Source organism: Nomascus leucogenys, chromosome 20 (genome assembly GCF_006542625.1).
Source record: "Nomascus leucogenys isolate Asia chromosome 20, Asia_NLE_v1, whole genome shotgun sequence".
Classification (NCBI taxonomy): Eukaryota; Metazoa; Chordata; class Mammalia; order Primates; family Hylobatidae; genus Nomascus; species Nomascus leucogenys.
In genome coordinates this window covers 19703507-19991864 of record NC_044400.1, presented here as the reverse complement: position 1 = coordinate 19991864, position 288358 = coordinate 19703507, and the positions used below count along the sequence as shown (strand labels likewise).

Sequence of the window (288358 nt, the reverse complement as noted above, 5' to 3'; positions counted from 1 at the left end):
GAGTTTTGCTCTTTTCTCCTAGGCTGGAGTGCAATGGTGCCATCTCAGCTCACTACAACCCCACAACCTCCGCCTCCTGGGTTCAAGCAATTCTCCTACCTCAGCCTCTCAAGTAGCTGGGATTAGAGGTGCCCACCACCACACCTGGCTAATTTTTATTTTTATTTTTATTTTTTGTATATTTAGTAGAGGTGGGGTTTCGCCATGTTGACCAGGGTCATCTCAAACTCCTGACCTCAGGTGATCCACCCACCTCAGCCTCCCAAAGTCCTGGGATTACAGGCATAAGCCACCACCCCTGGCCTATCATACTTTCAAATGTGTGTGTGTCTGTGTGTGTGTGTGTGCGTGTATGTGTATAAATGACTATCAGATTGAGACAAAAGAAACAAAAATTATTTCAGTGGTTTTCAAACTATGCCACAGGCAGCATTTAGAGCATTTAGGTCCTTGGATCCCGCTGTTCCCCACTGCAACATCCGTACTCAATGTCTTTTGAGGGGTTGTTGGAAAAGCACAGGGTTCTTCCAAAGTTGTCTCTATTTTTGTTTTTAATTACGGATGTGTAGCTAGAATTGGACCAGTTAGAAAATCTTAAGACACCTTAATATTTGAAAGATTTTGATAAAGTTCATAGAAAAAGTCATGCTAGCAATAACATGATTAGCAGTGGAGAGAGACATGCTGAATCACCTTGCAATCAGAATCAGGGGTGACCAGCAGGAAGGCTGTTTTCCAAGCATTTGGAATTGATTTTTTTTCTCTTTTTCAAGTCTTATTTTTTATTTATTTATAAAACGTAGAGACGAGATCCCACTGTGTTGCCCAGGCTGGTCTTTGAACTCCTGGCATCAAATGATTCTCCCACTTTGGCCTCCCATAGTGCTGGGATTATAGGCATTGTCAGAGGCATTTGAACCAGAGTGACTCTACCATAGGGGTGGGGTGAAATGAGGCTGAGACCTGCTGGGCTGCATTCCCAAGAGGTCAGGCATTCTTAATTGCAGGATGAGATAGGAGATTGCAGGACTGTTATCATAAGATACAGTTCAGAAAGACCCTGCTGATAAAACAGGATATGGTAAAGAATCCAGCCAAAACCCACCAAATCCAAGATAGTGATGAAAGCAACATGGTCATCCTCATTGCTCATTATATGCTAATTATAATGCATTCGCATGCTAAAAAGACACTCCCACCAGTGCTATGACAGTTTACGAATGCCATGGCAATGTCCAAAAGTTACCCTATATGGTCTAAAAGGAAGAGGAACCTTCAGTTCCAGGAAACCCCAGAAAACTCATGAACAATCCAGCCCATATATAGCGTGTAATCAAGAAACAACCATAAAAATAGCCAACCACCAGCCCTCAGTGCTGCTCTGTTTATGGAGTGGCCAATCTTTTGTTTCTTTACTTCTCTAGTAAACTTTCTTTAACTTTACTCTGTAGAGTCATCCCAAATTCTTGCTCACAGGAGATCCAAGAACCCTCCCTCAGGGTCCTGATGGGGACCCCTTTTCAGTAGCAGAGTGAGCCACTGTGCCTGGCCAAACTGTATTTTTTCCCCCTGGAAAGAATGACTTGGGTATGGAGCAGAATAGTTTGGGTCATCTAAGGAGAAAGCAGCAGGAAGGAATGTGGATGAAAGGAGGGGAAGTTAGAAGGGGAAAACAATCAGGGCCAAGTTGAAAGGAATCTTGAAATTGTTTAACCAAAGCTGCTGATTATTTCTCCCTGTGTGTATCAAATGCAAAAATAAAAGAAAACAGACAATATCAACAAAAAGGATGCCACAGCCCACCATCAAATGCCTCAGCTCATCCCAACACTGCAGGCTGGCGTCTCCCTGTCCCCATACAACATTAAGTTTGGTAAAACAACAAGAAAGCAAAGAACTAATTATAGAATGATTTGTCTTGACTAAGAAAAAATATACGGGGGGGTGGAGCCAAGATGGCCAAATAGAAACAGCTCCTGTCTACAACTCCCAGCCTGAGCGACACAGAAGACGGGTGATTTCTGCATTTCTGTTTGAGGTACCGGTTTCATCTCACTAGGGAGTGCCGAACAGTGGGTGCAGGACAGTCGGTGAAGCGCACTGTGCCCAAGATGAAGCAGGGCGAAGCATTGCCTCACTCGGGAAGCGCAAGGGGTCAGGGAGTTCCCTTTCCTAGTCAAAGAAAGGGGTAACAGACGGCACCTGGAAAATCGGGTCAGTCCCATCCTAATACTGCGCTTTTCCAACGGGCCTGGAAAACGGCACACTAGGAGATTGTGTCCCGCACCTGGCTCGGAGGGTCCTATGCCCACGGAGTCTCACTGATTGCTAGCACAGCAGTCTGAGATCAAACTGCAAGGCGGCAGCGAGGCTGGGGGAGGGGCGCCCGCCATTGCCCAGGCTTGCTTAGGTAAACAAAGCAGCCAGGAAGCTCGAACTGGGTGGAGCCCACCACAGCTCAAGGAGGCCTGCCTGCCTCTGTAGGCTCCACCTCTGGGGGCAGGGCACAGAAAAACAAAAACTCAGCAGGAACCTCTGCAGACTTAAATGTCCCTGTCTGACTGACAGCTTTGAAGAGAGTAGTGGTTCTCCCAGCAAGCAGCTGAAGATCTGAGAAAGGACAGACTGCCTCCTAAAGTGGGTCCCTCACCTCCAAACAGCCTAACTGGGAGGCACTCCCCAGTAGGGACAGACTGACACCTCACTCGGCCGGGTACTCCTCTGAGACAAAACTTCCAGAGGAACTATCAGACAGCTGAATTAGTGGTCTCACGAAAATCCGCTATTCCGCAGCCACCGCTGCTGACACCCAGCCAAAGAGGGTCTGGAGTGGACCTCTAGTAAACTCCAACAGACCTGCAGCTGAGGGTCCTGTCTGGTAGAAGGAAAACTAACAAACAGAAAGGACATCCACACCAAAAACCCATCTGTACATCACCATCATCAAAGACCAAAAGTAGATAAAACCACAAAGATGGGGAAAAAAAAGAGCAGTAAAGCTGGAAACTCTAAAAAGCAGAGCACCTCTCCTCCTCCAAAGGAACGCAGTTCCTCACCAGCAATGGAACAAAGCTGGATGGAGGATGACTTTGACGAGTTGAGAGAAGAAGGCTTCAGATGATCAAACAACTCCGAGCTACGGGAGGAAATTCAAAACAATAGCAAAGAAGTTAAAAACTTTGAAAAAAAATTAGATGAATGGATAACTAGAACAACCAATGGAGAAGGGCTTAAAGGAGCTGATGGAGCTGAAAGCCAAGTACAGAGAACTATGCGAAGATTGCAGAAGCCTTGGTAGCAGATGTGATCAACTGGAAGAAAGGGTATCGCTGATGGAAGATGAAATGAATGAAATGAAGCGAGAAGGGAAGTTTAGAGAAAAAAGAATAAAAAGAAATGAACAAAGCCTCCAAGAAATTTGGGACTATGTGAAAAGACCAAACCTACGTCTGATTGGTGTACCTGAAAGTGACGGGGAGAATGGAACCAAGTTGGAAAACACTCTGCAAGACATTACCCAGGAGAACTTCCCCAATCTAGCAAGGCAGGCCAACATTCAGATTCAGGAAATACAGAGAACGCCACAAAATACTCCTCGAGAAGAGCAACTCCAAGACACATAATTGTCAGATTCACTAAAGTTGAAATGAAGGAAAAAATGTTAAGAGCAGCCAGAGAGAAAGGTCAGGTTACCCACAAAGGGAAGCCCATCAGACTAACAGCTGATCTCTTGGCAGAAACTCTACAAGCCAGAAGAGAGTGGGGACCGATATTCAACATTCTTAAAGAAAAGAATTTTCAACCCAGAATTTCATATCCAGCCAAACTAAGCTTCATAAGTGAAGGAGAAATAAAATACTTTACAGACAAGCAAACGCTGAGTGATTTTGTCACCACCAGGCCTGCCCTAAAAGAGCTCCTGAAGGAGGCACTAAACATGGAAAGGAACAACCGGTACCAGCCACTGCAAAAACATGCCAAATTGTAAAGACCATCGAGGCTAGGAAGAAACTGCATTAACTAACGAGCAAAATAACCAACTAACATCATAATGACAGGATCAGGTTCACACATAACAATATTAACTTTAAATGTAAATGGGCTAAATGCTCCAATTAAAAGACACACACTGGCAAACTGGATAAGGAGTCAGGACCCATCAGTGTGCTGTATTCAGGAAACCCATCTCATGTGCAGAGACACACATAGACTCAAAATAAAGGGACGGAGGAAGATCTATCAAGCAAATGGAAAACAAAAAAAGGCAGGGGTTGCAATTCTAGTCTCTGACAAAATAGACTTTAAACCAACACAGATCAAAAGAGACAAAGAAGGCCATTACATAATGGTAAAGGGATCAATTCAACAAGAAGAGCTAACTCTCCTAAATATATATGCACCCAACACAGGAGCACCCAGATTCATAAAGCAAGTCCTGAGTGACCTACAAAGGGACTTAAACTCCCACACAATAATAATGGGAGATGTTAACACCCCACTGTCAACATTAGACAGATCAACGAGACAGAAAGTTAACAAGGATATCCAGGAATTGAACTCAGCTCTGCACCAAGTGGACCTAATAGACATCTACAGAACTCTCCACCCCAAATCAACAGAATATACATTTTTTTCAGCACCACACCACACCTATTCCAAAATTGACCACATAGTTGGAAGTAAAGCTCTCCTCAGCAAATGTAAAAGAACACAAATTATAACAAACTGTCTCTCAGACCACAGTGCAATCAAACTAGAACTCAGGATTAAGAAACTCATTCAAAACCGCTCAACTACATGGAAACTGAACAACCTGCTCCTGAATGACTATTGGGTACATAATGAAATGAAGGCAAAAATAAAGATGTTCTTTGAAACCAACGAGAACAAAGACACAACATACCAGAATCTCTGGGACACGTTCAAAGCAGTGTGTAGAGGGAGATTTATAGCACTAAATGCCCACAAGAGAAAGCAGGAAAGATCCAAAATTGACACCCTAACATCACAATTAAAAGAACTAGAAAAGCAAGAACAAACACATTCAAAAGCTAGCAGAAGGCTAGAAATAACTAAAATCAGAGGAGAACTGAAGGAAATAGAGACACAAAAAACCCTTCAAAAAATTAATGAATCCAGGACCTGGTTTTTTGAAAAGATCAACAAAATTGATAGATTGCTAGCAAGACTAATAAAGAAGAAAAGAGAGAAGAATCAAATAGACACAATAAAAAATGAAAAAGGGGATATCACCACCGATCCCACAGAAATACAGTCTACCATCAGAGAATACTACAAACACCTCTATGCAAATAAACTAGAAAATCTAGAAGAAATGGATAAATTCCTCGACAAATACACCCTCCCAAGACTAAACCACGAAGAAGTTGAATCTCTGAATAGACCAATAACAGGTTCTGAAATTGTGGCAATAATCAATAGCTTACCAACCAAAAAGAGTCCAGGACCTGATGGATTCACAGCTGAATTCTACCAGAAGTACAAGGAGGAACTGGTACCATTCCTTCTGAAACTATTCCAATCCATAGAAAAGGAGGGAATCCTCCCTAACACATTTTATGAAGCCAGCATCGTCCTGATACCAAAGCCTGGCAGAGACATAACCAAAAAAGAGAATTTCAGACCAATATCCTTGATGAACATTGATGCAAAAATCCTCAATAAAATACTGGCAAACCGAATCCAGCAGCACATCAAAAAGCTTACCCACCATGATCAAGTGGGCTTCATCCCTGGGATGCAAGGCTGGTTCAACATACGCAAATCAATAAATGTAATCCAGCATATAAACAGAACCAAAGACAAAAACCACATGATTATCTCAATAGATGCAGAAAAGGCCTTTGACAAAATTCAACAACGCTTCCTGCTAAAAACTCTCAATAAATTAGGTATTGATGGGACATATAGCAAAATAATAAGAGCTATCTATGACAAACCCAAAGCCAATATCATACTGAATGGGCAAAAACTGGAAGCATTCCCTTTGAAAACTGGCACAAGACAGGGATGCCCTCTCTCACCACTCCTGTTCAACATAGTGCTGGAAGTTCTGGCCAGAGCAATCAGGCAGGAGAAGGAAATAAAGGGTATTCAATTAGGAAAAGAGGAAGTCAAATTGTCCCTGTTTGCAGATGACATGATTGTATATCTAGAAAACCCCATCGTCTCAGCCCAAAATCCCCTTAAGCTGATTAGCAACTTCAGCAAAGTTTCAGGATACAAAATCAATGTACAAAAATCACAAGCATTCTTGTACACCAATCACAGACAAACAGAGAGCCAAATCATGAGTGAACTCCCATTCACAATTGCTTCAAAGAGAATAAAATACCTAGCAATCCAACTTACAAGGGATGTGAAGGACCTCTTCAAGGAGAACTACAAACCACTGCTCAATGAAATAAAAGAGGATACAAACAAATGGAAGAACATTCCATGCTCATGGGTTAGAAGAATCAATATCGTGAAAATGGCCATACTGCCCAAGGTAATTTATAGATTCAATGCCATCCCCATCAAGCTACCAATGACTTTCTTCACAGAATTGGAAAAAACTACTTTAAAGTTCATATGGAACCAAAAAAGAGCCCGCATCACCAAGTCAATCCTAAGCCAAAAGAACAAAGCTGGAGGCATCATGCTACCTGACTTCAAACTATACTACAAGGCTACAGTAACCAAAACAGCATGGTACTGGTACCACAACAGAGACATACTTCAGTGGAACAGAACAGAGTCCTCAGAAATGATGCCGCATATCTACAACTATCTGATCTTTGACAAACCTGACAAAAACAAGCAATGGGGAAAGCATTCCCTATTTAATAAATGGTGCTGGGAAAACTGGCTAGCCATATGTAGAAAGCTGAAACTGGATCCCTTCCTTACACCTTATACAAAAATTAATTCAAGATGGATTAAAGACTTACATGTTAGACCTAAAACCATTAAAATCCTACAAGAAAACCTAGGCAATACCATTCAGGACATAGGCATGGGCAAGGACTTCATGTCTAAAACACCAAAAGCAATGGCAACAAAAGCCAAAATTGACAAATGGGATCTAATTAAAGAGCTTCTGCACAGCAAAAGAAACTACCATCAGAGTGAACAGGCAACCTACAGAATGGGAGAAAATTTTTGCAACCTACTCATCTGACAAAGGGCTAATATCCAGAATCTACAATGAACTCAAACAAATTTACAAGAAAAAAACAAACAACCCCATCAAAAAATGGGCAAAGGACATGAACAGACACTTCCCAAAAGAAGACATTTATGCAGCCAAAAAACACATGAAAAAATGCACATCATCACTGGCCATCAGAGAAATGCTAATCAAAACCACAGTGAGATACCATCTCACACCAGTTAGAATGGCCATCCTTAAAAAGTCAGGAAACAACAGGTGCTGGAGAGGATGTGGAGAAATAGGGACACTTTTACACTGTTGGTGGGACTGTAAACTAATTCAACCATTGTGGAAGTCAGTGTGGTGATTCCTCAGGGATCTAGAACTAGAAATACCATTTGACCCAGCCATCCCATTACTGGGTATATACCCAAAGGACTATAAATCATGCTGCTATAAAGACACATGCACACATATGTTTATTGCGGCACTATTCACAATAGCAAAGAGTTGGAACCAACCCAAATGTCCAACAACGATAGACTGGATTAAGAAAATGTGGCACATATACACCATGGAATACTATGCAGCCATAAAAAATGATGAGCTCATGTCCTTTGTAGGGACATGGATGAAACTGGAAAACATCACTCTCAGTAAACTATCACAAGGACAAAAAACCAAACACCGCATGTTCTCACTCATAGGTGGGAATTGAACAATGAGAACTCATGGACACAGGAAGGGGAACATCACACTCCGGGGACTGTTGTGGGGTGGGGGGAGGGGGGAGGGACAGCATTAGGAGATATACCTAATGCTAAATGACGAGTTAATGGGTGCAGCACACCAACATGGCACATGGATACATATGTAACAAACCTGCACATTGTGCACATGTACCCTAAAACCTAAAGTATAATAATAAAAAAAGAAAAAGAAAAAAAAATTTAAAAAAAGAAAAAATATAAATTAAAATTTTAGATACATTTCTCTTTCTTTCCAACATCAACAAAAAACATCCAAGAGGCCCACATAGTGCTTCCCGGGTTATTTACCAAGAAAATTGCAAAATTTGCTTTAGTTAATAAAGGAGGATTATTTTTAATCAACACATCAAAGTGGAGATACAAGTTAAGTGTTTCTAGAACATTTACTTTTCTTAACAGTTTAAACATTAATCTCTTTATAATGTCTAATTCTACATTTTTTATCTTAGACACTTGTTACTTTTAGGGAGAGAATATAAGCATCTCAAAATATCATCAATTCTAAATTTCAGGAGGTCCAAATTCATGAAACCAATACCAGAAACACCTTTTACTAAATGTAGTAGCATGTGACAAGCCCTTCTTGAGGCCTACATTCTACCTGGAGAAACAGAAAATAACAAGTCGGAGATTAAATATACAGTACATCAAATGGCAATAAATTCTAAGGAAAAAGTAAAGAAGGAAAGGGGTATTAGGAATATGAGTGTTAGGGGACAGTCTTCATTTTTAATAGGATGGTTGGGGGAGGGAGGTTTTATTCAAAAACTGCATTTAAGCAGAGGCCTGAGGAGATGAAGGAGCAAGACATATGGAAAGTACCCAGTGGAAGCACATTTCAGCAAGTGCAAAGGCCCTGGGGCAGAGTGGCCTGGATTTGCTTGAGGAACCCAACCACATAGTGGACATGGCCATGCACTGCCCAGGGTGGTTAGCAATAGTATCTACTGGTCTGGTCCTTCAAGGGGTGCCTCAGCTGCAGAGAGCTGCCTTGTGCCACATCACACTCTTCTCTCAGGACATCACTCATCCCATGGCTGATGAGAGGGTGAAAAGGTGTAACTTTGGGCCTGATGGGCAACAACCTTGAGAGGCCATATATGCACCCACACCCCTTGCAGAGCTGCCTGCAGATTTATTGGACTGACTTCAAAGTTCAGGTCTCCTCTTCCCCATCCTGCCTTACCCCACTTCTACAAACAGGTGTTGATCTTTAATAAATATCCAGCACAACAAACTCCCTCTCAGTGTCGGCTTCTGGAAAACCCAACCTGCCACACAATGAGCAAATGAGGAAGCAGTTGGAGATGAGTTCAGAAAGGTACATACACCCTTGACTTTGGCTTTTTTTTTTTTTTTTTTTTTTTTTTTTAGAGTCTCGCTCTGTGGATCAGGCTGGAGTGCAGTGGTGCGATCTCGGCTCACTGCAACCTCCACCTCCCAGGTTCAAGCGATTCTCCTGGGATTATAGGCACCCACCACTAGGCCCGGCTGGGATTATAGGCACCCACCACCACACCCGGCTAATTTTTGTATTTTTAGTAGAGACAGGGTTTTACCATGTTGGCCAGGCTGGTCTCAAACTCCTGACCTCAGGTCATCCACCTGCCTCAGTCTCCCAAAGTGCTGGGACTACAGGCGTGAGCCACCGCACCCAAACTTGACTTTGGCTTTGACTCTGACAGAGGGCTGTAGATGGTTAGGAGCAGAGAGCTGGCTTGATCTGATTTATATTTAAAAGGATCCTCCAGCTGCTCTGTTGGGAATAGAAGGGATGAGGACAAAGGTGAAAGCAGGCAGGGGACAGCACTAATCCAGGTAAGAGGATGGATCGGACCAAGCAGTGGTGATGGGGGAGGGGGGTGACAAGAATTAGGGGGACTCAGGATATTTTGAAGGAATATATCAGCACTTGCTGATGAATTGAATGTAGAGTAAGAAGGAAGAGACATGTCAAGGATGACTTCTTGGTTTTAGACTGTGTGACAAGAGGAGCAGGGTTGCCCTTTACTGAGGTAGAGAAGATGTGGAGGAAGTGAGTTTGCTGGAGAAGATTAAGAGTTTGATTTCTGACTTGTGACAATTGAGATGCCTTTTGGACAGTCAAGTAGAGATGTCAGGACAGTGGAATATGTGAGTCTAGACTCCTGCAAGAGGTCTGAGATTGAGACATAAATTTAAAGTCATCAGCATATGAATGAATAGTATATAAAGCCATGAGTTGAAGGGAAGAGTGAGTGTAAAAAGGGGAGAAAAGATGTCCAAGGACCAAACCTTGGGGCATTCATGGCAACAATGCACTGTCCCCTTGTGGTCATAGTACCACTCTCTTAATGATGACAACCATACTCAGTGATAAGTAGGGGTGTTATCAGAAGAGACAGGTGGGTTAGACGATCAGTGGGGACTTCACCTCAATTTGAGATGCTTGCTCTCAAAAGTCTCATATTATCTTTCTCTTGGACTGTCAGCATGAAAAGTAAATTATTTCTACTTGGAACCAGCCTTTACTAGACACCCTGGTCCTTCTGATGTCCAGGATTGACAGATCAACCCAATGCCCAAAACATGTTAAAAACGTGTTAGCTGGGGAAGGTAAAGAAGAAATATACCAAGACAGAAGGGACTGAGATCAGCGTCCTGTTTACTAAACAAGGCGATTCAGGTTTACAGAGCACTTTAGGCTGCAACACAACCTCATGCTGGGAAACAAAGAACAGCAATATTAATCAACCAAGATTTGACTCTGGGCCCAAGGTACTCTTCCTTAAAAATTCATGCCCAGAATAGATCCCCTGATCTTCACTGAAACAACCTTTGCCAATCAAGTCACAGTTTAATTTTCGTTATCACTAAAAAGAAACTTAAGTTGTAGATCACCTGAAAATGACCTGGCTTCTACTTTCAATGAACAAACAATTAACATTAAGAAAAGTGTCCGTAGAGCTCTGCGAATCCATTCCAGTTAAAATACAATGGCAGGAATCACACATGTACATACAAGTTCTTAATAGAAATCTTTATCTTTCTTTGTATGCCTGCATTAGAAAGGAAAAAGCCTGACTTTTTAAGGGCTCTAGAACTAGAAATACCATTTGACCCTGCCATCCCATTACTGGGTATATACCCAAAGGACTATAAATCATGCTGCTATAAAGACACATGCACACGTATGTTTGTGCGGCACTATTCACAATAGCAAAGACTTGGAACCAACCCAAATGTCCAACAGCGATAGACTAGATTAAGAAAATGTGGCACATACACACCATGGAATACTATGCAGCCATAAAAAAATGATGAGTTCATGTCCTTTGTAGGGACATGGATGAAACTGGAAAACATCATTCTCAGTAAACTGTCACAAGGACAAAAAACCAAACACCGCATGTTCTCACTCACAGGTGGGAATTGAACAATGAGAACTCATGGACACAGGAAGGAACATCACACTCCGGGGACTGTTGTGGGGTGGGGGGAGGGGGGAGGGACAGCATTAGGAGATATACCTAATGCTAAATGACGAGTTAATGGGTGCAGCAAACCAACATGGCACATGGATACATATGTAACAAACCTGCACATTGTGCACATGTACCCTAAAACCTAAAGTATAATAATAAAAAATAAATAAATAAATAAAAAGAAAGGAAAAAGCCAGATGCAAAGGCATGTGCAAAAATAGGAAAAGAGTTTCTTTAACTCAATGTTCCTCAAACTTAAGGTGCAGATGAATTTTGTGAAATCTTGTTAAATGCAGATTATGATTCAATAAGATCTGGAGTAGGATCTGGATTTCTGAATTTTTATCAAGCTTCCAAGTGCGCTAATGTTGCTGGCTCACAACCTCCGGTAACAACGCTTTAGTTAACATTATCTCATAAGACAGTAAATTGACCATGTGACAGAAAAAAGTCCTGCAGACACTTAAGCTCACTGGAAGATCTTGAACATATGTGCGCATTTACAGAGAAGGAAGATGTTTGACTATAAGCAGAAAGATTCTAAGTGTATAATACCTGTTCAAAACTGAGGAAATCGGGGTGAAAAATCACAAAATTTTAGAGAAGAAAAGGTCAAACAATAATTGAAAAACATAGACCATTCCATTAAATTGGCACTTAATTACACAAAGGCCTTTCTGTTTCTTTGAATTTTACAATCTAACCTAATTTATACATCCTATTTAAAGGTAATGTGTATGCTGGTTTTTAATAGCTCACTTCAATGCTTTGGGGGATTTTTAAAAAGATTAATTCTGTGGGGATGGTTTTTATATTTTCTTTGATTTCGTTGTCTAAATGGTTCACAATCCTGGCTGCACATTATAACCTGGAGAGTTTTAAAAGTACAGATTCCTAGTCCCACCCCTAGAGAATATGATTTTATTACTCTAATGATGCGTTCTGAACCGCTGTAAATTTTAAGCCTCCCCAGGTGATTCTAATATGCAGCCCAGGGTGAGAACCGATGAATTTAACCAAACCGAAGAGATCTTCTGGGCTCCGTGAACCTATAACCCAGGAAACGTCATCCACGTAGTGGTAGGGTAGCAGCAGGAAATGACTTGTGGAGACTAATCTTGCAACCCCAAACTTATAAAGTTATAGCAAACATCATAAAGGATTAACCAAATCCTTTGATCTCAAAAACTTCTAAAAACCTAGTCATTTCTCTAACCCCTTTCCACTTTTCCAAATCAAAGGCTTCAGACAGATTATCTGTAAGCAGGTTTCAAAAGACTCCCACTGAAATTGAAATGTTGGTCCCAGCAGATATCAGAATGAAACTGATATGAAGAACTATTCTTGAAGTGTCAGAATTACCTATTGATCCTATGGTGCTTTAAAATATACAGGAAGGAAGGAAGGAAAGAAGGAAGGGAAGAAGGAAGTAAGAAGAAAGAAGGAAGAAAGGAAGAAAGAAGGAAGGAAGGAAGGAAGGAAGGAAGGAAGGAAGGAAGGAAGGAGGAAGGAAGGAGCAGGAAGGAAAGAAGGGAGGAAGGGAGGAAGGGAAGACGGAAGGGAAGGAAGGAAAGAAGGAAGGAAGGAAGAAGGAAGAAAGAAGGGAAGGAAGGAAGGAATGGGAAGGAGGGAGGGAGGGAAGGAAAGAGGGAGGGAGGACAGTAAGCTCCCTTGAAGTAATACTGTACTTTTTTTTCTGTGAGCTGATTTTGAACAGAAATAGTCCAAAAGAGTAGTTTTTATAGCACCAATGTCTAAATCTGAGTCTAAAGGTGAAAGGAAAAATTAAAACATGAATTTTTTATGAGTAGTTTTTATGAGCACCAATGTCTAAAGCTGAGTCTAAAGGTGAAAGGACAAATTAAAACATGAATTTTTTTTTCCTTCAGATTTCACAGTCCACACGGAACAGGCACTATACTATAAGGATAGGACACTGGGAGAAAGCCTTGTGGGTTAGCTTAACTTACTGAAAGCTAACCACAATAAGATAAAGGTGACTAAGATCTCCATGTAACTCAGCTCATTTCCATCTATTCTCCAGTCATAGACAGCACTCCTGAATCCAACCAGCCATTTAAGAAAATGTGCTCATCTGAACAATAGGGAAATTTAGCAAGAATCAGTAAATGGCTCAGGGCAGATCTATCCCGCTAACTGGAAAAATAAATCACCTTTATATATGAGGAATGGCACAGTTCCATAGCATTATCTTTGGTTCTTCCATCTGTTAGTGAGAAAACCAAGAATTTGCCTTTCTACAATGGAAAGTCCAATGAGAATCTAAGATGCAACCTACTTCTTCTTTCTCTTTGACTTCGTTTGGGTTTTCAGACAAGGATTGTCTGAAAACGATTCTTGGAGTTCACATGGGGTTTCCCAGACAAGGGGCCAGTATACACTGAGGGCTCCTCCCTTCTCACAGTGGGGGACCTGCACCACATTCAGCTTCCCACAACAATAGTGCCCCTGGCAGAAGGGGCAGCAAGCTCCCATGGGCCTGAGGTCACCAGGTGCTTAGCAGCCAACTTTCCAGAAGAGTTCCTAAAAGAAAATCTGGCACCTATTTCTGGACTAGCTAGCGTCCAAGTAGACTATTTTTCCCTTCCCTGACAAAGTGACTATCCCAGTTACTTATAAAAAGAGGACACAACGGGGGGGCAATGTCCCTTTCCTGTAACACAAACATGTGCCCAGCAAGCCTCTCTATGAAATGAAAGAAGTATCCAGGGATCTCTGTCTTCTCACTGACGCCAGTTCATCTCAGCTAGGCTTCCTCAGATGCCTAAGGACAGCTTGCAGCTGGGTGGGCTAGCATGGCTCACCATGAGTCTGGCAGTTGGCTGGCTTTTCTCTAGGGTGCCTCAGTTCTCTTCCACTGACATCTCATCCTCCACTAAACTGGTGCCTAGGCCTGCTACGGCTGTCACAAAAAAGTATCAGGCACTGAGTGGCTTAAACAATAGAAATTTCTTTCCTTGCAGTTCTGAAAACTAGAAGTCCAAGATCCAGGTGTCATAAAGATTGTTTCCTCTGAGGGCCTCTCTCCTTCACTTGCAGGTACCATCTTCTCCCCGTGTCCTCAGATGATCTTTCTTCAGTGTATGTTTGTGTCCCAATCTACTCTTCTTATAAAGACATCACTCATATTGGATTAGGACCCATCTTCGTGACTTCACTTAACATTAATTACCTCTTTAAAGACCCTATCTCCAAAAGCAGTCACATTCTAACATACTGGAGGTTAAGATTTAAATGTATGAATGTATAGAGGACATGATTCATCCCATAGCAGTTTGCCATGGGCTCATTTACCTGTGTTCCAGGCACATCAAGAGAAAAAGTTCCAATACACAAGTGTTTTTTGAACTTCTACTTGTATTTCATTTGCTTAATTTCCATTGGCCAAAGCTAGTCTCAAGGCCAGATTCAGTGTGGGGTAACACTACCAAGGGATGTAGATGGAGGGACGGGGATAATTTGCAGCCATTTTTGTAGCCTATTACATGTTGTGATAGAAATAGGTAAGAATTTGCCTGTTCTAGCTGTTGAAGAATTTCTTCTGAGTAGAGGTTAAGTTCAGATACCTCTTGCCAGAAACAGAACTTCCCAGTATAATGTAATTCATATTAATGGACTATGGCTTGTTACGATCTCAATATGAACAAGTCATACAATCTTCTTATGAAAAAAGAAAAGTAATCCTCATCCTTCGTTTTCTCACACAGACCTTATGAGATCAGATGTGAAAATTCTTTGGAAGAAATACAATCTCAGTCTTTCAGTGGCATATGTATTAAACTGGCCAAATTTGAGTTACCTGAGCTCAAATAACGTGAATATTTTGAATCAATGCCAAGTCATTTAACAGAGATATGCTGCCTTGGGTGTCGGCCTCTCACTGAAGTTTCCCCATACATTGCCTTTTAACAAGACATTTCAAGATGAAACCTAAGCCTTTCAAGTGACATTCCTGACTCACTGCTAAGCCTCTGTCAAGCTTAGCTCCTGTCCAGTGGTCAGTAAATAGCATAAGATTTGCACAGTCCATTTGCTCCATCTCAATTTGACTGGTGTCAGAATCTTCAGAGCTTCCAAGAACCAATGAGCACAGAAAATGAATTTTTATCATAAATACCTCATAGGAAAGAACAAGGTCAGACATCTATCTGCATCCAACCCAGGCTTTTAAAACACAGCTCAAGACCTTCCTATTCCATGGTACTTTCTCTGATTATCCTCACCCACAGTGATTCCCTCTTCCTTTTGAACTTCAATAATGTTTTATTGACTAAACCAGACTTAATCAGGAACAAGCAAAAACTAGTTTTATTTTTCATCACTTTCCCCCATAAGTTTGATCAACACAGTTATCCTTTACCACCTCTTTGATGAAATTTTGCTGCATATTCCCATTGCTTTGGTCACTTTCAGATATAAAAATGTCCAATGAAGGGTAATAGGAGCAGAACATGAGCCAGGTCTAATCGTATAATCACATAAATTCCATATAGGGCCATACAATGTGGAAACTCCTATTTAACGAAGCCCTTTCCTCTCCCCTCATCTGGCACCTTCCTCAGGCTTGGAAGCCTGCCATGGATAAGAGGCAGTGGTTAACTCTACCTTTCTTCTCTTCTCTGCTCCACCTCCTATTCTACTCACCAGCTGCTGGCACAGTTGAGATCTGGAGATAGTGCCCTTTGGCCACTGCGGGTGTCTGAGGTGGACTCTTCCTCTCCTGATGTGCTTCGTTGTTTTCCAGAGATTTTCTTCCTTTGACTCCAGTTTTGTTGCCTCATGCAATGTTTTTTCTGCTTTGAACTTCCACTTCTGCTTCCAGGGACTCATCTCTCATTTAGGGTCGTATCAACCTTCCAGGTGACCTTCCTAGGTGACCAAAAGGATTCATCTAAGCCATCTCCCCACTAAGACTTACCTTCCCAGATGATGTATTACTTTATCCCACCATTGGCAGAATTTCAGCTCACTCTCACTTCAGCTATCTCTTTCTAGATTTTTGCTGAATCTGGACTGCTGACTGGACACAGCCCCAGCCACCTGCCTGTATTCATTTTGGGCGAAAATAAGATGTCAATCTCTAAGAATCCCAAATTAGAAGGAATGTGGATGGCCTTTCTGCGTAATTTCCTTGAATCCCTTCTTCATTAGCTTAAAATCAGTGAAAAGTATTGAGGGTGGAAGAAATGCACAGAACCCTCAGGTCTCTCTGAAGAAATCCTCTTTCCACTCTTCTTCTGTCTCTCCCTCCTACAATTGCTGGAAGTGGGTGGTAGGCCAGTGAGCACAGAAGCAACTTCACAGCCTCCTTGCACATTCTGTTCAGGTGGTCTCGTCTAGCACACTGTCTTATGAGTGTGGATACTTGGCAGTAGATGGTTTGTTCTCAGTCTTTGGAATCTTCACTGAAAATCTGAGATGAGGGTAAGAATAACATTTAACAACTTGTTACTCTTCTACATGTATCATCCTTAACAAAATTGCCTTATTTTGCGGAGTGCCACTATATGACCAGCCATATTTAGACCTTGGGAAGATGAGAGTTTGGAGACAATTAAACAAATGAGAAAGAGAATATAGTTTGTATTCTTGAGGTTAAGAAAACCTAGTGGAGACTGTAGCAGAAACTTGTTTAAATTATTGATCTGCCCTAATTGTTTGATGCCCCATCTCTTCAGAAACTCACCCCCAACTTTTCAGATGGTCCTCAACAGCTACATTTGCACGATAATGCCACTCACTAGCCACAGCCCACTGGACCTATGCCTGATGTATTCCTCAAGATAGGCCAGTTATATTACTCTCCTGAGAATCAAGGATTGGACTGAAAATCCTATCAAATGCTATAGCTGGAAAGGTTGGCATGTTGAATAGAGAAGCAGAGAAAATCATTCTGCAGAGAAAGAGAGAGAATGGGGTAAATACAAACACATGGACAGAGAGGGATTCTGTAAACGTTCTGCTTCCTGATTATCTTCCACTTGACTAACTGCATCCCTGCCCTTAGGGCTTATGACACTCTCTATATCTGTACACAAATTATCTTTTTCCTTAGATTAACTAAAGTTAGTTTCTGTTTCTGCAATCCAAAATATCCTAAACAATACAGAAACAATACATAAAAGGGAGTTGAGAACACAGCAACACCCAGTGGGCAAATATAGTTGATTACCGAAGGCATCTCAGGGACTCATCATCTGGTGTAAGCCTCAGAAGATGAGTAGAATTGTTATGAGATGAAATTGAAAATATTCCAGTTAGAGAAAATAGTATAAGCAATAGCAAGGGGGTAGAGAACATTCAACATTTAGCTGAGAGGCCTAATGTGTCAAGAGAAGTCACCGGAAAGAAAATTAGATAAATAGACAAAGGAAAGGTTTTAGAGAATCATTAAAACCATTCAAAAGAGGTAAAGAAATTCTTAAATTTCAGCTGAGGGTAACAGGATAGAATCTGTGCTATAGATGCTAATTATTAAATGAGTACTTAGGACAAAAATCAAAGAGTAAGGGGACTGGAGACAGGGACAGCAGATAGAAAGCAACTGCAATAACCTGAGAAAGGAGTAATGAGGGATCCATCTAGGACAGTGGTAATTGGAATAGGAGGGGAAAAGGCCAGTTTGACGTTTTGGTGCTGAAATCTGAGTAGGGAATGAGTGATAGTGCCAGGGCAGAAATAATCCCAGATCTAAATGGTGCTAAACGTGGCCATGTCTGAGACAATTTAATGAGCTGCTTTCTTGGTATGCTAAGCTACTGGGCAAGTTGGATGCATGCTGTAGCAGACAGGTGCTGTTGCCCAACTAGCAGCATCTTTCCACTTCTTTGGGTAGCATCACTGCAGTTTATTTTGAGGAATTGGATAAGGAATCTCTCCTAAACTTACAAGCTCCATCTCACCTCAGAACTTTAGACGTGACACAAATATCAGTATCTCTGTAATGTCTCTGTCATGAAAAGAGACAAGTGAAGCAGTATCAGACTCTGTAGCTCTCAACCCTAGAAGTAGAGAGTCAAGTTTATAAAAACCCCACCCTGAACTCACCTGTTGTGTGATTCCCACCCCAAGTCAGACATCGTTGGTGAGGAAGGTGTTCTGTGGGCATCAAACAACTGTCATACAATTAATCTTCCAAAGCCCCCCTTGCTATACTTTGCACCATAGAGTCTATAATGTTAGATTACCCGGGATTGAATTTTGACTCTCCCATTTACCAACTGTGCAACCTTGGCCAAGATAATTAACTTCGTTTTGACTCATCATCTTCATCCGTAAAATGGGAATGACAGTAACACCTACTAGATAGGGATTATGAAGATTAACCTAAGACTCAAAAGGTGTCTAGGACACTGTCTGGTGCATGTAGAAAGCTCAAATAATGTCACTAATAGTATCAGAAGTACTCAAACATTTTGGCTGGTTATTGTCCAAAAAAGCAGCTCAGCTTCTCATTACACAAGGGCTCAGATAGTTGCATGTGGCATATTATATCCAACTTCTCATAAACAAGCCTGCCCATAAAGTAATTTCATGGTCTACTTAAGAGTGCACTTCATGGAAGACTCATCCTAGTGGGCCTATTCCAATGATGCAGCTAAATTTGAAGTCAGAAGTTTCATGGAGATTATTCTAAAATCCTTCTTTGGTGAGTGAAGTGTTTGGCTGATAATGTGTGCCCTCAATTTTTTCATAATAAACAATACAGACTTTTGAGTCTAAACCATATACATTTGCCAATGATTTTTACATCTGTAGTATTTTTTCTTTTAACAGAAATGTTTCTGTCTCTGGTTTGACTAATACACGGCCCACGTGCCAGCACTGCTTTTCCCCAACCATCAAACACCAACCATCTCTGCCAAGTTCACGTGCAACCTCAGACCTATCTCAGCCCAGAGGAAGACAGCCTCCCTGGGCCTTTTTAAAACTAGTGGATGTAAGACCCATTTGCCATGTAGGACAACTTTTGTCAGAGTGAGGACCTAAAACTTGCTACTTTTTCAACAGAATGGTGAGCTTGTCTCCCCAATCATTTTTTAAATTTTTAAAATTATTTTATTTTATTCTTTGAGACAGAGTCTTGCTCTGTTACCCAGCTTGAAGAGCAGTGGTGCAATCATAGCTCATCACAGCTTCGAACTCCTGGGCTCAACGTATTCTCCTGCCTCAGCCTCCCAAGTAGCTGGGACTATAGGACTGTGTCACCAGGACTGGCTTTTTTTTGGTAGAGACAAGGTCTCACTATGTTGCCACGGCTGGTCTTTGAACTTCTGGCCCCAAGTGCTCCTCCCAACCCTGGCCTCCCAAAGTACTGAGATTACAGGTGTGAGCCACCACACCTGGCCTTCCTAATCACTTTAATCAACAATGAAGAATTTTCATAATACTAAGGATCAGTGCTGTAGACATTTGCTAGATAAATTGATTGTCAATAGACTGAATATTGAGAGAGCCACTGCAATAGACAACCAACCACATGATTTCCTAGGATCTTTAGGCTGTCTTCTTATTAGGTCATCAGAAAGCCAAGGATTTGGACCTTATGTAGATAGTGCAAGGGGTTCAGATTAGAAGCCCTGGCTCCAAGTCCCAGACCTACCACTTATTTGCCATGAAACACAAAGACATTAATACCTGTGCTGCTGACCTCCAAAGAGTTCTTATGATGAGTCAGGGTGATCACGTGTGTGTGCACATGCTAACACCCTCGCACGCTTGCTCTCCAGCTTGCTACCATAACATACACCTCCAAATACCTGCGGAAATATCTTTGGCAAGGTATGCCTCAGGGATAGGCCTGATGCAACGTGCTGTCATTCATATTTAAAGACATTGCTCACTAATGACTAAATGCTCCTTTTAAAGCAACTTGTGGGTAAATTCCACCTTGAGTTTAGTCCCAAGGAACATTTATTATTTATCAAAATTTTTTAAGGATTTCTTTTATCTGACAAGGAAAATTATGTAATTTTAGCTCACTTTTTGGTTTTGATGTAGAAAGCTTGAAGCCAAGATCAATGAAAAACTGTTAAATTAGCACATCCTAGGTGCCTGGGAACATCTATTCCTGTTGTTCCTTTTAAAGCGTGAGTTCTACTGCTATTTTTAACCCAACTCTTCTACATTATATTGAATTTTATATGAAAGCTCACATTCTTTCACAAGGAGGAGTCCAAATTAAGGCAAAATCAGAGATGAGTGACTGAGGAAAACTGCACCATCATTCACCCTGAAGATCTTCCAGAAGGAAGCAGACACCTGCCCAGCAGGCCAGTCATCTACCCAGAAGTACCTTCCAGGGGCCTCTTTCAACTTGGAGATTCTCTCACTCCATCTGTACCCATGGCATTGTGGCAACAGTACGATTATTTAGGACAGAGATAATCAACCCAAGAAGCCCACCTTGATCCCAGCCCACCAAGAACCCCTCTCCAGGTCTCAGCAAGTTCCCCACTGGAACCTAGTGAGAAAGGCTCAAGCTGGCTCCTCTCCCAGACCCTTGGGCTGAGGACAACAGAGGCAGAAAATCCCAGGGCATACAAAAGCATGCTCTTTTTCACTTGGTGTATTTCCAGAGAATTACTCTAACGTTACTTTGTGATAAAGTTAGCAAACACGTGTGTTTTACCCACTATGTGCCAGCAACACATCACAGAGAATAATATAAGATGCAATTCCTAATCCCAGGAAGACCATAGCATTGTGGTGGAAAAGAGGCCATGATGATACAACCACAATAAAGGAGAGAGTGGGGTAACTGCTACACGAAAAACATAAATCAGTTCTGAGAGAGTGTGACAAGAGACAGAGGGGTGGAGTGGTCAACAGCCTGGACCCCAAAGCCAGACACTGCCTTGGCTCAAGTTCCTTCACTGCTGCTCACAAAATTTGTGGCCATGAGCAAGTCATTTAATCTCTTTGTGCCTCAGTTTCCTCTAGGGTCAGGATAATGAGAGTGTCTACATCTTGGGTTGTTATGATGGCTAAATGAGTTGATCTATGGAACCCACTCAAAACAGTAATAGACATATAATACATAATGTGTTGCGGGGAAGGAGTGACCCAAGGGAGGATCAAAGAGACATAAAAGAAGGTGGTGACCAGTCCAATCTCCTTGTTAAACAGACCCCATGGTCAATAGTCTATGATCCTTGCCAAAAGGGAGACCCCTAGAGCCAGGTTGCTCTTGCCTCCTGACAAACTGGCTCCTTTGATCATATTGTCTAAGAAACTACTACATGGTCACTGGGGCAACAACTCTGCATTAAATACTGAGTGTCAACAACACTTTTTATGTGCCATTAAAATAAATCTAAATAATTTTAAAGCATTAAATTAAATCATTGAGTGTCCCTTTCATTGATTTTGTTCAATAATAGTAAGTTTCTCTCCATTTACTTTTGGGATTCAGCTATCATTTAAAACTTTTCACATTCTAGTGATTAGTCTCACTTAGTAACCTTAATTTTGTCTCAAATATAAGAAATAAAGGGCATCCTAGTGTCCCCAAATAGCACTTGGGGAACAGAAGAGTTGGAAACAGAGAGCAAATGCAACAAATGTTGCTCCTTCAAACTGTGCCCATAACCAGACCCTTCCCTACGTGCAGAGAGGAGGGGTCAGATTCCACAGGCGTAATGTAGAGCGTATGTTAGGAGTACTCTGCCCTCACCTTAAAAGAGACCTCAAGCTCATAAATGTCTGAGCATAGCCAGCTAGTTATCATAAATAATAAACTGGGATGAAGGTTGGATAGATGGATGGATGCACGGATGGATGGATGGATGAATGGATGGACAGATATGTGTCTTTTTAAATATCAAGAAAGCTTTTATGTTCTCTAATATTCTCCCCAACCTAAGATTTACTGTGCCTGAAATTCCACTGTTAACTTGTTTTCAGTTAAGCCCTGCCCTTTGCCGACATTATTTAATACCTTTGAATAGTTTTGAAATGGGTAGCTCACTGTGTCTCTGATACCTTGGCATGAACAGTCATCAGATTGCCCTCCGGCTAACTGGAAGAACAAGGATGGTGGGAGATGAAACCTGCAGAGAGTTCTTGAAAGGCCAGCAGCAGAGCAAAAAGGTAGCCAGTGCCCAAGACAAACTTTCTGCCCTCACTGTTTTGCTGAGAGCTAGTCTTAGATCCCTGCCTTGTCCAATATCATTATCTAACTTAATAAAAAGGTCAGAAAAAGATTTGTCCTTCAGTCTTTGCTGTTGCCTTGCAACTGTAGCTTCAGAAAAGTGATGGTTGGACATGCTTCAGTTGGTATGTCAGTCGTGGCTTGGTTAGCACAGTTTTTAATTGCCAGATAAAATAAATAGTTGAATTATAATCAGTGATGACACTGCTCTGAACTCCTTGGGTTGCAAGAAGAGAAATAAGTGGGAGTGAACATGCTGAAAGAACAGCATCATCACGGGTATTTCAAACCCAATCCAGTCAGCCAAATCAATCAGGGTAAAAAACTGGCTAAAGGCCACCCTCTAGTCAATCCAGGAAGAGAAAGCTGTAGCAACATATGTTCCCTTAAAAATGGAAAATTGCAATTCATTTCCAACGTAATCATTTCTAATGCCTGCCCCAACTTTTTATGCCTCTCTGCAGAGCCCAGAAACTTTCTTCCTGTGTATGTGCTCATGCTGTGTTTTATTTGCATTGCAGAATATCACTGTAGCCCTCCCAGCCCTTATAAATGAAGTTTATTTTGAGATGAGAGGAATGGAACAGAAGTAGTCCCTGCTGTGACTTAACGTTGTAAGAGTTTATTTCTTTGTTTTTCTTGGGAAACTATATTGATGGGACAGGCGGGGAGAAAAAGATAAAATCCCCCTCCTTCTACTCCATGTCTGTTTTCACTCTCATTTTTAAAAAGCAAATGTATTCAAATAATCTCTTTCCAGATGTACTCAGATCAAATGGGGACACTGAATAATTGAGAAACAAGATTTCCATCTGCTCTATCCATTGAAAAGCAAAAAGTGGGAAGACCAAAAAAAATTGAATCAATTCATTCTTGCCCATGAGCACTATGAATTGGTGGGTGATCCAAATACTCCCAGGGCTGAGCCTTGCTGAGATCCTTGAGTGACTGACAACTGCAGCTTCAGCTCAAACATGCTGAGTGCCTGTGTTCTCCAAGGCTTTGGCTCAGAGGCCGGCAATGCCCCCCGTGTCCCATCCCATTGGTTGACATGTGTCCTGTTCCTCACCCCCATTGGCTACTACAGTTTCTTGCCCCATCCCCATTGGCTATCATGCATGCATTTATTCACCTATTGAACCAGTATTTTGGAGGCCCTTAACACCTCACTTTTACTCATGAATTTAGGATTTCACCATGGCCCTACGAAATGCAGATGGACACCCACTTTGTTTTCCTAAAGTATTATTAACTCCCACACTGTATTAATCTTTTCAGATATCTATATTTTGTTTTTCAAGCTATATTGGAAGCTTTCCAATAGCAAGAAGCTTGCTTTTCACACTTCACATTCTCCATATTTCCTTCTAGCAAAAAGTGTTGCAGATAACAATCAGAAGTACAATAAATCCAAATAAAAAAAAAGTTGATTTTATTTCATCTTGAAAAAGGAAATGGTAACTATGTGAGATGATGTACATGTTAACTAACTTGGTTGTGGTAATCATTTAACAATGTGTACGTATATCAAAACACCAAGGCCAGGCATGGTGGCTCATGCCTGTAATCTAAGCACTTTGGGAGACTGAGGCAGGAGGATTGCTTGAGGCCAGGAAGTCGAGGTCACAGTGAGGAGCTATGATCATTACACTGCATTCAGCTAGGTGATAGGAAGACCCTGTCTCAAAAAATTAGGTTTTACACCTTATATATATATATACAATTTATATTTGTCAATAATAGCTGGAGAAAAAATAGCCTCAATAAAACTAGAGAATAAAATAGACGGGGCACGGTGGCTCACATCTGTAATCCCAGCACTTTGGAAGGCCAAGGCAGGCAGATCACCTGAGGTCAAGAGTTTGAGACCAGCCTGGCCAACATGGTAAAACCCATCTCTACTAAAAATACAAAAATTAGCCAGGCATGTGATGGTCACCTGTAATCCCAGCTACTCGGGAGGCTGAAAAGAAAAAGAAAAAAAGAACTATAATGGCATGCCCAGCAAAGCAGAACTTCATCACATACGAATTTATGCTTTTAATTAGTAGTAAGGAAACTGACTTTCTCGAGTCTCAGCCCTTCCATTATTTAATACATCTCAGCAGCAAAAAACCCATTTTGGAGCAGATCATTGTTTTTTGAAGAAGCATTTCAGTGCCCTCTCTAAATTATTTAGGTTAAGGCAAGGGCCCATTCATTCTGGAAGAAGAGTATAACTGGATGTTTTTGTCTTAGCAAGGAGCAGAACTTTGCTATGAGAGGTAGAAGTCTGTCTGTGTCCTTTCCTGGTGTTTACATTTGGACCTACTAATTTAACCCAGGGCCCGGAAGTCTTCTGGTAGACAGGAGAGTTTGGCCCAGGCCCCTGCCTGTTGCATTTAAAGTTATTGAACATGTCCATGGACTAGGGTAGCAGCTGTTGAGAAAGAACAATGGTAGCAGCTGTCGAGGCTCCCTAGAAGAAATGTGCCATCACTGGGGAGCATTAATCAGCTTAGGAGCTTAGGTCCTGTCCCTCATTGAGGAGGGCTGGGGCTGGCACTGGTTGATTCCCTCCAGATCTGCCTCCATCACTGAGAAAGACACTTGCGGAAAATGGCTGCATGCATGCTGTCATGGACTGAATTATGCCCTCCCAAAGCTTTTATGTTGAAGCCTTAACTCCACAATGTGACTATATTAGGAGACAGGGGCATTAAAAAGGTAACAAAGATTAAATGACATCACAGGGTGTGGCCCTAACCTGATATGAGAGTGCTTTCCTTCTCTCTCTACCATGTAAGGACACAGAAAGAAGGTGGTCATCTGCTAACCGGGAAGAGACCATACCAGAACGTGACCCTGCTGGACCATGATCTGAGACTTCTGGCCTCCAGAACTGTGGGAAAATATATTTCTGTTGTTTAAGCCTCTCAATCTATGGTATTTTATTATGGAAATATGAATTGCCTAATACCACTATTATCATTCTTATTTGGTGAGTGAAAAAACTGGACTCAGGAAGATTAAGCAACTTGCTCAAGATCATATAGCCAGTATGTGGTAGAGCTCCTCTTTTCATTTTGTCAAGCTTGGAATTCTCATGGAAAGCCACATTCATGTTGATTGACACTGTTACATAAAAGGAGGTAGGCTGTTCATCACATAATAATGAGAAATGTATAAGCCATTGTAATAGCTTTAGATGGCCTGAAATAATAGAAAAGAGCAAGGTCTACCAAAATCCCTTGTTGAGTAAATGAATGGATGGGTAAATGAAGTCTTCCAGGCTGGAGCTAGCAAGGCTTACAGAAGAGGTGACAATTAAGAAGCTGGCATTCTTTCTTCAACACCTTGGACCTTCCCTTAGTGAACATATTACTCACTCTCACATTCTCTGAACGTTGATCTGTCCCTAGTCACACACCACTGAGAGACCTGGGCTTTGCAGACCTAATTTCTCCTGCTTGTCCCTACAGCATCTTGCATGGAAATGACAATTAGCAAATACATGCTGGTTGATTGCTGGCACCCTCTTCTGCTCTAAATTTTCTGTGTTTGTACTTTTCCTGCCATACAGGTACAGGCTTCATATCTTGATATGAATTTTGTGGTTTTGTCCCTTTATCTGTGCATGTGTCTTTTCCCCTGGCCTCCACTTTGCCTGAGATATAGGGTTGTTATATAGAGAAAATGAATGTCTATAAATTTTACTGCTAAAACAGCAGACTATCCGAGATAAGAAGGTCTGAGATAAGTATATTGTGGTATTATGTGCCACCATAGAATTGGACTGAGAATAGAGAGAAAAGAAGACCACCTTATTTCCAACTCATTCTATCCTCAGGGAGACAAGAAGAGGGTCACCAAGAGGGAGGGCCATGAGATGTGAATGCAAAGGTTCTTTGCCACTTGCATGAGTCTGGAAAGAAACACCAGTATTTTTACTGTCATGTTGTTATTTTGTATTGCTGGTTTTTTTTTTCAAATATTTTTGATCCATGCTTGGTTGAATCCATGGATACGGAATACCATGAATGTGAAGAGCCATTTTTACTCCTATATCATCTCCAGTGTGCCGATGAGGAAACCATGGCACAAAGAGGTTAAATAACCTGTAAATAAATAAAGAATCTGAGCTGAGCTGCAAACTCAGGCAGTCTGGCTTCAGGTCCCTGGTTTCCACCACTGTACAACACTGCCTCTCATTACCCAGGATGCACCTAAGACTCCCAGAAATGGGGGCTGGGGGACAAAAGCAGCAGTAGTGGGAAGTGGAAGGAGCAAGCCAGCAGGATACTTCAGTGGCACTAGACAGTGGAGATGCCACCCCCATTATACATGGGTCCACTCTCTACTTTGCACTGGACTCTCTCTCTTATCGTGGGCTTAAACTCTTCCAGGGCCAGAGCTCTGCCTTAATTATCTTGATACATCCATAACCCAAGGATGATGTCTTGTGCATACAAAGAGCTGAGTGAACGCTAGATACATTTAATTGCTAGAAATTATTAATAAAAGCTTTATGGTTGAGCATGTTTTTGTCTTGGAGCACTCTGAAGGGTGCATTTCTCAAAGAGGCATGTAATGACACCAGGAATGAAACTGTTTGGGTCACAGCGCTCTTCCGCTGGCAACAATACCAGTTTCTTGTTCTCTCGACAGCCTACAGGGAAATAATAACTTGTTTTTAATAGTGCTTTGCACTTTTCACAATGTTTTTGAAAATACATCACCTAAGTTAATTTTCAAAAACCCCAAATGAAAGGTAGTTAAAGATGATATTACAACTATTACACCTACTGCACGGGTTCATAAACTGAGGCGTTAGAGAGGCAGAATGATGGATCCAAGATTATGTAGCTAGTCAGTAGCAAAGCGAGGACAACACAGTACCTGCTCCCCAGTGTCTGCCTTGGCATTCTTTACGCATAGATGCAGCCCTCAGACAGTGAGTATATTTCTTACCTTCAGATTCCATGGGCTTTATTCCACAGGTACCTTTTCACTGGGCTACAGACCTGTTGGGGAAGGTTTTATGTAAGGCAATTGGCATAGAGCCTTGCTAGTTAAACTACCCATTGATCCTGCCATAGACAAGCAGCACAGCATCACCTGGGAGCTTGCTAGAAATGCAAAATCTTGGACCCATCTGGGACACATTGAATCGAATCCTCATTTTAACAAGATCCCAGGTGATTTGTGTGCACATAGAGGTTCACAAACCACCCTTCCGGAAGATGTGCCCATAAGGACCACCATCAACAAATATAAAAAAGTCGAATGCTCTCAGGTGTGTTCCGTGAAAGTTAAATGGGTATTTATATATTTGACTATGTTCAGATATTGACTTGGTAAGCATCACCTGGGACTCACACATGACAAGAATGAAAAAGATATCAGCCCGGGCCTTGGACAGGGACCAGGGAGAAACTTCAGGCAGCAGATGCTAGGGAAAGCACAGATAAGTCTGTGTGCCTGGCAGTCTCTCCCACGTGGGAAACCTGGGGGAGGGAACACCCGGCCTAAAGAGATCTATGTGTGGCTTTTCTGCTCATAAATAGAGTATTGGCAGGCACCATTGTCTTACTACATGCTTTCAGATGCCGCCCTGGGGCACCGTGGGGATCAGTGTTCTGAACACAAAGGCCCAGCTCTGTTTAGCATAAGCCAAAAAGGTGACTCCTTCCATTACAGAAGCTACTGTAGCCTGAACTGATTGCATGGAGGTCTGTCACCTTGTCAGTAGACAGGTGGTGGGCTGAATTGGAAGCCTCCTCTGCCCACCCCACCTCTCCTTGCCAGCTCTCATGCGAGACAAAGTCTGAATCAAACACTGTTTTTGATTTTTTGTAAATTATCTCTACAGAATGGTGTTCAGGCTATCACAGGCAAAAGTGTTTTAAAGAACCAGCTTTTAAAGTGTGTCTAAAAAATGTAAACATCTCAGTAGGTTTTTCTTAACAGGAGAAGCAATTGCTAAATCAATATGAATTTGTTGATTAACCCTAATAGTGCTATAGGGGGTTGAATAATGTCCCCTGAAATTCATGTCCATTCAGAACCTCAGAATATGACCTACTCAGAAATAGGGTCTTTATAGATATAATTAGTTAAGATGGACAAGGGATAGGCCCTCAGGCTAATAGCTGGGGTCCTTACAAGGGCAGGGAGGTGACGGAACTAGGCAGATAAACACAGGTGAGAAAGCCACATGAAGACAGAGGTAAAAGTTGGAGGGATGCAGCTACCAGCCAAGGAATGCCAAGGATTGCCAGCCACCAGCAGAGCTAGGAAGAGTCAGAAAGGATTGCTTCCCTAGAGCTTTCAGAGGGAGCGTTTCCCCACCAACACCTTGATGTTGACCTTCTGGCCTCCAGAACTATGAGAAAATAAATCTCTATTATTTTAAGCCTTCCAACTTGTAGTACACTTTTATGCAGCCCTAAGAAACTAAAACGGTATCTAATAACTAATGTCACTACCATTATTTTGAGGACTTGCAATGTGGAAGGCTCTGCTCTGAGCACTTCACATGTATTTACTAAAAACAACTTTTGCAAGAGGTACTGTTATTCTCATCTTACATGAGGAAATTAGCATAAAAAACAATACTGAGTCACTTGCCCACGTGTTATCCACTAGACAGGTGGCAGAGCAGGCTCTACTCCAGCTGTAGAGGCCCCACGCAGACTCTCCAACCTCGAGCTCTGAAAGTTGGGAGATGAACATATGGGAAAGAGATGGTGTGAACACACAGCATACCCCATCGCTGTGCCCCCTCCATCCCACTGATGGAGCAGAAACGAGTCCTGGGGACAGGCCCCACAGGAATCGGTAGGAAAATCAGGAAGCTTGGCCACCCAGCAGTAGGAATTAATGCCATTTGATTTCTAGGAAATGGAGTCATTAGCTAGTGCTTTCAAAAAAGAAAGAAAGAAAAACCCTCTAGTGTAATAAGCTGAGCTAAAGAGAACTTAGGGCTCTGTAACCAACATGCCTGGGACTATCAGCAGGACTGAAGCTTCAAAGAATACTGAGAGTTCAAGGAAGACTCATTTTCACTCCTAGACTCTACGGTCAGTGCACTTACGGCAGCAGTTGGGAGGGTGATTACTAAATAAAGAGCAATATTGCTGAGTTCAGATGTTAAATTCTTTGAATAAATTTTCTTCAAGTCTGTTATGGCGTGTATTGAAAAGTATTTCTAAAATTACTGTACTAATGTGCAGATCGAGTTGGCTGAAAAGGTGGACTGGTAGCTAGAATCTTTCAAATACCCACTTTCAAAAAAGGCCCCGTGGATGGACCACAGACTAGAAAGAGCTAGATGCCATGTGGTGGCAGACAGTTCTCACTGTAAACACAATGCCTGAAGCCTTAAAAAGATGTGTGGAACAAGTGTATCCAACAAAGTCCAGAACAGGGTTTCTCAGCTTTGTCACTTGATATGCTAAGCTGGATGGTTCTCTGTCTGGGGGCTATCCCCTGCATGATAGGGTGTTCAGAAGCATTCTTGGCCTCTACCCACTACATGCCAATAGCACCACTGTCCAAACTGTGAAAACCAAAAATGTATCATCCAGGGGGACAAAATCACACCTTCCCCCAATTGAGAACCACTAGTCTATACAGAGAAACAGAAATATGACACCATCAACTTGGGAAAACTTTGTGTTTACAGGCTAATTAAATGGTATAAGGTAGGGATAGGACAGCACTCCCTGTATGTCAGCTCTGTTCACACACTCTTAGCCCAGAATTGGCCACAACCCCAAAAGTCTTATTTGCCGTATTTTTGTTTTCCTTCCTTTGCTTCTCTAGCATCTCTCTCTCCTTTATTTCATTTCTGGCCCTTTCCATTCTCCTTTCTGGCTCTTTTTCCTTTACTTGCTCCTAACTTTGGTGTTCTACCAAGCTTTACCCTTAACCCTCCATTCTGCCTTCCTAAGTTTAAATTTCACTTATCAGGCTGGGCATAGTGGCTCATGCCTGTAATCCCAGCACTTTGGGAAACCAAGGTGGGAGGATCACTTGAGGCCAGTAATTCAAGACTAGCCTGGACAACATAGTGAGACCCCATCTCTACAAAAAAAAATAAAAATAAAATAATTTGCTGGACATGGTGGCATGCACCTGTAGTCCCAGCTACTCAAGAAGCTAAGGCAGAATTACTTGAGCCCAGGAGTTGGAGGTTACAGTGAGCTATGATTGCACCACTGCACTCCAGCCTGGGCAATGGAGCAAGATGCTGCCTCAAAAAAAGTTGTACTTATCCTGTGACCTCATTTCTCACCTACATGTCGATGACTGATTTCTAAATCCATATCTTTAGCCCTGACCCCTGCGCTAAGCTTTAATTAAAACTTATAATTAAGTACTAAAAAAACTACTTAAGTATAAAAAAGTACTAAACTAGTATTCTATTATTCTCAACTAGATATCTGTATATATTTCACAGATATCTTAAAATCAAATTATCTAAAACTATGAAAGTTTTGTTATAAAAATTTTAGGCAGCTTAGTCTCCTATCACCAACCATCTGTTCAAAATCTTGTCAAAATTATGAGAGACATCTCTCCTGTAAGGCCCCTCAGTCAACAGGTCACCAGGCCCTGTCGCAGACTCACAGGTCTGGGCTCTCCTCTCCATTTCTGCTGCTGCCACCAAGGCCCAAACACTCTTTGGGACTGCAAAGCTGGCCTCCACATCTCCAGGCTTTCCCCCACTGCTGCCTGAGGCTCCTTCCAAAACACAGTTAGCATCCAATCCACCTCTTCCTCTTGTGCTTTTACCACAGTGACAGACTCGGTGATCCAGCCAGCTACCCAAACCAGAAACCTGAACCCCGCTATTGACTCCCGCACGAGGCAGTACAATCAGGATCTTTCCACCCACAATCCATTCACTCCTCTCTTTCTACCTTTCCTACCTTAGCTTAAGAAGCTATTATTTCCTTTCTATTCAACATAGTACTGGAAGTTCTAGGCAGAGCAATCAGACAAGAGAAATAAAGGGCATCCAAATTCGTAAAGAGAAAGTAAAACTGTCTCTGTTTGATGATGACAAGATCGGATACCTAGAAAATCCTAAAGAGTCACTCAAAAAGCTCCTGGAACAGATAAATGAGTTCAGTAAAGTGTCAGGATACTAAATCAATGTACACAAATCAGTAGCACTGCTATACACCAACAGCAACCAAGCTGAGAATCAAATCAAGAACTTAACCCCTTTTACAATAGCTGCAAAAAAATAAAATACTTAGGAATATATTTAACAAAGGACATGAAAGCTTTTACCAGGAAAACTACAAAAACATTGCTGAAAGATATCATAGATGACACAAACAAATGGAAACACATCCCATGCTCATGGATGGGTAGAATCAATATTATGAAAATGATCATACCATTAAAAGCAATCTAGAAATTCAATGCAATTTCCATCAAAACACCACCATCATTCTTCACAGAACTAGAAAAAAATCCTAAAATTCATATGGAACCAAGAAAAGAGCCTACATAGCCAAAGCAAGACTAAGCAAAAAGAACAAATCTGGAGGCATTACATTATCCAACTTCAAACTATACTATAAGGCCGTAGTCGGCAAAACAGCATGGTACTGGTATAAAAACAGGCATATAGACCAATGGAACAGAATAGAGAAGCCAGAAATAAAACCAATTACTTACAGTCAACTGATCTCCAACAAAGCAAACAAAAACATAAAGTAGAAAAAGGAGACCCTATTCAACAAATGGTGCTGGGATAATTGGCAAGCTACATGTAGAAGAATGAAACTGGATCCTCATCTCTCACCATATACAAAAATCAACTCAAGATGGATCAAAGATTTAAACCTAAGACCTGAAAACATAAAAATTCTAGAAGATTATATTGGAAAAACCCTTCTAGACACTGGCTTAGGCAAAGACTTTATGACCAAGAACCCAAAAGCAAATACAACAAAACAAAACAAACAAACAAAAAAAGATAAGTAGATGGACTTAAACTGAAAAGCTTCTGCACAACGAAATAAATAATCAGCAGAGTAAACAGACAACCCTTTGTTTACTCAGAGTGGGAGAAAATCTTCTCAATCTATACATCCAACAAAGGACTAATATCCAAGATCTATAAGGAACAGAGACAAACAATCCCATCAAAAAGTGGGCTAAGGACACCAATAAACAGTTCTCAAGATACACAAATGGCCAACAAACATGAAAAAATGCTCAACATCACTAATGATCAGGGAAATGCAAATTAAAACCACAATGTGATACCACCTTACTCCTGCAAGAATGGCCATAATCAAAAAAACTTACAAAAAAATAGACGTTGGTGTAGTTTACATTCCCATTGTTGGTGGGAATGTAAACTAATACAACCCCTATGGAAAATACTGTGGAGATTCCTTAAAGAACTAAAAGTAGCCCAGGTGTGGTGGCTCATGCCTGTAATCCCAGCACTTTGGGGGGGCCAAGGTGGGCAAATCACTTGAGGTCAGGAGTTCAACACCAGCCTAGCCAACATGGTAAAACCCTATCTCTACTAAAAATACAAAAATTAGCCAGGCGTGGTGGCCCACGCCTGTAGTCCCAGCTACTAGGAAGGCTGAGGCAGGAGAATCACTTGAACCTGGGAAGCAGAGGTGACAGTGAGCTGAGACTGCACTGCTGCACTCCAGCCTGGGCAACAACAATAAAAAGAACTAAAAATAGATCTACCATTTGATCCAGCAATCCCACTCCTGGGTATCTATCCAGGGGAAAAGAAGTCATTACACAAAAAAGATACTTGCACATGCATGTTTATAGCAGAACAATTCACAGTTGTGAAAATATGAAACCAGCCCAAATGCCCATCAATCAAAGACTGGATAAAGAAAATGTGGTATATATATATATATATATCCCATGGACTACTATTCAACCATAAAAAAGAACAAAATAATGGCATTTGCAGCAACCTGGATGGAATTGGAGACCATTATTCTAGGTGAAGCAACTCAGGAACGGAAAACCAAACATCATATGTTCTCACTCATAAGTGGGAGCTAAGCTATGAGGATGCAAAGGCATAAGAATGATACAATGGACTTTGGGGACTCAGGAGAAAGGGTGGGAGAGGGGTGAGGGATAAAAGACTATACACTGGGTATAGTGTACACTGTTCGGGTGATGGGTGCACCAAAATCTCAGAAATCACCACCAAAGAACTTATTCATGTAACCAAACCCCATCTGTTCCCCAAAAACCTAGTGAAGTAAAAAAATAAAAAATAAAAACAATAAAAAAGAAGCTGTTATTTTTTGCCTGAACTCTTCAATCAAGTCTCCCTATCTCCAACGTTTGCCCCATCCCATTTATTTTATACCCAGTCACTAGAATGATCTTTAAAATGAAAATCTGCCCTATGATCTGGCAATCCTACTTCTGGGTATTTATCCAAAAGAATTGGAAGCAGGGTCTGAAAGAGATATTTGCACACCCACATTCACTGCAGCATTATTCACAAAAGCCAAGAGGTGGAAGCAACTCAAGTGTCCATTTATGGATGAATAAAGGAAATTTAGTGTACACATACAAAGGAACGTTATTCAGCCTTAAAAAGAAAGAAAATGCTGTCACGTTACAAGTTGGACATTATGTTAAGTGAAATAAGCCAGTTGCAAAAAGACAACTGTGTGATTCCACTTATATGAGGTAACTAGAGAAGTAAAACCCATAAACACTGAAAGCAGAATAGTGTTCCCAGGGGCTGGAGGGTTGAGCAAAGGAGAATTTGTTTTTCAATGAATACAGAGTTTCAGTTTTGCTAGATGAAAAGGTTCTAAAGATCTGCTATAACAACAGCCCGAATATACTTAACACTACTGAACTGTGCACTTAAAATGGTAAAGATGGTAAATTTGATGTTATATAATGTTTACCACAATTTTTAAAAATTTAGTTAAAATCTGTACATATAATTGCCTTGTGTAAACCCTTCCCCTTCCCTTTCTCTCTTGCCTTTGCACAATCCGTCAGCTCTGCGTGGAACCAGCTTCAAAATACTTCCCTTCCCACGTATGCTGCTCCAGGCAAATGCCTCCGGGTTCTAGGGGATGACTCCTCTGTCAATGCCTCCTGGAAGAAATGCTCACATAGCCCCTAAATGTACCCCATGGGGCACTCACACTAAGGAAGTGAAGCCCATTCTCCAAGTATGCTTACCCTAAAAACCATGACATCCTAACATAGCCACTTTAGCATTGTTTACCTGTGTCCCTGTGCTCCCGGACCAAACTGAGGGTCAGGCTGCTATTTCTTGCAGCCCAATAACAAGATGTAGATGAACTAGGGAGGAAGAGAGCTTTTTTATTTCTGGTACCAGTTAAAGGGAGAAGGCCCGGAAATTATCGCCAGACCAACTCAAAATTACCAAGTTTTCCAGAGCTTATATACCTTCTAAGCTACATGTCTACATGTAAGCGTGCATTCATCTAAAGACATAAGTGATAACTTCTTTTAATCTACAGTAACTAAGGTCTGAGTCTTGAAGACCTTCCCCTGGAGCCTCAGTAAGTTTACTTAATCTAAATGGGTCCAGGTGCTAGGGTGATCACCCTTAACCTGGAGGTTTAAGGAGTTCCTTCAGACCCTCAACAAACTTGTTTGTGGAGGCCTGGGGAGTTTCTTCAGACCCTCAAATAAAACTTGTTTAATCCTAAATAGTCCCGTTAAGAATTCCTTCATTATCTTTTCATGGTTTAAGGCCCAGGAAAGGTCTGGGCAAAACTCTTGGCGAGCTTTTGTTATATTCCAGCCTTCGTATAAGGGCACTAGCTCTTTTAGCTTTTAATATTTCACTTAACTGCTCAGTGAGTACTAAAACAGTTGTTATGGAGGCCTGCATTAGTGAGACCTGGCCTGCCACACTTGGGAACGAACCCATGGCCCAGCTCATTTGGCAAGGCATTCATCAGAACCCCGTGCTCTGCCTAAAAGGAATCTGCTGAGTCATATTTGCTGCACCTCATTCCACCTGCAACAAGTGCTTCTCTTTTTTCCCCCAATCTGCCTCTTTCTGTGTAGTCTCTTCCCGCTGAATTTCCCATAGTGCCTGGTCTGCCTTATCTAACATCAGCCTTTTGGATTTTATTTCCCTTATGCTTCTCTCCTGGAGCAGCTGGATTCCAAAGCTTTTCATCAATGTATGTTTCTCCTCAGACAGTAGGCAGGGTGACCCACTGAGCCATAAAAGTCTCATTTTAACTGAGACCAAATATGACACAGCAGTGGCAAGCTGGGATTATTTATATGCAGTTTAAGGGATAATCCTTCAATCCAATACTGTGAGCCATTGGAGAGCAGATTGGTGAAATCTTTTTCCACCTCTCTGATTTGAAACAACGGCTTTATTATTATTCCATTCTAGTGAGGCAAACAGATTAGGAGATGATTGTAATGGAAAAGATAGCTTATTACTCACAGTTCCTAAGAGAAGGGGCATGCCACACCACGGGGGTTGGGGGCAACAGGGGATGCCCCAGGTCAGTCCGGAGGCTGGCGGGGACAGGCAGAAAGTATGGGTGAGAGACTTAGGTTTTTGAGGGAGGGAATGGGCAAGGCAGGGTATCCAGGTTCTGCAGGTTTAGGACTGGCTAGTTTGCATCATTTCAGTGGGCTCTGGGGCCTAGGGGCTGATTGAGTTGTCTGAGTTGTACCTGGCCCTGGGCTGATTAGGTCAGAGGGAAAGTTGCCTCATAAAGTAGGTGTTTGGGGAATATGGGCTTTGGATTCATTGGTTTGCATATGGAAGTTGTGCTCACAGCGGAGTCATTTGCTATCTCTAGGAATTAGCTTGCCCCAGGAGGGCAGTCTCTCCCCAGTCAGCAAAGCCCCAAGATATCAAAGCATCATAAAATACATGGAATTAAAAACATGATTAATGCACTCTCCAACACCAGAATCAGAACATGGGGTATTCAGTATGGCTGCAGAGTGGACAAAGGGGGAAAAAATAAGGATAATTCCGCTGATAATATTGTGGGTACCCAGGCTACAGAGATCTTGACTCTTATTAAGTTTATAAGAAAAATTCTCCCAGCTATGGATTAAAAATATCCATCCAATTTCTGAGAAGTCAGCTACTAAAACATTTGCTTTAGATTTCTTTTTATATGAAGTGATAAATATACATTTTCCCCCATGGAGAATATTTATGAAAACTTTTCTGGGAAACGTCTTTTTGCTAAATATAGGGTCTCAAGAGACAGCTCGGGAAAGCAGCCTCCTGAATGTGCTGTCAGTTGTGACCTGCCAGTCTGAATTACCATATTTTTATATTGTAACTCACTTCCTTTAATGATATATATATTCTACTAATGGTGTGAAAGGGATGGAAACTGGCAGTTTTAATAGTGTGTGATGTATGTGCTCCCTCAGCGTTAAATGGGAGGTTTTGCCTGAAACAAGAATCGGCTTCGGCTGGCCTTCACTGGAGCATGGACTTCAGCGTGACACTCAGCAGAGGTGACTTTGGTGGTGACATGGAGTGTGAATCCCATTTCCTCAGTGCACAGTAACGATGATGGCCGATTTGGCAACTTCTGAGCCTTTATGCTCCCCTTTCTTCCTCCCTCCCACTTTGGTCCTTTTTCCTGGCTCTCTCTTTCTCTCTCTCTCTCTCTCTCTCTTTTCCTGGATAAGGCTTCTAGCCCTCTCAGTGCTTACTGGAACTGATTGTCAATTCAAATGGTTCCACCATGGGGTCATCCTGCTGGAGGAGAGGTGTGACCGTTATGCGTCTGCCTTTCAGAGATCGGGACATTTAAAATGAACACAGGCTTATGCAGCAGGACCATCAGCCATTGCATGCCTTCATTACTGCCCACACATCTTTCCAGATGCCCCAGTTCCACAAACCCAGCCAGTGAGGGCAAATGTGTATCTGGAGAGCTGGATGTATGTCCTCCCCGTGTTTCGCTCTGTTCCCCTTTGCCTGTCATCATAACCCTGACTTACCCAATCCCTCCTCACACTCTGAAAGCCCACCTGCTTGCAGAGATAGAAGAGGATGTGCTATTCACTGTTTACGCTTCAATCTAAGGGTCCTCTCTCCCAGACATGTTACCCCTCATTTCTGACTGTGGAGTAAAATATTTAGGTTCTTCTCAAAAAAAAATTCAGATGTGATCCAGCAGGGAGAAGAGGAATAATTTGACAGGCTAGGAAGTGGCCCCTTCCTGGAGCCCTGACATCCCATGATGTGCGCAGCCTACAGGACCCTCTGCCCAATAGAAGGCATCAATGCCTTCTCACTGTTAGGATGGCAGCAGGAAAGGGCCCAGGCTTCCAAGCTTGTCAAGAATTTCCAGATGGGGCATGTCTGTTGCAGTTGTTTTCTATAACATACTGTGTTGGCCCCAAGAGAGACATGGATTGCACATGGGTCTTGAACCCCATGAGTATAATCTCAGACAACTGTTGCATTTTGGCTTCTCCCAGCTCTGCTCCCTCCCTTCCTTTTTCTTTTGTTTATTTGTTTGCTTGTTTGTTTGTTGTTTAAGACAGGATCTCACTCTGTCACCCAGGGTGAGTGCAGTGGCACAATCACGGCTCACGGCAGCTTCAATCTCCCGGGCTCGAGCAATCCTCCCATCTCAGCCTCCTGAGTAGCTGGGACTACAGGCATGCACCACCATGCCCAGCTAATTTTTTTATTTTTATTTTTATTTTTCTGTAGAGATAGGGGTCTCGCTTTGTTGCCCAGGGTGTTCTTGAACTCCTGGATGCAAGCAATCCTCCCATTTTGGCCTCCCAAAGTGCTGGGATTACAGGTGTAAGCCACCGCTCCTGGCCTCCTCTTCTTTCTTGAGAATGAAATCTGCAAACCCTCCTTCCCCAGCCCCATCAACTCTAACTGTTGTTTTGCTTCTGAACACCAGGTGTATCAAAAAAAATTTTTAAACAAAAATTATACAGGTGTTTTGAATAAAATGCAAAACAAAAAGAAAGGAAGGAAGGAAGTAATAAAGAAAGAACTGAAAGGATTACTCAAGAGAAACCTGACTGCATGAACATCAATCAAAAGACTATCATGCATAAGCACGGTCCAGTATCTGTCTGTTACAGGTAGCCCTTAAGAAGTGAAGAAACCTTGGTTTTCAAATCAAGCATGTAGACACAGGTAGAGAGTACTATAAATTAAAGCATTCTTTACAAGCTTAACTAATTGAGGAGATACACAATGCGTTTGTATTTGCAAACTAAATCTCCCAAAGTCCTCCCAAGATGAATTTCAAGCTTTAAGGCAATATCAATCATATTCTCAAATTTTTTCTTCAAACTTAGTACATATTAATTCTAAAGTTCACCTAAGAGAAAAAAAAAACAGGTAAGCAAGGTAAAAAAAAAAAAAAAAAAACTTAAAGACTAATTTATATAGAATATGCAGTCCAGAATTGGATTATATTAGAAAATAAGAATTTAACATATTACATATAAAAAGATATAAATCAACAAACATAAAGGTAGAAATACACAATAATATTGGTTTTGCTGATTAGCAATAGGGAAAGAATGACTTTAGACACAATTAATATAATAAATAAATTTTACATGAATTAAGAAGTTCAATGTAAAGCTCCAATCATGAAAATACAAATATAGACACTCATATAATTGACAGTTTAGTACATCTGGAAAGTTTGGAGGATAAAAAACTTTCTAAGTACTATATATGTGATAAAATAAATTAGAAAGAACAATGAACAGATTGGATAGAAAAATTAAAATACCTACACTACAAGGAAAATTATTAACAAAAGAAAAAATAGACTGGACAAATACAGTATAGAAGTGATTGATATTTTTGAGGCATAAAAGTTAATGCTTTGTCTTCAGAATTCTTGGTGAAAAAAAAGTTAATGCAACTTGCAATGAATGCTAAGACCTGAATAAATAAAGCAGAAGACAATAAGATAATAAATTTATAAACACATGAGAAAACATTGTCAATTATAAAAATAATGCAAATTAAACAAACACTAAGGTACATGTTGTACATATTAAATTAACAAAATAAAAGTCTATTGGTAATTTATATTGCCAGTCATTGTGTATCAAAAATATTGTCATCTACGTTGCATATAGCATTATAAATTGACATAATCCTTTTGGAAAATTATGTAGCAATATATTTCAGGAACCATATGAAAGATTATATCATTTGATTTAATAATTCTACTTTCATACAAAATATGGGAAAAGCTATATACATGAAGGTGTTTATCACATTATTTTTAATAGCAGAAAGCAAACAAATGCCCAATGAAAAGGGAACACCTAAACTAGTTATAGAACTGTGGCAATTAAAATATCTGCAAACTCTTCCTTCCTTCTACCACTGAGACATATCTCCCGCCTTTGTCAAGGCTGACCTTGATTAGTAGTTAGCCAGTAGGGTACAGCCAAAGTGGTGCTATGTGAAGGTCACAGAAGACAATGCACCATCTGCCTGGCTTGCTAGAATATTTGTGCTGAAGCCCTGAGCCACCACATAAGATGTCCCAGCATCCTGAGGCTGCCATGTTGTGAGGAAGCCCAAACTGGCCCATGGGGAAGTCCACACTGAGATGCTCTCAGACCACATAAAAAGACAGGAGGCCACCCAGCCCCCAGCTGCCCAGGTCCAGCCACTCTATGACAGCAACTCTGTGAGCTCAAACCACCCAGCCAAGTTCTTCCTAACTCCCTGACACACACAAACCAGGAGAGATAATACAATGACTGTTGTGGCTTTAAATTGCTAAGTTCTGCATGGCTTGTTGTATGGCAATAGATGCCCAGAACACAGAGCTCTACCGGATAGAACGAGGTACAGCCATTCAAACACTCAAAAGACTATGTAAAAACATAGATTCTTTTTCATAATATTTAGTTTAAAAATACATAAAATGTTGTGTATATTATGATTGTAGCCATTAAAAATCAATATTTAAAAGGACTGGAGTAATCACAGTGGTTCTTACATGACCTAACGGTGACGTTAGTAACATTGATGTTACTAACAATGATGTTAGGTCATGTAAGAACCAATGTGATGGTATTATTTTTGGTTATTATTGGTCGTATTATCAATAATGCCATATTGATGGTACTATTTTTCTAATGTCTAAACTTACTAAAATATACTTCTAGTGATTGTGTAATTAATTAATGAGAATTACCTGCCCCTCAAAGGAGAAAAAGAGTAAAAATATTTTATCTTAAAATATTGCATGAGAAAAATGAAAAAAATCTAAAACTTTAGAAGCACAAAACAGTGTGACCAAATTCACCCCTTTCCCAAGAGTGATTACAGATTGAGATGGAGCCCCTGAGGTTTGCGTGTTAAAATGTAAAAGTTGTATCCTCTGTGTTTCTAGAGTTTGAAGGGAGCCCGTGAACATTGCCCATGGCCCAATATGCACTCCAAGGGGTCAGTTAATCTTATTGCTTTTATTTTGTTAAGACAAATTATACAGGTGTTGTTGATACAATGCACACAACATGGAAATGTTTGAAATGTCTGAAGAAACTCTGGATTTAGTGTCTTCTCCCCCAGGACTGGCTTACAGCATCCACTCACAGCATGTCTCCTCGTGTCCAGGATCTCTGGGAGATACTCAGTCCCTTCCATCAGGAACACATGTGGCTGCCCGTACCTCAGTGGCCTATCAACTAAAGGACACACACACATACGCTCAATGTGTAATGATGGAATAAAACTCAATAATAGCAAATAAGACGACTGTCAGTAACAGAGAGGCTCAGGAAGCACATGGCAGTCACTGGCCATTGCAGTTTCTCAAATCCCACAGGGCAAGGATTGAGAAGGCCCCTCCTAGGCTGTGGAGTAAGTTGCTTGGTGGCCCATTTGGCACCGTGTGTGTCACGCTGGAAGAGTGGGGAAGGCCTTGGAGAGTGTGCTGTCCTTGGAGGCTGCCAGCTTGCATAGCCTACTTTCTGCTGATGCAGGCTGGGGATCAGGGGCATTGCTGGAAGGATGGAGCAATTACAGGCTTTTGCAGGGAAGATAGTGGTTGCCTACAGCAATAAAATTCCCTCAAACATTTGCTAAACTTCTTACCTATGTATTTGCCTGCAGTCAGTCACTCTGTGTGCAAGATCCTATCTAGACCTAATATTTACGCCTAAGACCGTAGTCTGGAGGTTGGCAAATGCTTCCTGTAAAGGGCCAAATAGTAAATAGTTTAGGCTTTCTGGGCCAAAAGGCAAAATCAAGGATATTATGTAGGTACTTACGTAATAAGAGAGAAAACAAATGTCCACAGATTTTTTTTCATCATTTTTTAACTCAGGGCCACACAAAAACAAGTGGCAAGCTAGATTTGCTCAGTAGGTTCACCCGGGTTGCCAACCCCACTCTGGTCTGTTACTCACCAGCCCCTGCATGCCATACCCTTCTCTTTCATCTTCATACTGGCCACCATGAGGCCATCTGAACTGTAGGCTGTAGAGGGAAGACAGCACCCAATCTCATCTGTGCTGCCTTTTGTTTCTTTTTTTTTTTTTTTTTTTTTTTTTTGAGACGGAGTCTCGCTCTGTCACCCAGGCTGGAGTGCAGTGGCCTGATCTCTGCTCACGGCAACTTCCACCTCCCAGGTTCAAGCGATTCTTCTGCCTCAGCCTCCCAAGTAGCTGGGAATACAGGCTCCTGCCACCACACCAGGCTAATTTTTTGTATTTTTAGTAGACACAGGGTTTTGCTGTGTTAGCCAGGATGGTCTCGATTTCCTGACCTCGTGACCCACCTGCCTCAGCCTCCCAAAGTCCTGGGATTACAGGTGTGAGCCACCGCGCCCAGCTGTCTTTTGCCTTTTTACTTTGCCGATGGTGGTGTTTGCCAGTCAACTCTCAATAGAAGATGCTTGAGAAAAGCCTGCAGCCATAAACTTATCTCCTGGTCAAGATGCCCCCTCAGTTGTGAGCCACTGCTTCAGTTTGCAGTACAAACGGAATGGGTGCTTTCCACTCTGCCAGGTCCCCAGTTATTGGACTCTCAGTTGACTTAGATTGTCAGACGCCACAAACTCTGGCCAGAGTTCATCTCTGTTACGTCAAGTGTCAAGAACCAGCCAACGAGCACTGCATGCCAAAATTTTCCCACCAGTTTCCTAATTCTGTAGACCCAATCTGTCCTGGTCTGCTCCCCACACACTCAAGGAACAGTTTTTACCAAAAGTTTTGCCACCACCTAGCAAGGTTCACCAGCTGGCCAGCCTGCAATATCTGTGTTTTTTTTTTTTAACTTTTATTTTAAGTTCAGAGGTACATGTGCAGGTTTGTTCCATAGGTAAATGTGTGTCATAGGAGTTTGTTGCACAGATTATTTTATTGGCAAGGTATTAAGTCTAGTACCCATTAGTTATTGCTCCTAATCCTCTCTCTCCTCCCACCCTCTATCCCCTGATAGGCCTCAGTTCGTGTTGTTCCTTTTTATGTGTCCGTGCATTCTCATCATTTATTTAGGTTGGTACAAAAGTAATTGAGGTTTTTTGCCATTACTTTTAATAGCAAAAACCACAATTGCTTTTGCACCAACCTATAGCTCCCACTTACACATGAGAACATGCAGTAATTGGTTTTCTATTCCTGTGTTAGTTTACTAAAGATAATGGCTCCAGCTCCATCTGTGTCCCTGCAAAGGACATAATCTGGTTCCTTTTTGTTAACCTGCAGTATCTGTATCTTCACACCTACCGCCTGGCCACTTCAACTAATCCTATGTCACAAGCTAAGGTTCTGTGACTTATAGCCTCCACTTCAGGGATCAGATTATATTTCATAGCTATTGTATTCTTGACCTTGATTTCATGATCTGAGATTAGAGTATCAGCTTCCACAGAGGATAGAGGAAGAGACAAAGTCAAAAAGAAAAAAAGGGCAAGTTCAAGATGCCTTTTAAAGAAGGATCTTATGAGCTGCTAAATGATGCTTTTGCTCACAGATCATCGGCCAGAAGGTATTGGCATGGCCCCATACCTAACTAAAAGAGGGGCTAAGAGATGCGGTCTCCATCCTGGACAGCCATATGCCTAGTCAAAAAATGGGGTTCTATCAACTTTGTAAGTGCGAGCAGTAAGTAGGGCTGACCGGCAGTCTCTGCCATAGAAAGGTACCAGTGTAATTCCCATTTTGAAGATGACAACACTGAGACTTAAAGAGGCTAAGTCCTGCTTGAGAGTATGTGATAAAGCTGATTTCAGCCCGTGCCACCTAAGAAGTCTCCTGTTCTTAACAAAGGGTCAACTGGCTTGTATGTATTCTTCACACAAACAGCTTGGGGGTGCTCTTCCAACCTACGAATAAGGCAGATTCTGGTAATGGAAACAGCTGTGGGTTTCGTGTCTGATGGCTTTTGAAAGGTTGACGTTTCTTAGCAGAATTCTCAGACTAAGCTTGAGAAAATACGGGTGTGGGGAAGAAAGCTATGGTCCATCAATGGAAAAACAAAATATGCTATATCCATAAAATAGAGTATTATTTGGCCTTAAGCGGGAATGAAATATTGATGAGTATTACAACATGGATGAATATTAATAACATGCTAAGTGAAAGAAGCCAGTGACAAAGAAACACATATGGTAAGATTTCATTTCTATGAAAGGTCCAGTGTAGGCAAATCCAGACATGGAAGGTAGATCAGTGCTTGCTTGGGGTTGGGAAATGAGGAAAGGAGAGTGACTACTAAGGGGCATAGAGGTTTTTTGGGGGAGATGAAAATATTCTAGAATTGATTGTGGTGATAGTTAAAAGCTCTGGGAATATACCAACAGCCATTGTATTATATCCTTCAAATGGGTGAATTGTGAGACATGTTAATTTTATCTCAACACAACTGTCACCAAAATAAAAAGTCCATAGAGACACTGAAACAGAAAAGTTACCTCAAGGTAGAAGCTTAATGTACACGTGAATATTTCATGTCATTATGGAACTATTTCGTAATAGTTCATGAAAAGTTATGCAGTGTGGGAACATGTTACAGTAAAGTCAGCCCATGTTAGGAATCACAAGTTGTAGCTGCCATGGAAAAGATTAAACAAAAGAAGAAGAAAAGAAAGAAGGAAGAAAAGGAAGCTATGACAATCAAGAAGTGCGGGATGAATTAAATTTCCCTTAAAACTGCTAAAATGTTTTTATCCTTGTTATAGACTGATAAACCACCGTTGACATGTTTCATGACTCAATATAAGACCAAACATTCTGCATTTGCACTAAAATATCATGTTAGAAAAAGGAACTTTCTTTAGCAGTGTTGACTTGTTCAGGCAACGCAGATGGTGCCAAGCACTCTCCTCCACCTAAGGCCTGGAAAGAATTATTCAAAATTTCACCTATTACCAAAGCCAGACACCTCAGAGATCACCTTCTCAGTAATTAGCCTCAGAAATTAATCCCTGCTTATTTTACAGGTTAAGCAACTAAATAATCTTTGTGTTCAGTGATTTTTCCAAGGTGACGAATCCAGTAGAAGCAGATCTTCTGATCCCCCAACCCCTGGTGAGTATATAATACTTTAATCCACACCAAGCTCAATCCCAAAATAGCACTGAAGAAACTCAGTGAAAAGCTTCAAAGTTAAGAAACTTTTGTTTAGTGTAAGCATTCTCATTAACTGTAGTCCATAGGAATGAAAATATTATTATAAAACAAGAACAATGAAGAATGATGTGTAACTATTCACTGTGGCCTCTAAGAAGGAAGAATTCCTTCAAGCCAGGTCAGCTTCAGGTCTGCAAGTGTAGAGATTCTGAATGGGACAAAAGGGAGGAAAGAGAGAAAAAATACATTTTCAAGCTTCAGGTGATAGTTTTTAGGGATACGGAAGTGAGAGTAGAAGACAAAGGCTTTCAAGACATCTGCTACCCTAGAAAAGGACATTACAAAGAGGAATGATGGGGAAAGTATGTTCAAGATGGTGACTGTGTAATAAGAAGGAACTAGCCTCACATATACACTATGTGAGGAATACTATGCAGTCATAAAAAAGAGTAAGTTCGTGTCCTTTGCAGGGACATGAATGAAGCTGGAAACCATCATCCTTAGCAAACTAACACAGGAACAGAAAACCAAACACTGCATGTTCTCACTTATAAGTGGGAGTTGAACAGTGAGAACACATGGACACAGAGAAGGAAACATCACACACTGGGGCCTGTCAGAGGGTGGGGAAAAGGGGAGGAAAAGCATTAGGACAAATACCTAATGCATACGGGGCTTAAAACCTAGATGATGGGTTGATAGGTGCAGCAAACCACCATGACACACGTATACCTATGTAAAAAACCTGCAAGTTCAGCACATGTATCCCAGAACTTAAAATAAAATAAAGAACTAGCTTCTTTTCCATTTCAATAAGAAATCAAGTAAAAAAGTGAAATATTTATCATCACCTCTTGGCCACTTTATTAGACATGCCTAACATTCTGTAATGGAATTACCACTGTGAATATCTGTCTTGAGTTTTAATAATATTGCAAGGCAGGGCAGCGGAAAGAGCTTTGGTTTTAGAGGCTGGACTCCTAGGAGGATGTGAATCCTCTCAGCCTCTGCTTGCTCATCTGTTGGGTGGAGGTCATCATTCCTGCCTGTATTAGTCCGGGCTCTCCAGAGAAACTGAGCCAATGGGATATATACAGGGAGAACTATTTATGTTAAGGAATTGGCTCAAGGGGTTGTGGCTGCTGGCAAGCCTGAAATTTGTAGGGCAGCAGCAGGCTAGAAATTCAAGTCAGAATTGATGTCTTGAGTACGAATTCTGCAGGGAAGCAGGCTGGAAGCTCAAGCAGGGTTACTATACTACAGTGGTAAGGAAAATTCCTTGTTATTCTTCGGGAAACCTCAGTCTTTGTTTGGGCCTTCAACTGACTGGATGAGGCCCAATCTCATGATGGTGGGTAATCTGCTTTACTAAAGTCAGCTGATTGCGAATGTTAATCACTTCCTTAAAAATATCTTTATACAACATCTAGACTAGTGTTTGACTAAATAATTGGTCATCATAGTCCGACCAAGTTGACACATAAAGTTAATCATCACACTGCCCTCCTGCCTTATGAGTCATTAGTAATTCATCATTCTTACACATTTTGTTTATTGCTTTATCTCAAGCACCTGTTTAGTACCTGGCACACAATAGTGACAGAATAAATACTTAGTGGATGTATGGTATGATAATACTTGGAAATTATGAACAAATATATATGCTAGGCTTGACCAGTGTGGTTTGGGAAAATATGTATATTTTTGAGCATACACACTGAAGTCTCACCCATTCATGCCTTAAATTCACCATTAAACTAATACACCAGCCCAGCTATTCTACTTTCAGAAATTATTTCTACAGATACACTCACACAAATGCAAACTGGCTTAGAAACAAGATTATTTATTGCAACATGGTTTGTAAAACAAAAGTTCAAAACAACCTAAATGTCCATCAATATGAAATTTGGCGAAATGAACTCAACAGAATTTGAAGGGCTGAAGAAGCTCTTTACATACTGCTGTGGAAAGATCTACAAGATAGATATACTGTTAAGCAAAAACAAAAGAAGCAATAACAACAAGGATAGAATGATACTAGTTGTATAAAAGAGAGAAAAGAAGGGCTATATAAAAGATATAAATGTATCCTTTATGCATAATATATATTCCTAAAGGTACATAATAAATTAATCATATTGGAGAGAGGCACTGGGTATCTGGGAGAAGGAGGTGGGACTGAAACATTTTACTAAAAGTCCACTTACATCTTCGTAATTTTGAACCACATGAGTATACTGCTGATAAAAAATTAAATTTAAAGAAGGACAGAAAATGAGTTTGGTTAGTACTTGATTTAAAAATAAACAAGCAAATAAATTGGTTATTTTTTTCTAAGCTTCCTTATACCTACTTTCGAACTTTATGTTATCTCTTCAGTGGTCTGAGAATGACCATCTCATGGGATGGGAGGTATTGAGAAAACTAACGTAGGCTCAGTTTCAGTAGGGGGAAGACTTAAATTTTAAATTTGGGGATTGATGTTTGACTTGTAACAGATCCTCCTATTGAAGAAGGAAAGAAAGAGAGAGAACAAAGAGTTAGCTCAGAGGAATATTCCAGGAAATCGATCTGAGTCAGAAGCAGCAGGAAAAACTTTTTAAGAAAGCAGGTGAAACACGTTGGCCCAAACATAGCAACAGTGTAAAAAGAAATCCTAAATTATTTAGTTTAAAGACAGGACTCCAATGTCTTTACTGCAGGCAGCCCATCAGAACTAAAACAAGCAAATCAGGAGAAGACTTTAGAAGATACTGTAAAAGGTGTATCCTTAGAAAATCAAGCTTGCAAACTTGGCAACTCTCAGTTGGCCAGAGGTTGGCAATTCAATCTGTGAATCCAAACTGATTTTCCATCTCTTTCAGATCCCTGCTCTTTGCTTTCTAACATTTCAGCAACTCTCTCAAGCCTGGGAGGGAGCAGAAAAAGAAAATCTGAATAGTTTGTCCAGGAATTTGGATTATCAGAGTTTTTTTTTAATTCCTCTTCCAAAAACTGATATTTCTCTAGATCACAATCTCTGCTATTTGTCAACTGTGTGGTCTGTTTCTTGCTGTATCAGTCAGGATATGCTGGGTTATGCTGCAGTAACAAACATCCCCCAAGTCTTAGAAGCTTTAAAAAAACAATGGTTTATATCTCAGTCGTGCAAAGTATAACCTAAGTTCTTGCACCTTCCAGACACCACCTACTTGCATGGTCACTGCAGGAGGGAAGAGAACCACACACCAGGACCAGCTCTCAAATACTTCCAACCAGAAGTGACCTGCCCCTCCTCCACTCACATTCCACTGACCAGAAAAATCACATAGAATGTCCACCTTCAGAGGGGAGAAGTACAATCTTACTGTGTCTAAAGGAGGACAGGAGGAAATACTGTCTTTCTCACTCTCTGCTCCTAAATATAAGAAGCCTTGCTATTATTGGGGTTTTTTTTTTTGTTTTTTTGTTTGTTTGTTTGTTTGTTTGTTGTTTGTTTTTGAGATGCAGTCTCACTCTATCACCCAGGCTGGAGTGCAGTGGCACGATCTTGGCTCTCTACAACCTCCACCTCCCAGGTTCAAGGGATTCTCCTGCCTCAGCCTCCCAAGAAGCTGGGATTACAGGCGTGCACCACCACACCCAGCTAATTTTTGTATTTTAGTAAAGACGGGGTTTCACCATGTTGGCCAGGCTGCTCTCGAACTCCTGACCTCAAGTGATCCACCTCCCTCAGCCTCCCAAAGTGCTAGGATTACCAGCATGAGCCACCGCACCTGGCCGTGGGTTTTCTTTTAATTTTTCAAACTTGTGTGTTACAGAGTTTTTTCCTGACGCTTGAGGATAAGAGTGTCTGAATGAATTAACTTGTGAGACACAAGTTTGGCCACTCCTGGCCTGCTTCTTCTCTGACATAAACTACCATTTGAAAGTTCTTTTCATACACCAAGAAAACCCTAAGGGCTCTATTAGTAGTAGCTATTCCGTAGTTTTCCATTTTCATGAGCCATTCTCATTCCTTTTGTCACTCTTCCTTGTCATTAATGACAAAAATTTGTAAAATTAGAGAATTCTGTTTTCTCGGAACCAAGTTTCAGAATATCTAAACTGACAAGGCCCTTAGCAAATGCTTCCAACTCAACAATTTCCCACTTCACATTACAGAGGGGAAATCTGAAGGCCAGAAATGGAAATGCCTTGCCCACAATTACAAAGCAAATAACATGGGCATTGTTTTATTTTATTTTATTTTATTCTATTTTATTTATTTGAGACAGAGTCTCGCTCTGTCACCCAGGCTGGAGTGCAATGGCATGATCTCGGCTCACTGCAAGCTCCACCTCCCAGGTTCACGCCATTCTCCTGCCTCAGCCTCCCTAGTAGCTGGGACTACAGGCACCCACTACCATGCCCCGCTAATTTTTTTGTATTCTTCTTAGTAGAGATGGGGTTTCAATGTGTTAGCCAGGATGGTCTCGATCTCCTGACCTCATGATCTGCCCCCTCGGCCTCCCAAAGTACTGGGATTACAGGCATGAGCCACCACGCCCAGCCGTGGGCATTGTTTTAAACCACTAAATATGTAGTAATTTGTTACAAAGCAATAGAAAACTAATGCAAAGTTGTGATCTTTCAAGAGTACTTATATTTTAACTAGGCCCATATTAAGACCTAAAGCACCAATAGACACTAAAAGCTATAAAAAGATCTTGGCATTCCACAGTTGCTTCTGTGTGTTACTCAAAATATAACGTTATTTTTTGAAATTACACATAGCTTACATGTATGGTGTATGAGTTCCTTATAGCCTTTCTGATTACAAAAGGCTGAATCTTCTCATTAAAATAAAACTTTTCTCCTTTCTTTCATTTTATTGGCTAATCCACCATTGATTTTTAAGATAAGGAGCCTTAAATGAAAATGTCTAATTATAACATTTCAAAAATCAGGATAGGAATGGGGCACATGGATGGTAGGGAAAGAGACCCTCCTGGGGTCCAGAAGTCACATTAATCTCAGTTATCCTCCCAGTCAACAGCCCGACTACCCTGGGAGACCAGATTTTGTGGCAGCAGGGCATTAGCAAATGGTCCCTTGTACTCCCGACTGGGTTCTCTCGCTTCTGACTTGCTTCTGACAGATGCTTCTACTGCCATCCCCTCCAGCCATGCCAGTGAACTCAACAATCCACAATGAAAGTACCAGATGTTATTCAAGCCACAGGTGAAGCTACTTTCAGTTTGCCACTGAGGGGAGAAAAATCAGTGAGGCTGATGGACTGTCCCAGGGTCCAGGGCTGCCAAGGTCAGCTGTGCAGCCTGCCAGTGCTCCACTACAAGCGCAGGAGTCCCCCCTCATCTGCGGTTTCAGTTACCCACGGTCAAGCAAAAACATTAAGTGAAAAATCCCAGAAGTAAGCAATTCATAGGTTTTAAATTGCATGCCCTTCCGAGTAGCATGACGAAATCTCAGGCTGTCTTCCTCCATCCTGCCAGGGATGGGAATCCTTTTTTTGCCCAGCATTTCCACACTGTCTGTGCCACCCGCCCCTTAGTCATTTAATAGCTGTCTCAATTATCAAACTGACTGTCCGAGTATCGCAGTGGTTGTGTTCAAGTGATCCTTATTTTACTTAATAATGGCTTTAAGCACAAGACTATTGATGCTGGCTTATTGTTATAATTGTTCTATTTTGTTATTATTGTTGTTAATCTCTTATTGCACCTAATTTATAAATTAATCTTTATCATAGATACGTACGTATAGGAAAAAAGAGGGTATATACAGGGTTCGGTGCTATCTGCAATTTCAGGCATCCACTGACAGTCTTGGGAAAGATCCCCTGTGAATAAAAGAGAACTACTGTAAGCCGAAAGTTCCCAAAGCAACTTCCCCTTTCAGGGTAGCCATTGCTATTCCTTATATTGGATTATAAAGGGGCGATTGAGGAAGAGGCAGCGAGAGAGAATTTGAGAAGGTGCTCACACCTGAGTAAAAGAGCAGATTTCAGGTCACTAAGAAATAGAAACTGAATTCTACACACCTTGAGCATCTACAGAAGCCATCCTGGCAGCCCTTAAAGCAGTCCTGTATAGGCTGAGTGATGGCTTTGACTGCCTGCCTCCAAATCTTTCCACCCCCTTGCTACCTGGGACCCAGGGCAGGGCACTTGCCTTCTCTAAGCTTTCTTTTCCTCACCTGTAAAATGGGGCTAATAAGAGCAGTTTCCTCATGACATTGCTTTGTTGAGTGAATGAATTAAAATATATAAAGTCTTTGGGCTCTGTGTCTGGCAGATAGAAAGTGCTCACAACTCAGCCAGGTGTGGTGGCTCACGCCTGTAATCCCAGCACTTTGGGAGGCCGAGGTCGGTGGATCACAAGGTCAGGAGTTTGAGACCAGCCTAGCCAACATAGCGAAACCCTGTATCTGCTAAAAAATACAAAAAAAATAAGCCAGGCGTGGTGGCGGGCACCTGTAATCCCAGCTACTAGGGAGGCTGAGGCAGGAGAATTGCCTGAACCCGGGAGGCAGAGGTTGCAGTGAGCCAAGATCGTGCCATCGCGCTCCAGCCCAGGCAATAGTGTGAGACTGTTTAAAAAAAAGAAAGTGCTCACAACTCTACTACCAAGGCACTCCGTTTCTGTTTTTTGTTTGTTTGTTTGTTTGTTTTTAGAGACAGATTCTCGCTCTGTCACCCAGGCTGGAGTGCAGTGGCATAATCATAGCTCACTGCAGCTTAGATCTCCTGGATTCAAGCAATCCTTCCAGCTCCGCCTCCTGAGTAGCTGGAACTACAAGTGCATAGCACCACGCCCAGCTAATTTTGAGGGGTGCTTTTTTTTTTGAGACAGGATGTCACCCTGTTGCCTTGGCTGGAGTGCGGTGGCATCATCTCAGCTCACCAGACTCTCAACCTCCCCAGGCTCAGGTGACCGTCCCACCTCAGCCTCCCGAGTAGCTGAGATTACAGGCACATGGCACGCCACAACAGCCAGCTAATTTTTGTATTTTTAGTAGAGACAGGGTTTCGCCATGTTGCCTAGGCTGGTCTCAAACTCCTGACCTCAAGTGATCTGCCCACCTCAGCTTCCCAAAGTGCTGGGGTTACATGCGTGAGCTACCACGCCTGGCCTAATCTTTTTATTTTTAGTAGAGATGAGATCTCACTATGTCGCCCAGGCTGGTCTCAAACTTCTGGCCTCAAGCAATCATCTCATGTCAGCCTTCTCTTTCTAATCTTTAGTAGGCTTGCTCTCACCATGGAAGAAAAAAGACAACCATTCTCCACCTTCCTTCCCACACCCAGCAACAGCCTTGGTCTTGTTTAAGAGATCCACTTCCCTTGCTTACAAGATAAACGCTGGTAGCACAGCTGTAGTTTTGTCTGTGTTTGGAGGAAGCGGCCCTACTTCAACTACTAGTTATCACCTCACCCCCACTGAACTGCCTGCCTTCCATGCAGCAGGCCATTCATGTGGGCAAGTGATTTTTTTTTTCTTAATTTGGGGCTAGAAGCAACTAGCTTTCTTTAAGCAATGGAATCATGGCTCTGCTATTTCCCAGTTGAGAGGAGGTCTGGACTTAGCGTGAGGAGAAGCTATGTCTCTTGCCCATTCCAAGTTTCCCAGAGAATGAACCACCTCTGCTTGAAGGTAAATATGGATGGCCAGCCCAGTCCAGCACAAATGTGCAGCCTCTGCATGCTGGTGCCCATCTGGAGAGGGGAAACCACAGATCATGCCTTGCGCAAGGCATTTAGCAAAATGCAGGCCAGCTCTCAGAGCAACGATAAAAACCAATGAGAATAAACAGAAGCAAAACAGATTATGGCTTTAAGCTATGGGGTCTTTATTTGAAGAGGAGTCAAGGAAGCAGCTTTGAACTCAATATGAAGAGGCCAGTGTAGGAGGCTGATGGAGCCGCAAACCCAACCAACTTTTGAAGCCAACTCGCAAAGTTGCATCACATTGGAAATAAATTACCCAGAAGGCCTTTAAACTCACAGTTCAAAAATTACATTCCTTTGGTCAAATTTCCAGTTTAGCCTTTGGAGGGCCTTTCTCCTCTGAGCCCTGTTGCTCAGGATAAGATGAAAACACAAACAAGAGATTCCAATGAACTCTTTGGTCCCCACAGGGCCAGTCTACTTGGCCCACATGAGCTCTAACATCTCTGAGCAAAGTTGTCCGTCACTCAAATTCACAGGTGGAAAACTCAGATTCCAAAAGTCCCACTGATGAGACACAACAGCAGATATACTATCGGAGCAGCATGAAGTGAAGAGATGTTTTCCTATTTTCAGTGTAGAATCATTATCTCATGGTCTAAACCTCCTGGTTAAAACATGGGGAGTCGTTTATTCCGAAATGTGCCTGTTTCATTTGTCCACGAAGTAGATTATAATGGGCTCTTTCCCAAAGGGAGCAACAGCAAGAACGGAAATGTAATTTATTTTTTATTGCTGAGTTGGGCCTTTTCAAATGATTTTTGCAGACATATCTTTAATAGATTTTCAGACATACTTTAGTTGTTGAAAAATTTCCATGCCCTTGCATAATTTCAATTATTCAATGGAAACCACAGTTTGGGGAATTGTTCCAGCCGTTTATTCAGCCCTTGGAATAAGCCATATTTATTACTTAAATTGGTTACTTTGTCCATTTGGAGATTAGCTCAGATGAATGGGGATTAAGAGAGAATGTGTTTGAGATCCCTTCGCCCTGCAGTCACACAGGGGCCTTTTGCTTTTTGGAGTAGCTCATGGGCAGCTTCGAATCTGGCCTTTCTTGTTGGTGTGGTCTTGGTGAAGGGGTTCAGGAGGGCGGGGAGTCTTTGAGGTCATGGTTTCACTGAAGACGATGCATTCAGCTACAAGCCACAGAAAGCCTGACTGCAGAGCATTCCCAGGCAGGAGTTTGTTCATTCACAAAACAACAACTTTGCAGCTAGGCAGTCATTGCCCTTTGTTCAGAGGTTCAGTGATACCTGGATGACATGGTTCAACAATACCTGGATGATGTCTCTACATGTGTTTTAGCCAAAAATGGCTGCTGCAAGTCAGAGCGTCATGGCCATGAAGAAGAGGAAAGGCGGAAGGGCCACTTCAGCACGGTCTGTCTCTTTTTCTTAGGAAATCAAAAACTTCTCGAGAAGCCTCCTGCTGATGTCTGCTTACCTCCACTACCACCCTTGGTCCGAGGTGCCATCAAATGAGCCAGTGCCTAGGATGGCTCCCACCTTCTTCCCTTCCCCCATTCTGTCTGTTCTCAATACAGCAACCACAGTGAGCACATTGAAGGAAAAGTGGGACCGTGCCAGTCCTCTGCTCCAAACCCTCCAACAGCTTCCCACCATACTCAAGAGTAAAGTCCAGGCTCCTCGGAGGGGCTTAGGAGGACTGCGTGATCTGGCCGCCCCATCTTGCGCTGACTTCACCCCTACTTCATATTCCTGTCTCCTCCTACTGCACATTCCAGCCCGGGCTCCCACTGCTTTATCACAGGCCAGGCACGCTCCCTGTCAGATCTTTTGGAAACTAATAAAGCAAGAACTCACTCATTAGCATGAGAAGGGCACAGAGCCATGCATGAGGGATCTGCCCCCATGACCCAAACATCTCCTGCCAGGCCCCACCTCCAACAGTGGGGGTCACATTTCAGCATGAGATTTGGAGGGGATAAATATCTTCTATCACTTAGCATTTTTAAAAAAGCAAAATATCTCACGAATACCTTTTTAGATTGATTACAAATTGAAAGGATAAGGCAGGGCACGGTGGCTCACGCCTGTAATCCAGCACTTTGGGAGGCCGAGGTGGGTGGATCATGAGGTCACCAGTTCAAGACCAGCCTGACCAGCATGGCGAAACCCCGTCTTTACCAAAAATCCAAAAAAAATCCTAGCTGGGTGTGGTGGCAGGCACCCGTAATCCCAGCTACTTGGGAGGCTGACGCAGGAGAATCGCTTGAAACTGGAAGGCGGAGGTTGTAGTGAGCTGAGATTGTGCCACTGCACTTTAGCCTGGGCAATAAAAGCAAAACTTCGTCTCAAAAAAAAAAAAAATTGAAAGGATAATTTTGACTACAGTGGATTAAAATAAAATATACTGTTACAATTAATTTCACATGGGGTTTGTTGTTGTTTTACCTTTTTAAACATGGCAACTAGAAAATTCTAAATTACACTGGCAACTAAAATCTATGGCTCGCATAATGCTGCTGTTCAATGCTGGTGTGAACTATTACAACACTGTTATACGATTATTATTTGTTTTATCTCTGCCTCACTCACTAGACAGGGAACTTAAGGAGAATAGGAAGAGTACTTTCCACTGCTACGAGAGATACTAATACATTACAAATATTCCATAAATACTTGTTGAGGGAATAAAGCTATGACCAAAAAAAAAGCTAAAAATATTCAATGATTCTGAAATATGTAAAAAATCACTCAAAATCATGTGCTATATTGACTTGCCCACAACACTGGTCTCTTTGGTGTAAAGGTAACATTCAATTCATGTGCTTGATATATGCTAGAGTTTGGTTTGTTTGACCCCTCCAAATCTCACTTTAAAATGTGATTCCCAGTGTTGGAGGTGGGACCTGGTGGGAGATGTTTGGGTTATGAGAGAAGATCCCTCATGAATGGCCTGGTGCCATCCTCAAAGTAATGAGTGAGTTCTTACCCTATTCTTCCTGAAAAAAAGAGCCTGGCACCTCCTTCCCCACCTCTCTCTCTCAAACACACAAACACAAACACACACACACACACACGCAAACACACACCCACACACACCATGTGATCTCTGCACACTGACTCCCTTTGCCTTCCACCATGAGTGGAAGCAGCCTGAGGCCTCACCAGATGTAGGTACTGGTGCCATGTTTCTTGTATAATCTACAGATCTGTGAGCCAAATAAAAGTCTTTTCTTTATTAAACTACCCAGACTCAAGTATTTCTTCATAGCAACACAGACAAAGACAGTATGCATGCTCATATATTTCCACGGGTGTAAAATAAATGAATCTTCCAACACTACACTGGACCTCATGCACATAAACTCGAGTGTGACTGTTGCCCTGGCTCAGAATTTGGCTGACAGTTGGCTGCCCCATTTACTTCCTTGTTGGCCCCATGGGCAGTCCTCGAACCAGTAGCATGAGCATCACCTGGGAGCTTGTTAGAAATGCAGAGCTTCCAACTACACTCCAGACCTATTGAATCAGATCAGAAGCTTCTCTGTAACCAGATCTCTGGTTAATTTTAGGTTAATTGTAAGCCCTTAACATTTGAGAAGCCTGAACTATGTGTTTTTGTTTCTCAGCTCTAAGGAAGAGAGTCACCTGGAAAACTGGCTATTATTCCTTTTTATTCTCCACAAATTTTTTGCTAAAAAACATGGTGAGCATTCCCTTTGCATAAGGTGCTATGAACCAGACACATGGCTCTTGGTTGTGTGACTTGTGTCACCCATTACTGATGAGCTGTCACTGTTTGCGGAGGCAGCTGGACACCCTGGATGCTGGATGCCAGAGAGCACTTCAGGAGGGCTCTGAAGAGGCCAGAAATGGTACAAAATGGCCCCATGTCTGCAGAGAATCTATACACAGCACTTTTATGAGTCTCGCATATTCAGGGGGTCCAGAGGAAAGAAAGCAGCCAACACTGCCTTTCTCCCAAGAAGGAAATTTTGCCAGAATCTGTTCATCTCCATGGAGACCCAAGAATCTGCAAAGCCTCCATCAGCGTCCTGGTCCCCAGGCTCAAGTTCAAGCAAGTTGAATTCCTCTTTGTCTGGGTCTCTGGAGTAGCATGAATTTTGTTACTTTAGGGGAATGCAGATTTTTTTAGTCACATCTGTGTGTTCCTGGAGAGTAAAAGCAGCTCAAAGTGGATCTGCAGCCGTCTTCAGACACTCTGTGGCTGGGGAATTGCAGTGAAGCTTCAAGGAACTCTCACCAGAAAAATCAGAAGATGCAGTGACCAGAATTATTTCCTTCCATGTCTATAGTTACAACTGCATTCACTCGGTCAGTTAAATGTATTGAACATCTGTTGTGTTTACCATAAAGCATACAGAGATCATCCTGTCCAAGCAAGAAAAACTGACGTGTCAATAAGTAACAGCTTAAAATGCTGGCACAGCCAGGCGCGGTGGCTCACCTTGTAATCCCAGCACTTTGGGAGGCCGAGCCAAGCAGATCACTTGGGCTCAGGAGTTTAAGACCAGCCTGGGCAACGTGGCGAAACCCCATCTCTACCAAAAAATACAAAAATGAGCAGGGCACTGTGGTGCATGCCTGTAATCCCAGTAACTCAGGAGGCTGAGATGGGAGATTCACTTGAGCCTGGGAGGTCAAGGCTACAGTGAACCAAGATGGCATCACTGCAACCCAGCCCAGTGATGGTGCAAGACCCTGTCTCACCGAACACAAACAAAAGAAAACACAAGAAAGGAAACAACACTGGCACAGCTCTCATTGCTTCACACTTGGTAAATAATCCAACAAACTCTCAACCCACTAGGCTCTGGGTTCTGGACAGGCCCTGGTCCATCTCATCACCTCCCTGCTCTCTGCACTCCAGCGCTACTGGCTGCTTCCTCCCTAACAGCCTTTATCTGGGCACCTCCTTTCCCCCTCTTCTTGCGTAGTTCAGCCTTTATCTCTCAGCTCTGGGATTGCTTCCTCGGGGAACCTTCCAGATGTCCAACGGCCTGTGAGCGAGGCCCCTGGCCTGTGCTCCTGGAACCCCCGCCTTTCTCCTTCCTCATGTTCTCTTCAGTCATTTCTGCAGGGATCCTGACTGACAGCCTTTATTCCATAGGCTATGGAATCTGAAAATGTTTGAGCAAGGGAGAGATAAGATTAAAGTTTGGGGAAGATGAGTTTGGCAGCTGTGAGGAGCGTATGTTAAACAGAAGAAGAGACTGCAGGCTCAGAAAGGAAACTGGAATGATTATCTTTTAAATGCCAGGCCTTGGGCTGTTTTTTAAAATATTATCTTATTTGTTTTTCAAGATATATCTGCGAGTAAGGCATTGCTGTCCCCATTTTTTAGATGAAGAAATTGAGACTGAGAGGGGTTTAGTGACTTGCTCAAGGCCACACAGCTGGAATGTCCGGGCCTGCCTGGTTTCCTAACTCTGCCTCCCAGAGAAGCTGTTGGAAAAAGTATTTATGGGAAATAATAGAAAGGAGAGGACTGACCTGGTAGATGTCATAGGGGAGAATCAACAGAATGCATGGAAGACAGGATGTGGGGCTGGAGCATGGGAAGACAAACTCATCCAACATGACTGAAGGTCTCACCTGGCCACTTCCTTCCAGAAACTTCCCCAACACCTCTCCCACATGTTTCCTCGGCACTCTGTGCTTCCCCCATCAGAGCGCTTTTCGAGGTGTTTTGTAATTCCTGGTCTGTTTGGCTGTCTTCCCCACCAGCGCCTGTCTGTGGTGTTTACTGCTGTAGCCCCACAGGGAAGCAGCGAGCCTCTAAGTGCTCAGTGAAGTCTTGCTAAATGAATATGAGGCAATGACGGAACAAAGGACTGGGTGACGGAGAGTGAGAACACCTGTGGTGGATTTATAGCGAGAAGTGCTTGGAGCCAAACACAGCATCAGCCAGCCAGAGCTAGTGGGGCAGCTCTCTGGGGTGCACCTGGAGCGTTCACCTCTGAGGATGTCTGTGACTTATTCCTTCCAAAGAACAAGATTCTTCCAGGTGAGAGTGAGGTGCCTGGACAGGGCAGAGTTGCAGCACGCTGCCTCAGAGGAGACCTGGCTCAGTGCATCCAAGACTAGGTACAAAATCAATAATTCCACAATTGCAAATCTCAGAGACTCCTCTCAGTGATTTATTCGTCACTACATTTGGCACTTGAAGAACAATTTATGCCATAACTTGTAAAACTTTAACAACATGAAGCACTGGTTTCCCTCGAGAGTTTGCAAGGATGTTTTGCAGAGAGGGAGAATCCATGTCTTGGCTCTTAAAATGGCATCTACTTCAAACTTTCTCTGTTCCACATCTGGGGAAGGCTCAAAGAGCCCTGCAGACCTGTGATCACCACTTTTTCCTCTCTGGAAGCTGTAAAAAGTCCTCCTCACAGTCTAGGGGTGTCTTAATATCTGCCCCACATCTCTCTGCCAGCGCTAATCAATGTGTCATCACCTCCTGAACAAACTGTGCACTCACCTCCTTCTAGTCAGCTTCCAATATTTCTTCCATCCTCACTCCTGCCTCCATATTATTAGTAGATTAGTTTTTCTAAAAACTGGTCAGAACTAAGAGTAAAAAGCACAATTCCTGAAGCTGGGATGCATCACCCTCCATCCTCCAGGCTGTGCTGTCACTCCCTCTCTGGACTGATCTTCCACTGTGCTTCTGCACATTTACCAGCCACAGCCAAGCTAACTCCTAACACCTCCTATTGCTCGTCCTCTGCCTTCAAGCCGTCTTGGCACCCCCAGACTAGGATGTCTTCTCTCCAAGGTCTCCTGTCTAAATCCCTACTGGCCTTCTGGAATTTGTTCAAATGCTGTCTCCTCTCTAAAGCTGATCCCAATTCCCTCAGTGAAAATTAACTTCTCTCTTTATATGTTCCCACAGTGCCTTCTTTTTATCTGTCATAGAATTTTCCAGTAGATTGTCTGGTATTGGAGTTAACCCCATGAAAGTTTGCAAAGGCAGCCCCACTGCATGACAGTCTCATTTTGTATGACATGGGTAAGTTCTGTTGATAAATAGCAACCCACCCATAATCAATACATCAGTGGGTTATTCCTATGTTCTTTGCAACCCAAGGGTTTCTGTATTTAATGACTCTAATTAAAACTCTTAGCATATCAAAGGAATTTTTTAGAAAAACCGCAATAATTAGCTTTGGAAATTTCCTCAATTTGTTACTTTGTCAAGCTCAGTAAGCACTGGTTTTGTTGGTGGTGGTTTTTCTTTTTTTTTTCTGCTTCCAAATGTTCCAAGGAAAGCTTTGAAATCCTGAACCTTAAAGTCTAGTGAGAAGAAATAGCAAGGGTGATCATTTTGAAACCCTTGTTTCTTTATTTCCCTCTCCTCTCTCAAGTGAAAAAGACACTCTATATACTTTTTAGGGAGAACCAACTCGAAGACTTACTAGTTGTTTCCTGTCTTCTGGATAATTCTTATCAGCTTTCAAAAATATGCCAGAATCTCCATATTTAGAAACCTTTTCTTAACCTAGTTTCTCACTCCAGTAATGGCACCAGCAAAACTTCTTAGAAGGGATTGTCTATACTCCCTACCCTTACTTCCTCACTGCTTGTTCTCTGTTTATTAATTTATTTATATTTACATCGTATTAGAAATATAGATCCATTGTGCAAAATTAGAAAATACAAATAAGCTAAGAGAAAACTTAAAGTACCCATGTGGCAAAACTGTTAAACCCATGGCAAATGACACTCCCCAACTTCCCTTACCATTGGGGTGAACACTTGCATTCCATTGGTGAGTGAGTCACATTATTTCTACCCACTCATAACATACAAGTGATAGTGATGTGTCCTACTTTCTGGCATGGTCAATAAAATCCCCCATGGACACTCCTCTATACTCTTTCTTCTTCCTGCAAAATTGAATAGCAAAGACTACAGCAACCTTGGAAACCATGTTTTTAAAACGGCATAGTCAATATTAGTCTTGATCTATAAATGACCTCTGGAAATGGACTTCAGTTTACCCTAAGCCAATGAAGAAACATCTACTCAAGAAAATATATAAAAATTCAGTACAAAATGTGAAGGTCTGTGGTATTTGAATGAAGACTCCTTTTATCTCCCTCCCCACCTGTTCCGTGATGTGGAAACTGCACTCCAGACAACTACAGCCAAGAACACAGGGCAAGACTGTAACATTTCTTATTCTGCCCTTAGCACCTTGTTGCCAAGGCCAAGCCTTGGGTGACTGCAGCCAAGATGCAGGGTGTTCCCTTCTTCCTCCCAATTCCCAGCCATGAAATGAAGGCTTTATTTTAGATGTGGCACACTGAGAATACTGGGGCCCTGATAGCCCTTGCCTTCATTCATGAGGCAGTGGCTCCACATCAGGACTGGCAAGCTGAGAGAACCCTAGGCTGCAGCCCATCCCCTAAGCTTCTAGAGTACGGGTGTCACTCAAGAAGAGGCTTGACACTGTCCCTATCCCCAGCTCCAGAGTCCTGACTCAGAGATTTTTGCCTAGAAGGGAAAAGTGGCCATAAAACAAATAGCTTCTAAACTCTTCCCAAAGGAACTGACTTTATTTGCAACAGAGCTAGAGATGTTCAAGCCTAAGGGCACTCTCAAGAACAATGGAGATTGTAGTGGGAAGAGATTCATGGATCTAATGAAGATACAGCCTAGACTGTAGGCTGGCTAGTTTATAGGAGAGAAGTGGGGAATAAGACAACTCGGGGGAGCCCTGATGTTAGAACAAATATTAAACACTGACCTCAGAAACTATTTCTACAGAGAGTGACATCAGCAAGGTGGGACTAGGAAGTCCCAACCCACATCCCACCACAAATGCAATGAATGATTTAACAACTACCACAAACACAAAAAATTCAGGAAATCTCTAAAGTACAGTGAAGAAGCTGCAGCAACCCAGTAGAGAAGAAAAACTGAGAGTGATCACGTAGAAAAACATAGGAAGCATTTTACCTGCATCACCCCATCATGCAACCTGGCACAGATCTGCAGTGCCACCATGGACACCCACAATTTTTATCACCAGGGATCCCCACAGTCTTTGTCAAAGCTGCACTAGTGACAGAGCTGCCCAGAGTCCACACTGCTCCCCCTCCCTTGAGCAAAACTGCTACTGCACCCTCCCTAGGGCCAGAGTTGCCACATCCCACATCCCAGCTCTGACACCACCTCACACACACCTACACCCTGAAACCCCAATGCTACCATCACATGCTACACTCTCACCCCCAAATCCTACTGCCAAGGAGGATCCCTTGAGACATCACTTCCCTTTGCAGGGGAAAAGGAGAACAAGAATTCACTTCACAGCCAAAGAAGTGTGACAATGGTTTCATGCTCATGAAATTCACTGGTCTTACCGTGTTTCTCATCATTTTGAAGCAGCTGGCTTGCTAAAATTGTGGAATGTCATTTTGAAGTCACAGATGCAACGCAGCTAGGTGACAATATTTTGTAGGGCTGGAACAAATTTCTCCAGACGGCTAAATATGCTCTGAATCAGAATCCAATATACGGTACTATTTCTCTCATCTCAGCATTCATGGGTCCAGGAATCAAGGAAGGGAAATAGAAAGGCCACCACTCACCATTATCCCCAGTGACCCACTAGCAAACTTTTTGCTTCCTATTCCCACAGCTTTATGCTCTGCCAGCCTAGAAGTTAGCTCCAGGAGGAAGAATGCTTCCATCAGGCGACACAACAATGACTCCATTCAACTGAAGGTTAAGATGCCACCCAGCCACATTGGGATTTTCATGTCTCTGAGTCAACAGGCTAAGAATGGAATTACAGTGTTGGCTGGCATGATTGATCCAGACTACCACTGGGAAATTGGACTACTATTCCACAGTGGAGGAAGGAAGAATATGTCTGGAATAGCGGAGATCCCTTAGGGTATCTCTTTGTATAACTGCACCTTGTGATTAAAGTCAGTGGGAAAATGTAACAACCTAACCCATGAAGGACTACAAATGGAATGAAGGTTTGGGTCACTCCACCAGGTGAGAAAACCATCACCAGCTAAGGTGCTTGTTGAAGACAATGGGAATAAAGAATGGACAGTACAAAAAGGTAATTATCATTACCAGCTATGACCATGTGACCAGTTATAGAAATAAAGACTGTAACTGTCATGAGTATTTTTCCCTATTTTGTTAAAAAATGTGTTCGTGTGAACTAGCACAAGGACAGAAAACCAAACACCACACATTCTCACTCATAGGTGGGAGTTGAACAATGAGAACATTTGGACACAGGATGGGATACATCACACACTGGGGCCTGTCACGGAGTTGGGAGAGGGGGAGGGATAGCATTAGGAGATACACCTAATGTAAATGACAAGTTAATGGGTGCAGCACACCAACACAGCACATGTATACATACGTAACAAACCTGCACATTGTGCACATGTACCCTAGAACTTAAAGTATAAAAAAAAAGTTTGTGTGTATATATACATATATTAAGCAAATATCTTTGTTTTATTTCCTCTCCTATTCCTTTATCATGTATCATAAGATGTATTAACTTTATATCAGTATTTAAGTATTGCTAATTTTATGTCATAGTATTTAAATTATGGACATCAGAAGAAGAGTAAATGTCACTCAAGGACCTTACCTCCTCTTCTCAGGAAGGGTTCGGTGCATTTTCAGGCGTATCATGTTAGGTTGAACTATGACCTTGTTATTGTCTTTATTTGAAGATTAAGTATGGCTTCAGGAGATGCATGTGGATGCCAAGTTGACAGAGAGTGAACCTGTAATGGTTAATGTTAGGTGTTAACTTGACTGGGTTAAGGGATATCTATTTCTGAGTCTATCTGTGAGGTTGTTTCCAGAATAGGTTGGTATTTGAACTAGTGGACTCAATAAGGAAGATCTGCCCTCACCCACATATGAGCAGGCACCATCCAATCAGCTGAGGGCCCTAACAGAACAAAAAGGCAAAGGAAAAAATTTGCTCACACACTCTCTCTCTCTCTTCTAGAGCTGGGACACCCATCTTCTCCTGCCTTTGTATATAAAAACTCCAGGCTTTCTGGCCTTCAGACTCTGTGACTTTCATCAGTGCCCCCCAGCCCAGTTCCTCAGGCCTTCTGCTTTGGACTAAGAGTTACACCATCAGCTCCCCTGGTTCTCAGGTCTTCAAAGCTGGATGGAGTCATGCTACTGACTTTCCTGTTCTCCAGTTTGCATATAACACATCGTAGGACTTCTTACCCTCCATAATCACATGAGTCAGCTCTTCTGACAAATTGCCTTTCATATGTCTACATCACATAGATGATAGATAGATAGATAGATAGATAGATAGATAGATAGATAGATGATAGATATGCATACATACATATTTATTCTATTGGTTCTGTTTCTCTGGAGAACCCTAATACTGATTACAAATGGTTAAAATTAAAAAGTCATGTAACAAGTGTTGATGAGGATGTGAAAAAATCAGAATCCTCATGTGCAGTGCAAATTTTAAATAATACAGCCACTTTGGAAAACAATCTGGCAATTCCTCACACAATTAAATATAGGGTTACAATATGACCCTCCTAAGTACATATATTTTACTCTTAGGTATATGCCCAAGATAAATGAAAACATGTGTCTACACAAAATCCTGCACATACGTCTTCATAGCAGCATTGTAATAGCCAATAGGTGGGGAAAAAAACAATGTCCAACAACTGATGAATGGATAAACAAAATATGGTGTATTCATACAATGGAATATTACTCTGTCATAAAAAGTAATGAAGTGCTGATACATGCTGCAAAATGAATGAAATTGAAAATATTATGCTGAGTGAAAGAAGTCAGTCACAAAAGACCACTGCTATGGTTTTAATATCCCCTCTGAAACTCATGTTGAAACTTGATTCCCAGTGTGGCAGTGTTGAGAGGTGGGGACTTTAAGAGGTGATTGGATGATGATTGACATTCGTGGATTGACAGATTATATGAGTTATCACGGTTGGCTTCTTAAAAGAAGAAAGAAATATGTGAGCTAGCACATGAGAGCACCTTAGCACACTCAGGACCATGGCATGCCAGAGTCCCCACCAGCAAGAAAGCTCTCACCAGATGTGGCCGCTTGAACTTGGACTTCTCAGCCTCCGTATTTACAAGAAATAAATGACTTTTCTTCACAAATTACCCACTTTCAGGTATTCTGATAGGCAACAGAAATTGAACTGAGATAACCAGATATTATATGATTTCATATATGTAAAATATCCAGAATAGGGAAATCTACAGAGACAGAAGTAGGTCCAGCGGGTGCTTAGGGTTGGGAGGGTGGCAACGCAGGGGTTAGAGGAATGATAACTAAAGGGTACAGGATTTGTTTTTGAGGTGGTCAAAATGTTCCAAAATTGACTATGGAGATGATTGTACATTTCTGTTAATTTACTGGAAAACACTGAATTGTACACTTTAAGTAGGGTAATTGTATGGTGTATGAATTATACCTCAGTAGAGTTGTTGGAAAACAGTTTGAGCCCATTAAATATTGGGGTCTATTTGTTATAAGAGTTCAGCCTACCATAAATAATATAACCAATAGTATCACAATCCAATGATAAGCTTATTTTGATGTACATATTCTATGGTTTGTTTTGCATGAATATAACTTTTTAAATTTAACAAACCAGCTAATATTCTGTAAACCATACTTTTTAACTTAAATGATTGTAACTACCTTTCTTTTCTTTTCTTTTTTTTTTCTTGGAGACGGAGGGTTCCTCTGTGGCCCAGGCTGGAGTGCAGTGGCGCGATCTCGGCTCACTGCAAGCTCCGCCTCCCAGGTTCACACCATTCTCCTGCCTCAGCCTCCCGAGTAGCTGGGACTACAGGCGCCTGCAACCACGCCCGGCTAATTTTTTGTATTTTTAGTAGAGACAGGGTTTCACCGTGTTAGCCAGGATGGTCTCAATCTCCTGACCTCGTGATCCACCCACCTCGGCCTCCCAAAGTGCTGGGATTACAGGCGTGAGCCACCGTGCCCGGCCGATTGTAACTACCTTTCTATGTCAATAAATATGCTTTTTTCATTTCATTTAATACCCAGCATTAAAAATTTTCTGTTTTATAGTAGCTTAACATTTTGATTTTGACAAACTACTAAGCTTTATCTTTCATTTTTATTTTATCAAAGTAATGTCAATTTTTAACTTTTCTTTTCTTTTTCCATCTCTTTTTGTTCTTCTTATGTTTTACATTCTGGAAGATTTCCTCAACTTTCTGTGCCAATTCTTCTATCATATTTTAAAATTCCAATCCTCTATCTTTTTCTCTGAATGGTCCTTTTTAATAGTACCCTCTTCTTTTTCTATGTATGTAAAATCTCCTCTTATGTCTCTGCAAATATGAATTATGGTGTTTTGAAGTGTTTGATCTCCACATTGTCTGTTTTCCCTGGGTTCTTTTTTCCTGTTTGTCAGGTTTGGGTCTCTGTATTTCACAATAGAGGATGCTTCAAATGTATGTTCTTCATTGGGTTTCTGTACATGTTTAAAAGTAAGGCATGAGAATGCAACCAGAAGCCATGGGTGCGGGAGTGCAGTATGCTGACTGGTGTGCCTCCTTGTACAGTCATGGGGTGGGTATCTGGCCCCTTTCTTTTGGTTCCTCAGATGTCAGCATCTGGAGTTCTTTTGTCTTCACTAGACAGTTTCTCCAGACAAAAGTCCCCCAGACTCCTGCCTTGCACACATAGGGATGGCTGCCAGTATTGTGATTGCTGAGAAAGCCAAGAGCACTGGAGGTTGCCCTGCTCAGTATGTAGAGTTTCCCTTGGTGCCCTTTGCACCTCCTTGCCTTACTTCTAGCCTTAGCTGTGTGGCTGACCCAGGCCCAGAGTTGCTTCATCTCAGTTTTCCCCCAAAGCGCCATTCTCTCCTCAGCCCACTCTACTCAGTTTTCCATCATGATTTCTGAAATGAAGACCCTCTTGCCCAAGTCCTCAGTGGCTTCCACCCTGCTGAACCCAGAGGATGAATATCTGCCTTCATCTTACCTAGCCTTTCAGAAGAATTCAGCATGGTTTTAGTGTTCTCATATTCTAAAAATTCCTTATTGATTTACTGACAAGCAATTTCTTGGCTAAACTTGGGATCCATTTCCCACAAACTTTTGTAAATTTAAAACAGTCATGTCACCCTCTGGCTTAAAACACACTAAAGCTTCTCACTGCACTTTGAATGTATCCTGTTTTCCTTGCTGTGGCCTACAGACTCCACATCATCTTTCCCCACCTGCCTCCAGCTAATCTCTAACCACCCTCTGTGTGTTCAAAATGCCCCACTGGCCCTCTTTCTGTGGCTTAAACATACCCAACTTAGTCCTCTTCAGGGGTTGTGCATTTACATTCTTCTCCACTAAGTATCATGTCCTCAGATCTTCCCAAGGCTGGCTACTTCTTAATTATTATTCAATTCTCAGCTCAAACATTAACTCCTCAACCAATCCAATGACATATTCTCCTACCACTACCCCGGTCACACCTATTATATCCATGTGTTCTATTGCCAGCATGACATTTATAATCATGTAATAAAATCTTGATTTTTTTTTTTATTCCGAGCCTCCTACAAAAACGAAAACCCCACATGGACAGAAGTGCTGTCTGTTTTGCTCTCAAGTGTCATCAAACAGTTCCCAACACATAGCAGATCCTTGATAAGTATTTACTGCATGGATGAATGAAGTGGGTAAGCAGTCATATGCTCAGCCCTGCATGGGAATCACCATGATACTACTAAGTGAAGGATCCATTTTCAGCTCAGACTACCACCTAGATGGAGCTCTTCCCACCAGAATAGATTTAAAGTGCTCCTCAACCATCATGGTATGCAAAAGTACTCATCACCTCAGGGAGCACAGAACTTCTACCTAGAAAGGCAGAAGACAGACCTCACAGCGCCATTTCTCATCTGTAGAAAAGCAGGCAACTAGCGAGCAATAAAATCGTCCAATGAAAATATTTAAGAAAAATTCAGTACCTTAAGACAGAACATTGAACAAGTGAGCAAGTAAATACTAAGAACTTAGCACAAATAAGTGCAGAATATGGATAACAGAAAAATATCTAAAATAGCCTTTAAGAGAGATTATTCCCTTGGCCCCACCAGTTATGGATTCTAGTCACTTCCTTGATGTAGAATAACTAAAAGTTGCCATCAGAATTTGCTCTAAATATTTTAGTATTCATGTTACATAAATATGCACAATGAGCTGCATATAGGTCTCAATAAAATGGTAATGGATTAGTCAATAACCTAATTCAACAATTACCTAAGTTAACAAAGCCTGCCTTAAAGACTATCTCTTAGTATTGCATATATATAACATACAAACAGGTGGATACTAACGATGCTTTCTTAAAAATGTGAAAGCAATTCTACTTTAAGGAAGTTAATCCAAGCAACTAATTAAGAATACGAATTAATTTGTGGCTATAAAGATAGTCCTTACAATGTTATTTATAATAGCAACCTAAATGTCCAACAATAGGAGATTGGTTATAACCATTTTAAAAATTATTCTATGGATAAATATGTATTGGTGTAGAATGTGTTTATTAGATTGAAAAAGCAGGTTACAGAGCAGTGCGATCCCATTTGTTTATTATACATACAGGTGAACGTGTAAATATACATGTGAATATGTAAATGTGGAAGAGACAGAATAAAAGAGCAAGGAAGGGCATACACGAAACAGAGATTTAATTAGGTTGGTGCAAAAGTAATTGTGGTTTTTGCCATTGAAGGTGACAGCAAAAGCCACAATTACTTTTGCAACAACCTAATAAAAGCAGTTTCACTGAATAGTAATATTAGCAAAGATATTTCTTTTACATATTTTTGGTTTTTCTTTATCCTAATCTAATTTTTTCCTGTAATAAATAGTTGTCACCACTGTAATATAAAAAAACTAAATTTTTAATTACAACTATGTTGGTGATCAGAATGGGTGTTTCTTAAGTCATTTATTCCATCTGAAAGTGCCGCATATAACACACACATGGACAACAACTTTAAGCACAAAATAGACCTATGAGCCCAATGGACACCCGAAATTTGTATCTTTTTTTCACACAGTTGAACTGCCATTTCTCTTTATACCAGCCTAATTCTTTCACCTCCATGGAGCTATTATGCCCTGCTTCTCCCCTTAGCCCTCTTGTTAGCATTTTTTTTTTTTTTTTTCAGAAGGAGTTCTGCTCTTGTTGCCCAGGCTGGAGTGCAGTGGTGCGATCTCGGCTCACTGCAAACTCTGCCTCCAGAGTTCAAGCGATTCTCCTGCCTTAGCCTCCTGAGTAGCTGGGATTACAGGCGCCCGCCACCATGCCCAGCTAATTTTTTGTATTTTTAGTAGAGACGGGGTTTCACTATGTTGGCCAGGCTACTCTCAAACTCCTGACCTCAGGCGATCCACCCACCTCAGACTCCCAAAATGCTGGGATTACAGGCGTGAGCCACCACACCTGGCCTTGTTAGTCTTTTTATTCTTTTTTACAGGCTCCTTGTTTTAGTCAATTTGGGCTACTATAATGAAACACCATAGGCTGGGCAGATTAAACAGCAGAAATTGTTTCCCACAGTTCTGGAAGCTGAGAAGTCCAAGACCAAGGTGCCAGCTAGTTTGGTTCCTGGTGAGGGCTCTCTTGCTGGCTTGTAGATGGCTGCCTTCTTGCTATGTCCTTACATTCCTTTTCTCAGTTTATGCAAATGAAGAGAGAATGAGACTTCTCCCTCTTCCTTCTTGTAAGTCTACTAATCCCATCAGAAAGGCCCCATCCTCATGGCTTTATCTAACCCTAGTCACCTCTCGAAGACCCATCTCAAAATACCATCAAACTGGAAGTTAGGGCTTGAACATATGAATTTGAAGGGAACACAAACCTTCAGTCCATAGCACTTCTCTTCCTCTGATTAAATATGAATGTTTCGCAGGGCTTTGTCCCGATATTCTACACATCCTCCATCCTTCACATACACTGATGGTTTTTGCCACATCTTTTTTAAATCTCAAATATGTACTACTATCCCAGGGAGACCCAAACTTCAACTCCAGACCTAAACCTCTCTGGAGTCCAACAAACAGGTCAAGCACACATACCTTAAAGTTTCTTCCCTTTTCGAATCCTATCTCTTCTTTGTGCTTACCATGAGGGTGAATGAATGGCATGACCATGTACCCATTCACCTGAGCCAGCAGCCTGGGAGAAGACCTACACTCTTCCCTTCACGATACAAAGCTTTGTATCATAAGCTTTGGCCAGTCCTACCCAGAGAAAGATCACAAAATAGATAAGAAGCGTTCAGGTCCAGAATCATATGGAGAGAAAAGAGAAATTGTTCAATCCAGAACTTCAAGACCCAGAATTCAGACTTTAGTGTGAGGAGTGTGACCCGCCTTGCATGGAACTATTAGTGGTTCTAGGTGCTAATGTAACCAAGCCCATAAAACTCACAGTTTTTAGCCTCTCTGGCCTGGTGGGCATGTCACTTAAGTGGATTACCAACACCTGCAAAATATGGGAAACCTCTAGAAACAAGAAGGGCAGTGGGAGGCCTTTGTTCTAATCCCACAAATGGCATTAGTTTGCTGATACGAGGTTTTGTAAGCAAACCAAAGTAAATGCAACCTTGAACAGAGGTGAAGTCCTACTTCTCACCAGATTTGGCTTGCCTCACATTGATCCTATAGATTTCTCAAATACATCTCAAATTTCCTTTTTCCACTTCCCTTATTAGCTCATACTCTAGCCATTTCTTTCCAAGATTTGGGCTCAGCTCCTAGTTTTCTCCCTCACTCAGATCTTTTCCAACTCTTACCTATTCTCCACACTGCCCCAGGAGCCATCTTTCTAGCATGTTGCTTGTTGAAAATCCTGGAATGGCTTCCCATCTCCCCCTGAAATAGAAGTCCTCTCCCACAGGCTCCTGCTGGCCTATCCACACCTTTGCACCTGCATCCTCCACACTGTGGCTGCACTTGCCATTCCCAAGCACTCTACGCTCTGTCTCTTCCACTCAGTGCAGGTGCCTTCACTCGCCCTGGCTCTCCCCCTGCCCAACCTCCCAACTCCTCTCCAGTTGAGAACCTCCCTGGGAACACCCCACAACACCACCCCCCAGAGGTTTCAGAGTTCCTTCCTACTTGCTCCCATCATTCCTCCAGGGCATAGGCTCCGGGGTAGCCAGACCTCGCCATATTTTACAGCAGGTGTTTCTTGACTTCTCTCCACCACACTGAAGGCACTTAGAGGACAGGCATGGAGGCTTTTCACCTTTCTTCTGACATGTAATTTGGGGCTTAGACATAAATGTTCAAGAAGTATTTCTGAATAAATGGATTAAATAAAATAATGAACAAACAAACCAACAAATGACTGAATGGCACTGATGATAATAGGTATTCACCTCGAGGGTAAAAACCTGCTTCAGTAGTGCTTAGGAATCCTTGCCTTTAGAACGCTGAAATTGGACAGTGATGTTAGCCTTGTGAAATTATTTGGGTTATGTGGAAATCAGGGGAGTTGGGATAATCCAAAGAGGAAAAGGCATAAGAGGCCGGCCTGAAGAGATTTTCAAGTTTCTGCCGTATTCGTGTTTTTCCAATAGCCGCAAGGAGATATTGCAGCTCAAATCCACCTTTTCTTAGCAAATAAGCTCCAAAAGATGATCCAGAGAAAACAAATTCCATTGAAAGCAACGTTCCATTAATCAGGGGCTCTGAGATGTGACCTGCCCAGACAGCTATTGGCCTCTTCTGCCATTTTATATTTCCTCTTTAATCAAATCCCTGGATGCTACAGTTCTCAACTTGCAGAGATTTAAAAGGCACTTTGATTAATGGACTTGATCAGTGTCCGCTCTTGTTTAACCATGGTGCTCCCCTCTGCGTTTCCCACCCACACCACACCATCCCCTTTTATTACAGGAACTGAAGAATGTGATGGCCTGCCAGACAGCAGAGTAATTTATGAAAAATATATTTTTAAAGGGAGAGTGTATTAAAGCTTGAAAAGAACTCAGAGCCTGTTGCTATTTTAATTTTAAATAGGCTATGCAAATAATTAAATGTCAGGTCATATTGACACCATCAAATTTAGGAGAGTATAGATGGTATACAACCCCAGAGTCCTAGAGAATATTAAATCAGATCTATCAGGGCACTGCATCATATCCTGCTTTCGACATGAAACAACAGTATCGATTGGGTTAAAAATGAGCCAATTTTCAAAAACCTCTACCTGCTACAAACGTTTTCACATATACCACAGCTCTTTAAAAAGAGATAAAAAGAAATGGAGATGAATTCATAAATATATTTAAGCACTAAATCCCTCTTTGGTTTTTTTATTTTTCTTAAGCCTCTCCCGCCTCACAAAAGCCTATTTCAAATATTGACTTCAAGGAGAAGATGGATAAGAACAGCCAATATTCAGGGTAAGGTAATGGATGCTGCTCACCCTACTTTAGAACAGTTTAATTTGGATATTTACCTGAACTTCACTCATGGCTTTGTACACCTGAGTCTCAATCAGGCACACCAATACGTACTGTGTACTGTGAGCTATATAATTTGTTCTGTGATGCAGCTCTTTCAGATTAGCAGGAAAGTTTTAAAAAATCCTCTTAAAAGGACATTGAGAAAACACAAATTATCAGTGAATAAATATTTATTGTGCACCTACTATGTGCTAAGAATTCTGCAACGTTGTAAAAGTGTCATGATGAATAAGACAATGAGGAGAAGAGATAGCAGTAAATGTGCCTTTCTTCTTTTAAGTTGCCTAACTAGTGATTCAGGGAATTCTTCCTTCCAGAGTACCTAATAACTGGTTATCCCATGATGGCCCAGAATTAAACTGAATGTCAAAAGGAAACCAGTCTTGCATCTGGGATTGGTTGGTTGGCCAATAACCACCAGTGACAAAAGCTTTGCGTTGACCCCGGTGATTTGTCTCTCCATTGCCCGTGGCAGACATCACTTATCAATGACAGCATTCGGCCATCTACTCCACAATTATTTATTGAGTGAGTCCTACATGTCAGCACTCTAATAAGCACAGCAGACCCTGCAGTGGACGACATAAACAAAGTCCTTGCCCTCTTGGAACTTACATTCTCATGGGGAAATAGGGCAATACACAAGAAAAATAATTTTAGATAATGAGAGGTGATAGGTATACAATTAGTTAAGGAAAGGGGATAGCATGTGCCTGAGGGAATGGGGGAGAGAGGACACTTTTTAGCTAGGGTGGTCAAAGTTATCTCAGTAGAGGTCACATTTGGAGAGATCTATTCCACTGGCTCCTCCTCAGGACAGCACTCCAGGCAGCCATTACCAGTCAACTGCTGATCAGACATTTCTGTGCTATGAACGAGCCCTGAGTAAGGCATACCAGGGAATGGAGAAGAATCCAAAGTAAAACACATTCAATGTAGCTATGGGATACATATTTAACAAAATCAAACATTACAAGATTGAAAAAAAGACTTGAAATACTTGGATTCTAGACTTATTTTAACCTTTTAGACTCTCAGTTTCCTCATTAATGAAATAAGAAGGTTGGATGAAATAATCTATACAATTCCTTTCAGATCCTATGGTCAATAATTCTAAGAAGTAAAGTGGGGTTTTAGACAATTGGAGAGAGAGGGTAGATTAAGTGGAGAAGTATTTTTGTAAAAGAGGTCATTTAAACAGTCAGAGGAGAAATGAGATGTACCATGACTTCCTGGAGGCTTCTGGGTGACCAGCAGAGCCACCGTCAGCTCCTGATTTTGCAAACAGCTTCAACTACCACAATCCAAAGCAGTTTTCCCCTTGAATTCTGCATATAAGCCAATTGGTGTGGTCTTCTCAGCCGTGTGCACATTCAAAATCTCCAGCATCCCAATCTGTCATCTGCTCATCTCAGAACATAAAGAGCTACACAAAGGCAGATCATCATGTTGTGAGACAAAGAAGAAAGGGTTATTAGAGATTCATCGGAAAGAATCTGCCTTTCACTGCTGCCTGTGACAGGAGAGCCACCATTTCAGAAGTGTCACAGGAGAGAATTACAGGTTTGCACAGTCATAATGGGTCTGGATCAAGACTCGGGTATTTATTTTTACAATTCTTGATTTTGCTCCACAATAGCATTAAAAACAGGACCCAAGTGCATAAAAATGTCCTGTTTTTATATAGGTAGTATTTCAAGTTTGGGTCCTTAGCCATAACCCAGATACTTATATGTTACTATGATGCTGTGAGTTTGGATGATAAATGATTCAAATTCATTTTGTGGGTACAAAGTGCTTCATAAATACTTAATCTCCAGAGTGATTTCAACTTAGAATTTCTGACACTATTTGGACTTCTCTTTATCCAAGTCACACCGGGTCCTTGTTCTGTTTGTAAATATGTAATGTTCCGCACCAGCCTCTGCACCACTCCCCCTGCCGCTGATGGATGCTGACTTGGGTCCCGCATCCAGGCAGCCTGAGCGATGCAAGAGACGCCAGGAATGGTCTTTTGAGTAGCCTATGATCCCAGAATAGCCCCACGGATTTACTGTATCTCCCATTTTCCATGCTCTGGAGCAAAGATGGAACTATCTTTGTGACCTCTGCCAGATCACAGGGATGGATGTTTTCATGAGAGGATGCTCTCTCCAGAGAAAAGCACATGATAGCAATCCAGCAATTTGGACCCACCAACTATTCATCCACCAAATCACAGTCCCCACCCTTCTGCCAAGAGTGAAACAGAAAGGTGATCAGGGACTTGCTTTCTCTGGGAACATACTAGAAATGACAGTACAGATATCATCTCTTCTATTTCCCTCCTAAAATAGCATTCCTGAAGACACTCACTCAGCATGGCTTTGGCCTACACTCCAGAAAGCCTTGAGGATCAGGCTGGAGTCTGCTGGCCAGAATATGTGGGGTTAGTTATAGAGCACAGCAGCAAAACTACTTAATCTCTCTGGTCTTCACTCTTCCCATCTATAAAATGAATGTTTAGGTCTGTCTCTTAGGCATTAACCTCATGGTAGCCTATTTGGTAAATAAGCCTGGTTTGAAATCCCATCTAGCACTTACTGCTTATGCTGCCTGGCCTCAATTTACTTGTCTGTATAATGGAAATAATACTCATTTCAAAGAGCAACTGTAAGAAAGAGATTAGTTAAGCACATGGCACAATTGTTATACTGCAGTGAGCTGTCTCACCTTATTTCTGTAGACAGAGTCCTCTTACATTACTATCCAACAGAGTTCTCTTTCCCACGGAGGTGCTTGCTAAACCTGAGCACCTCCAAATCCAATTTGACAACAAAATTGCACTGCAGCCCAAACCCTGTTTGAATGAAGAGTTTATCTGGATTGTTTCTGTTGAAGATGAATATCCCAGGCTCATCACACCTCCCCACTCGTGAAATCTGTGAGAACAACCAGGCATGCAATACGAAATGGGGAAAGGAAAAGCAGACCCCCAGGAGAGACTGTTAAGTGCATATATATCTGCTCTATTATCTTAGTGGCTTAGAACAACAACCATTTTAGTTTATCTCATGATTTTGTGGGTCAGTTTCAGACACATTTAACTGGGTGACGGTATCAGCTGAGGTCAGTCTGTGGTATTTATATGTTGAGTGGGCTGGACTGGAGGGTCCAAGACAGTTTCACCCATGGTTTGGGGGTGGGAATGGCTGGAGGGCTGGGCTCAGCTGGATCCGTCTACTGGAGCATCCACCCATAACTATGCCAACATGGCGGTCTCAGGGTGTCAGACTTCTTACATGGTAAGTTGTTTCCAGAGACCAAGGCAGAACTTCAAGGCTACTTCTGATCTAACCTTGGAAGTCATGCACCGTCACTTCTACCACATTGTAGTGAGCAAGTCCTCAAGGCTGGTCCAGACCCAAGGAGGGGAATAAGACTTCACAGTTCAATGGGACAAGTAGCACAGAACTGGCAGCCATCTTTAATCTACCTCAATATCTGAGCCTCAGTTCTGCTCTGTAGAGTGGGCTATGGGTAGACCTCTCCCATCTTTGCATCCATTCCAGTGTCACTGCCAATGTCTTTAACACCTAATGAGGAAGCCAAAGGTGAGAGGTCACAGGGCACCAAAAAAAATCCAACAACTAGGGCCTAAAAGCTCCCCTGACTTGCCACCATCTCAAAGTATCTGCTGTGTTCAGCTGCCTTTCATCAGCCTGGAACTTGGAAAGCCAAAGACTCCTCACAATGTCTGCTTCACAGAGACCTGTACTGTGGATGGGAGGCTGTCTGGAGGTTGGTGTCCCCAGGATGCTCTCTGTCAACTACTGTTTTCCTGATGGCGAGCCTGCCGACGTGCGGAGGGGAACTCCATTTTCTCAGGAAGGACAGGGAAATTGGGTGTCTGAAAAGGCTGTGTCCTTTTGCAGCTGATAGCTATTGTGCAAGAAGAACTCAGGCCCTGTTAGGTTTCTCAGGGTCCCCAAGCCCTCCCCATTAATTGAGAGCATCCAAGGGCTTGCGACAACAAAAGGTTAATTTTTCATATGCTGCCTTCACTGTGGGTCAGTTATGGCTTTGTTCTGCATCATCTTTACTCTGGGACCAGGACTGAGAAAGCAGCTTCTGTCTGGGACAATGCCAGTTTCCATCACAGAGGGGAAGGTAAGCACAGTGATTCTTAATCCTTCTGCTCAGAGGCTACACCTGTCACTTACACGTGTGTGTCATTGGTTAAAGCAAGTCAAATGGTCACACTGCATTCAACAGAGCAAGGATGCAGAATCCTCCTGCTGCAGGGAGAAGCCCTGCAGAGGAGGGTGACACAGTATTTGGTGAACATTCATATGACCCTCCAGAGTCTGTTCTCTGGTTACCAAATACACAGTTCTCTCCCCTCCTCTCACAGTGGAACACACTTACTGCTCCCCCAAGGGACACAACCCAAAACCCCTCCAGGCACTGCTCGGAGCTGAAAGTCCAGGATCTTGGCAAAGCACAAGCCTGTCTAGAGCAGGTTTGGACACGCCTCCTTTAGATGAGGACACCTAAGAAATAACAAGGCAAGTCACCTGCTCCCACACACAAACCCAGTGTGCAACTGGGGACAGGGACACGATAAACACTCTCACTTGGAAAGAGAAGCATGGGAGGCACACAGCAGTCACTGAGCCGTGTCATTTTAAAGTACCCCCAGAGGACATCGTAAGCAGCCCTTTTCCTAAGGGTAGGGAATATTCCTTGACCAGCCCCACTGATTGTTTTCCCTGGGAGAAACTTCCCGCCCCATTGTTCTCTCTGGCCCCAGGCTCTGCCCACTGGGAGGGCCTGTCAATTTCCTACCTGCCTCAGCTGTAGCTGAAAAGGTCCTTAAAGAATGTGCACTCCCTGGGGCGCCAAGCTGGCTTTCAGCCTGCTTCTTACCTACAGATGTTGGAGTCCAAAGGCTGTTTTAAGTCTCAGGCAGTCTCTTTACTCCAGCCACTGGCTCTTTTGCCGGTGCAATTCTCTTACAATGTAAATTGCTTTCTTCTATGTTTGAGTCTAGTCTGTACTAGAACCACAAAATAATAATAAAATGAGGCCGGGCGCGGTTTGGCTCACGCCTGTAATCCCAGCACTTTGGGAGGCCAAGGAGGGCGGATCACGAGACCATCCTGGCCAACATGGTGAAACCCCGTTTCTACTAAAAATACAAAATTTAGCCGGGTGTGGTGGCGCGCGCCTGTAGTCCCGGCTACTCGGGAGGCTGAGGCAGGAGAATCGCTTGAACCCAGGAGGTGGAGATTGCTGTGAGCAAGATCTCGCCACTGCACTCCAGCCTGGGCGACAAAGGACTCCGTCTCAAAAAAATAAATAAATAAAATGATTACTTTCGCTCCAAGACCCTTACTTTTAGGTTAGCTTGTTATGCAGCGCTAGATAACAGAAGAACATTGTTTAAAAAATACAGATACCCAGGCCTACTCAAAGCCAATTCAATCAGAGTCTCTGGCAGAGAAGCCTCCGCAGCACTGATTAATTTCTCCAGGTGCTTCCATTGTGGTTGAGGGTTGAGAAGCTGCTGATCTTCTATAGGCGATGCTGGTGAAGAAACCCAGGGGCCTAGGCAAAAAGTCATCTTTGGATTCTCCTTACCAGAAACTACGTTTTAAATTTTTTCTCCCACTGCGTTCGCTTAGTGAATACAGCCTGCTACAATTCAGTTAGTATATATTACCAGTGGTAAATAAAGTTCTGGAAACTACATCATATGAGGAAAGTGTGGTAAAAAAAAAATGGGGAGGCACGTAATCCTGAAAAGAAAAGATAAGGGAATGCAACATTTACTTATTTTCACATATTTAAGTAGGTATGGAAAGCTTTTCTCTGCTCACTAGAAAGCAATGGTTAACCACTAGATAGAAATTAGAAGGAAAAAGATTATGCTTAATACAAATTTCTGTTTTTTTCTTTGGACTTCACCCCCACCCTCACCTCTAATTTTTTTTTAAATAAGATGCAGAAATCACTTTTTCCTAACAGCAGTTATGGAAATACCTCTAACCATGGTAGAGATTTGGGCTGTTTACAAATAACCTAGTGCTCACTTCTTCTGACCACAGGGTAGGACTTCATTTCCCCACCCCTTCCAGGTTAGGAATGGCCTCCTGGCTAGCCTTGACAAAAGACATGCGATTGGAAGTGTTGTAGATTACTCCACCCAAAAAAACTTCAAAAGCCAGTGTGCAGATTACCACATCCCCTTTCTCTCTTCTGGGATATTGACGAGTGGAGGCACCCTTAGCCCGAGTCCCGAGTGAGGACACGGAGCAGACCCCCTCAGCAAGATTGTCAGCTCAAATACAGGATGCCCAGTTACACCTGAATTTTAGGAAAAAATAATAATTTTTAGTATGCAATATTTGCGACATACCTATACTAAAAAATTCGCCGATCATCTGAAATTCAAATTTGAATGTCTTGTATTTTTCTTTGCTAAACCTGGCAACCCTCTCCTTAAGTGATTCGCGGTAGTCGTGAAACATCAGGAAGAAATAAACCTTGTTATTTTAACCCACAGAGATTGGGATTGTTACTGCCAATAACTTAGCCTGTCCTGACTTAACTACTTCCCATCTCTGATGAGGGAATATGTTGATGAGGCCCAAGTGTAGCCCCAATATTTGAAAGGAAGAAGGCAGTTTCTGTACATAATAAAAGAGAAACTTGGGAGCTCTGGGACATAATTTAAGAAGGAAGGATGGGTAGAAAATTGGTATAACACAGCCTCAGCCATCAGGGAACTTCACGGCTACTTGGAAAATAAAAATTAAAAAAAAAAACGAGGCCAGGCGCGGTGACTCACGCTTGTAATCCCAGCACTTTGGGAGGCCGAGGGGGGTGGATCACGAGGTCAGGAGATCGAGACCACGGTGAAACCCCGTCTCTACTAAAAATACAAAAAAAAAAACAACAAAGAGTTGGAACCAACCCAAATGTCCAACAACAATAGACTGGATTAAGAAAATGTGGCACATATACACCATGGAATACTATGCAGCCATAAAAAATGATGAGTTCGTGTCCTTTGTAGGGACATGGATGAAACTGGAAAACATCATTCTCAGTAAACTATCGCAAGGACAAAAAACCAAACACTGCATATTCTCACTCATAGGTGGGAATTGAACAATGAGAACTCATGGACACAGGAAGGGGAACATCACACTCCGGGGACTGTTGTGGGGTGGGGGCAGGGGGGAGGGGCAGCATTAGGAGATATACCTAATGCTAAATGACGAGTTAATGGGTGCAGGAAATCAACATGGCACATGGATACATATGTAACAAACCTGCACATTGTGCACATGTACCCTAAAACCTAAAGTATAATAAAAAAAAAAAAAATTAGCTGAGCTTGGTGGCGGGCGCCTGGAGTCCCAGCTACTCGGAGAGGCTGAGGCAGGAGAATGGCGTGAACCCGGGAGGCGGAGCTTGCAGTGAGCCGAGATCGTGCCACTGCACTCCAGCCTGGGCGACAGAGCGAGACTCCGTCTCAAAAAAAAAAACGAAAATATAATGGTAGAGAGAAGTCCTGAGAATAAAGAGGCCATGTGGGTTTGGAACAGGCATGGAAGGACTTCATGGGGAAAGGAGGTTTGCCTGGCCAGGAGATAACCAAATAAGCAGGGCTGGGGATGTAGAAGGGCTGAGAGCAACCATGCCCCAGGGAAATGAGTAATCATGGTTTGTCTGTGAGGTTATTGTCTAGAATTGCCAGAGTCTACAAGACCAGCTGTCCCTGCAGGGCTGGAGATAAAGTGCTAGGTGGTGTGGAAGTTGTAAGAATCAACATGGAGTTACTAATGTTTTTTCTTAAAAAAAAAAAAAAAAAAAAAAAGCTCAACAGGCTGTGCGCAGTGGCTCACGCCTGTAATCCCAGCACTTTGAGAGGCTGAAGTGGGCAGATCACCTGAGGTCAGGAGTTCGACACCAGCCTGGCCAACATGGTGAAACCCTGTCTCTACTAAAAATACAAAAATTAGCTGGGCGTGGTGGCAGGCGCCTCCCAGCTACTCAGGAGGCTGAGGCAGGAGAATCGCTTGAACCCAGGAGGTGGAGGTTGCAGTGAGCCGAGATCGCACCACTGCACTACAGTCTGGGTGACAGAACAAGACTCCATCTCGGGGAAAAAAAAAAAAAAAACAAACTTGACAAATAGAGGTAGGGAAAGCTAAGAAGAGAGCGCTCCCACACTTGTATGCCTGATAACAAAAACTAACACAAAAGACTCTACAAAACCACAACCTTGCACAAAGGCCATCACAGCCTTCCACATAAAAAAAAAAAAAAAAAAAAAAAAAAAAAACCTCCACAAGGACATTCGCCCAGCAACTGCCTGTCTAACCTTGGACTGGCAACCCCTTATTATCGATCTTTGTAGCCAAGGATAACCATTTCAAAACAATTATGAAATCCTCCTTATTTTTTCTTTGAAAACCTTTCTCTTCCTTTCTTCCTTTGCCTCCTTGAATATGCACACAGTTTACTATGACATGCGTATTACCATTGCAATGCTCTGCTCCTGAATAAATGCCTTTCTTTAGAGAGCCTCTCACTGTGTGGTTATGTAGATTGACAGGGGCCAGCTGGACCCAAGTTTACTGCCTCTGGCGGACAGTGGTGATGAGAGGGAGTAAAAGCACCTTGGTGGGGAGTTGAAGGGAAAGGTATTTCAACGCACAAACCCAGGCACTTTTACTACCTTTTGTTTGAAGCATCGGTGTTACAAGAAAGCTCCTTGGGAGCAAGGGACTGGCTCTCTTTATCTCCATGTGTCCCCACCCCACATAGGTCCCATGCTTAGCCCACGGCGGTTGTTCAAAAAGCATAGAATATATGGCGGGACAGGGCCCGCTCTGTATATACTGTGACGCTCCTTTAGCCGCGACAGTAACTCCCTTCGGCCACCAGGGGGAAGCATGGTGCCCCAAACTATAAACGGCTCGGGGCTTCAGAATCCGGGCGGGGAGCAGTGAGTGATTCGCAAAAGCCACTTGGTGCCTGGATGCCATTCTCTGCCAGCATTTTCATGGGATCACGGAAAAGGGGGATAGAGAACAGCAAAACAGTCATTTTTCTTCCATAAAGCTATATGCATCTAATGTAAAGGATTATCCTACTTGGAGATTGTCTTTTTCCGCACGGCATCACGGGATGGGGACAGTGACCCCCATCCTGGCTCTCTAGCCTTCTCTCCTGCCACCCACTCCTCCCTCCTTTCTGCTTACTCCTCCCCTGGTCAACAGGTCAGCTCAGGGTCCTGCTTCCAACCTCCTCCTCCTAGTTGAAGCTGGTTCTCAGGAAAGAACCTGCCATCCGCGGCTGACACCTCGGCGAGAATTTAAATCACTTTTTCCCGTCCCAGGAAACCTTCCCTTTCCAGTGTTTCCAGAACGCAGGTCTGTGTCGCCGGTTCAAGGAATTTCAAGCATCAGCAGGCAGAGGAAAGTACCAGAGTGGAAGGCAGCCCACGAGGTGTCGAAACCAAGCCAACCCAGGGAGCCTGCAGATCCCACCCTCTCTAGTAGAGAGTTTGGTGGGGAGCACTTCCAATGCAGGGAACAGCGTCACTGCAACCTTCATCTCCTGGGTTCAAGTGATTCTCCTGCCGCAGTCTCCCACGTAGTTGGGATTACAGGTGCGTGCCACCATGCCAGGCTAATTTTTGTATTTTTAGTGGAGATGGAGTTTCACTATTCTCTTTTTCTTTCCCCATCCGGGGAAAGTTGTATCTATTTACCACTTTCTTCCCACATCTATTCGGTTTTACCTCTGTAAGGTCCGAACTCAAAAGCCAAGAAAAAACCTCTTTCTCCAGAACTTTACCTTTTCTGACATATGCCTCCCTGGCAAAATGAAGCAGGGAGATCTGCTAAGAAAATGCCAAGAATAAAATGATTAATAATGTGAAGATAGTATCCACCACCTCGAATCGCCCAGCTCATTGAACCTGCGTGAGGATCCAGCATTGGTGTGTACAGCTAAGTGCACCGAGATGACCAACCGCCTGGGTTTGCTTTACTGTCACTGCTAAAGGCAGGAAGGCACCTGCCAAACCAGGGCACGGTGGTCACCCCATAGTGAACATCAGTTACCCTCCCTAGCCCACTTAGGCAAACAACCTGGGGAGACTATGGCTCAGGGCTTAGAACTCAAAGGCCTGAACAAATGAGGAAGTTTCTCCAACAAAGGCTTTCTTTGACAGAGTAACCAGGTATAATTTCTGAGCATTCCAGGAACACTGTGCAGACTCACAGGTATTTGGCAACCAGTGGGATAAAACAAAGATGCCGTTAAGGATGTTTACAACCAACCCCTCTCAGGAGATAACCTCAAGGTCTTTCCCTTGCACATGGCCTTTCCATGACTCATCCACAGCAGCTGCCCCCCTCCACCACACAAAGGACCTTGCAAGTTCTGTTTGGTATTCTTGAGAATAAAAACATCGTGGCTCATTCCCTGGAATTGGTTCTCACCCATTTTCTTTCCTTCGACCTTAGCTAGGGTAGGCATCTAATTTTATAGCTTGTCCGTGGAATGGAAAAACAATTTGGAATTTCACAAACTGAAACCTAATTTCTGGTAGGAAGGTACCATCTGGTGGATATTTGTGAAACTGCTCACGTCCTGTGTTTGAAAATGAGCATCTGGGGGGCAGCGTGCCTCTCCGAATATCAATGGGAACGTTGCTCCAAGAGGAGGAGAGCCCCACACTCAATGTGGCTGATCCCCTTAACTATGTGACGCTGTGTATGTGACTATGTTATAAAGCAGCGTCATCCCTCTTTACAGTTTTCTCAGTTCACAATGAATTCAAATAGCTACTCATTGTCTCTTCCTCTCAAGCGTACTTCTTTTTCCTCTGCGACAGGCACATTGATCTATGAGGGTTGTCTCTCGGGAAATCTAGTCATATCTCATGCAAACATTTTCTAATTGGTGTGCCCACCCCTCTGTGGGCATGTTCACACAGTGTCATGGGCCCTTTGTGGAGGGTTGTCCCCTTTGTTCACCACAGCCCCTGTCTCTGAGACTCTGCACCCCCCATAGGAGATCGGGGGTGTCTGCCATGTTTGTGGGACTAGCCCCCAAACAGCAGGGTGAGCAGGGTTGACCACTTGCCCAAGCTGGGCAGTCAGATTCTCACTCTCTTGAGATCTGGAACCAGTATTCAGAAACCACGAAACAGTGCGGCTGGATCTGCGGTGGGGTGGACCCCAGCGCTCAGGGCATGCTGCTGCTGCCGTGTGCACAAAGCAGCAGTCCTGCCTGGCCTGCAGAGCCAGCACCAGCCCAGAGCAGAGACAGCTGGAGAGGCCCTTCTGCCTATGCCCTGAGGCAGTCCACATCCCTGGGCTGCATTCTGACCCTTGAATTTCATGGGTTACTCTGTTTTAACAATGAATTCCCCTTGATTACTGAAGCAGGGTCAGGTGGTTACTTACATTTAGACACACACACACATACACACACACACACACACACAAACACACACACCCCTGCTGATGAAGGTCTATCAGCAGATCCTGAAGGCTGACCCACGGGGTCTCACAGAAATTAAAAAAAAAAAATGCCTTGAATCAAAAAAATGTTAATGGATTCCATGTTCTGTATACATCTGCTGTCAATGGGGAGATAAACTAATCTGCCCCAAGCCTGTTTGAAGGTTTCAGCAAGGGAGGGCCACTAAGCCTCTGCCTCAGGTGAAGAGCAGGCTGCCTCCACAGGAAAGATCGTCACCTGTGATGCAAACGGTTTGTGGAGGAAGTGCATGGTGCAGGAGGAAGAAGGCACTCCCTAACCAAAAGAAGGAAGTTGGAGTTTTGGTGGGGAGAGATGAGGCAGCCAGAGAGCATCTCCATGATGCTGCCTGGGCTCCCCAGAAGCCGACTGTGAGCAGAGTTCAGTGGGCAGGAGATTTATTAAGGAGTGTTCTCTGATCCATACCTGTGGAAGGAAGGGAGATGAGAGGCAGGAGTGGGTAGAGGGAGGAGTTGAGCTGTGAGAGGGCACAGCAGGAGCCTTGGCCCACCCTATGGGGAGCTTTGGAGTTTTAATGGCCTGTCAGGCTTGCCCATGTTGGGCTAAAATGGCCTGGCTTTGTCCTTCTGTGTCAGTCGGTCGCTGGATGTGGGTTGCCTCCACGAAGGCTGCGACCTTGGATGAGTAGGGTCTCTATAGCATAGAGCTGTCTGCTGTCTGCTAATGGGGTCCTATCAGTGTCTGCTGCATGCTGATGGGGCTGTCTTCTGATGGGATCCTAGCAGTGGGGTGGCAAGTCCTTCCCTGTGGGATTTCCTGATCTGTGAACACCAGCTGGGTTCCTCACGAGATCTCTACTACCTTGTTAAGGTCTCGTGCTCACTAGGAGATGGCATTGTTCTCGTTCTGTTCCTTCAATGAGAAATTGACAGAAATAGATGGTTTAAACTATACCCAAAAGGCCAGGGACTAGGTGAGGAATATTGTCAAGTCATCATCAATTTTGTTCCATTTCTACTTTTACTCCTTTGCCCTTCCCTTTACATACTATTCCTCCCCTCTGTTTTATTTTCTCCCCTCTCTCCACTCCTTCCTTCAGTTGTTTTTCTTTTCCCACAGGTAAGCAACAGGACAGGCTAATTCATCCTGTGGAGTAAATGACTGCTAACTAATCATTCCAGTCCACTGCCATCTTCTCCATTCCTGCTGCAGTCCAGATGTGCATCACAACTGGATTTAGATCATGTCCTACCTGGTCTCCCTTCTCCATTTCTTCTCTAGTCCACCTTGACCACTGAAGCCATATGAAGCATTACTAAATGCCACCTTCATCAGGTCACTCCCTTGTTTAGAAAAGTACAGTGTCTCCCCAATCCCTTCCAGGCCCGGTACAAGGACAAGCAGCACTGGCCCAGGAATTAAAGGCTTAAGGGGCCATGTAGCTCAGAGGTTAGGAGCACAGGCCCTGGAGCCCAGCTGCTGTGCGAGTGTCATGATTTCCAACAATTACCAGCTCCATGACATTGAACAAGGTACTTACCCTCTTCTGTCTCAGTTTCTTCATCTGTCAAGCAAAAATAACCTACTGTGAGGATATGATTAATATAGTGAGTACATCTAAAGCACTTAGAATAGGTGCTTGATCATCTTAGCCACTGGTTATATTATTTGTACTTTTAATCACTGAGTATCAAGTACCTAAGTGACCCTGACCTTGGACAAGTCACTTCACCTCGCTGGGGAGGGATCTCAGTTTCCTCATGCTTAAATTGAGGGGATTGCCTAGATCATCCCTAGGGTCCTGGCCGGCCCCAGGATTCAGTTTCTCTCATTCTTATCATGTCATTCAAGGCTCACCCATCCACACACTTTTCCACACTACAGCTGTAATTTTGGGCTCACTCTCGTATAAGCCTTTGTTCCTACTCCTATTCAGCCTAGCATTGTCCCTGCTCCCCTCAGTGTGTTGTCAATCCTACTAGATTATAGGACAGAAATAGGTCTCTTTTATCTTTGTGTGCACACACAGGGTCCAGAATAGCTCCTTCTACGTAGGTTTTCAGGACGCATTTATTGATCAAATAGATGCGGAGCACGGAATGCTTTTGGCCACTTTCCAGCTATTCATCTTGCCTGACTCTACCCCTCTGGAACCACTCCTCTAGCAGAAGCGCTGGAAACACTCTGGCTTTTTCAACTGCCAGTTTAATTTGCCACCATCTGTCACAGAGTATGAGTTCCTGCAGGCCTAGAGCACATCCTCTCCCAGAGGCTTAGCGCATTGCCCCATCCAACCCCAGACAGAGGTAATTTATACACAAAAAAAGGCCAGGGTCATTGTGGGAGAGGGAAAGGAAGGCTGAAGTTGGAAGGAGACAAACCGTTGCAGCCTTCAGTTTCTGAATTGTTCTCACTCAGTTTGCATTGACAGAATTTTAGGAATTCATTTCTAAATGTTTAGAAAAAGTAGTGTCTTTGCGTACAGTAATCTTCCAGAAAGAAGATATCATCCTAGCTATATTGTTTATTCTTTTGTATATTAACACCTGTGGCACCCACTGTAAGTTGTTTGGGGTTAGACCATGATAAGAGAAGAAACTGACAAAAATTCTTAAGATCCACAGGAATGGGAAAAGGAGGTGGGAAGTGACACTTTTTTCTAGAGGTATCAGTGATAAAATCTGTAATACAGAATACAGAAGCCACCACAATGTGAGTGAGTGGGGTAGCTTTAGACCCGTGCCTTCTCCCTAGAAGGTCAACAAATACATTCCTGTATGTTTAATAGATGTATATTTGGGCCTGTTCCACTGGGCATACTGAGAACACTCACTAGAATTTCCAAGAACTGTAACATTCCTTTACAGAGTAGCCAAATTTCTAGCAACCACAACCCTCCAGCTCATAGCCAGGCCTGTGGAGGTCAGGTAGAAAACACCACAGCATCACGGCTCCCCTGTGTGTGCCACCAACAGATGTGCATTCAAGAAGCAAAGAACAGTTCAAGCCTGAGCAAACCGTGTGCTTCCAAGCATCATGTTAATTTTGAAGCCAATTCAATCTGCTGGGAGTCCCTTTTGTGCTGCAGATATAATTTGGAAAACAAGTGCAAACAAGTGCTTCTGAATCCAAGATCTGGTATTTCCCACTTTCGCCTTGCCAACCTACCCAGCCAATGCTAATCTCCATTGTTAATGCCGTGTAGTTTGGCCTCTGATTAATCTGATCAAAGGACATGTGCCCAGTGTCTCTTATTAACGCTTCATATTATGGTTCCTAACTTAGGGCTTGCTGCCATTTGCTACGAACAAACTAGAGCGGTTACAGACTGACGTTTGGGGGATGATCTCCACTGTCTTGTCTGGAGCTGTTGGAAAAGGCCTCCTCTATATGTGCTGCTTCAAAATCCTGCCTCCTGGTCCTTAAATGGCACATTTTATAAATTGCATGTATTCAGAGTAAATATAGCAAAAAAATACCTTGAGGGGTTGTGGCCATGCTGGAGACAACCAGAGCTGGGACTGTTCCCTCCTCATCCTGGAATGTATCACCCATCCTCTCCTCCACTGCTTTCCAAGAAGAGGACTGACCCCTCACTCTTTTCCAGAATTAATCCACTTTTCTCTCACTTTCCATCCCACCATCTGTTACCTCTTCTGGGAGCTTGAGTCAAACCCGCCCCTTCTCACTTCTGCCTCCTTAGCCTCAGTGCACAGGTATGCTCGAGGCTTCCAGGAGAACAAACCCAAGCAACCCGTTTCCAACCTATCCTCCAGCCCTCATGCAACCATCGAGCTTTTTTTCCTTAAGTGCATATTTCTTGAAAAAAAAAAAAAAAAAAGCTGTTTCCAATGATTGGAGCCATCTCATTATTCTCCCTTACTCCAGGTCTCCTTGCAATCCTCTTCAATTCCCATTTCCCTTCTTAAGTTGATCCCTCAAAGGCCACCAGTGATCTTCTAACTGGGAAATGTAATGACCTTTTATTCAGTCTTTTTCTTGGTCATCTCTCTGTAGACTTTGGCATTTCTGCCAGCTATTTCTTTCATGTCCTTTGCTCTCCTGGTTCCCAGGACACCCTGCTCTCACTCATAATACTGTGGCCACCCCCTCCTTCCTTCTTTGGCTCCTCTTCTTCCTTGGGTCTCCTGCATGCCATTCCCCGAAGCCCTGTTCTTGGCTTATTTCCCTCCTTTACCTTTCCTTTCTCAGGGTTTCAGCATTCACCTCTTCATGTATTACTCTTTATCTTCACTTTCAGTTCTGCAGATGCTATTGAGCTAGTGATCTGTTTCTAGATAATGGATATTATCTCCCATATAACCCCCAAAATCAACAGGTACCAAACTGCCCTTACCATGTTCCCTCCTAAATATACTCCTATTTTAGATATTGTACCAACATCCATCCTCACCTCTACACCAGTCACCTCAGTCACCTCCCAGGCTAAACAACTCAGCATTGGCCTTCCTCCACTGCATTTCCCTGGGTCTAATTATGTCCTAAATCCCATCAGTGCCACCACTGCACTAGCCTTCTCATAGTCCCCCTCCTTCTTGTTCCCATGCTCCACCCTAATCCAGGCCTTCACAGTCTCTTCTCTGAATAATTATGTCGCAGACCAAGGGCCTGAGATACTAACTTGTGTTTTTTGTGCTGCCTTTTCCCTCCTCTATTCCATGAAAAAATGAGCACCCTGTGCATCCTTGGCTTCAGGTGAAGGCTTCCTGGCTTTTACTGAAGAAAGCACTTTTAGTGCTTTCGAGGACAAGAGGGAAAGACTTAAAGATAAAAGAAGTGGAATACTACTCAGCAACAAAAAAGAAATACTAAACAACAAAATGATATGAACTATTGATTTCTACAACACGGGTAAGTCTCACATATACAATGTTGGGTAAAAGGAGCAGGACGCTATAGAGTGTATCCTGCGTGATTCTATTTATATGAACTTCTAGAACAGGCAAATTAGTCTATGGGGATAAAATTTAGAAGAGTGACTGCTTTCAGGTAGGAAGGGGATGGACTGGAAGGAAGCACAGGAGAATTTCTAGAGTGACAAGAATGTTCTACATCTTGATTGGGGTGTGCTTGTGAGTATTCAATTCATCAGAGCACATCAAACTATAAATAAGGTCTATAAATTTCACTGAATGCAGTTTACAAAGAGGTCAGAGACTGAGAGGGTGAAGGGAGCAACCTCCTAAGCCGTACTGATGGCAGACCTGAAGAGGCAGCACTACTGCAGAGGAGATGGCTGTGTGGTGTCTCTAGAGAGCCTGGTCCCTAGAGACCAAGCTCCTATGCCCTAAGCCACAGGAGGCCTCCCAGCTTCAACGATGTCCACAGCAACCATGATGGGATGGAAATTAGGAATCCTTCCCAGGACTCCCAGACTCCTAGTCATCTTTCCAGATTTGAGAACATACTTGGGAAAGCAGGAGTACCAAATCATGATTCAGACTGAATTTCCTACAAGCCCAGCAGAATGGAACTTGAAACACAACCTGAAGAAAATAACAGGCATTTTTTGCAAAACAGACTCAGGTGACTGAGAGTCATACCCCCTATAAAAGTAAACACCTCAAATTTTTCTATCAATTCTCATCCACTTCCGACAAATTAATTTCCTAATTATAGCTTGGGTGATGTCTTTCTCTGGATAACACTTTCAATGATTCCATATTCCTTAGGGAACACAAAAATCTATATCCTTTAACCTAACATTCAAGGGCCTCTTCTCTCTCTCTACCTTTGCAACCTCATTAGCTGCCACTCCCCAGTAGGGGAGAGAGAGAGAAGGACACTATATTAAAAAGATTATTAACACCAGATAGAAGGAAATAAATTTTAAACGCTTTAAATATTAGAAAGCCACACTCTGCAAGACCATAACTGGTTCCACACACCATCTGGCCAATGTTCAGAGAAAGTGAACAAATTTTAATATTTTTCTAACCCAAATATAATCTTAAGTGTAAACTGCTCAAAATCTGGGGTTTATTACAACCCTATTTTTCTTAATAGCCAAACACAGTAAGCCCCCATATGCGTGTGTCTTAGGGAACGAGACACAAATGCAGGTTTGAGATGAGACAGACTGGGGTTTGAATCCCTGCTGTACTCTGTGTGTAGCAGACAATGCTGGTGTGTTTCCAACAATGAACATGTACATTCCCCATCTCTTCCAAACAGAGAGAACTGGTTTTGTTCTAGTAGGACACACCCTTTCACTTGGTGTCTCACTAAGCCTGTCTCTGAAATCTATTCAACCTAGACACACGGTGCAGTTCTGACCATTAAGACATAAAGAACTCCTCTGGGAGACTTGTAGGAACATTTTCTTTCTCTTACAAAAGGCCACCCTGGAAGAAATCTCTTTTCTTCACATGGATTTGATTATGTCTGGGCCTGAAACAGCAACCACCGTCTGTCAACAAAGGCAGGAGACAACCTAAGGACAGAGCCTCCATGCTGAGAATGACACAACAAAATGTGGGAAAATACTGGGCCCCCGATGATGCTGGTGGGCCACTAAATCAATCAGTCCTGGAGCCTGATGTGAGAGGACATTCTTATTTAATTAATAATTGGAATTGGATTTTTCTGTTACTTGTATCCAAAAGGGTCTAGGCAATACTCTCTGTAACCTTGGTCAAGTCTTTTATCCTTACGAAGTGCCAATTTTCTCCTTTGTAAATGGAGTTAGCAATGCTAATTCATGAAATCGTTGCAGGATCAAATGCAAAATATCTAAAACATTGCCTGGCACATAGTAGGTGCTTGATAGTAATTTTATCTTTACCTACTTGGCAGCTTTGTTTTCCGGATGTACTCCTTTAAGTACTTTCTCTAATTAATCATTTCTAAACCTGATTTATCTTAAATAATTTAACTTAAATAATCTTTCATGGAAAAATGATCAAAACCAGACTTACGATCATGACTGGGAAGCTTAGTTATTTTTAATTTAACACAGTGCATTCAGGGCTTGCTGATGCGTGTAGACTGTTTCTGTCAAATGTGAGAAGAGGAGCTCGACACAGGTCTGACAATCTCTGGCAATGCCTCTGGTCCTGAAAACTAGACCCATTCCCCAGAGAAGGAATGGGGCAGGCAGGACTTGGCAGAAGGTGTAGAAAGAGACCCAGCCAGGAAGAAAACCATCCTGGAGACCTGGAGACGTTCTGTTTAGCATCAGGAAATTCCATCAGCAGACACATAAGATAGTGATGTATAAAACAGTGGTTCCCAACTGGGGCAATAAAGACAGCTGCAGAGGGAGAGAGCGTTACCACCTCACAATAATTTTCTTCTCAAGAATGGTTCTCTCTCCTTCCCATGGCCCAAGGGAGAAATTCAGGTTGTCCCCCAACTCCCACCCACCCAAGAAAATATTTCCTGGTGTCTGGAAATGTCTGCGTTTTACACACCAGTTGGAGGTCTGGCCAGCCTCAGAGTTGAGAACCAAGGCTGTGATGAGATGGGGGTTTGCAGGCTCGTGGGGCTGCCACAGCAGAAGGGAGCTGTGTGTGCTTCAGTTGTGGCTGCCTCTCCCAGGAGGCTCATCACTGTCAGAGGAACCCAGGATGGCTCCGTTGTCATCAGGGCCCAATCTTCCACCATCTAGCCTTAATAAATCTATAGCATTAGGAATCAGATTGGCAGCAACAAGTCATCACAGAGAGGACAGCAATCTCCCCAACCTCTCACCCTTAACGGAGCAGGAGTAGGGAAGCAGGGAGAGAAGTCAGACCCTGGGCTTCTTAGCCCCAAGTTGCTGGAGCAGTCCCGCCTAAGCCAGCTTGTAGTAAAGGATAGGAGCTCTGAAATGACTTCAGACTGCAATTTTAATATACTCATTAGAACACAAGAGTGGACTGCAATGGATTCAACAGGAGATGGGTTCACTCCCTCCTGTTTCCTTCAATGAGTTGGGCAGGGGAGGGGCAATAAAACTGTTCCAGGCCGTTCTTGGCATGTATATCTCTGAGGTACTCACGCTTCATCAAACCAGTTAGAGCCTAGAAGGATGTAGGAACAGGGACAAAGGTAAGTAAGTCCCTTGTCACTAGCTCAAAATATAATATAGTGGCACTTGTTAGGGAACAAACACCAGAGAACAAAGCTTCAGAACTTTGCATCAAGCAAGCAAGAACTGAGGAGACATACTATGTGGTAAGAGAACAGGCTAACTTAGAATATTAACTTTATCAAATCCTTTTTGGCTACTCAAAAGCCTTTTTCTATTAATTCCCACTTTTGCAGGTTCTATGAGTAGGTGAGGTCACTGTATACCCAAGTTTCAAGTAAGGAAAAGTGCCACTGTAGGTAGGTCAACGACATAGATCCACTTTTAGCCATAGAGAGGCAGAGATTTCTGTTCTCCACTAATCCTCTACCTAAAGGGCATGGTCCACCTTGAAGGCACATCCAGTAAACCGAAGCTGCTTTTTCTACACTACTATATTCAGATCTATTGATTCTTCAGTGGTATGCTGAGCTATTTTTAATTTATGGTTTATTTCACTATGCTGTGACTAAGGTAGTGGATGAACAAATGTAAACATGCAAAGCTTTGAAAAACAAATTAGATTGGGGTGAAGAATTGTCCATTTACTTCTGCACATTTTCAGGTGCAAATGACATTCTGTATTTCCTTAAGAGTAAAACCTGACAGCTATGACCTCTTAGTTCCTATGCATCTATTTCATCTCTAATGACACTACTAACAAGGGTTATTTGCACTTATCACACACTACGACAAACACATCTATCCACTGACATTTAGGTGACTGCAGACAAATGGAGCTATAAAAGGCTTCAATTGCACAGCGCCTCATTGCTTAAGAGTAATTTGTGCTTTATTAGGCAGAGGTGAAACTGTGATGAGGACGTCACTGATGATCTGTTAGGTTTCAAACTTTAGGAAAGTTCCAAGGAAATCGCTAAGATGGGAAACTTCTTTGATTCAATGTGGAAAGTATTTATTAAACATTTACTGTGTGTCCAATGCTGGCCAACGCAATTTTAAAAATCAGGTGGAACTGGCTGGGCACGGTGGCACACGCCTGTAATCCTTGCACTTTGGGAGGCAGAGTTGGGCGGATCCCTTAAGGTCAGGAGTTCGAGACAAGCCTGGCCAATATGTTGAAACCCCGTCTCTAACGTACAAAAATTAGCTGGGTGTGGTGGTGCATGCCTGTAATTTCAGCTACTCAGGAGACTGAGGCACAAGAATCACTTGAACCCAGGAGGCAGAGGTTGCAGTGGGCCGAGATCATGCCACTGCACTCAAGCCTGGGTGATAGAGCAAGACTCTGTCTCAAAAAAAGAGAAGAAAAGAAAAAAAAAAAAGGAAAAAAAATACAAAACCATTAAAAGTGGAAAAACCAGGATAAAGAGATATATGTTACGTATTATGTAAATACACATATATAATGCTAAATTGAGAATTACTGAAATAAAAAAATCAAGTTTTCTTGGTCTCATGTCTGCAGTATCAAATACTGTTAACAAACCTATATAGTCTGACAAAGATGACCCATTATCATGAAGGAAACTATACACAGAGGAACCACCGAAATTAAGATTTAAGGGAAGGGTAAAATTCAAATGAATCAGTATTTCCATAGGCTCAGAACAAAGCAGGGCTGTGTCTAAAGGGATCAGGTGTGCAAGTGGGCCTAGGATCCTGTATCCATAGAAACTATAGTTAAGATAGATGTGGAATGTGTGTCCAGGAAGTCTTTATCTGAAGTTCTGCATCTCCTTTGGGAATCAAGGCTGCTTCTCTGTATCAAAGTGAATTATGTAAAAGTGGGATGTTTCATTCTTACTGATAGAACTTTCAACAGTAAAATTTCTGATAGTCTATGATTTTAGAGAACAAAGTTTCTCAGTGAGTAAGAAGGGAAATAGTCACTCGAAGGGAGTTATGACAGGTGATAGCTGTAGAAGGTCCCTGGGAGAAATATTGTCTCCTGGCTTTATCTGTGTGTGATGAAGGACAAGGCAGATTTATACTTTCTCAGTCTGAGTTAATTTTTACTTACTCATTTCCATTACACTAAACACACAATGTCCTGCATTTTGGTTAGTAATATTCAGGGCTGTCTCCATGCTAGGCTGTAAATACAAAGTGCACTGTATTCCGGCCAAGGTCTAGCACAGTGTCTCTCATATGGCAGATACTTAGAAAAAAATTTTGGACTGAACCTGATTACCAAGAAGCAGCAGTATTTCAAGTTCATCAACCTAAAGAGGTGAGGTCAAGTGGCAGGTTAGGGAGCTCTTCTAAAATTAGAAGAGTTTCCCACTTGCAAAACTGAAGGCAAGCCACTCCTCAGCTGGAAAAAGCATTATTTTAACAGGATTTCATTAGGAATCCATTCAACAAAGTTGCTCCTACAAAGGCAACTTTTCAAAGGAAACAGCTATGCACACAGGATACCCTTCTGTGTAAATCCTGTTTACATAAATATACTTTCAAACCTGCACCTTTTAGATTTTGCTCTTTTTATGGATGATGACGAGCCTTTTCTGTCTTATCTTACCCTAGGCATACATTAACTGCTTAAAAAGGCATAGCCTATTGAGTTATTACTCAAATAATGTATGTTCAATCATCTCAGCTCAAATGTCATTATTAAACAATCGCACCCATTATAGAGAACATAATGACACCATTTGGAGTGGAAAGCTGTTCTCAACCCTGCGGTACCCCTGGAGTAAAGGGCTTTTGTGTCATAGGAACACTTTCCATTTCATCTCATCATGAAATGTTAATACACTGCAAGGAGTTGTTTGTAAATTAAGTCTGGTGGGTGTCAATCAGAGAACAGATAGTACAAAAAGCTGTTGTTCAGAAGCGTGAAAAGACATGAAACTAGAACTTCTCTGTTTTTAACAATTCTAGGGTAAACTTACTGGGATTTAGTGAACATGAGACAAAACTTCCCATCTGATAAAGCAGTTCAGCTCTGCACCAAAATATAATCAAGTTCATCAATGTTTAGATTACTTAATTAAAACTAGATTAATACATGAAAACCATTCCTAAAGAGAAGTCCTTACCAAGTATTCAACCATGTCCTGTTGATCAGCCACATGTATTAGAACTGGCCCTTATCTCAGAGATGACACACAAGGTACACATTCAAAGGCAGCAGTGATGACAAGTGTCAGGAAGTCCTCTCCATGTAAGATTGCTTTGTTTTTACTCAATGTGTGGAGCCCCCTCTTGAGGTCAGGAGCGACATCACATATGCATTACTACAGCTGCTTAGAGCCAGGTGTGTAAGACGTCTTAGAGCAGGAGTCCTACTTGGCACAATGAGATGCGAAGGGAAAGCTCTCTCACTCTAAAACAACTCAAGGCTACCTAAAAGACTTTTATACTGTCAGAACACATATTCCATTTTTCAAAATATTTACAAGCCTTCATTTGTATCTAACCTCAGGCAGCTTTTATCTCAATCTGAAGTGCTATCCCCAAAACTCACAACCTGGGATGTGTTAGCTTTAAGCTATCAATTTTGAGTCTATTTTGCAGGTTTTATAAGGATACTCTAAAAGAATTTCGCAGCACATGGAAGAAAGCTGCTTGCTTTCTTGATAAAGTGTAGCTTCAGCTCGTTTGCTTACTACTTAAGCTAAAATGGCCCGCATCCACTTTCTTAAGGAAATTTACTTCCTTCTATAGTTGCTCATTTGTAAGTTTATAATAAGCCCAAGGAGGCCAGCTGCTTTGGAAAGGGTAATGATCTAGCCAAGGATATAAGGGACCCCGAGCACATAATGCCTGGACCTCAGAACACCATACATTTTGAGTTAGTTCTTAACGTAATTTTATAACTTTGAGCATTTTTAAGTTATTGAATTTTTTTGTGGAAAATAGCCAACTTAAATTATTAGGATACAGAGGAAAGCATACTTTGAGTAAATATATTTTGGGATATAAAATCAAAACCCCAATCTTCTTCCATGGTAAAGCTCACCTTAGGAAAATTATCTTGGGAGCGGGATGCCAATGGTCAGTTCTATGCTAAAATAATAAAGAGCAACTAATTAAACCAATCCATGCTATCACTTAGGATTCAGATTGAAACATGAAAAACATACCACTTATGTAGTTCTAGATCACATGTTGCAAATATGGAAACAGTTTCTGAACTTTCTGTTCCAGGGAAGAAACCTTCATTTATAGTGTACATATTTTCAATGGACAAATGTAGGGCCAGTTTATGAGTGCCTCAAATCTGCACGATGAATTAAAGCCAGTTATCATGTATGTGTAATGTAATATTAAGGGATGAACATGTCTTACGTTTCAGTAGATTATGCAATTAACTTCGCATCTTTTCAACTGGAGAAACTGTACAAAGTCTAACCTTAAAAAAAAATGTAGAGAACACTAGCAAATACTGTAAAAAGAGAATTTTAAGGGCAAAAAAAAAAAAAATCTTAGAATGTTACTCAATCTTTTACCTCTCCTGGATTTCACTAATGCAAGAACGCAAACAATTTTATTTCTGATTTTGAAATTTTAACATTACTTTGCTGTAGCTTGAATATACTTTTAAAGTTCCAGAATGCAAAAGTCATGTGTTTCATTCACCACTACCCCCAGCACCTTGAAGAGTGCTTAGCATATAGAATGTTCCAAATCAATACTGCTGATAAATAAATCCCACTGCAAATTACTGTCACAGCCTAAAGAACATCTTTGGTTTTACTGAAGTCATGGGTATATTACTGAAAATGGCATGCCTTAAATGGGAAAATGAAATGCATTATTTCCATAGTCCAGATTCAATTTGTTTTTAGTAGCAAGCCTTACTAAAATATATTCACTTATAGGTAAGGGCAGGAAAGAGAGACATCTAGTGGGTGGACGGAAGGAGTAGGCTCAGAAGCCATATCTGCCACTCCTTCCATCTCTTGGCTAAATGTCTGAAAAAGTCATTTGTCAACTTTGTGAAACAGGTCAAAGGCATGTTGCTACTTCAATTTCAAAAAGAATACTAGAATACTAATGACTGAATGAAAAATCTTCCACTTGGGGTTTAAGAAGTCATTTCTTTCTCCTTGAGGGGAAAATACATAACACCATTTCATTCATTGTTCTAGTACCCTGAGGAATACTGCCCACAGAGTTGCAACCTCCCACTTTATAGAGGTGAAGAAAGATAGATATATAGAAAAAGACAGTACTGCCCAGACCAAATAATGCTTTCTTTTGAGATATACCAGTGGCAGGGGACTCCACAGACATTCAACTCAGATGTTATCTAAAGGTGAGATCACTAGAAGATCTCTGAGCTTGAGGTCATTAAAACATATATAGACATATAAGGGTTTAAGCATCTGCCACGCGTTTAAGCATCTGCCACATGCCAAGCATTGTATTTTATAACATCATCACAAATTTCCCTTTTATTTGTAGCCTAAAAATGTTTTACCAGTCTTCAAAAGCCAAGTGAGGTACTTTCTAATTCATAAAAGATCCAGTTATGTCACTGGCAAGTTGAACTTTCAGCATTAGTGAAATCAGAAACGAGGTACACAAATTTAGCACCAATGTGGAGATACATAGCCAAAATGTGAAAGACCTCAAGTATGCCCTGTGGAGAAGCTAAATTAGGCAGTCTGAAATCCCCATAGTTTTTCTGTATATGGAATGTCATTTTTAAGAGCTCACTGCCTATTCATAAAGTCCAATCCAATCTCAAATAGACTGCTGAGTTTTAGGCTCCTGCATTAGCTCAGCACATTAGCCTGGTAACTACCTGGTAACTATAGTATCAGACATGACTTGGTCATCTGATACCTCCCTCTAGTAGTCTAGCACAGTAAAGTTGCTATCAGCTTTCCCAATAGAATGAGTCAGAGAAGCTAAGAAATGTTGCCAAACTAATTTTGAAAAAATCATTTAATAAACCATATGCTATTCAGTAAAATATCCAAAGAATTATAACCAATAAGTTCTATTCTGCCACTACCTGTGTGGTCTTTGCAAAGTGACTTTTCCACAATGTTATTTATGTCAATCATGTGTGTGATTTCACCCTGAACTGCATCAACTTTTTCAGCCAATGTTTGTGTTTGAGGGTGTGTTTGAAGGTGTCAGATATCCTTCAGTCTTCTCTCCCACTCTTCTCCTAATCACAATATTCTAATCCCTTCCCCAATTGCTGTAACTCAAGTTGCTTCTGCCATATCTAAAATATCATCCCCACCTACTCTCCATCTACTAAAACATTCATCTTTCAAGGTTCGGGGTAGGAAAAATAACTCTACTGCAGTAGAAACTACCCCACCAGTGCTTTAGTCATCTCATGAATGTATACATTATTCCAACTAATCATTATAGCATTTAAAACAAGTCTCAGATTTTCTTGTTGCGCAGGAATTTATTTGGGAAAGATCCCATGTACCCACAATAAGAAAAAGATATGTGGTTCCAATTCCAATATCGACTTTCTAATATAATTCCAAATAAGATTAACAATTTACTGCAACCTTGAATCTTATTAATCAAAAATGGAGGAAGTTTAGATTAAGTCATCTCTAAATCAAGTGGTTTAACATGGGATCTGGACAATATCAAAATTGATCAATAAAAGCAAGGCAGAAATTAGATCTGTTTCTACTGTTAATGTTGAATGTTACATTTCAGGACATGTCAATTACCTTGTAAAACAATCTGATTTAGAGCCCATGATCATTTACACTACAGAGACTTCAAAATGACTGAACACTCAGATAATTATTTAAGACCTACTTCAGAAAAGTTATGATCACTTAGTAATCCCCCACTACTTTACACAGAGTGTCACTTTTAAGGTAGAAACTAGTGAAACAGAGAAAAAGTGGTAATTCGGTCATATTTGACAAATATGGGTATTTTGAAGGAACAAAAGTTGTATACTCATGTAATTCAGTTTTATTTTAACATGAAAAATAATTTTTATTTATTCATTCATTCATCAAACACATCTACTAAACAACTACTATATGCCAAGCAATACGTAAGGCACTGGAAATATGAAATGAATAAAGCTGATGCTACTGTCGAATTACTTTCATCTGTTGTTGCATGTAACATTTAGGTAAAAATTTTAGGAGCAAAGTACTAATTTTTAAACCATAGATCCACTTTTATAAGCCCTACTTTCACCTTACATAGCTGGACTTCTCCCTCTAAACAACTATCACTACCATTTTTATGAAGAGAAATTCCACACTTACTATCTCTCAAATCTTATCTAGGCAAAATATTTGTCCCTCCTCTAAGAGTGCCTTTACTATTAGACTAAGCCAAGGACAGAATATTTATTCATCTTTATGCACAGTACTTGAACCACAATAGACAGTCAATAAATGCTTCTGGGATTGAAGGCTCAAAACCTGATGCAATATATAGGTAATATAAGTGAATGTTGGTGCTTCAATAAAAGGGAAACTTTAATTCAGCATCTTAGTTTTAATGTAAGTATAAAAGTCACCAAAAATTGACAGAACACTAGAAAACAAGTAATTGCTAAATCAAAATAGAATATCGTATACTTTTAATCTTTCATTTTTTTTCTTTCAGGTTTTTCAGTTGCTTTCTTTCCTAGATCACATATTTCTATCGTTGTTCCTTTTTTATTGTTCCTGTGACCACTGGAGCACCAATAATAAATCCTTAACTCAAATAGGTTATATTTAATTTCAGCACCCAAGCTCCAAATGCATCAGCTAAACTGGGTTATAGCATGGAGAATACCTCAGACGACCACAGATTTTAATTTATTTTTGTTAAGATTCTATCAAGACCAAGGCAAAGTATAATAAAAGTTCTCATATAATGGAAAACAAATTACGTGGAAAAGGATAAACATTTATACAGTACTGAAGCATTATCAACAATGAGTAGCAGAAATTCTTTTTCACTGAAGTCCAAAAGCCATCCCAGCCCTCCAGCAGATCTAAAGATTCTTGCTAAAGGTCAATTCAGGATATAGACCTAATATAAGAACAAAATATTTACTGTCAAGATTTGCTATGAAAGTTCCACATAACTTGTAACAACTCTGTCCTTGGCCAACTATATATACAAGGTGCTGTTACAATGAAATACATTTTAAGGCACAGTATTTCAAACTGAGTAGAACATTTTGCTCCCAGAGTCTGCACAGATTTTGGATTATTTATACCAGCTAATAGAATTAGTACCAATTAACCTGAGTTGGAAATCTGGGTGCTAACAGAGAGACTTCAGAGGGCTATCCAAGGTACTCATGCCTGGTGACTACGAACTACGAAAGATCAGAAAGAAAGGGTCACAGGAATCAAGGTTGAGCTGGTAAGAAAAGGGGGAAAAGACCAGACTTCAGTATTGACAGATTAGCCCAGAATGAAGAGGAACAAAAACATCCTTTACTATTATGGTACAAATAAGGTTTTATAACACAAATAATCTTCTCAATAATTTTATAAACATTCTAGTATCATCTTTAGGGCTATCTGAAAGAAGAAGTTTCTATAGATATATTCTCTAGTACTTTTCTGTAGAAATTAAAAATAAAGATCATAATTGGCCTATTATCCCTGTATTTCATATTATTTCTAAAAATATCCTAGAAATATCTGCAAGAATAGTTATTTTAATCTTTTAAGTAGCTGTGAAAACAAACTAAAAAACTGTATTGGGGGTATGAATAACCACTTTATCTCTTATAGGTAAGAAGAGGGTGAGTACTTATAGTAGGTGCCATGAATTAATGTCTAAGGGTTAAGATGTGAAATTTGCTCACTTTCTGAAAAGCAGGCATCAACTTAGATAATGATCATTGATTTTATTTGTCCATTACTATTTCCCACTTGATCAAAGCACTGCCTATTAAAAAGGATAAATCAGGTAATACCTTTACTACTACAAATGAATCAATAGAAAAGGCTGGGTTTTGCAGTCAGAATCTATTACACTGCTAATATTGCTATTATTAAGCTACATTATATTCTAACAACTCAAAGAAATTGCAGGATAATCCAGCATAATGCCTTTACCTTACATATAAATTGAATCGAGGTCCAGAGAGTTCAAATAATTTGTCTAAAATAATACAAATATATTTTCCAAGTTTTAACAAAAAACAAAGTTCAAGGAGCTATATCATGAATTATCAGAATCAGAATTAAAAATTAAATCACTGGCTTCAGTTGGTGCTTTTGGTACCATGCTCATGTTGCTTGATATCTAATCAGTGTTACAGACTTTTTAGTTCACCTTGGCCAACCTCTACATATTTCCAACTGAAGTTGCTTGAAGTTGAAAAAAAGGTATACAATCACAGGGGAGAGATATAAAGAAACAAGAATGCTGCTACCATCCTATTAGGGTTCACTCCTCTAAAAGTAGAGCAAAAGGGATATCAGAAAATGCACAAGAAGGGCTCCAGTTTTGTTTCCCCAAATAAGTTAAGTGTAAGCTTCAAGAAAGTTTTTGACCTTCATGTTTTTGTAGCAAACAGTTAAGAACACCTCTGTATAAACATGCCTGAGATTGTCATCAAATAGCTTTATAAACATGTCTTTCAGGCTTATTCACTTACTACCCAACCATCGCCGGTGGAAAAGACATATTTATGACAATGCTAACAATATTTTATTGGGCCAGGAGCATGACACCTTCACTGCTTATCAATATAGTTCTTTATCAAAAGATCTTTAATAAAAGCAAAGTGCATAACAGTATATACAGTAACTTCCTATTTGTGTAAAATAAGAAAGCTATGTTTATTTCTACCTACACAGAAAATTACAATACAAGGACATCTAAGACATTCCAAGTAGTCTGTGTAATGATGGAAAAATGAGACAGGCTAGGGAAAAAAACTTACTTTTGCTAATCTACTCTTTGGTACTGTTTGAATAGTATTTTTATAATGTTTGTGAATTACTTTTCCAAGTAAAAAAAAGGAGACCTTTGATACTGATGATGATACTACTGTAGGATATACAGTTTGTCTTTTACAATCCCATACTCAAAGAATGAAGATTCACAAAAATTATTACAGGATTTTAAATATTCAGATCCACTCTAAACAAAAACTGAAGTTTACTCCCCAATTCTATCTTTATAGTAAAAACAAAAAACTAAACACTTTATATTCTTTCACTTTTGAATAGAAGTATTCTAATCCTAACGTGTTATTTTCAAGAATAATGGAGTTCAAGTGTTCACTGATATTGCTAGTAAACAGCCTATAAAACATTTCCCATTTTATCTTTCTATAAATAACTGGTAAAATTTTAAGGTCACAAGAAATTTTCTACCATACACATTACAGAGATTTCAGTAACTCCCAAATCTCAACAGAAACAGAAATCATATCACATACATAAAAACAAAATAGAATTACATTGCTTAAAAAAAAAAGCATTAGAAAAGGTAATTCAGTTTTAATTTATTTTCATCACTTTTTCTTCATAATCCAGGTATTTTAAAATGCAAAGAAAATTAACTTTCAATGATATGTTCAGGGACTGGCACTAAAAAAAAATTTTCAGACTGCAAATGAGTTATACAAATGAAAATATCAAATGGAGATCCAGTTATCAAAATGAAAGCACTCAACATATTAAAAGTTCACAAGTATTTGTATTGAGCACATTAAAAAAGTCAGCTTGCTAACTGTTGTGATTTTAAAGAACTATTGCAGAAGTCTGAAGAAAATAGATTTATTAGTTAACTTATAAAGAGATTAAAGAGCCTGAAACAAGTATTAAAAAGAAATTTGTGCCTTTATTAGAATGTTGTTGTTAGGCTTTAAATATGCCAATTTTGATAAATTATTGTTGTTGTTTTGTTTTTTATAAGAAATGACACTACAGAACTGCAATACTGGTCCAACACTCTTGTCTTTACTCTTCTTTTAAAGCAAGAAACAGAATGCGAGTAATCAGAAAGCACTAGCAGGCATCAGTTAATCCAAGATACTAGCTCTTAGTTCCAAAAGCACTTGCAAAGAAAACCTTTTGGGTGGAAGGGGTAGAGAGGGATGGAAGCACTCCATAATAACTGGAATCCCATGAGTGTGTACGCCAAGTCTCATGAGGCTATTTTTTGAATTTATCCTTTACTTGGTCATGGTTTTTTCCCTCAAATACAATTTTTCTTTGACTTTTTTTCCTCAAAGTATAAAAAGTATGAAATATAAACAAGCTCTTGCACTGCACACTTAGAAGTGTACAATTCAAGCATTATAGAGCTATCTACACACTGATAAATCCCATCGAATCTTGGATAATTCATTAATATACAAAATATTAGGGCACAGAAAGAACTAAAACCCACTTCTTTTTGTTACACATAAGATTCAAATATTCAATCTAAAGAAAAACACAATCACTTTCGCTCTCTTCTACATCTGCATGGTGATACACTTATTAAAATATTCCTGTATAATCATGTTTGGTGTTACTATTTCAAGTTAGGTTTAAAACCTCAAAACCAGCCATCCAGACAAAACAGGTAATCAGAAAGATTATCTCTTCCCCACCTCCCTAACCCCAATAACTATGAAGCCAATTTTACGACATGACTCCAAACACTGGATTGTGACGACAAATGCTAGGTCCAATTTCTTCATAATCCTTTTTGGTGTGGCATACTTGGTAGAACTCAGGCTGAAAACAAAAAATACGTATTCTTATAAGGATCAAAAATCTACCATCTTGAAGGTATACTGAAATAAACTTTAAGAGTGATGCTTTAAAATAGATGTTAAGTCTAAAATGTTTATTACTAGTCCATTCATGGCATGAAAGCTTAGAAATTCTAGCAGCCATGACTTAAAACCAGCTATAAATCTTTATCGGAACTCCAAAAGAGCAATTAACTCCCGTCCCCAATCTTTGTCTCACACACCTGCTGCGAGGATTCTGAAATTTTGAAAAATGGAAGGTTCTCAAATGTCTAGTCTGTTCTGTTGAGACTTTCCCATACTTTCATTGCACCAATAATGTAAAGAAGCGGCATTCGCCTAACTACAGATAAACTACTCCTAGTCATGCTATGACTATTTTTTGTCTAGTTCTAAGAAATGTCTAGATCATTTGCCTTCCTCACTCAAGGTCTGGAAAAGATAAGACTGTTCCATGCTGTGTTACCTCATTTCTCAAGGCAAAGTCACAAACTCAACTAGGTTGTATGGCCCAATTGAAGAAGACTAAAATTGAGGAAGAAAATAACTTTCACCTCCTATGTTTGAAATGGTTTTAAATCCAAAGTTGTACAGTTATTCAATAATTCCGATAAAAGCTCCTTCATTTTAATATTCCACGCACTACCAGAACAAAGCACCAATACTTCCTAGGTTAATGGTATTAGAACACTAGAACACCTTTTAAGGGGGCTTTAAAGACATTTTAATTTGGGGACAGGATTCTTAGAATAATTCCCTTTATTCAGTGTAAAACATCATACTGTCTATGCAATCAAACTTAACTTTTACCTTAATGTTTTTAAATACTTAAACAGAACAAACAAGGACCTTCTGATGACTAAATTACCAGTTTTAATAGAACTTTCCCTACAGATAAACTTTAAAACATAGTATAAAATGGTCACTCTAAAATGTCTTGCAAGCTAAAAAAGAAAAAAATTAAATTCAAATGACTTCCAATTAAATTTAAATTACTTCCAATTTTTAAAATACTACAAACACATATATACAAAGTTTCCTATTATTTTTAGATACAATTTAAAGGAATTTGCTTTGTTCTTCTCTAAGTATTGATGGACTCTTCTATCTTAAACATATATATATATATAAATTTAAACTAAGCCTCAGTCAGGTGCAGTAGCTCACACCTGTAAACTCAGCACTCTTTGGGAGGCTGAGGTGGGAGGATCACTTGAGCCCAGGAGTTTGAGACCAGCCTGGCAACATAGTAAGACCTCATCTCAATAAAAATGATAATAATAATAAAGGCCAGGAGCAGTGGCTCACGCCTGTAACCCCAACACTTTGGGAGGCCAAGGTGGGCAGATCACCCAAGGTCAGGAGTTCGAGAGTAACCTAGCCAACATGATGAAACCCAGTATCTGCTAAAAATGCAAAATTAGCCAGGTGTGGTGGCGCATGCCTGTAGTCCCAGCTACTTGGGAGGCTGAGGCAGGAGAATCACTTTAACCCAGGAGGTGGAGGTTGCAATGAGCCAAGATCATGCCATTGCACTCCAGCCTGGGTGACAAGAGTGAAACTCCACCTCAAAAATAAATAAATAAAATAACAATGATAAAATAAAATAAAAGTAAGCTTCATCACACTCACCGTGGAAGCCAGCATTGATCCTCCAAACCAAACTGCGTATCGCTGCATGTGGTGTGTAATGACTTGTACATCAATAGGTTTTGGCTAAAGAAAGACATAGTAAGATCATCTTCATAGTAAATTCAAATAACAATTTCTGTGTCGTTTAACCTTAAATGTACATATACAAAAATAATATCTGTACTAAATTCAGGTGGTATCTTACAAACCAGAAACAACTGAGATTGGCTGTCTCAGAGGAAAGGGGTTGGGAACACTGTGGAAGAGATAGGGAGGGAACAGAGCAGAATAAATGGAAGGGAAATAGCAATGAGCACACGTTTTATACAGCTCTGACTTTAAGAATCTAAATGTTAGTGTTTTACATATTAAAAAATAACACCTTAAAAGAAGGGGAGGTTGGGGCAAAACAAAGTACAACAAAAACAAATTAAACTAATTGTACTTTTTTCAAACATAAGCACACTAAGGTGAGGAAAGGGACTAACCCAAGCAACTTGTGAACACAGTATTTTGAATCTTATAAGCCTTCAGGCTGAAGATAAAATATAAGCAAATATTGAACTGTAGTTTTGGGTCTATTTTTCACAGTGGTGTGGATTAACAATTCTGAAACTATTATATACATATTCCAAGATTAAGCAAAAACATAAATATATTATAGATAATAGGAGCCAGGTTTCTCACTGTCAGAGAAGGGCATTACAACATGGAAGGGCAGAAAACTAGAGTGAACCTTCTGTAACTTGAGACATCTGTAAAAATTCATGGTTTTAATTTATGTAGAGAATTAGATATAGATGTATAGACACACACACACCCCTAGCTCTCATCACTGAGAAGGCCTAGACTCAGTGATACCCCAGCAGCAATGAGCACAAAGCTTGGTTTCTTAGTAACGTTCTCCACTAAAAGGAACACGACAAGGTGTCTTGAAGAAAGAAAAGGAGAAAAAAAGGGCTGATTCCAGGGCCAGAAAAGAGAAAGTACAAGATCAGCCTGAAACACCTTGCTGTGCCAGGAAGTACAGAAGTAGGCAAAAAAAGATGCGGCTGCATAAAAAAAAAATCTAAGAGCCATTTGAATTACTCCCACTGGTCAAATCTGAAAAAAAAAAAAGTGGCATTAAAATTAATGATGAGTGGTATTACTAATATTATGATATCACAGTGATATTAAAGATACAGACCACAAAATGAGAAATCAGGAGTTCATATAGATATTACTAAAAGAATAATGAATGTGGGAGAATGGAAAACTCTTGCTTATAGTAAAACAAGACTTAAAAACATAGAAGGAATGATGGAAATTGCAAAACGCCATTTAACAACTACCACAGTAATAACTGTTTTAGGAAAGAATCACAATGGATGCTAAAAACTAGTGATTGAAACTTTAACGAGAAACAGGATAGTCTGAAAGTATCTCCTCATAAGATTCTTATTAAATATAAAGGAAAACATAATAACTTTATAGTGAAAAAACCTGGCAGACACAATTTCAACCAAAAGCTCAAAATTCACACACAGGACAAATTCTATCATGTGTCTACTGATACAACGCACTAAAAATGATACAATATCAATTCTATGGCATCACTGCCAAAAGTACATAATCTGAACCTACTCGAGCAGAAATATTAAACAAACCCAAGCTGAAGGATATGCTACAAAATAAATGACTGTACTCTTCAAAAATGTTACATTCATTCATGAAAGACAAAAAACATTGAGTATGTAACAGATTGAAGCAACCCAGTAGGTAAATGAAACATGCAATCCTTGATTGGATCCTGGATAAGGGGGAAAAAAGGTATTTTGTTTTCCTTTTGTTATAAGGGACATTAGTGAAACAACTGGTAAAATTAGAATCAGTTCTATAACTAGATAACACTGGATCAAGGTTAATTTCATGACTTTGATAATTGTAATATGTTCTTGATTTTAGAAATATACTAAAATGTTTGGGGATAATGAATCATCATATCTACAATTTAGTGTGTGTGTGTGTGTGTGTGTGTGTACACACACATATTTATAGAAACAGAATGATATGGCTTTTCTCAAAGCTGTTTGGTTGCCATTAAAAATTACAGACTGAAGGAGAATAAAGCCAGAGACAGATAGATAGATAAAGACATGCTATTAAGACCTATAAAAGTTAATAGCAAGTAAAACTAAGGTGAAGAAGGCAGAGTCCTCCAAAACACAAGGTTTTTCCTATACATGATGAGCATCCCAAGTCTGAAAATCCAAAATGCTCCAAGATCCAAAAACTTTTTGAGCACCAACATGATGTTCAAAGGAAATGCTCAAGATTTCAGATTTTTGGATTAAGGATGTTGAACCAGTATATAATGCAAACATTCCAAAATCCAGAAATACTCAAAACCTGAAACACTTCTGGTATGAAGCAATTCAAAAAAGGGACACCCAACCTGTTTCTTTCGATATGTCGATACAGTACTGATCACTGGGTAAATTTATTTATTTACAAGTGTAAAAAGAGCTTAAAAATGTTAAACAATCTTTATTAAAATACTATACTCGAAAACATACAGCATTGTTTTGTACTTATATATCTGTAATGAGTTATTAAAAACTAAACGGCTACTTAATACATCCATAACCACACCATTAGGACAATCAACTTCAATCTTTTTAAGTAGTCTAACAAAAAAAACAGAACATACACTATGTTCATTCACTTAATCAATGTGATTAGTAGGATTCTCAGTACAGAGAATTTATACTTGCAAAACCCAATGACTTCTTTTTTAGGTAGGAGGTAGGGTAGATAGATATGTGGGTAAGGGGAGTAGATGGATGGGCAAATGAATGGGTGACTGGGGGTGGGCTGGTGGTTTGGCTGGTTGGGAAGGGGATGCAAAAGCAAACGCAACATTTTAGAAGTCTATTGAGTAGACTTCCTGAAGTGTGAAGTCATGACATTATAGGGACAGAGTTCAATATTTTGCCTTCCACCCAAAACATACACTTTTTACTGCATTCCTAGGGATAGGTTTACTCAAGGTAATCAAAATATAGGCACTGACAACAGTCAGCCATCATGCAATTTCTCAACAATCAGCAAACCCTAGAGTGTTGTGCTTTACTTTTAAGTAATTCTGAATGATTGTGGAGGTCTCAGATAAAGTCCTCATTCTTGGTAATCTTCCAAGCAGAAGGTGTTTTATTCAGCATGAAATACCTTTTTTCAAAATACCTTTTTTCAAACAGCTTTGAAAAAAGCCATATCATTCCTCTAAATCAATGTTCTGCTTCAATATTTAACAAGGATGAAAAAAATGAAAAATCTATCTCTAAATATAGAAAGTAGACATCTAAGAATTTTAAATTAATTTTGATTTTTTTTTAACCTCAAGCCTAAAGGTCCAGGACATGTAATACAAAGGTTACTTTGTTAAACCACCAATTTGATTGCACACTTTGAGGTTGCAATGTGGAAGTCAGTTTTTGAGAGCAGGCTTGACTACTCAACAATGGCATCAATCTCAACTCAGCTTTGTTGTCCTTCTATAGTATATAAAATTTTATGGATCCATAATTAATTTTGTTGGTGTATGCAAAGAAATCTGCTATATTAATTATCTATGAGAGGTATTTAAAAAAAAGTCTTTCCACAGGTATTACTAAGAATTATTTTCCAGAAATACAGACGATATCCTAAAAAAATCAAATGATCCAGAATATCAGACATAAATCTATAACATTAACCATTTCCATTAGAATACCTGACAAGTTCCTCTTATTTTCCTAAATCAGAGTAAATGTTGGCAAATATTTCTCATCCCAATCAAGGAAGGCACCCTCAACCTTCTCACCAATAATCGGGAAAACCAACCTTCAATCTACCGCCACTCAATTCCTCACTTAATTTCAGCCGGGCATCTACAGTTCTTTTCAAATCTCTTTGCAAGCGACGTCCAAAGTCCCTGAACATGGTTGAACCTCCAGAGAGGACAATATTCTAGTGGAGAGAAAATAAACATAATATTTAAAAAGAGAAAAGTTTAAAGATATAATACACAGTACTGAAATGCTATTATATCCTTTTTATGAGAGGTGTTTAAGTTTTTTTAAAGTAAGACCTTGAATAACAATTTTGCTATAAATACCTTGTAGAGAGGACGTCTGACATCAATAGGACAATTCTGAATTACTTCATCTACAACTTCTGAGATAGGTTGTGTAAAGTCTGGATTAGCAAACTGAAAAATAAGTTGGATATATAATAGAGATTATATCACTACTGACAAATATCACAATAAAAGGTTAAACAAAGTTTTCAGTTCAAAAACAAAAGGCCTTTTAGAAACTACTAACACTGGTCTCTAACAGATTCAGATTGGGGACACTGAAATCAGAGAAAACTCAAATATATATACCATTTTATAACTATCAGAATAGCAAACATGTAAAGTCATACATATACTATGAGCTGGCAAAAATCTGGGTAAATGGAAACTTTCATATAACGCTGTGAGAGTATATGCTGATGTAACCACTATGGAGAATAATTTGGCAATAATAAAATAGTGACGTGGTCTGGCTCTGTGTCCCCACCCAAATCTCATCTTGAATTGTAATCCCATAATTTCCACGTGTTGTGGGAGGGACCTGGTGAGAGATGATTGAATCATGAGGGTGGTTTCCCCCATACTGTTCTCATGGAGTAAGTTGCACAAGGTCTGATGGTTTTATCAGGGATTTCTGCTTTTGCATCTTCCTCATTCTCTCTTTACCTGCTGCCATCATGTAAGACAGCACTTGCTCCTCCTTGCCTTCTGCCACGATTGTGAGGCTTCCCCAGCCCGTGGAACCGTAGTCCAATTAAACATCTTTCTTTTATAAATTGCCCAGTCTCAGGTATGTCTTTGTCAGCAGTATGAAAACAGACTAATACAAATAGCTAATAAAATTTTAAATGCACATACCAGTAACTCCACTTCTTAGAACAAACCCTGAAGAAACTCCCCAAACATGTATGCTATTACATACGCATATTTACTATAGCCTTGTTTCTAAGAGGAAAAACCCATAAGTCCATCAATAGGGGATGAAATAAATAAATGTGGTCTAATCTCATTATTCATGATTCCATATCTGTGAATTTACCTACTCGCTAAAACATATTTATAACTCCCCAAATCAAAATATGGTTATTCATGGACATGCACATGTGTAGAGCAACAAAAATTTGAGTCCACTGATGTGCACATTCCCCATTGAGGTTGAACAAGATGATACTCTGCTATCTAGTTTCAACTCTCACACTATAAACAAGTGTCCTTTTCACAGTTCTATTTAGTGGCACAGTTTTCATATTTTTGTTAGTGATTTCATTATTTAAAATGGCCCCCAAGCATACTGCTGAAGTGTTGGCTAGTAAACACAAGGAGGCTGTGATGTGTCTTACAGAGAAAAAGCAAGTTAGATAGCTTTGTTCAGACATGTGTTTTAGTGCTATTGAATATAAATGAATATACTAAAATAATATACTAAATGCAGTGCCCTAAAAAGAAACACACATGAAACAAGGGTATACGTTAATGGGATAACAAAAATGTTACCAGAGGCTCAAAGAAACCTAATACTGTATTTCCCCTAGGAGCAATAGCTAGCTCAGTGTTCACTAATTCAGTGCGCTCAAGAACTTTTTGGCACATCTACTTTGAATAACAAACATCAGCTATATATTCAAACGATGATATACCATAGTCAAAATAAACTTACTATTTCCAAACAGCTGGCACTCAAGAAAAACACACTTTTTAAAAAACTAACTTAAAAAAAAAACAAAAACAAAAAACAACTTGATGCTGGGCATGGTGGCTCACACCTATAATCCCGGTGCTTTGGGAGGCCAAGGCAGGACGATTGCTTGAGACCCAGAGTTTGACACCAGCCTGGGCAACATAGTAAGACCCTGTCTCTACAAAAAATTTAAAAACTAGCTAGGCATGGTGGCACACACCTGTAGTTCCAGCTACTTGAAAGGCTGAGGAAGAGGGATTGCTTGACCCTAGGAATTCAAGGTTACACTGAGTTATGATCACACCACTGCACTCCAGCCTGGGTGACAGAGAGAGACTCTGTCTCTAAATAAATAATCAAAATCTAGCTCTCATTAGTCAAAAACAAACAAGTACTGTATATCTCCTCAGCCAGTCATTTTTATAATTAGGTTGTCCTAATTGAGAGACAATATTCCTTTATTTATTAAACTGGGTCTATAACTGTACTGATAATTATTAGGCATGTGTCAATTTTTTCTTTCTTTTTTTTTTTTTTTTTGAGACCAAGTCTCGATCTGACACCCAGGCTGGAGTGCAGTGGCGCAATCTTGGCTCACTGCAACCTCTGCCTCCCGGGTTCAAGTAATTCTCCTACCTCAGCCTCCCAAGTAGCTGGGATTACAGGCGCCCACCACCACACCCGGCTATTTTTTGTATTTTTAGTAGAGATGGGGTTTCGCCATGTTGGCCAGGCTGATCTCGAACTCCTGATCTCAGGTGATCCACCTGCCTCAGCCTCCCAAAATGCTGGGATTATAGGTGCTAGCCACCACGCCCGGACGTTTTCCAGTTTTTAAGATTAGTTCTAAATTATTTACAGGCTGTGCATACAATGAAAAGAGATTTAATGTTATCAAAGTGACACATACTAATACAAAATCTTTTAATTTAGATCATGTAAAACATCACTAAGAAAGATTCTACTGACCTTTATTATCATAATAAAAGAAAAGAATCTGGCAGCCAAAATCTATCTTTTTGAAGCATGCTGAGGAGTGTACATAAGGAATTCTGAGAGGAATATACACTGGGTATGAAAATGTGGCTCATACTGAGCCTTTAGAACCCAACCTAGAGACTAGGGTAAATTTTATCCGTCAGGGAAAATAGAATAGAGCTCAACTCAGCTGGCTCTATAAGTAATTTAAAGACAAGCTCATGTGCTGGCAGAAAATGACTTAGTTACTGATTAAGTGGAGTGAGCAGCAGAATCAGAATCCTAAAAATTTTATTTTCCATGGACACATCCATGATCTTCGACAATCATTTTCAGCTTCAGACTGTGAAATCTTCTAAAGAGCCTTCAGTTCTCAAAGCACTGTATTTTTATGATCCCATAGTGACACTTTAACCCGAGAACCTATCATTTGCTTTAACTATAAAAAATTTACTTCTCCAAAATCTGTACAGAGAATATTAACAACCTGACAAAAACGTGTTCCATAATACTCATTTTTAAAAGTGTATCAAATTGCTAACACAGAACTTGTAAATTCTTTACATCATCCTTTGTTGGCTATACTCTTCAGTATTTGCCTAAAACAATAACACACACACACACACACACACACACACACACACACACACACACATTAACCTTCCCATAGTCCTTTCCCTACCTATAAGATAGTTTATCTGCTATACTATGTTCAAGCAAAAGGAACAAATAAGGTTATTCAGTACTGTGCTATATCTCTGTGCCTTTTTTTTTTTAGATGGAGTCTCGCTCTGTTGCCCAGGCTGGAGTGCAGTGGCGCCACCTAGGCTCACTGCAACCTCTGCCTCCCGGGTTCAAGTGATTCTCCTGCCTCGGCCTCCCAAGTACCTGGCATTACAGGCACCCGCCACCATGCCTGACTAATTTTTGTATTTTTAGTAGAGATGGAGTTTCACCATTTTGGCCAGGCTGATCTCGATCTCCTGATCTTGTGATGCACCCACCTCGGCCTCCCAAAGTGCTGGGATTACATGCATGCACCACCGCGCCAGGCCCTGTGCCCTTTTTATAGTAGTTTTTAACCAAGAATGCACAGAAGAGGCCAGGCACGGTAATCCCAGCTACTTGGGAGGCTTAGGCAGGAGAATCGCTTGAACCCAGGAGGCGGAGGTTACAGTGAGCCGAGATCACGCCACTGCACTCCAGCTGGGTGACAGAGCAAGACTCCATCTCAAAAAAAAAAAAAAAAAGAATGCACAGAAGAAAAAAAAATACAGAACTTTTAAATATTAACATACCCTAGATCCACACACAGAAATGCTGATTTATTTTAAAAAATGAAGTCTGACTTGAGTATATATTTGAAAAATGTATAGGGACTACTGGACTACAGAACCCCAAGTGAGAACTGGTAAAATACTGAGTAAAGCAGCAAGCAATGACTATTCAGTACATAAATGAAGAAGAAAAAGAATTAACAATTTTAAAAAGTGACAATAAATTGTTAACAGTATTCAATACTTTAATACTAACAGATTCAACCTAGGGTCTCTCATAGTATTTTTCAGGCCTTTTCTTTCACTGTCAGCAAAAGAGTCAGTTCTGTCTCTAACTGCTCCCTGGTCAAGTCTTAAGACACTGATGTTGAGAACATTAGAAGAGACTGTCAAGGAAAGAATATCTTTTCTCTCCTCCAAAAAATACATGGAGTAGCAAATACACCCAAGTAAACACAGTAGTCCAAATCTTTCCTATACCTGGAAACTTATTACACAAGTTTTAAAAACTTAGGATGATTTTGTTAAAAAAACAAAAAATTTCTCTTTTAAAAACAAAATCCACATGCCAAACCCACTCTTTCTAAAAATAGCTCTTTCTAGTATTTGTGATGAACTTATAGAAGTACAAAAATAAATTTCCTTATTCTTTCATACATTTTATCTTCGGCGCTGAAGTACTGGACAGTTCAGATGCCGACACTTTCATCTAGCCGAAACAAAAAACCAAGTGAATCCTTCAAATGACAGAACTAGGACACAGAAGTATCCATTTAAAATTACAAAAATAAAAAATAAAAAGGTGTGTATGATACACTTTATAAAATACAAAAATCAGGTCTATTTTGAGAAAACATGGTGAAGTAAACATATGTATCTAATTTTGTTCTCTTCCAAAACACTACTCAAAATACCAGTAAAGAGAATTTTGTTTTCTTTTTTTGAGACAGAGTCTTGTTCTGTCACCAGGCTGGAGTGCAGTGGCACCATCTCCGCTCACTGCAACCTCCGCCTCCCGGATCCAGGCAATTCTCCTGCCTCAGCCTCCTGAGTAGCTGGGATTACAAGCACGCGCCACCACGACCGGCTAATTTTTTTTTGTATTTTTAGTAGAGACAGGGTTTCACCATGTTGGTTAGGTTGGTCTCAAACTTCTGAGCTCGTGATCCACCCACCTCAGCCTTCCAAACTGCTAGAATTACAGGTGTGAGCCACCATGCCCAGCCTGAGAATTTTTTTTTAAAGGCAAAATAAAAGTATTGAGAGCAAAGCAAAACCAGCAACAAATTTGGTAAGCTGGAAAGCAGATGGACAAGACTTTGCAAACACTCCAAAACACTTATTAAGTCATCAGTAAAAAACAAGTTAAGAACCAAGCTATTTTATACCACAAATTCCCTCTCCACATTCCCCAAATAACTGGCTGCCCCAGGTAGCTTTGAATTGGGGTGGAAGGAGGGCAGGAAGAAGGACAGGTTGAAAGTCTCTCTGAGAAGCTGTTAAAGCTCTAGATCCTCTCCAAAGAAGCATCAAATGCCCCCTCCTCATCCAAAGAGAAAAGTGGTTAACCCTATTCTCTCAATTGAAGAAAAAGAGTTTCCAGCACTCTAATACACAGCAGAAAGTACTAAAAGGGGAGTTTTACGTGAAGGTAGGCAACCTGCAAAGTCTCTTCCCGCTTGGCTGCCAGCCTTTACCTAGCAGCCAGGAGTCTTCTCTGGGAACTAGACTACCTAAAAAGACCTAAAGTAACACATATATGGCATTCCCCCAAAGAAAGGCCACAGTCAACAAGCCCCACCCACAAAACTCAGACATCCAATCAGGTTTTTAGTGTCTCTTTTTCTTAAAAAAAAAAAAAAAAAAAAAAAGAGTTTTGCTCTGTTGCCCAGGCTGCAGTGCAATGGCGCGATCTCAGCTCACTGCAACCTCTGCCTCCCAGGTTCAAGCGATTCTTCTGCCTCAGCCTCCCAAGTAGCCGGAATTACAGGCGCCTGCCACCACGCCCGGCTAATTTTTTGTATTTTTAGTAGAGACGGGGTTTTGCCATATTGGCGAGCTGGTCTCTAACTCCTGACCTCAGGTGATTCACCCGCCTTGGCATCCCAAAGTGCTGGGATTACAGGCATGAGCCACTGCGCCCAGCCTAGTGTCCCCTTCTTAAATGACTGGCCTGCAAAAGTCTCTAGCAGGAAAAACATAGGAATCGAAACAGAGAAAAAGCAACTCGAAAGAGACTAAGCAACTTGGAAGAGACTATAGAAAGAAGAAAACTAAAAAAAAAAAAAAAAAAAAAAACCCTATGATTAATATCCTTAAAGAGCCAGAAGATAAGCAACAATGAAATAGGAACAAGGTAGCATTTAAAAAAGAATATTCAAAAGCAGGGGTGGGGGAAGCTCTTGAGAATTAAAAATGTCCAGAAATTTTAAAAATCCAATAAAAAACTCAGTAGGTAAAGTTGAAGAAATAACCTACAGATTAAAACAAAAAGACAAAACACACACACACACACACACACACACACACACACACACACACAGAGAGAGATGCTAGGGGACAAACGGAAGATCCTACAAGCATCTGTACAGGGAAAAAAAAAAAACAAAAAAAACCAGGTCCTATACATATAAATCAGCTTTTATTAACTTCAAGTTATAATGGAAAGCAATTAAGCAATGGCTTCAAAATGCTGAAGGAAAATTATTTCCAACCTAGAATTCTATACCCAAACTATCAACAAGTGTGAAGATAAAATGAATACACTTCAGACATTTTCCTCTCTCGTGCACCCTAAAAGGAACTCTATTGGAAGATGATCACCAAAATAAAGAACTGGACAGTAGGAGTGAAAAAGACGTAGGATATACGAAAAAGAGATTCAACACGAGAGAGAGGGAAAGGGAATCCCTAGAATGATAGTAAATGAATATGGCAACTCAATACTGGGTACAGACAGAAGCAAGTTCAGATTGGGATGTAACAGACCCTTCAGAAAATTAAACTGATGAATAAACCCTATACATCTGAATATCCTGAGAAGAGATTTATATAACTACTGAATAGAGTTTGGAGGTGAATGAATAGTAATTATTTTAGCATTAAGCAAACAGTTTATTAATGACTTCTTGGAAAACAAAGTTACTTACAAGAAGGGAAAAGATTTCATGGTTAACTGCAAGGCTCAGATATGAACAAAATTTGTGGTCACAAAAACATAAGCACTGAATTTCAACCTACTTGAAATTATAATGTAACAAATGAGATGAAAACGGAATAGAAAGGTCCTGTCCGTGATGACAGAAGAAGGATAAATAAGACAATCTTCCTCTTCCATAGTTGTATTTGATAGACAATGCCTAACACAGGGCTGGGCACAATGGCTCATTCCTATAATCCCAGCGCTTTGGGAGGCCAAGATGAGTGAATTGCTCGAGCCCAGGAGTTCAAGACCAGCCTGGGCAACATGGCAAAACCCTGTTTCTATGAAAAGTACAAAAATTAGCTGGAAATGGTGGCACATACCTGTAGTCCCAGCTACTTGGCAGTCTGAGGTGAGAGGATTACCTGAGCCTGGGGAGACTGCAGTGAACCATGACTCAGCCACTGCACTGGGTGACAAAGCAAGACGCTGTTTCCAAAAGAAAACAAAAAAACCTAACACTGAAAAAAAATTTGAAGTTGCAACATAACCAAGCGATACATAGCTAAGGAGGCAATCAGCAAAAGAAGCAACTAAGAAGAGTTTGAAGTGTTTACCTCTAGAAATAGAAAACAGGGAAAGAAACATGCAGGGCACTCCTAGTTTTTGTTAGGACACGCAGACCAAGACTTTCAAACCATGTGCATATACATAACTGATTTTTAAAAACAGCCTTTAAAAAAAAGAAAACAAAGCAGGTTTTTTAAAAAGAGAAACAGGTTTCTCATAGAAGAAATTACTTATAAGGAACATAAAGCTATAGACAATAGAAAATGTTTTAAAGTTAAAAAATAAAGAAATATTGGTGTATGAAACAATAAAGGTTATTCAAATTAATAGAAAAAATGATGTATGAAACATTAGCAGCAAGATACATTTTCATCCAGCCAACTATACCTTTCCTAAACAATATGAAACACATTTTATTTACATATCTAAAGCTTCGGGGTTATTTATGAGACAGGGTCTTGCTCTGTTGCTCAGACTGGAGTACAATGGTGCAATGCCAGCTCGTTGCAGCCTCGACCTCCTGGGCTCAAGCAATACTCTCACCTCAGCCTCCCAAGTAGCTGGGACTACAGGCACATGCCACTCACCTGGCTAATTTTTTGTATTTTTTTGGTAGAGACGGGCTCTTGCCATGTTGCCCACGCTGGTCTTAAACTCCTGGGCTTGAGTGATTCGCCCACCTTGGCTTCCCAAAGTGCTGGGATTACAGGCGTGAGCCACCACAACCAGCCTACTTCAAGGTTTTTAAGAAAGCCAAGGCATCAGCTAAGCTCATTTGTCAAGCATATTCCATTCAAATGCTCATCTCCTATATCCTATGCTATTATCCATCTTGTGGTCATGATCCTATTCATACAGGACATTTGCTCAGGATCTTCCGCAATTTTCTAATTCCTGTCCCCAACTTGGAGCTTTAATATTTTTCTCTAAGATTTCAACTTCAAATTGATGTGCCTTAGCTGAAATGAGGTCTGGGTCTGACACACTTCTATTAATCTACTCACATATAAATGGCCCATACAAAAATCTGTCCTAACTTCCAGCTACATGTGGTTATCTCTCCAGTCTCTTGTCTCTCCGCTAAAATGACAGCAAGAGAATTAAAAGGAAAGGTAAATGACCAAGGATGAATCAGGGGGCAAAAAAACAATGAATAAAATATTTCAATCCTGTTTGGAAAAGAAACTGTTAAAATCCTCTATATAGAATGAGACCCACCTTCCTTGGTTCCCTTCCAGACCTTGTATAACAAGAAAGTTAATTCAAACCCCAATAAATAAATGAATGAATAAATGACTGTACAAACAAAATGAAGCAAATTATACCATTCTGGACATGGGTACGGGCAAAGATTCCATGACGAAGGTGGCAAAAGCAAAAAATGACAAATGGGATCTAATTAAAGAGCTTCTGCACAGCAAAAGAAACTATTAGCGGAGTAAACAGACAACCTACAGAATGGGAGAAAATCTTTGCAAATTACACATCTGACAAAGTTCTAATATCCAGCATCTACAAGGAACTTAAATAAATTTACAAGGAAAAAACAACCCCATTAAAAAGTGGGCAAAGGACCTGAACAATTTTCAAAAGAAGACATATATGTGGCCAACAATCTTATGAAAAAAAGCTCAACATCACTGATCATTAGAGAAATGTAAATCAAAACCACAATGAGATACCATCTCAAACCAGTCAGAATGGCTATTATTAAAAACTCAAAAAATATTCTCACAACATCCCTCCTAAAAAATGAAGGAAAGAGAAAATATTTTTAAAAAATAAATACAATTTAAAAAGAAAAATAAAGGTGCTGGCAAAGTTGGAAAGAAAAAGAAACGCTTATACTCTGTTGGTGTGTATTACGTGTAAATTAGTTCAACCATTGTGGAAAACAGTGTGGCAATTCCTCAAGAACCTAAAACATAAATATTCAACCCAGCAATCCCACATACGCAAAGGAGTATAAATTGTTCTACCACAAAGACACATGCATACGTATGTTCACTGCAGCACTTCACAAAAATAAAGACATGGAATCAACCTAAATGCCCATCAATGGTAGACTGGATAAAGAAAATGTGGTACATATACACCATGGAATACTATGCAGCTATAAAAAAGGATGAGGTCGTGTTCTTTGCAGGAACATGCATGGAGCTGGGGGCCATTTTCCTCAGCAAACCAATACAAGAACAGAAAACCAATTACTGCATGTTCTCACTTTTAAGTGGAAGCTAAATGATAAGTAAACATGTACATACAGAGGGAAACAACAGACACTGGGGCCTATCAGAGGGTGGAGAGTGGGAAGAGGGAGAGGATCAGGAAAAATAGCTAATGGATACTAGACTTAATACCTGGGGACAAAACAATCTGTACAACCTCCATGACAAAAGTTTACGTACATAAAAACCTGTACATATACCCCCAAACTTAAAAAAAAGAAAAGAAACTGAAGCAAATGAATAAACAAGGTAAAAGTGCAGGAAAAGCTGAATTTTAAGGGAAAAGAATCACATTACACTACTTGCCTCAAAAGTGAACAACAGTCTCAGGTATAATACTATAAATATTACAATACTATTGATTTACCTAATAACAATAACCTAACATGTGGGCAGGCTGGAAGAAAAGAGAGTCTAGAAAGAACTAATCTAAAAGGAGGCTAGCATTTGAACCACTAACAGTGACATATCAAGAAACAGCTCCATCCAGTTCCTGCGATACCATCACAGTATTTAGAAATCTGGGGGTTATTACCAAGAGCAATAACTAAGAGCTAGTGGATGCTCTATAGAACTCAATGGCAGCAGGAGGGTGAAGAGCTGCTAATTTTAAGTCTGTCAGTGTTATTTGACCTTTAAAACTGTGTATATACATCCTCTTAATTTTTATGTTTTGAGAAATTGCAAAGAAAATGTACCACCAAAAACCTTCACACTCCAGTATACTAGTCTGACCACAATTCCTTATCCTTCTCATGCTCACTCCTCTGCTACCAATTCACAATTATTATGTGTCAATTCATCATGATCTCCAATCCCTGTATCCCTCACTATCCCTAGATAATTCAGCTTTCAGGACTTGCTCTCTCCTCTATGCTGCAATACTTTAATCTCTGCCTTGTCAAAACCTTTTGCTCCTTTCCCATAACTGTCTGGGGGAGGTGAGGGGACACTATTGTACAACTAAAAGTTTTGGGTATCTAACCTGCTACCTTGAGTAGAGAATGGGTGCCCCATACTATTAATATGTACTCACTAGTCACCCTCTCAATTCCCCTCAACAGTAAATATGAAAGTCATTATTCTTCACAAGCCCTCAATTTTTTTTTTTTTTTTTTTTATGAAATGGAGTCTCGCTCTGTTGCCCAGGCTGGAGTGCAGTGGCATGATCTCGGCTCACTGCAAGCTCCACCTCCTGGGTTCACGCCATTCTCCTGCCTCAGCCTCCCGAGTAGCTGGGATTACAGGCGCCTGCCACCATGCCCAGCTAATTTTTGGTTTTTTTTTTTTTTTTTTTTTTTTAGTAGAGACGGGGTTTCACCGTGTTAGCCAGGATGGTCTTCATCTCCTGACCTCGTGATCCACCTGCCTCAGCCTCAATTTTAGTCCAGTCCCTTCTCCCAAAACATAAGCTTGATACCACCTCATAAAAAAATTAAAACTATGAACTATGATGATGAACTTCTTCAACTACCTACCTGTGCTTCTGCCCTTCTTAGTTCATTTTCCTGTACCTATACTTAATTTCTTCCCTCCTGTCACTGGAGTAAGCCCTCTTAAAAATTAAAACTATCTTGAGCCTTATTCTTGCAACTGAATTCTTACTAGTCCACTGTCTTTTTCTTTCATAGCCATCTCTCAGAATGTCCACACTGCTGATTTCCAAACCTTCACCTCTCACTGAGGCAAGAAGCTGCTCTAACATATCACTCCATTGAAACTGCTCCCCTATGATCATCAACAACCTAGATGCTGAAAAACTCCACGTACTTCTAAGGTTTCCTCTAATGTTACTTCACTGCAGCAACTGGCACTATTTACCCTCCCTTCTTGGAACATTCACTCCTCTCAATTTTATGACCATAATCCTTTAGCTTGGCTTCTACCTCTCTGTCATCTTCAGTATTCTTCGCAGGTTCTACTTACTCAGCCTGTCCATAATGTGTCTGTGTTCACGAAGGCCCTATTCTTCACCTTTCTACTCCACAGCCCCTTCTCAGCCAACCTCTTCCTTTGTGCCCTACATAGGGTGATGACTTTACAACACCCAAGTGTTTTTGAACCTTTTAAAAGATGCATATAATAAACTCATCTTTGTCTATTTCACCTACTCCTCCCCTTCAGTATTACAAATTTCAGTGGATGGCACACTGGGTTGCCCAAGTTACAAACCTGGGAATTTTCACAGATTCCTCATATTCTTACTCCCCTCATATCTAAGCAATTACTAATTACGTTGATTCTATTTTTCTCTCACCTCCTTCCTCATTCTCATTGACCCACAAATACTATTCATCTTTCATCTAAAATACCGTAGTAAAATCACCTATTTCCAACACAATTCACACCTCTGTTCCAACCCGTCCAAACCAATGCTGCCAGAGTAACCTTTCTAATATGGTACATAATATCTTCTATGCTTAAAATTTTTGCGTGACTACAGAATCCAGCTAATTCCCTTGCATAGCATATCTGCCCTTCAAGACTGGGTCCATGAATACCTATCTGGATCCCTCTCCTACCAATCTGTCCTTTATACTTTTCTTATCTAGCACTCTCATGTCTAAGACCTCTGCCTAGCTAACCTTCTGACAGAAATACATATACTCCCCTACCACACATGACTGACAAACACCCATTCATCCTTTAAGTCTCAGTTCAACCATTATCTCCCCTGAGATGCTCTCCCAAGCAGACTTAGATGCTCTTTGTTCCTGTGCCCTCACCAGATACACACACTCATTAAAGCAACTATAACCTTACGTGTTTAAATACTCATCTCTTTTATTCTTTGAGCTCAATAAGAGCAAGATAAAATAATTTTTCATCTTTGAATACCCAGTGCTTAAGCTGGGATCATGAAAATCCAACCCATTTAACATTTGCTGAGTGAATAAACAAAATTTTAAAAATAACTATTCTTAACATTAAGAAGAGTAAGTACATAATATTAGTAATTCTATTAATAAAGTTACAATTCTGATACTGAGTTACCAGAAGAATTTTCCATTATTAAAAGCATGTATTTCTTAATAAAGCCTTTATGTATTTCTTAATAAAGCCTTTATGTTGCTAAAACTTCATAGACAGAAGACTATTTTGCTACTAGTTATATATTTTAATGGTCAACTGAAGGTTCTTTGTATAATGGTAATTTTACACAAATGGGGAGGCAGGAGCTTTCTAGAACCTTTCCCAAAATATTTTATTTAAATGATTACAAAACTTTACCTGAGTCCATGACTGAGGGAAGGAAAAAAAAATTTAAGGGCTCCCCTCTTTTCATGACCCCCCTATAAGCCACACATATTTTTGAAAAAGTTTTTTCTAAATCTACAAAAAATAGCACCAATTTTGCTTATTTTAACAAAGGGAAATTTTTTTCTTTAAAAAGTTCATAAAATTTTTTTATAAAACTTTTCAAAAAAACTCAAACTTTTATTTTAGTATACTAATAAAAGTTTCTGAGATTAATTCTCTCTGAATATCTATTAATTCATATTTGCTGCTGAATATTTTTAAACAATTCCCTTAAAAAAAAAATTACCTCTGGATGAAAAAAGATTTCAGGTCCCAAAAATCTCTCATAACCAACATCGATAGAAAATTCTTTCTTTGAGATAGCATTGATTCCAGTATACTGTTTAATCCATTTTGACCCATCTGTATCATACTTGTTAAATTCTTTTACTAAATCTGGGCAGACATAACTATAGCGCTCCTGAAAAACAAAGAAACAAAAGTAACTTTTTTTACTTATTATAGGAACAGTAAAATGTTTTCATGTTTCAATGTTACATGTTTTCAGTAAACTATAAACAAATGAAAAAAAAAAAACTCTTCAGAAAATAAAATTAGGAAATTAAGCTGGAAGAAAAATTTGTTAGGATATTATCATATGTGTAGTACAAATAAACATACTCATCTCCTACACATATTTTCTGACTTTAAATATAAACAATATTTGAGAGATTGGAGAGCTGATTTCTACTATTTCAATGTTATTTCCTGAAAATGTTCATTAATGTCATTCAACATTTTCTGTCTCAGTAATAATGAATCTTGTGCTCTAGGTAAGGAGAATAAATAAAATATAGAACTGAAGAATAAGTAATAATTGTGATAACCACACAAATTAATATAGATCCTTAAATATCTGAAACAAAACTGAATTCAGTCTGAGTAAATTAATGAGCAAAGAAAAAAGGCTAAAAATATAAATTACTCTATTTTGTTGCATATTTGGTTATATAACCTAAGTAAGTTTTCATCAAAAACACTGAAAAATATATTATAGATTATAACATATTTGTAATTAACTCCCAACTGCCAACCTATATTTGTTCTTTTTTTTAAAAAAAAAACTTCCTTTTCCAATATTTTTACACATCACAGGCTCCATCCAAGATAGATGCAAATATTACTAGTAATAATCAAAATACACAAAGAGAAAAAATACTGGAAACGAAAGACATTTAATTACACTATTAGAGGTCTTCTCCAAACCTTGGAAGTGGGAATGACAAAGAAATGATATTCCTTTAAAGACATTCAGACTGACCATCGATCTTCTCTGGAATAGATTTAAATCTCTGGTGTTTTCTCGTTTTGCTTTAATTTCACAGATTTCCCAAAGATGTTGAATCAGTAGTATTCACATTAACTTTTTATATATTTAATTCTTATGCCACCAACTTGGGGTAACTTTTGGTAGTCATTTACTAATTTACTACCTAGGAAGTAGTTGATACATTTTCATTCTTAAGCTCTGACGAGCAAGGAAAATCCCATAAACATGCAAAGAGGCCCAGGCATGGTGGCTCACATCCAGCATTTTTGAGATTCCAAAGCAGGAGGACTGCTTAAGGCCAGGAGTTCAAGACCAGCCTGGGCAATATAGCAAGACCTCTATCTCTACAAAAACTTAGCCAGACATGGTGATATGCACCTGCAGTCCTAGCTACTCAGGAGGCTGAGGCGGGAGGATCACGTGAGCCCAGGAGTTTGAGGCTACAGTGAGCCATGACTGTGCCACTGCACTCCAGCTTGGGTAGCAGAACAAGATCCCATCTCTATAAAAAAATAAATCAATAAAAATAAGAAATAAAAAATTTTTAAAATTTATAGGTAATTAAAAAAAACCATGGAAAGAGAGACAAGTAAGTTACTTTTGCCATGGCAGTTTTGCTTTTCAAAACATGTGAAACCCACTGAAATTTTTTGGTTATGTGGCAAATAATAAGTTTGAAAGACAATGCTAAAGTATTTTGATAGTTTGCATGAAGCACTGATATAATACTTACATGGCAGAAAAAAATTAATAAAATACTTTAGATAGCCTTCATGTTTTTCTTCTATGTGCCCTATCACTTGAGCCAAGCACTGCCTCTATACTATAGCACAATAAATCAATTGTATCAAAATAATTTTTATGACAAAAGCTTTTAGAATTAAAGAATTCAGTGAAGAAACTGAGATGTAAGGACTTTATAGTGAAATAATTATTTATTTTTAATAAAGAGAATAATCACAAAAATTAATGTTAACGTCATTTGGTAAAATGTTCTTATATTACTCCTCTCAAATATAAAATATGAAGAAAACAAACTGCTGTAATAATAATTTTCTTTCAAGAAACACAGAAAATGTAAACATATTTAAGAGTAATAATTTATAACTGGTTAACAAGATTATTTTAAGTACTGTTCTTCAATTAAAAATTTCTCATGTTGATGTTATAAATGTGATTTTAATTTTTAACTAAATTACACTTCTATCACACTTTTTACCTTTACTGCCTTAGCAGTTTCCAAGGATTGTTCTGGAGGGATTCCTACTTCTCGGTCTCTCAGCAGTTGCTGAATAAAATATGTTATATCTCGTCCTGCTATTGGAATGTGTTTAATACAGCTGCCAATCACATACCCTTCAGCCTAGAGGGGGAAAACAAGACACCAAATTTACTTTCAATGTTTTGAAAATTAATATAACCTAAAAATGTGAACCAACAAAGACCAATTTATTAAGTTAGTGTATTTATATTCTCAAGTACTGCCTTATCCCAGAATTCACCTTTATTCCTCAGAAACTATAATTAAGAATAGCCAGCATCTTTTCCCATTGACAGTTTATAACTACGACTAAAATAACTCAACAATATAGAAATAAATTTCAAAATATAAATATCAAATGGTTTAGATAGCAGACTTTATATCAGACGTACTATTTTTAAATCATTTATAATTTCAGTAAAAAATTTAGATTGCGTCATAAGAAATTTGACAAAGTGCTTATCATTTTCCTAATGAAGTATGTATCCATTTCACAAACCTGAAGCTTTCCACACAACATCATAATGCCAAATAACTAAATTTTGTAGAACTGATTCACAAATTTACTGATGTGTCCGAAGTATAACAATGTGGCAAAATTAAATTTCATTAGGAAAGAATATTAAGGATGCCTTCATCATCTGGCATGGCAGAATATTAGGGATTGAACTTACCCTCTCAACTTAAAGAGAAAACAGGACAATTAATAAGAAATAAAGGTTTTCAGACATTTGACAATCGGCAGAGTAGGGCAGAGATACTTTCTAAGAAAAGGGAAACAAATAAACACTCTATCCTACTGCCTAGGGAGAGTTACTAGGCCACAACAATGGGAAAGAGAACTCAAACAAAACTGGTCTCATTAAGTTAGGGATACAGAATTCAAAGGTCAGAAAGGCCAAAGTGGCTGAAGTTTGTAGGACAAATTATTGGAGGAGGAGGAGTTACACCAACAGAGAGCTGGGAAGATGTGAAGAGAGTACCTCCTTAACTGAATACTGATCAGCACATTCCTGTGAGGAAACCACCAAGGTGAGAGAAAGAAACTGTAGAAAAAAGTAGACAGAACAACCACCAGAGCTCACACACAGCCAGAAATAGTTCCTGATCCCACTAGCCAAAGTTGAAAGATGTTTTCAAACACAAGACATGAAGTAGAGTCCTCAGAAGAATATTGCCTCAAGAAGGGGCCAAACCAGCCCTGGACAAAAACCTGTTATGGACCTGCTTAATAACATTTAAAAGGATCCCCTGAGAGGATCAAGCTAGTTCCTGGTATCTTAACTATGTCCCAGGAAAAAATCCTAAATACTTATTAAGAACTCCAAAAATACAGTACACAACAATGTACAGAGTGCCAAATCAAAAATCATAAGCATGCAAGGAAGCACAAAAACACAACACTTAACGAGGAGAAAAATCAAACAATACAGAGGAATGACAAGGTCATTAAAACAGCAACTATATACTCCATATAATGAAGAAGGTCAACAATGAGGATGAGGAAGAGAAAAATGGAAGATATAAAAAGACCCAAATGGAACTTCTAAAGAAAAAAATATAGTATCTGAAATTTAAAAATCTACCAGAAGAAAAAAAAAAAAAACACTAGATGAGATTACAGTAGACTACACAGTGAAGAAAAAATAGTGAATCTGAAGACAGAGCTATAAGAACTATCCAAAAAAAAGAAAAAGATTATAAAAAAAATAAATGAACAGAGAGCATCATGACCTTTGAGACACTGTGAAGCAGCCTAATATACATGTGATTAGAGTACCTAAAGGAGAGAAAAGAGGAAGAGAAAAAATATGTAATCAGTAACGGACAAAAACTTTCCAAATATGATGAAAATTACAAACTATATATACAAGAAGCTCAATGAACCCCAAGAAAAAGAGACATAAAGAAAACTTTACTTAGGTACATCACAATCAAGTTGCTAAAAACCAATGAACCAGGGATAAAAAGAAAATCTTGAAGACAGCCACCCAAATAAACATTACATTCAAAGAAACACACACAAGAATAACAGCTGACTTATTTTCAGAAATAAGGTAAGCCAGAAGACAGTGGAGTGACATCTACAGGGGAAAAGTGTCAACCTTCTACACCAAGCAAAAATCATCTTTCAAAACTAAAGGAGAATAAAGACTTCAAAAGATGTACAAAAGTTGAAAGAATTCAGAGCCAGCAGATAAGCACTATAAGAAATGTTAAAGGATGTCATTTTGACAGAAGGAAAATGATACTAGGTGGAAATCTGGACCTTCACAAAGGAATAGAGAGCACTAGATATGGTATGTGAATAAAAGAACTCTATTTCAAGGCCGGGCACAGTGGCTCACGCCTGTAATCCCAAGACTTTGGGAGGCCAAGGCAGGTGTATCACTTGAGGGCAGGAGTTCGAGACCAGCCTGGGCAACATGGTGAAACCCCATCTCTACTAAAAATACAAAAAAATTAGCCAGGTGTGGTGGCACATCTGTAATCCCAGCTACTCGAGAGGCTGAGACACAAGAATCGCTTAAACCTAGGAGGTGGAGGTTGAAGCGAGCTGAGATCGCACTGCTGCACTCCAGCCTCGGCAACAGAGCAAGACTCTGTCTCCAAAAAAGTTATCTTTTAAAAATAACTTTTTGCTACTGGGTAAATTGTGTTTTTCCTCCCCACAAAATTCCCATGCTGAAGTTCTAATCTCTACCTCAGAATGTGACTGTTTTTTGGAGATAGGGTATTCAAAGTAGTATCTAGTCAAAATGAATTCATTAGGGTTGCTATCTCTAATCCAATATAAGTGGTGTCCTTAAGAAGGGGAGATTAAGACACAGACATGTATGGGGAGGACTATGTGAAGACATATAAAGAAGACAGACATCTAGAAGCCAAGAAGAAAGTCTTCAGAAGAAACCAACCCTGCCAAAATCCTGGTACCTATCCTTTCCCACTCCTCACATTGTAGTTATATCACAATTTTTGGTTCTAACCTCCAGACCTGTGAGAAAATAAATTATTCCTTAGGTACCCAGTCTGTAGTACTTTATCATGGTAGTTCTAGCAAACTAATACACCACTCAAAATGAAACAAGTTAATAATGTATTATTGAGTTCACAACATATAAAAGTAAAATGAATGACAATAAAGGAACAAAGACTAGAAGGTCAAAGCTGTTGTATAATTATTATTTATGAAGTAGTAGAATGTTATTTGTAATTAGACGGTGATAAGTTAAAGATGTTTACTACAACCCATACAGCAACCACCACCAAAAACAAACAAATGACAACAGATATAGCATAGCTAATAAGTCAATAAAGAAGAGAAAATGGAATAATAAAAAATACTCCACTAATTCTAAAGAAGGCAAGAAAAGTAAACAATAAACAGGAATACCCCCCCACACACCTTTTTTTTTGGAGACAGGGTCTCACTCTGTTGCTCAAGCTAGAGAAGCTAGAGTGCAGTGGTGAGATCATGGCTCACTGCAGCCTCAACCTCTCCAGGGTCAGGTATCTTCCCTCCTCAGCCTCCAGAGTAGCTGGGACTACAGTCATGAACCACCACGTTCAACGAATTTTTGCATTTTTTGTAGAGACAGGGTTTCAGCATGTTGCCCTGTTGGTCTTGAACTCCTAGGCTCAAGTGGTCTGCCCACCTTGGCCTCCCAAAGTGCTGGGATTACAGGCATGAGCCACCATACCGGCCAGAATACCCACTCTTAATGTCCTTACTAAAACTCATTCTTTTCCATATTGATAACTTCTATTCTGCAAATTACCTATTCTAATTATCAACATACTGATAGTACTGCTCAGATGTGCAGGTGTTAAGAAAAGACTGAAGAAAGGCAGAACCAGGTCAAATCCTAGCCTCACTACCTATTATTTGGTGACCTTAGGCAAGTCAATTATTTGCATTTAATTAATGAGTAAACTGAGGTACTCAAAGAAAAATATAATCTTTATCACAGACTGATTTTCAGATTTAAATGATAATTTTAAGATGAACAATTATTTTATGTACCACTAAGAAAGAAAAATATACTGCCAAGTAAACTAAAAAAAGCTATCAAATGCTGGACATGCCCTAATTTCCAAGCTTACTAAAATATCTCCCAAAGGCTACATAAAATCTCATATATCCATATAATGAAATATTATTTGGCAATAAAAAGAAATGAAATACTACACATGCTAAAACATGGATGAATCTTGAAAATGTTCGGGTAAGTGAAAGCACCCAGTTACAAAAGACCACAGTGTTTAACTCCATTTATATAAAATGGCCAGGACAGGCAAATCTAACACAGACAAAAAGTAGATTCGTGGTTGCCAGGGGCTGAAGGCATCAAGGGGAAATGGGTGGTGACTATTAACAGATACAGGGTTCCTTTGCAGGGTGATGAAAATGTTCTAAAATTGGGATGGATGGACTTTGTAAATATACTAAAAATCAATTAACTGTACACTCTAAACAAGTGAATTGTATGGTATATGAATTTTATCTTAAGCTATCGTTAAACAATGGCAGTTATTACTAAAACTATTATGACACATCATGAGGGTGAAAGTGGTGGAGGATCAGGAGTCTAATCCAAAGGTAGTCACCCTGAGGATGTAATCTTCAACAGACATTGCCTGATGCATTAAACACTGGAGTGAGAATAAAAAAATAAAAGTTCAAAATAATGTAAATCCTTAAATGATATTCATTATAATATAAAAATTACTTTAGAAGATAAACCTTTCTATATATACCCATTTAATAATAATCAGTATGAATTCTAGTAGTCATTTTGAATTCATTAGGCATAATTTTTTTAAAACTTGATTTATCATTAAGAACTGAAGCACAACGGCCTTGGAAGAAAAATGTTATTTCTGACAATCTAATTTGATGCATTTTTCTTAATATGCTTTATTAAATACAAACCATAAAGCATCTACTAAAGTTCATGTACTTACAACTAACTGTTATACAGTTACCCTGTATACCAGTCTGAAATCTGTTAATTATGAATAAAAGAGGTCATCAAATGGCTAACACACATCCAACTGAAAAACAGAATGAAAGCCATTAACATACTTCCATTCCAGATATTGCAATTTGTAATTTTCTTAATTGCAGTACAAACCTACAGTAAAAGAAACATTTTGAATTGTTTATAAAATTTTTAAAAGGTGAGCAAAACATAGCTATAACTGAACAAATGACCAAATTACAGCATAATTTTTTTTTTATTATACTTTAAGTTTTAGGATACATATGCACAATGTGCAGGTTTGTTACATATGTATCCATGTGCCATGTTGGTGTACTGCACCCATTAACTCGTCATTTAGCATTAGGTATATCTCCTAATGCTGTCCCTCCCCCCTCCCCCCACCCCACAACAGTCACCGGAGTGTGATGTTCCCCTTCCTGTGTCCCTGTGTTCTCACTGTTCAATTCCCACCTATGAGTGAGAACATGTGGTGTTTGGTTTTTTGTCCTTCCGATAGTTTACTGAGAATGATGATTTCCAGTTTCATCCACGTCCCTACAAAGGACATGAACTCATCCTTTTTTATGGCTGCATAGTATTCCATGGTGTATATGTGCCACATTTTCTTAATCCAGTCTATCATTGATGGACATTTGGGTTGGTTCCAAGTCTTTGCTATCGTGAATAGTGCCGCAACAAACATATGTGTGCATGTGTCTTTATAGCAGCATGATTTACAGTCCTTTGGGTATATACACAGTAATGGGATGGCTGGGTCAAATGGTATTTCTAGTTCTAGATCCCTGAGGAATCGCCACACTGACTTCCACAATGGTTGAACTAGTTTACATTCCCACCAACAGTGTAAAAGTGTTCCTATTTCTCCACATCCTCTCCAGCACCTGTTATTTCCTGACTTTTTAATGATGGCCATTCTAACTGGTGTGAGATGGTATCTCATTGTGGTTGTGATTTGCATTTCTCTGATGGCCAGTGATGATGAGTACTTTTTCATGTGTTTTTTGGCTGCATAAATTTTAAACTGCAGTATTTAAAGTTTTTTAAAAGTAATATTAATTCGTATAATTTAACTTTGCCAGATGTGTTATTTCATGTTCTGTTCAGTAACTGCAAAATAGCCTTACCACAGGAATGACATGAGTGACACCATCTCCACTGTCTATTACCGTACCGGTCAACGTCCGTTCTCCTACTTGTCTTGAGGTCCAAGATGCAGCTAAGGCAAGAACAGCCTTGAGCACAAAGAAAGAAGAAAGGCAAAAAAAAAAACAAAAAAACAAAGAGTTAATCAAAAAAAAAAAACTAGTTTCCTGGAGTACTTTATTCAATTTTAAATGTAGTATCTGTGGAAAGAAAATACATAGAATTAATTTTGTATTATGCAATAAAATAGCTCACTCCCTACATTTTATTAAGACAAACAGGTTTGCATTTGCTCTTAGGAGCATGATTTATAAGATTTATGTATTTTATAAAGGCTATTTCTGTCCTAAAGCTAAAAATATGGAAGATTGCATTAAATAGTATAGAACTAACTGCCTGTAATCCCAGCACTTTGGGAGGCCGAGGCGGGCAGATCACGAGGTCAGGAGATCGAGACCTTCCTGGCTAACACGGTGAAACCCCGTCTCTACTAAAAATACAAAAAATTAGCCTAGCGTGGTGGCAGGCACCTGTAGTCCCAGCTACTTGGGAGGCTGAGGCAGGAGAATGGTGTGAACCTGGGAGGCGGAGCTTGCAGTGAGCCGAGATCATGCCACTGCACTCCAGCCTGAGGGACAGAGCAAGACTCCATCTCAAAAAAAAAAAAAAAAAAAAAAAAAAAACTGTATAGAACTAACTTGCCACAACTTAAACTATGTCCACCTGGGCTGGCCTGTTACAAACGGCAATGTAAGGCAAAAAGTACACAACCACCCTACCTCCAGTTATTCAATACATATATGGCTATAAACAACGATTACTAAAAGATTACCTTCTTTTTTTTTTTCTTTGATACAGAGTTTCTTTCTGTCACCCAGGCTGGAGTGTAGTGGCGCGATCTCGGCTCACCCCAATCTCCACCTCTTGGGTTCAAGCAATTCTCTGCCTCAGCCTCCGGAGTAGCTGGGATTACAGGTGCCCACCACCACACCCGGCTAATTTTTGTATTTTCAGTAGAGATGGGGTTTCACCATCTCGGCCAGGCTGATCTTGAACTCCTGACCTTGTGATTCACCTGCCTCAGCCTGCCAAAGTGCTGGGATTATAGGCGTGAGCCACCGTGCCAGGCCTACCTTCAAATTTTTTTAAGGCAACATGTGTTTAGGACTATATGACATAGAGAAAACGCCATCACACACTTCCAAATACTACTATGATTTAATTACAGAGCAACGTTGATAAAATTTTTCTATGAAAAACCTTGGTACAGACAATACAACACAATTCTTTTTTAAGTGTGAGAATTAAGAAATTAACATAGTTCATTTTTTAAAAAACTAAATTTCTTACAATCCAAGCCTCAAACAAAGTATATGACTAGTAATTAAAAACAACTAAACTTATACTGGCCTTATTTTACCTACCTGGACTATAATAGCTAAAAGGAACCTAGAAAGCTATCTAGGTCACCCTCCTATCTGAACACAAGATCATACTAACACAATCACCACATTATCACTATAGGCTAACAGAACTATACATTATTTTTTGACAATCTTACAATGAAAAATTCCATCCTAATACTAGTAAAATAGATAGATAGATAGATCGATAGATGGATAGATAGATAGATAGATATAGGTATGTATCGGCACATCATGTTACAGAAATGTTATTGACTACTGAACATCAACAAAACAGAACAGAACAGAGATTAAATAATGAAATTATGAGCACTCAGAGGCCACTAAGGAAATCACTGAAATACCAAATTACGACTCCAGAGGAATGAAACAAAGCTCATGATGCCAGTGTTTTAAAGTAAGCTTTACCTGACAATATGGTTAAACATAAGTTTATTATATTTAATATAAGATGAGAAGCAAAAACTCTCAAGTGAAACATGAATTCTCCCAACTCCTCACTTTATTCAGATTCTAAGAACTAAAAAAGGGCCTCCCACTCAAGACTGAATTCTTCTATAAAGTTCATGACAGGTGTAAGTGACTCCTTAAATATTTTTAGCAACAGGGAACTTAAAAGGCAGTTCATTAAATTTATGGATTGCATTAAACATTAAAAAGTTCTTTGCTATCCAAGTTAAAATATTCATCCATAATTATCATTTCTTGATTCTGTGTACCGTGGAGTTACAAAAACCAGTGTGATCCCAAGAAAGAGCGAAGTCAGACAGACCTCAGCTGCCTGGTATCACAGCTAACCATTTAACTCTGAATAAGGTGCCTTCCAGCTTTAGTTTTCTTCTTCCACAAAAAACAGAAACAAAAATATCTACATTTAATAGAAATAATGAATTAATACACATATAAAGCATTTGTGTTATGTCAGGGATTGCCTTTGCTACAAGGAAAAAAAAAAATGAGGTAAGCTCTGATCCTGAGGGGTGGGAGAGAAGCTGTTCCATACAGATAAATGTACAAATTAAGAGAAGTGAAATATTAGGGTGTCAAATATACTTAAAGATAAGTCAATCAAAAAAGACTATAATAAAGGACAAAAAGATTTATAAGGATAAATGATAAACGATTATTTACAAGGATAAATATATATACAATGTTCTTGTCATGGAGTAAGCATTCCATAAATATTAGTTCCTTTATTTCTGTCCTATGAAAGCCCTTGAAATACCCAAACACCACTAACTTACTTTTTTAACACTTCTCTTTTCCTGACTAAATATCTCCACTTCCCATAATATTACTTCTAAATTAACAATTCAGGACAGAAGTATAACATGCTTTGACATTATGTTTAAACCTTTGCAGAAAAAAAAAAAGTACGTATTTTAGGCAGCAAATTAAACTAGGTTAAAATTTAAGAATCAAACTTAGATTTATGAACTTGCTTACCTGCACAGCAATGTACAAGCCTGGAACATTGAAGGACTCAAACATTATTTCAGCAGTATATTCCCTGTTTTCTGGAGTATTCAATGGAGGTTCAGTCTATTGAAATAAATAACATTTTAAATAGATAATATCAGATTATTTTGATAACTTTCTTGACAATTTTTAAATGAGAAGTAATTTATTTCAAACATTTTATTTAAAATGCATTAAATTTATAAGTAGAAAGACAGACACAGAGATCAAAGGAAAACTATTGAGAATTCAAACATATCCATACGTATCTGAAAACGATATGGTAATTCACATTTAAAAAAAAAAAAAAAAAACCTTGAATGCCTATATCATACCACTCATACAGATTAAACATTAGAAAGAAATGAAGCAGGGAGACAGAGGGCTGGAGGGAGGGAAAAGGTGGTCCAGTCAAATCATCCTTTAAATATGGTAATGACAAACCTCCAGAAAAAACATCGATGGTATTTGCCAGTGGGAGAGCCCTCATTTAAGTAATGCTTTCAGAAGAATGTCCCCGAACTATATAGGATTACAGTAAACAAGCCGAGATTCTACAGATCTAATGGTACAGCTTTCTGAAAAATGTTATATTAATTTACCTGTTAAGAGCATAGAATCAAGATGTTTGCAGAGCACTCTTCTGTTTATATGACTGCATACATCACTTGGAAACCTCATAGGTTAAGTCTGGGACAGAACACACTCTAAAGAGGCAAGGAAGGACTCAGAGATCTGGCAGTCTTGGACTTCATATTTCACCTATGCCTCATGATCACTTAAATCATTTCAATTTTTAAAGATTAACACTGGGTAAGACCTCTGACTCTTGTGAGTCTGACTGGCAATCTAATAGGTATCTCAAATACTTAAATGTAAAAGAAAAAATTTTAAATTTGAAAGACACAGAATTCTCTTTTTGACCTGAAGGTAAGGAATAATTCCTTAAATTTATGAAGCACAAATCCCAAAGGGAAAAAGTGATAAAACTTGAATCCATTAAAAATTAAGTATTTTTAAAATTATTATTTCAAAAGAAATATAAAGCAAAACAACTAAGTATACTGTTACCTTACATAAAACCTTTATAAGCTAAACTCCCTGCGGTGTTTAAACTTCTTTAGAAGAGTTCTGGAGCTATGTTTAAAAGTCTGGAGACAATTTACTGATGAATACATACAAAATTAAGTAAACTAAAAACCAAGGCAGTGAAATTATAAACTCCAAGAAAGAAAAATCTACATAAAAGATAATCAGAGGACCCTACAAAGGAAAATATACAAATAGGTAGTAATAATAATCGTACATGAAAGACTGCTCAACATAATTAATCAGAAAATGAAAATTAAAATTAAAAGCAAATGAAAAACCTTACACACCCACCAGAATGGCTAAAATTTTAAAGACTGACAAGCCAGCAGCACAATAGCTCACACCTATAATCCCAGCACTTTGGGAGGCCGAGGTGGGCAGATTACTTGAGGCTAGGAGTTCAAGACCAGCCTGGCCAACATGGCAAAATCCTGTCTCTACTAAAATTACAAAAGTTAGCCGGGTGTGGCAATGCATGCCTGTAATCCCAGCTACTCAGGAGGCTGAGGCACAAGAATCCCTTAAACCTGGGAGGCGGGGAGGTTTCAGTGAGCCAAGATCACATCACTGCACTCCAGCCTGGGTGACAGGGCAAGACTCTGTCTCAGAAAAAACGTATAAAAGATTGATAAGCCAGGCGCGGTGGCTCACGCTTGTAATCCCAGCACTTTGGGAGGCCGAGGTGGGCGGATCACGAGGTCAGGAGATCGAGACCAGGGTGAAACTCCGTCTCTACTAAAAATACAAAAAATTAGCCAGGCGTGGTGGCGGGCGCCTGTAGTCCCAGCTACTCGGAGAGGCTGAGACAGGAGAATGGCATGACCCAGGAGGCGGAGCTTGCAGTGAGCCGAGATCACGCCACTGCACTCCAGCCTGGGTGACAGAGCGAGACTCTGTCTCAAAAAAAAAAAAAAAGATTGATAAGCCAAATCTTGAATAGAGCAACCAGATTACTAATGCATCACTGGGGGGTGTGCAAAAAGGTTCAACATCTTGGGAAAAGTTCCCACGAGTTTCCCTAAAAAAACCAATCAGGTACCTACCCTGTGATGCTGCAATTCCATACTTACGTATTTAGACAAGAGAAATGAAAACATATGTCCACAAAAAGTCTTGTAGAAGAAGGTTCACAATGGTCAAATTATTTTATTATAACCAAAAACTAGAACTAAGCCAGACATGGTGGCAGCACTTTGAGAGGCCATGGCGGGAGGATCACTTGGAGCCCAGGAGTTCAAGACCAGCCTGGGCGACAAAGTGAGACTCCATCTCTAAACCAGAACACATTACCCAGGCGTGTGGCCCGGGCCTGTGTGTTCTAGCTACTCAGGAATCTGAGCTGGGAGAACTGTTTGAGCTGGGAGGTCAACACTGCAGTGAGCCATGATTGGTCCACTGCATTCCAGCCTGAACAACAGAGCAAAATCCTGTCTTGAAAAAAAAAAAAAAAACTAAAAATAGCCCAAATATTCATCAACAGGAAAATGGATAAAGTGAGGCAAATTTATACAACGGAATACAATCCAGCAACAAAAAGCAACAAATCACCAGTATATGCAACATGAATCAATCTCCAGATTATGCTAAGTAAAAGTTTCACCAAAATGCACATATTGCATGATTCCATTATTTGACACTCAAACATGGGCAAAGCTAATCTCAGATGAAAAAGAAACAAAACAGTGGTTGTCACTAGGGCACGGGGGCAGAGACTAATTACAAAAGGGCATGAGAAAACTTTCAAGCCTGATAGTAATTTCTCTGTATCTTGGTAAGAGTTTAGGTTACACAGATGTATGTAACTGACAAAGAGTGGACAAACCACATCATGCATCCTGTAGGTCAAATACAGCTCACCACCTGTTTTGGTAAAAAAAAATTTATTGGAACCCAGGCATATCTATGAATTTAAGTATTGTCTATGGCTGCTAACATGCTACAACAGCACAGCTGAGTAGCTGTGACAGGGACCATTGTATAAAAAGTTGTCATTAAGTTTCCTCAGGGACTATATCCCCCGCAAAGCCAAAAATATTTGCTATCTGCTCCTTTAGAAAGTTTGCCAAACCCTGGTCAAAATCCACTGAATGGTGCAGACCGGTGATTCATGATATGTAAATTTTATATGAAAAGAATAACCATACACACATGATAGCTCTAGTTGATGAAAGAAGTGCTAAAGTATTTAGGGGTCAAATGACTCCCATTTGCAACTCACTTTGAAGTGATTTAAAAACTAAAATGAAGTGAAAGATGGAAAGACGTCATGAAGCAATTACAGCCAAATGTTAACGTTAATCATCAAATCTAGATTGTGGGTGTATAAGTGTCCATAGTATGGTTCTTTCAACTTTATAGTCCATCAAAATCACCAAAAGACACAGAATATTGATTTAACCAAAAATTGTGATATAACTACAATGTGAGGAGTGGGAAAGATAGGTATTTTGTGTTGAGGGAGAGAAAAGGAAAAAAGGGAAATTCTCATTTTTCCTATTAAGAAGTTGGTAAATAACGTATAATATTTTTAAAAACATAAGAAATAAAAAAAAATGTTAAATAAAAGAAACATGTTAAAAGATTACTACCAGGGCAAACTTTGTTAAAATTGAAAATGTTTGCCTCCAGGGAATATGAACCAAAGGTTGGGACAGGTAAAAAGGAAAGTGTTATTTTGTTGTTTTAAATCTTATAAAGTCATTTGATTTTTTAAGTTATGAACATGCATTGCTTCAATAAAAAGATGTTTAAAAGTTAAATTATATTGTATTTTTGTTATGAAGAAATACCAACGATATAATAATCAGACCATTGTTTTTTAAGCAAAAAAGGAAGTGCCACAGGTTTCCAACATTTTTCTGAACATTACTTACTGTTTCTATCATAAAGATTAGATATTAACTACCAAAAGCACTTCTTAGGTGTTTAAAATGTGGTGCTTTGACATACTACTATTCTCCTGTAGCCATAACTAGATGGTCTTAAAGATGATACAGCTTTATTACAAAGTCATTTAGACATATGACAATTTAATAACCAAAGTATACCAAAGAAGTGTGATGAAAATGTTCTCATTAAGTGTATTCAAAAATTTCCTCAGTGAAATTATAACTTGTAACTTACCAAAAGAAAATAATGGTCTTCAGGTTCTGCCCTTAAATATTTAAAGATCACTTGCTCCATAAACCTTTCCATTAAGTCCCAATCTTCAACTATACCATGGCGGATTGGCCACTATTAAAACAAAAAGGGAAATACAAATTAAATCTTATTAATATAAAAAATAAATAAAAATACAAAAAAGGAAATATTAGATCATTAGTGGATATTAGATGAGGATATATTCATAGGTGTAATACTATAGAACATCCTTAAAAGGTGTGTACTTAAGGATTTAAAGATAAATTAGTTCAACGCATTGTCAGATGGATAGTTCAATAAAAACAAAGTGAGTATGTCAAAATGTTAAAACCTGTTAAATCTAGATGGAAGGTCATTGTACTAGTCTTTCTAGATTTTAAGTTTTGTAATAAAAGGATAAGTTAGCCTACAAAAATTAAGCCTAAAAAAACTATATCACAATTTCCTTAATTTTTAATGCATTAGGTCATTAACAAGTATTTATTGTATGCCAAATATAAAAAGTGCACCTGGTAAGTACATATCTAGAATAATCATAAGAATCAAGCACATAAAATGTTATAAGAAAAGTTTTATAAATGTTTAAGAGTCATGCTTCCAAACTGTGTGCCAAGATACCTACTATGATTTGGATGTGGTGTGTTCCCACCAAAACTCATGTTAAAATTTAATTGCCAGTGTTACAGTATCGAGAGGTGGTGGGGCCTTTAAGAGGTGATCAGATCATTAGAGGAATTAATGCAGCTCTCAGCAGGACTGAGTTAATTCTCCAGAGAGTTGAAAGCAGACTGTTATAAAGTGAGGCTGTCCCTTGTATTTTGTCCCTTTCCTCTTCCATTCCCCAATATGCTGTGAAGCAGTATGAGGTCCTTACCAGAGGTCAATCAGATGTGGCCAACTCATCTTGGACTTCCTCACCTCCAGAACCACGAGCCAAAATAAACCTCTTTTCTTTATAAATTACTCCGTCTCAAGTATTCATTATAGCAACAGAAAATGAACTAAGACAGCACCCCAGTGTACTACCATAAATTCACAAAGGCGCCACAAAGTTATTTTAAATTTTCCAGGGAAATACAGTGTTACTCAACATCAGTTGGACACTGCATGATCTACAAGTCACAGTAATTCAGTTTCAACAATAAATCAAACTATTATATATTCCTTTCAATGACATTATTTCTTAAGGAAGTTGGTTTGTCAGCAGTTGCTGGCATAAAAACCAAGTTATCACATAAAATAACATCGATGTAAAACAAGAAATCAGGGTGGCAATGTCCCATCTGATTCCAGGTTTGAGAAGTTGTGCAATGCCTAAGCATCCTAACAGAAATGTGATTACTCAGCAGTGAAATAATATTTCCAATTTAAGTGTCTTATTTTTTTCAAGTGGCTACTAAGTTGCCTGGACCTAGGTATTTAATAAACAGAACTATCAGACACTTCTTTTGATCTAGGTGGCACAGTGAAAAATGTTACTAAGACACTAATGGCACTGAGAAAGTTTGTGAACCTCTGCAACAGAATATAATTCCATGAACATAATACACATCCAATACCTAAAGTTAAACAAATTAATGAACAAAGAAATAAATACCTTGCAGTATCAATCCCTAACATCTACTTCTTACTCTAGTTCCCACACTACTTTTTAAGGCATTATACTTATAAAAGGACTTCTACTCCCCAGTTTGCTTTAAGGAAGGGAAAAATTGCAGTTTAGTGTATCATTCAATTTTTAACATTATTGGAAGTTTACAAATTTAAATGTTTTAAGTATTATTTATTCATCAATTATTACTGTGTACCTACTGTAAGCCACTGGCACAAATGGTAAGGACACAGACATCCTGCACACACAAAACTCAGTCTAGTAAAAGAAATATATACGAACAAATATTACACTACAAGTTTTTAAAAAAATAAAGTTCCAACTGGGCATGGTGGCTCATGCCTGTAATCCCAGCACTTTGGGAGGCCAAGGCAGGCAGATCACCTGAGGTCAGGAGTTTGAGACCAGCCTGGCCAACATGGTGAAACCCCATCTCCACTAAAAATACAAAAATTAGCCAGGCGTGGTGGTGCATGCCTATAATCCCAGCTACTGGGGAGGCTGAGGCAGGAGAATCAATTGAATCCAGGAGGCAGAAGCTGCAGTGAGCCAAGATCACTCCGCTGCACTCCAGCCTGGGCGACAGAGTAAGACTCTGTCTCCAAAAAAAAAGTCAGCACGATGGCTCACGCCTGTAAACCCAGCACTTTGGGAGGTTGAGGTGGGTGGATCATTTGAGGTCAGGAGTTCAAGACCAGCCTGGCCAATATGGTGAAGACCCATCTCCACTGAAAATACAAAAATCAGTCAGGCATGGTGGCAGGCACCTACAATCCCAGCTACTGGGGAGGCTGAGGCAGGAGAATCTCTTGAACCCAGGAGTCAGAGGTTGCAGTAGGCCAAGATCAAACCACTCCACTCCAGCCTGGGCAACAGAGTAACACTCTGTCAAATAAATAAATAAATAAATAAATAGTTCCTTGAATAAGATGACCACCTTGTTTTGTGAGAGAAAAGGTTTCACTGAGGAGGTCATATCTAAGCTGGGTCTTAAAGAAGCAACATTCTCAGTTCTGCTTTCTGGTTTTTCTTTGGCAAGGGAATGAGAGGTATGGAGGAACTTGTGGAGAACAGAAAAAGATGTATAGAAAGACAAACACTGCATGGTATACAAAAACAAAACTGAAGTTATCAATGAGAAGTGTATGTGCCAAAAGATTTGAGGTAAGGTGTGTAGCGATATACCAGTTCTAGATCAAAGGGACTAGATTCTCAAAAATTTGCCTTGTATTTAGGTTTTATTCTATACGAAATAAAACAGCAGAGAAATTTTTAAGCAGGGGAATAAGAACAGCTTTAATTTTTAGGAAGACTATTATAGCAGCATTGGGAAAGCTCAAATGAAGCTTAACAGAACCAAGTGAGAACAAGAGTACCAATAGTGGTATGGATGACACTGGGCTACACTGAAGATTTCTCAGTCAATAAGAGTAAGAAAGGGCTGGGCATGGTGGCTCACACCAATAATCCCAGCACTTTGGGAGGCCAAGGTGAGATGACGGCTTGAGCCCAGGAGTTTGAGACCAGCCTAGGCAACGTAGTGAGACCCTGTCTCTACAAAAAAAAAATTTTTTTTATTAGCCAGGTGTGGTGGCACACACCTGTAGTCCCCGCTACTCGGGAGCCTGAGGTGGAAGAATCACTTGAGCCCAGAAGGTCAAAACTGCAGTGAGCCAAGATCTCACCACTGCATTCCAACATGGGCAACAGGGCAAGACACCTGTCTCAAAAAAAAAAAAGAGAGAAAAAAGTCAGAAGATGGCAATAGGTTTCCAGCTTTGAAGTTAGGATGGACAAGATCCATTAATCAAAACACAAAAATTGTGTTTTGTCTGATCTTGGAATAAACAAGAGTGGAGTATATACAATACATTTTGTTTTAGATATACTAAAACTCAAGAGCCAGGAAATAAGTAGGTGAAGATGTAGTCAAGGAACTTAAAGTAGAGATCTAGTCTGTGGTTGCAGACAAAGGAATGGATGAGATCACCTAGAGGAAGTCTTTAATGAAAGAATAAAAGATTGAGTTACACCATTTTATGAGAAGATAAAAAAAAAAAGGGAACTGAAAGCAGTGCCTGGAGAAATCAACGTTTGAGTAGTAGGTAAAGGAGAAATCAGTGCCAATAGAAACAACAAATAAAAACAAACAAAACAGGCCAGGTGCAGTGGCTCACGCCTGTCATCTCAGCACTTTGGGAGGCCAAGGCGGGCAGATCATGAGGTCAGGAGATCGAGACCATCCTAGCTAACATGGTGAAACCCCATCTCTACTAAAAATATAAAAAATTAGCCGGGCGCGGTGGTGGGCGCCTGTAGTCCCAGCTACTCGGGAGGCTGAGGCAGGAGAATGGCGTGAACCTGGAAGTCAGAGGTTGCAGTGAGCCGAGATCGCGCCACTACACTCTAGCCTGGGCGACAGAGCCAGACTCCGTCTCAAAAAAACAACAACAACAACAACAAATATTCCATGTTAGGAAGATAACCATTAGAGTAATCCTGCAAAAGACAAATCAAGAAGGATGAAAACTGTTACATATAATTGGATTTAACAAAGAGCATATCAAGTATCTTGAGACTCACTAAGAAGTGTCATTTTAAAAGGAAAGAGAAAAATAGCTAAATTGCTGAGGACAGAAGGTAGGAATAAAGATTGAGAGAAGTTTTGTTCTGGTTTGTTAGTAGCACTTAGAAGACTTACAAATGCGTTTAAAATGAGTGGACAGAATCAGTGAAATGGAACTCTGGCCTCTCGACTGACTGACTTCATCACCTTCAATGGTATCTCTTTTCCATTTTGGCCACAGTATAGATCTTATATCATCATCACTATCACCTCTCAATCCCTGAAATGCAGGTATACCCTTCTCTGATCACAACCTCTTATTATTCTAGCATACTCAACCACCTCAAGAGAGCTCTTCTGAACACCAATTAAGACTTTTGGTCCACTGATTGCTTTAATTATTCCCTAGCCATCAAAATACACAGTCTAGATTTTGACCCATCACCTTTATTTCACATATGCTTTTTTCATCCCGTCCACCAAAATCCAACCCAGCATATGTCCCTAACATAAACTTGCCTATATCCAGAATGCTGATTATACTGCAGAAACATTTGTAACTCGGGTGCTAAAACTAAGAATTCATAATCATTATTCTCAAATGGACCTAACCTTGCCTGGCAAGCCTTTGCTCTTCTACTTTGTTCATCTTTACTCTTCACAATGATGATTTTCAACACTGACCCTACCACTAAGATTTCACCTTCTCCCCACATCCATTCCATGACCAGCAGATGATGCCACTACATATTTCACAGAAGCAGCAGAAGCCAACAGTCAGGAATTCAAATCTGTAAAATGGATCCCAAATCTGTAAAATGGATTCCATACTTAGGTCTTTTTTCTCATTTACTTCCATTATAATGTAAGATATTCCTCAAGTCAATTCAGTCATCTGTGTTCTGGATTTCATCCCTCCAGCTTTTTCAGAGACCTTGATTATACCTTATCTTTCCTGTTACTTTAATCTCTTTCTAATAGTTCTTTCATATTAGCATTCAGACATGTCTTCCATTTTAACGTTGAAATGTGTCTCTTCATCTCTCTGTCCCTCCCAATCACAATTCAAACTCAATGAACAGTACTCTTACTGTTACTTTTTTCCCAGCCTGTCACTCAAAAGACTACTTTCATCTAGCCCAACTACTCTTCTGAAACTATTCTCATTCAGGTTACAAATGACCACCTTGTAGCTAAAGACAGCAAATTATCTATGGGCTCTAGCTCATCTCAGCACCATTCTACAGTGTCTACCTCTACATATCTACCCATGCATTCTCAGTCTCTTTCACAGACTTTTCTTCCTCTACTCAAACCTAACTGGCACACTGCTCTGTCTTAGTTTTCTTCCCCTGTGATACGTTCCCCTAGGTAATCTCATCCCCTCTAAGGTAATTGACACCTTCTGAATCTCTGTCTCCAGGTCTGCCTTGTTTCTTACCTCCAAAATCCACATATTTGACTAACAAAATCTCAGATGTCTCACAAGTACCTCAAACACAACGTGTTCAAAATTAAACTTATTTTCTCCTCTCTACTACTACCCAGTCAAAAGTGTTTCTCCTTATGAAACAAGACCTCTAGCTCTCACCTTATACAAAAATCAACTCAAAATTTATTAAAGATTTAAATCTAAGACCCAAAACTATAAAAGTACTAGAAGAAAACTTAGGGGAAACCTCTCACAACATTGGGACAGGAAAAGATTTTACAAATAAGACCTCAGAAGCACAGGCAACAAAAACAAAAATAGACAAATGGGATTATATTAAATTAAAACACTTCTGTGAGGAAAACCATCAACAGAGGGAAAATACAAGTTATGGAATGGGTCAAAATGTCTGCAAACTGTACATCTGACAGGGGATTAACATCCAGAATATATAAGGAACTCAATTCAACAGCAAGAAAAAAAAAAACAACAATTTTTTTAAAAGGGCAAATAATCTAAGTAGACATTTCTCAAAGGAAGTCACATAAACGGCCAACAAATACATGAAAAAAATGTCCAACATGACTAATCATCAGGAAAATGCAAATCAAAACCAAAAAGTAGTATCATCTCACCACAGTTGGAATGGCTATTATCCAAAAGACAAAAAATAACAAATGCTGGCAAGGATGTGCAGAAAAGGGAACTCACATATACTGTGGAGGGAATGTTAATAGATAAAGACGCTATAAAGCATAGTACAGAGGCTCCTCAAAAAACCACAAATAGAACTACCATATGATCCAGCCATCCTACTACTGGGTATATACCCAAAGGAAAATAAATTACTGTATCAGAGATACCTGCACCCTCATGTTTATTGCAGCACTCTTCACAATAGCCAAAATATGAAATTAACCTAAGTGTCCATATGGATATGTGTAGTATATATGCACAGTACTATTCAGTCATAAAAAAGAGTGAAATCCTGTCATTCCTGACAACACAGATGAGCCCAAAGGACATTAAGTGAAATACGCCAGGGACTAAAAGATAAAAAATTGCATGTTCTCATTCATGTGCAAAAGCTAAAAAAATTGATTTCATGTAAGTAGAGAGTAGAAAAGTGGTTACTAGAGGCTGGAAAGGGTAGGGGAAAGAAGGGAATAGGGAGAGCTTGAATAAAGGATACAAAATTACAGCTGAATAGGAAGAATAAGTTCTAGTGTTCTATAGCACTACAGGATGACTACAGTTAATTTATTATATATTTTCAGATAGAACAGAGAATTCTGAATATTCTCAACACAAAAAATGTTTGAGGTGAATATGCTACTTACATTGACTTGATCACCACACATTGTACATATCAAAATATCACTACGTACTCCATAAATATGTACAATTATTATATGTCAAGTAAATTTTTTTTAAAAGCCTGGCGCAGTGGCTCATGCCTGTAATCCCACACTTTGAGGGAGGCCAACATGGGAGGGTCACTTGAGCCCAGCAGTTTGAGACAAGCATGGGCAACAGAAGGAGACCCTGTCTCTATAAAAAATAAAATAAAAGGCCGGACGCAGTGGCTCACACCTGTAATCCCAGCACTTTGGAAGGCCAAGGTGGGCAGATCACCTGAAGTCAGGAGTTCAAGGCCAGCCTGGCCAAATGGTGAAACCCCATCTCTACTAAAGACACAAAAATTAGTTGGGTGTGGTGGCACATGCCTGTAATCCCAGCTACTCAGGAGGCTGAGGAAGGAGAATCGCTTGAACCCAGGAGGTGGAGGTTGCAGTGAGGTGAGATCATGCCACTGCACTCCAGCCTGGGAGACAGAGCAAGACTCCATCTCAAAAATAAAAATTAAAATTAAATAAATTAGCAAGGCATGGTGGCACACGCCTGTGGTCCCAGCTACTCAGGAGACTGAAGTGTGAGAATCTCCTGAGTCCAGAAGTTTGAGGCTGCAGTGAGCTGTGATTGTGCCACTGCACTGCAACCTAAGCGACAAAGTTGAGACCTTGTCTCAATAAAATAAAATAAAATAATGTTCAGATGTTTTTCCTTTAACATTCTCAATTTCAGCAGATAAGGGATAAATAAGACTATCTTGGAGCTGGGAATTACCCTCAATTGATACACCTAGCTTATCACCAATATCCCATTAATCACGCCCTGTTACTCTTTAATTATCCACCTTTTCCTTGTCAAAACAAACAAAAACCCCCCATAAATCTAATCAGACTTCTATTTAACTACCATTTACAACAAAAAAAAGTAAATATACAAAGTAGGGTACCATGTTAAATGACCCAATGAGTATGTAATAATCAGAATCCCTAGAATATAGGAAATTTTACAAGACACCTCAAGTTTTTTTCCATAAATAAATGGCAAGAACAAAAAAGAAACATAACACACAGGGAAAATAACCTATAGATAAAAAGAGACTTAAGAGATTTATCAACTAAATCCAGTGAGTAGACCACATTTTAATGTTGATTCAAACAGAATAACCAATATAGTAAATAATCAAAGAAATTTAAGCAATGACTAGATATCAGATAAAGAAACTGCATACTAAATTAAGGTGTCACATTTATCTTTTTTAAAAGTCTGCATATTTAAGAGTTAAGTATTTGTTAAGTGAAATAGTATGTACAATTTACTTTAAAATAATTGGAGGCTGGGGGCGGAAAGATTATAGACAAAATGAGATTGTCCATAGATTATAACCGCCAAAGTTGTGTGATAGGCACATGGGGGTTCATTATATTATTTTCTCTTCTCTGACATGTGAAGTTTCCACAATAAAAGTTAAATGTGTGTGTGATTGCACATACACAATTTCCATGTCTGTCCCCACTGCCGTCACTAATATCTCTTGCTTAGACTATAGCAATAGTCAATTATCTGGTTTTCCCAGAATCATGCTTACCTTACCCAAATAATTTCTCTTCATTGTCTATGTGGCCTAAGTCATCTTTTCTAAGTAAAATAAGCCAACATATATTGAGTAACCATTATGTTCAAAGCACTAGAGTGTAACAATTTCTGTATACACATCTCCTTAAGCCTTATAACAATCTTGGCCCAGGCGTGGTAACTCACATCTATAACCCCAGCACTTTGGCAGGCCAAGAGGACAAATTGCTTGAGCCCAGGAGTTCAAGATCAGCCTGGGCAACATGATGAAACTCCGTCTCTACCAAAAATACAAAAAATTAGCTGGGCATAGTGGCATGCATCTGTAGTCCAAGCTACTTGGGAGGCTGAGGTAGGAGGATCACTTGAGCCTGGGATATCAAGGCTGCAGTGAGTCATGTTCATGCCACTGAACTCTATCCTGGGTAACAAAGTGAGGCTCTGTCTTAAAAAAAAAAGAAAAGAAAAAAATCCTGAAGTACTAATAATATCTCCATTTTACAGATGAAGAAATCAAAATTCAGAAAAGTTAAGTCACTGAACAATATCACAAAGTTAGAAATTAGCATAGACAGGATTCAAGTTCAAACACATAGATTCCAATATTTGCACTTTAAGCGCAAAAATTATTCCTCCAGGTATACTCATTTATGTTGCCTATAGGATAGGGTTCAAATTCTTTAACATGGTCTAACAACACTTTCGGTGCTCTTTCCTGGCCTACCTATCCAGCCTCCTCACTTCTTTCCACCTCGTTCTCCATGCTTCAGGCATATTGGTCATGCACTTCTAGTCCCTCTCATACTGTAAAGCCTTTTCATATATTGGTTTCTCTACCTGAAACAACTCAGCCTGCCCACCTCAGCAGCTAACTCCTATTTTATTCTTCAAGCCTCAGCTTAAAGATTTACTCCTCAAGGACATTCCTGACTCCCCACACTAGGTTAGCTACTCCTGTGACACATGCACAGAGCACTGGGTGTGTGTTTCCCTTTTTCTAACCCCCAGCACACTTGTAATTATTTCTTCAATGTCTTCCTTTCCACCACATTATAATAGCCTTGCAGTCAGGGGAATTATTTTTCTTATACACCATTTTACTCACGATACTTGGCAAAGTATTTTACACATGGTAGCTGTTCATTAATGAATAAATTATGAGAAGGGAAGAAGTACAAATGAGGATATTTGCAAATCAGACAAAGTCAATGTCAAAAAATAAGATGATAAAGGTCAGAATAGCATTTATTTTTTGGTGGGATTGGAGTAGTGACTGTGTGAACAAGTACAAGAAAAGCTTCAGGGTTATAAAATTTGTTCTGTATCTTTACCTGTTATGATTACAGTCATAAAAATTCTTCGAACTGTATAATTAACACTTACATACTTACACCTCAATTAAAAGAGGGAGGGAAAAGGGTAGAAAAGAAAAAGGGAAAAAGAAAAAGAGGGAGAAAGAACAGCACTTACAGATGGCATAAACTTCAAAAAAGAGAAAAATGGTGTAAGTTTGAGTAAATATGGGGAAAAAATGTTTGCAGAAGTAGCAATGTGGAAGTAAAGCTAATTTTATTGAGGGCCCTGAGATCCAGTGGGTGTGGAAAAATAAATACTGCTCATTTGAAAGGGCTAAAATTTTCCTCTTAGGGGTTATTAAAAAAAAGAAAAAAAAAGTTAAAGCAACAGGGAAGGATGCCACAGGGAAAAAGAAATTTCTACTGAGAAGAGGTTTGAGGATACTAATAAGGTCTACTATAGAGTGAATTCCAGAGGGCACAAGCATTGCACAAACTATTTTTTGAAAATGTTATTTACACAAAAAATAAAAACATACCTTCGTTGCATATGTAGGTTTTTCTATTGCTTCGTCACCAATGAAGAAGTCTAGGTCATCAACACCTTTCATCACCCTCCTTTGAGCTTGATCACCCACTTTTGCTGACTCCTTAATAGCAATACCTTTAAAATAAGTTAGACATGTCAAAGAATTCATTTTCTTCAAATGAGAAACACTTTTCCCTTACACTTCTCCCATTACAAAGTGCTACAAAGTAAAACATGACCTAGCCTATTTAAATTGCCAAACTAATTCACAAAAGTCATAAGAAACCAGTGACAAAATTCATTTTACACAATGAAACCTCAACTTCCACTCAGAAACAAGACCTCAAATGCAAAAAGCCAGAAAAACAACATCTGTGGGAAAGTTTCAAATATGTATTTTTTAAATTATATAAATCCTCTTTTGATTCTCAGTAAAACTGTAATCCCACCAAGTCCACATATGCTTGATGAACAACTAGAAAGAAAATACTGAAAAATACAAACGAGAAAAAAACTTCAAGGATAATTTTTTAAACTTTCTTTACATCTCTACCCTATCACTATTGGGTCTAGTAATAGTGACTGGGTCTAGTAACAGTAATTACTATTGTGGTCCAGTAATTTAAATGTAATACAGATCTCTTAAACTACATATACAAAAGGAAATCTCAATTCATTTGGGTAAAACCCACAACAATATCCTTAAATAATTGCAGAAATCCAGCATACAGTTTGAAAGCTAAAACTTGTTATGTATTTTTAGATTAAGTTATAAATGTATGAATCCATCAAGTTCAGTTCTTCATTCAAAATAATTGTCTGAATGCACTTAAACTGATCTGGCATTCAACTGTTACTTTCATTTAGTAACAGCTATATCCCTAAGAAAGTGGGCAGAAAATAACTGGAAGAAAAAAAATTTTTAATCCACCATCTATTCCTTCTAAATGCTAGAAATTCTCTCCAGCAATTTACTTATAGTGTACATAGACATCCAGGTGGCTCACTATAAATTTCCTAAAAATAAATATGCATGTATATAAAAAAACCTTGAACCACTTGCACAGGCTTTCCAGATCAAATATCAATACTCATTAGTAAAAGATAGTGGCAATGTCTCTATCTGCTAATTATAAACACTGTACCTGCAGCATTAAAACCGGGTGGGTGAGAAAAAACACTCAAAAATCAAAAACCTTCTTACGGCAGGCAAACGAATTTTTAACATACTGCAACTAGTCGTAGCAAAGACTTCATATTTTGGCAGAGAGATAAGATAAAAAATGGATTCAAAAGTGATGAGATCCAATGGCTCAAAAAATCAAGATTATATAGGCCTCCAACAAAAGGTTAACACAGCCATTTAAGAATATAACCAAAACCAATTTTGCTAAGATGGCAGAAATAACTTTAGTAGTCTCCCGAAATATACAATCATAACAAAAGATTATACACAAAAGATTAAAAGTCATCAGCATTGTACAGGTTGAATTGTGTACCCCCAGAAAGATAGGATGAAGTCCTAACCACCAGTACCTCAGAATGTAACTGTGTTTGGAAATAGGGTCTTCACAGTTAAAAAGAGGTTATCAAGGTGGCCCCTAATCCAATATGACTAATGTCCTCATAGAAAGGGAAAATCTGAACACAGACACACAGAAGGATGATGATGTAAGGACGCACAGCAAGAAGATAGCCATGTGACTGGAGTGATGCATCTATCAGCCAAGGATCCTGAGGAAACATCAGAAGCTAGAAGACACCAGCAAGAGCATGACCCTGCTGACGCATTGATTTTGTACTTCTGGACTCCAGAATTGTAAGTTTCTGTTGTTTTCAGCCACACAATTTTTGGTACTGTGTTACGGTAGCTTAAAGAAACCACTAAGTACATACACAATGGTCTAACACTAAACTGAAATACAACTAAAGTCAAGTACTAGCCCAAAGAAGTACCTCTACATTAGTCAGCAATAAAGCCAACATGTATCACCGAATTCTTAAAACAGACAAAAAACAATCAATGTATTGACATATAAATGTGAGAAAAACTATAAAGAAAAGCAAACCTATTCTTCATGTTCAGTAGATAACAAACATGCATGAATAAAATATTTAAAAGGTAATAATAAAGGCCCCTAGACTCACATGAATGAGCTGTTTCATCAATATCAACTAAAATCCATTCTGGGTTTTAAAAAGTATTAGATTTAGGTAGCAGCCTAAGTTCTTACATAATCGATTCCTAGAAAAGTATATCAAAATATGAGAAACGCACAAGTCGAATAAGTTTGTTTCTAGAAAGTGAGGGGTAGATAAAAACCCTAAAACCATTTCCCCTTTTAGGTGCAATTTTGATAGTGTATTTCTTTTCTTTTTCTTTTTTTTGAGACTGAGTCTTGCTCTGTCACCCCCTAGCCTGGAATGCAGTGGCGTGATCTCAGCTCACTGCAACCTCCACCTCCCAAGTTCAAGCGATTCTCCTGCCTCAGCCTCGTGAGCAGCTGGGACTACAGGTGTGCACCACCATGCCTGGCTAATTTTTGTATTTATAGTAGAGACGGGGTTTCATCATGTTGGTCAGGCTGGTCTTGAACTCCTGACCTCGTGATCTGCCCGCCTCGGCCTCCCAAAGTGCTGGGATTACAGGCGTGAGCCACTGAGCCCGGCCAGACAGTGTTATTTCTTTAATGCGACACACTTAATTTTGTTCTTACTACACAAATGACAAAACAGTTGACCTCTTGTGTCCAATGAGTGCTCAAGTGATACTAAAGATCCAGTTTTTGGCAAAGCCTAACAATTTCTATCTTATTCTCAACTTCATTGATTCTGAAACATACACTGTTTTCATTACTCTCTACATATTCATTTTTCCATTTTCTTATTTTCATAAATAACAATGAAATACAAAAATTTCAGTCACATAGATAAGACTGAAAAATCAGTGACACTCTCAAAATTAAAATGTCTAGGAGTGAGAACCACTAAGCAACAGCTCAAAAGGTTTGTCATTTGGTATGCAAAAGTTTTAATTTGGCTGTAAGACAAATAGATCAGAAGTGTTACTATATTATGCACAAAAAAACATGAACTGTTTGCAAGTCGAAAGTGTAAAAGTACATTAATCAAGGAACAGGCCTATGCTAACAAACAAGAGCACTAACAAACCAATGTCAGAATATTTTTTAAAAACTACTGAAAGTTAATGGTCAGCTTAAGCAAGATTAACAAAAATAGGATAAAACAAAAATACTCTAAAGACATACAACAGTATGGTTATGGGATATTAGAAAACAGCTGAGGTCAACATCTCTAAAGGTGAGATACTGTCCTTCCATCCTTATTTTGAAACATGGGCACTTAGTGAGGACGTCAACAGATACAGGCCCTGCAAACAGTAGTCATATCCACAAACCAAAGGACAGTCTTCATAGGTACATGATGGGGAATGGACTACTTGATAATTAGTTATACCCACATACTGTTAACTGCAATATCACCCTAAAAATTGGGGTACTGTTTCATTATCAGCTCATTTCTTTTTTTCTTTAAAAAGAGATACTTAGTAGACATGGCAAATGGGGAGCTAAACATAAAGCTGAAATGAATGGTCAGAGGTACAAAAATGAGTTCACACTTAGAACCTGGCAAATCATGTTTTTAAAAGGACTAAATCTTACAGGATTTCAGAACTGATTATTTCTTTTACTTAAATTATTAGGGAAGGAGATCTTTTAAATCAGCTCATTTGTGGCTTAAAAGAAATACTTACAGGAAGGGATGATAAACTGTGGTTCTGTATTTCCAGCATATCCTAGTTTTGTATACCTGCAAAACAAAATAATTTATAAAGTTTTCGCTAATATTTTAGCAATTATACCTTTCTTTCTTAGAATTCATTTGTTATGAAGTGAGATTCCATCGTAGGTAAATAATATACCAAATTCCATACTTTCACTTCATTTAATCCCTACTTTCACAATTGTATTAAAATTATAAATGCACAGAGCTTCTGAAAAGAAATTCCACTTCAAGAAATTGATCCTTCAGGAATATATGTGAAATAATATACAACCAAGGTCATTAGCTACAATCTTGCTTCTAACAGCAAAAGACTGGAAATAACCTAAATATCAATCAAACTGGGAACTATTGAAATATGCTAAGTTTATACTATGGAATATCATGCAGCTACAAAAAACAGAATGAAGAAGCTCTTAGTACAGTGATATGAAACAATTTCCAAAATATATTACCAATTGAACAAAGATACAGAACAATGTATCAAGTATGGTACATCTGTATAAAAGTAATGGGGAAGAGTAAAAACATATGAAATATTTTGTATATGCACAATGTATCTCTAGAAGACTACACGAGAATAATTTTGGTTGTCTCCAAAAAAGGGAACTGGGAAGGTGATGAACAGAAATGAGAAGGAGATTTGTTTTCATTGTACATCGTTTCATACCATTCAAATTAATTACTATTCAAAAATAAATATAATATTTAATGTTTTGTCACAGTAGATTTGGCCTGTATTCTTCTAACAAAACAACAACAACATAAATAAGGATTAGAAATTATAAAAGCTGAGCTCTGACAAGCAGTATGTGGGGGCTACTTAGGAGATAGCGGGACATTTTTTAGCTATGTGGGAAAAGCTATTAACTACAGGCGGGCTTTAAAGAGAATGTAACATTTTATGTTATTCCATATTCAAACTCACTGCTAAATAGCAGACAGGTAATTGTTGTGACATTCTTGGACTCTAATATCTGAAGAATCTTTTTTCCAAGATAAAGTGAAAAAAAAAAATCTACTGGGGGCCTGATGTGGTGGCTCACACCTGTAATACTAGCATTTTGGGAGGCTGAGGCGGGTGGATCACCTGAGGTAAGGAGTTGAAGACCAGCCTGACCAACACGGTGAAACACCCATGCTACTAAAACTATAGAAATTAGGCTGGGAGCAGTGGCTCACGCCTGTAATCCCAACACTTTGGGAGGCTGAGGCAGGTGGATTACCAGAGGACAGGAGTTCGAGACCAGCCTGACCAACGTGGTGAAACCCCCAACTCTACTAAAAATACAAAATTAGCCAGGCGTTGCGGTGGGCACCTGTAATCCCAGCTACTGGGGAGGCTGAGGCAAGAGAATCGCTTGAACTTAGGAGGCGGAGGTTGCAGTGAGCTGAGATCACACCACAGCACTCCAGCCTGGGAGACGGAGTGAGACTCTGTCTCAAAAAATAAACAAATAATATCTTTGGGGAATGTTTTAGCCTCCAAATTAAGTTCAAGAACTGAGTGTGCCAAGGCCAAGGAGAGAGGATCACTTGAGGTAAGGAGTTCGAGACCAGCCTGACCAACATAGTGAAACCTCATCTCTATTAAAATACAAAAATTAGCAGGGTGTGGTGGCGGGCGCCTGTAATCCCAGCTACTCAGGAGAGTGAGGCAGGAGAATTGCTTGAACCCCTGAGACAGAGGTCACAGTGAGGCAAGATCACGCCACTGTATTCCAGCCTGGGTGACAGAGCAAGACTTCGTCTCCAAAAAAAAAAAAAAAAAAAGTGTGCCAAGTAAGAGTAAATCATTAAAACTAAGGGGAAACCATAAACTGTTGAAAAAAATGATATTGGTCTACTGACTAACCTCTTCAATAGTTCCCCACTGTCCACGTTTAAGAAAAAAAAAAAAAAGGAAAACAAAAAATTTCCTTGTAAGGTATACAAAAAAGTCCCTTTATTATTTGGCCTCTGACCTCTCCCAGCTGCCCTGACACCACATTAAACTCCCTAACCATAAAAACAGCTGACAATTTCTCAACACTCCAACTCATTTCATGCCACCAAGCCACTATTAACGCTGCTCCTACTACATTAGATGCTCTCCTTCCCATCCAGTATAGTTTAATACCTTACCAGTGGACAAATGGAAATGACTAGTATACTATACCAAAATAAAAACTTGTTTAATACAAAGCAGTCTAAAACTGTTGAACCAAAACACTCTACCTAAAAGCCTACTACTATCTGACCAATAGTGAATTATTAATACCTAACTATTCCTTGGTCTGATCCCACATATTAATCTCTCTACTTTTATTCTTATTTGTCACCACCACAATTCAAGTTGCTATACCCAACAATATCCTAAAACAGGACAAAACAGTATTTTCAATTCTAGAACTCCTACAAAGGACAACAGAATAATATACCTAAAAAACAATGCTCAAATTGTTTCTTCCTCTGCTTTCACACCACCACCACAACAATCAACACAGAAGACTTCTGGGACCAAATGTGTGGAGGGTTTCTCCAAACAATAAAAAAGCAATCAATTCTGCAGTGGACACCAGCTGGGTGTTCTGTAATTCAATTCCACTACTATCTACCTGGAGATAACATCAGAATCCACAGGTTGAAGGCTCAGTCCCCAAGACTGCCCCCCTTCTTCAGACACCAGTCAAAAGCCCCAGCCTCTGGAACTTCTGACTCATCCGCTTGAAGATGAGTTTTCCATACTCCCTCATTGAGTTCAATTAATTTGCTAAAGTGGCTCACATAACTCAGAGAAACACATTAACTGGTTTATTATAAATAATATTGCAAAGCATACAGAAAAAGACACACACAGGGTGAGGTGTGTAGAAAGAGACGTGGACGTTCCACACCCTCTCAAGCGTACCACCCTCCCAGAACCTCTACTTGTTCAGCTATCTGAAAGCTCCCAAACTCTGTCCTTTGTGTTTTTATAGAGGCTTCAGTGCATAGACAGGATTGATTAAACCATTGGCCATTGGTGATCAACTTAACCTCCAGCCCTAGTGGTTGGAGGGTGGGGCTGGTAGTCCCAACTCACTAATCATGCCTTGGTCTTTCAAGTGACCAGCCCCATCTTGAAGTTACCTAGGGGCTGCCAGCCAACAGTCATCCCATTAGCACTCAAACAGACATCACTTTGGAGTTTCTAAGAATTTTAGGAGTTGTATGTCTGAAAACCGAGTTAAAGACCAAATACATATTTCCCAGTTTCAAACGGCCTAACTCAAAAATCTTCAAATGATGCTCTGGTGCCTACAAGATTAAGTACAAGCTTGTTTCCATTTCTGTAAAATTATTCATCGTAAAATTGTTCCTAAAGGCCCATCCACATGAACAATTACGTCATTCTGATTCCTTCAGCTGAATATTAAAGTTCTCCATAATCATTTCCAATTTTTATAAGCATCTGCTATCACTTGCTTACATAAACCTAGCTCTAAGCATACTACACCTGCTACTCTTTTTTCCCCCTATATCTTGTCTAATCACCCCTCACATATTATCTACGCTCACACTGCACCCTCTGGGGGGGGAAAAAGAGCTTTGATCACATGATCACAACTTAAAACTTCTCCAGGAAGTCTTTCCTGATCATTTTAACTATCAGGCATCCTTTCTTTCAATTACTCTTCATCTCTACCACGAGCCACACATATTTTTATGTGTGTAAATATCATCTTCTAAATATGACAGTAATATTTGAAGTACAGACCACATTACAGTAGAAATTCCCTTAGGAAACATTCATTTAACCAGCTTACCAGACTGATCAAGACCCCATTCTTGGACAAAATCAAATTTCCTAGGCTGAGTATATTCATCAATGAATTACTTTCAAAATAAACACCAAAAGGATGAAATGAACTTAATACAAAACAGTCAATATGTAATCAAAACAAATATGCTCTTCTCAAAACACAGGAATAAATGCATAGAGTATCCAACTGTATGGCTATACCATAATTTATTTAATCACTTCGAATGTATTTTAAATGCCACAGCAAAATAATCTACTACATTTTGGGGAACACTAACTAATGTTCTACTACGTCAGATTTAAATTTTAAATATCCCAAAAGAACTAAATCATGTAAAGTCTGTCTATATTAGTTATGCAGACTGCTAAATTACAGCATTTGATAATAATCATAGACAACAATATTTTCACCAATTCTTTAAAAATATGAGGGGAAATATCACAGTTTACTTAACTTCATAAGTTGCTTAGACTCTAAAAACTAATTTGGTTCCTGGCTCAAAAAAAAATGTGGTACAGGACACAATCTAAAAAAATAAAGTTATCTCCTAAACTTTAAAAAAGGTTTGAAGGCTCAATCTTCAAAAAGTCACATTTTCTCCACCAGGGAGTAAAGTACTGAATGACAAAAAAAATCACTCTTTAAAACCACTCGCCTCATACTATTAGCAAACTTTAAAAATTAAGATTTGAAAATAAAAAAAAAAACACAAGTCAAAGTTCAGAGAATAAGCATACAGAAAATACATTGCAATAATTTTAAAAATAAGAACAGAACCGTAGAAATCTCAGACTAAAAAAATACTTTTTAACGCTCATATAAAAATACTTTAATGCTCATATATGAGATGAGAAACATTTAAGGAGAGGAAGAGATTTGAAAATTGTTATTAAAAAAAGAAAAAAATTAGAAAGTATATTAAATACTAAATGTATTTAAAACTTCAAAATAAAAGCTTTTCAAATGTAAACTAGCCTCCATTAACCTACCAATTCTATTGAGTTTTACACATGAAATAACTACATACTATCCTTGATTAAGATATTTTTATGAACTCTAAAAATTCGATAGTCACCATAAAGAAGAAATTTTGTACAAGTAGATGGTAGAAGTTTCTCTCGCTTTTTGACAAAAAAAAAAAAAAAAACTGCTAACAGCTAACTGGCATTTGACATATGAACTTTTTAAATTGTAATTTAAGGATGCTATCACTATCTTTAAATTCAAGGCTCTTGTTTTTCAGTGACACAAAGTTCAAATATTTTTGTAATAATACAAATAGGTTTCAAATGAGTTTCCTATTAAGCATTTCTCTAAGCATATACACGTTTGTTGCTCTCTAAAGAATAATGATGTTCTTTAGGATACTGACCAAGTGTATCACAGCAACCCACTTTCTTTTTTCTTTTTTTGTGAGACAGAGTTTTCTCTTGTTGCCCAGGCTGGAGTGCAATGGCGAGATCTCGGCTCACCACAACATCCGCCTCCCGGGTTGAAGTGATTTTCCGGCCTTAGCCTCCCAAGTAGCTGGGATTACAGGCATGCGCCACCATGCCTGGCCAATTTTGTATCTTCAGTAGAGACAGGGTTTCTCCATGTTGGTCAGGCTGGTCTCCAACTCCTGATCTCAGGTGATCAGCCGGCCTCAGCCTCTCAAAGTGCTGGGATTACAGGTGTGAGCCACCATGCGTGGCCAGCAACCCACTTTTAACCTTACTTTTCCAAAATAAATTTTTGCTTTGAATTTATAAATCCCACAGCCCTTGCAATTTTCTGTAAAGTTTTCCTGGATATTCAAAAAGGTCATTTATGAGCTGGATGTGACGGCTCACGCCTGTAGTCCCAGCACTTTGGGAGGCCAAAGCAGGAAGGTCACTTGAGGACAAGAGGTGAACACCAGCCTGGGCAACAAATCGAGATCCAAATCTTCACAAAAAATTTAAAAATCAGCTGGACATAGCAGCTCACATCTGCAGTCCTAGCTACTCGGGAGGCAGAGAGGATCACTTCAGCCATGGAGGAGCTATGACTGCTCCACTGCACTTCAGTTAGGCAACAGACCAAGACCCATCTTTAAAAGAATTATTATAAAATTACAATAACAAATAAACAAAAAATTAATTCATAAAAGCAGCTTCTCCCATGCTGTAAGTTACATTTAGCAAAAACTCTCTTTTGGACAGCTAGTAAACAATCTGATCTCATGCCCTCCTAATAAGCTTTAAAAATAAGTTTAAATGGCTCCATTTTTTCTTAAATTTGCCATCTGGATAATTGCATTTAGTACAGAATTCAGACTTGGGACAAACTTTCATATCTGAAAGCTATTTACCCAAATCAATCCACAGATTCAAGCAATTCCCATCAAAATCCTAATAACATTTTTGCAGAAATAGAAAAATCCATTCTAAAATTCATAGGGATCTCAAAGGATCCTGAATAGCCAAAATAATCTTGAAAAAGAACAAAGTTGGAGATCTCACATTTTCTCATTTTAAAAGTTACTACAAAGCTATAGTGACCAAAACAGTATGATACTGGCATAAGGACTAACAGAATCAGGAGGCCAGAAATAAACTCTCACATATATAATTAAATGATTTTTAACAAGGATGCCATAACTACTAAGATGAAGAAAGGACAGTCTTTTGAACAAATGGTGCTGGAAAACTGGATATCCACATGCAAAAGAATGAAGTTGTACCTTTACCTTACACCATACACAAAAGTTAACTCAAAGTTGATCACAGACCTAAACACAAGAGCTAAAACTATAAAACTCTTAGAAAAAAAACATAAGGTGAAAAGCTTCACGATACTAAATTTGGCTATCATCTCTTGGCTGTGACACCAAAAGCACAAGTAACAAAAGAAAAAAAGAGAAAAACTTCATTAAAATTAAAAACTTGTGTGTATCAAAGGTCACTATCAACAGTGTAAAGGCAATCTACAGAATGGGAGAAAATATTTGCAAATACTATCTGTAAGGGATTAATATCCAGAATAAAGAACAACACAACAATCAAAAAAAGCCCAAATGAAAAATCAGCAAAGAACTTATAATGACATGTCTCCAAAGAAAATATACAAATGGCCAATAAACACAAGAAAAGATGTTCAACCTTACGAATAATAAAGAAAATGCAAATCAAAACCAGAATGAAATACCCCATTACACCCATTAGGATGGCTATTATCAAAAAAACAGAAAATAACAAATGTTGGGGAAGATGTAAAGAAATTGAAACCCTTGTGCAATGCTGGTGAGAGTTTAAAATGGTGCAGTGCTGTGGAAAACTATACAATAGTTCCTCCAAAAATTAAATACAGTAATTACACGACCCAACAATTCCACTTCTGGGTATATACCCAAAAGAACTGAAAGCAGGAACTTGAACAGGTACTTGCACATGCATGTTCATAGCAGCAATATCTGCAATAGCTAAAAGGTGGAAGCAACCCAAGCATCCATCAACATGTGAATGGATAAACAAAATATGATATATACTTCCAATGGAATATTATTCAGCCTTAAAAAGGAAGCACATGATACGTGCTTACAACATGGATGAACCTTGAATACATTATAAGTAAAATAAACCAATCACAAAAGGACAATTATTGTACAATTCCACTTATAGAAAGTACCCAGAAAAGTCAAATTCATAAAGATGGAAAGTGGAATGGTATTTGCCTGGGACTTTGCATGTGAGGAGAGAACGGGAAGTTACTGTTTAATGGGTAGAGTTTCAGTTTGGGAAGATAAAAAAGTTATGCATCATGGAGGATGGTGATGGTTAGACAATAATGTGAATGTACTTTATGCCACTAAACTGCACACTTAGAAATAGTTAAACAGTAAACTTTATGAGTATTATACCACCAAAAAAAAATTTTTTTTTTTTTTTTTTGAGACGGAGTCTTGCTCTGTCGCCTAGGCTGGAGTCCCGTGGTGCCATCTCGGCTCACTGCAACCTCTGCCTCCTGGGTTCAAGAGATTCTCCTGCCTCAGCCTCCCAAGTAGCTAGGACTACAGGCATCCACCACCACGCCCAGCTATTTTTTGTATTTTTAGTAGAGACAGGGTTTCACCATGTTGGCCAGGCTGGCCTTGAACTCGTGACCTCATGACCCACCAGCCTCAGCAGTTACCACAAAGAAAATAATACTGGATACCTACTGCACATGTTAAAGCAGGATAAATCTAAATGTATCAAATATAAGGTTTAAAAGAAAATGTGATACAGTTTATAACCCTGGAGTGCAGGAGACTTTCTAACTATAACTTAAAACCCATACACTAAAAAAGGTTATTTCAACTATGTAAAAATTAAAAACTTCTTTACAAAAACACACCCAAAGTAGCCAAAAGAAAAATGAGTAACAGAGAAAAATTACCTACACTGAGAGACAGATATAATCTCTTTAACATATGAAGGGTACCTAGATGTTAATGATAAGGGAGGGAAGGAAGGGAGGAAACAAAAGAAGGAAAGGCAAAAAGACACTAACCATTCCCAGAAAAACAGAAATGGTTACTAAATGAAAAGACACTCAACTCTATGGGATTTTTAAAACGCAAATTAAAAGTGCACTGAGGTGCTTTCAAACATTACTAGTTGGAGGGAGGGTTGTATAACAACAACAACAAAAGAAAAAAACATTACTAGTTAGAATGCAAAATGATACAGCCACTTACGAAAACAATTTAACAATCACTTACCGTCTGACCTAGGAATTCTACCTCTAGTTAGAATCTACTAGAAACAAGGAAAATAAAAACAGTTGTCCACACAACTGTGTACATGTATGTTCACAACAGAGTAGTTCATAAAGACCCAAAACTGGAAGCAAAACAAATGTTTAACAAGAGAATGAATAAACAAGAGTGTTACATTCATACAAACCAAAATTACTTCACATAGGAAGAACCAGGAAAACATAACCCATTCTCCTGGGAGAAGACACTCAACAGAAGGCAATTCTAAGGTGACCCAAATGCTGGAATTATCAGATAAAGACTTTGAATCAACAATAAGTATTAACATAGACCTGTAATTGATAATAAAGGAAATATCACCAGATAAATGAAAATAAAGGCCGAGCAGTAGAAATTATTCATTATGAAATCGGGGGGAAAAAAATAAAGAAAGAGAACAGAACAGAGCTTCAGGGACTTATCAAGGACAATATCAAAAAGGTGACACACGTGGCCAGGCGCAGTGGCTCACACCTGTAATCTCAGCACTCTGGGAGGCCGAGGTGGGCGGATCACGAGGTCAGGAGATCGAGACCATCCTGGCTAACACGGAGAAACCCTGTCTCTACTAAAAATACAATAATAAAATTAGCTGGGCGCAGTGCCAGGCACCTGTGGTCCCAGCTGCTCAGGAGGCTGAGGCGGGAGAATGGCGTGATCCCGGGAGGCGGAACCTGCAGTGAGCTGAGATCAAACCACTGCACTCCAGCCTGGGCAACAGAGTAAGACTCCATCTTAAAAAAAAAAAAAAAAAAAAAAAAAAAAAAAGTGACACACTGAAGTCCCAGAAGGAGAAGAGCGTAGCAAAAATATTTTTAAAAAGAAATAGTGACGGGCCAGAGGGGGAGGCTCACGCCTGTAATCCCAGCACTTAGGGAGGCCGAAGCAGGCAGATCACTTGAGGCCAGGAGTTCAAGACCAGCATGGCCAACACGGCGAGACTCCATCTCTACTAAAAATAAATTATGGGAGGCTGAGGCAGGAGAATTGCTTTAACTCAGGAGGCAGAGGTTTCAGTGTGCCGAGATTGCGCTACTGCACTCTAGCCCAGCAACAGAGCCAGACTCTGTCTCAAAAAAAAAAAAAAAAAAAAAAGAAAGAAAGAAAATTAGCTGAGCATGGCGGTGTAAGCCTGTAATCCCAGCTACTCAGGAAGCTGAGGCACAAGAATCGCTGAATCTGGGAGACAGAGGTTGCAGTGGGCCAAGATTGTGCCACTGCACTCCAGCCTGGGCAACAGAGCAAGACTCAGTCTCAGAAACAAACAAATAAAAAGGAATAGTAGCTAAAAATTTTCCCAATTTAGTGAAAGACAGAAATTTAGAGATTTAAGAGACTCAAGAACACCCACACAGAATAAATATAAAGAAAACCACACTTAGGCACAATCAAACTACAGAAAATCAAAGAGAAGGAAAACAATGTACTCATATATGGAGATCTAAAATAGAACCTGATAAATAAGTAGCATGGCAGTTGCCAGGTACTGGGAAATGGAGGAATTGGAGAGATGTTGATCAATGTGTACAAGTTTCCAGTTATAAGATGAGTAAATACTAGAGATCTAAGCTATAGCGTAGTAACTACAGTTAATAATATACAGTATTTTACAGTGGAAATTTGCCTAAAGGCGATCTTAAGTGTTATCACACAAAAAAGGTAACTATGTCAGGAAACAAATACATTAATTAGCTTGATTGTAAGACTCATGACACAAGGTTTACTTATATCAAAACAGCACGTTGTGGCCAGAAGCAGCGGCTCATGCCTGTAATCCCAGCACTTTGGGAGGCCCAGGCGGGCGATCACCTGAGGTCAGGAGTTTGAGGCCACCTTGGCCAACATGGCGAAACCCCATCTCTACTAAAAATACAAAAACTGGCCAGGCGTGGTGATGGGCACCTGTAATTTCAGCTACTTAGGAGGCTGAGGAAGGAGAATCGCTTGAACCCGGGAGAAAGAGGTTGCAGTGAGCCAAGATCACGTCACTGCACTCCAGCCTGGGTGACAGAGCAAGACTCTGTCTCCAAAAAGAAAAAAAAAAACTAAACCAAAAATGTTTCTTTGTGATCTAGAGAAGCAAGTTAAATATATAGAGAAGCTCTTACTATGGCAGTAATGAAAAAAATCTACAATGCTGATTTTGGCTGGGAAAGGGAGGTGGTAAGGGACTTGAAAAACAACTTGCTATTGTACTCTAAAATCCTGTAGCTGAGGTTTAGCTGTACTCAATTTGCTTGTATAAAATATATAATACATCATTTTACACTAAAAAAAAGAAAAACAACTTGCTTAGAGAAAGGAATATAGAGAAAAGAATTCAAAAGCACTTTTGAAGCTATCAAAGCCTTGGTGACTAGAAGAATAATAGTAGAAATATAAGAAGGCTAGGTGAGAGAGTAGGCTGGACTGGCAGAAACCAACAGCAAAAGAAAGATGAATTTTATACAAAAAAAAAAGGCGAGTCTGTCACAACAGTAATTGCCTCTGAGGAAAGGGGAAGTGGATTTGGGGACAGTCATCAATAATCCTCTTTTGTTCTTTAAAACAAGAAAGATAAAGTAAGTATAATTAAATGTTCATGGGTCATAATTCTAACAAATGCAGGTATGTGTTATATTATTGATTTTACTTACCTAAAAGAAATCCATTAATAGAATCTTTTTCAGTAGTAAAACAACTTATGCCTGTATTGTAAAAGCATTAACATCCTTTGCCTTGGATATTATTTTTAATTTTACAAATTTCAAATGCTTGTACATTAAAACATGTACAATTACACTCTCTTGCTAGGGGCTAATATAGTGGTGACTCTGAAGCCAATGTTCCATCACAATTCTGAAAATTATAGGGCCCTTAAGAATGATGCTAAATCTACACTGCCTGTGCCTCTATACATGGAACAAGTTTTAACCTTCAATAGTTCAACAAATGAAATGATATAACGAAATAAATATAAGACCCCAGAGCTTAAGGATAGAAGAGACTTTAATGATCTAGCGCAACTCTTTCCAAAACCTTAATACTGACAACCACTAAAGTTCAAATAATTCTATCCTAATATGAATGACTTGCTTATACTCTTACCATATCATAAAATAAAGTACATCTTATATAATTTTATGTAAGATATGATTACCAAATAAATTCCAAATGAAAATAGTTTATAAATTGATCCCAATGCCTCCTTCCATAATATCTCAATTCTCAGCTTACCCAGTTTTTGTCATACAATACCAAAGCCCAAAAAGGTAATTTGGTGTTAAAAACTTTGTTGTTGCTGTTGTTGTTGCTGAAACAGAGTTTTGCTCTTATTGCCCAGGCTGAAGTGTGACAGCGCGATCTTGGCCCACCACAGCCTCCGCCTCCCAGGTTCAAGCGATTCTCCTGCCTCAGCCTCCCGAGTAGCTGGATTCAAGCGATTCTCCTGCCTCAGCCTCCCAAGTAGCTGGGATTACAGGCATGCGCCACCATGCCCAGCTAATTTTGTGTTTTTAGTAGAGATGGGGTTTCTCCATATTGGTCAGGCTTGTCTCAAACTCCCGACCTCAGGTGATCCGCCGGCCTCAGCCTCCCAAAGTGCTGGGATTACAGGCGTGAGCCACCGTGCCCAGCCAGAAACTTTTAAAACAAGAATGCAGTGGCTAATTCACAGGGAAATTTGTCAAGCAGAGTAAGACAATATTAGCTACAAAGATAAACAGCAATGGTTTAAAAAACTTTTCCAATTCCCTCCAACATTTTTCTCACTATATGCAAGTCAATGTTTAACCTGACACAAAAATACTGATGGACTGTTGAGTGGAAGAACCTGGACGCCTTCTCTGTGTGTCAACAGAAACATTCTCCTGGTCCCTTCAACCCTAAACCTTAAAATCTTAACTCCTTTTCACTAGTGGGGAGAAAATAACATGAACCTTGAAATAAAAAAGACATGAGTGAATGCTTGTTCCACCATTTACTAGCCTGTGATCCTGTGATCATAGACTATTCCTAATGCATTGGGAATAAAACTAAATTCACGAGGATGTCATAAGGATTAAAGGACCTAACAGTGAATAGAACTCACTAAGTATTTGGTAAACATTTCCTTCCCAAGATGATTTTCCTTTATCCACAGGCCTTCCTTTATCCCTCTACCCATTCCTTTAATTTTGCCTTCAAAGATTCTCAACGTTTTCCCAATCCCTTTGCTACACATCCAACTATCACCACTGAAGACAACGACTACAACAGTCAGCACTTGCCCCATGAAAGAAATCAGTCACAAAAAGCCACAAATTGTATGATTCCATTTACATGAAATGGTCAAACTAGGCAAATCCATAAAGACAGAAAGTAAATCCGTGTTTGCCAAGGGTTGAGGGGAGAGGTAATGGAGAGTGACTGCTACTGGGTGTGGGGTTTTTTGGGGTCATGAAAATGTTCTAAAATTGACTGGATTCCAGTAAGTGGCATCCAGGCATTAAAAAAAAAAAATGAAATTGACTGGAAACAGTTGCACAACCTTGTGACTATATTAAAAACTACTCAATTACACACTTTAAAAGAGTAAACTTTATGGTATGTGAATTATAACTCAATAAAGCTGTATAAAATAAAATACTAGACCCAGACTAATACTGCATAGATTTACCTTTTATCACTCTTTTGCTTAATGATCTACACAATCTACCACTGTCTATCAAATAAATTGCAAACCATTCTGCCCCATTTAAAATCCTTCTGAAATAAGGCAAGATGAGTAAATAAACTACTTGCTGTCCCACAGCTCCCAATAGAAATATCTGAATTCTAGGTAGGGCAATTTCCTAACTGACCCATCCCCCAAATACTTTGAAACTCCTTCATGACATCCCTTCATCAGTAAAATATTTACTGGGCATTATTAAATACCACGCAGGAGGCTATCACTTGAATAGAGAATGAACAAAAAAGAAATAATCCCTGCCATTATGGAGCTTTCAATTTAGCTCACATCCTAGATTTGAAGTCCTTCTTCCCATATATCTATCACATCCTATTTATGCTTTTCCAAGGATCTGATCAAGTTCAGCTTCTTCATAAATCCTCCTCCAAATACTACAGCCCTTATTAATCTGCCCAAACAATTAAATGCTAGTAAGCCATCCATAATTATTTCACACATATAGTTTCATCTTTGAAACTAAACTGTAAACCTCAAGTATAAAATCATGCCTTAGTTTTCTTGTATATACCATAGTGTTCAGCACAGAACTGAGATTGAAATAAATACTTGATTACTTTCTTAAGTTCTTCTATGTTTTTAAATTTCATTTGTGTTTTGTGCAGTCATTAATGAGCACACAAAACACAGTGAGTAAAATAATTACAGTAAGTAACGCATCAGTGGAGATTATTCATTTTCGAATTACAGCTTCAGAAATATGTATGCCTTCCTTTTGAAGATATATGTAATTAGCATCATTTCCTTGAGCTGTCCTGAATTTATCAGCAATTATCAGTCCCTGCAATACTCAAATTAGCAGTAAGCAAATCCATATTTCACTTTAATGTGTTACAGGTTAATCAAATCAGTGAACTGGTCACTAAGACCTCCCTATATGTTTCATATTTGTACTAAAAATTAGTACCTTTGGGTTTAAGTATGTATAAAATAGACACTCTTAAAAACTGAACTAATAATTTGACCACTCTCCTTGGATGTATCTCAATTAGGGAACAGCAGAGCAGTGAGTTCTGGAATGAGACTACCCCAGGGCTAAAATTCTAAACCTACTACTTATCTTTGAAATGTGATTATATATAATAGTAACTACCTCATAAGGCTTCTGAAAAGGTAATAACATCAAAAACAAAACGTGTAAAGGGCCTTGAAATGGCTGATTGGTACACATCCCATTTAATACATCTTTAATAACTAAAATCCAAAGATATAAATCTCTGAAACCATAAAGAAAAATTTTTTTAAAAAGAGCATTCATTTTATGAAAGTCATCTGTCCTGGCACCTACAGAGTACAACTTTAAAAAAATCTCTAAACTTGGTTTAAAACATTATTATTGGGAAACATAAAATTAGCTTCTCATGTGTGCCATACAGTATGTCTCTGCATTACAACGAAACAATGAAGAATTCTGACGCAGGTCTCAACTAAAACTACTTTAACTATAAATAAAATACATTATGTTATTCCAACTACTTAATTTCAACTACTGTAACTCATAAATGTGAAAATTTAAGAGAACTCAACAATACTATCAATTAATAATTAGGAACACTCCCAAAAGACATTTCTCGAATCTGAGCCTCTGTTTCATTTGTAAATGAAGAGTGGATTAAATTATCTCTCAAAATCCCTTTTCAGCTCTATAATTCTGTGTGAGTCATTAGGCATTTCCCTTAACTTACTAAAGCAAGTTTCACAAATACACATTAAATGCTATATTTATACCCCTGAGTAACTGAATTTTAAAAATGCTTGAAGCACACTAGATTTAATTAAAATAATCCCTATAACTAGGCAAACACTTGTGTCCTGTCATATACCAATACTAAAAACATGGTTAACATGTTTACGGTAGATTAAGCCAACCCTAAACTACAAGGTCTTCTGCACCCTAATTCTCTCTCTAGGACTTTTATCCTCCTCATTGTAACCTCTCCTTTACACTAAATACTGAAAAGCATAGAAACTCTTCCCAAGAGTATTGCATTTTCAGAAATGACACAAAGTCTTAAAGCAAGGACAAAATGTTTAAAAATAAAATGTTTAGGTAGTGTCCTCGGGCAGGAGGAAAAGATGGCACGTTGAGTATCCGAACAGATGAATATTCTTCTCAGGTATGTATTAGGGTTGGGGAGCAGAAGGAAAGCTGAAAGAATACATCTGGCCGAGATGGGCGGATCACTTGAGCTCAGGAGTTCAATATCAGCTTGGCCAATGTGGTGAAACCCCGTCTCTACTAAGAACACAAAAATTAGCCAGGCGTCGTGGCAGGTGCCTGTAATTCCATCTACTCGGGAGGCTGAGGCAGAAGAATAGCTTGAACCCTGGAGACGGAGGTTTCAGTGAGCCAACATCACACCACTGCACTTTAGTCTGGGTGACAGAGGAATACTCTGACTCAGGGAAAAAAAAAAAAAAAAAAAAAAGAATACATCTGGCTCCACAAATTCAAGCTATTCCTTTCCTGGTTCCAAGGAGTATGTAAGAATGGCTTGAGTTTAAATCGACAGTTCGGAAAGAATTTTGAAAATTCTGAAACAAAATTATTATTAAAATTCTGCAAAATCGTCCTTTAGAAAAACTAGAGTTTTTTTTCTTTTTTTTGCTCTGGTATTAGTCAACTATGTAGGTTATGTTGTTTCCTGATATAAAGGCCCATATAAAGTTATAACATCAGCACACAAACTAGGATTAGTCACTATCCTATTTCAAAGAACTAAATTTAAAACAATCCAGTAACATCACCTTATCTCCTATCTAATAATTCATAAATGTTGTGTCTGGTAAGCTACAGCACACATTTTTGTAGTGCTATTAATTGCTTTGCTCTTGCTTCTTTATGCTACTACCACTGATTATGGTTGTGTCATAAAAAAGGCTACAAGCTCTAACAGAATTACAAGGGAGCATTCAAATGCTTTTTTATTATAGTGGAATTTTGTTTCAGGAAACACATGTTGCTACATTTTAACCATTCCAAACTTCTGCTCCTAGTCCAATCCTTTAGCTGTTTCCACAAGTTGGGGGAGCGGGAGCATGCTGGACTAGGGAAATTTAGCTAGAGGTAAACTCTCCTCCTGATTAAGGATTTTGCCTCTTAGAAAATTGAATGAGATAGGTGGAGATAAGACTCAGCATAGTGATCAATTACCACGAGCCAATCAGTCACTGTGATGCTCAAGAAGCTAGATCACATACCCACAATTTTTTTAAAGAAGGGAAACTGATATTCAATCTTTCCGTTCTTTTCTCTCTGAATGCTCTCATTTTATTAGCTTCAGTTAACAAATTATGATTCCCAAATATCCACCTTCATTCCCAAAGGTCCTGTATTTTTAATTGCCTCTAGAATGTTTCCAATTATAAATCCTCATTCCAAATTCAACAACAAATTCCAATTTTACTCAGTTTCTTAAAACTAACTCCCTTATCCCAATCACTCAGGCTTACAGTCTTGAAATATTCATTGATGCCTATTTACAATCCACTGGAAACAACTGCCAAGTCCTAGCTATACCTCCTTCAATCTCTCAAATCAGCAAAAACATTTTGACTGTGCAGAGAACTGTGTGTGGTAGGCAGGCCAAGGCCTGCAGGAGATAAGAAAATAAGCCTAACACACTGTATTCCTTTCTTTAAGAACTTAAACTCAAAAAAAAGAAAGTCAACCAATTATTATATTTAAAATATATTGTGCCCTTACATTTGCCAGGCACTGTGCTGAACCATTTTCATGCATTATCAAAAAAAAACTGGGCATGGTGGCTCACTCCTGTAATCTCAACACTTTAAGAGGCCAGGGCAAGAGGATTACTTGTGCTAGAAGTTTGAGACCAGTCTGGGGCAACACAGTGAGACGCCATCTCTACAAAAAATTTTTAAAAGTAGCCGCACATGGTGGCATGTGCCTGTAGTCCCAGCTACTCGGGGGACTGAGGCAGGAAGACAGCTTAAACATAGGAGTTTGAGGATGCAGTGAGCCATGATCTTGCCACTGAACTCCAGTTTGGGCAACAGAGACCCAGTCTCAAAAACAAACAAAAAAAACCTATAAGGTATACACTATCATCTCCAAACTACAGATGGGAATTTATAACACCTGCAGAGGTTGAAGTGCTTAAAGTCATACAGTTATTAAGTGATAGAGCTTGAACTCAAAAACAGATGACTACAAAGCCTTTGCTACCCTTAAATAAAATAACAAAATATAACTGCCAGAAGAAACGTAAAAAGAAAAGAAAAAAACAATCTTTTCCTAACTTGTCTCTTCTGCTCCATCTCCACTGACAATACCAGATTTCAGAATTTCTGCAAAGTTGGCCCTTGAATGGGCTGCTGAAGAATCATCTAGGAAGCCTATGTAAATGAATATCCATAGTCCAACCCTTGAGATTCTGAGTCACTGGGTGTGGGGTGTTTCTGATGCATAGTTTTTTTAAAAACCATACTCCTAATTCTTGTTCATTCATTCATACAACAAAGATTTGAATTCCTACTATGCACCAAGCCATGTCAAAGGTTCATCTTCTACAGAAGGAAGATCTGGTGTAGTGGCTCTGCCATACTTACTTGCTACAGTATCTTGGGTAAGTAGCTTAACCTCTCTTAAGTCTAAATTTTCTAGCTTATAAAACAAAGATAATACTTTCCAGGTTGTTGTGAAAGTTAATGAGATAATATAAAGCATTTAGCACAGGGGCTGACATACAATTCTTGATAAATGCTAGCTATTATTATTTCCTGAGAAACATAACCTAGAGAGTAATTTTTTTCTTGAGATTAAATTTAAGCAAAGTAACAAGGAAATAGTCTAGGCATTCACACATCGGCGGGGCGGCGGGGGGGGAATCTAAACCATGTAACAAAGATTACACAGAGAGTTTTCTCTAATTAGGTGAATCAAATTCGTAAGGCTGAGATTTTTTTTTTTTTTTTGTAAGATTTCTTTAAACAGAAATACAGTTAATTTTACTAACAAAAATGAAGCAACACCTCAAGTTCTGAAAAGGCAGTCAGGAGTCCCCAGAGTATTAACAGAAAGAACACAGGACTTAAATACAGAAGAACTCAGGTCCAAATAGCAGATCGAACCACCTGCCAGGTAGACGGCATCAAAAAAGTAATTTAAATTCTCTAATTCTGTTTTTTCACTTATAAAATTAGGTTAAAAAATAGCTGTCACAGAAAGCATGGCCAGCAGGTCCTCCACAGGACCTTTCCCTTCTGTGCCTAAAATTCTGAACTGTGTTTTACAATAAGCCTGAAAGTTCATTCACCGCAATATAGTATTTGCAATCCAAAGTCAGTATTTCAACATGAAATTGGCAGGCAGGAAAGGAGGGAGAGTCTTTCCCTAAGTCTAAGTAAGAATCTGACTTCTCACTAGGAGTATGTCTCTTGTACTTATTTCAAACAGCATGCAAAGCATGACTCATCAAGGAATAAGAATTTCAATGAGTGCTTTTTGGTTAAGAAGATATTGTGAATATTTCTGCCTTTGGAGATGGCTAAAGAAATAGCATTATTAAGTGGGTGCAGTGGCTCACGTCTGTAATCCCAGCACTCTGGGAGGATGAGGTGGGTGGATCACCTGAGGTCAGGAGTTCAACACCAGCCTGGCCAACATGGTGAAACTCCGTCTCTACTAAAAATACAAAATTTAGCTGGGCGTGGTGGTGGGCGCCTGTAATCCCAGCTACTTGGGAGGCTGAGGCAGAAAATCACCTGAACCCAGGAGGCAGAAGGAGGTTGCAGTGAGCCGAGACTGCGCGATGAGAGCAAAACTCCATCTCAAAAAGAAAAAAGAAACAGCATTATTATTAAACAATATGCACAGAATTCATGGAAGAAACGTGAACTTCCCACATACACCTTCCTTCATTTACCCAGCTTTTCCCCACTGCCCTTCAAACAAGATCATTCTTGCACTAATTGCTGGAATGTGGCCACAAGATGAACATGCTCCTCTTTCACTGACTCCTAAAAAATATTTAAGCTTACATTTTAAGATTGCTAAGAAGTTGAAGTCAGTTAGCAAAATTCCTTAATCCACTCCAGATATGAATATATCCAAGACTTTGACCATAAGGCTATATTAACCTCTGCTATCATAATCAGTGGAACTAATTTACCAATATTTTACTCACCGGGGAAAAAAAGACATAAAAGGGAAAAGGAAATTCACAATGCAGCTCTGTAACCAAGCTACGATATAACAAGGAATTAATAAGGAGTCCCCTCATTTGGCTTGAATGATGGAGAAACTTGAGTAAAAACATGCATTTAAAAAAAACATTTAAGGCCAGGCGCGGTGGCTCACGCCTGTAATCCCAGCACTTTGGGAGGTTGAGGCGGGCGGATCACGAGGTCAGGAGATCAAGACCATCCTGGTCAACATGGTGAAACCCCATCTCTACTAAAAATACAAAAATTAACTGGGTGTGGTGGCACGTGCCTGTAGTCCCAGCTACTCGGGAGGCTGAGACAGGAGAATCGCTTGAACCCGGGAGGTGGAGGTTGCAATGAGCCGAGATCATGCCACTGCACTCCAGCCTGGCGACAGAGCGAGACTCCATCTCAAAAAAAAGAAAAACAAAAAAACAAAAAGCAAAAAACACATTTAAAAAACGATCCCCTCCACCGCCCAGAAAAAAAAAAAAACCTTAGGATGATCGTACAAGTGTTACAATGTTTTTTTAAAAATGTTTGTGAATGCCTTTTTAAAAAAAATGCTTTCTTCACCACTAATAGCAGGTTTCAGTTCTGTTATTTAGTTTTTAAGCCACCAATGGGAACCTATGTGCCCAAATTGTATTTTACAATGCTTTCCAATACAGACCAAAAGTGTAGATAAGGGTATCAATGTGAATGAAGTATTTCTTTTCAAATTCTTTTCAAAATAAGTATTCTCTTTTATGACCTGAATCTAGGTGATTCATATGTTGTTTTGCTGGACGATCCCTAGAAGTTTTGGGATTAAGTTTGAAGTTTCCTAACTCTTAACAGCTTTCTTATCTAAGACGATCAAGTTTTACAGATGGCCACTTTTTGTCAGCCACCTTTTCCCTAATTTATATAAGGAATGAAATGAGCAACCTGATTCAGGTTATAACTTTTTACTTAAACTAAGTGAGTAATTGTCATTTAGAGACCTAACAGCTGAATGCATTCTCTAAAGCATAAAGAAATAGACAAATTATAGGTGCACAATTTGCTTTCAGGGACCACAGAATTTTGAAATGTAAAAGCTTCCTGTTAAGGCCATACTTAGAGATGTTTATCTCAGGGTCCTCAACCTCAAGGACTTATCCTCCATGTGCAAATAAAGCTGAAGGTGTAACTTCCGAGGAGGCACCACTGGCAACTTGTAAGACCAAAAAGCCTTTTGAGAACCAAAATAACTGAAACTCTAAAGGGGGAATTTCAGATTGTGACAAATGGTAAAAGAGAGTGAGGTAGCAAGGGGACTCCTAACCAGTTCCATTCAAATCATCAATGTGCAGTTAATAACCTCTCCTTATTGGAGAAACCAATGTAATAACTTAAAAATATACTATTGTAATAATCGTAATTTTAAAACATAAATAGCCTAGGTTAAATTGAACCCCTCTCCCCGATCCTACTGGTCATTCAGCATGTTTTAAATTCAAGGTTGCCCTTTAGGAAAGGAGGTCACTTAAGGACAGTTTACCTCAATGAGACATCTTGCATACTAATTCAAAACTATTTCAGAAGGGGGAAAATGGAGATTAGAAAAGTAACATACTACTTGAGATGTTACCATATTATTTCTCAGGGCCACAATTATTTACACTATTTTTTTTTTGAAAACTCAGTAATTTCTAAAGCATTAATTACGTAGCAATATTTGTCACTTTAACAAAACACATTTGAAAAGTCCTATCCTACTGACTCAGGCCAAATCTAATTTTAAAACTGAACCTAGACATAAAACTACTCACCAATTAGACTAAGAAGGGAGAAAGAAAAAAAATTACTGGTTCAGAGAAATGAGACTGGATTAAGGAAAAACTTTTAAATAAAGTGTTCATCAAAAAAATACATAGAAGTTCCAAGGCTAATCTAAGCTAGTGTTTTCCTAGGGAGAATATTAAGAAGTTGGTTGTTTCCCTCTACCTAACTGGGATTTTAGAAACTGCCACACTAGCTAGTTATGAGAATGAAGATTAAAGAAATTTCACATAAAGAGTGAAGGACACACAATCTTTTAAGTAACAATAATGAAATCAATAATTATAATTAATAATAAAAAAACAAGCCTGGCAGTCCACCCCTCACTGACTTCCCCCTCAAAAAAAAAAAAAAAAAATGGGAGTGTTCTGGGAATTGGAGAGATGTAATCAGCACAGAAAAAAAAAAAGCACTTTTCTATATGTCATCGTGAAGCAGTGATTTTACATAAAAAATAAGGGTAGTCTATTCTCCATGTAGTTATGAGTGTGGTACAACTCTCTAAAACGTCTATTAATACAAAGTAAACGACCACACTTTAAAGCCATTCTACATTTTCGCAAACTACCCCACATATCTAGGAGAAACTATTTGCAACTTAAACACATTCGTATATACCTCTATACCTTCCTGCTTCCTTCAAGATACCATCACAGAATGAACGAATACAACTTAAATTAGTTTTTTTTCCAGGGTGCTTCCTTTCCCCCTCTCCATGAAACATAAGTACATTTTTTTAAGTCATATAAATGGACACCAAGCACCGGTAATTCAGTCTCTTTAAAACCTGCTTAATTTTAAAAGTTCTAGTAAGATGTGCTCAGGTTGGAAACTAAAAACTACCTTATAAGGGTATAAAAGACTGAAAGCAGGAAGCGGCTTTGACAAAACTAAGGAAGTTGCAGCGCGCTTGCTCACTGGGGGACTTTTTTGAGGCTACAGAAGTAACACATGACATCTTTCTCCCTCGAATTAAAATGTGACTTGGTTCACCGGTTAAAACGCAGAGGGAGATGGAAATGACCCGGAGTCGAAAAGAGAAGGTGGGTGGTCAAATGAAAGCCCCACTGTAGGTTCCCATTTTCAGAGTCCGATTCTTCCCTTTCCCAACCCACACCCTGGGCAGAATGTTGTCACAGCGATCTTGCAAAACCAACCAGGAGCGCTTCTCTTTTCTAGCTCCCCTGCCAAGCCAGTCCCCGAGCTCGGCCCCTGGGTCCCCAAACCGACTGGCAAAAAGGGGCGCGGAGGGAAAGGAAAGCCGGATGGGTCGGGCCCGGGGACCACCCCCAAGACGACCGTCCCCAGCACTCTTTGGGCGGCACTGCCCACCGTAGTGGGGGAAGGGCCGGGAGGGGTCGCGCGGAGGAAGCTGCTGGGAGGGTTGGGGGTTGAATCTCGGACCCCCGCCCCCGCCCCAGTCCTAGGAGGGAGAAACGAGGGGACCCGCGAGGCCCTGGCTCCGGGCCCCACCCCTCGCTGGCCGGCGGGTCTAGGACTGACAGCCGGCGGCGGCACCTCCCCGCACCATTCATTTCCCAGCCTCCTCCCTCCCCCGCCATTTTCCTTCCTCCGCCTCAGTTTCCCCACCCCCGCCCGTAAGCCCCCTTACCCCGTGCCACAGTCCACCACACAGGCCGGCAGCCGTCCCGCCATCTTCCTCCTCGCCTGCTGCTGCTGCTGCCGCCGTCTGCTCCGTGCTGCTAGGGGCCAGAGATTGGCGGCGGGAGACAAGGGCTATCTGACCATCCACAGCCGGGCCGCCTTCACCGTCCGGGGGGTAGCCGGGAAGCCGAGGCAGTAGCAAGAAAGCAGCAGGCTCGGTCAGCGGCTATCACTTCCGCAACCCAGGCAGGCAGGCAGTCCCCGCCCTGCCCCGCCGCGGCCTCCTCCCCCTCTCTCTTCCCTCCTCCTCACTCCTGCCCCCACCCTACAACTTATTCCCCTCACGCCGCCTTTCCCCGGGAAGCCAAGATGGCCGCCGGTGCCGACGCCCCGGCCAGGCCAGGCCCAGGCCCCCAGCGCTCCCCGTTCAGCTCCGAGCGGGAGGGGCTCGCGAGCATGCGCAATAAGGTGCGTTCGCCTGCCGGGGCTCCGATCCTGAAGTTAGTGACATCCGCTGCGGGTTTTCCAGGAGTGTAGAGGCGGAGAAGTCTAGCCGAGCTTCTGGTTCTGCTTCTGAAGCTGGAAGGGGCTTTTCGGTTGTAACCCTTGGGTTAGTTTCAGTTACTTCTTTGCTAGGTTGAGGAAAGGGTGGAAGCGCCTCCTGCAGCCACGAATATCCTCCAGTGCCTGGGAGAAAACGGCCTAATCGAGAACGTCCGCGGCATACATCCATTCTTAAAACTTGAGTGGCTGCTTTTCTGGGTGGAAAAGAGCGGTATCAGACAGGGTGAGCAGTCGGGGAACGGATGAACAAAGACTTGCACCGTCGCTCTGATGCCTTTGTTCCGAGTTTTATTCAGTTGTACTTGTGCGTTGTTACAGGACTTTAGAATGTAGCCCTGCCCCCCAACCCCCACCTCCCAGGGCCGACCTGTGCTCGTAAGGAAGGCAAAACTCCCAAGAATATATTCTACGTAACTATACAAATAGGCCGTTATTCAAGGCTTTTGGATTATGACAAAGATTACCCTCAGGAGTAGTAAGATTCTACTAGCAGGATAATAGAAAGGATTAAGGCTCCCTCCCCCCCAAAAAATTTTAAGTTAAAAACGGAGGCGGGCCGCAGTGGGTTATGCCTGTAATTTCAATGCTTTGGAAGGCCGAGGTGGGAGGATAGGATAGCTTGAGGTTAGGAGTTCGAGACCAGCCTGGGCAACATGGGGAGCCCGCCCCCCCACCCCCGCCATCCCTCCAAAAAATAAAAGAAAACTGGAAATCCTTAAAGAAACCTTTCAAACTTTAGTGTGTATCAGAATCACCTGAAAGGTTTGTTAAAACAGATTGCTGGGCCACACCCCCAGAATTCTCTGACTGGGCTGTCTGAAATAATGCCTGAGAATTTGCGTGTCTAATAAGTTCCTAGTTCCACTTTAGGACCCTGGAAGGTTAATATCTTTCCTCTCTACCAGGCTTATCTTACGATAAACCATTCTGGCTTTGCTAATGTGAAGCTAAAATAAAAATATTCTTTAAAAGGAAAGATGTCTTATTCAGTCCATAAGATCATCTAATGTGGTATTAAGCTGGCCTGGGGGATGAATCGGGTGTTTCATTCATTCGACAGGTAAGTATTGCTTACCTGCTGTATTATGGCAGGGACTGTGCTGACTCCGAATATTCGGTGGGATGCAAAATAATTAAGTTCTCTTGTAGAGTTTACAGATTAGCGGAAAACAGACAAATTGTGTTAAGAGCAATAGAAAGAAGAGAGCGGAGGTCTCTGAGAAATGAGGGTGAGGAGTGGGAGAATGAGAGGAAGGTGGAAGGCAGGGAAGGAGTCTGACCAGCTGGTATTTAAAAGCTGAGATGCGGGGAAGAGTCTCCCAGGAGAGTGAACAGCAAGTGTCAAGGACCTGAGGCAGAAACAAGCTTGGCTTCTTCCACAAATTGAAGGAAGATCCATATGATCCATATGAAAGAGTCAGAGAAGATGCAATGGGAGATGAAGCCTGAGAGATAAGGAAGAGTCAAACAGTGCAAGAATTTGTAGACTGCTCTGAGCATTTTAAAGTTTATCTTAAAAGCAGCTTGATAAATTAGATTTATGGTAAATAGTTTAAAAATAAAAATAAAGCAACTTGAAAGGATTTAGGCAAGAAAAAGTTGTGGCTGCTTTGTAGAGAACGGCTCCAGCAGAGTCCAGATGGAATCATACATTGTATGATAATGCTGAGTTCCGGAGTTCACAGATAGAAGTATGTGAGGGCCAGCATCCAGATGGAATCAGGTATGTGCAGAGGAGACTCACTAAAGGGCATCATCATCAGTTAGTGCCCAGCATATATACAGGTATTCACGAGAGAAGGCTTTTCATAGAGGTTGTTTTCAAAGAAGTCAAACAACTGGTTGTCTCAAATTCGTTGTCATTGGTTTCTCCACTACATTTTAGAAGATGCTAGATGGGGATTCTTTGCTGCCGCTTCTACTATCTGGTAATTAAAGTCCTTTGAGGAAGCATATGCTTGAAGATTGGCTCTGACAGAAAAGACAGATGTGGCTTAGTAGGGGTAGAATAAATGGTTGTTTGCAGTTACAAGTAGTAAGTCAGGAGCGAAGAGATTCTACCAAAGAAGTTTCGAGAGCAGAGGTTAGTGCCCTCGGTCACTTGGGTAGCCCATGCCGGTGGCCCTCAAGGTAGCCGCCCACACTCTGGCCTTGCACAGTTGTCATGGAAGTAGTTAACTCAAGCAGGGTTGGAAACTAGTGCTTCGAGGTCTAGGCAGGTACTGTTACGAGTGAAGGCGGCCGTGAGGAGGGTATGGCGATGTGAAGAGCCCACAACCCAACAGAAGGCAACAGACAACTGTTGCCGTGTGGAAATACAGCCCTGGTATTGCCAGAGCCTTTTTTCTTCCCCAAGAGAAATCTGAAATCTGCATTTTTATCTTTGGTAACTGTAACGGTTTGAATGTGTTCCCCAAAGTTCATGTGTGAGAAATATAATTTCCAGTGCAACAGTGCTGAGAGGTGGGAGCTTTAAGAGGTGATTAGGCCAGGAGGACACTGTCTTCATGGATGGATCACAGGACTGGGGCCTGATAAAAAGGAGTTTGCCCCCCTTCCCCCTCTCTCTTGCCCATGTGATGCCTTCCACCATGTTTTGACACAGCAGGGACGCCTTCACCAGATGACGGCCCTTTGATCTTGGACTTCCCAGCCTCTAAAACTCTGAAAAATAATTTCTGTTCTCTATAAATTACCCAGTCTCTGATACTCTGTAAGGAGCACAAACAAGACTAAGATAGTAACTAATTTTTTTCTGCATGTCATATCTCACCTGTGGCCTGCCAGTTTGCATCTTTTGATTTCAGAAGCTACATGTGGTTCAGTAGTTTGCTGCCTTCAAATATGAAGCTCATGTCAGTGCTAAGTACTATCTCTCATTTCATAGGCATGAGGAAACTGTCACAGTCTCACATAGTCAAGACTGTCCTGTGTTCGTAAAGGCAGTAACTGTTAGAAGCATTTGGAAGTTTTCAGTGCTTGTTGGAAATGTCATTGGTGCTCATTCCTCATACTCTTGTCTACCCAAACACTTTGCTTGCTTAAGATCCCTTCTACTTCCTGTTTGCTGCATGCCAAATTGGCCAGCCTCTCTGCTACTGTGGTGGCCCAGCCTTCCTCAGCTGCACATAGCCTTCAGTCACACATCCGGCCAAAGCATTTCTGACCACCCTGTTTGCATATGCACCCCCTCCCTGCTTACTCGTCTCCAAACACAGAAGCAAAGGATGTCAGAGACAGTTCACCCTTCATTTCATATTTCTCCCTAATAGCACCTCAGTTTCCTTTCAGTTCAGGTCAACCTGGTCTTTCATTCTTACCATTTCCAAACCTGTTCCCAAACTTTCAAGCATTTGTGAGTCTTGCAGTATCCTTCTCCTGTGGCTCAAGTTAGCAAGTTCCCATTACTTGCATCAAATTTGAGAAGCCTTAGTGGTACAGAAGCCCATAGAGTTTAAGGGAGTTTTCCCAATATCTTTTTTTTTTTTTAAATTTACTTTTTTTTGAGATGGAGTCTCGCTCTGTTGCCCAGGCTGGAGTGCAGTGTGGTGCGATCTCAGCTCACTGTAAGCTCTGCCTCCTGGCTTCATGCCATTCTCCTACCTCAGCCTCCCGAGTAGCTGGGACTACAGGCGCCCGCCACCATACCTGGCTAATTTTTTTTTTTTTTTTGTATTTTTTGTAGAGATGGTGTTTCACTGTGTTAGCCAGGATGGTCTTGATCTCCTGACCTCGTGATCTGCCCGCCTCGGCCTCCCAAAGTGCTGGGATTACAGGCGTGAGCCACCACTCCCAGCCCCCAATATCTTAAAGAAACTAAGGAACAAGAGTCCAAACCAAAATCCAGTTCTTACGCCTTTTGTGGGGCTCTTTAATTGTAACAACAAATTAGCAAATTGTCTTTGGATCTTAAAAAGTATCCAGGAAATTCATGTCACTCAATTTCCATTATTTTAAGATGAGAAATAGTATTTTAAAAATCAACTTAGGTACATACTACAGGGCTGGCTGACTGCAAATTGGCAGATGAATCAGATTCACAGCATTAATTCAGAGCAGATAAGTGGTCAAAGTACCCCCAAGCAGCCTAGTGGTCAGAGGGGAGGGACTGTGAAAACTGTCTTCTCCCTTCTCAAGTTGTGTGATCTTAGCAACTAACTTACCGTGTAGAGAGAGTACTGATTTTAGACTCAAGAGACTTGAATTGAGTATGAACTCTTTAGCTTACTCTGTTTCTTCATCTATAAAATTGACAGGAATATTTAATCTATAGGATTGTTGTAAAGCTTGAATTTGGTAAGAAGCCTATTATAAATTACAGAGTGACCTTATTATGGACAAATCAAGAGGAATATGGTTTAATTATAAAGTAATGACTGACTTATTACTTAAACATACAAAATGAAACACACACTTGTCCTCCTCTTCACAGATGTTATCTTGGGGCCCATGTGCCTACTCTTTTAATGCTACCATTGTGCAAAATATTTTTAGAAGCTCCTCTTTAGACTTGCCTTCAAAGCCTACAGCACATTGTTTTAAATGTCTTCACTGGTGGCAGATCTTGCCCTCTGTGAGTAGATTTCATTTTGAGGATTAGCCAAAAGTCATTTCTTCAGAGCCAAGTCCAGTAAATAAATGGCTTATCAACTAGGGTTTTTTTTTATCAAAAGTTTTATGTGCCTATAAGTAAAACTGGTTTTCTTATGTGACTTATAAACTGCCTCTAGATGAAGTTCTAGATTATTTTATTCAGTGGCTACATCCCTGGGGGCTATAGACTGAATGTCTGTGTTCTCTCACCCCCCAACCAATTCGTATGTTGAAAGTCTAACCCCCAGGGTGATGGTATTAGGAAGTGGGGCCTTTGGGAAAGTGATTAGGTCATGAGGGCAGACCCCCTCAAGAATGGGATTAGTTCTCTTTTAAAAGAGACCTCAAAAAATTGCCTCACCCTTTCCACCGTGTCAGGACACAAGAAGATAGCCATCTATCAAATGGAAAGCAGCCCTTCACCAAAGGTGGATCTGCTCACATCTTGATCTTGGACTTCTCAGCTTGCAGAACTATGGGAAATAAATTTCTATTGTGTTTGATTGTTTGTTTGTTTGTTTTTTGAGGTGGAGTCTCACTTGTCGCCCAGGCTGGAGTGCAGTGGCTCAATCTTGGCTCACTGCAACCTCTGCCTTCCGAGTTCAAGCAATTCTCCTGCCTCAGCCTCCCGAGTAGCTGGGACAACAGGCGCATGCCATGAAGCCCTGCTAATTTTTGTATTTTTGGTAGAGACAAGGTTTCACCATGTTGACCAGGCTGGTCTCAAACTCCTGAGCTCAAGTGATCTGCCCACGGCTGGTCTCAAACTCCTGAGCTCAAGTGATCTGCCCACCTCAGCCTCCCAAAGTGCTGGGATTACAAGCGTGAGCCACCACACCTGGCCAAATTTCTATTTTTTACAAAGCCTAAATTTGTGTTGTTTATAAATAAATTGTTTTTGGATAAGGGATTGAATATCCCTTATCCAAAATGCTTAGGACTACAGATATTTAAGATTTTGGATTTTTTCAGATTTGGGAATATGCACATATACAAAATGAAACATCTTGGGGATGAGACCCAAGCGTAAACACAGAATTCATTTATATTTCATATATGCCTTATACACATAGCCTGAAGGTAATTTTATACAATATTTTTAATTCGTGCATGAAACAAAGTTTGTATTTACATGTAGAATTTTCCATTTGTGGTGTCATGTCAGTGCTCAGAAGGTTTCAGATTTTGGAACATTTTGGATTTTGGATTTTCAGATTAGGGATGCTCCACTAGGGATGCTTTGTTATAGCAACCTGAACAAGCCAAGACGCTGGAATAAAAATAGTCATTATATGCTTGATTTCATTGAAAATATATTCGTTTTTTTTTTTTTTTTTTTTTTTTTTTGAGACAGAGTCTTGCCCTGTCGCCCAGGCTGGAGTGCAGTGGCGTGATCTTGGCTCACTGCAAGCTCCACCTCCTGGATTCAAGCAATTCTCCTGCCTCAGCCTCCCAAGTGGCTGGGATTATAGACATGTACCACCACACCTGGCTAATTTTTGTATTTTTAGTAGAGATGGAGTTTCACCATGTTGGCCAGGCTGGTCTTGAACTCCTGACCTCAAATGATCCACCCGCCTCGGCTTCCCAAAGTGCTGAGATTACAGGTGTGAGCCACCGCACCCGGCCTGAAAATATATTTCCTAGATAATCTCTGTACAACATTTGAAATGAGGTGAGATTCTGTGGGATAAGATCCTAATCCCCTCACTGCCTGTAAAGAATGAATAGTTTAATTAAATTTTGACTCGAGTTTAAAGAAAAGTTAGACCCTGTCTCCCCCCACCCCAACCCCCCAAACACAAACACACACACTTGCGCAAACATATACACCTCCCGTTATATATAAAAACAGATTCTAGATGGATGACAAATCTCCAGTATACAATAAAATCCATACTCCTTATTGGGACCTACGAAGCCCTCCATGTTCTGGTGCCCACCTCAGTGTTCAGCTTGTCTCATCTTCAACCCGTTCCATTAAGCCACATTAACCTTCTTGTTGCTGTTCACACCCACCAGGCTATTCCCACCTGCGTCCACTCCCCAGACTTCTCCACCAGTCATCAATGAATCGTGAATCGCTTGCCTCCTCGGAGAAACGTTTCCTGACCTCCCAATGTAAAGTAGCCTGTCTCACTGTCTTCCCCCGTCACTAAGTATTAATTATCTGGGAGAAATGTCTTATTTACTTATTGGTTTGTTTGTTTCTTATCAACTAGGGTTGTCTCTCCCAGTTGGAAAATACTCCCACCAGAGTTTGAAGACAGCCTGGCATGTAATAAGTGCTCAATAAATATCTTTTGAGAGAATAAATGAATCAAATAACAAAAATAAAACTATAAATTATAAGAAATTAGAAGGGAATTTAGAAAAAAATGTTTATATAATCGCAAGGTGGGGAGGACTTTCCGAAGTAAAAGAAGAAACCCATAGCCTTTAATGGAAAGATTTGTTTACATGAACAATTAAATTCCCACTAAGTTACATTTTTAAATTATAGATTAGAAGAAGATATTTTAAAATAGAAAAAATATCCAGAGCTGTATGGAAAATGAACATGCTGATCACTGGTGAAGATGTGAATTGCCACACCCTTCTGGAAAGTTATCTAGCAGTATCTGCTAAAACTTAACATTCACATATATTAGACTTAGGAATTTCATTTTGTTGAATTCTAAAGACATGCAAATACTGATGTCGGAGAGATCACGATTATGAAAGATTTCAAAATCAGAAGATTTAGAAATATATTGTTTGTTCCCAGTGTCACTATGGCCAAGTAAATCTCAGGGGCTTTCTTAGCCCAGAAGACAAGGCTGGATCTTGAGGGACAACTAGCAATCTCTTCCATCTGTCTGTATTAACCTAGAGAGATATGGAGCAGAGATTGACACTTACTCCTTCCTTAGTAACAACACCTGGATTTTATTCAGATGCTGTGTACCCAGCCAAAAGACTACATTTCTCAATCTCCACTGTAGCTGGATATGGCTGTGTGATCAAGTTATGACCAATGAGATATAAGTAGAAGTAGCTTGGCCAGGCACAGTGGCTCACACCTGTAATCGCAGCACTTTGGGAGGCCGAAGCAGGAGGATCACTTGCACTCAAGAGTTGGAAACTGCAGACCAGCCTGGAGAACATAGTGAGACATTGATTGTCTCTACACAAAATGAAAAAATTAGCTGGGTATGGTGGCATGTGCCTGTGGTCCCAGCTACTTCCAGCTACTTGGGAGGCTGAGATGGAAGGATTGCTTGAGCCTGGGAGATTGAGGCCTCAGCGAGCCATGATCATGTCACTGTACTCCAGCCTGGGTGACAAGAGCAAGACCCTGTCTCAAAAAAAAAAAAAAAGTATCTGCGTGGAACATCTGGAAAACATCTTTAAAGAAGGCTGACTCAGGAGGAGCGCCATTTTGTTTCTTGCCTCCACCCTTCTTCCTGCCTGAAACAGGTAAGGTGACTACTGCTCTTTGGCCATTATGGATGCCTTGAGACTGGAAGCCATGTCCTATAAAAGATAAATAGAAGGAGCCCAGGTACCTTGTGACACTGGAGTGTCATATTAGCCCTGGACTACCCACCTCCAGACTTGTTTTATGTGGCAGAAAAATAAACCCTTAGTGTTTAAGCCACTATAATTTGGCATTTTTGGTTATATGCAACTGAATCGAATACTAATTGATAATACCATGTTATAATATTAAATATAAGAGGTAAGTTGCTAAGTAAAGCCAAAAGAATATAAACTCAAACGTGTATAGGTGATAGGCCAGTAATATAGAAAGGTGGATGAGTGACAGTATATATAGTAGGGATGCAGAGGACATGTTGAATTGGAAAGCCCCTGCAACATTAATAATATTACCATGCGGCCATGTGGATTGAGATCTTCCAGTTTTTCATGTTAAATTTCCCCAATGTTCTGCAAACAAAACATTTTCCTAGCTGTATCTACATTGCAGCCTATCAGGTTGTGACTTTTGATTTGTAGTATGGTCTAATATTTAGAAAAATGGAATAAAAGGGAGAAGGATGGAAGGGAGAAAAGAAGGAAGGGTGGATCAGCACTTTGGGAGGCCAAGGTGGCTGGATTATGAGGTCAGGAGTTCGAGACCAGCCTGGACAATGTGGTGAAACTCCATCTCTACTAAAAATATAAAAATTAGCTGGGCATGGTGGCATATGCCTGTAATCCCAGCTACCCGGGAGGCTGAGGCAGGAGAATCGCTTGAACTCGGGAAGCGGAGGTTGCAGTCAGCCGAGATTGTGCCGTTGCACTCCAGCCTGGGTGACAGAGTGAGACTCCATCTCAAAAAAAAAAAAAAACAGTTATTGTCTGCTATGTGTTAAACTGGGAGTCTAATATATAAACATGTGACCTTGCCAGTTTGGAGAAAATCCAGGAAATGGTACAAATGGTACCTTGATTTTTTTTTTTTCTTTTTTCCTTTTGAGGCAGAGTCTCGCTCTGTCACCCAGGCTGGAGCTCAATGGCACAATCTCGGCTGACTGCAACCTCCGCTTCCCAAGTTCAAGCGATTCTCCTGCCTCAGCCCCCCGAGTAGCTGGGATTACAGGCATATGCCACCCCACCCAGCTAATTTTTGTGTTTTTAGTAGAGATGGGGTTTCACCACATTGTCCAGGCTGGTCTTGAACTCCTGACCTCATGATCCACCCACCTTGGCCTCCCAAAGTGCCGGGATTACAGGCATGAGCCACCGCGCCCGCCATGTTGATTATTTTTTAAATAAAAGATGAATAAAAGTACATTCTTATTTTAGATTATAACGTGGCCCAATGTATACATTTCACTTAGTGTAGCACGTCACATTGTTCTTATTAAAACTATTTCTAGTTTTACACCAGCTCAGATTTTTAAATATTCATTGCTTTTTTCTACTTCTGTCTCAGGCATTGCCATTCTCTTCAAAACATATTTGAAAAATGTTCAGGCTTCTCTTCTCAGTCTAAAACTGTTCAGTTTGTTCCAGTGTGACGAGAAGAAATTGGACTGAGAATGCTTTCTTTTATGAGACATCCATTTTCTTCCTTTGATGAATTTGACAACTTGTGACAATTCTCACATTTTGGAACAAGTCTCCTAATTATAGAAGAAGCTAATAATGATAATATAATAAATTATAAATTATTTGACTGTTTTCAATTTATCCAAAAGGAAGTTTATCAAACTTTCTCCTCCTGCTTTCTGCTCCACCCCACCCCCCAGTCCCTGATGCACATGCTGTGCCATCACAGCACTTATGCCTAGAGAATTATGATCCTTAAATAGCAGTCAATTGCTCTTAAATAGCAGTCCGTTGTTCTAGCAGTGTATCAGTTAAACATTCTAGAATATTTCACAAAATAATAATTTTGCGGAAGGAACATTGTAGCTCCCTAGTCTAGCAAATGAGGGAACTAGGATACAGAGAAATTAAGTGACTTACGATCTCACAACAAACTAGTGGAGTACTTCTACTTAAATATATCTCTAGATACTCATAGAAGGTAAAAGCTACATTGAAAATTCACACAACTCTTCTGGAAAATGGCAAATTCAATGATGCTATAAAGTCTGGCATAATATTCTAGTTGTCAAGACACTTTGGGTAGTAAATGAGAGAAGCCAAATTCAAATCAGGCTAAGAATAAAAAGATGTTTTCTTTCAAGTGGGTGGAGCTCAAGTAAGTGTAAATTCTAGGGAATAAATTGGATTCAGGCATAGCTGGATGCAAAGGCTCAAAAATGTCATCAGAATCTGCCTCTCTTTCTCTCTTGGTGTGGCTTGCCACTGTTGTCTTCATTCTCAGGTAGCTTGACTTACACAGTGACAACAATGGCTTATATCCTAATGGTTGATCAACCACAGGGCAGAGTACACTTTTCCTCAGTGGTCCAAGCAAAAATCCTGGGGCTGACTCACATTGGCTGTCTTGGATCAGGTGTCTTTCTGGAGCACAACACTGTGACTCCAGGTGGCCAAGCTTGAATCTCATGCCGCATCCCTACCACCAGCTCCACTAAAAAGAACCACATGGACAGAAGGGGAGGAGTGTTTACAAAGGGAAAAATAAATGTTTATTACCCAGAGAGGGATAATGAATGTAAGGCAAGCAAAAACGGGAAAAAAAAAAGTCCATTAAAAATTGCATTTACACTATTTACACTCACATTGCACTGTAAACTAATGCAGTTAAGAGTCTCGTTTCTTGCTTAGTGGTTAGGGATTTATATTTCATTAAATAAATACTACCAACATTAAGTAAGGGGATACTGTAAAAGAAGAAAACAAGGATATGCAATGAAAAAAACTGTGGGCTTTGCAAAAAAAAAAAAAAAAAGATGTACTGTGAGTGTGTGTTTATTACATTGTTAGTCCATAAATGAACACAAAGGCAAATGAAAAACAAAAAAACTGGACATCTGCCAAACATTACATTAATCTCAATGTTTGATGATTCCATCAGTCCTGCACTGGGGAAAGCAGTCATTATGTTTTTGTGGTAGCATTTGTTTATTTTGCTTTCCATATCATCTCAAATGCTGATGAGCTTGTGCTAGCTACACGTAATAGTATTTTATTGAAAGGCATATAATTATTTAGTTCATAAAGAGAAGTAGTCTCATACACGACCAGTTCTTTATCATAACTAGCATTCTCTTCATTCATTTATCCGTTCATTCATTCGTTTATATTATGTGCCAGTTAGGAACTAGGAACAAGGCTGGACTCTAAGGAGATGACTAATTTGCAGCCCCACCCTTTGAAGTCAAAGTACAGTAAAGGGAAACAGACAAGTAAAAATTAAAGTACACCATGACAAGTGATTAAGACGGCTTTAGAAGCAGAGGAGGACTCTAAGTTAGAGATGAGAAAAAGCTTCAAAGATGGCTTAGGGAATGCTTTCCAGGGTGGAAAGGAGGTTAAAGGCAATTCTAGAGAAAATAACATGCAATGACACAGAGACTTAAAAGAACCCTGGGTGTTTAAGAAATGGGTTACAACTCTGGCTATGACATAGGGCGTGTACAGGGGAAGAGTTGATGTGAATGACTTTGTGTGCTAAGTTTGGACTTTGCCTTGTAATTCTAAAACTCCCTCAGCCAGAACCAGATTGACAGTAAAGAGCCATCTGGATAACTTGTTAAAAATACAGATTGCTCAGACCTCACTTCTAGAAATTTTCATTCGGAGGAATCTGTGTTTTAAAAAAAATTTCCAACTGGGCTCAGTGGCACACACCTATAATCTCAGCTACTTGGGAGACTGAGGCCGGAGGATCACACGAGGCCAAGAGTTTGAGACCAACCTGAGAAACATAGCAAGACCTCGTCTAAAAAAATGAAAAATTTCCTATGTAATTCTGGAGTACCTCCAAGTCTGAGAACCACTGTGTGTAGGAAATGAGGATCCGTCAAAGGGTCTTGGGAAAAATAATAACATACTTTGGAAAGAGAGGCCGGGCATGATGGCTCACGCCTGAAATCCCAGCACTTTGGGAAGCCGAGGCGGGTGGATCACCTGAGGTCAGGAGATCGAGACCAGCTTGGCCAATATGGTGAAACCCCACGTCTACTAAAAATACAAAAATTAGCCGGGCTTGGTGGCGTGCACCTGTAATCCCAGCCTCTAGGGTGGCTGAGGCAGGAGAATCACTTGAACTTGGGAGGCAGAGGTTGCAGTGAGCCGAGATCATGCCATTGCACTCCAGCCTGGGCAGCAGAGCGAGACTCCGTCTCAAAAAAAAAAAAAAAAAAAAAGCCCTTTTTTCCAGTGGCAAATTGCTTTACAGCATGTCAAAACAGGAGATGGGGAGACCTGATAAGAGAGTGTGTGACAGAACAAATCAGAAATGGTGAGCACCTGCACTGTAGCAGAGGCAGTGGGGGCGGAGAGGAGGCGAATGTTCAGAGGCATTTCGGAGAAATGTAATCCACAGGACCAGATGAGCTGTTTGATATGAAAAAGGGTGGATTTTAATTTGAAAAGGGTGCCCTTGAGAACTGGAAGTGACAGGTAAGCAGGAAGCATGGTTGTGTCTGCAACAGCTGAATGTTAGCTCAAGGTGGGAGACCAGGCTGGAGCTTGCCATGGCAGGAGGCCAAGGCTTGGGGCTTGACTAGCCGAGAGCCAGAGGCTTAGATCCGGGAACCCTGAGGTTGCAAGCTTGCTGACTACTCTTTGCCTGGGGACACATCCCCTTTGTTCTACCTGTGGCTCCTTGCCAGTAGTCATCTCTCATAGCCCTGTAGTTAGGTTTGGTTTTTTTGTTTGTTTTGTTTTGTGTTTTGAGACAGGGTCTCACTCTCTGGCCCAGACTGGAGTGCAGTGTCGTGATCTCGGCTCACCACAACCTCCGCCCCAGGCTCAAGAGATTCTCCTGCCTCAGCCTCCCGAGTAGCTGGGATTACAGGTGCGCACACTACCGCCCGGCTAATTTTTGTATTTTTAGTAGAGACAGGATTTTGCCATATTGGCCAGGCTGCTCTCAAACTCCTTGACCTCAGGTGATTCATCCGCCTCGGCCTCCCAAAGTGGTGGGCTTACAGGTGTGAGCTACCGTGCCCGGCCCCTGTAGTTAGGTTTAATCTCTAGTCTATATAACTCCCTGAAGCCAGAACTATGATTTATCTGTATGTTCTCAGACCCTAGCCTAGTGCTGACACATATTTGATGCTCACTAATAATTTCTAGGTGAATGAATTTTATTAATTTCCTAGATAATTACAGCTACCATAGCCTAATTATATCTGAATAGTCCTTTGACCTCATTTTTTGTGATAATTATATACATTTGTATTTCTGTGATTCTACATGCTTCCATTATTACTTTACAAAATTCACATTTTTGTGAAGAATAAGAGAGTAAGCAAAAGACATTCCTTCCTCCCAAACATTAATTACTGCAAGATGCCTGTATAATTAGTGAAACAAGCATCTCCTACATGTGTTAATTTAGATTCCACCAAAAAGTCCTTGATTAACAAAAAAAATTTAAAAATTTTCAATTGAATTAATTTAAAACAAGGAATAATTTTCAATTGAGTTATCCAGACAAGTTGTATGGATCCAGAGAGATTATTTTTTAAATAAGGTGTTATGGGCCAGGCACGGTGGCTCACACCTATAATCTCAGCACTTTGGGAGACCAAGGCGGGTGGATCACCTGAGGTCAGGAGTTTGAGGCCAGCCCGGCCACCATGGTGAAACCCTGTCTCTGCTAAAATTACAAAAAATTAGCTGGGCGTGGTGTTGCGTGCCTGTAATCCCAGCTACTTGGGAGGCTGGGTCAGGAGAATCGCTTGAACCCAGGAGGCAGAGGTTGCAGTGAGCCGAGATCGCACCATTGCACTCCAGCCTGGGCAACAGAGCAAAACTCTGTCTCAAAATAAATAAATAAATAAAAAATAAAGTGTTATGATCATGTCTAAAGTATCTATTTGTCTTTTTCACATATGATGCTACATGGAATAAACTAGAGAAGCTTTACTCAGGCCCCAAAGTAGTCACTACCATGAATGATAAGTAATATAAGGAAGAAAATGTAAGACAAGTAAGTTTCTTCACTGTGTATGTGGTTTCGTTCTGTTCATGGATTGGATGATTCCTTTTTCATTAACTTTTCCATTTTCTTTGCCTTTCTTGCAGATAAGTGCCCTCTGAGTACCAAACAGGAATGTACTGTTTATAGAGATTTCAAATCAGCAGAAAATTCAAATAGTTATAACTTTTCTTTATAATCCACCATGAGAAAGAGGAACGACAAGTAAGCAAGCTAATATCAGCTATTTCAATAGTTTCTTTTCCTTTTTTTTCTTTTTGAGACAGAGTCTCAACAGGCTGGAGTGCAGTGGTGCGATCTCAGCTCGCTGCAACCTCCGCCTCCCGGGTTCAAGCCATTCTTCTGCCTCAGCCTCCCAAATAGCTGGGACTACAGGTGCATGCCACCATGCCCAGCTAATTTTTGTATTTTTAGTAGAGATGGGGTTTCACCATGTTGGCCAGGATGGTCTCCATCTCTTGACCTCGTGATCCACCCGCCTCGACCTCCCAAAGTGCTGGGATTACAAGTGTGAGCCACTGCACCTGACCTTTTTTTTTTTTTTTAATAGGATTTTGTTCTGTCACCCAGACTGGAATGCAATGATGCAGTTATAGCTCACTGCAGCGTCTAACTCCTGGGCTCAAGGGATCCTCCTGCCTCAGCCACCCCAAGTGCTGGGATTACAGTCATGAGACACTGCACCTGGCCTAAATACAATTTCCAAGCAGATATGAGTGTTAACTTACTTTGTTGAACAAAAAAAAGCATAGCTAAGATATTGGCAAAAACTAAGAAAACATCTTTTTTGAATTCTCATGTCTATGTTTCAGCCTATTATTTGGAATGAATTCCTGCATGTGCATAATGAACTGTACCACTCTAAGCCTATTGACTCTTTGTTACTTCGCTGTGTGTGTTGATGTTCTGTTTCCTGGATATGGCTGAATTATCCTGAAAATCTATAATTTCCTGTTTCCCTGATCTCCAGGAGACTGTTTTATGCTTCTCTACTAATATTTATGATGTGTATATGCTAGTCTCCTGTATTGACTCCACTCCTGTTTATGACCCTCTTCCTGTATACAATACCCGTCATACCTCATTGACCTTGCCCACCCCCTAGCTGTGGCTTCTCTGACCTGCCTTCATCTTTTGCTACCCCAAACCCCGTATAACATACTGTGTGCTAGGTTTAATGTGCTGATCATTTGCCTGCTTGTCCTCAGATTCATTCATTTTTGTCCTTCTCTTACTCTGTCTATGTCACAGGAAGCTGATTCCTGCCAACTGCATTTCCTGGGCTCATTTAACCATGCCCAGAAGGAATTAGGACGATGAAAGATAAAAAGATAAAGGAGCACTGGTAGAATAAGAGGAGGAGCCAACATATCCTCTCCCCTTTGATTCAGACAACTTCTCCATCACCTTCTTCACAATGGCCACTTTTCCTCTGCAATTGTGGTTCTTCTTCCCTGGCAATGGGTCCAGGGCTCTGTTAACTCAGCTCCTCCCCAGTCCTAGAGGTAGATGGTAGAGGCTTCCTGCTATTGTTACTCTCTGGGGTTCCCCTTCTTCTCCAGTTTGGCTTTCCAGCCCTTCCAGCCCTTCCAACTCCTTTGTAACTAGTTCCTGGTATTAAATTCACTTAACTGAACCACCTGACTTGGGCCCTGATGTTTGAGTGGACCGCATCTCACACACTGAGGTTGACAATACTTGGCAAGTTGTTAGGCAAAGAGCAAAACAATTATCATAATCATAGAAGCATTCATGTAGGTATTGCAAGACTCACATCTCCAAAATGTCCAGTGGAGACATGAAATAATGAATATGTCACATAGTGACAGTCATTTAAAATTTTTTAAAAGCCACTTTCATTTTGTTCTTATCTTCATTCTTTAGTAATCCCCCATCAATAGAGAAACTATGGGGGAAAGGAGCAGTGTGTACAAAGAATGATGCCCACAGTGAGCCCAAAATAGCTCCAAGTGGATTTGCCTGCACAAAAGAAAGATGTAATCAGCACCCAGAGTAGGTAGCGAAACACAGTCAACACTGCTGTTCCTCTCAAGACCCCTGCTGCTCTCCCACCAGAAACGTAGTCGCTCTCTGCATTAATTTGATCTTTCCATGACGTGAAAGCATCAATTATAAGTTGTATAATAAGTCAAGCTTATTATATGTAAGAGTCCAGGCCAGGCGCGGTGGCTCACGCCTGTAATCCCAGCACTTTGGGAGGCCGAGGCAGGTGGATCACAAGGTCAGGAGATCGAGACCATCCTGGCTAACACGGTGAAACCCGTCTCTACTAAACAAAATACAAAAAATTAGCCAGGCGTGGTGGCGGGTGCTTGTATTCCCAGCTACTTGGGAGGCTGAGGCAGGAGAATGGCGTGAACCTGGGAGGCAGAGCTTGCAGTGAGCTCAGATCACGCCACTGCACTCCAGCCTGGGTGACAGAGCAAGACTCTGTCTCAAAAAAATTAAATAAATAAATAAATAGTCCTGGGCAGTTGTCAGTGGCCTAAATGACTAAGGAGTAACCCATCTTTTGAAACAAGCTTTGAAAAATCAGACTTTTATGCTCTGTAAAGGGTTTTGTGGTTTTATGACCTTAGGCAAGATCCAGTTCATCGTGTCTAGCTTCTGAACAAATCTTTTTTCTGTTTTTTTTTGAAATGGAACAGAACTACAAGCCACAAGGGGGATTTGTTTTATTATTTAAACAAAATAAATGCATGGAAATACGTGGTTCCAGTGAGGAACTATGCATTTGCTAAGACTGCTGTAACAAAGTACCACACACTGGATGATGGCTTAATGAGAGAAGCTCATTGACCCCAGCTCTGGAGGCTAGAAGTCTGAAATCCAGGTGTCAAGAGAGTTGGTTCTTTCAGGGGACTGTGAAGGAGAATCTGTTCCATGCGGCTCTCCCAGCTTCTAGTGGTTTGCTGGCAATCTTTGGCATTCCTAGGCTTCTGCTACATCATTCCAATCTCTGACTTCACCTTCACTAGCACTCTCCCTATGTGTGTGTCTGTATCTGTGGTTAAATTTCCCCTTTTTTATAAGGATACCAGTCGTATTGAATTAGGACCCACTCTAGTGATCTCGTTTTAACTTGCTTACCTCTGTAAATATCGAATCTCCAAATAAAGCCACATTCTGAGGTACTGGGGGTTACGACTCCAACGTATCTTTTTGCAGGGAGGAGAACACAGCTCAACCCATAACGAGCCATTTGTAGAGAATAGCTCACTATCTGTTTCTGACTCTTCTTTCCATACCTGCCTACCCATTTCTCTCCACATTGTCTCTTGACAGAACCTGTGGTCTGGAAAACATCTGGTCAACTTAGTCACACTGAGGAGTAAGTGGCCAAAGCTGCCTTTGTCTATCTGTAGTATACAGTGGTTCAAAAGGATAAAAGTAATGATAGGAAACTGTTAAATTTTATATGCTATTCCTCCTGGAAATATCTGCATTTTAACGAATCACAAATAATTATACCCATTTCTCATTATAAGTCACAAAACCTGGAGTTATGAGTAAAAACTTGCTAAGCAACCCTTGATTTTCATTGTAATTAACAGAAAAACTGCATTGTCTGCTAACAGAAAGATAAAATTGAGTCTCAGATTGGTGATACAATGATATGCACTCATAAGTCTCTACTTAAGATTACCATAAACCGGGTGCAGTGGTTCATGCCTGTAATTTCAGCACTTTGGGAGGCCAAAGTAGGAGGATTGCTTGAGCCCAGAAGTTTGAGACCAGCCTGGAAAACATAGTAAGACCTTGTCTCTATAAAACATAAAAAAATTAGCTGGGTATGGTGATGCATGTGTGGGGGCCCTAGTTACTGAGGAGGCTACAGTGGGAGAGCCTGGGAGATCGAGGCTGCAGTAAACCGTGATCAAGCCACTGCAATCCAGCCTAGGCGACAGAGTGAGACTCTATCTCAAAAAAAAAAAAAATCTATTACTATAAATTTCTTCTTTACCAGCAGTAAAAGATATAAACATTCCTGAAGGAGCTGCAAACATAGCTACTGACATATCATCAGTATTATTTCATAAGTGGTTCAGAAGCTATGAAATTAGCAATACATTTAAACCACTTGAGCCAACCATGGCTTCCTTAGCGGTCCAGCCCCTCCAGAAATGCACACAGGAGCCATTTCTGTACCCAATAAAAAATTAATTTTTTAATCTCAAGAATGTGGGATCTGATAGCACAGCTATCATATTTTTAAAAAACTTAAATGGACTCTAAGAACTAAAAACTATGATGGAAAACTTCACTTCAGGTATTGTGATCTAAAATACAGTCAGTTCTCATTATTCATGGTAGTTATAGTTTATAAAGTTGCTGTAAACATTGAATTAGTGAATAATGAACCATTGCTCTTAAGGGAAATACCGGGTTAGGTTTCTGCAAGCTTCTGATTGTAATATTTTTGCCAACCAAACATATAACCTTGTTTTATGTGTGTTTCTGTTTAAAGACACTTTAGCATATATTGTTGATCTGTTAACATTGAACTCACAGCTAATAGCACCATAACTCATGCTTGAATGAAACTGATCCAACACACATATTTTCTCCATAAGGTACTTCATAGCCTTCTCATGCTTAAGAACCCTAGGCAGCACTTAGCACTATACTTGTTGGCCGTTTTAAACAGCAAAATCACCACCAAAAAGAACAAAAGTGTGAAAAACATGGTACTAAATAAACAGAAAAAGGACACACATATAGTAAGAAAGCTGAAGTGGGAAGGCAGAGTGTTGCTTTGTTGAAATTCAGCTGGGAATGTGTGCAATCAACAACTCAGTTTTTTTTTTTTCTGTTCTGCACATGTCTGCCAATGATCACAAAAGTGCTGTGGGTATTGATTCGGGGGTTACAAATAAATTTTAATGAGTAGGAGAATTTGCAGATATGAAAGCCATGAGAAATGAGGTTTGACTGTACGTCTCCCTGGCTTCTATTGCCCATAACCAAAAAATATTTTTTTTTTAAAAGAGGGCTTTTTTTGCCTAGCAAAGTGGGTTACATTTACACTCCATATTTGTAATTTGTCATGTGAGACCTCAAAGGATGTTGGATAACTGTAATTAATGTCCAAGCCCTGCTGCTGATTATCTGAGTGAACTTGGTCACAGGGACTGGTTTTCCATGGGTCTCCTCTTATTATTCATAAACTGATAGCCTTGGACTACTATACACACACACACACACACACACAAATATACACAAATTATCATAAAACTTTTTAAATCCAACACTCATATCCAACAGTCACATTTTAAAATACTCAAAAATCAGGAAAATATGTAAGAAACAGTACTCTAGACAGTGATATGATAGGAAATTTTTTACTGTATTTCTTTTTATACCTTTTGGTTTTTGAACTATGAAAATGTATTACCTTTTTAGAAATTATTATTATTATTATTATTATTATTGTTATTTAACTTGAGACAGAGTCTCCCTCTGTCACCCAGGATGGAGTGCAGTGGCATAATCTTGGCTCACTGCAACTTCTGCCTCCCGGGTTCAAGCGATTCTCCTGCCTCAGCCTCCCGGGTAGTTGGAATTACAGGTGCCTGCCACCACGCCTGGGTAATTTTTGTATTTTAATAGGGATGGAGTTTTGCCATGTTGACCAGGCTGGTTTCAAACTCCTGGCCTCAGGTGATCTGCCCGCTGCAGCCTCCCAGAGTGCTGGGATTACAGGCATGAGCCACCGTGCTCAGCCCCTTTTTAGACATTAATAAGGGGAAGAAGAAAGAGGAGGATGAGGAGGAGTCAAGAGGAGGAGGAAAAAGAAGGAGAAGGTGAAGAAAGAAAACCCTTAATAGGCATTTTACCTTCTGTATGGTAGGGAGCAGGGCTATTAAGCTCAGATTATTCTGTGACCATTAGACCACAAGGGTTTACATGCTTACATATCTTTTTATAAATCATGTATTTACAAATATCTTTCACATATCTTCTTTATAAATCATGTATTTGTTAAGTACTTACTCCAGGGACAGTTGTTAGTATGTTATTCTATTTTTTTCCTTATGCCTGTGAAGCAAGTATTCGGTTGAATCATATGAAAATGCAAATATTCAACCATTTTTGACCTGCAGAAATGTCCATTTCTTATACTCAACCCAACGTTAATGTCCCCATTTTAATAACGAAGAATCCAGGATTCACAAAAGCTGAGCAACTGCTCAGTGGTGCCACAGTTGGCAAAAGAGACTCTTGACCAGAACCCAGATCTCCTGTTTCTACTAAATAGTGGGATGAATTTCACAGTAAATGCATAACTTTCTTTACCTGTGTGTGAACTTAAATGCCACCAGGTGGCATTTCTTTAATCTTGGCATCAATTAAGTCAAGATTTTCTCCCATCACCACTTGCCATCCATTCCCAATAATTGTGTCTGGGAGGTGGCACAGGCCTGAGTGCCCTGTTCTCCCCCTCACCTTCCTTTTGCTGCTGCTGTGGCTGGCAGGCCTCTAGAACTCTGGTATCTTTCTGTCTATCTCAGCTTTGGAGGCACACATCCTGACTGCTCCTTTTCTTTTCTTTTCTTTTTTTTTTTTTTTTTTTTTTGAGACGGAGTTTCACTCTTGTTGCCCAGGCTGGAGTGCATGTGCCACCATGCCTAGCTAATTTTTTGTATTTTTAGTAGAGACGAGGTTTCTCCATGTTGGTCAGGCTTGTCTGGAACTCCCGACCTCAGGTGATCCGCCCACCTTACAGGCGTGAGTCACGGCACCTGGCCTCCTGGCTGCTCTTAAGCGGAAGGTCTACCTCACAGACCACTTGACCACTTCCTCTGAAATCATGAAAACTGTCTTGGATTCAGACTGTTATCTAGTCTCAGGAAGGAGAAAAGTCCAGCTCTGACATACTGTACACACTCCAAGCCTCGAGTTTCTTCAAGGCAGTGACTTTGAAATTTCAAAACCTTCATTTTTGGCTTTGGAAAGACTCTTAAACACCTCTTTGCTTATGGTTTCAAAGTCCATTTTAAAATGCAAAAAAAAAAAATCAGAAAGAAATTCTGTTTACTTTTTTTCCTTTCTTGAGGAAATAAAGGCAAAATAACTGTTGCCTGAATAATGAGACTGAGCGGAGGGATAGGGATAATGGAAGAGAACAGATGGGAAAAGAGGAAAAGGGAAGTTAATGTTCAATATTCTGTCCTGCCACATTCATTGGTTGTTCTTTTCTCCAACACAGCTTTTCAGGTAGTTCTCAAATTTGAGAATGCCCATGAAATTGTTCAGGGGAGTTGCTTAAAATGCACAGACCCTGCTTTATTTGGAGAATACTCTGGACCAATGAAAACAGGCTAATCTATAAGGCTATGTTAATGTCCAATTGTGAACAAGTCCAGATTGAAGTAAGAGCATACAATCCTACAAAATAGAAGGAAATATCTTAGGTGAATGAAATTGAAATTTATTTTTCAACCAAGCATTGAATAGCAATCTGGTGCTGTTTGAATAGCAATGCCCATTGTGACTTCGGATCCGTGGGCTTTTTGATTTGCCTGTGAAGCAGTTCTTTTAAACACAGGTGGGGTGCTGGGCCATTATTTAACCAAGACTCTTGGACGATAGAACCACATCAAAACAGCGTGACAGTTCAGAGGACAGTCAAGCAAAATGTACTTCTATGCTACATCTAAATTGCAAAGGAGAGGAAGGACTCAGAAAAACAGGGTAATTAGAGGCAATTTAAGCTCCCTAGTAGGAGGAAAAGCAAAATAGTCTGTATTTAAAATTGTAGTGGGAACTTGAAGTTTTAAGGTCGTAAAGGTAAGGCTCAGGGAACAAGGAGAAGGGAGGGCTAAAAGGAAGAAGGCACAGTGTGTACGCAGACACCTTAAAGAACCAGAGAAACAGTTCTGGGGGAAAAGAATAGTAACGTAACATTTCTCTTAAGCAGTACAATGAGAGACATCAGGCTGGAGCGAAAAAGAATAGGAAATGTGGGGAGAGGTTTGGCAAGGTAGGAAGAACTGAGATGAAAGCAGATTGAATATCTGTAAGAAAGAAAATAAAATTTGATTTTTTAGGGAGAAATATTTTCCTAGTACAAAGTCTCCAGGCATGCAAGTCATGTTTAATTTAGATTATACAGCTTTATTGTGCTCACTATATATTTTTCTTTCTTTTTTTCTTTTGAGATGGAGTCCTGCTCTGTCACCCAGGCTGGAGTCCAGTGGCACAATCTTGGCTCACTGCAACCTCCGCCTCCCAGGTTAAGCTATTCTCCTGCCTCAGCCTCCTGAGTAGCTGGGACTACAGGCGCACACCACCACACCCAGCTAATTTTTGTATTTTCAGTAGAGGTTTCACCATATTGATCAGGCTGGTCTCAAACTCCTGACCTCACATGATCCACTCGCCTCGGCCTCCCAAAGTGCTGGGATTACAGGCATGAGCCACCATGCACGGCCTATTTTTCTTAAACTACCTTAAAAAATGCTACCCAATCTTGTTGGCCACAGTTCAGAGGAGGGTTATGGAGCCTCCTAGAGTGTCAGAGAATTTCCTCTCCTGAGGGCTAATTTTGCTTTCCTACATGGTCCTGCCATACTGGGAAAATAAACATGGGTTGTTTCTTCGACAAGAAACAACTCCCAAAACAACTCTAGTTGTTAAAAAGGAGGCAAAAATACCAATGTTTCAAGTTTTTCCTGTAAAAGCTTTCTTCTTGCACCAATAATCCCTCATGGCTGCGTAATACTTTAACTCTTAAAAGTAATGCACTTGGCTGAGTGTAGTGGCTCACGCCTGTAATCCCAGCACTTTGGGAGACCGAGGCAGGTGGATCACCTGAGGTCAGGAGTTTGAGACTGGCCTGGCCAACATGGTGAAACCCTGTCTCTACTAAAAATACAAAAAATTAGCTGGGTGTGGTGGTGGGTGCCTGTAATCCCAGCTACTGGGGAAGCTGAGACAGGAGAATCACTTGAACCCAGGAGGCAGGGGTTGCAGTGAGCCGAGATCATGCCATTGCACTCCAGCCTGAACAACACAGTGAGACTCCGTCTCAAAAAAAAAAAAAAAAAAAAAAGTCATGCACTTTCAGGTGCATTACCTCATTTAAATTTCAGTACAGTCTAGCATAAAAGGTATTTTCTATACCATGTGTTTTTACATACTGCTTTTTCCACTATCAAAACCAATATTTGGTTAACATAGTTAATTAGTTTCTTGCAACCTCAATACTTCAACCTTTCACAGTTTTCTCTTTATTGTTTCCTTTCTGTTTCCTCCTGACTAGAGAGCATTTTATGCTGCCAGGCAGTTCTCTTGACTCTGGCAAATTGCTAGTCCTTCATTTCGTGAACTAACCAGGACTTGTAAGACATAGAAGTCTGGGTTGGGATACATATCTGGCCTCCTGTGTCATAGCCAGCTGCCCGGTCACTCACTGGTAGTGGGAGAGCCACTGTGGCCTATTGAGGCTGTTGAAGGACATCCAGGGCTATCAACCAAAGTTTGAAAGCGAGACTAGACTTGGCTTTGAACCCTAAATTTACCATTTAATAGCTCTGTGGTGTCCTCTGTAAATGGTGATATCCACTTAATGTTGTTTGTAAGTTTCTGAGGGTGGTAGAGTTCCTGCTATATAGTAGGCATTGAAGGAGTTTCATTCCTTTCCCTTGTCTCATCAAAGGAGCACTGCCAAAGAGAGTAGTCACCCACCACTTAGGAGACAAGGGTAGGATGTGATCTCCATAGAAATAGAGAAGTGAGGCCTGGTGCAGTGGCTTATGCCTGTAATCCCAGCACTTTGGGAGGCTGAGGCAGGCAGATCACCTGAGGTCCACCTGAATACCATAATCCCAAGATGGCCCCAACAGTGCACAGTGACCAGCCCAATGAGCCCCAGAATTATGTAACAACAAACCCAGACCTCGCCAGCCAATCAACATCACCCAGATATTTTACTTTCATAATGTGGGATAGAGACAGTTTTAGTGTTTCTGTTTTAAAGACCCTCATCCCCGAGGGTCTCCTAGACTGTTGCCTCTGTTTGTGCCAAGTTCCCCACTTGGCAGTAAAACTTTTCCTTTCAGTCACAATCTTAGGTCCCTAATAGTCTTTTTTGTTTTTTAACAGTACATTGGAAGAATTTGTATCTTAGCCTTGGAGGAAGAGGGATGGTAGTTAGTCCCCCATGGGAGAAAATATAAGAAAGCCCCTGTGAACTAGATACCATAGCTGTTGATTGTCTGCTTAAAGAAGAGAACAAAGTTGCAAGGGCTGCACAAGATGGTAGGAAGAAGTTGCTTTAACAGAACAACCCATCTCTCTGTGACTGGCAGTGGATGTGCTGACTCAGTGAGGATGTGCTGAGTACATACATTGGCCAAATACCACATCAGGTGCCAGGGACAGGAAGGTAAGAACATGGTTCTTATCCTAAAGACTTCAAAGCCTAGTGGGAAAGGACAAATGAAATATTAACACATTATGATGGTGGTTCATGCTAAAATGTGAGCCAAGATGAAAATCCTCTGTAGTTATCAGAGGGGGTATGGTCAGTTCTAGCTAGGGCGTAAAGAGAAAGTGTCACACAATGGGGAATACAGATGCTAATTAGGGTCTTCATGTTGGATCTAACCAGCAGTTATTATGTGAAAATGAAATAAGTTATGGAGTTTTTTGAAAGCTCGGGTTTGTCCTTATTCTTCTATTTTCTTTTGAGGCAGGGTCTCACTCTGTCACCCAGGCTGGAGTACAGTGGCATGATGTCGCCTCACTGCAACTTCTGCCTCCGGGGCTCAAGTGATCCTCCCATCTCAGCCTCCCAAATAGCTGGGATTACAAGCACATGCCACCATGCCTGGCTAATTTTTTTGTAGTTTTTGTAGAGAGGGGGGTTTTGTCATGTTGCCCAGGCTAGTCTTGAACTGAGATCAAGCCATTTGCCTGCCTCGGCATCTCAGAGTGTTGGGATTACAGGCATGAGCCACCATGCCTGGCTGATTTTTTCAGTTTATACATAAATGTTTATTTCACAAATGTGTGTATATATATGTATACCTGTGTGTATATATGTGTGTGAATGTATGCATACATACATATATGTATACATATGTGTGTCGGGGATATGTATGTATTAGAAATACTGGGCTTTCTCAAAAGAACAAAGCTGGAGGCATCATGCTACCTGACTTCAAACTATACTACAAGGCTACAGTAACCAAAACAGCATGGTACTGGTACCAAAACAGATACATTGATCAATGGAACAGAACAGAGCCCTCAGAAATAATACCACACATCTACAACCATCTGATCTTTGACAAACCTGACAAAAACAAGAAATGGGGAAAGGATTCCCTATTCAACAAATGGTGCTGGGAAAACTGGCTAGCCATATGTAGAAAGCTGAAACTGGATCCCTTCCTTACACCTTATACAAAAATTAATCCAAGATGGATTAAAGACTTAAATGTTAGACCTAAAACCATAAAAATCCTAGAAGAAAACCTAGGACATAGGCATGGGCAAGAACTTCATTTCTAAAACACCAAAAGCAATGGCAACAAAAGCCAAAATTGACAAATGGGATCTAATTAAACTAAAGAGCTTCTGCACAGCAAAAGAAACTACCATCAGAGTGAACAGGCAACCTACAGAATGGGAGAAAATTTTTGCAATCTACCCATCTGACAAAGGGCTAATATCCAGAATCTACAAAGAACTTAAATTTACAAGAAAAAATCGAACAACCCCATCAACAAGTGGGCAAAGGATATGAACAGACACTTCTCAAAAGAAGACATTTATGCAGCCAACAGACACATGACAAAATGCTCATCATCACTGGCCATCAGAGAAATGCAAATCAAAACCACAATGAGATACTGTCTCACACCAGTTAGAATGGCCATCATTAAAAAGTCAGGAAATAACAGGTGCTGGAGAGGATGTGGAGAAATAGGAACACTTTTACAATGTTAGTGGGACTGTAAACTAGTTCAACCATTGTGGAAGACAGTGTGGCGATTCCTCAGGGATCTAGAACTAGAAATACCATTTGACCCAGCCATCCCATTACTGGGTATATACCCAAAGGATTATAAATCATGCTGCTATAAAGACACATGCACACATATGTTTATTGCAGCACTATTCACAATAGCAAAGACTTGGAACCAACCCAAATGTCCATCAATGATAGACTGGATTAAGAGAATGTGGCACATATACACCATGGAATACTATGCAGCCATAAAAAAGGATGAGTTCATGTCCTTTGTAGGGATATGGATGAAACTGGAAACCATCATTCTGAGCATACTATCACAAGGACAGAAAACCAAACACCACATGTTCTCACTCATAGGTGAGAATTGAACAATGAGAACACTTGGACACACGATGGGGAACATCACATACCTGGGCCTGTTGTGAGCTGGGGGGAGGGGGGAGGGATAGCATTAGGAGATATACCTAATGTAAGTGACGAGTTAATGAGTGCAGCACACCAACATGGCACATGTATACCTATGTAACAAATGGTGCACATGTACCCTAGAACTTAAAGTATAATAAAAATGAAATAAAATAAAAAGAAATACTGGACTTTCTTTTGTGACTATTCTTGCTTCTCTAGCTTAAATGTTCAAGGGCTTGAAGCCATGCTTCTTCTGTTATACATTGTAGATATAATTGGTGATTTCCCCTGAATAAGCTGAAACTGGGGTCACCTTACTGTACAGTTATTATATATATGTATGTATATGCATACATACACACACACTCCTTTGACTTTAATTCCAAAAATATCTTTGTTTCTTCTTTTTTAAGACTTCCGTCTTTACTTTTCACCATGTATTTTCTTCTCCATGCTTGTCTTATAGTTTGCCAGCATCAACCAGCCTGGGACCCAGCAATGTGCACCTGGATCCCTGGAAAAGTGGGAGCTGAGCAAGCCCAGTAGTATCGTATTATATGTAGCCCCTGTTTCTATTTTCAAAGCTCCATTTGATTCAGCAACTTTCAAATCGGCTTGCACTTTAGAAAGTGCTGCTTTCTTTATTTGGAGGAGATGCTCCATGCCCAGCATTGCTCTCTTGTTAGCCCTTAGGAGTCTTTTCTCTTAATAGTACATATGCTAAGGCCGGGCGCGGTGGCTCATGCCTGTAATCCCAGCACTTTGGGAGGCCGAGGTGGGCGGATCATGAGGTCAGGAGATCAAGACCATCCTGGCTAACATGGTGAAACCCCATCTCTACTAAAAATACAAAAAAATTAGCTGGGCATGGTGGCGGGCGCCTGTAGTCCCAGCTACTTGGGAGGCTGAGGCAGGAGAATGGCATGAACCTGGGAGGTGGAGCTTGCAGTGAGCCGAGATCCTGCCACTGCACTCCAGCCTGGGCGACAGAGCGAGACTCCGTCTCAAAAAATAAAATAAAAAAGTACATATGCTGGAGATCTGTTTCAACCTGCCTAAAGCTGTCTCTCCTCCAGCTGTTTCAGAGTCACACTGGTCCAAGGAACAGGGATTTATTCCTCTCACATTTAACAGGAGGAAAGCTTGAAGTAGCATAACCTGATAAAGATTCCCCAACTGGGCCAAAGACTCTGTTTTCTGTGCTGTTCCAGTAAGTGCCCCTCCCTAGCTAAGAAACTAAGAGGCAGAAATTGACCTATTCATCATTGTGTATCCACTCTTGGGTAGTGGGGCAGCCGTGGTTGAAGCTTACCTCACAACCTCTCTATTATTGAGGCCACAAAAGCACTTTGAAAACTATAATGCATTATAGCAATACAAGGTACTGTTGCCATTACGTTAGAAACAGCAACCCATTAAAGAGTTAAGGTTTTTTGCATAGATCACACTCACCCCTCATTCCTTTATCACCATTTCTATGAGCTACTTTGGGACTAACTTGTCTTGTTCCTTGGTGTCATTAAGAGGCTATTCATGTTATCACAGAGGGGTACAAAGAAGACTTCAGCATTTCAGGAGTATTCCTTTATTTTTAAAAAAATGTCCGTCTGGGCACCATGACTCCTGCCTGTACTCCCAGCACTTTGGGAGGCCAAGGCAGGAGGAGCTCTTGAGCCCAGGAGTTTAAGACCAACCTGGGCAACACAGCAAGACTTCATCTCTACTAAAAAATTCTAAAAATAGCCAGTTATGGTGGGTAGTCTCAACTACTCAGAAGGCTCAGGCAGGAGGATTGCTTGAGCCCAGGAGTTCAAGACCAGCCTGTGCAGGAATCCAGCCCGCAGACCCTGAACCAGTGATGGATGACAGATGTACACTGACAGACATATTTTGCCTGTCACTCCGGCTAAGGGCCTCTGCTCTGCGTCTGGAGCATCACCTTAATAAGCTAGCAAAGTTCACATTTATTTAATACAGATTAAATGACAAAGGTCTTGAGTAAACCCCACTAGAGGGTAATTAACATTGCTCACCCCCTAAGTAGAGAGCAATTATGCACCGGAGGTTGATCAAAGTTTGGTTTTAGGACCACAGGAGTAAACAAGCTATTTAGATAAACTTCCTCACATTCCCTTGTTATTTTCTTTTTTGCTATCAGCTAAAGGTAGAAAGGATTAGGCTGCCTTCAGCCAAATCTGTTACTAAAGCAATGTAACCCACCCCCCCGCCCCCAAGCCTCACAAGAAGGTTTGTGTCTATTTCTTATAACTATCTTTAAAATTTGTTCCACCAGCCTGACTGAACTCCCACAAGCCTGGTCAACATAGCAAGAGTTCATCTCTACTAAAAAAAATTAAAAACTAGCCAGGTATGGTGGCCCATATCTGTAGCCTCAGGTACTCAGAAGGCTAATGCAGGAGGATTGCCAGAGCCCAGGAGTTCAAGGCTGCAGTGAGCCATGATCACAGCACTGCACTCCACCCTGGGTGACAGAGCAAGACCCTGCCTCTAAACAAAAAAACAAAAAAATTGTGATGAACATTGATTAATTGTAGGTACATGTATATTTTTTATTATCATCTATGCTTTTTCTCATTTATAAATGTCTCTAGATTTTTTTTTAATTCTGTGAGCAGAACTTCATAGCTACTAGGTTAGGCTAAAACATAATTAATGTATAAGAAACAGGACCCAGTTCCATTGAATCCAAAGGTAAATTCTAAATATCTCACGTTTATCTTTTTTCTTTTAAAAATTTATTTGCTAATTTTTCTTAGCATTCCCTTCCCGCATTTATGCTAAGAATACCCAATGTACTTATAGCAGCATCATTTATAATAGTAAGCAATTAGGATGATAGGCACACTATCAAATGATATTTGGAATAGTAAGTCTAATGAATGAAATTGTGTCAATAAAAATGTTAAATTTTAAGTGTGACATACAAAATTGTATATTATACTTTTTTTTTTTTTTTTGAGACAGAGTCTCACTCTGTCACCCAAGATGGAGTGCAGTGGCACAATCTTGGCTTACTGCAACTTCCACTTCCCAAGTTCAAGTGATTCTCCTGCCTCAGCCTCCCAAGTAGCTGGGATTACTGGGGTGCACCACCATGTCCAGCTAATTTTTGTTTTTAGGTGGAGATAGGGTCTCACCATGTTGCCCAGGCTGGTCTCAAACTCCCAAGCACAAGCTATCCACCCGCCTCAGCCTCCCAAAATGTTAGGATTACAGGCGTGAGCCATCATGCCCAGCCTAATATATAATGTTTATGGATGCCACAGTATGTGTCAAAAGTATAAAATCAAGTGGTTAAAATGGTAAATGCTGAGTTAATAAGAGCGATTTTGATATAATGATGAACATTGAGGTAGAAGAGAAATACAATCAATAGTACACGGGGCCTCTATGGACTGACAATGCTTTCTCTCTTTAAAGGAAAGCAAATATGTGATAATGTTAATATTCGAAAAAACTGAATGACGGATGGATGTGTGTTCCTATATTAGTTTCTTGCTTATGTGCGTGAATGACTTCACAGTTTTTTGAATGTCATTGTTAAAACTTCATATTCCATTGTGCTGGTCCTTTAAACTTTTTCACTTATTCTATTGAAATCTTATAGAAAACAACATGCAGACACAATTTTGGAAGTAGAAGGGAAGAAGACCCACACAAAGTGGGGACTTGAGAGATACAAGTTACAGTTAGCAGAACAGGAAGCAAATATTCATATATTAAGAAAATTACAAAGAGGAACTCAAGTAAATAAGTTACCTAAAAGTACAATAGGGGAACTAAAAATAATGAGACATCCATATTGGGAGGGAGGAGGGTGTAAGTGAACTAAGTTCTCATCTATCAGAATAGGAAGGAAGTCCACAGATAAAGCATGTCTGTCTGATAAATAAAGAAGTGGTGATATGACTGTATTATTTAGAGATAGGGAAGTAACCACCCAGAAGAATTTTTAAAACTGTAGCCGTTAAAAAGTCAGACTTGTTCTAGGGCTCGAGTGGAAGGCAACGGGGTGGGTTGGGGGCGGGATGAAGTGGCAAAGCTTTCTTACCTCTTACAATAAGCTCTTCAGCATTGTTGACTTTTTTGTAAATATGTGCACGTATTGCTTTGGTTAAAAATTTTTTTTGAAGATAACACAATAGTAAAACCATGAGACCAAAGAAAATGTTCCTTCCTTCAATAATCTGACCTGGTGCCATTTCACTTTTTTTTTTTTTGAGATGGAGTTTCGCTCTTGTTGCCCGGGCTGGAGTGCAATGGCACAATCTCGGCTCACTGCAACCTCCACCTCCCGGGTTCAAGGGATTCTCCTGCCACAGCCTCCAGAGTAGCTGGGATTACAGGCGCCCACCACCATGCCTGGCTAATTTTTTGTATTTTTATAGAGATGGGATTTCACCATATTGGCCAGGCTGGTCTCAAACTTCTGACCTCAGGTGATCCACCTGCCTTGGCCTCCCAAAATGCTAGGATTACAGGCATGAGCCACCGCGCCTGGCCCTATTTACTTCTTCTTCCCCTTTTTTTTTTTTTTTTTTTTTTTTTTTAGTGAAAGCAAGTTTACTAAGAAAGTGAAAGAATCAAAGAATCCCTATTCACTTCTTGACCTGTGTTGTATACTTGCTAATAAATTGTGTACATTTTCATCTTTTAATTGGTATCCTGGAATGACCCTTTTTCTTTCTGTTTTTCTTCCTTTTATATTTTGCCCTCTGCAAACATTTTAGAGTTGATTTTCTGTACAAAAGATTGAAGACTATTCACTTATGGAAAGCTTGTTTCTGACAGACAGTTAAATGAAACAAAGAAGGCTTCTATAATTCAAATGGGTTTAAAACATGCCTGTGACAAACAAAGACAGAAAGTAGATTTGGGCTGAGGGAGGGGGGATGAACAGTAACTGCTAATGGGTTGCCATCATGTTTTCTGGGGCGGGGGATGAAAACATTTTGCAATTAAAGAGTGGTGATGCTTACACATCTTTGTGAATATACTAAAATCCACTAAATTGTACACTCTAAAGCAGTGGATGTTATGGCATGTGAAATATCTTAACAAAAAAATGCCTATGAAAAAATATTGCAAGGGATTAAACAAAAATGATAGTCATTGTGTTATACTCAGGGGATGTTTTTTCTATTTTCTATTTCCCTAAAGTTTTGGTAATGTGATAAAAGTTTCATAATTTAAGAAACATTTATTTTATTTTTGAGACAGGGTCTCACTCTGTTGCCCATGCTGGAGTATAGTGGTGTGATCACTGCAGCCCCAACCTCCTGGGTTCAAGTGACTCTCCCACTTCAACCTCCTGAGCAGCTGGGACCACAGGTGCATGGCACCATGCCTGGCTAATTTTTTATTTTTCACAGAGACAGATTCTCACAGTGTTGCTCAGGCTGGTCTCGAACACCTGGGCTCAAGCAATTCTCCCACCTCAGTCTCCCAAAGTGCTGGGATTACAAGCGTGAGCCACTGTGACAGGCATAAGAAATATTTTAAAATAACATCATTAGCCTGGATGTATGGTACCATCTTCAATCGTCCAAGTTTTCCTCTTAATTCCATAACACTTTTTATTTTCTTCTGCACTCTAATGCACATAATTGTTCATACTCTAATCTGTTTTATTTATAGTTTTGGCTTTGGTGTTACTCTTTTTTAAAATATTGTTTTGAGACATGGTCTCTTTTTGTCACCCAGATTAGAGTGCAGTGATGCAGTCATGGCTCACTGCAGCGTGTGCCTCCTGGACTCAAAGAATCCTCCTGCCTCAGCCTCCCAAGTAGCTAGGACCACAGGTGTGTACCACCACACCCAGTTATTTTTTTTTTTTCATAGAGACAGGGTCTTACTATCTTGTCCAGGCTTGTCTCCAACTCCTAGGCTCAAGTGATCTACCTGCCTCAGCCTCCCAAAGTGCTGGGATTACAGGTGTGAGCCACTGTGCCTAGCCTGGCATTACCCTTATAAAGGGTACACCATGGGAAGGTTATAAAAACATTTCTATGAATTTGTGAATTTTGTTCCTAGTAGTTTCATACTTTGCTATTTTGTTGTTTTTTTTTTTTTTTGAGACAGTCTTGCTCTGTCACCCAGGCTGCAGTGCAGTGGTGCAATCTCAGCTCACTGCAACCTCCACCTCCCAAGTTCAAGTGATTCTCATTCCTCAGCCTCCTGAGTAGTAGCTGGGATTACAGATGTATGCCACCATGCCCAGCTAATTTTTGTATTTTTAGTAGAGATGGGGTTTTGCCATGTTTGCCAGGCTGGTCTCGAACTCCTGGCCTCAAGAAATCCACCCACCTTGGCCTCCCAAGGTACTGGAATTACAGACATGAGCCACCATGCCCGACTATACTTTGCTTTTTTATTAAAAAATGTTCAAGTCCTTGATCTGGAATTTAGCTTTGTATATGGCTTGAGAGGGGATTAATATTATTTATCCTAGTCAATGGCCAGATGTCATAAACCAATTCATTTTATATTATATACTGATGTTGTTTAAAATATTGTGTGTGTGTGTGTGTGTGTGTGTGTGTGTGTGTATACAAAGTCTATCTCTACATATTCTAGTCTGTTCCTTTGACTTATTGCCTGTTCCTAAACCAGTACCATGGCTGCTAGGTTTTATGTCTAATAGAACAAATTCCATCTCCTTGCAGTATCTTTTAAAAAACAAAAATCTCAAAAATAAGTAAATAAAACTTGCGTCCAAATATGCTAAATGACTTGCTCATATATCATTTAGAGATACAATTCAGAGAATAATCTCAGTCTTCTGAGTTCAGTTATTTATTTGTTCTCGTTAACAGATTTTTATTGAGAATCTACTATATAACAGAGTCTGTTCCAGCTTCTAAGGATCCACTAGTGAAGGAAACACAAAAATCTATGCCCTCATGGAGCAAACACATATCCAACATTATTATTCATTTTTAAATAGCTACATCTCTGCTAAATTTTCCAGTTTTCGAGAAATAAATTTTAGTTATTAATTCAGCATAATTAGAAGAGTTGAAATCTTACACTTCATATCTCACAGCTTATTTTTATTACACATACATTGTTTATTTTATTTATTTTGAGATGGAGTCTTGCTCTGTTGCTCAGGCTGGAGTGCAGTGGTGCAATCTCAGCTCACTGAAACCTCCACCTCCTGGGTTCAAACAATTCTCCTGCCTCAGCCTCCTGAGTAGCTGGGACTACAGGCGCACACCACCACACACAGCTAATTTTTGTATGTTTAGTAGAGAAAGGGTTTCACCATGTTGGCCAGGCTAGTCTTGAACTCGACCTCAGATGATCCGCCTGTCTCAGCCTCCCAAAGTGCTGGGATTATAGGTATGAGCCACCGTCCCTGGCCGCATTTTTTTTAAACTCTACAGTTTCATTTCTCTTTTTTTTATGCAAAGTAGTCTCTTCTCTACATCCATGGTTGATTTCTAAAAACCCCTTTATAAGAGAATTCCCTGTCAAGAGCATAAGACTTTATGGAGCAAATTAGGAAAATTGAGGCCACTATTAAACTACAAAGAATACATATTTTCCTTAGCCATTTGTTCAAATAGGACAATACATCTGGCACATATTATGTATCTAAAATTAGTAATTAATTCCCATTCACCACTTCTTGCTTTGGGATAACTTTCTAGAACTTCTCTTTTATGAAATTTCAGCAAGACACATGATTATTTTATAACACATGATATTCATGATGAGTCTTTTTTCCCCTGTTAGTTCTGGTTGCTACAGTTCTTGTTTTATGACTTAAAGTTAAATTACTTACACTCTCTGCACCCGAAATGATCCCAAGGGAACTGAGTAACTTGAGAGAAGTTAAATATAATTACATGTTTGAACTCTAGAGTTATACAGATCTGCTTCAGACTTAGCTCCCCCACAGAAGATGTGACTTGGACAAGCAAGGTAACCTCTCTAAGTTAGGTTTCTCCATCCATAAATTGATAAGAATAATATGTACCTGCCTCATAGGATTGTTGAGAAAATTAAGTGAGGTACAATGTGCAAAATTAATATCTCAGTGCTTGGCACATAATACATGTTAAATAAGTGTTAGCCAATGTTATTATTGAGATGTTTGTTAAGACCATTTCACTACAAAGAACAGTGGTTCATCTGGGTGACGGGAGCAGGGGTATTGTGATGGTATTTATGGAAATAAGGACTTTAAGAACCTTCTGGCATATCAAGAAAAGCTGTTGAGCTGGGCCTCTTGAACTCTGGAAGTCATGCAGGAACTAGAAGCATCCAGTGGAAGAGTCACTGATCTGAGTCATCTTCTTGCTGCCTTGGCAAGTTCAGGGATCCCATAAATGCAGTGACTCAGCATCCCTCCGTCTGTACTGCTACCATTCCCATTTCTACTAATTTTTCAACTCTCTTATAAATACCTTTTGATTTTGGCTTACCTGTAGCTTCTGCTTGTTCATAACTGCTCACTCATCCTTTCTGATAACTCAAAACTTCAACTTATTCACAATTTGTCAGTTCCACGTGAAATTTCTAGGCAATAATGTCTGTTTGACTCAGCAGTATCCCTATTGAAACAGAGGTTCTATGCTAAACCTCCTCGTGGGCCATAAACCCATAGAAAAATTGATGGCCTTTGGATCATAAGCACATTCCTGGTTCTAGTCAGCTGAGCTGGGAGAACTGGGGGCTGAGGGGTTCTGGAAGCGGGGTAGAGAACGTGGCATAGAACATGGCGACCTTCTTAGTAGGATCTTCAGGCTCTGCAGTTCCCCCCAGAAATGGGCTGTGTGGTAACTGGCTTGTCTGTAAACCACACTTTGGGCAAATTATATCTCATCTATTCAACATAGCCAAAAAAAATGTCTCACTCCTCCTCCAGTTATAGTTTTTATTACTTTGGTACTTTATTACTTTTATTACTTTTACTACTTTGATTTTAAAGGGTAGTAACCTAACTTGAACTAACTTAGACAAAAAGAGGAATTTATTGGCTCACAGGATCCAGGAAGGGTTTAAAAAGTTGATGTCCAAGTTCAGTCTTCCCATATAACTTTGTTTCTTATTTTATTTTTATTCTTATTTTTATTTTTTGAGATGGATTCTTGCTCTGTCGCCCAGACTGGAGTGCAGTGATGCAATCTCAGCTCACTATAACCTCCGCCTCCTAGGTTCAAATGATTCTCCTGCCTCAGCCTTCTGAGTAGCTGGGATTACAGGTGTGTGCCACCAAGCCCGGCTAATTTTTGTATTTTTAGTAGAGATGGGGTTTCACCATGTCGGTCAGGCTGGTCTCGAACTCCTGACCTCATGATCTGCCGACCTCAGCCTCTCAAAGTGCTGGGATTACAGGCGTGAGCCACCGTGCCCAGCCTGTTTCTTATTTTAAATTTAAACCCTATTTCCTTTTTTCTTCTGATCCCCATAAACTGTGACTCCAAGCTTGAATGATCTAATGCTATCTCAGTGACCTGTTTCTCACTTATATAACGCTTGGCCCATATGTGTATGGTTTGTTTTTAGCTCCTCCAGTTTTCCTTCAAACTCCTTTTACTCCCTCACATTCTTCATGTTTTACTTTCTTTAGTCTTGGGATTCATGTTACTTCCACTTCCTGTATTCGGTCTTGAGTAGCTGAGGTATCTCCATAGTGCTTCTCATTTCCTTTTAGTTTCATTCCATTCTCTTCCCTAAAGTTCTCTCCTGCTTCTTCCTTGCCTTTTTCTCATTGAGCTCATGAAGCTCTCTCCAGTGTCTCAAGACAAAGTTATCCCTGTTGGAGTAAGTAATCTTGACTTTCTTTCCTCAGCAAAAGTTCATGTTGGGGATCCCTGGTGCACTTTTTCTTATCCTCTTATTGCCATCTCCACTATTTCCTGAAATTCATCTTCTTGTTTTAATCCAGTCTCTTCTATTGCTCCCTTTATCTCCTCTTTCTCTTATAGAATCAGTTAATTCTCTATATTCAAAAGAGTAAATGTTACCAGGTATTTCCAGTATTGCTTTGCTAGGGCTGCTATAATGGAGTACCACAGACTGGGTGGCTTACACAACAGTTGTTCTCACAATTCTGAAGGCTATAATCCAAGGCCAATGTGTCCACAAGGTTCATCTCTTTTGAGGCCTCTTTTTGGCTTGTACATGGCCATCTTCACCCTGTATCCTCATAGGGTCTTTCTTCTCTGTGTGTCTATCTTAATTTGTGCTTTTCACGAGGACGCCAGTCATATTAGATGGGGCCCACTCTAACGACCTCATTTTAACCTAATTATCCCTTTATAGACCCTGTCTTTGTTTGTGCTGCTATAACAGAATACCACAGACTGGATAATTTGCTAAAAAAAGACAGAAAAAACAGAAACTTATTTTTAGCAGTCTGGAGACTGGGCCAAGATCAAGGCACAGGCAGGTTCATTTTCTGGTAAGGGTCCTATCTCTGCTTCCAAGATGGTGCCTTGAATGCCATGACCTCCAGAGGGGATGAATGCTGTGTCCTCACATGGCAGAAGGCAGAAGGACAAAAAGGGACAAACTTCCTTCATCAAGCCCTTTTATGAGGGCACCTCATTCCATTCATGAGGAAGGAGCCCTCGTGGCCTAATCACCTCTTAAAAGCCCCACCTCTTAATACGATAACACTGGCAACACTTAAATTTTGGAAAGGACAAATTCAAACCATAGCAGATTTTACCTCAAAATATACACAATACAGTCAGTCACATTTGGCATACTAGGGGTTAGGACTTCAACATCCAAATTTGGGGGTGGAGGCAATATTCAGCCCATAGCATTGCCTATACTTTAAAATCCAGATCAAAATTTTACTTCTTACCAGGCATAAAGGCACACACCTACCACCCCAGGCTACTTATGAGGCTGAGGCGGGAGGACTGCTTGAGCCTAGGAGTTCACCTCCAGCCTGAGCAACATAGTGAGACTGTGTCTCTTAAAAAAATTTTTTTTTAAATTTCTTTTCTTCTTCTCCAGGAAGTTTCCTGATCCAAAGAGCTCACAGCGATTTGGTCCTTGTAGAACTTGTATCAAAGTTTTTATTCTTATCATTTGTTGGTAATCAGCCTGTTGTTTTGCCATATTAACTTATTAGATGTGATTTATGTTGTTAATTTCTTATGTTCTATTTTATCTACCAAATAAGATGAGATGAAGATAAACCACACCTTCCGCTTTCTGAATCTCCATAGTATGTGATGTAGCACTTTGCTTGTTGTATGTCCTCGATATGTAATCTTAATAATTTAGTCAATGTTCTGGCACTTCAGATTCTCCTAAGTTCAAACCATATGAAAGCTGTCCACCCATTAATTGTTTTCAGTCAATTCCTAAAAAATGGAATTCTTTTTGAAAAGGGTCCTATTCAGTCACATTAATAAGAATTCAGTTTGGTGAAATCAGAGCAGTTGTGGATAGTGTTTGAGGTTGACCCCATTTAGATCAAAACCAGCAGAAATTAGTGGTAAGGCTTCAATGGGATCAGTTCAGGAAGAGGTTTTTAATAAGATAACGGTCAGAGGGAAGGTGATGGAGTACATTCAGTTGGCAAGAGGGATTTTGAGCACAGGACACCCCCAAGCTGCAAGTCAGGCAGAGGGACACTGCAGATCCTACTCAAGTCTGTGGCAGAGGAAGAAGCATCTGCACAGAGGACAGCACCCTGGGTGAGTCTGAGGGGGGATGCATCCGCTCAGAGGACAGTGCCCCAGGTGAGTCTGAAAGAGAAATGCTGCCTCTTGACTCAGTGGGTGCAGAAGCCCTTTTTACTTTGACTGCTGCATTGTCAGGATCCATGGTTGATCTGTGGACAAGATTTTATCTTCCTACCTGGAGAAAAAGCCTCCTGACCCAATGAGTGTGGCCTTGCAGAGGTCCTCAGTTTCCACTTCACCAGAGACTGCTTCCCACTGGTGCCTCAATCTCCTACCACTGGGTCTTGAAACAGCTCTCCAATATTCCCAAATGGTCCTCAAAGAACACGGGGCTTGAGGCCTTTCTCATGTAGCCACATGCACATCACTAACCATGGCCTCTCACAAAGCAGCACATAACTTCCTCTTCCTCAGCAGGACCCTTGCCCCTCATCGCCTTCCTTTCTCAAACATGGTCATCCAAAATTCCATCTACTGTCAAGGCTTATTAAATATTCACTGTTTTGGGGGCACAGTGGTAACTAACTTCGGAAACTTTTTTCTTTGACTGCAACAATTTGCTGAAGTGTAGTACATTGCTTTTCTATTGCTGCATGACAGATTATCACAAACATAGTGGCTTAAAACAAATATGTTCTCTCACAGTTTCTGTGGGTCAGGAGTGCAGGTGTGGGTTACCTGGGTCCTCTGCTCTGGGTCTCACCAGCTCAGACATGGAGTTGTAAGCTGGGGCCATGACCTCATCTGAGGCTCAGGGTCCTCTTCCAGGTGCGTTGGTAGTTGGCACAGTTCATTTCCTTGCAGTATTTTGATTGCTATTGTCTAAATGTATGTGTTCCCCCCTCCCAAATGTATATGTTGAAACTCTAACTCCCAAAGTCATGTTATTAAAAGATGGGGCCTTTGGGATGTGAATAGGTCATGAAGGAGGAATTAGTGCCCTTATGAAAGAGTCCACAGAGAGCTTGTTTGCCCTTTTTGCCCTTTTGCAAAGAGAAGGGGCCATCTATGAAGAGTGGGCTGTCACCAGACACTGAGTCAGCAGGCACCTTGATCTTCGCTGTCACAACCTCCAGAACTGTGAGAAATAAATTTCTGTTGTTTATAGATTGCCCAGACTAAGGTATTTTGTCATAGCAGCACAATCAGACTAAGACAGTGACCAAGTTCATTGCTAACTCTTGCTAACTCTCAGTCAGGGGCTGCTTTCAACTCTAAAAGGTCACCCTCAGCTTCTTACCAAGTGGCTCCTGCAGCTCCCCCATACCTTCTCTCAAGGACTGTTTGATTTCTTCTATGCCAGCAGAGTCTCTCTGAGTCTTCACCTTCAAGAAAGTTACCTTCTTCTTTTTTATTTTTATTTTTTTGAGACAAGAGTCTCACTCTGTTGTCCAGGCTGGAGTGCAGTAGTACAATCACAGCTTACTGCTGCCTTGACCTACCAGGCTCAAGCAATCCTCCCACCTCAGCCTCTTGGTAGCTGGGACTAGAGGCACACACTGCCACACCCTGCTAATTTTTAAATATTTTTTTGTAGAGATGGAGTCTCTCTATTTTGCCCAGGCTGGTCTTGAACTCCTGGGCTCAAGCAATCCTCCTGCCCTGGCCTCTTAAAGTGCTGGGATTACAGGTGTGAGCCACCATGCCTGGCCAAATGTTATCTTCTAAAATTTAGGCTCACCTAGGATTATCTCTCTTTTGATTAACTCCAGCATAACTAATTAATAACCTAATTGCATTACTTTCATCTCTCAAAGTTCACTATAATTCTCACAGTCCTCACGAAGTTCTTTTGATTAACCACCCTGATGTTGACCAAAACTAACCCTCATAGCTCCCAGGTATTCCAAACCATCTATCTGTTAAATATATACAAGACACACTGTGTATCAAAAACTAGTATTCTGTGTTTATGCTGGAAATATATTGACTGCTTTGTGTGACTGGGCAATTCTTTAGGTCAAAAAGCCTAAAGAAAATTTTATCCCCCAGAAAAACCTAAACATGATTAGAAACAGAAAACTGAAAGCTTCACTTGTTTCTACCCCCTCCAAACGCTACAATCAATATTATGCCCTTAGACCAAGAGATAAACTGCATTGGAAAACTAAAGTGTCTTTTGGGGATTGAGTCGACAACAGATGTAGCCTCATTGTGATCCCAAACTCCAGGCCAGGCTAAAAGTATCCAGACCAGTGGTCTAGGAGAAGCTTTGCTTTCTAATGCAGAGGGTCTCAAACTTAAGTGCATCAGATCCCTCGGGAGCTGTATCCCTAAGCCTCTTCCCCAGAGTTTCTGTTCAGTAGGTCTAGGGCGGAGCCTGAGAACTGCATTCCTAATAAGTCCCCAGGTGAAGTTGTTGCTGCTGGGGCTGAACCACATTGAGAAGCACTGTTCAGGAGGGAAGAACCAATGCACAGAAAGTACAGAAAAGCTAGGTTTAGCTCAAGATCTGGTGGAATCTTTCTTTAAAGCAGTTCCTATTCTTCAACAGCAGAACAGGCTCTTTCATAAAAAGAGTTTTCTATTATTGGAAATAAGCAGACATTGAATAATTGCTCATTGGGGGATATTATAAAAATGCTGCAATAGACAGTAGTGTCCTGAGTACAAGAAGCTGGGATTGATCTGGGAAGATTCATGCAGCAGAGGCACATGGAGTCCTACTAGGACACACCATCAGGAAAAGAAGTGTAGATGGCGCATGAAATATCCTTGGTATCACCTGGGAGGGAATTTAAAATTTCACCAACCATAGATGTGAAGTTAAAGCGGTAATTAGGAAGCAATGATTAGACTAGGGCCAGGAATAACCAGATCTGTATCATTCTAGAAAGGATTATGTGGTTCATAACTGAAGGGTGAGTAGAAATAAAAAATCAGAGCAAAAGGAAGGAAACCAAGGCATTCCAGGATGGTCATTCACAAGTGCTGGGCATCCCATACAGTGTCCCTATGGCACAAGTCTGGTCAGTTGTTTCTAGATTGAAAGAGTGGGTGGAGGATGGGGTGGCAAAGCAGGATCCCTAAAGGAGATGAATTAAGCAAAACAACAAGTTGTACTAGAATTGCTTCTCAAACCTAGCTGATCATCAGAGTCACCAAAGGGTAGCTTTTAACAACTACTGATCTCTGACTCCCATTGAATTCAAAATTAGCAATGGAGGGTGACAAGTAGTGGGAGGAAGATAGGAATCTGTAATTCCCAGGCACTGCCCAGTTTGTAATTCATTGGCCCTGATGATCTCTACCAATGATGCCTGGTAGTCACACCTAAAGCTGTTTGGCAATGGAAGACTTGGGCCTTTGGGGTATTTCATATAAGCAATCCCTTCCAGTCCTCTTGATAAAAACAAAATTATCTTTCTGCGTAGGTCACTTCAAATGAACCAGAGCACATCCACTTTTACGTTTGTTTTCTCTATATTGAACTATAATATAGTAATTTTATTATATTTTCATTAAAAAATTTAAAAAGACTTCCGCGTTTGTAACAAATTGTTTAAAAACCATCAGATAGTTGTAGAAGGAGAGCCAGGCTTTGAAGACCGTTGTAGAAGGAGGGCCAGAATTTGAATCCCAGCACTACCACTTAACTTGCAGTAACCTTGAGAGAGTCGTGTAATTTTTCTGAGTCTCACTTTCCTTATCAGTATATTGTGGGAAATGATGCCAACCTTGGAAGTGGTTATGCTCGCCTTGAGGTCATTGTCGTATTCCCAGTTCCTGGTACTTTGTAGTTGCTCACAGTACATTTGCTGATTGAGCTAATAGCTTATCTGTAACCGTCTAACACAGCCCCTGCTTAAGAAAAGGGTGTTAGTGTTATGATTACTGCAAGCTTTCCTTTTCCTGTTTTTTTTTTTTTTATTTTGTTCATCATGCTGAAATACTACATACTGAGCTCCAGCCTGGGCGACAGAGCGAGACTCCGTCTCAACAACAAAACAAAACAAAACAAAACAAAACAAAACAAAACACCTCCGTTATATCACCCCATGAAAGCTCTGCTTAGGAGTTCATCTTTGATTTTTCACTCAGAATTCTGCCCCCTAACACACACACACCCATAGTAGACAGCCCACTTTCCATCTAATTAACATATTTTGCTTCCATTGTACAAGCTGCCCTGGATTGCATAACCTTTTTCTGCTGGAGAAATATGTACATCTCTTCTTTTTTAGCAGCTGCCTCACCCTCTCTCATCTAAACCCTACATCTTATCATGTTCAGAACCATTTCAATTAATTTATTTAAGCCTCTTATCTTATCTCATTGCGAAAGTCTCTGGTTACCACATCTCTTTTTCTCAGTAGTACACACGCTGAGTTTAATGCGGCCTGGGCACAGAGTGGCCTCTTAACCCTTTGCTGCCCGAAACTCCCTTTCTGACAGCTGTCAGTCCAAAATTCTCTGCCTGGCCGTCAGGACCCTTTGGAATGGGGCCTCACTTGACTTAGTACTTTCTTGCACCCAGAGGTAGACTCCTCCGCTCCTCTAGTGAAAGATAAATTTCTTGTGAGTAGAGCCTGAGGCTTTAAACTGTCTATGTCTCTTTTGTCCAACAGTGCCCCTTGGTCATATTGGAAAGCCTCCTACTGAATGAATGAAACTGGAGTTTTGATCTTATATCTAAAAAAATTCATTTAGTCTCTACTTTTTGTCTCTGGTAAATAGAAGTTGCAGCCAAGAAGCAATCTGTCATTTTTGAAACAAGTAAATGGTCTATTATTTTTCAAGGTTATCTCTAACTTCTGATAAAAATTTTTAAATGTTAAGGTTTTAGCTTTTTTTTGGTCATGTACTGAATTCTGCTCTGGGGCACCCTTTGTAGCTTTCCCTCTATTAATGTGGCTCAAGACATCTTTAACTTCTCCATTGGCTGTAGCAGAATATATTGATTTTATAGTTTATTTTCGGTGACAACTAAATCATTTGTTGGAAATATATTATTGGAGAAATTTCAATATCTTATCGAGATTTTGTTTGTTTTGTTTTTTGGAATGTAGGGGATACTACTTAGTAAAGACCACTGCCTTTGGAATTAAACCTGGGTTTGAATCTTGAATTTGCCATTTAGTAGTTATGGGGCTTGGGAATACTAATTTCACTTTTCTTTTTTTTTTTTTTTTTGAGATGGAGTCTCACTCTGCCGCCCAGGCTGGAGTGCAGTGGTGCGATCTCGGCTCACTGCAACCTCCGCCTCCTGGGTTCAAGTGATTCTCCTGCCTCAGTCTCCTGAGTAGCTGGGACTACAGGAGTGCACCACCACGCCCAGCTAATTTTTGTAATTTTCAGTAGAAACGGGGTTTCACCATATTGGCCAGGCTGGTCTCAAACTCTTGACCTTGTGATCTGCCCACCTTAGCCTCCCAAAGTGCTGGGATTACAGGCGTGAGCCACCGTGCCCGCCCCTTATTTCACTTTTCTAAGCATCATTTTCTCATCTCTAAAATTAAGATAAAAAGAAAAAACTGCCCATATAAGACTGTTATAAGGATTGAATGAGAAAATGATATTAAAGACAGACCACAAAACAAAAATGAGACATTCTCTTCCTGCTTTTACTCTATGTATACACATCTGTGTGTGTATATTCCTTTACCATCTCTCTATATTTCACTATGCAAACCATGGTGATATATGTGATAAAGCAGTACCTGCAAGAAGTTCCTCTGAAGCTATAGTTACATATGTAACAAAGGAGGACTACACATAATTAGAATATCAAGGTACAAAACTGTGGACTGCAGATCAGTGGTTGTCAGCCTGCTTTCAGCCAGAACACACCTGAGGAATGGTGATTCACAAGGACACACTCCCCTTTTAAGCCCAGTTTCTGGTGTGTCAACATGTGCCCTGTTATTCTTACTCAGCGGGATTGAAAGTGAGTAAGTGTGGTGTTAGGGTAGCAGTAGCTCTGAAAACAATCATTTTTTTTTTTGAAAAACATTACATTATTAGCAAATCTCATCACTTTCACTGCTAGCAGGCAGAAATGATTTGGCTGATGTTGAGAAACTGTCAGAAAAGGGCCAGAAACTAAAATGTCTGCAAGGCCAGGCTGATAAATGAGTGAAGTGAACTGAATAGGAGAACCCACAGGAAGCCATTAGGAAGAACTTGGTGCACAAGAATACACGTACACACACAAATACACACACAGTCACACACCTCTAAACGTTCACATGCTCACCAGCTCCAGCACATCACAGGTCCAGTAATGCTAGCTCCTCTAGTGTCTCAAAAACAGCCAGAAGTGGCTCATGCCTGTAATCCCAGCACTTTGGAAGGCAGAGGCAGAGGCAGGCGGATCACAAGGTCAGGAGATCGAGACCATCCTGGCTAACATGGTGAAACCCCGTCTCTACTAAAAATACAAAAAATTAGCCCGGCGTAGTGGCGGGCGCCTGTAGTCCCAGCTACTCAGGAGGCTGAGGCAGGAGAATGGCGTGAACCCGGAAGGCGGAGCTTGTAGTGAGCCGAGATCACGCCACCGCACTCCAGCCTGGGCGACAGAGCAAGACTCCGTCTCAAAAAAAAAAAAAAAAAAAAAAAAAAAAAAAAAAAAAAAAAAAAAAAAAACAACAGCCAGAAATCTGGAATTTTATGTGAAATCTCTGGATTTTATTCAAACCATTTTAAAACAGTACAAGACAAGTCAAACACGTTCACCATTTACAAGACCTATGGGCTACTAGTCTGTAACTAAACTTCTTCAGATCAAATGTCTTTGATTCCATACTCTTGTCAGTAAAATCACTGAGCATGCAATCTAGAATATAATTTATAAATTATAAGCAAGTACTAAAAATCTATAAATTAAATATTAATAATGCCTTTTTTTCTCTTAGGAAGAAAGCAAACATAAATATGTTGATGCTTTTGTAGTTCATAAGCATGATGATTAGGTGTTCACATTCAAGTGTGGGATGTGCCATCCTCAAACCTTGTCATGATGTCAGCACTTTGCCCATCTGACATGAAAATAAATAGCAGATAAATAGATGTTCTCACATTTCCCTTCGACACTCTCATGAATCTCTGTGGGTGTGCAGTGCTGTGGAGACCACCACTTGGACCCTGAAAGCTGTAGGGATTGGAAGACAGGGGGACCTAAAGAAGTAAAAGTCAGTTCATTTCTCCTGCTCTTCCACTCCTGATACTCAAATTCTCAATTCATCTACCAAAGCAGCCACTATAAAGCGTTGTGGTGTTTTTTTTCCTTTCTGTGTGTATTTTTTGTTTTCATTAATTTATTCTAAAGAAATGGTTTTCGGCACCTGGGGACAAATACGGCTGCCCACATGGGACTTTACATTCTGTTAGGGGAGACAACTAATAAAAAACTAAATATGAAATAATGAAAAAAATAATAAACATGAAATACGGTGGTGCATATCTGTAATCCCAACATTTTGGGAGATCGTGGCGGGTGAATCACTTGAGCCCAGGAGTTTGAGACCAGCTTGGGCAACAAAACAAGACCTCATCCTTACTTTAAAAAAAAAAAAATAATGACAGCAACAGCAACAATAGCAATGATTCCCTTTCTTATGTCTGTGTTCCTTTGCTCTGTAACTCTTGAGTGTACTTTCCACTTTAGCTCTGACCTTGACCATGTGACTTGCTTTGACCAACGAAATATGACACAGTAGAGGCTTGAAGAGTCCTTGTGGTTTGGGCTCTTGGACCCCTGCTGTCATGTGATGAACTAGGCTCACCTTCTTGATGAGGAGAGAAACACAGTCCAGTCATCTCATCACTGCAGCCAACACCAAGACACGTGTCAGGCATTTGAGTGAGGCCATCTGGAACCAGTCAGCCCCAGCTAAACTGCCAACTGACCACAGATGCATAAGTGAGCCTAGCTAAGATCAGCCAGAAGAACCACCTAGCAAAATTGTGAACTAAATAGATGGTTGTTTTAAGCCACTGCGTTTTGAGTTGGTTTGTTATGCAGCACAAGATAATTGATACAAGCTGCAGCATGAACCAGATACCATGCTGGGATCTCTCTTTACCATCATCCTGGGGCTGTCCTCTGCTTTTTTTCCTGTATTGAATCTCATGTTTCTAGTAATCCACATTTTCCGCTTGCTTGATTTCCTTCAGTGACTTCGCAAGAAAGAGTACATGAGCAGTAAATTAATTGTATGAAAGCTTACATGTCTGAAAATGTCTTTTTTTTTTTTTTTCGATTCTTGTGTTTAAGTGTTAGTTTGGTTGGGAGTAGAATTCTAGGTCGTTAATTACTTTCTCTTAACATTTTCAAAACCTTTCTGCATTGCTTTGTAGCCAATACTCCTGTTCACAAGTTAAAAGTCTATGCCAAAAGATGATGAGACCACCACTTAATATGTGAAATAAAAGGACCAAGCTGAATTTACTCCTTGCTCTAGTGAGAGCTATGATGGTCAGAAACAGTCTTTCCATGCGGAGCAGGCTACTACAGTTTTGAGGAAGCATGAGTTCAGGGAGCTCAGAGACTTCAGTAGGATGTCATCATTTGCAGAATCACAGTTCCTACGGGAGGGGAAACTTTGTTGATTGTTCACCACTCAAAGCTGTCTTTACAGGAGTGAGTTCATCTATGACTGGCTGTTTTTCAGAAACAAAGACCTGATTTTGATGAGTTGGTTTGTCAAAGTGTGTACATTGAGGGGAATTGTGTTGATTGATTATATGGGTTTAAAACCAGTTTTTGATAGCTACTTCTTATAATGACTACAGAACAATTGCCTTTCCCTAAGTTTTGGGGAACATTTTTATTCTCATAAATTGCTGATCCTGTGTATATGACCCGTATATTTTTCCTCTTTCTACAATCTTGCGGGATCTTCTCTTTGCCTTCAATGTTTGAAATTTCACAATGTGTGCATTAGCCTAAGACTGTATTCACTTAATAAATTTTTCCATCTGGAAATTCAGATTATTAACTTCTCTTCATTTTTTTCTTTTGGATGCTCTATTAGTCCATTTTCCTGCTGCTGATAAAGATACTCAAGACTGGGTAATTTACAGAAGAAAGAGGTTTAATTGGACTTATAGTCCACATCGCTGAGGAGGCCTCACAATCATGGCAGAAAGTAAGGAGGAGCAAGTCACATCTTACATGGATGGCAGCAGGCAAAAAAAAGAGCTTGTGCAGGTAAACTCTCATTTTTTAAAACCATCAGATCTCGTGCAACCCATTCACTATCACAAGAACTGCACGAGAAAGACCCAACCCCATGATTCAGCCATCCCCCACTGGCTCCCTCCCACAACACATGGGAATTATGGGAGCTACAAGATGAGATTTGGGTATGGACACAGAGCCAAACCATATCAGATGCTAACACCCTTGACCAATTTCCTAATTGTCTTACATTTGTATCTCCTGTTTTCCATTCCCTTTTCTTTTTGTTGGAAAAATTCTCAACTCTATATTCTGACCTTTCTATTGAAAATATTAATTTCTATTTGGGTGGATTGGCTCACATCTATTATCCCAGCACTTTGGGAGGCTGTGGCTGTAGGATCACTTGAGCCCAGGAGTTTGACACCAACTAAGGCAACATAGTGAGACTCATTTCTAAAAAATGTAAAAGAAATTAGGCAGGCATAGTGGCATGCATTTGTAGTCCCAGCTACTCAGGGAGCTTAGATGGGAGGATTGCTTAAACCCAGGAGGTCCAGGCTGCAGTGAGCTATGATCATGCCGTTGCACTCCAGCCTGGGTGACTGAGAAGGATCCTGTCTCAAAAAAAAAAAGAAAGAAAATAAAATATTCCTTTCAGCTATGTATTTAATTTTCAAGATCTTCTGTATGTGTTTTGTTCCATTTATTTATTTGCTTGTTTATTTTTGCATAGAATTCTTTTCTTGTTTTGTGGTTATACTAGTTTCTCTTTGTGAGATGTTTGACTTTGACTTTTTCTTTATTTCTGTGACATTACTTTTTTCTCTATTTATTTTCTATCTTCCAAGTTAAAGGCTTTCCTCACATATCTTTTCATCTTTGTATCTGATAATATTTAAGAGTGAGATGCTGAAACACTGGCTGGAAGCCCTGAGAATATGAGAGCTGGCTGGTCTGATGTGGGTTTCACTGTAAGAGCATCAGGGTGGGTTGGGTCTACTGAGGGAAGTTCCGATGTCAATATCTTTCCAAGGTCAGGTCTTTCATCATGGACCAAGCATATTTCCCAGAGAAGCCTCCATGTCCTGCCTGGAGGGTGAAGGTCTAACTTTCAGTGTTCTTGGCCTAGAGAAGGAAAAGACGGATATGTACGGGGTATCCCAGAAGCTAATATGCATAAATTCACTTAATCCACTATTTTTAGCACAGTTCTCTCACACTCAACTGCACTGGTGTTCTTCCAGTGTAGAACCATCTATTTTATCCCATTCTGAAAATAAACTATCACTCTTGTCAATTAAGGAAGGTGCAGTCTCTGGGATGCTGCACAGATCTGGGGAGAAGGCTAGGGATCCAATCAAATTCCTCCTAAAGAATACTTCCAAACAATCCTCCTTATTTAGTCCATATCCCTTTTACCCTCACTTCTTCAGGGACCTGCTGCCATTAGTTTCCAAGTCTTCAGATATGCTATAAATCAGATTAGTTTTTAGTTTTCTCTTCTGCCTGATGGGATTTAAATTTCTCAAATCTGCTCATTCTATCACTATGTATTCATCTGTTTTCCAGCTTCCAAAATTGTCCCTTCTTCAGCTCTCTCCATCTATTGGGTTCAAGCCTTAAAATACCTATTTACTGGTAGTTTTACCGGGATTTCCGGAAGTCAACAAAACAGAATTGTATGTTAGTCTCCTACCTTTACACAAAGCTTTTCATTTTCTATTTGTGGGAAGTGTGTTAATGGCTTCATAGCTGAATCCAGCTTATAATTTATTTGTGATAGATCTAAAACTGGTTAATGAAAGATGGCTTCAGTTACAGTAGGCTTAAAGCAATATCTTTCTCCTTAAAAATACAGAAAAGAAAAAGCAATTCAGCACTAACCCAGTGAAGGGGGATACAGATAAGTCAAGATTTGTATATGGGGGACGGGCACAGTGGATCATGCCTGTAATCCTAGCACTTTGGGAGGCCAAGGTGGGTGGATCAACTGAGGTCAGGATTTCAAGACCAGCCTAGCCAACATGGTGAAACTCTGTCTCTACTAAAAATACAAAAATTAGCCTGGTGTGGTGGCACATGCCTGTAATCCCAGCTACTCAAGAGGCTGAGGCATGATAATTGCTTAAACCTGGGGGCGGAGGTGGCAGTGAGCCGAGATCACACTACTGTACTCCAGCCTGGGTGACAGAGTGAGACTCTGTCTCAAAAACAAAAACAAAAGTTAAAAAAAAGATTTCTGTATGGGAATATTCTTCCCATATGTTTGTATGCCCTTGCTAAAATGCAGGTTGCATAACAGCCTTAATAAGAAAATTCCTAAGCCTGTGTAAACTTGTGGGAGGGGTGTAGTCATGCATAATCTCACATTGAAATCTGCCAAGGCAGTGAATACTATAGAATTCACAACTTCAGTTTTCATTCTGCCCCACAGCTCAGAGCTGGAAACATATGTGCTTATGAATCTTTGTCAAGTTAATCACTTTTTCCTTTTGCAACAAAAATTTAAAACAGACTTCTTAACAACTGTCGCTAGCGTAATCTGTTTACTAATCATATGATAAATCACACTCGAGGTAAGTTACTGTTGTTCTGCAAGTTCCTGCTACTCTGTTAATTGCTGTCATTTTTTTCCAGAGTTGTGCTCTCCTGCAGCCTTTTGCGGATGGCGGGCTTTCATACCCAGAATCAATCACACTGCGACACTGAAAAAAAACAAAAAAAAAAGGAAAGTAAGTAGAGTCAGCTATTTCATCTCTTTGTGAAACGTCTCCTCATTCTCAGCCTGAAACCATAATTTACCTTCCCAACCTTAAGAAAATCTTTTCTGCATTCTGCCACTTCTTGAAAGTTGCCTTTGACCTTCCAGTGGTCTTCTCTCACTTCCATTCTCTTTCAGCCCTGGCAGCATTTGCGAAGATGACTCAGACTCTCTTTACTGAAAGATAACTTATAAAACAACTCACATGTCATGAGCCTCCACAGAAAAACTTCATTTCCCACTTCAAACCCAAAGTTTCCCTCCTTTAACTATATCCTAATTGGTAATAACAAAAGCATATATTGAACAATGACTTAAATATTGTGCTAAGCACTTTACATATGTTAACTCTTTTCACCATCACAATAACACTATGAAATACAATCTATTGTTATATCCATTTTGATAAATAAGAAAATAGAATCCAGAAAGTTTATGTAATTTGCTCAAGGAAAAACACTGGTCAGTGGCATGCCATTTGGTAATTGGTACCAGCAACCATGCAGTCAGTTGTCCACACCAGAAACCTAAGAATCAGGATTAATTGCCTTCTCTCCCTTTCTCTCCACATTCTTACCATCTTAGGCCAAGCTACCACCATGTCTCACCCAGAACACTGCACCAGCCTTCCAACTATTTCCATTAATGTTTCCTTATAGACTATTCTCCATATAAATGACATATGAATTTGATAAATCCATAATCATAATGAGAGATTTTTAAAAACCTTTTTCTTTTTTTTTTTTTTTTTTTGAGACGGAGTTTCACTCTTGTCACCCAGGCTGGAGTGTAATGGCATGCAATGGCACTCTCTGGGGTTACCACAACCTCAGCCTCCCAGGTTCAAGTGATTCCTCTGCCTCAGCTTCCTGAGTAGCTGGGATTACAGGCATGCGCCACCATGCCCGGCTAATTTTGTATTTTTAGTAGAGATGGGGTTTCTCCATGTTGGTCAGGCTGCTCTCGAACTCCCGACCTCAGGTGATCTGCCACTGTATCTGGCTGGTAAAAACCTCTTTCAAAAACTGACTTCATGCAGACAAAATAGTCATATGACTCAAAAATATTTATTTTTATTGTGCAAATAACACAATTAATGATCCAAATCTTACGGAAATATGTGGAACACTACACACACACATGCAAATAAAGAATACACAGCTACACTTAGAAAATTTACAAAAATTGGCTGGGTGTGGTGGCTCACACCTGTAATCCCAGCACTTTGGGAGGCTGAGGCAGGCAGAACACTTGAGGTCAGGAGTTTGAGACCAGCCTGGCCAACATGGTGAAACCTCATCTCTACTAAAAATACAAAAATTAGCCAGGAATGGTGGCACATGCCTATAGTTCCACCTACTCAGGAGGCTGAGGCAGGAGAATAGCTTAACCCAGGAGGCGGAGGTTGCAGTGAGCCGAGATTGCGCCACTGCATTCCAGCCTGGGTGACAGGGCAAGACTCCATCTCAAAAAAAAAAAAAAAAAAAAAGTTTACAAAAATTGACTATGTCTTATGTCTCAAAGTGAGTCAACAAACACCACACTCATTATTATATAGACCACATTCCCTGATCACAATATAATAAAGTTACAAATCAGGAACAGAAGGATAGTTAACCCCTCTGTGTGTTAACTCTTCTTTACTCTTCCCTCTATAAAAAGGAACTAGCATTTTCCAGCTCCCTTGGTCTCTGGCAACCTGGTAGGCTCTGCAATGGGAAGCGCTGACTGCAATGTGGGGAGTCACAGAGGGTAAAGGAAAGATGTTCCCCACTTCCCATGGGGGGCACGAGGAGAGGATTCCTTACAGAGAAATTTGTATCTCAAAAAGCAAGTTCTAGTTTTGAGCCTCCTCCTCGTTTTGCTGACTTCTTTGCACTTTGTTCACCAATCTAACTTTTTTCCTTTCTTTCACCGTTTCTGTATAATTCCTTGATTTTTTATTTATTTATATATATATTTTTTTTTGAGGTGGAGTTTTGCTCTTGTCACCCAGGCTGGAGTGCAATGGCACGATCTTGGCTCACTGCAACCTCTGCCTCCCAGGTTCAAGCGATGCTCCTGCCTCAGCCTCCCGAATAGCTGGGATTACAGGCATGTGCCACCATGCCTGATTATTTTTTGTATTTTTGGTAAAGACAGGGTTTCACCATGTTGGCCAGTCTAGTCTCGAACTCCTGACCTCAGTTGATCCACCTGCCTCGGCCTCCCAAATTGCTGGGATTACAGGCTTGAGCCACTGCGCCCAGCCCCCACTCCTTGATGTTTGAAGAATCTGTAGCTCTGTTAGGAGCCTCCACTTGTCCTACCATCACCCCTGAAAACAGTGCTTTCCTCCTTCATGTCTGCCTCATAAACTTTATGCCGGCAGAGAGACTCTAAAACGTCTGTCTCTTGCCTTGACTTTTCTCTTGCCCTTCTTTCCCATGTTTATAACTATGTACAGGACATCTCCACTTTACATTTTCAGAATGCCAAATTTTACATGGATAAAACTAAATTTACCATCTGCCTCCCCACTCTCTAGAACATGTTGTTTCTAATGCAGCACTTGACCCCAGCACTTTCCCACAAACACCCATCCTGGAAATCTCAGATACCCTCGGGGTACTGACTGCATCTCTGTCTGTAATGGCTTTTGTTCCAAGCCCAGAGCCTGACAGGTATGCAGTGAAGATTTTTTGAATGATCGTTAGACACTCCTTTCTCTTTCTCATTTCCTGTCCCTTTCTAATTTTTTTTTTTTGAGACAGAGCTTCCCTCTTGTTGCCCAGGCTGGAGTGCAATGGCACAATCTTGGCATACTGCAACCTCTGCCTCCCAGGTTCAAGTGATTCTCCTGTCTCAGCCTCCTGAGGAGCTGGGATTACAGGCGCCTGCCACTACGCCTGGCTAATTTTTGGTATTTTTAGTAGAGACAGGGTTTCACCATGTTGGCCAGGCTGGTCTTGAACTATGGCCTCAGGTGATCTGCCCACCATGGCCTCCCAAAGTGCTGAGATTACAGGCGTAAGCCACTGCTCCCGGCCTCTGATTTTTATACCTCTGTAATGCCCTCTCGAATCCCTTCTCCTCTTTCTATTTTCTTTATGACTAGTCCTCTGTCCGCTCACCTGGAAAGGCAGTGAAGAGAGTTGTAACTCTGGGAGTTGAATTATAACTAATCTTCTAATGACAGTGTTTAACAAAAGCCATGTTAAAGGCAAAGTGCTTCTGTTTCGAAAAATACTCTCAAACCCAGTTTTCTCTTGGCTCTCACACCACCACAGCAACAATCAACAACAGAAGAAGACTTCTTTGCCTAAATATGTGGGGAATTTCCCAACTCTCATAGCAGCAGACACCAGCTGGATGTCCTCCAATTCAATTCCGACACCATCTACCTGGAGATAGCATCAGATTCTACTGGTTTGGGGCTTAGTCCCCAAAATTGCCCATTCCACAGACACCCGTTGCAAATCTGGGCCTCTGGAACTTCCGACAAACCAGCTTCAAGCTGGAGTTCCCACACCTTCTGTTTGTGTTTGGTTAATTTGCTAGAGCAGCTCACAGAACTCAGGAAAACACTGAAGTTTACTGGTTTGTTATAAAGGGCATTACAAAGGATACAGATGGAGAGATGCGTAGGGTGAGGTATGGGGGAAGAGGTGCAGAACTCCCATTCCCTCCCTGGGCGGCCACCGTCCAGGAACCTCCATGTGTTCAGCTATCTGGAAGCTCCCTGAATCCAGTCCTCTTGGGTTTCTGTGGAAGCTTCATGATGTCAGCATTCCTTCCCCCGGCTCATAGGGCAGGAGCATCTCTGGAGAGGATCTTAAGACCTGTAGTCAGAAAGGTGGGGTGAGATTAGAGTCCTGCCTTGGGGAAGGTGAAAGAAGGGCAGGAAAAGGTCAGAGAGTTTCTGTTTTCTGAATCTGCTCCTGAGGCCTAACATACCCAACGTTATAACGAAAGATTGTAGTGAGGGCTCTGGGAGATATGGTCCAGGAACTGTGGACAGAAATGTGTGTGTGTGTGTGTGTCTGTGTGTGTGTCTGTGTATCACAGCTTCCTAGCCAGAAAGAAGAGGAGGCAGACCTTGACTGTAATGTCTTAATGCTGTTAACACAATTGAGAAAAAAAAGTGTCAATCAGATGGGGCATTGGCAATTGGAAAACAACAGCAAAGGCTAAGGCCAGTGGGTCTGGTCAAGTTAGTTAGGATGCCTCTCTGTCGTGATTATTTTGTTGGATTTAACTTCTCTAGAACCAAATGTAACCAGTCTTTACATTTCTGGCAATCTCACACCGTTCCTTCAGTGATGCAGGCTCGAAATGTATAAATGATCGCTGACTCTTCTTCCCCTGTAGTCCTCATTATCTACTTGATTGAGCCTTTTTGATGTTTACTCATTTTTTTTCTCTTCCCTCCTCCCAGCCAACCATAATTTCAGGTGATTATTAAAACACACTCAGATTAATCCTCCAATTAGACCTCTTTGCTTCTTCCTGACCCTCCCAAGAGTCCTGCCCTACTATTAGGTAATGACATAAGACCCGAGAACAAGTATAAGGATTCCCACTGGCCTTTCCATCCTAGTATTTAAAACAGGCAGAGTGGCTCACACCTGTAATCGCAGCACTTTGGGAGGCCAAGGCTGGAGGACTGCTTGAGTCCAGGAGTTCAAGACCAGCCCGGGCAACACAGGGAGACCCCCCCCCATCTCTACAAAAAAAAAAATTGAAAACAAAAAACAAATAAAACAAATAAAAAACTAGCCACTTGTAGTCCCAAATACTTAGGAGGCCGAGGTGGGAGAATTGTTTGAGCCTGGGAGGTCAAGGCTGCAGTGAGCCATGACTACACCACTGAACCCAGCCAGGTGACAGAGTGAGACCCTGTCTTAAAAATAAATAAATTAATTAATTAAACAAAACAGGCCTCACTTTCCTTAGGGAACCCTGGACACTGTAGGTGTCCCTACTCCCTACCCCGGACACTGTAGTTTCAGTTGGGTGAGTTCTCTGCTTTCCCCTAAACATGTTAGGCTCACACTCGGCCCCCAGGGTTTGCACTCAGGGTGCCCAACCCACAGCTATGCCGCAAAGTCCCATTTCCTCCTTGAGTCCTTTGCTGATATGCCCTGGTTTACATTGATTCCTACCCTGGCTTTCTTTAGGCCCAAAGACATTTAGGCAAGGGTGGATGGGCCATGTTGCTAAAGAGGCTTACACTTGAGGGCCCCTTAACTTGGACAGTCCCCTCCAAGACTGTGTACCTAATTTTTATTTATAATTTTGTATTATTTGTCTTAAGAAGATCATTTAAATTGTAAAAGCCTCAGGCCCCACACAATCTGGGTCTGTCCCTGAATTTAGACATTAATTTATATTCTTTTCTTGAAGGATTTTCTAACTGGTTAATGTACAATAAACCTGTTTTCTCAACTTAGTATGAGCTTTTTTGCTAAATAATGCTGTGCAGTGTATAGTGTGGTGGTTGAAAGGGTCATCAGTAGAGTCCCACAGACGTGTGTCCAAAGATCACTTCTGCTGTTTCCTAGATATGTGGCTTTTGGGCAAGTTTAAATTTTCAACTTTATTGATCTTCAGCTTCCTCAGCTGTTAAATGGGAATGATTATGGTGAAGGTTGCATTATGACTTTCAGAGGCCCAAGGCACTTTTGCCTTCATAGGCCCCTTTCTCCATGAAAGTGATGACCAATTATGTTTTGTGACTGTGTTGGTAAAAAGGCTGATACAATTCAACAGGGATTCTGTTCTTTTTTTTTTCCTTTCTGATGCTAAAATGAACAAAAACATTTTCATGAGCCCCTAATAGTATCATGGACCCTTGACATAGTGCCTAGTGAGCCTAATGGATAAGTTGACCCTGATTATAGAGCACACAGAGAAGCCTGGTGAATAATAAATGAGACAATGTGCATACAACATTTGACGAAGTGCTGGTGTGTATTAGGTGTTCAGCGGATGTCAGATATTACATTTGTTATTATTATATGGCTCTTTCATATAGAAATGCTTACTAAATGGGATTGAATAGAGCTTATTTTACACTAAACCATTTATAGCAATGGGAGTTTGGAAACACATATCACTTTCTTATATATTATAACAGAATGTCAATTAAAGCTTTTCTGTTTCCCGACTTGGTACCCATCCTGTATTTACAAGCAGTTATTGCCTACGGACCAGGTGCTTAGGTGTCTTGAATTTGAACAGAGTTCCTTAAACACTAGGTTCCCAAGCTCCACTCAAGATATTCTGACTCAGTGGCTCTGGAGGGAGACCTGAAAATGAGTACTTAAAAAAAACCTTACTCCCATGGTGATTTTGAAGAGCAGCTAAATTTGTTGGAAACCACTATCATAGGCAAGCTGGCAGAGGTCAGTGACAGCTGAAAGAGTGGTATACGGGGGAATTAGCTTACCTCTTCCCAAACTCTGTAACACCCACCCTCAATCACTGCAAATAAGGTGAAGTGTCTGCTATGCAAATGCAGCTTCCAGACAAGTCCCCTAGGCACTCCCTTCCCAGTCAGATTGTACCACTAGCCCCCCTCAGTAAAGTAATTTTGGAGCAGTCTGCATAAGAGATATAATTCATCTTGTAGCTTTCAAAGAACTTCCAGGATATATATCAACACAAAACTAAGATAGCATACTTTTAAGATTTTAAGGACCGAATGGGTACTGTGGACATTGAGCACTCAGAAGAGGAAGCAATCACGAAAGACTGAGCTGCTGGGGGAGCCTCAAAGTGAAGAGTGACTTACGTTGAATCATGAAAGAAGGTGGACCTGAGACATATTCAGACAGGAAAAAAAGAATAATGGACTGGGGTTTAGGGGATACAGGAATAAAACTGGCTTTGTCGCACACTAGCTGGGTGTCTTTGAAAATAAAGATATGAAAAAATGTAAACCTGTCAACACCTATTCCAAAAAAAAGAAACCTGCTATAAAAATGCTAATATTTGCAAAAATACAATTTAAGACAAAAAAGCATTATTAAGAATAAAGAGGGGGCTGTGTGTGGTGGCTCACGCCTGTAATCCCAGCACTTTGGGAGGCCGAGGCGGGGAGATCACGAGGTCAAGAGATCGAGACCATCCTGGCTAATATGGTAAAACCCTGTCTCAACTAAAAATACAAAAAACTAGCCAGGCATGGTAGCACGTGCCTGTAGTCCCAGCTACTCGGGAGGCTGAGGCAGGAGAATTGTTTGAACCCGGGAGGCGGAGGTTGCAGTGAGCTGAGACTGCACCACTGCACTCCAGTCTGGGCGACAGAGTGAAACTCCATCTAAAAAAAAAAAAGAATAAAGAGGAATACAACTCTCCCAGAAGGAACAGTTCATCAAAAGGATAGAATCATCATGTACTTGTATGCACTAAAAAAAAAAAAAAGTCCTGGAATATGTTAATTCTCAAACTGGGAGAATTAACACATGCACATCAGATAATGATGGATCAAGTATTTAAAACATAATAAGGACAAAGAATAAGTGGTTTGAACAAGAAGGAAAAACCAAGGCACAGAGCAATGAAATAACTTGCCCAAGATCTTGTAGCTAGTAAGTGAAGAGCTGGGATCCAGACCCAGGAAATCTGCTTTTATGCCATCCTCAGCTGAAGTTTCATCTTGAGTGATAGAGCCTTAAAATGTGTTTTACATCAAAAAGAAATATTAAAGATAAGTCAATTAGGCATTCAATATACAATTCAAGAAGTTAGAAAAGAAAGAAGAGGTCAGGTGCAGTGGCTCAAGCCTGTAATCTTAGCACTTCGGGAGGCTGAGGTGGGCAGATCACAAAGTCACGAGTTCGAGACCAGCCAGGCCAAAATGGTGAAACCTCGTCTCTACTAAAAATACAAAAATATTAGCTAGGCCTGTTGGCCCGTGCCTGTAATCCCCGCTACTTAGGAGGCTGAGGCCAGAGAATCTCTTGAACCTGGGAGACGCAGGTTGCAGTAAAGCTGAGATCATGCCACCGCACTCCAGCTTGGGTGACAGAGCGAGACTCCATCCCAAAAAAAAAGGAAAGAAGAGACAGAAGAAATATCCAAAAGGAAAGAGAGTAAAAAGTAAAAACAAGAATAAAAAAGAGGCTGGGCACAGTGGATCACACCTGTAATCCCAGCACTTTAGGAGGCTGAGGAGGGCAGATCTCTGGAGCCTTGGAGTTGGAGATGAGCCTGAGCAGCATGGCGAAAACCCATCTCTACAAAAATTACAAAATTAGCCAGGCTGGGAGGCATGCACGTATGGTTCCAGCTACTCAGAAGACTGAGGTGGGAGGATCACCTGAGTGCAGGAAGTTGAAGCTGCAGTGAGCCATGAAAATGGTAACTGTATGAGGTGATGGATATGTCAATTAACTTTGTTGTGATCATTTTACAATCACATATTGATATATGTATCAATATGTTTTGATACATATATCAAGACATCAAGGCCAGGTGTGGTGGCTCACACCTGTAATTCCAGCATTTTGGGAGACTGAGGTGGGAGGCTTGCTTGAGCCCAGAAGTTTGAGACCAACCTGGGCAACATAGTGAGACCCTGTCTCTAGAAATAAATAAATAAATAAATAAATAATAAAATAATAAAAGTTTAAAGGGTCATTTTGTTTTATAGTATATATATAATCATACAACTTTGCTATTTGCATATGGAGGGCGACAGTGAATATTCATTATCAAGAAAGGCTTTGGATTCAGAAAAGGTCGGATTTTTTATTCCAGTTGAAAATGGTCTGGAAATAAACATGCACAGTTGTTTGTCCTCGTTCACTCTCTCTTTCTTTCTCTCTCTCTCTCTCTCTTTTTCTTTTTTTTTGAGACGGATTTCTCTCTGTTGCCCAGGCTGGAGTGCAGTGGCACGATCTCGGCTCACTGCAACCTCTGCCTCCCATGTTCAAGTGATTCTCCTGCCTCGGCCTCCTGAGTAGTTGGGATTACAGGCATGTGCCACCACACCCAGCTAATTTTGCATTTTAGTAGAGACAGGGTTTCTCCATGTTGGTCAGGCTGGTCTCAACCTCCCAACCTCAGGTGATCCATCCGCCTCGGCCTCCCAAAGTGCTGGGATTACAGGCATGAGCCACCGCACCCGGCCTTTGCTTTTTCTTTCTTTCTTTTTTTTTTTTTTTAAGACAGAGTCTTGCTCTGTTGCCCCACGCTGGAGTGCAGTGGCGTGATCTCGGCTCACTGCAACCTCCACCTCCCGGATTCAAGTGATTCTCCTGCCTCAGCCTCCCCAGTAGCTGGGACTACAGGCCTGTGCCACCACGCCTGGCTAATTTTTTTTATTTTCATTTTTATTTCTTGACAGAGTCTTGCTCTTTCCCCCAGGCGGGAGTGCAGTGGCGCTATCTCGGCTCACTGCAAGCTCCGCCTCCCGGGTTCACGCCATTCTCCTGCCTCAGCCTCCCGCCCGCCACTGAGCCCGGCTAATTTTTTGTATTTTTTGTAGAGACGGGGTTTCACCGTGTTAGCCAGGATGGTCTCGATCCTCTGACCTCGTGATCCGCCTGCCTCGGCCTCCCAAAGTCCCGGGATTACAGGCGTGAGCCACCGCACCCGGCCAGTAATGGGATGGTTTTAAGTAAATTATGATACACTTTTAAAATATAGTAAAATGGATACAACAGACTCCTATAAATGTACTTTTCTGGAAAGAATCCCAAGAATAGGGTTATTATTAACAGAAAAAAGTAAAGCATAGAACATTCGGTAGAATATGCCCTCATTTGTGTGTGGGAAAATGTATATGTGTATGTATGTATATGCGTTTATTTTATTATGCACCTATTTATATTTTGTATGCACATATACACATATATTTGTATACTTCTGTATATGTTTATATACATATATTTGTATACATTGGTATATGTATATATTTGTAAATGACTAGGATAGCTCTCTAATGGTGCCTAAGAAAGTTGAGAAAATTTGGCTTCAGAAAGGAACTGAGGCCAGGCACGGTGGCTCACGCCTGTAATCCCAGCACTTTGGGAGGCCGAGGCGGGCGGATCACGAGGTCAGGAGATCGAGACCATCCTGGCTAACACGGTGAAACCCCGTCTCTACTAAAAATACAAAAAATTAGCCGGGCGTGTTGGCGGACGCCTGTAATCCCAGGTACTGGGGAGGCTGAGGCAGGAGAATGGCGTGAACCCGGGAGGCAGAGTTTGCAGTGAGCCGAGATCGCGCCACTGCACTCCAGCCTGGGGGACAGAGAAAGACTCCATCTCAAAAAAAAAAAAAAAAAAAGAAAGGAACTGAGTTGCTGGAAGAGAGAGGGTAAGGGAGACTTACTTCAGTATTTCACTTTGTGTTTTGTGCAAAATATGAGTATTCCTACCTTTAAAAAATTAATTAATAAAAAAACTATGTAGAATGTTAGAGAGCCAATATGAAATCAATAGAAAAGAGTGAACATTTGTTAATAACATCAGTGCAGGCAGATGGAGAAGGAACTTGTACTGAACAATTCTCCAAATATAGAAATAATTTGATATTTTTCTCCAAAGGCAGAAGAACAAGGGGCAGGAAGCCAGAGAAAGTTAGACAAACATGGCATGTTCAGAAATCTGTTTCCAGCTTAAAGGTTATCTTTTTATAGGATGAGGATTATCACGTGATCCATTTCTTCTTTTTCAAAGCCAAAGTAAAGTGGTTAATTTTATGGTATATAAATTATACCTCAATTTAATAAATACATTAACTTTTAAGAAGTTAAGAATGATGATACACATTCATCGGCCATCACATTAGCCGGGCGTGGTGGCATGTGCCTGTAATCCCAGGTACTGGGGAGGCTGAGGCAGGAGAATTGCTTGAAGCTGGGAAGCGGAGGTTGCAGTGAACCGAGATCGTGCCACTGCACTCCAGCCTGGGTGACAGAGCGAGACCCTGTCTCAAAATAAATAAATAAAATTTAAAAAATCAAAATTACTATATAATAATAGTTAAAATAAAAAGTTTAAAAAGCAAACACATTTATTTAGCAGTAAAATGAAAGAAAGTTTTTTTTTTTTTGAGACGGAGTTTTGTTCTGTCATCCACGCTGGAGTGCGGTAGTGTGCTCTCAGCTCACTGCAACCTCTGCCTCCCGGGTTCTAGTGATTCTCCTGCCTCAGCCTCCCAAGTAGCTGGGATTACAGGTGCGTGTGTCACCATGCCCAGCTAATTTTTGTATTTTTAGTAGAGACTGGGTTTCACCATGTTGGCCAGGCTGGTCTCGAACTCCTGACCTCAAGCGATCCCCCTGACTCACCTCCCAAAGTGCTGGAATTACAGGCATGAGCCACCGTGTCCAGCCAGAAAGGGAAATATTGATACCTGCAACAATTTGGTTAAATCACAAAGGCATTATGCTAACTGAAAGAAGCCAGTGTTCAAGATTAGAGGCTGTAAGATTCCATTTACATGACATTCTCAAAGACAAAACTACAGGAAGAAAGAACAGGCTAGTGGTTTTCAGAAGCTAGGACTAGGTGAGTATAAAGGGATAACAGGAGGGAGTTTTTAGGGAGTGATGGAATTGTTCTGTATCCTTAATATGGTGATCGGCTGGGTGCGGTGGCTCACGCCTGTAATGCCAGCACCTTCAGAGGCTGAGGTGGGTGGATCACTTGAGGTCAGGAGTTCAAGACCAGCCTGGCCAACATGGTGAAACCCTGTCTCTATTAAAAATACAAAAACGTAGCCGGGCGTGGTGGCGGACGCCTGTAATCCCAGCTACAGGGGAGGCTGAGGCAGGAGAATTGGTTGGACCTGGGAGGCAGAGGTTGCAGTGAGCCGAGATCGTGCCACTGTACTCCAGCCTGGGCAACAGAGAGAGACCCTGTCTCAAAATCAATCAATCAATAAATTAATTAAATTAAAAAACTCAAAACCACTGTAAAATAATGTTTAAAATAAAAAGTTTAAAAAGCAAACAAAAAACTCCAAATAGAGTTGTATCAACAAGCTTTTGCTTGTGATTTGATTTTGTGGCCATAAATGTCCTGTTCAACACAATAACCCTAACCCTCTCCCTACTTCTTTCAGAAAGAGCAAGGGAGTAATTCTAGCCTATTTTTATAAGAACACAGCAGCTATAGACAGTAAATACTCTCCCATGTGAAAGCACCAGCTAATTAGACTTCGGTGGATGGTCATGACGTACCCAGTGACATGCTTTTATAGTTCATTGTCATTGTCCTAGGTGCCGATGTGAAGATGATTCAGCAAAAGTGGAGAACCAAAGATTCTAGGGCAGCATCAAAACTGGGAAAGCAATTACAGCAGAAGTTGCTTTCCCCATGGTAGCTTAGCAACTTCATGTCTCTCCAAGGCAGAGAGGAAAATCAAGTCTAACAGGCCTTCCTGAAGGCTAGGTGTGAGATACCAGAAGCCATCTTTGTTTCTGGCGATGTCACAAAATAAGTATTTGTTGATATAAAGTATTACACATCTGTTCTCCCACATCTCAGCTAAACTGCCAAAAGTTAACCCTTTCTGGAGACGCAGAATGGAGCAACATACCTAGCTCTCATTCATTTATTTCCGTTGCTGATATATTGCATAGCTTTTAGTTTATGCATTTGTCCCACATAAACCTAGAAAAAGCCACTTGTCATAGGACAAGATGAGCCGATGAATTGAATCATTTCCCCACTGAGGAAGAAACTGTCCTGTGGAAAAGACTGTATAAGGTATTTCCTGGTTGAACGACAGGGCTCTGGAGTCAGAAGTCTTGAATTTGAATCCCAGCCCTGAAATGTATCAGCTGTGTGCCCTTAGGTAAGTAACTGAACTTCTCTGGCTTCAGATCCCTCTGTGTGTGTGTGTGTGTGTGTGTGTGTGTCTTTTTGTTGTTGTTGTTGTTGTTGTTTTTGAAACGGAGTCTCACTTTGTCGCCCAGGCTGCAATGCAGTGGCGCGATCTCAGCTCACTGCAACCTCCGCTCCCCGGGGTCAAGCGATTCTCATGCCTTAGCCTCCCAAGTAGCTGGGACTACAGGCGCCCACCACCATGCCCGGCTAATTTTTGTATTTTTAGTAGAGACGGGGTTTCACTATGTTGGCCAGGCTGGTCTTGAACTCCTGACCTCAGGTGATCTGCCCGCCTCACCCTCCCAAAGTGCTGGGATTACAGGCGTGAGCCACCGCAAATTGGCCCTCTTTGTTAATTGTAGGTGCTGAAAGGAACCCAGTGAACTAGTGATAATACTTATAATGTACCTAGTGCCAGGTCTGATGTTTAATTCATATTCGGAAAGTAGAAGCTATTTTCATATGATAGGTGATTAATGCCAATTTTATGTAACTGAAAATGAGGATGTGGGGGGTTCCAGGAAGTTGTTTAAATGCTTTTGGTGCACAGTTCCTTTACCCTGCCTAGGGTGACCTACAACATACCTTTGGGGAACTTTGCCTGCTTCTTTGCTAGGCTGGGCTCCCATTCTCTTGGATCCTTTGCTAATCTGCCGATCAATCTTGTAAACTATTTATTGCAGAGATGTTAATGACTTTATTTGACTTTTCTACTTAGAGACAGATAGATTAAGAAGTGTTTCAGGCTGTGGCCAGCTGGGACCATTCAGCAGCCTTCAGGTAATGCCTCTTTTGGCACAGGTCAGCCTGGCAGCCTGGGCTGTGGCCCCTGTGTGAATTGGCCTCTTGCACTAGAGGATGGTTGGGTGGGTGGATGAGGCTGCCCTTCTCATACTCCAGGGTCTTTGTTCATGTTTATGACATCTACATTTCTGCTTCTGTTTCTTACTTCTCCCTTCCCAGATTAGAGTGGAATAGAGCTCATTAAAGCTTTATAGGGGTAGTGCCAATAGAGAACTTTAGGTCTGGAGAAGAATCATTAGTAAAGATCGACTGTGTGCTCTGGGTGCCTTTAGGCAGCCACTGTTTCCATTGGTGTTTAATATTTATTGCTTTCTCATAATCTTCCAGCTGCTATCTTGTCACTGTTAGGAAGACCGGCGAAAATGTCCTATGGATATTTATTTTCTACCACATATTTACCATATCACTTGAAAGTTTGAGTTTTGCATTTCTTATATAAATTATGAATAATAAAATAAAAATCACTACTGCTTTCAGGCCAGATATATTTTTATTGCACAACATGTATTATGTACAAGAATATCACAAGATTTGGAAATGTTAGTCCTAGAAGAGTTTGACACAACACAATGATAAGACAATATGAAAAATGGAGCTATGAATAAAAAAGAATCCATAAGTCCCCAGAGCCTATGAATATGTTATGTTGCATAGTGATGTAGTTTGGATGCCTGTCCTCTCCAAATCTCGTATTGAAATGTGATCCACAATGTTGGAGGTGGGGTCTGGTGGAAGATGTTTGAATTATAGGGGCTGATTCCTTATGAATGGCTTGGTACCCACCCCGTGGTAATGAGTGAGCTCTCATTCTGGTAGTTTCTGTGAGAGCTGGTTGTTTAAAAGAGCCTGCCACCTCCCCTTCCTCTCTTGCTCCCTCTCTGTCTTGCCATGTGACACTCCTGCACCGCTTTACCTTCTGCCATGATTGGAAGCTTCCTGAGGCCCTCACCAGAAACCAATGCCTACATCATGCTTCCTGTACAACCCGCAGAGCCCAAATAAACCTCTTTTCTTTATAAATTAACTAGTTTCAGGTATTCCTTTATAGCAATGCAAATGGACTAACACGTGTAGCAAGGAGGAATTAAGGTTGCACATGGAATTAAGGTTCCTAATGAGCTGACTTTAAGATAAGGAGATTATCCTGGATTATCTGCATGGACCCAGTGTAATCACAGGGATCCTTTTAGTAGAAAAGGGAGCCCAAAGAGTGAAGCAGAAAGAGATTTGAAGATGCTACCTGCTGTCTTTGAAGATGGAGGAAAAGAGCCACAAGCTAAGGAATGCAGAAATTGGAATAGAAAAAGGCAAAAAACAGAGATGCTCCCCCAGAGCCTCCAGAAGGAATGTAGTCCTGCCAACACCTTGATTTTAGCTCCATGAGACCCAGTTCAAACTTCTGACCTCCAGAACTACAAGGTAATAAATTTGTGTTGGTTTATGTCACTAAGTTAGTGCTAATTTGTTGCAGCAGCAATAGGAAACTAATACACTACTGTTGAGGGCTTATGTCACTAAAGACAATACCGATATGAAAATACCTGTAATATAATTGCAAACACAAATATCAAGTGCTTAGTGGATGAGGAGAGAAGAGCCTTCCCCCATGTAGAGTTCAGATGTTGCTTGATGATGGAGTTTACATGGGAAATTATATTATACATTACAGGTATTTAATATGTATAGCAACCCCATGACATAGTGACTGTCTCCAATTTATAGAGGAGGAAACAGATAAGAGAAGTTGTACCATGACCCACAGCTAGTTAACTGAAAGAACTAGGATTTATAAAGTGCATTGACTGTATCCATAGCCTGTTGTTTCACCCACTGGGCAATTTTGCCTCTCGTTTCAATGGTTGGTCAAGGGGATATGAATGGGTCATCAACAGTATCTACTAAATACTTCAAATCAACATGCCCCAGACTGAATTCATGATCTTAACCTCCAAGACTGCTCTTTCTCCTGGGTTTCCTGTCTCACTAAATGATCTCACTGCCAACCCAGAACCTTGAGCCTTTTCAGTATTATGCTAGATTCCTCCCTTTCCTACACCATCCATATCATGTCTGTCACCAAGTCTTGTCAATTCTACCTTTAAACTTTTCTCAAATCCACCCAGTCTGTGCCTTCCACCACCAATACGTAATCTCAGGCTACCACCATCTCTCACCTGGATGCCTCCATAGCCCCATCATTGGTCTTTCCAACTCCTAACTCCAGACTTTGTCTCTTCTAATCCATTTTCAATAGAACAATCAAAGTGGTCTCCAGAAACACATTCAATTACGCATCCTATCAGCTAAAAACCATTCAGTGACTTTCCCTGAGGATACAGGCTACAAGTCCTAATAGGTGTTTCTAGACATTCCAGGACCTTACACTTGCTTACACCTTTAACTTCATGCCTTATTCCTTTCCTATTCAACAATTCCCTAAAAAAAAGTGTCTTTTCCCTTCACCTACACACATACTTTCTACCCTCAGTCCTTCAAATATGCCATGCTCTCTCCACTCTCAGGGCCTTTGCTCACCCTCTCTTCCTCTAGTTATGACTTACGATCCCCAAGATCACAATTACATGTCACTTCTTTAAGAAAGTCTTCTCTGATCTCCTTTTCTTTTCTTTTTTTTCCTTTTATTATACTTTAAGTTCTGGGATCCATGTGCAGAACGTGCAGTTTTGTTACACAGGTATACACATGCCATGGTGGTTTGCTGCACTTATCAACCCATCATCTACATTAGGTATCCTAATGCTGTCCCTCCCGTAGCCCCACACCCACCAACAGGCCCTGGTGTGTGGTGTTTCTCTCCCTATGTCCATGTGTTCTCATTGTTCAACTCCCATTTATGAGTGAGAACATGTGGTGTTTGGTTTTCTGTTATCTGTATGATTCCCACAGCATCTTGTATGACCTTATGGTATTTCTCACCCTGAATTGTAAGCTGTTTACCTGTCTAGATCCACCTCCCTCCTCCATAACTGAGAGCTCTGTTAGGTAAGAGCTGTATCAGACTTGATCATTGTTGTATCATCAGTACACAGTACTATCTGGCACATAGTACATACCTATGGAACAGATAAATACCATTGTTCACTGAGTGAGGGACAAAGAAATTTTCTGCATCCTATGGCAAAAGTGATAAACATGTAAATCTGGCTGGCTATTGACTGTTTCCCAAATGCCTGAAATCTGAGGGTTCAAAGCAGTTTTTTTCTTTAAACACCACATACCAAAGAAAAGGCCTCTCTTTGAAGTCAGCCTAGGAAGCCCAGGGCCAGGAGAAAGTGTGGTATAAATAGGCCTACCTCCCACCTGCTGCTGGAGGAATTTATCACAACTCTGAAGAGTATCCAAGAAGATACGTTTCCCGGAAAATCAAACCAAAGATCTTTCCAGAGCCCCAACTTTTAGTAATCCAGTACAATCGGTCTATTCATCTTTCTGGTAATGATTTCTTTCCCCCTCAAAGCACTCAATTCATTTTCCATCACTGACATGTAATCCAGAAATAATAGAGGTTAGTCTTGTATAACTCATATCCAAAAAGGGAAAGTGCCAACACCCTGAAAGAAAAGCTCTGAATTAAGTATTCCCAAAAATAATTCTCAGCAAATCTGGGGGATGTGAAAAGGCCTATTCAGTTGTCGATGATAATTCTTTTTGCTGTTTATTATAAACGTGGTTCCCTGATAGAAAGCGTTAAGTTTAAAAACACTACTCTGGCACAGTCCTTGTAATTACATCCCAGGATTCAAATCTGAAAATTGTTTCTAGTTCTATTTTCTAATAAAGTCTTACTCAGAGGTGCTAATACTTGAAACTGGTCTTTAAGAACTCTTAAAAAAAAAAAAAAAAAAGGACCAGGCGTGGTGGTGCATGCCTATAATCCCAGCACTTTGGGAGGCTGAGGCTGGTGGATCACCTGAGGTCAGGAGTTCAAGACCAGCATGGCCAACGTGGTGAAACCCCATCTCCACAAAAATACAAAAATTAGCCAGGCATGATGGTGGGTGCCAGCGACTCAGGAGGCTAAGGCAGGAGAATCTCTTGAACCTGGGAGGCAGAGGTTGCAGTGAGCCAAGATCGTGCCACTGCACTCCAGCCTGGGAAACAGAGTGAGAATCTGTCTCAAAAAAAAAAAAAAAAAAGAACTTTAAACTCCCACTGTGTGGCAATGCACAGTCAAAGCACTTGACTGGACCCCCAGTGAACGTGTATCAGGAGTGAGAAATAAATCTTTGTTGTTTTAGCCATTAGGATTTGGGGATTCTTTGTTTCTATAGAAGTAATAATTTCCTATCAATCCTTTGATTTAAAAGCCACTTCGGAAGTGAACAGAAGAATCAGGCAGCTTGGAGAAAAAAGAAAGCCCAGTTCTATTACTGAAAGGGCTAGTTTGGAGAATAAAGCATAGACATTAGACAAAATCGGGTTCCCTGATAACTTCCCTCTAAATTGATCCAACCCATCCCAAATTTTAGGTCTCTCCACTGTAGGGCCAGATCCTGATACAAAAAGCGTATTACCTCATGGAGATTCAGAAGGAGGGGTTCTTGAGGAGAGGCAGGACAGAGAAACAGAATACAGCAAAGGGACTCAGCTGAGCACGCTCCGTTCCATCTCCCTACTCTCCAGCCAGACAGGGCACTCCCCGCGGGAAGTATTCCCACACTTTCCCTTCCTGAGGAGAGGAACTTCTTTCCCTGCACTGAAAAACTCACAGTTGAAACAATGGAAAGTTGATCCATTTAAGCCCAAAGTAAGGCGGGAGGAACATGCAAGGCCGTCTTGCACCTTAAATTATTTTTGAATTTGTAGTTACCAAAATTATGTAGTGTGACATCTGTCCTAGGACGTGGATGGTTGAAAGCCATCTATTTACAAGGAAAGCAGGATCCTGTACTGTTTCCGAAGCTGTGAGAAGCTGGATCAAATAAAACTATATCTGGGTAATAATAGCTTTATCTGGCCAGGTGCGGTGGCTCACGCCTGTAATCCCAGCACTTTGGGAGACCAAAGCAGGCGGATCACCTGAGGTCAGGAGTTCAAGACCAGTCTGGCCAACATGGTGAAACCCTGTCTCTACTAAAAATACAAAAATTATCTGGGCATGGTGGTGCACCCCTGTAATCTCAGCTATTTGGGAGGCTGAGCTATGAGAATTGCTTCAACATGGGAAGCGGAGGTTACAATGAGCTAAGATTGCACCACTACATTACAGTCTGGGCAACAGAGCAAGATTCCATTCCCCCCCACCCCGGAAAAGAATAAAAAAGCTTTATCTGATCTCTAAGAACAAATCCGAAGGGGGAAAAGTCCTTAAAAGACAACCTAGACAGAGGGATGTGAGAGGGAAAGAGACAGTCCTATTATTTTGGCTTAATGAAAGAGGGCACTGGGCCTGAGGACAGGCATACCAGCCTCAGGTGTTGTGGTAGCAGATGATAGAAGCCCACATCCTCTTCTCATCTGCTCTCCTCCGCAGCTGCCTCCTTTATTTACCAAATGAAGTTTAACACGATGCACTGAAATCCAAGATTTTCTTGTAGGTTTCATTATAGAAGTAGTATGGAATTTGGCTTTAAGTTAATGACAAAGAAGTGTATTACTGAGGAATGGGACACCACCGACGCTGAGCAGTTTTAAGCAAGAGGAGAAGCATGATGTAGTGACGCCTTGGAAAAAACAACCAACTCATCTTATGATTGTCATGTGGAATTTATCAATTGAATAACAAACATGTGTTTGACTTCCAAAGCCATAAAATGCCTTTGGCCTCTGCCAATTGTAAAACTGTCTCACCCTCTCTCTTTTTCTCTCTCTTATAGAAAGTCAGGATAGATAGATAGATAGATAGATAGATAGATAGATAGATAGATAGATAGATAGATAGATAGATAGATACATAGATACATAGATAGAAAGATGGTAGATAGATAAAGATAGGAAGGGAGGAAGAAAAAGGGAGTGTCTTTTAAAAAAATTTATAGACTATATAACAAATTGAGTCATTTTTGGTCAAATGTCTTTTTTATGTGCAACAGCTAAGAAACCACAAGCTCATCATGTGAAGAGGAAGAGTTTGGCAGCTCATTTTAAATTGTAATTATCTTCTTTGCATGAATCCTGGAGAAAAGGTCTTCATATCAGTTTATTTTTATAAAACTGTCTGATTCTGCTGATGGTAAGACATCACTTGGATGAGCTACACAGAAGCTAAGGAACTGTCAGGGTAGGCCCACATCATTGGTATTGCTATTGAGATGTAACTTCTTTTCATAAAGCTTTGCTACTACTATTTGTTCACTTCCTTTATAGTTTCTTGAATAGAATGTAGGAGCCTGAATAAAATTCCTGGAGAAGGAATTTTCTTTTTCTTTTTTGGGGGAAATGAGGGTGGGGAGGGGCTTGGTCTCACTCTGTCACCCAGGCTAGAGTGTAGTGACACCATTACAGGTCATTGCAGCCTGGACCTCCTGGGCCCCACCTCAGCCTCCTGAGTAGCTGGGACTACAGGCATGCACCACCATGCCTGACTAATTATTTAATTTTTTGTTGAGATGGAGTCTCCCTGTATCACCTGGGCTTGGACCTACTTTCTGATGGCCATTGTTTCTGGGGTTCTCCAAACTCAAAACATTAATGTATCTCATTGTAAAAGAAAATATGTATTTTCAAAAACATTGGTAGCTGATTATAAATGGATGTTATATCTTCCCTGTGGAATACAAGTAATTTAGTTTTGATGGACAAATGACAATCCTTTAATATTATATTGCTTATTCTGATAGATCGGATTTGAGGTTGGGTATATTTATAAATTTTATTAAATGGATGTTTCAGAGAGCTGTGATTAAGATTCTAGGAAATTTTTTAGCCAGGGAAGCACATAGAATCTTGAAAGTCTTCATCACTCGTGAACACTTTTTATCAATAGTTTTAATTTCAGGTTAGAAATTGTGATTTATTTAATCTCTGCTTGTTGGCAGGAATTCTATTTATATTATATATTTTTTCTTTTTCTTTTTCTTCCTGGCTTGTCTTCAGTATGATATACTATAAATTTTGCTATAAATTTCCAGCATGGTGCTAATATTTGGGTGAGACAGAATTTCACCAGGTGGGATGTGTTTTCTGGTGCTTTTAAACTTGAATTATGATTTATTGTCATGAATTGTTGCTGGACTCTGGTAACTCTTCCAAGGTGGGTAAAGGCAGCATTGAGCCCCAGGACACCAGGGGAAGACATAGAAATCTATTTCCTATGGCAGAAGAGATTGTAATCACTTCTGCTCACTGTGGCCTGATGGTTACAAGAATCAATACAAACAGCAGCTCTCCACGGTCCATTTGCTTTATCGGTGGCCCTCGGGTGAGCAATCATCTCAATTTGCCTGGCACTGTGGGAATTCCCCAGAGGGACTTGGGACTATTTTCCCACTTTTTTTTTTTTTTCAATTTTAGAAATCCTGTTGGTTTGCAGTGGTGCCTCATTGTGGTTTTGATTTGCATTTCCCTGATGACCACTGATGTTGAGCATCCTTTTACATGCTTGCTGACCACTTGTATGTCTTGTTTGGAGAAATGTGTATTCAAGCTCTCTTCCTTATAGCTAAATAAAATCAAACAAAATCCCACTTCACATAAGGTGAAGTTTCCAGCTGTAGAGTGGATGAACTTTCAGGTTGCCTGAGCAACCCCTTTTCTGACACATTTGAGATAAATTAATCTTCTGATGACAGCACAATTGTCATGGGACTTATCTCAGGTCCAGGTGTTGTGCAGTGAGGTGATAAACAGATCCAGAATGCTTCACCCAGCAGCTCCACTCAACTTTTGTAATAGGTTGGATTTTGAGTTCCTGCAGAACAGGTAAGATGTCAGTCAACCTGGCGCTTGGTCCTTCACTCATGGATCAGTCCAAGCATGTAGTACAATTATTCCTCCAGTGGCAAGTCAGCAAGAGGGGGCAGATGAGGTCAGCTACAGACAGAGTAATAGAAAGCAGGAGAAGCCTATTGTCCATCATTGCAATCTTAATTGGCTACATTTGAAGCTGGTAGGAATAAGGACCACCGAGTGCCCTGGAGGAAGCAGTGCTTTAAGCCATTTTTGTTCAATCACTTATTATGATTTAGTTTACTGGCTTAGTAGAAAACATTATGAGGGCTGGGTGTGATAGCTCACGCCTGTAATCCCAGCACTTTGGGAAGCCGAGGTGGGTGGATCACCTGAGGTCAGGATTTCAAGATCAGCCTGACGAACGTGGTGAAACCTCGTCTCTACTAAAATTACAGAATTAGCCAGGCATGGTGGCAGGCGCCTATAATCCCAGCCACTCGGGAGGCTGAGGCAGGAGAATCTCTTGAACCCACGAGTTGGAGGTTGCAGTGAGCTGAGATCGCACCATTGCACTCCAACCTGGGCAACAAGAGCGAAACTCAGTCGAAAAAAAGAAAGGAAAGGAAGGAAGGAAGGAAGGAAAGAAAGAAAGAAAACATTATGGAATACTGAGTAAACAAGTTCAAGCGGGGCACAGTGGCTCACACCTGTAATCCCAGCACTTTGGGAGGCCGGCAGATCACGAGGTCAAGAGATCGAGACTATCCTGGCCAACATGGTGAAACCCTGTCTCTACTCAAAATACAAAAATTAGCTGGACATGGTGGCACATGCCTGTACTCCCAGCTACTCGGGAGGCTGAGGCAAGATAATCGCTGGAACCCAGGAGGTGGAGGTTGCATTGAGCCGAGATCAGGCCACTGCACTGCAGCCCAGCCACGGAGCGAGACTCTGCCTCAAAAAAAAAAAAAAGTTTAGATGTATGGGGAGGAAATAGGAAATGTCCTGGAATAGTGAGTGGTGGATGAGTCTTACCGGGAAAAGCTTTAGGGGACTAGAGGTGGCATAAAAGGACTGGGCCACATTTCAAGGGAGAGAAGGGATGCAGGGTTATTGTGGCCATTGCCGCCGCCTTCTTCTTCTTTTTTTTTTGAGACAGAGTCTCACTCTGTTGCCCAGGCTGGAGTGCAGTGGCACGATCTTGGCTCACTGCAACCTCTGCCTCCTGGGTTCAAGCTGTTGTCCTGCCTCAGCCTCCCAAGTAGCTGGGATTACAGGCACGTGCCACCACGCCCGACTAATTTTTTTGTATTTTTAGTAGAGATGGGGGTTTCACCATGTTGGCCAGGCTGGTCTCGAACTCCTGATCTCAGGTAATCTGCCTGCCTCGTCCTCCCAAAGGCCGAGGATTACAGGCTGAGATTACAGGCGTGAGCCACCACACCCAGCTATGGCCATTGTCGATCCTATTTCTTTCTCACTCACCCAGACTGCAGACTAACACAGGTCTTGTCAGACAATCACTTACCATGCCGCTCCAGTGTGAGGAAAGGTAAGGTAGGAAGAAGGTGCGTTTAGAGGGAGGGGACTTGTGGGATTGATGCACCAGTAATACACAAAGGCTTCATTAGGGCACATCAATCCAGGAGTCCTTCACTTTGTAGTGTCCTTTAAGAACTTCTCCTGGAACTGAATTCCTCTGCACTAGGACAGTCTGAGCTTTGGGGCAGCCCAGGAACTTCTTGGAAGAAGTGAAAGGCTCTTGAGTCTGTCAGTATTTGTTTCCTTGCTCTTACATACACAGTGCAAGAGTGCATTCCCAATGCATGCAACTCTTGAACTGTAACGATGATAATGATGCGTTGAAAGCTTACAGTATTACGAATGTCTCTAGTTTCCCCAGAGATTTTTCTCTAATTTGCTTTCCCTTTCTCCGTTCATATTTTGAAACCCTTAAAGAAAAGCCACTTGCACACTGGATTTTCTTTCTGTTAATATAGACCATGCAAATGACAACCTAGTGACAAATGGAAAGCCAGGACCTAAGATCCAGGATCTTACCCTTTTACCCCTTCTCTCTCTGTTTTTTTTTTTTCTTTTGAGACTGAGTCTTGCTCTGTCACCCAGGCTAGAGTGCAGTGGCACGATCTTGGCTCACTGAAACCTCTGCCTCCTGGGTTGAAATCATTCTCCTGCCTCAACCTCCCAAGTAGTTGGGATTACAGGCATGCGCCACCATGCCCGGCTAATTTTTGTATTTTTAGTAGAAATGAGGTTTCACCATATTGGCCAGGCTGTTCTTGAATTCCTGACCCCAGGTGATCCACCCGCCTCAGTCTCCCAAAGTGCTGGGATTACAGGTGTGAGCCACTGCATCCGGTCCCCCTTCTCTTTTTGAATATTAATTCACAGGGCTTCTTCCTGTTGGCTTCACCAAACAAAATTGTATCTATTCTGTTTTTGCTTTTTTGTTTTTGTTTTTTTTTTCCAGTTTAGAAAACATTGGCCCTTTCAGCTGTAATTATATGGTTGGAAGAAGAACAAAGTTGTGGGCTGCAGTGGAGCTGAATGTTTGTGCCCCCCACCAATCCCCCTCAAAAAACTCATAGGTTGAAATCCTAACCCCTAGTGTTATAGAAAATGGGGCTTTTGGGAGGTAATTAGGTCACGAGGGTAGAGCCCTTATGAAGGGATTAATGACCTTATAAAAGGGAGTCCGGAAAGCTAGCTTGTCCTATTTCTGCCTTGTGAGGACACGACAAGACAGTAGTCATCTGCAACCCAGAGGAGGGTCCGCACCAGAACCCAACCATGCTGGGACCCTGATCTCAAACTGGCAACCTGCAGAACTCTAAGAAATGCCTGCTGTTTATAAGCCACCCAGTTTATGGGACTTTGTTATAAGCAGCCCAAGCTAAGACATGGGCAATGAAAATATCAGAATTATTTGAAACTTTAATCTATTGTAATAACTCCTGTCACATTGTGTATAATACATTGGTTTAACAATATGTAATAATATTTGAAAACAAAGAAGGCATCTATTCCAAGAATTAATTAATTATATTAATCGAACAGACACTTACTAATTCATTCAAAAGATTGCTGAGCACCTGATATGTGCCAGATATTTTTCTAGGTGCTGGAGATACAGCAGTGAAAACAAAGAGCAAACCCTGACCCTTGTGAAGCGAATTGTCAGGAGCTCAGCTGAGCTGGGAGAGAGAGAGCTGTCAGAGTAGCCGGTTATAGCAACAAGCCAAAGATAAAAGAACCGAGCCTTTAATCACTCACTGCAAGAGCTTAAAGCAGTTTTATGGACCCTGAAGCAAGAGGGCAGTGGTGAGAGCTTGCAGTGGAAAAGTCCTGGGTGATGAGTCAGAGTAGGGAAATGTATCATCAAGGTCTCCCTCCTCCCCTCATAAGGAGGTCTTGGCAAAGGCATCTGAAAAGGACGTCTACCCAAGGTCTGCTAGAGACTAGCAATGAAGACTCTGGGGCCAGGAATGTAAATATAGGAAAAGCATGACTGACCAGGAGAGCCTGAGTCCTTGACTGCAACTTCCCTCAGAGACCATGACCCACTCACTGGCTGTGCACCAAATGTCTCTGAGAGAGCAGCAGCTTTCTGTGTGAGGCCTGCCAGGTAAGGCCTTCGTAATTGTCTGTAGTCAGGCCTGAAAGATCACACATTTGGCATAAGCAAAAGCCAGACTCCTCACTAACATTCTAGATAATAAATATTCAAGCCAAATATATGCTATATTATTGGAAAGTGCTGACAAAAAAGGTAAATAAATAAATAAGCAAGCAAGCAAGCAGAGAAGGCAGATAGGGAGTAAATGAGAGTTAGGGAGTAGGAGTGTGATAGCAATTTGAGTCAAAGGCAGGCAAAGGAGGCTTCATTGAAAAGGTGGCATTTGGTGAAACACTTCAGAAATTGGGACTTGCAGCCACCCAAGAGAAGAGCAGGTCAATCAGAGGGAACAAGAGGTAAAAATTTCAGGAGGTGGAAGCCTGTTTGTCTAGAGTGGAGCAAGCAAAGGGAGAGGGGCAGGGGTGATGGAGACAGAGAGCTAATGAGGCACCGGGTCTTGCAGGGCCCTGCAGCCACCGCAAAGACATGAGCTTTTTCTCTGGGTGAGACGGGAAGCCACTGAGGACTTTGCATGAATAACATGCTCTGACTCTAGATGCCCTCCTGAGAATAGATTTGGGAGAGAAGAGGAGGGGATGTTAAGGACAGAAGCAGGGAGACCTGTTAGGAGACTACTGTAATAATCCAGGAAAGAGATGATGTTGGTTTGGACCAGAGAGATGAGACTGGAAGTAGGGAGAGCTGGTTGGACTTTTGGAGATATATATATATATTTTTTGAGACGGAGTCTTGCTCTGTTGCCCAGGCTGGAGTGCAGTGGCATGATCTCGGCTCACTGCAACCTCCGCCTCCCGGGTTCAAGCAATTCTCTGCCTCAGCCTCCCGAGTAGCTGGGATTACAGGTGCCTGCCACCATGCCTGGCTAATTTTTGTATTTTTAGTAGAGACGGGGTTTCACCATCTTGGCCAGGCTGGTCTTGAACTTCTGACTTTGTGATCCACCTGCCCTGGCCTCCCAAAGTGCTGGGATTACAGGCATGAACCACTGTGCCCAGCCTTTTTGGATATATTTTTAATACAGTGCCTCCCATTTCATTTATTCTAAACACGTTTCCCCCCTTACATCTTAACATATCTAAAATCAGATTGCATCTGACATTGGGGTGGCATTCTATAATTGCTGTCAAGCAGGTGACAGCTGTGATGTAGTTGTCTAGTAGTTGAAAACCTTCCAGTGATACTATCTGGTAATTACCAGCATCAATCCATAATGCAGTTATGTTGTGACAAATCCAGGTTTTATGTCATTAAATTTCAAAGCTTAATATATTTGCTCAGAAACATATCATAAATGTGGCTTCTCTGCTTACGTTCATGAACAATACCTTATTTTTAAACCTCATCCCTTTTGCTCCAAAGCTGATTCTGTCACTCAGTGTGTATGTCTCTGACGTGGTGTGGGACTGCAGAATTCATCCCAACCTTGACAGCTTCATACATGACCATGACAGTCGGCCTCTCATTACATCTTCAGCCTCATTTCCCACCACTCCCTAACTTCATTTTTTCTGCTTAGGTTGCACTCAATGCTCAGTTTCCTGTGAGACCAGGACCTTGTCCCAGCTGTACACTTTTCCAGTTGTTTTTTGTTTTGTTTTGTTTTGTTTTGTTTTTGAGATGGAGTCTCGCTCTGTCACTCAGGCTGGAGTGCAGTGGAGTGATCTCGGCTCACTGCAACCTCTGCCTCCCAGGTTCAAGCGATTCTCCTGCCTCAGCCTCCCGAGTAGCTGGGATTACAGGTGAGCACCACCACGCCCAGCTAAATTTTTTTGTATTTTTAGTAGAGACAGGGTTTCACCGTGTTAGCCAGGATGGTCTCAATCTCCTGACCTCATGATCCCCCCGCCTTGGCCTCCCAAAGTGCTGGGATTACAGGCGTGAGCCACTGCACCCAGCCTCCAGTTATTTTATCTGTCTTTCTCCCATTGACTATTATCCTTAAAGATCCAGCTCAGATGACACCTCTTTTGTGAAACTTTTTTGACCCTCCAAACAGACTTTCGGCATCCCCTGAACATAGTGCAGCTTGAACAACACTGGTTTGAACTATCTTTGTCTGCTTATATACGAATTTTTGTCAATAAATATAGTCAGCCTTCCTTATCCTCAGGTTCCACATCCACAACCAAAAGAGGACAAAAAATACAGTGTTCTTGATGTGAAACCTATGATACAGAGGGCTAGTCTTCATACAGGTAGTTTCCCCAGGGCCAGCTGCAAGACTTGAGTATACCTGGATTTTGCCTTCATAATTGCCTGTAGTCAGACCTGAAAGATCTGCAGCAGTCCTAAAACCAATCTCCCAGGAATACTGAGGGACAACTGTAATATACTTGGCATAGAACAGTCATGCAATATTTGTAAGTATCTGTTTTTATTATATTGGATTTGATGAACCACAGTTTCCTGTTCTGCAAAATGTAGATAGTAATAGTAAATAGCATAAAGGTGTTTTAGGTGTTTTGAAGATTGCTTAAAATAATACATACAAGCAGTCCAGGCACAGTGGCTCTCACCTGTAATTCCATCACTTTGGGAGGCCAAGGCAGGCAGATCACTTTAGGTCAGGAGTTTGAGACCAGCCTGGCCAACGTGGCAACCCCCCATCTCTACTAAAAGTATAAAAATTAGCCAGGCATAGTGGCATGCACCTGTAATCCCAGCTACTTGGGAGGCTGAGGCAGGAGAATTTCTTGAACCCAGGAGGTGGAGGTTGTAGTGAGCTGAGATCATGCCACTGTACTGCAGCCTAGGCAACAGAGCAAGACTCAGTCTCAAAAACAAACAAACAAAAAACAAAAAAAAGTACAAGCAAGAATAATGTTTAGTACTTAAGTGCTCAGTAAATGTTTGCTTTTTTTCTTTTTTTGACACAGTGTCTCACTCTGCCACCCAGCCTGGAGTGCAGTAGTGTGATTATAGCTCACTGCAACCTCAAACTCCGTGGCTCAAGTAATCCTCCCACCTCATCCTCCTAGGTAGCTAGAATTACAGGTGCATGCCATCATGACCAGCTAAATTTTTAATTTTTAATTTTTGTAGAGGTGGGGGCCTTGCTATGCTGCCTAGGCTGAGTTCAAACTTCTGGCCTCAAAAGATCCTCCTGCCTAGGCCTCCCAAAGCACTAGGATTATAGGCATGAGCCACCATGCCTGGCCATGCTTTTAAAAATTTGTATTACATTATGAATACTAATACATTTTGAATGATCATATTTTAACCCCATGTGGAAATAGTAACATCTATTTTTAAGCCTTAGATTTGTCTCATCACAGAAACTTCTAGTGTATTCAATGAAAAAGAAAAAAGCAATGAAAAGAGGAGATAACCCCATTTCATTTTTCTCTTGGTGCTAAAGTGCTGCGATCTATGATTATGTGAAGATTCTAAACATAGATGCTGATGACCCAAAAGCTCTTCTCAAATTTCGTTTTTTTTCTAATAGCTTCTGAAAAATACTCTCAGGAGTATCAACTCTTGGTGTCAATTAGGTAGTTTGTGCAATTTACAGTAGTTCATTGCATTTAATCATAATGACTTTATCTTACAAGTCCTTTCATGTCTAGTCTGCCTTGGTCATGATAAATACATCATTTAATTATTTATTTAGTCTCTTTTCTAACAACGGTCTCGTCTCACTGCAACCTTCACCTTCCAGGTTCAAGCAATTCTCCTGCCTCAGCCTCCCAAGTAGCTGGGACTACAGGCGTGCACCACTACTCCTGGGTAATTTTTGTTTTTTTTTAATAGAGACAGGGTTTTACCATGTTGGCCAGGCTGGTCTTGAACTCCTGACCTCAGGTGATCCGCCTGCCTCGGCCTCCCAAAGTGCTGGGATTGACAGGCATGAGCCACCACGCCTGCCTAGATAAGCAATTTAATGCATTGGTTAAGTCACTAAAATAGACATTATTGCACTGGGTCTGTGTTCATTCTATAATGCATGACTCTGAATAAGACTTTGACACCTTCTTCCATCCATGACTTAGGAGTTTTCCTGATTGCTACATTAACATTAATGAATGCTATGGTTTGAATGTTTGTCCCCTCTAAAACTCGTATTGAAGTTTATTTTTTAAATTTGTTTTTGTTTTCATGTTGAAATTTAATTGCCATCGCAACAGTGTTAAGAGGTAGAATCTTTAAGAGGTGATTAGGTCACAAGGGCTATATCCTCATTGGTGGGATTGGTGCCATTATAAAAGGGCAAGTTTGGCCTCCTCTGTCTGTCTGTCTGTTTCTCTCCCTCTGCTCTTGCCCTCTCACCTCCCACCATGTGGTAACACAGCAGGAAGCCCCTTGCCCAGTGCTGGCACCTTGATATTGGACTTTCCAGCCTTCAGAACTACGAGCCAATCAATTTCTATTTATTATAAATTACCCAGTCTTAGAGCTGGGCACAGTAGCATGTGCCTGTAGTCCCAGCTACATAGAAGGTTGAGGTGGAAAGAGTCTCTTAAGCCCAGGAGTTCCAGGATTTAGTGCACAATAATCGCACCTGTGAATAGCCACTGCACTCCAGCTTGGGCCACACTGGGAACTCTGTCTCTAAATTTTAGAAAAATAAAGTAGAAATAAATAAGTCACCTCGTGTATTAGTCTGTTCTCAAACTGCTAATAAAGATATATCTGAGACTGGGTAATTTATAAAGGAAAGAGGTTTAGTGGACTTACAGTTCCACATGGCTGGGGAGGCCTCACAATCATGCCAGAAAGCAAAGGAGAAGCAAAGAGACGTCTTACATGGTGACAGGCAAGAGAGAGCTTGTGCCAGGGAACTCCCGTTTATAAAACCATCAGATCTTGTGAGACTTATTCACTATTAGGAGAGCAAAAGGGGAAGGACTCTCCGCCATGATTCAATTACCTCCCACCCAGTGACTCCCATGTGGAAATTATGGAAGCTACAATTCAAGATGAGATTTGGGGGACACAGCCAAACCGTATCACCCAGTCTCAGGTATTTTTGTAGCAGCACAAAATAGACTAAGACAATACAATTTTAACATGTGATTATTAAATTCCCCTAGGTATTTTTTTTTTTTTTTTTTTTGAGACGGAGTCTCACTCTGTCACCCAGGCTGGAGTGCAGTGGCGCGATCTCAGTTCACTGCAATCTCCACTGCCCGGGTTCAGCAATTTTGCTGTCTCAGCCTCCCGAATAGCTGGGATTACAGGGTCTCACCACCACGGCTGGCCAATTTTTGTACTTTTTTTTTTTTTTTTTGAGACGGGGTCTCGCTCTGTCACCCAGGCTGGAGTGCAGTGGCGCGATCTCGGCTCACTGCAAGCTCCACCTCCTGGGTTCACCCAATTCTCCTGCCTCAGCCTCCGGAGTAGCTGGGACTACAGGCACCCGCCACAACACCTGGCTAATTTTTTGTATTTTTAGTAGAGATGGGATTTCACCGTGTTAGCCAGGATGGTCTCCATCTCCTGATCTCGTGATCTGCCCGCCTCAGCCTCCCAAAGTGCTGGGATAACAGGCGTGAGCCACAGCACCCGACCAATTTTTGTACTTTTTAGTAGAGACAGGGTTTCACCATGTTGGCCAGGCTGGTCTTGAACTCCTGACCTCAAGTGATCCGCTCGTCTCGGCCTCCCAAAGTACTGGGATTACAGGCATGAGCCACTGCACCTGGCCTCCCCTAGGGATTTTAAATAAAATTCTTCCAAAACTTCATCTCGATTGGTGCACTATTGTTCTTGATACTTACGATAGCTCTCCTCCTCTTCATTCTTTTTCTTGTTTGGGTCCCTGAGAAACTGTAGAGTTTATTGGGTAAGTGAAAGTATTGTATACGTGTATTATTTTCAAATTAGTGTAATGAACCCGAGATGTAAAGTACCCTTGGGGAAGTTTCTTTCTTTTTCTTTCTTTTCTTTTCTTTTTTTTCTTTCTTTCAAGACGGAGTCCCCCTCTGTCCAGGCTGGAGTGCAGGAGCACGATCTCTTGGCTCACTGCAACCTCTGCCTCTAGGCCAAAGCTACTCTGGTATGTTTCTAATCTCCCCTTTCCTCCCTCTCCTTCTTACTGATGACCTTGATTCATGATTCCCGAAAAAAAGAAGCAAGCAAGCACTCTCTCATCTCTCTAGCATTCTGAATTGGGACCCATTCTTTCTACAGGAGGAAGTGTCTCTGCTCCTAGTTAAGGCCAACCCTTCACTTCTACTCTGGATCTTACCTCCTTGTAACTTATGAAGGACTTTACTCCTACAAATCGACCTTTTTCTCTTGCATTCTTGATTTCCCTCTCCAGGGATTGTTTTCACCAGCAAACAAACTCATTCCTGTCTAGCTGCTGAATGAATGGCTTTCCCTATGACATCACCTGTTCTCTCACCTCAATCCATTTCAATTAGACTTCTGTCCTCCCCACTACATTTGAAACTTCTAAGAGATTAGCCAGTGACCTTCATGTCACCAAATACAATGGTCACTTTTCTGATTTCATCTGACTCAACACCTCAGCTGCCTTTGTCCCAAGTGACCACTTTCTATCTCTTGAAACTCTCTCTTATCTTGGCTTACATAACACCCCACTCTCCTGATTTTTTTTTTAATAGCACTGTCTACTTTATTGACTACAGGATAGTAACTCTCAAATGTATATATCTATATTAGGCCATTCTTGCATTACTATAAAGAAATACCTGAGACTGGGTAATTTACAAAGAAAAGAGGCTTGTGGTTCTGCAGTCTGTACAGGAAGCATAGTGGCATCCCCTTCTAGGGGAGGCCTCAGGAAACTTGGAATCATGGCAGAAGGCAAAGGGAGAGCAGGAACATCACACGAGGAGAATGGAGCAAGAGAGGGGAGGGAGGGGCTGCACACATTTTCAACAACCAGATCTTGTAAGAATCCACTCACTGCTACAAGAACAGCACCAACAAGATGGTGCTAAACCATTTCTGAGAAATCCACCCCCATGACCCAATCACCTCCCACCAGGCCTGACTTCCAACATTGGGGATTACAGTTCAACATGAGATTTGGGGTGGGACACAGGTCCAAACTATATCAATGTCAAACTCTAATCTTCCCCAGAGTCCCATCCCCTCTATCTAAATACTACTTGGCATCTCTACTTGGGTGTCTAATTAGCATCTCATACCTAACTGTATATTATGATCATCTTTCAGTGTAAATGAATATACATTTAGAATCCTGTTGCTCTTTCCTCTGCCTCATACTCTCTCCCCCTACCCTTTGCCTTCATTTCCTGCCCCTATTCCTAGATCAGCCCCCAGTACATTAGGTCCGTTGATAATTTCATAACACTTAATAGTTTTCTCTCTGAGTAATTATCCCACTTATAGTCAATTAGTCAGATTATCTCTTTAACGTCAAGCTTTCTTCTTTGGCCTCTATGATCCCTGAAGCCAGAAATTTGCTTCATTGTTTACTGTATCCTCAAGGCTCAGCACAGTACTTTACACATATTTGGAGCTCAATAAATTTTTTGTTTTAGAAGAAAGAATAAAGAGGCCTGTGCAGTGGCTCATGCCTGTAATCCCAGCACTTTGGGAGGCCGAGGTGGGTGGTTCATTTGAGGTCAGGGATTTGTGACCAGACTGGCCAACATGGTGAAACCCTGTCTGTACTAAAAATACAAAAATTAGCCAGTTGTGGTGGTGCATACCTCTGATCCCAGCTACTTGGGAAGCTGAGGCAGGAGAATTGCTTGAACCCGGGAGGTGGAGGCTGCAATGAACTGAGATCACGCCACTGCAATCCAGCCTGGGTGACAGAGTGAAACTCTGTCTCAAAAAAAAAAAAAAAAAAAAGAATAAAGAGATGGATGCTCTACGTAACTTTTAACAGTTACATAGCATTGTTTTAGGGATATACCATAATTTAGTAAATAAATTTGTCTCTTTGTATATCTAGGTTGTTTTCTATTTTTCACTATTATAATCACTTCTGCAATAAACATCCATGTAGCTAAATCTTTGGCTTATATTTACTCATGTGCTTAAATAAATCACTAGAAATAGAATCACTGGTTTAACAGTGAAGTATACATTTTCAAGGCTCTTGCTATAGAGTGGTGGTCTGCAAAGTTGAACACCATTAACTCCTCTCTTCCCTGTACAAGCAAGCCACTCATCCCATCAAAAGGTGATGTCGCTCCCTTATCCTTGGATGACTTGCCTGTAGAGTATGGTGGAAGTAGGGCCACCAAATAAAATACGAAGTTATAATATTGTGATATAATAAGATATATATATTTGGTCTTCATCCCCAGTTCTTGGCACATAGCTCTTAAAACCTTTGGAAATTTCTTATAGAGGAAAAGTAGCATCTTTTGTAAGGGAAAAGACTTCTGGAAAGCCCTAGAATGAGGAGCTGTTTGTCAAGGGAACTAACCAGGTGACTGAGGCTTGAACAAGTTGGACACTTCAGCTCATCCTCTGACCTGCAAAGAAGGGAGAGGGGCTAGAGGTTGAGTTCAATCACCAATGGCCAATGATTTAATTAATTATACTATGGCAATGTAATGGACCTCCATGAGAACCCTACGTGGCAGGGTTTTGGAGAGCTTTCAGGTTGATGAACACATGGAGGTGCTAGGAGAGTGGTGACCCAGAGAGGACGTAGAAGCTGCATACCCCACCTCTATACCTTGTCCCATGCATCTGTCAACTGAAGAATGATAAGGTTCATAAATTTGTAAAGGAGTGCTTTATCCCTTATAAAGGGTTGCAGCCTGAGGGTGGCTATTCTGGCAGGCTGAGAAATATAGCCTCTGGTCAGAAGTTGGAAACAGACACTTTGAGGGAGTGGCAAAAGGAACATGAATTTATGCTGAGCAGGGTGGCTGAATATACATATTTAATAAGTTATAGGGGGAGACATGAATATTTATGAAAGGAGAAACACGTGCATGCACAATTGAGCTTCATGTCCCTTCGTGGGATCCCTGTTCAAAAAAATGGCCTCATTAGCATAATCTGAGGATGGAGTTTTCAGCCCTCTTATGTCAAAAGGTGAAGCACGGGACACGAAAACCCTTATTGTGCATTCTCCTTAGACTGACCAGAACCACTCCATTGTCAGTGGTCTCTTATCACGAAGGAATGCTGGTCAGTTGCTTTGTCAAAATCACAAAAGGGAGGAGCAGCATCAGATGGTTGGTTGAAATCAGCGGTGCAAAGAGTCTTTTGAAAGGGTTAGTTTCTGTTTAACCCTTAGGGAAGAAAGCCTAATGGCAGCTAGCAAGGAAGGAGGTATAATGAGATGTGTCCTATCTCCCATTGAGTCGTCGCTGGAAACTCAATTTTCAAGGTTTCTTGGGGGTTCTCTTGGCCAAGAGGGGGTCCATTCCGTTGGTTGGAGGGATTAGGATTTTATTTGATTTCTCACATCTCTTCCATCTGTTTATATGTATCCTTTAAAATTTCTTTTGTAATAAATCAGGAATAGTAAATAAGCTTTCCCTAGGTTTGTGAACCATTCTAGCAAATTATTGTAACTGCCCAATGGGTGCACAGATAAAATCAACTCACTGAAACTGCAGCATTGCAGTAGATGGAGTTATTACTCAAATAGGTCTCCTCGAAGGATCAGAGTTAGGGTTTTTCAAGGATAGTTTGGTGTTAGGGGCTAGGGAGTGGGGAATGTTGATTGGCTGAAGATGAGGTCATATGGGTGTGGCCTTTGGGTGAGGGTCACGGACCCCATGGTTAGGGTGGATAAGAAATGCAAAAGTCTGGCTGGGTGCAGTGGTTTATGCCTGTAATCCCAGCACTTTGGGAGGCCGAGGCAGGTGGATCACTTGAAGTCAGGAGTTCAAGACTAGACTGGCCAACGTGGTGAAACCCAGTCTTTACTAAAAATACAAAAATTAGCAGGGCATGGTGGCAGGCAACTGTAATCCCAGCTACCTGGGAGGCTGAAGCAGGAGAATTGCTTGAACCTGGGTTGCGGAGGTTGCAGTGAGCCGAGATCGTGCCACTTCACTCCAGCCTAGTCAACAGAGTGAGACTCCATCTCAAAAACAAACAAACAAACAAACAAAAAAAAGAAATGCCAAAGTCTGAAAAGACATCTCAAAAGCCAATCTTAGGATCTACAATACAATACAATAGTGATGTTATCTACAGGAATAATTGGGGAAGTTACAAATTTTGTGACCTATGGAACAATGGCTGGTTATTGTTTATGCTTACATCTTAGCAGAATTCAGGCCTCTCTCATAATCATAACCTTGTGGACTTTCATCAGTTTTACAAAGGGGGTTTAGTTTTGGGAAAGGCTATTATCATCTTTAAGGTTAAGCTATAAACTAAATTCCTCCCAAAGTTATCTTGGCCTACACCCAGGAATAACCAAGTACAGTTTGGAGGTTAGAAGCTAGATGAAGCACACTATGTCAGATTGAAATTACTCTCATAATTTTGCAAACGTGGTTTCATTATTGAACCTGAAGAGGCAGTTGTGGGAGCCTTTGATTTGTAGCCAAGTCACACAGAAGTTGTGGATAAGTGCCCACCACTTGTGACTGGCATCTGAAGTGTGGGTGGATGGGGGCAGTTTTGTGGGACTGAGCCCTTAAGCTATGGGGTTTGCATGAACTCTGGGCTGTTAGTGTCAGAATTGAGTTAAATGGTAGGATGCAGACAGGCTCGGTGGCTCATGCCTGTAATCCCAGCACTTGGGAGGCTGAGGAGGGCGGATCACCTGATGTCAAGAGTTCAAGACCAGCCTGGTCAACATGGCAAAACCCCATCTCTACTAAAAATACAAAAATTGGGCCGGGCGCGGTGGCTCACGCTTGTAATCCCAGCACTTTGGGAGGCCGAGGCGGGCGGATCACGAGGTCAGGAGATCGAGACCATGGTGAAACCCCGTCTCTACTAAAACTACAAAAAAATTAGCCGGGCGTGTTGGCGGGCGCCTGTAGTCCCAGCTACTCGGAGAGGCTGAGGCAGGAGAATGGCGTGAACCCGGGAGGCAGAGCTTGCAGTGAGCCGAGATGGCGCCACTGCACTCCAGCCTGGGTGACAGAGCGAGACTCCATCTCAAAAAAAAAAAAAAAACAAAAAAACAAAAATACAAAAATTGGCCTGGTGTAGTGGGGGAGGCCTGTAATCCCAGCTACTCAGGATGCTGAGGGAGGAGAATCGCTTGTACCTGGGAGGCAGAGGTTGCAGTGAGCTGAGGTCATGCCATTACACTCCAGCCTGGGCAACAAGAGCTAAACGCCATCTCAAAAAAAAAAAAAAAAAATTTAAGATGCTCAGTCAATATCCACTAAGAATTGGGGAATTGGTTGGTGTGCGGGAACAAATAACCCACACTTTTGGTGTCAGAAGTGTTGTGTGAGTAGTACAGAAAAATAGTTTTTTCTTTTACCAGTTAAATTTGAATGTCAAGTAAACAGAAAAATGGGACACACTTATATTAAAAAAAAATTGTTGTTTATTTGGAATTCAAATGTACCTGGGCATTCTGTATTATTATTTATTAAATCTGGCAACCCTAGGTATGATGACACTCTTCTAGTTCTAGGTGTAGCCTTAAGAGGCCTGGCAGTTTCTCCTTTTGCCCTCCAGAAGACAGCTACTATGCTATAAAGAACTTTGGGCTGGACTACTGAATGAAGAGAGGTCACCTGGGGAAGCCCTAGAAGATGAGAAGTGATTTTATATATTCCAGCTGCAACTGAATGGAATGTCTATTGTGGGTTTCTTTTCCCTTTCTAACTATTGCATTCCTGGTGGGGATGAGGGAGTTAGGGGAATCTGGGGAGGATCAGAAAACAGTTTACAGGTCTTTATATCCAGGAAAACTGTACCAGAGGAGCTACATCCACATCTGGACATATAACAGATCATGAATATTGGGCTTGATGCTTTAATAGGATAAGACTTTGCAGTATGTTGGGAGGGGTTGAAAGAATGTAAATAATTCATTGCCAGAGGGCAGACTGTAGTTGACTAAAGATGGTCATGGTTTTATTGCCACTTCTCTGAACAAGAGACAGAGTCTATTTGCTGCCACCCCCACCCCCTCATGAACTCTAGGCTGGCCTTGTGACTTGCTTGGACAAACAGAAGGCAACAAAGTTGCTGTGTGACTTTCAGGCAATAGTGTTCTGGAAAACCAGACCTATAAAAAAATTTGTTAAAGCCCTAATTTATATCACTTGCCTATTTCTGTGGTGTAAATTCTCCCACCGTGGCTGATTTCAAGCTATCAATGTGGTATCACCGACCATGGAGTTGGGAATAGACAAGCACAGTTGGCTTTCATGAGCCTGTAAAAATTGGCTCCAGCATGTCACCACTCTCAGACTTTGTCCTTGACAGCTCTGTCAGCTTCCATTTTTGCTTCCTTGAAATCCACCCAACATGAAGGATCTTCAAGATAGGCTCATGAATGATGAGAGGCCAAATGGAAAGAAAGGACAAGTAGAAAAGGAAGGAAGCCTTAGGCATTCTTGCCTCAAATTGGCTCTCAGCTAAGTACAGCTGTATTAGGGACCCTGGCCAACATTACACGGAGCAGAAGACCACCTCACCAATCCAGAGAAATATGAGAAATAATAAATTGTTGTGCATTGAAGCCACTATATTTTGGAGTGGTTCTTTTTTTTTTTTTTTTTTTGAGACGTAGTCTTGCTCTTGTCACCCAGGCTGGAGTGCAATGGCGCGATCTCGGCTCACAGCAAACTCCGTCTCCCAGGTTCAAGCGATTCTCCTGCCAAAGCCTCCCAGGTAGCTGGATTACAGGTGCCTGCCGCCGTGCCCGGCTAATTTTTGTATTTTTAGTAGAGACAGGGTTTCACCATGTTGGCCAGGCTGGTCTTGATCTCCTAACCTCGTGATCCACCAGCCTCGGCCTCCCAAAGTGCTGGGATTACAGGCGTGAGCCACTGCACCCAGCCTGGAGTGGTTCTTAAATTAGCAATAAAGTGAAACATACATTGCCAAGCTGTCATTAAATAAAGCTGTATCAAGTTTTACTCCCATTGGAAATGCATGGGAGTGCCTTATTCTTCCAACAGAAGCCCACACTGTGAATTACCATCACCAGTTTGGCAAATTAAAAAATATGTGCATTGCAGTTTAATTTGCATTTCTTTGAAAATGAGTTGGAACATTTTTGCATATGCTTATTAGTCATAAACTGATTGTTCCCTCAGTCCATTTTTCTACTGATTAGTAAGAGCTTTTACTATTTTAATAATAGTAATAATAAATGGAGGATATTTTGCAATATGTATGACTACGTAGTTTACTTGTGTGTCCTTTGTAGTAAAAAGCTTGAACTATTGATATAAAAATGATGCCAGGCTAGAAAATTTTCTGAGTGTTTCTTATAATGCCATCATATCCAGTTTTAAGTTTGTTCATTTTTAGCATTCCTTAAATTATTCTGAATAGTTTCCTTGGATTTTCTCTACTAGTGATTTTCTTCAATGGAATCTCCAGCTGAAACCCAGTACAAAATACATCTCCCCTGCCACTTCAATTTGAACACCACTGGCTCAACCCACTGTAGTAGGTTAATTCTTCAGCTACTCTTTTGTTAAAACCAACGAAAAGTCTTTGATACGTAGTGCAATTACATTTCATACCAATTTAAATTTCGCAAATTGGAAACAGCGCTATATAAAAAAGTTATTAGCTTGTGCAAATTATAAATAATGTGAATTATCCCTAAAATAAAAGTATTAAATTGGGTTGGATTCTAGAACCACAATAAAAAAAGATACATTAATAGGAAAATAGAAAAATTCGAAAAACTCAAATAAGATCTAGAGTTCAGTTAACTTTATCAATGCTATTTTCTTAGTTTTGACAAATGTACCTTGGTAATGTAAAATATCAGCAACAGGGAAAACTGGGTGAAGGAGTCTGTGGAAATTCTCTCTACTGTGTTTGCAACTTGTCTGTAAGTCTAAAGTTATTCCAAAACGAGAAGTTTATTTTTTTAAGCATTTAAATATTTGCTCTAAGAAATGTTATACAGTGTTACAGGCCTATGTGTGCTAAGAATACTTTGCCTCATGTTATATTTATTCCTCTGGAGGAATACATTGTCTAGAATTAGGCAAGTTTTGAGTTGTATGAGGTTTTCAGGACCTTATCTCCTGAATATAATTACTGCTATGTAAATTATATATTCATATCCTATTTTCAAAACTAAAATAGGAATAACTGAAGATCAAAGCCTGAATCATAATTTTTTAAAATTTTTTTTGAGATGGAGTCTCACTCTGTCACCCAGGCTGGAGTGCAGTGGCGCGATCTCGGCTCACTGTAGCCTCTGCCTCCCGGGTTCTGCAGGAGCAATTCTGAGGTAGAGATTCTCCTACCTCAGCCTCCAGAGTAGCTGGGATTACAGGTGTGTTTCACCATGCCCTGCTAATTTTTGTATTTTGGTAGAGATGGGGTTTCACCATGTTGGTCAGGGTGGTCTCAAACTCCTGGCCTCAAGTGAGCCGCCCCACCTCAGCCTCCCAAAAGGATTATGGGCCTGAGCCACTGTGCCCAGCCCTCTGAATCATAAACTAAAAGAAATCCTTCCTCTCAATAAAAACCAAAAACAAAACCCAAACTCTCTCTTTTCCAGTTTCCGACATTGGAATTGTGGCAGTAAAGCCTTATCACGCTGTGGTGATCTTCCGACTAGTATGTGAGTGGAAATCTGGCTTTAAGTGTGGAATCTGGAGACAAGGTCCCAGGTAGGGCTTTTTGTCTACCTCTAAGAGGCAGAAGTGTAAGCACATAAATCCAAACCTTGCAGCCACAATCATAAATCTTTACGAGAAATTGGGCTTTGCTCATGAAGTTGGTAAGGAGACCCTCTTGTCCCATGCTTTTGTATTCTCCTCTCCCATCACAGCAAGTGTCTTGGGAATGAAGGAAGGGGTTTTAGTTTAGTGTTTTGCATTCCTCTGTATGTTTCTTTGCAGATAAAATGTGTATTTTTATGGGCTTCCCAGTTGTAAAAGAAATTCCAATAATTTAAGTTCTGGGTGTTTCAGATTTTACAGTTCCTACTGTTTCCTCCTCTGCTTAGAGTATATATTTTGAAATACTATGATACACTCCCCTGTGCCTCATTTCTTATACTGATGATAGCCACTGATATTGAGTGGCCTCTGAATAAACAGTGCAGTCATATTTTGCACTAATTTGAATTAGCAAATTCAAAACTGTGAGAGATGAAAAATATTATTAAAGTCTCACTTTATGCACACAAGTTGAAATAATGTAAATTCCTCACACTAAAATTTGTTTATTTTGCATTAAGTAGTAAGTTTGTTATAAGAAATGCACTACAATGCCCTAGGTTTATGTGCACGGAGGCTGTTATTTCTTGCATTACGTTCATTCTTAAGGGAAAAATCTGTCTGGAATTATGCGTATTTTGAGTTATGTGAGGTTTTCAGAAGCCCTTCCTAGAGTGAGTCTGGAGTAACTTGGGTGATTTAACTCTCCCAGTGGGAATCTGTTTTATTATTATTACTGATGTGATTTCTAATGGCAAAAGTTATTGATTGCTTAGTCCTCTGCCCAGTACTGTATTGAGCACCTGTATGATGTACTCAACAATGTATATTACTCCATTACATCTATGAGGCAGGTTTTATTACTTTCATTCTATAAATGAAAAATTGCATGCTTGGCAAATTTAAGTGACTTCTTCTTCTTTTTTTTTCTCACACAGAATCTCACTCTGTTGCCCAGGTTGGAGTGCAGTGGTGCAATCTTGGCTCACTACAACCTCCGCCCCTGGGTTCAAGTGATTCTCCTGCCTCAGCCTCCCTCATAGCTGGGATTATAGGTGCCTGCCACCATGTCCGGCTGATTTTTGTATTTTTTTAAATAGAGACGGGGTTTCACCATGTTGGCCAGGCTGGTCTCGAACTCCTGACCTCAGATGATCTGCCCACCTCAGCATCCCAAAGTGCTGAGATTACAGGTGTGAGCCAGTAACTTCTATCCAAGGGATTATCTTTGGATTTAAGGCTGGAATCTAGATCCCTTATTTAGGGCTGGAATGAAGTTTTTTTTTTCTCTGCAAATTCTAAGACTTTCGCTAACTAACTCAGTATAAAATGTTTACCATGCATCAGTTATTTCAACCCTGTAGAGAAGTAGATAGGTCTTTGCTTCTGTAATCATGGTCTTTCAATGCTAAATTTTGATTTTGCTTCTTGATTCCTAAGTCACTGCTAAGTCACCTTCCAAGAAGGCAGCCTCATCCAGCTGAGGTTATTCAGAGACTGATGCAGCAAACCAATACCTCTGGAATTGCCAGGATTGGAGAAGCTGTTTGACATTTTTTTGTTAGCTTGCTTGTTTTTGCCTGTTTCTTTTGTTGTGGGAAATTTTCCATATCAATTGAAACTGCTCCAAATCTTTTTCTAATGGTTGGTATGTACCACTTCTTTAAACAACAGTGTCACTAATCAGTATTTCCCCTCCTCCTAGGGGTGGTTGATATTGTTTAGACAAAATGAAAAAGGGTACTTGTATGGGGAGGGTATGGTTTGTTGTTGTTATTGTTGCTGTTTGTTTTACAAATATTTTTCTTTTTTGAGTTAAAAAAGAGGTAAATCTACTCACACAAGCAGTTTGGTTCCTACTCATCTGAGGCATTCTATGGCCTATGATGTACTTTCCCTTACTAAATCCTTCAATGTGGAGAGACAGAGTAGCCCCAGGACAAGGAATAAACTAAATCTTTTTAATGTCTTCCAATCTCTGGGCGCAGAATGGAGGAATAATGGACCTAGAATGGAGGAAGATGAGCTGATCTGGAATTGGGACTGTCATACTCTACTCCACTTTTATTTTTTATCTATAAAGGTGTAGCAACACTCATAAGTGCCTATTAACCAAAGACCTAAAGTTCTGCTCCATATCAATAATCTATGCAAGACCTTCATCATTAGTTTTCATTAATAAGTCACTCCCACTAAAAGTGAGCTTTCTGAAGGCAGAGACTTTGTCATGAAGACTACCTGACACAAAGTAGGCATTCAGTTTATTTTCAATGGATGACTGAATTAGTAAATGAATTATGGTTTCATAATTGAGACCTCATTAAAGCAGCTTCCACCTGCCTAACCTTCCCAAAGGGTTGGGATTACAGGCGTGAGCCACTGTGCCTGGTCTGGAGACTTCTATGCTAATGCTTGTACCTATGTATCTACTTTAATTAATTAATTACTTGATTTATTTATTTTAAGATGGAGCCTCACTCTGTCACCCAGACTGGAGTGTAGTGGTACGACCTCGGCTCACTGCAAACTTTGCCTCTGGGTTCAAGCCATTCTCGTGCCTCAGCCTCCCTAGTGGCTGGGATTACAGGTGCATGCCACCATGCCCGGCTAATTTTTGTATTTTTAGTAGAGAGAAGGTTTCACCATGTTGGCCAGGCTGGTCTCGAACTCCTGACCTCAAGTAATCCTCCTGCCTGGGCCTCCCAAAGTGTTGGGATTTCAGGCATGAGCCACCGTGCCTGGCCTAATTTTTAAAATTCTATTCCTATTCTATTTTGTTGATTATGAATCACTAAGTTTCATGACCTTCTCTAGAGGTTTGAGAAAAAAAATAAAAACCACTACTGTAGAAGATTTCAAGGAATTCAAAGGGAAAGATGGTCATTGGCCAATAGAAAGGACATATAGGCCACTGAATTATCAACATAAATCCAAACAAAATGCTATTCCTTTTAACAAATGGTGCTGGGACACCAATTGTGTATTCAAGTGTAATGAAATGAAATTGAACCCCTACTTGACACCATATATAAAAATTAACTGGAAATGGTTAAAGACCTAAGTGTAAGAGGTAAAACTATAATACTCTTAGGTGAAAATAAAAGCATAAATCTTCATAAATCTTCAGAGCTTGGATTAGGTGGTGGTTTCTTAGATAGGACAACTAAAACACAAGCAACAAGAGAAAAATAGATTATTGGACTTAATCAAAATTTAAAACTCTTATGCTTCAAAAGACACCATGAAAAATTAGAAAGACAGCCAGGCACGGTGGCTCACACCTGTGATCCCAGCACTTTGGGAGGCCGAGGCAGGTGGATCACCTGAGGTCGGGAGTTTGAGACCAGCCTGACCAACATGGAGAAACCCATCTCTACTAAAAATACAAAATTAGCTGGGTGTGGTGGCACATGCCTGTAATCCCAGCTACTTGGGAGGCTGAGGCGGGAAAATTGCTTGAACCCGGAAGGTGGAGGTTGTGGTGGGCCAAAATCGCACCATTGCACTCTAGCCTGGGCAACAAGAGTGACACTCCATCTCAAAAAAAAAAAAAGAAAAGAAAAGAAAGAAAAAATTGGAAAGACAACTTACAGAATGGATTTTTTTTTTTCAAATTATTTATTGGATAAGGGATATATGTCTAGAATGCATAAAGAACTCTTTTTTTTTTTTTTTTGAGATGGAGTCTCGCTGTCCCCCAGGCTGGAGTGCAGTGGCGCGATCTCGGCTCACTGCAAGCTCCGCCTCCTGGGTTCACGCCGTTCTCCTGCCTCAGCCTCCCGAGTAGCTGGGACTACAGGCGCCCACCACCACGCCCGGCTAATTTTTTGTATTTTTAGTAGAGACGGGGTTTCACCGTGGTCTCGATCTCCTGACCTCGTGATCCACCCGCCTCGGCCTCCCAAAGTGCTGGGATTACAGGCGAGAGCCACCACGCCTGGCCTAGAATGCATAAAGAACTCTTACAACTCAATAATAAAAAGACAAACAAGCCAATTATGAAGTAGACAAAAGATCTGACAAGATACCTCACACAATTTTTTAGTGTTTGGTGAGGGAAGGAAGAAAGGGAAAAAGGAAGAAAGGAAGGAAGGAAAGAAGAAAGGATGGGAGGAAGGGAAGGAGAGAAGGAGGGAGAGAGGAAGATTCTTTCTTGCAGGTCTTTGGGCACTAGGTATATTTTAGGGCAGGAAACAGAGACTTGGGAAAAAGGACCTTGGGTAAATTTCAAGATCAGTATCAGATGATTATTCATTACCACAGAATCTCCATATCTTCTAGTAGGAGGGGACCCTGATCTAATTCCTTCCCTGAATAAGGTAAACAGAGTCCCAAGAGGTGTAGTGACTTTCTCAAGATCATATGTCCAATATGAAAGAAGCTAGAGTTAGCAGAGTTTAAGTCTCAAATGACTTATGAAATATTGTTATAAAATAGGAGAAAATACAGAGAACAGAAGGACAAAGAAGCAGGAAGTGGGGGGATGTTAAAACACAAAATATACATTTTCCATGATAACCTTTGTTCTCCTGGACAGAGGTGTGCATTTTGCAGTATTGTGAAATAGTGGTTAGGAGGGGAATAACTCATGGATGCAAGGCCAGAATCACCACATGAGTACTGTGGGGACCAGTAAAATTTTTAAAGTTTTATAATACAAAATACTCAGTGTTCTTTTAGTGCCCTCTGTAGTTCTCTGCAGAATCAACTTAATGTGGAATGATTTCTACTGGGTGCCTCTTTGTCCTCTTTATTTTCTTAATAAACCACTTCCTTCTTTCAGTCTCTACTACTACCAGAGATCTGGATTCCTCATTTTCTATTCTGGGAGAAAGCCTATTCTGCAGGAGGATTATCATCCCCCCCCCAGTTATTTATATACTATATATAAAACATATATTAATATATATAATTTTATAACAAAACTGTGTCGATTCATTGAAGAAAATGTAGAAGATATGGGAGTAAAAGCAAAATTTTTAAGTCGTCTTTAGTCTCACTATCTAGATATTAATACTAATAATATTTTGTGGCATTTCCTTTCAGTCTTTTGGGGGATTTTTAAAAATACATACACACACACAGAGATACACACTTTAAAACAATTAATTGGGCCAAATTATACAAATATAACATATTATCACTTGCTGTTTTCATTTAACAATGTATCATTGCCACTTTTCTCTATCCTAAAGTAATCTTCTATAATATTTTAATTATCTCAAATATTCCATTGTATAAAGTGCCAAAAAATATTCAGATCATCTACTAGTCTTGGATATTCTTGTTGCCTCCAATTTTTTCCTAATATAGAAAAAAATGTGGCTGGGCGCAGTGGCTCATGCCTATAATCCCAGTACTTTGGGAGGCCAAGATGGGTGGATCATGAGGTCGGGAGTTTGAGACCATCCTGGCCAACATGGTGAAACCCCATCTCTATGAAAAATACAAAAATTAGCTGGGCATAGTAGCGTGTGCCTGTAATCCCAGCTACTCAGGAGGCTGAGGCAGGAGAATGGCGTGAACCCGGGAGGTGGAGGTTGCAGTGAGCCAAGATTGCACCACTGCACTCCAGCCTGGGCGACAGAGTAAGACTCCGTCTCAAAAAAAAACAAAAACAAAAACAAAAAAATGCTACCCTGAAAGTCATTGGAGCTAAATCTTTTGCGTGTGTCAATGCTGATTGTTTACTCAGGATAAATTCCTAGATGTAGGTCAAAGGTAATCACATAATTAAGCACAAATAGGTAAGTATATAATTTTTTTTTTTTTTTTTTTTTTGAGATGGAGTCTCGCTCTGTCGCCCAGGCTGGAGTGCAGTGGCGCAATCTCGGCTCACTGCAAGCTCCGCCTCCCAGGTTCACGCCATTCTCCTGCCTCAGCCTCTCCGAGTAGCTGGGACTACAGGCGCCCCCAGCACGCCCGGCTAATTTTTTTTTTGTTTGTATTTTTAGTAGAGACGGGGTTTCACCGTGGTCTTGATCTCCTGACCTCGTGATCCGCCTGCCTCGGCCTCCCAAAGTGCTGGGATTACAAGCATGAGCCACCGTGCCCGGCCGGTAAGTATATAATTTAAAAGTTTTGATAAGTACTGTCAAATTGTATTCCAGAAAGATCGTGGAACTTTATAGCCCTATTAAAAAAGCAAAGTGAGGTTGGGCACGGTAGCTCATGCCTGTAATCCCAGCACTTTGGGAGGCCAAGGTGGGTGGATATCGAGGTCAGGAGTTGGAGACCAGCCTGATCAACACGATGAAACCCCGTCTCTACTAAAAATACAAAAATTGGCCAGGTATGGTGGCATGCGCCTGTAATCCCAGCTACTCAGGAGGCTGAGGTAGGAGAATCGCTTGAAACTGGGAGGTGGAGGTTGCAGTGAACCGAGATCGTACCACTGCACTCCAGCCTGGGCAATAGAGCAAGACTCTGTCTCAAAAAAAACAAAACAAAACAAAAAAAAGAAAAGTGTGCCTGTGTATTTGTGTATATTTATATGTTTGTGTATATAATGTGTGTGTGTTTTACCCAGTATTGTGGGAAACTCCTTAGCTTAGGTCACTATATTACAGTAACTCTGGTTGCTATAATAAATAAACTCTAAAATTGCAATGGCATAACATAACATAAATTTATTTTTTGGGCATGTAACTGTCCAATGAGGAGTTCCTGGTCGAACATGGCTTTCTCCACAGGGTAATTTAGGGATTCAGGCTTTTCTATCTTGTGGGAATTTTCTGGTGCTTCCCCACTGTTGTAGCCATCTGATGGGGACACAGGGAAAAGAAAAAACATGATGGAGACATAACTTCACATTCCATTGACTAGAACTCGGTCATATAGTCAACCTAACTGCAAAGGAGTATGGGAAATATAATTAGGAGGCGCTGCCACAGTAGCCAAAAAGGATAAACCTGGGTAAAACAATGCAGCAGGTTCATGGAATTAAAAACACATTGCTGACTCTATTGACAGAAGGGGCCAGTTGCAGTCATTAGCAATAACATTTCCATGGACACGTTGAAGTTGAAAAGACAACTTAAATTCTCTAAAGGCTTTCCACCTGTATATTTGCAAACATATGATAGGGTTTTTTAAAATACCAATTTTATTCTGAATAAGGCTTTCCCATTCAATATCCCACTGTTAGTTTTTATTAGTATACTATATATTACAACAAAAAGATGCTAAATGCCTACTTAAAATAATTAATCATGCACAGAGCATTATTTCATTTGACAATGTTCTGTTCATTTATCTGCTGTAATTCCTACAATACGACTCGGGCAGGTGAATTTGTAGGTTTATTGATGTTCCACAGTGAGCAAGTCTATGCAAACCTAACCCCAAAGGCCAAGGAAGCTGAGAGTCTGAAGAATGAGGCTGACAAATCCACTCCCTCAGAAAGAAACATTTAACAGGCAGTTATGAACAGAAGCTATGTCCTAGGCAGCCACAGAAAGAGATGGCGGATTCCCAGGCCATTACCACCCAGACTCAGGGTATATACCATAGGGAAGGAATGTGTAGGACAGTTAAAGCTGACCCCTTAGGGAAAGGCAACAAGGCAATGTGAATCTACCTAAAGGCAGATGTATGGTAAAGGTTGTTTTGAACAAAGGGCAGGATTTACAGTAACAGTAGATAAGGAGAAATCTGATTGAGCATTCTTGGAACAGGGGTCAATCAGAAGTCAACATAGCAGATTAGCATCCAAGATGGAGTTGCTTTAATCCTCACAATTGGACAATCATAGAGGCTGTCCTAAGATTTTTATAGGCATGTTTCCTTTTGTCCTCTTCTAGAAGTCAATTTATGGCTTGATGGTATATTTAAGGTCAACTTGTAGAAGTATGAATGGCTTTATGTTTTTTCTCCTTTCACATTAAGTGCAAGTTAAGTAGTCTGCCAAGTAGATCATAAAACAGTCTTGAAAATATTGGCCAGGCATGGTGGCTCACACCTGTAATCCCAGCGCTTCGGGAGGCCGAGGCGGGCGGATCATGAGGTCAGGCGTTCGAGACCAGCCTTATCAACATGGTGAAACCCCGTCTCTACTAAAGATACAAAAAATTAGCTGGGCGTGGTGGGACATGCCTGTAATCCCAGCTACTCGGGAGGCTGAGGCAGGAGAATCACTTGAACCCGGGAGGCGGAGGTTGCAGTGAGCTGAGACTTCACCATTGCACTCCAGCCTGGGCGACAGAGTGAGACTCCGTCTCAAAAAACAAACAAAAAAACCAACCAACCAAACAAAAAAAAACCTGATTCTATCCTGAACAATTCTCCTGCCTCACTGATTATGGCATTTTGCCTCCCCAAGTTGAAAAGTGGTAGACAGAGAAAAAACAGATTCGCCTTCCTTCAAATATTTATATGTCAAATGGAAGACACTATAAGATATCAAAGCATGATTTTGAGTTATTTTGTGAAAAGTAGTAATATATATTTATTAAAGACCATGCTGTTCAATAAATGTTTTTGTTATCACTTACTATTTTGGAGCAATAAGAATGTGTTACACAAGATGTAAAACAGGCAAACAATAGGCATTAGTATTTGCAAACGAGGCTCTGATAAGAAGATATTCAATAGGGTTACTGCCCTAACATTAAACAAGCAATAACGATAGGAGTTGAGCCCAACTGGAACATATAGAGCCTATATTTTACTATTAATAATGGAGAAGGAGGAAAATGATTGCTTTCCAATCTTCAACAAATATACTGAATAGCCATGGACTAACAAACCCAGTAAATACACACCTGTAGTGGTCAGAATGTTAGAATAAGAACGAAAAAGAAAGAGAAATGAAAATAAGATGAGATAGAATATACTAAAATATTTTAATGTATCTTAAGAGATAAATGACATTTAAAAAAATAAACCACTACCAAAAAGTACATGCCAAGATGTCAACAAAACCTTTATGATCTGCTGGCCCTGATCGACAGCCCCTGATTCTTTTCTCCTCAAAAAAGGTTTCATTTCTGGCACTTTAAGCAAAGGAGGTTGCTGACACACATAAGTGACCCACTCTACATATATTCTGGAAAATAGCCACCTCTATTCAAATCCCTGTTTATTGTTGTTGTTAATTCAATGATATTCTACTGAATTCTTCTACAAAAGCTACTATTATTATTTTTTTTGGTGGGGGATGGAGTCTCATTCTGTCACCCAGGCTGGAGTGCAATGGCACCATCTTGGCTCACTGCAACCTCCACCTGCCAGGTTCAATCAATTCTCCTGCCTCAGCCTCCTGAGTAGCTGGGATTACAGGCATCTGCCACCGTTCCCGGCTAATTTTTTTGTATTTATGATAGAGACAGGGTTTCACTATGTTGGCCAGGCTGGTCTTGAACTCCTGACCTCATGATCTGTCCACCTCGGCCTCCTAAAGTGCTGGGATTACAGGCGTGAGCCACCGTGCCAGGTCAATTCAACCTTTTCTACCCGTTCAGTCTCTCATTGTTCTCCTGCAAGGCTCCCATTCTGCATACCTCTCTTTGGTGTAATTGCCTAGACCAGAGCTGGAATATACTAGTCCAATAACAATCTGTCATTATTGTGTTCAAGGCCCAAGCTGAACCTCATATGCTCAGCAAGATTCCATAGTTCCATGATGATCCTTCACTGACTTTTAATTTCCTTCTTTCCTTCATCAACAAATACTTATGAAGTGTCCTATGGGACAGATATTATTCTCAGCCTTGGAGATACAGCAGTGGCTGAGATAAATCCCTGTTCTCAAAAAGCTTTTATTTGAGTGTGGAGATACAGATAGTAGGCAAGTATATAACATGTCAGGTGATTGTAAATGCATGCAATAAATTCTCCTGCCAACTTCCAATAGCTTTCCTTCTCACTCAGCAACAAGTTTTGCTCTCCTGTTGCCCCTCAGACCCTCTTTCATCATGCTACCCCTCGCTCATTCTACTGTAAGCACACTGGGCTCCTTCATGTTCCTGGGACTTGCCAACTTCTCTCCTTATCAGGACCTTGTGGTAGCCAGGCTCCAAATTATCCCCAGTGGTCCCCAGCTCATGGTGTTCATGAGGTGCATAGTCCTACACTGAATAGGGTGGATCTGTGAAACAACTGGATATTGCAGAGATGACGGCATGTGATTTCTGAGGCTAGATCATAAAAGACATGTGGCTTCCCCCTTGCCCCTTCTTGGACTGCTTGTCCTGCGAAAAGTGAGGCATGGCACGATATCTACTATATCATGAGGGCAGATATTATTCTCAGCCTTGGAGACACAGCAGTGAATGAGACAAATCCCTCTTCTCAAAAAGCCTTTATTTGAGTGTGGAGACACAGATAGTAAACAAATATATAATATGTCAGGTTACTGTAAATGCCACTAAAGGAAAAAAAAGCAGGGAAAGGGGGACTGAGCATGATGTCACAGTGAAGAGGGAGTGCTATTTTGCACAGGTGGTCAGAGAAGGCCTAATTATAAGGTGACATTAGAGCAGATAGGAAGTATAGGAATCATGTAGGAATTTTGATATAAATTATTCCAGCTGAAGGCATGCCAAGGCCTGTAACAGATATATCTATTGCTGCAAAACAAATTATCTCCAAACTTTGTGGCTTAAAATGACAAGAAACATTTATTACCTCACACAGTTTCTGTAGGTCAAGAATTTGAAAGTGACTTTACGGGGTGGTTCTGGCTCAGGGTCTCTTCAGGGGTTATAATCAAGATGTCAGCCAGGGCTATCACACCTGAAGGCTTGACAAGGTCTGAAGAGCCTGCTTCCAATGACTCACTCACGTGGTGTGGTTGTCAGCAGGAGGCTTCAGTTCTTCCCTGTGTGGACCTCTCCAAGTTGCTTGAGTGTCCTCATGACATGGTAGATGCCTGGCTTTCTCCAGGACAAGCAGTCCGAGAAGGAGCAAGGAGGAAGCCACATGTCTTTTATGACCTAGCCTCAGAAGTCACACACTGTCAACATCCACTTGTTTCACAGATCCACCCTATTTAGTGTAGGACTATACACCTCATGAACACCATGAGGTGGGGACCACTGGGGATAATTTGGAGGCTGGTGACCACAAGGCCCTGATAAGAAGAGAAGTTGGCAAGTTCCAGGAACACGAAGAAGCCCAGTGTGCTTACAGTAGAATGAGCAAGGGGATGCATGAGGAAAGAGGGTCTGAGGGGCAACAGGAGAGCAAATCACGTCAGACTTTGTAGACCAAAGTTGGGGATTGTATGCTAAGTGAGAAGGGAAGCTATTGGATGGTGGCAGGAGAATTTATTGAATTATTAAATTGTGTTTGTTCCTTTTTTTTTTTTTTTTTTTGAGATAGAGTCTTGCTCTGTCACCCAGGCTGGAATGCAGTGATGCGATCTTGGCTCACTGCAACATCTGCCTCCCAAGTTCAAGAGATTCTCATGTCTCAGTCTCCTGAGTAGCTGGGATTACAGGCATGTGCCACTATGTCCGGCTAATTTTTGTATTTTTAGTAGAGATGGGGTTTCGCCATGTTGGCCAGGCTGGTCTTGAACTCCTGACCTCAGGTGATCCTCTTGCCTTGATCTCCCAAAGTGCTGAGATTACAGGCATGAGCCTGTTTTTGTTTTTTTTTTTTTTTTTTTTTTGAGACGGAGTCTCCACTGTTTGCCTGGGCTGAAGTGCAATGGTGCAATCTCAGTTTACTGCAACCTCTGCCTCCTGGATTCACGTGATTCTCCTGCCTCGGTCTCCCAAATAGCTGGAATTACAGGCACATACCACCATGCCCAGCTAATTTTTTGTATTTTTAGTAGAAATGGGTTTTCACCATGTTGGCCAGACTGGTCTCGAACTCCTGACCTCATGATCTGCCCGCCTAGGCCTCCCAAAGTGCTGGGATTACAAGCGTGAGCCACCTTGCACGGCCTGTTCTTAAAACATTTTTCTGGTTGGGAGCGGTAGCTCACTCCTGTAACCTCAGCCCTTTGGGAAGCCAAGGCGGGTGGATCACTTGAGGTCAGGAGTTTGAGAACAGCCTGGCCAACATGGTGAAACCCATCCCTACTAAAAATATAAAAATTATTCGTGGGTGGTGGCAGGTGCCTGCAGTCCCAGCTACTTGGGAGGCTGAGGCAGGAGAATCGCTTGAACCCAGGAGGTGGAGGTTGCAGTGAGCCGAGGTCACACCACTGCACTCCAGCCTGGGCAATAGAGCAAGACTCCATCTCAAACAAACAAACAGACAAAAAACCAAAAAAAACCAATTTTTCTTTCCTACCTCATTTTCAGCAGGTTTTGCCTTTCTTTGTCTAAGGATTTATGATAAGGCTGAAAGCAAAAGCAGCCTGCAGCCAAGAGATCCTCCAGGGTTAATTGAAGCTTTGTCTCTCTGAAGGGCTTCTGTTAGGTTTCTCTGAGGAGAAGGGAAGGGAAAACATTGCTTTGAGAAGCTTCAAGGCTGGGAGAAAGGGTTCCCAGAAGCCCTGAAATCTATTTACAATCCTGGGCTGTGAGTACCTTGGCTTTGCTCCCTTCCACTGTCACTGGGAGAGCATGGGAATGGTTTTGTAGGGTACTTGGGATGGGGGATGGATTGAAGCAGCTAAACCACAGAACATGAGTGTGTTTGTGAGGTGTGTGGATCAACAGTAACCAGTATGTTTGAAATGCTTGTTCCCTGGTGCTGTAAAGAAATAGCACTTGAACATTAATTTCTTCAGCAAGGCCATTTTTATACTTTCTGCAGAAAGGGTACACTTGCCAGCAGTTTTGCCATGAGAGTACACCTAACAAAGGAGGCAGGGTCATTTATAACCTGACCCATCCACCCTACTGCTGTGTCCAGTGTCCATTGGCTGGAATAGGACCTCACGTTCTGTATTTGTCCCTACTGGCTAGCAACTTAGAGCTTTTTAAAAGAGGCAAAGGCAGAGGAGAACAAAGGAAGGAGGAAGTAACTTGTGGAATGCTGAGAAAGGTAAAAACACCTTCAAATAAGGAAGAGGAACAGGCTATGACCCAATGCTTGCTTGGACCAGTATAAGCATGCCAGGGCAAATATTTAGGCTAAATTGTGGGAGCTAAGAACATAAAGTACATTTATTTCTTTATTACGGCTAGCAGATATTAAAGAATGTTAGCACAGGTCTTTGAATAAATTTTGCTTCTAAGAGAAGTTATTATTTATTCCTAATTAGACGGGGAGAAAAGTCTTTGAAGAGGAACCTCTTCTTTACTTTTTACAAGTGTCACACTATGTCAACTCCAGAACCCTTGAACAACTCTCCTTGGAGGACAACTTTCCAAAATATGTGGAGTTTCTCACCAGTCTGAAGGAGAGAGGCTTGTAGTCATAATGAAGTTAATTTAAAGAAAGTAAAGATGGCCTGGCGTGGTGGCTCACGCCTATAATCCCAGCACTTTGGAAGGCCAACGAGGGTGGATCACCTGAGGTCGGGAATTCAAGACCAGCCTGACCAACATGGAGAAACCCCGTTTCTACTAAAAATACAAAATTAGCCAGGCGTGGTGGTGCATGCCTGTAATCCCAGCTACTCGGGAGGCTGAGACAGGACAATTGCTTGAACCCGGAAGGCGGAGGTTGTGGTAAGCCAAGATCGCGCCATTGCACTCTTAAAGACATGTAGTTTTTTTGGATAACGGATTTGTGCACTGATATTCATTCATAACACATAGCCAATGTCTTTTCCTTAACGCCGTCACTGTTAATGTCTGCTGCTTGGGGCTGAGATAAAGTTCCTGGCTTACCTTTAAACACATCATATTGGCACTGAAATTTTGAATTTAGCTGGAATCCCACAAGAATCTCCCTCCTGCTCATCTGCATGGTCACAATTTGATGGCCAGTCTGCCATTCTTTTTTTTTTTGAGACGGAGTCTTTCTCTGTCCCCCAGGCTGGAGTGCAGTGGCGCGATCTTGGCTCACTGCAAGCTCTGCCTCCCGGGTTCACGCCATTCTCCTGCCTCAGCCTCCCGAGTAGCTGGGACTACAGGCGTCCACCAACACGCCCGGCTAATTTTTTGTATTTTTAGTAGAGACGGGGTTTCACCGTGTTAGCCAGGATGGTCTCGATCTCCTGACCTTGTGATCTGCCCTCCTCGGCCTCCCAAAGTGCTGGGATTACAGGCTTGAGCCACCGCGCCCAGCCCAGTCTGCCATTCTTATTTGTGGCAGCAGAGTCTCTCCAATTTGGACTTCCGGCTGCAAGTGCTGCAGACATCTCCCTAAAGATGATAACCAGAAACAAAATGCAGGACCCTGGCTCAAGTAAAGCCATTCCCACCAAGACTTCTTATTTGGTGGCCACACTCATGCCAGAAGAGCATTTCAGGTCTGTGGCACCCACACCCGAAACATTAATTGCTGTGCCCTGTGCAATTGTACGTTCACGATCTCTAACTAGCCAGTGGTAATGGAGGCTCAGATGGACGCTGGAAAAGGCAGCTGAGAAGGCAGTGGCTGCTTTTTTGCATCATTGCATGATCCAAGAAATATCTTCCGTGGCTCTAGAGTTGAACATTATTGAGACTGAGCTGGCTGTACTTTCCGGTGCTGATGACTGAGTTGTATTTGGGAAGAGGAGCGTAATGGCTGTTAATTCAAGCCTGGCAGGAACTCTCAGAGCTATTGGTGGGAGGGTGACAGAAACAGCTGGACTGCTTGTCTTATTTGGCATAAGGACCAGTGTGTGTTAATCTGGGCTGCAGGCTGTGTTCCCTGAAAATCAGACATTGGGAATCTGAGATTTGCATGTAGGGAGTCTATAGGGGCTGATGCATGGTGGGTATTTTCGGCATCAATATCTGTGGGGGAGTGAAGGACACAGGAATAAGCAGAGGGAAAGGATGAATTGCTGTGTAGTCACAATAAAAGACTCAACTGATCCCTGGAGGCACTGTGGACCTATAAAGTTGTCCCCAGCAGAGGCAAGCATGCTGGGCTTTCATTCCTCTCATCCTCCCACCTCCCATGTTTAGATAAGGGCTGCCTCCAGGGCAGTGACCTTGAGTGAGGCAGCTTTGGTGATTCAGCTGAGATCTGTCAGCCTTCAATACTCCCAGCAGCTAGGAAAATGAGTGCTGTATTTCTGAAAAGATGGTACCAGATGAGGGGAGAGATGAATCTTACATCCCACAACAGCATCCACTGTAATCTTACATCTCACGACAGCATCCATTATATTCTACGGCACAGACATGTCAGATAAGAGGCATTTCTTATAGGTTTACAAAATTGGCGAGGAAACCTCTCTGCAGCTCTGCATACTGACTGCGTATAATAAAACCTAACATCATTGAGGGTTGCATAGTAATTGTGTTGCCCAGTAAGCTTGTGGCCACCTCAGAAGCAGACATACTACTCCTATTCTCATGACCTCACCATAATTGCAATGTAGCTTTTCTCTCTGTACATGTCTTCCTCCCCTCGACCTCCATTTCAATTGTTCTCTCCTCCCTCCCTCCCTCTCTCTCTCCCTCCCTCTCTCTCTCCCTCTCTCTCTCTCTTTCTCTTTCTTTCTTTCTTTCTTTCTTTCTTTCTTTCTTTCTTTCTTTCTTTCTTTCTTTCTTCTTTCTTTCTTCTTTCTTTCTTTTTCTTTCTTTCTCTCTCTTTCTTTCTCTTTTCCTTGCTTCCTTTTACTTTCTTCTTTCTTTCTCTCTTTCTTTCTTCCTTTCTTTCTTTCTTTCTTTCTTTCTTTCTTTCTTTCTTTCTTTCTTTCTTTTTCCACAGACTCTTGTTCTGTCACCAGGCTGCAGTGTAACAGCCCGATCTCAGCTCACTGCAACCTCTGCACCCCGGGTTCAAGGGATTCTCCTGCCTCGGTCTCCCGAGTAGCTGGGATTACAGGTGCACACCACCACACCCAGCTAATTTTTTGTATTTTTAGTAGAGATAGGGTTTCACCATGTCGGCCAGGCTGGTCTTGGACTGCTGACCTCAGGTGATCCACCAGCCTCGGCCTCCCAAAGTGCTGGGATTACAGGCATGAGCCACCATGCCCAGCCCAGTTATTCTTTCTTTTGTGTCCTGTCTTCTGAAGAGGAAATGTATCTGAATCTCTGAGTTGACCTCTGATGCAGAATGTTCCAGTTGGGTTGATCTTTTGGGCAAGGCCAGCTCAACCTATAACTAGTTGTCTTTGGTCTGGAAATTGTTTCAGCTGTGGTCACATGACACAAAACAAGTGAAGATAAATAGAAACAGGCACAGTCCTACACAAAATTAAGGTGTTGAATTAACAAATGCATTTTTATGATATTTGTGAATATTATTAATAAATAGTAGCCCCTGGTTGTGGGAAAGATGATATAGAAGCACTGGATATATCTTATGATATTAGTATGCACAACAACTATTTAAAAAATTTTTTTAAGAATCTAATCAATATGTACTTATATACAAAAAATTAGCTGGTGGTGGCACACACCTGTAGTCACAGCTACTAGGGAGGCTGAGGCAGGAGAATTGCTTGAACCCAGGAGGCAGAAGTTGCAGTGAGCTGAGATTGTGCCACTGCACTCCAGCCTGGGTGACACAGCGAGATTCCGTCTCAAAAAAACAAAAAAACAAAAAAACAAGAAAAAAATGTACTTATGACTTTTTTGAATGGTAGCAAAAGTAGCAGAATTTTTTTTTTTTTTGAGATGGGAGTTTGTTGTTACCCAGGCTGGAGTGCAATAGCATGATCTTGGCTCATGGCAACTTCCGCCACCTGAGTTCAAGCGATTCTCCTGCCTCAGCCTCCCGAGTAGCTGGGATTACAGGCGTGTGTCACCATGCCCAGCTAATTTTTGTGTTTTTAGTAGAGACGGGGTTTCACCATGTTGGCCAGGCTGGTCTCAAACTCCTGACCTCAAGTGATCCACCTGCCTCAGCCTCCCAAAGTGCTGGGATTACAGGCATAAGCCACTGTGCCCGGTGAAAAGCAGCAGAAATGTGAAGGTTTAGAATAGCATAGGAATGATGTCTCCTTAAGAACAGGACCTTGCCCCACTCACCACTCTTCGTTCCATGCTTATCATCTTTTAGCTGTTTCCTTTGTTTGCCACAGTTTATGCTATTCCTTCATTTTAGACATTATCAAATTTTTATTATGGTGTATGAAAATTAAGTTTTCTTAAGCTCTTCCTTCTTTTGACTGGGGGATCATATTAAGTCCAATCATCCTTAAAAAGTTGCAAGCATTATATTACTATTAGCCATTAATGCTTTAATATGAATGAATCCTTCAAAAATTTCCACATTCAACAGCTAGTTGAGAGCACCTTGGAAAAAGTGTGGTATCTGCACAGAAAAGTATGCCTAGTAAATAGACACGGTGACAGGAGAGTCAGAGAAAAATGTGATTTCACCTCTTTCATCTGATTGTTTTGGTGTTTACCTCCAAATATCTAAATAACCTGTCACAATATTGGCCTTAGTTACAAGATTATAACTAGTAATAAGATGGAACAGGAAATACAGCTTTTTAGCTGGGCACATTGTCACTGTGAATAAAATCTTGGTTCTTTTGGAATAGAAGAAGGACAGAATGAATATTTAGTAGGTGACTAGAAGTCACTTTCATGTCCTTGTGATTCAAATTTATTTTCTCTTTCTTTTTTTTTTTTTTTTTTTTTGAGACAGTTTTGCTCTTGTTGCCCAGGCTGGAGTGCAGTGGCATGATCTCAGCTCACTGCAACCTCTGCCCGCTGGGTTCAAGCGATTCTCCTGCCTCAGCCTCCCAATTAGCTGGGATTACAGGAACCCGCCACCACGCCCGGCTAATTTTTTGTATTTTTAGTAGAGATGGGGTTTCACCATGTTGGCCAGGCTGATCTTGAACTCCAGACCTCAGGTGATCCACCTGGCTTGGCCTCCCAAAGTGCTAGGATTACAGGTGTGAGCCACCGTGCCTGGCTTTTTTTCTTTTATTTTTAATCTTAAAATTGATAGCATTTAATTGTCTAAAGGAAAATGATGGAGAATACTGGAGGGACTGGAAATGAAGATTTTTTGGGGGGGGTGTAAAATAGCTGTAGATTTCCTTTAGTAGAAAAATGTTTATATATGTTGAATACTAATTCTAATAATAACTTGTAGAAAGTTACAAGGTTTTCAAAATTGTTTCAGAGAACATTATACAAGTTGATGGTCCTAACAGTGCTGTGTGATAGGTGAAACAGAGATTGTAGTCTTTATTATATAGATAATAAAACTGAGGCATAGACTGGGCACAGTGGCTTACACCTGTAATCCCAGCACTTTGGGAGGCCGAGGCCAGTGGATCACCTGAGGTCAGGAGTTCGAGACCAGCCTGACCAATATGGTGAAACCCCATCTCTACTGAAAATACAAAAATTAGCAGAGAATGGTGGCATGCGCCTGTAGTCCCAGCTATTCAGGAGGCTGAGGCAGGAGAATCACTTGAAGCCAGCAGGTGGAGGTTGCAGTGAGCCGAGATTGTGCCACTGCACTCCAGCCTGGGTGACAGAGGAAGACTCCGTCTCAAAAATACAGGACAAAACAACAAAAAAACTGAGGCATAGAAAGAGTAAATGTCTTCCTCAAGGTCACATGGCTAATTCATCTAATACATTCTCTAGTTTTCCTACTTTAGCATCATGTGGAAGGATCATGGGAAGGAGATGCTTCCATATAGGGCTTTCATAGTGTTGAGATGGGAATGGGAGTTGCTACATGCAAACATGGCACCAGTGTCACTTCATTTGTCTTCTCCCCAAGCTGTTTTTCCTCTGAATCACTGTATGTTTGTTAAACGGGGCTGGAACCTCCCCACCTACTGTTTAGGACTTCCGTTCACTATAGTGTAACAAAAAGTGTTGGCATCAAATCCAGAGACTGTGTGGATTTGAAATCCTCCATAAGGTACAACAATACCAATGTGGTAGTTATGGGCATTTAGTCACATAGTTAGTAACGTAAGTGTTAGTGGCCTGGCCTGTCTATTTTTATGCGTAACGAGAGATCAGCAAGAATCAGATTAGAGTTGCACATTGTTCAACAATAGACATAGTGAACATGAAAATAAGTGGTTACCCAGAGTTTAGGGAAACAAAGTGCTGCATGCATTTTACACATTCAGATGTCATGCAATTCTTGTTTTCATTTAGTTATTTACTTGAGTTGCGCCTGGATTAGAGATACTGTAAGTGGCAAGTCTACCAGAGTGGAAAAAAATTCAGTCATGGTATCATGCCTTAAGGAAAAACGTGGTTATTAAAGCATGTTAATTTTTAACTGAAAAATAGCTGACTCTTTTCCTGGAAGGATGTGAGCAATGCAACTATTTAAAAGCAAACTTTTTAAGCCGCATAACCAGCACCCGGTATTAGGTACTGAAAGCATTTTATGGAACTCTAAAATTACTAACAATATATCAAATACAAAGCATCTGTAAATTCAAACCATATATATAATTGCACACTAGTAATTTAAGGAAATGAAACTTTCTCCTTCAAATTCTATGACCATAGTAGTAATTAATTCAGGCTCTCTAAATGCTCAATAACAGTAAAGATATATTATATACCAAATTCATGGTATCAGAGGTGTTTCTGGTGGCCTTGTCTTTCACATTACATAGCTTTTGGGGGAAAAGCCTTTTTTTTTTTTGAAATTTCTTTGTTGTTATTGTTGTTGTTTTAGATGGAGTCTTGCTCTGTCACCAGGTGGGAGTGCAGTGGCGCGATCTCGGCTCACTGCAACCTCCACCTCCTTGGTTCAAGCAATTCTCCTGTCTCAGCCTCCCGAGTAGCTGTGACTACAGGCACATGCCACCACGCCTAGCTAATTTTTTTTTTTTAATTTTAGTAGAGATGGGGTTTCACCATGTTGGCCAGGATGGTCGCTCCTGACCTTGTGATCTGCCCACCTTGGCCTCCCAAAGTGCTGGGATTACAGGTGCGAGCCACCGTGTCCAGCTCTGAAATTCCTTTTAATGGAAAATTTCAAACATATATAAAAGTAGAATAATATAATGAACTCCCCATACACCTATCATGAGCTCCAACTATGTTAAATTCTTGGCTAATCCTTTTTCATCTATACTCCATCCCCTTACTACCCCAAATATTTTGAAGGAAATCTCAGACCACATATTTTTCATCTATATATACTTTGGTTAGTATATACCTCTAAAAGATAAGAGAATCTTTAAAAAATATAAACATGGTGGTAGATTATAGATGGTCTTACATTTTTTTTTTACTTCTCCTATTGAGAGGGGAAGTCTAATTCCCCTCATCTTGAATCTCAGCTGGTCATAGAGACTTGCTTGATCAGTAGAATGTGGCAGAAGTATTATTTCAGCACTTCTGAAGTTAAGTCTTAAGAAGCTTTGAAGCTGCCATCTGGACTTCTTGGGATACATCCTTTGAAAACTCTAAGCTTCCATATAAGAAGTCTGAAAACCCTGAAACGCTGATGAGATCACATGTCAGTGCTCTAGTATAAAGTCTCAGTTGAGGTTAGCCTTCCAGTCTTCCTTTCCAAGGCACCAGACATATAAGTCAAATCATCTTAGACCTTTTAGATCTGTTCATCTGCCAAGTGAATACCACCGAGTGCTTTGGTTGGTGCCACAATGAAGCAGAAAAACCATCCAGCTGAACTCTATTCAAAATTCCTGGCTCACAATGTTGTAAGATTTAATAAAATGGTGGTTGCTTTAAGCCACTGTTTTGGGATTATTTATTATGCTGCAAAATATAAAATGGAACAACCACAGAACCATTAACCATAAAATAATTAGCAATAATTCCCTAAAATATCAAATATCCATTGTTCAAATCACAACTAATCTTTTGGAATAATTTTATTATTATTGTTATTTTGTAGAGACAAGTGTCTCACTATATTGCCCAGGCTGGTCTTGAACTCCTGGGCTCAAGAGATCATCATGCCTCAGCTCCCTAGAGAGCTGGGATTACAGGTGTGAGCCATCATGCTCCATTACAAAGAATTGTTTTTGTTTCAAAATTATCTTGAATATTTTGTTTTAAGTGGGATCTAAATAAGGTCCATACATGGTGATTGATTTTTATATATACATATTTTTTTAGATAGAGTCACACTTTGTTATCCAGGCTGGAGTGTAGTGGTGTAATCTTGGCTCACTGCAATCTCTATCTCCCAGTTTCAAATGATTCTCCTGCCTCAGCCTCCCAAATAGCTGAGACTACAGATGTGCACCACCATGCTCGGCTGTGTTTTGTATTTTTAGTAGAGACAGGGTTTTGCCATGTTAGCCAGGCTGGTATCAAATTCCTGATCTCAAGTGATCCTCTTTCCTCGGCCTCCCAAAGTGCTGGGATTACAGGCATGAGTCACTGTGCCTGGCCAATTTTTATATTTCCTAACTCTCTTTTAATAGTTTCCTCTTCCCTTTTTTTTGGTTCAAATTATTTAAGAAACTATATAACTTGTCCTCAGAATTTTCTGTAATCTGGATTTTAGTATTGTTTTGTTGTTGTTGTTTGAGATAGAGTCTTGCTCTGTCACCCAGGCTGGAGTGGAGTGGCATGATCTTGGCTCACTACAACCTCCACCTCTCAGGTTCAAGCAATTCTCCTGGCTCAGCCTCCCAAGTAGCTGGGACTACAGGCATGCACCACCACGCCCAGCTAATTTTTTGTATTTTCAGTAGAGACAGGGTTTTCCTATGTTGTCCTCAAGTGATCCACCTGCCTCAGGCTCCCAAAATGCTGGGATTACAGGTGGGTGTGAGGCACTGCACCCATCCTGGATTTTAGCATTGTTAACACTTTCTCCTATTACCTGTGTCTCCTGTAAGTTGGTAGTTGGATCTAAAGCCTTGGTCCATTTCACATTTGATCTTTGGCAAGGCTATTTCATGGTGGTGGTGTATACTTCTATCGGGAGACACATCATATCAGATTGTCTCTTGTTCTATGATGTTAGCAGCCATTGACAATCATTGCCTTGATCCATCAATTAATTTGGGTTGCAAAATGAAGATTGTATTAGTTAGCTATATCTGCATAAGAAAAGAATCAAAGAATCTCAGCAGCATACAATAATAAATATTTATTTCACTTATTTAACATCACCTTCACCTCATCTTTTGGGCCGAAGCAAGTCATATGGCCAAATCCAAAGTCAAGAGGTAGCAAAGTAATCTCGCTTCGAGTGGAAGGTGAGGAGTTAGCTTCCAGTCCAAAATCTTATGTGTGATCTTCCAGACCTGATGATGGGGAATTAGAAAGCTTTACCTGGCAAGACTCATGCAGGGAAGCTGCCCTCTTCACACCACACTTGGTGCACAGCCAGTGCATTGCAGTCTCTGGAGGAAGTTACAGTCAAGGACACATGGCCCTCTCCGCAGACCAGCCACATCCTTATATATTCTGCATTCCTAACTTAGGTGCCTCCATTCAGAGGTTTATTTATTGGGGGCCTCAGCTAAGTTACTTCTGATGTGCATCTTCCAAGATCCCCTTATTGGGGGCCTTGACTGAGGCCTT

General features: G+C 40.7%; 1 protein-coding gene, 1 long non-coding RNA gene and 1 other non-coding gene across 3 annotated transcripts; 2 read left to right on the top strand and 1 right to left on the bottom strand.

Annotated features, from left to right (window-relative positions):
- Positions 1 to 101592: 101592 nt before the first annotated feature.
- Positions 101593 to 175682, bottom strand: ACTR3 (actin related protein 3). The gene is made up of 12 exons (XM_030801468.1): positions 175295 to 175682; positions 152428 to 152483; positions 148663 to 148787; positions 138276 to 138386; positions 134049 to 134144; positions 131160 to 131267; positions 124988 to 125131; positions 122746 to 122919; positions 109365 to 109457; positions 109091 to 109216; positions 105227 to 105310; positions 101593 to 103577 (listed from the first exon to the last, which is right to left on the bottom strand). The coding sequence occupies exons 1-12, from the start codon at positions 175336 to 175338 to the stop codon at positions 103482 to 103484; spliced, it is 1257 nt and encodes a 418-aa protein (XP_030657328.1). The 5' UTR covers positions 175339 to 175682; the 3' UTR covers positions 101593 to 103481.
- On the top strand, positions 174626 to 238459 carry LOC105737948. The gene is made up of 5 exons (XR_001113660.1): positions 174626 to 174725; positions 208158 to 208255; positions 225873 to 225967; positions 238057 to 238112; positions 238214 to 238459. It is a non-coding gene; the product is annotated as an uncharacterized LOC105737948 (long non-coding RNA).
- Positions 220991 to 221094, top strand: LOC115831963. The gene has a single exon (XR_004027448.1). It is a non-coding gene; the product is annotated as a small nucleolar RNA U13 (small nucleolar RNA).
- Positions 238460 to 288358: the final 49899 nt, after the last annotated feature.

Excerpts from the sequence above, each read along its gene's own strand:
- ACTR3 (XM_030801468.1), bottom strand. The coding sequence starts at position 175,338 with ATGGCGGGACGGCTGCCGGCCTGTGTGGTGGACTGTGGCACGGG. Across the intron at positions 152,484-175,294 it reads GTGGTGGACTGTGGCACGGG|GTATACAAAACTAGGATATG; the intron begins GTAAGGGGGCTT and ends TTTGTTTTGCAG. Across the intron at positions 138,387-148,662 it reads AACCTACATATGCAACGAAG|TGGCCAATCCGCCATGGTAT; the intron begins GTATGTTTTTAT and ends TTGTTTTAATAG.